This window comes from Podarcis tiliguerta, assembly GCF_965153285.1.
Source record: "Podarcis tiliguerta genome assembly, chromosome: 17".
Classification (NCBI taxonomy): domain Eukaryota; kingdom Metazoa; phylum Chordata; class Lepidosauria; order Squamata; family Lacertidae; genus Podarcis; species Podarcis tiliguerta.
Genome location: NC_139550.1, coordinates 14,596,555 through 14,842,124, shown reverse-complemented (window position 1 = coordinate 14,842,124; position 245,570 = coordinate 14,596,555). Strand labels below are relative to the sequence as shown.

The 245,570-nt window shown below is 43.9% G+C and overlaps 1 protein-coding gene across 21 annotated transcripts; it reads right to left on the bottom strand.

Annotated features, from left to right (window-relative positions):
• Positions 1-6,365: 6,365 nt before the first annotated feature.
• PALM2AKAP2 (PALM2 and AKAP2 fusion) lies at positions 6,366-222,840 on the bottom strand. Of its 21 annotated transcripts, XM_083419494.1 has the most exons (12): positions 222,206-222,657; positions 185,462-185,542; positions 169,626-169,756; positions 131,913-132,027; positions 128,597-128,618; positions 126,720-126,821; positions 120,445-121,125; positions 97,371-97,438; positions 25,190-27,578; positions 18,469-18,647; positions 16,593-16,631; positions 6,366-10,411 (listed from the first exon to the last, which is right to left on the bottom strand). In XM_083419494.1, exons 1-12 carry the CDS (start codon positions 222,248-222,250, stop codon positions 10,319-10,321), a joined length of 3,945 nt encoding a protein of 1,314 aa, XP_083275620.1. In that variant the 5' UTR covers positions 222,251-222,657; the 3' UTR covers positions 6,366-10,318. The 21 variants fall into 21 exon arrangements, 20 of the variants coding, with proteins under 20 accessions (XP_083275620.1, XP_083275631.1, XP_083275634.1 ...); XM_083419505.1 differs by lacking the exon at positions 16,593-16,631; XM_083419508.1 differs by lacking the exon at positions 120,445-121,125.
• Positions 222,841-245,570: the final 22,730 nt, after the last annotated feature.

Here is a 245,570-nt window from a genome sequence, read left to right as displayed (position 1 = left end):
CAGCATAGTTGAGAGGCAAGTGAAAGGGACAATTAGACAGAGGGAGAGAAGCAGGTGGAGTGAGTATTGTCATTTGTCAAGTCTTTAGCATGAAGACATCCATTAATATTAGGCAGGTTCCTTTGTTGTGTTGTTTTCAACATCTACTGAAAAGGTTTTTGTTTTGCTTAGGCAAGCCTACCCAAATGTATATTTCACACACATTGGGTGTGTTTTTTTCAAATGGATGATTTTTTTAAAAAATGCTTTTATTTTTTATCTATGTCATATTAAATTGTTATTGATATTAATGTTGTATTTTTAGTTTTAGATTTTATTATTTATGTGGAAATTGTTTTCCATTTGGTTGTGTACCTTTTGATGTTTTATAATTTATTGTTTATGACTTTTGTTATGTTGGTAATTATGTAAACCAGGGGTAGGCAACCTAAGGCCCATGGGCCACAAGCGGCCCACATGGGTCATTTAACCAGCCCACGAGTCGCCGCTGAACCGAGCTGCCCACTCAGCGAGTCCCCATGCACTGTGCTAAACAGGCACAGCGCGGCGTGGGGACTCACTTCTGCGGTGCTGGAAATTGTGTCTGCGCATACTCAGACACTGAAAATTGCGTCTGTGCAGACGCCGGAAATCATGTCTGCGCAGACACCGGAAATCGTGGCTGTGCCACTCACACGCGCACACATCATCTGGCCCATGGAGGGATCTCTGCTGGAGTGAACTAGCCCAGGCGAGTTCACTGCTTTTGAATTATGGTGCTGGAGGAGACTCTTGAGAGTCCCATGGACTGCAAGAAGATCAAACCTCTCCATTCTGAAGGAAATCAGCCCTGGGCGCTCACTGGAAGGACAGATCCTGAAGCTGAGGCTCCAATACTTTGGCCACCTCATGAGAAGAGAAGACTCCCTGGGAAAGACCCTGATGTTGGGAAAGATGGAGGGCACAAGGAGAAGGGGATGACAGAGGACAAGATGGTTGGACAGTGTTCTCGAAGCTACCAGCATGAGTTTGACCAAACTGCGGGAGGCAATGGAAGACAGGAGTGCCTGGCGTGCTCTGGTCCATGGGGTCACAAAGAGTCGGACACGACTAAACGATTAAACAACAACAGCCCAGGCGAGGTAAACCTTGCCTCCCCCTGATGTAAACCTTGTCATGTTGTAAGCTGCCTTGAGCATTGTTTTAACTATGGAAAGGCGGCATACAAATAAAATGATGATGATTGTATCTACAGTTTGATCATCTTGTATTGACTGGTGGTTTTTTTACGTCTATTGATTTGTCAGAATTTCCGATTGGATATGTTCTGTTATTTTGTGTGTGTGTCTCTTTAGCAGAATAAATAAAACTGTATTAAAAAGAGAGAGTTTGGTTTTGTAATAGAAGTGGCAGGCTTGCATTCCAGAAAAAAACCCTAAATGTTCTCTCGGCCTTCCCATGCTGACGCTTAACCATTTCGGTCATTAAAAAAAAAAAAAAATGCTTGTTGTCTTATTTATAATAAAAACGACATTTTTTAAAAAGTGCAAACCGCACCAGGTATCAGGGACCTTTCTTGGTGACACCTGTCTATCAGCCTTACAGGGCATTTGGTTTCTGCTACAGTCTTGTGGGGTGGAAAATAATATTTAGACAGAACACAGGGGTGCATCTTCCAAAATAGCCTCTCTCCTCTAAGATCCTTACATAACTACTTGGCAGGGACCGCTCAGCCCAATTCCCTTGGGCTTTCCATAGCAAAGAGCTAACTCTGTTTCCATACCTACTGTGTAGCAAAATAGCCCTCAAACATCCTCCATGCACATCAATTGTCTCATTAAAAAGAAGAAGAAGAAGGAAACACTGACCCTTATTTTTCCCTCTCTTCTTTTCTGGATCAATAGCTGTCTTTGCTGCACTGTCTGATGATCAATTGCTGCTCTCAGCCCATTTATCTTGTCTGTCCTAGAAGCACCCCCTGCAACCTGGCTCCATAAACACGGGAAAGAACCTCTTGAGTAATGCTGGGGTGAGTGAATTGCACAACGGAGAAGCACCTTTACCAATCAACCTCATTCGGTTTTGCAAACAGGGCAAAGGCGTGGGACTAGAGAGAGAGGCCCTGGCATATATACTTGGGAGACCAGCAATTCCCAAACTGTGTCCAGAGATAAGGATCGCAATGAGCTGTAACATACCTGGAGGATGATTAAAAGCAAACAGAGATGACTGGTGCTTTATCATCTGGGAGGGGTGATTCCAAGAATAGCAAAGAGGCGCTGGGAAGCAAGAGTCTGTGGTCAAGGTATTACAGGCGAATAGAAGGGATGCTCCTTGTGCAGTTGTAAGCACCGCTGCTAGGGACATAGGAAGGTGGCTTTCAAAAGGTCAGACTAACTGAGCACCTGAGCCCAATCCTGCCTGCTCCGACTGGCAGAAGCACTTCAAGGTCTCAAGCAGGGATTTTCCCCAGGGCAACTTGGAAATTCCAGGAATCTGGGAGGACCTTTCCCCCTGCAAGATATGTATCAGGCATAGGCAAACTCGGCCCTCCAGATGTTTTGGGACTACAACTCCCATCATCCCTAGCTAACAGGTCAGGATGGTGGGTGTTATGTACTGAAGTTTTCACCCTGAGCCAGCAGGGGGATACTGTAGATAGTTCAGGTCCACATATGCAAATAAGGGATCAAAAGTGACGTTCAGTGATTGGATAGTTACAGAAAGTTGTTACAGTTACGTTGTACTGGAGCTCTATATAAGCAGGCTGGCTGAACCCTTCAGTTCAATTCTGTTCTGGCCTGTGAATAAACAAGAGCTGTTTGAAGAATTGCTGTGTCGTGTCGTCTGATATGTTCACCCACAACTTAACAAATGGGAATTGTAGTCTCAAAACGCCTGGAGGGTCAAGTTTGCCTATGCCTGATAATATAGTCTACTGCTGAGCTCTTCTCACACTTAGGGTTGCTGCTTGAGTTCCTCACCTTCTTCAGGGATAGGGAGTTTGTGTACCGCCATTGTTGGACTCCAATTTGGAACCATCACACAATAAAGCCACATACAGCAGAAAAAATAGGACTGGTGATGCTAAATTAAGGAACAATAGACACCCCCCTGGGTTATCACTCTAGGTTTGGGTCACAGGCCTGTTTCTCACCTGGCTAGTGGGGCTTCCCTTGCACTCGTGATTCTCCATAGTGGCGGCAGGGCATCATCCCATTTGCAATAGGCTGGGTTTGTTCTTATCAGCCAAGCTGAGGCTGAGGCCCATGAGCACATTACTAGCTGTAATCACTCAAGCCAGCAAAAAGGCTCTTTTCTGTAAGCAGAAGCTGTTAAACTGATGCAGAGAACAAGCACCTTTACTGGCTGAGAGGGAAACTGGGCAGGCGCCAGTATTCCCCAAACTTCTGATAGGGTTACTCTGAATCACAGGCATGCTTTGTGCTTAAAGAGGTTGACTTGCAGAGGGTGTGGCAGAAGAATGGCCTAACGTCAGAGGAGTCTCCCATTTTTTCCTCTGTGTGTCACTCCTAGTTGGAAGGAGGCAATTCTAGAACAGTGACTCATGCAGAGACCAGCAGGGGTGCAGGGGGTGACCAATTCTGCTGTGTCCCTGTATAAATGCTCCAACTTCAGTCAAAGCAGACAGGTTAGCATTATTATTGCCCAGCAGACTTTGAGAAGACACAGGGCTGGTAAGAGCAGTGACTCATGCAGATACTCAATGGGCAGCTCCTCTGTGGGTTGAGGACACTGGGCTCACAAGGCACTCTGACCACTAAATTGCTTTAGTTTTTCAAAAACTGTCTGTTAACCACCTATGAAACGCAAAAAAGAAAAAGGAGAATTGGCAATATATGAGAAAACAAATTGTCACCTAGCACATTAATGGTTTTCCCACCACAATTTGGGAGGGGAGCTGCTGCTTCAGTCAGGGCTTGATGCTATGAGACCAATTGTATAATTGAGGAATTGCTTAAATTGTGCCCTAGGTGGCATTGCAGCACATGCATCCATCTGAAATCCCCGATTCAAACTTGTGTATCCTACAAGAGCAGTTCCCCTCTTAAACGTTCCAGTTGGAAAATTGTATTTTCTTTGACCTATTGTTGCATCAGTATATGGGTCATCAAAAGAAGCTGCCCTTGCAGGGATGTTATGGGCACTTAGAAACGAGAAATGAAAGCTTTTTGGCTTGGCCTCACAGCATGTGAGAGAGGAAGGGAAAGTGAGGCCTTCTTTTTCCATGCTCCCAAATCTTAAGTGAAAAACAGGAACCAAAGAAGTCCAATGTGACATAATGGAGCTTACTCCAGAGTAAGTACATCTGGACTGCAGCCTAACTCCAAGGAAATAGGTTAGTCACAACTAATTTATATCCCAGAGCTTTTCATGGAATAGTAGCATGATTTACCTTTGCTGGCATGGTAAAGGTAAAAAGGTAAAGGACTTCTGGACGGTTATGTCCAGTCAAAGCAGACTATGGGGTTGCGGCGCACATCTCACTTTTCAGGCTGAGGGAGCTGGCATTTGTCCAGACAGCTTTCCAGGTCATGTGGCCAGCATGAGTAAACCGCTTCTGACACAATGGAACACCGTGATGGAAGCCAGAGTGCACTGAAACACCATTTACCTTTCCGCTGCAGTGGTACCTTTTTATCTACTTGCACTGGCGTGCTTTCAAACTGCTAGGTTGGCAGAAGTTGGGCCAGAACAATGGGAGTTCACCCTGTCATGCGTATTCAAACTGCTGACCTTCTGATCAGCAAGCCCAGGGGTCAGCAAAGTTTTTCAGCAGGGGGCCTGTCCACTGTTCCTCAGACCTTGTGGGGGGCCGGACTATATTTTGAAAAAATAATAATGAATGAATTCCCATGCACCAGAAATACCCAGAGATGCATTTTAAATAAAAGGACACATTCTACTCAAGTAAAAACACGCTGATTCTTGGACCATCTGTGAGCCAGATTTAGAAGGCGATTGGGCTGGATTCAGCCCCCAGGCCTTAGTTTGCCTACCCATGGGCAAGCCCAAAAGGCTCAGTGTTTAGACCACAGCACCACCCGCTGGCATGAGGCCTTCCTCTGTGGGTGAATGCATCGGCACAAAAAATAAGCAGCACACACCTCCCTACATGAGAGGTGCAGGGCTCTCCACTGCTCAACCACGGACAGGACAATGAGCAAAGAGGAAGCACATTGGTTTTGTTGCTTTCCCATAATACGAAGCTGCCTCTAGCCTGCCTCAGGTATGGACTGAAAGTCTAGTGCTCATCTTTTCACCCACCTTCTACAATGGGGAAAAATATGCCCATGTCTGTGTAGTTATTTGAAGGCTTAATTACACTTACAAAATTGGCTGTGCATGCCAGAATTCCAGGTTATTTCAAGGGGTAGGTGGAGAAAGACTAAACAGCAGTTTGCTCGCGAGGATTTCATGGCACTGCCTTTTCACGCTGATTCACAAGTAGCCCATGGGCAGCCAACGTCTATATTCTTGGAGGCTGCTTTAGGCCCCATTTTATGGGTATGGCTTCATAAGATAGTAGTAGTAGTAGTAGTAGTAATACCTTTGTTGTCAATGTACAACCTGTGTACAATGAAATTAACCGAGCCTCCCCCCTGCAAACACTCAATCTCATTGCGCTCTGTGTGCTTGTCATACAACACACCAACCTCGAAAGTCAGCTGCACAAATTATTTCCCATTCAGCAGCCTAACAGCACACGGATATAAACTGTTTTTTAGCCTGTTGGTATGATTGATTATACTTCTATATCTCTTGCCTGAGGGTAGATTAAAGAGGTGCTGGCTGGGGCGTGAATCGTCCCTTAGAATTTTTCTCGCTCTCCTAAGGCAACAATCCCTTGCGATGCCATCTAGCGGGTTCAGGGGACAGCCCATGATATCATGTGCTGTGTTCACCACCCTCTGTAAAGACTTTCTGTCCGTGGCTGTCAAGCCAATGTACCACACTGTGATACAATATGAGAGGACACTTTCTATTGTGGCCCGGTAGGAGGTCATCAATTGTTGTTTAAAACTGTTCTTTCGCCAGACCCTGAGAAAATGGAGTCTCCATATATATCGAGCATGTGTTGTGTATATAAAGTGAGGAATTCCTCCTTCCCAGCTTTTCTAAACAAGCCGATTTCCTTTCCAGCGGAAAATGCGGGCCAAATCTTTGCCGCATCTCAATGGAAGCATGACAGGGTCACAGGGGAGGTAGCTGAGAAGACAAGTTCTGCAGGCCTAATCTGGCCTATGGGCTGCTTGCCAGCAGTCCACTCTGAGCCAAAGTCATGGCAAACACTCGATCCGAAGGGCACTGCCAACAATGCCGCAACCCCACAACCCCCTTTGCTTTCAGATAAGAAACACAAGACAAGTTTAAGTTTTAATGAGAAAATAAGTGTATACTTGCATTGTATGCCTCACAGTCACTATAAAACAGAAGCAGGGTACAGCAATGAAGTGGTTAAACATATACAAGAAGCCACGTTATTTTGCAGCGAGAGTGGTTGGTCATTTGCAACGACGGAGTTGCCACAGTATTCTGCAATGGATCCTTCTGGACTGGGAGTGAAATGGTCAGAACTGGTCTGAGGAAACTGCTCTGCAGTTAAGATTTTGGGGATAGAATCCTGGACATCGTCACAAAATTGCAATCCTTAACTATTAGTCAATGCACAGTTCAATTTTATCAGTATTTGCTTCAAAAAAGTAATAATTCTTAACTCTTTGTATGTGCCTGGAAGCAAAGCTTATTCTGCATTAATTTGTTGTTGAATATATTCGCATGTACTGGCATATATTTAAAGACATTAAGCAGTGGTGGTGGGAATAATGAAGAGACGAGTCCATTGCTCCATTATCAAAGCACTTGCTGAAAATGGTAGCTAAGGTTCCGTAATTCCTGAAAAAGAAACTGTCCTTTGTCAGTAGTTTACAATAATAACCATCAAAAACTGTGTTGTGGGAATAGCATAATGAATCAAGCCTCTCTTTCCTTTTAGCAAAGTTATCCCATGATGCCACGATACCCATCTCAGATTTTTGCTGCTGGGGTGAAAACACCGGGGGCAGGGGGAGGAACAAGATACGTAGAGACAAACGAAATGTATGTTTTGAAGTGGCTTTTTTTTATTTTTGCTTCTAGAAAAAAGGGGATTTTCCCATAACAACTCCTTGCTCTTTCACCTTGAGTTGACTACAACCTTGTAAAGGAGGAGAAAGCATCTCATTCCAAGCAACTGTATTATATCTTTGGCTTTACCTCCCCTGTAAGAAAACCACCGTTTCTCAGCAAGGGTTGTGTGTAATCTAACCTGATCACCCACCTTCTCCACGCTCCATCTTTCAGAGCATTTTGCCTACTACTGGCTTAAAAACATCTTCAGCACAGAATCCACCTGCTTCGTCATAATCCTGAGATTATTATTTTTTGTAACCTCACTTTTGAAAGACACAGTCTTTTGGAGTAAAAAAATAAATAAATCCCAACTTGATTGTACAGGCAGTTTCTGCTAAAAGGTTCAGAAAACAGTGAAAAATGTTGGGTGGCCCTTGCAGGCAAGAAAGAAATAAAGAAAGAAAGAATTTTCTAAATTCTGGCCTCTGGCCTTTTCTGGTTTCGAATCCACTGTGTTGCATCTCTCCCCCCCCCCCCTTCAACATACCTATTTTTCCTTTCATCCCATTAGCTGGATTCCTCTTTCCTGTGCAGCATTTAAGCCTCGGAAAACACCTATTGCACAACCCAGCCAAAATTAAACACAAAGCAAAACCCTCCACTGATTTAGATAAGCAACAGCTAAATGCGTATGGAAATCTATAGGACAACAGCAACTAACTTTGGCTGGTTTGTGCCCCAAATTCTCATTTTTTTAAAAAAGTAATCAGAAAAGTGTGCAAACCACTAATATAAAGATCATTTATGTAAAATATTTTCTGATTGGATTTTCTGATTACAAAATCTGCAAAGGGAATAGGATCCACCATGTTTTCTAATGAGGTAAGCAGAGGATAAGCAAACCCAGGAGTGTTGCCGATGCACAGAATGTGGATTCTCCTATTGGCAGGGAAAGCTCCCGTTGTATACGCAAAACTCTTATCTTCAATTCTTTATGACTGGCTCCTCCATATACGTGAGGAGCTTGGTTTGGAGGTTTGCATCAGAATTCGGTACAGATGTTATCCAAGCAGCTGGTCTGTGTTATAGCCAAATATTTCTACTTTAGTTTCTGCACACAGTACAGAATCCTTGCCAAGGCTGTTGTGTTCATACTACTCTGTTTATATTTAGACATTTACCAGGAGGAAATTAATGTATTTCAACATGAAATCTCCTTGTTCGTCTAAACAGCAGAATACAAAGATCCTGTTCATAACATGAAACATAAAATAAAATGGAAACAGAAGAGAAACTTGTGGAGGGCTGGCTTTTTGTTTTGCCTCCTCTTACAAATCAATGAAGAGTAATTTTTAGTTAAGATGCATGTACCATTCTTGAGTTGCCTAAAATGTGACAAGCTCTAGTCCAAAATTTTTTTGGGATTCCATCACTAAACACATTCTACTGCATTTCTTGACACAACAAGAGAAAACCAGCAGCTTCTAACACTACGCCAGACGGCAAAGCATAAGAATAAATACCGCATTTCTTTTCTAAATGTCAAGATTACAAAACTGTTCAATACTTTTGGAAATGTTAACTCATGCAAATACCATGTCAGTTCAGCTTAGTTATTAACAAATACTGCATCAGTTTTAGTGCCTTTTTTATATCCCTTTTCATAAAAGAAAAAAACACACACGTTTATACCCCTAGAGCTGGCAAACAGCTTTGGAGAAAATAATCTCTACACCCACATTTCTTTGTCTTCACCATTCTACTTCACAATCACACAAGCAAACACACTCACAACCACTCCATATTCCTTTGTCACCGATTCCCACCTTACACTTGAACTAAAGCTGCAATATTATCTTTTAGCTCTGAAAACACTGTTTGAACAGCAAAAATAGTCCTTTGGCCCTGGCTCCCCTCTTCCCAACTCCCTCCGTTACCTTCTCCAACTTTTCATTTTCCTGGTCACGCAAAACATTTCTGCCCTTCCCGCTCTATTAACTAAGACCTTTACATAGCATAAATATAGTTAAAGACACCATTATTTTTCTTTCATTCCTTCTCTGTAACATTCTGACTCGATGTGTCAGTTATTGCCTCAAGTAAAAATATTTTCAATGGTTCAGATGCTCCCCATATCTTTCCAACTAGCCCAATTCTTCTTCCAATGGTCCTTTTCATGTTAAACACAGATGATAATGCCAGTAAGCGCTGAGAAACAAAGAGGAGGCCAAACTGCTCACTTCAAGCATATAGACCTACTAAAACTAAGATAACCTTATTTGGCATTTCTCTCTTCTATGCTACCTATGGATTGTGCAGCACTGTTAAAAGGAAACATTATTAAGCATACTGATTATGTGAGGAGGAATAAATGGGATGGCAAATCTTCAACAAAAACCACCCCATTATAAGTTAAGAGAAAAGCGAACAATCTGCCATCTCCCCCAAAAAACCTTTCAAAAATAAACAGAAAAAAAAGTACATCGTATTTTATGGCTAAATGTATGGGATTGTACATTCACATTTGCAAGTTAACAGCCTCTGTTTTGTTGCTTTCTAAAAAAACAACAAAAACTTTTAAATTAACAGAAAGCCTTCCGAATTCCCCCCCCCCATTTGTTAACAGCAAAAATAAAAATAAACCTTGCTATATTATGGCTGTCTAGGATATATCAGAGTAATAGCCCTCTTCTCAGCGCTACACGTGGGATGATGAAGAGCTGTTATCAAGCTCAAACATAGCTTGAACAATTGTTTGTTTCCATGTGAGGTGCCATCTTGTGGTGAAATACTGTCTAGGCCAAACTCTTCCTGTTCCACATACAAGGCTGGGAAGAAGACAATATTCAGAAAGGAACACGTGTTCGTTCTGCTGGCTCTGAAATGTGTCCTCTTGGGTTGTTGCTGCTGCTGCTGCTTCTTCACGTCCTTTTTCTTTTTGGTGTGTGTGCGGGGGGCGGGGGGTGGAGTAGCAGATGCTTTTCCTTAGTATAACTTTTCTGCGTGTTTTGTGCGTATATCTATGCATATATGAACTGCTTCTGTTTAAACATGGGTTGCAGAGATCTATACACTTGTAATAAATACCAGATTAAAATGCTGAAGCTTTCCTTTAAAAAAAATTAAAACTTTGTTCTTCTATTTGGTTTCTTCGTCTCTGCATTGTTGTTTTGTTTTTAACTGCTCTCTTATTTTGCCAAGAGAACTATTCATTTTCTTCTCGGTTAGCATAAATGCCCGCTTCCCACCGCAGAGCCAGGGCACTCTTCCTGCGGTTGACTCTCGTAGCCTCAAGGACCTGAGGAGGGGGGGAAAGAGAGCGAGAGAATAGTTTATTCGGTTACCAATCTCAAATTCTCCTGAAAAGGGCAGCCACTGAACAGTTCTGTGCACTTAAAAAGTCTGCATCAGTAGAGCCTGGTTAACTTGAAAGACATATCCACCTTGCAGCATTCTGCATTTCTTACTCCCTGGGATGAAAAAAGCACGTCAGCACAGCAACAGGCTAAAACGTTTGAATTTAAGCACGTCAATGGAAAAGCCAACATGCAAGGAAGAGCACAGCAACATTGGGATGAACTGCAATTTCATTGTGAAACAACACAAGCAGTGGCGGGCACAAGGCATTTTGCTGCTTGAGGTGGAACAGCAAATGTCACCCTCGCCCAACGCCGATCCCGTATCAAGTTATTTTGGCACCTGAGACAGAACAGCTAACAAATGCCTCTCTTCTTCCCCGGCTGTAAAAGGCAATAATAATATATTTAAGTAACTTAACAATTGACTCCCCTTTCCTGACACTCGAAAAAAAGCTGCCTGAGGTCTGCAGCTCATTTTGCCTAATGGTGGGGCTGTGGCAGCGTCAGGCTCAAAGAGGAACCCAGAGTTGCCGTGGCGTTAATATACAATGAATGCACTTCATCCGCAGATGATCACAGCCCAAGACTAAGAACAGCAGAAGGCTTTTCTCTCCCCTGTTCCATCTGTGACTTTACAAAGCCTTTTGGAAATACTTGATCAGGTCTTAATCATGCTCAATTTTTTTTGATGATCACAGTTGCTTTTGTTTTTAAACCATGAAACGAACTTCTGAGGCTGGGACAAAAAAGCAAGCAAGCATTGCGTCTACACACTTTAGAGGAGAGCTGAGCTGTTTGCAGATGGGCACCTACTAGCATAACTAATTATTGTTCTGCTGCAAGCTAAAGCTGACTTGCAATTGACCTTCCATGCTATTTGGGGGATGCTGTACTTTTTCTCTGTGTACAACTATGTTCCATCCATGCCAATGGGTGTGCAATATCGGCTGTGGCTGGAAAGTGGGAGGTCCAATTCACTTGAGTTGCCATTAAAAAAGAATACTGCAAGAGACTATTATTTTATTTATTTTTTTAAAAAAAATTAACTACTGTACTGCCCAAATACTACTTTACTGAAACGTGATGGTAAGTGAGACTGGCAATGTTTAATTGCAGGGGTGTGTGGGAGTTCTTAACACGTCTCCATTTGTTTATATGGGAAAGGAAAAGGCTGTATCTCTAAAAATGATGGTTGGTGGGACCAATAGTCACCATCCAGCAAGGAACTGCTTCTACCAAAGGTCCTCGCTGGTTTGTGGGTCTTTAACCCCGTTTGCCATTTTCAGGGGCACAGCCTCCTGGTACCCAGTGGGTACGAATGAATGATGGCATCATGGGGATGCCCCATGGGAAGTGAGGGGGTAAGGGGCATGGCAATGCTATGCTAGTGTGTGAGGAGTGCTATTTCCCAGTAGTGATGTATGGAAGTGGGAGCTGGACCATAAAGAAGGCTGATCGCCGAATAATTGATGCTTTTGAATTATGGTGCTGGAGGAGACTCTTGAGAGTCCCATGGACTGCAAGAAGATCAAACCTATCCATTCTGAAGGAAATCAGCCCTGAGTGCTCACTGGAAGGACAGATCCTGAAGCTGAGGCTCCAATACTTGGCCACCTCATAAGAAGAGAAGACTCCCTGGAAAAGACCCTGATGTTGGGAAAGATGGAGGGCACAAGGAGAAGGGGATGACAGAGGACAAGATGGTTGGACAGTGTTCTCAAAGCTACAAACATGAGTCTGACCAAACTGCGGGAGGCAGTGGAAGACAGGAGTGCCTGGCGTGCTCTGGTCCATGGGGTCACGAAGAGTCGGACACGACTTAACGACTAAACAACAACAACAACAACAATGAGGAGTGCTAAGAAGTTGGAAAGTTCTGGCTTAAAATCTATTTTGACCCACAAAATCACTTGGAGGCCTTAGGTAAGCTACTATTTCCTCAGTCTCAGCCCTGGCTCCATTTGTAATACGGGGGCAGGGGAAACCCACTGACTTATTTCACAGAGTAGTTGTGAAGGCTACTGAGTCAGTACCTAAAGTCCTTTAAACAGTTCAGAGCACCATATAAGTTGTTAAGTACTATCGTGGTCTAAACACTTGGCTGGCTGGAAACAGGCATTTGCCTTTTTGTCTCTGGAAATTTCATTTTAAACTCTGGTAGTCTCTCATTCCTATTATCAGGCCATTCACTTTAGCCAGCAACAAAGCAGAAAAGAGTTGGGATGAGGGCTGGAGCCCACGGGATCCCAAGATATGAAAACAGGTAAAAACGAGAACGTGGGATGTTGCCTGTAATAGCTTTGTTATAAATGTTACACACCCCTGAGACACAACACCCTGGCATTTTCTTGGGAATTTCCTGCGAGGGAAGTTCTCTAGGGCAGCTTATTGTATTGAGAACAGCTTTTTAAAAACAGGAGACCGACAATGCTTTTCAAGATTGCAGTTCTTAAAAACGGAACTTAATCTGGGCGAACGTTTGCAGGATTGCACCGTTAGTATCTTAAAAGGTGGTTGCCCGTGTGGTTTGATCATCTCCGGTCAAGCAATAAACCTGGCAAAATCTCGCTGAAATCGCTTGCTGGTCACTGACTGCATTAAAGATATTTGAATTTTTGCTGAAATCGCACGAGCATGTGCGACCTTGCCAGAAACTGGTGTGACCTCATCCAGAATTGGCGCTGATGCTGACGCCAATTTCCATTTGCCTCATGCAGTGAAATGGGATGTGTTGCCCCCAGTGTGTGTGTGTGTGTGTGGGAGAATAAAATTTTAAAGTGGAGGAATGCATTTCCCCCCTTTTCCCCCCTAAAAACAATTTGCAGTGCTAAGCTGGGAAAGCTATGAAATCATACGATTTGGAAAACAAACTTTTTTTGGCTCATTGTACCTAAGTGAACTTTGGGTTTCTCACTGAGTGTGTCATGTAGAGGAAGTTGCGGCCAAACACAGCTTCCAGTCAAAGGGACCTGCATAATAGGTGTGCTTGTAGACATGTTGCTGTCACACATTAGATATTTCATGGCATGCTTAAAAGCATCTAGGTTGTGAACCCTGAGCATAATACATGAAGCTGTCAAAATAAAACCATTTGGTCTAACTATTTACACTTGAGTAATGGAAGTTTTGTGGCCTGTTGAATAGATTGTTCTGCCCTTTGAAGAAGACTCAGATGCATCCTTTTAGTAACATTTATAGCAATGGAATGGTCACCTAGTCCAACCCTCACCCAGCAATGCACAAATCTTCTGCTCATCATGGGGCTCAAACCCACAACCCTGAGATTAAGAGTCTCATGCTCTACCAACTGAGCTATCTTCTACGTATGTTGCAATGCAGTCCAGCCACAGTTGAGCAATGAATGAAGTCCCATTCATTTCAGAAGTCAATGCATGCATTTAATATCTTCCATTACAATCAATGGTGCTTACATCTGGCTGAATTGTGCTTATGTGTTGTTGTTGTTTTTACATTTTCAAAATGCTGCATTTAGCAAAATAATACTACTGTTTACTATATGTGATAAGCTCTAAAATTAATGCAAATAACTATAAGGTACAATTAAAAATTCAACAGCAAGCAGAAATGTTTCTGAGAGGGAGGGCCATAACTCTGTTGCAGAATTATCTGCTTTACATGCAGAAAGAACAGGTTCGAGCCCTGTCATCTCCAGGCAGGGCTGTGAGAGACCTCTGTTGGAAGCCCTGAAAGAGCCACTGATATCCCCAAACTCGGCCCTCCATATGTTTTGGGACTACAATTCCCATCATCCCTGACCACTGGTCCTGTTAGCTAGGGATGATGGGAGTTGTAGTCCCAAAACATCTAGACAATACTGAGTGAGATGGTCTGACTCCATATAAGTCAGCTTCCTCTGTTCTTGATCCCTGCTGCTCATAATCTGTTCAATGAACAAATAAGAAGGTTCGGCGGTTCGAATCCCCGTGACGGGGTGATCTCCCGTTGCTCGGTCCCTGCTCCTGCCAACCTAGCAGTTTGAAAGCACATCAAAGTGCAAGTAGATAAATAGGTACCGCTCCGGTGGGAAGGTAAATGGCTTTCTGTACGCTGCTCTGGTTCGCCAGAAGTGGCTTAGTCATGCTAGCCACATGACCTGGAAGCTGTACGCTGGCTCCCTCAGCCAATAAAGCAAAATAAAGCCGCAATCCCAGAGTCGTTCGCGACTGGACCTAAAGGTCAGGGGTCCCTTTACCCTTTTTACTGGCCATAAATTCATATTTGTGCCGTGCCCTGCAGTTTGCTTCCGCAAAGGAAAGAACGAGATAGCAGAAGAATATTGCTCAAACAAACTGCAAAAGGTTGTTTTTTTCAAGTCTGTTGCCTGGTGCCAGTATGGAGACAATGCAGATGAACCCTAGTGGTGGAAAAAAACACAACTTACACCCCCACCACCCAAGCAAAGCAGTCCAACAGGTTATGAAAAAATAAAAATATGGAATTTGACATTTGAGGCCCGATTAAAAAGTCGTTTGTCATTATACCTTTTCTGAGGTTTAGGGGATTCTGATTTGAAGAAATGCTGCAAACTTAATCCATCTAATTTAGGTTGGGGCAGAGGCTTATAGGCTTTTCCACCAAACTCCACTGGAAAGTTCAGGCTCCCCCCCCCGACCTCTGCCCTTCCATTGCCCACATATACGTAAAGTCTACAAGAGTTCTTGTAGTAAATCACAGAGAAGAAATGGACCTACACAATCTTAAAAACTCATGAGTTAGCAATGCAACATTTCAGTTTCAGAACTGAAGAGTTGCTACTCCTGCTGAGAACTTTTGAGAGTAGAGAGGTACCAGACCTGATGATGCTGAGCTTTGTCCAAAAGTGGTGCTCAGCCCTACCTCCTTCATTTCTATGGGTTGCCAGGATGCTATGTAAGTGAAGTGCAAAAATCTTCTGCTTGAGCCACACTGCTTGCCCTTTAAGGACAGCTATGTTGCAATAAGGGCTGGGCAGCCATTAGTAATTTTAATAATAATAATAATAATAATAATAATAATTTACACCCTGCCCATCTGGCTGGGTTTCCTTAGCCCAGTGGTTCTCAACCTGTGGGTCCCCAGATGCTGTTGGACTACAACTCCCATCATCCCTGAGCTCTGGCCTTGCTAGCTAGGGGTGATGGGAGTTGTAGTTCAACAACATCTGGGGACCCACAGGTTGAGAAAGGCTGCTTAGCCACTCTGGGTGGCTACCATTAGCATGGCAGCATCAGTGATTGCTACGACACTGCGGTAGGAATGTGATTAAGTTCAAGCACTATCGCAATGACAGCACTGGAGCTGAAAACACTTTAATTACTTCTCTGGATGGTACACATGGGGCTGTAAATCTAGTGCACAGTTTACAGACACCCCCCCTCACTTTAAATTGGGGAAATCAAGGCAGTGCCCTCCAGCTGCTGTGGTCTACAGCTTCCAACAGCGCCAGCCAGTATGACAACCAAATAGCCAGGAATGACAGTAATTGTAGTTCAGAGGATAAGGAGAGCATCACTCTTGACCGCTCCCCACATTAAGTCATGAGGATGAACACCACACGACTGCAGTCATAGTCATAATTCAAATATTGTGATCTGAATCTTGAAAGTGGTCCTATGTTCTTCTTGCCCCACTGTAAACAGAATCCCAAAACTGAGGCTAGGTACTAGTTGCCATCATCGTTTACAGCAGACATGGGAAACCTGTGGCCCTGCAGAGGTTGTTAAGACTAAAACTCCCATCATTCCTGACCACTGGCCATGCTGGCTGGGATTGATGGAAGTCCGAGTCCAAGTATCTGGAGCGCCACAGGTCCCTAATGCCTGGTTTAGGGGCAGTTATACCTGTGAACCAGCTGCACTTCCCATCACACATTTTGTTCAAATTCACTGCCTAGTCCCCAAAAAAGGAGGGAAAAAGAAAATAAATTTAAGGCCCAGTTGGGTGAAAATTATCGGTGTGGTGGAACGGTATTTTGGACAAAACAAAGGCCTTCATCTTTCAAGCCATCACTTCAGTGGTTATGCAAACAGCAATGGAAAGCAAACTGCAGCAGCATGCATTTGAAATCCTCATGCAAAAATAAAAAAAGATGTTAAGCAAAGGCAAGTGCTTGAAAAGTACCTCAGAGGTAACCTTGTTAGACAGTAATTTACAGGTGTACTGCCAGAAAAGGAAAAGACCATCATTAGTTCATAAAGAAAAGACAGAGAGAGTTCAAATTAAACTGAGAACTGGCATCTATCTCACAGTTCAGCTAAATTAGCTTTACAGTGCAATCCTATTCACGTCTACTCAGATGTAAATCCTACTGAGTTAAGTGGTGCTTACACCCTGGTGAGTATGCATAGGATTGCAGCCTGTATTGTTACCCCCAAAAAACCCCAAAACCGCAACCTAAAAAAAAATCCTGCTTGGCCAAGCAAAATAGTAGCCAATTTAAGAATAAAAACAAAACAAGGAAGCTGTTTGTCAGTCACCACTGCTTTAACTGTTTTGGTAATCTAAATGATGAATTCTGGTACAATTAAATTTATTAGTTTAGTCTATTCATTATTTGAAATAATAATAACAGTAGTAGTAGTAGTCATAATAATAATAATAATAATAATAATAATAATAATAATAATAATAATATGCCTTGTACCATTTTATCTGATTCCTCCAGAAAAGGCAGGCAGACAAAGGAAGAGATCTCTTCCCTTTAGCTATGGAAGTGTTTCAAATGTCCAGTATGTGCTTTGCATCCAGTTGGTGCTAAACATATTCTTGGTCTTGCTAATTGTGCCACAGCTGTTATTTCTAACTGAACAGCACATATAAACAGGGGGTCTGGCGGATGGGCATGGCCCAGGGAAGACACATGCATTGGCACATGAGCTCCCAAGCTCTCAGGTGCATCTCAAAATCTACATCCCATGAAGCATTTAGATTCACCAGTTCCACTAACCTTCACGAGGAGCAAATTTCTGAAGCTCCCTGTGCCAGGCAGCTATTGATTTTGTACTCACTAGATTTCAGTTGGCACTGTTCAGAAAATTCGCTGTCATTCTGCCAACATAAAAAGCCAACTTCCTACAAGTAAAAAATCACCAGTGCCTGCACAAGGCAAGGAACATGCAGCAAAACCCTTCACAGTGTTTAACTGCTGCTCAAGTATAAGGAACGGAAGTACGGATTGTGTGCAGTAAATTTTAAGGTCAACAATGGCTCTGCTGCAGTTTTCGACTTGAGCTTTCAAGAAAAAGGCCATCTCTATGGAATTTTGCCTTGAACTTAACACTGGGTGTGGTACAAGCTGTGATGATAAAACAGGAGGGTTGTTTGGGAGGAGGTAAACAGACAATATTTGTGCTGTAGTTATGTTGCTCACGGCAGGGTCTCGTAGCTTTGTGCCTCGGTCCCAAGCGCCCCACTGATTTCACAGAAACATCTAAGCGAGAGGATCCGTCTGCATCTAAGTATGACATTTTAGCTCCACAGTGGAGTCACGAGGACAGTGGAGAACACAGTGTTACTGCTAGGACCCCCTTCTGCCCTGCACAAAAGTACACAATCGGGGGGGGGGGTGTCAGCCATATTTAATGTGCACTCCTCATCTCTGAGAGGGAGAGAAAGGAAAAGGGTTCCTTGTAGACATGCTGCAAGGTATGGTTAAGGGAGCAAATAATTTCATACTTGATCCTACAGCCACAGGAGATGGCTTTGATTAAGAGCAACGTCCAATAACCTTGGCAAGCTTTTCAGGTATTAGTGCTATCATTGCTTTTTCTTTATAAAAGCTCCCAACAAAAGGGTACCATTTAAAAAGACCCTTTTCAGAACGGAGCCCATAATAAGTGTGCCTGAAACTGGCCCTGCACATTGCCTTCTTGTGCTGAATTCTGGAAAGGTGATCTAGAAAAGTTTTAGAAACTTGTTAATTTTTATTTTTTTAAAAACCCTACTCCGTGCAAAAAAAAGGGGGGCATTGGGGGCGGAGGAAACAGAATATGCTTACGCTGCTCTCATCCATCCTCTCCCGCCTCTTGGTTTTGTGACTTTCATAATCTTCCATAAGAGTCTGCATCAGGTTCTTGGGTCTTTGTGATCCTCCCGATTCGTCTGATGCTGAGTCGGAATGCGAGGGGGGGCCTTCAGCGGTTGGGGATGGAGGTGGCTTGATCTTCTCTATTTTACCTGCAAAGACCCAATCAGAATTTCCTTCTCTAGGTAACAGACTCGCAAGCAAGATTCTGGAAAAAATAATAATCCCCCAAACCACACCACCATACTTCCAAAAGGAAAGAGAGCTGAAATCAAGCATGGGCTGAAGAGATAATTACTGAGTCAAGGTAGTTTGCTCTCGTGAAGAAAGAAGAAGAATTTTTGCATTCAGATTCTCAAGCTTTTTTCATTTAAGAAAAGTTTCTGTGAATTTTGACAGATGCTTATGGTAGTTTAGGTCAGAGGTAGGGCTGCCTTTGGAGTTGGTTATGGTATATATAGGCCTTCACTCCTGCCTTCCTCTCAATTACTATGCTACTGTTCCAATGCACTTTCATATACAGTGGAACCTCAGTTTTTGAACTTAATCTGTTCTGGAAGACTGTTTGACATCCGAAAACCGAGGATGAAAGAGCTGGATGCAAAGTCAATGCAAAGTCAATGGGAAAAAAGAAAAAAATGTGCCTTGGAAGCTGTTGACTTCTGAGGCACGTTCGGAAACGGAAGCAATTATTTCCGAGTTTTCGGTGTTTGGGTTCCGAATTGTTCAGCTTCCAAGAAACTCGACAGCTGAGGTTTGACTGTACAATGGAACCTTGGTTCTTGAATGGCTTAGCTGACCTGGAAGTAAGTGTTCCGGTTTTCAAATGTTTTTCGGAAGCCAAACTTCTACGTGGCTGTTCTGTTGGCTATTGTTTCCGGGATGCCTGCACCAATCGGAAGCCACGTCTTCGTTTTTGAATGTTTCGGGAGTCAAACAGACTTCCGGAATGGATTAAGTTCAAGAACCAAGGTTCCACTGTATACCAGAGTGCACTGGACTCTGCACTAGATGTTGCCCTCTCAATCAATGAATTTGGCATGCCTGCCTGGAAAGTGGGCTACCACTGCTAAAATCTAGGAAATACCAGTCACAGTAAAGTCTAATGTACACAGCCACAAATGGACAGAAGTGAAGTTCCGCCACCAAGGTTGAACAAGTTTAAATGCCACAACAAAATTTGCTGATCATATCACAGCAGAGGAAACACCACTACAGTATTTTCACTGCTCTAAAAATGATGCATTGTTGTGGATTTATGCTTCCTGGATAGGACATTGAATGTGCTTTTGTGTGTGTTTGTGTGTGTGTGTGTTTGCATTTGAGCACATAATAACTGCTTGCTAGGTTCATTGGCTTCAGTGGAGGGCAGGATTCCTAGCAAGGTTTATTTCCCTTATGTTGTTTATATGCAAGGCTAAATTGCAAAAATTGCAATGTATTTAAAACAACATGCTACTACTCTTTAAATAGTAATTTGAGATGCAGGTATATCTGAGGAATGGAGTCTGAAAGAAGAGGAAGGGAACGACTCTTCCCCCTTCCCAATATGGTGCCCCTATTGCCTTGGTCATCAGCTTCCCAGTGGTGGGAAACCTGTGACCTTCTAGAACTTATTGTACTCCAGCTCCTATCACCACTGGCTATGGTGTCTGCAGCTGATAAACGAGTTTAGAGTCCAACATGATTAGTAGTTCACATGATCAAAAAGGGATAAAAGGAAAGCTTCCATTGCATTTCCGTGAAGACAACAGCAGACCTCTATCTATCTAGCTATCTGAATAGGTTAACAAATTACCCAGACTACATTTTCCTCATCTCTATGCACCCAACGTACACAAAAATCTTAAGAGAAGCTCATCCAATGAGCTAGAATGACTATGGCCACTAGAGGTCAGGGACAGAGCAGAAACAGAGAAATATCTGCTTAGAATGAACAGTCGGTTTAAGAAAGAAGTGAACATCAACATGACTTACAGCTGAGGTTCACTGCTTTTATTTACCACAATGGGAAGAGCTCAGCTACATTGATATAAGGTTTCAGATCATCTGGATGGAACTAGCAAACACCATGGTTTTAATGAAATGCAGCCTTGAATTACACAGGAGACCAAGCTTGCTTATTTTTGAGTTTGTAGATCAGATACAGAGAGCCTACAGATGTTGAGGAACTCCCATCACCCCTGGCAAGCATGACCAATAGCCAGGGATGATGGGAGTTGTAGTTTTGCAACAACTGGAGGGACAAAGATTCCCCACCCTTGCTACAGATTTTTGAAATTTTGCTTCCAGAAGAACAGCAAATGTCATCTCCTTCCTGCCCCCACCCCCACCAAAACAATCAATGGATTATAAACAAAGCAAGCATTTCTACTATGGTACTCATCCTGGGAGGAAACTTGTACAATATCTTTAGAAGATTTGCCTGGGAATTAAATTAGATTTGATTGACACAAAAGAAAATCTGATTTTACAGAGATCATGGGCTATTAAAATTGTCTGTTATACTCTGCCAGTATTATATCTGTGTTTTTGCAGAATCTAGCCAAGGTTAAGAATGTTTAAGTGCCACAGATTTCAATGGGTTAAGTTCATGTTTTGTTTCCCCCTCCAACTGAAATTAACCAAACTTTGAAGTGTTCAACCTGAAATGGATTGTCTCCATTGGGACTCGGATAAAAATAGCAATAAAGGTGTGTATCACATTGGCAAAAATATGCAGAGATCAACCACTGGAGGACCACCTAATTCTTGCTAATTGCTGGGATTCTTGGAGAACAGAAGAAGTCTAGCTTTGATCTTGAATGGTAAGGGGAACTTGTGGCCCTCCAGATGTTTCTGGGGTACAGCTCCCATAAGCTCTGACCATCAACCATGCTGTCTAGGATTTCTAAGACTCCTACAACCTCTGGAAGGGCCCATCTGTGCTGTACTTTTGCATAGTATCATCATGATCCACTGATAGGCATTATCCTTAAAAAGCAAGAATACATAATTAGAATGTGGTGACAGTCTAGGCAGAAACAAATCTGCATTTAAGTGGTCCATAGTATGCAACTCTTGCTGAAGGTATTAAGAAACACTGCAGTGGATCAGACCAAGGTCTGTTTAGACCAGTATTCTCTGCAAGAATCCCAGCAAACAGAGGGCCTGAAATCTACCTCATGCTCACCTCTGTGGCAAAGAAAGATGCATGCAAGGGAGAAGTGAACTCATTCCCATCACTTTACATACCAAAATAACCTAGCAAGAATGGAATTTCAGCTGCAGAAAAATAATGTTGAGCTATGGCTGAATGAGCTGGTTTGGTCAATGCACACCTAAGTTACCTGGCAAAATAATGAGAATCTTTTCCCTGTCCCTTTAAGACCCTTCTGGGAATTCACCTTCCACTTGCATCCTTTGATCTCTAATCTATTGGGATGGAGAATGGGGGCCTCAGGACTCTCCCCAGTCAATTAATTAATTTATAGTACAATAGATGTCTACTGAGAAGTATGCATGCTTGAGATCAGTGGGGCTTTCTCCCAGGTAAAATGGATATATAGGATTAGAAGCCTTAGATGTATGTATACATGGGGGGGGGGGGTGAGCTGAAGCCGAAGCGAAAACGGCAACCTGCTTTCTGTCTTTGTGAAGCAACTGTTTATTCATGAACACTAATAGGGGTCATAAATGGAGGCTTGGGGAAAGCTACAGCTGCCATGAGGCATCAGTCATTTCCTGTTAGGAATTTCCTGGTGTTCACAGATGAGACATCTGGTACACATGGATGGTTTTGTCTCTCACTGAAAGCTGCACAATGCCCTGAGTGTAACAAAAGAATACAGGGTAGTAAATTCTTCCTCAGCTCAGTTATATCTGTGAAGAAAATAATACCAAGATCAGAGAAAGCAGCAAAGGTGTGTTATGCGGTTAGCTGGAGGGTGCGAACTCTATAGACACCGTAAAATGTAGTACAATAAGAGCAAGGCACTAAAAGTTGCAAGGAACTGAAAATGAAATAAGGGCTTGTCTGGTTTTCTGTAGAAAATAATACTAAAATAGTCAACGTGTTTGAGCTGTAAGTTGTAGCAGTTCAAGCGGCATCTGAAGTAGTGTCACGAGAGTCCATGAAAACGTCTTTAAATACATTTGCCAGCCTTTAGATGCCAAAAGGCGCTCAATTATTATTACAGTGCAATCCACTTGATAACATCTTCTAGACATTAAGTATTCTAAAATAATTATAAATCCCATCCCGAAAGCAATAATAGATGCACACAAAAAGAACAAATAATTTCTAGCGATTCACAAGATTTCTATTAAGCTTGTACCTTATTGTCCCAGTGTATAACAAAGACAATTTTACATCAAAACTTCTATTACTTTCTCTCTCTTCTTGGTGTTTAACAATATCGGTAAATTTTAGAATATATACTACACCCAACATTATTAGTATCCAATTTCTCAGTGTTGGGTTACCTCTCTGCTTCCAGCAAGTTTTTTTTAAACATGGCCAGCATAACATTTAAATCAGGCCTGTGAACGACTACGGACTCAGCTACAATATTAAAAAAAAAAACCAACAATTTGAATGCACTATAAACATGCAACACCAGATGGTGACAGAGAGCAGGAAATTTTTATACGTGATTTCCCATAGGGATTTTTTTCTTTGATTATAGCAATCTAATTTTTGACTTATTTATAGCGTCTTTTCCCTGTGTCACACAGAACTTCTAAGGAATGCTACAGAGGGAGGATAAAAGCACTACATACAGAGGTATAACCACCAATACATACATTACTTTTCTGTTCACTTCACTCTTGCATTCGTCCTATTTGGGTTTGTCTTTCTAACCAACCTGTATATTTTCCCCAGAACCTTCACTGTTCTCTAAATAAAGATGAATCCAGGTTTACCTCCCTTTCAACCATATCTCACATTTCACCAGCATTTTACTAGCATCTAGGTTTCCTGCAAATTGCAAAACAAAACAACCCTTCCCTGACCTACATAATCTGTGCAGTTCACCACTTTCTTGAAACCTGAAAATATGACTGAGCAGCAAATTCTATTCCCAACTAGCAAAGAAATGTATGAGGCTTTATTGTTAGCTATTTGCCAGGGTAAAAAAAGAAGAAGATGATTTATTCACTTTCTTTGTTTCTTGCAAAGTTGTGAAACAGAGTGAGAATATTTATTAGCTTAAAGGAATAATGAAAGCTAGGGCCAGATTTAGGTCTGATGAGGCCCTAAGCTACTGAAGGTAATGGGGCCCTTTATATGTCCAGCTGCCTTTTGTCAGCAACAAATTGTCACTGTTTTTTTTTTGGGTGTTGAATATTTGCTATATGGTAATTTATGGACCTAATAGGTAACTAAAGCCATTTGCACATAATGAAATATGTATTTTATCAAAGTAATTGTTGAACTTAACTTATATTTTGGAAATGTACATCCAATTTTCCCCCCTCTAAATTTTTTGGGGGCCCCCAAGAGAGGGGGGCCCTAAACTATAGGTTGTTTAGCTTATACATAAATCCGGCACTGATTCAAGCACATGTTTGGAAATGCTCTTGAAGATGGATCTAGCAGTCTTCCCAAAGTTGCTGACACTGAAATGCAGCCAGCCAGCTTGCCCACTTTTAATCAGGTTTGTTCTCAAAGCAGAAGCTCGCAGTTCCAATTTCTGGAGGTTCCTTAAAGTTGACATCTTACAACAGATGACATTAAGGTCAGGAGTGAATGCCACATGGAAAAAATAACTTTGAAGACGCACCCTCTCCTTTGTAGCCTATTTCCCTCCCCTCTATCATTTGATCTACATTGTACACTATTGTTCTACATCTACATCATTTATCTTTTCTGGGAAGTAGCACAGATAGTTATTAGATCTACTGATATCAATAGGAAAGTTACGCCCATGCTTTCCATCCCCTACTGGAATCAAAGGAAACAAAAGTACCCAAAATTATTGGGATGGTGGACCACCACTTATTTATATTTCAAAAGCAGATGGCAATGATATAAAGTGCCTTTCCCATATGCACCTTCCCATGCCATAATATATTCAGTTGAGGCTCTTCTTGCAGTTCCATCATTCATACAGGCAAGATATTCAGCAGTACGCAACAGACTCTCTGGAATTCCTATTCCCAGGGAACCCAGAGAGACCCCCCCCACTGCAGATTAGCCTACCCCCTGCCATAAGATGCAGTGGGTGACTTCGAAAAACAAAAGCAAATGCAGTGATCTATCAATGGCAACCAGCCATGATCACTCAACAGAATGGCAGGATCAGGGCCAGATGATGGAGACAAACAAATAAGGAGGGGGAAATAACGTCATGTTCTGTCATGTGCACCCTGGAGGCACCTGGATGCCATTTTTGCTAACAGGATGCAGGGAATAGGTGGGACCCTTGGTCTGATCCAGCAAAGCTTGCTCTGCTAGAGGAGTTCTTCATCAGGGTGAAAGTTTGCAACCAAACAGAAAGGCTGTAGTCTGAGAGCAACCTAGTCTCCGCCAGCGATAGCCGATTTGCTGCCCCAACCCAGATGTTGGAGGACTACAACCCCCATCATACATGGCCATTCTGGCTGGAGCTGACAGGAACTGGAGTACAGTAACAAACACATCAAGGATACCACGCTGGCTGTCACTGGTCTGCATCTATTTTGCTGATTAAGGGAAAAGTTAGGCTCTTACCTGGTGCAGTTCTGTAAGACACAGTTCTGGTGGGTAGAGGAGGCGCACTCTTTGCAACAGGGCTGCGTGCCAGCTGCATACCCTGCCTTTGTCTTTTCAGTTCTTCCTCTCTTTCTTGGGCTGCTCGGATTTCTTCTTCTATCATAGACAAAGTCCTCTGCTTTTTTGACCTTAGTTTGAAAGGCCCTACTGTCACCTCCGCTTCTTGCATAGCCAGAATGGAAGCCGTGCTCCTTAGCTCAGCGGCTTCTGAATACTTGCTGAAATAGCTGACTTCTGGCTTGGTTTCCTCCACAGTGACTGGTCTGGTGGTGTGAGCAACAGGAGATGGCTGTGGAACTTGCCTTTCCCTGAGTACAGAGTCTTGAGCTGCAGAAGTCTTTGGTGCTGAATCTCGCTTTTCTTGCACAGGAGAGGACACCTGAGGAGGCTGAAATGTTGGATTGTGCCGTTTCTCAGAGCACGGTGCCTTGATCACCTCCTCCTCCTGTTCTTTGACCTGGAGGTTCTTTTGCTCTGAAGCGGATTGCTTAAAACTTGCTTTGTCAGCCTGCTCAGCTATGGCTTGCTGAATGGCGTTTTGGACCAGTAGGCCAGCCTGGTATTCCAACTGCTCATCAATGAGCATGGAGTCAAGTAACGGTGAAGATGGAGAATAAAAGCCATGGTCGCTAAGTGACTTGAAAATACCGTCTCCTCGACAGTCGGAAGGAGTGTTAGCCTGAGGGGTCTGGGGCAAGGAGAAATCGGTGAGCGAATTTTCTTGAAGGGCATTCATTGTCTCGTTGGAGGCACCACTGTCACTTATATTGTCCATGCTGAAGTCATTGGAAAGTGTTTCCAAAACGGTTGTATCCTGAGATCTCACTGACAATTCATCCAGCCCAGAGTCCAGTTCCTCTGGAGGGGAAGACACATTGACTGACCTCGAGAACTGATCTAAGGTGCCCTGCTCATCATCTCTCACCACTGTAAAGACTGCCTTTGCACTCATGAACTCGCCATCATCCGACCATCCCTTTGTAGCATGGCCATGTTTCGTGGCATCACTGTATGGAGAGACTCTCACCGAGTCACCAGAGATGTTCTGAACGTTACTGTCATCTAAGATGCAAGACACCTTCTCAGCTTTTACAACAGTTATATCGTTGTTACCAACTAGCAAAGTCTGCCCACACGGAGAGACAGGCTTTGTAACTGAGGCTGTTCGCCGGTCCATTTGAGATGGACCTATTGGTTTGTAGAAGGGTTGTATGGTGAACATTTTGGGGGTCCCTGATCTCTTGGGTGCTGCTGTTGTGTTATTTGGCGGGCCTGAATTTTCCATTAACTGGAACTGCTTCCGTGCAGCTGAAAAATCTATTTGCTCTGTGACAACATCAACCTTTTTGCTGCTAGCTGGATCAGGTGCTGCAGACAAATGTGAGACATGTTTCACAGGCATTGGTGGCTGCTGCTGCTGCTTCTCTTTGCGTTCCTTGTATTTTTTGTGAGACTCCAGGTGTTCCTCATCTAGCTGCTCCTCCAGCGTCTTCTCCTGGGGAGGGTTCCACCACTTTGCTGCTATACCCGGGTTCTTCTTGACAGCCTGGCTTCGAATGAGCTCCCGCCGCTCTTTCTCCAGCTCCATCATTTCCTCGGAGGGCCTCACTTTACGCACTCTATAATTCTCCCTTGGGTCCTCCTCCTCAAAGAGCTTCGATGGCTTCTTGTCTTCATGAAACGCTCTAAGCTCAAACTTAGCCTCTTTCTTAATGGTGGCCAACGTCGCTTCTCCATCCTTGGAAGACCTCGAGCTTGTGGAAGAGCATGGACTCACTGGCACTTTCAGGCTGTCACAGTGTTCCTCTTGCAGGGTGCCCATGGAGTGGCCATTTGGCTTAAGCTTCCCAGGCGCAACGTTTATTCCACTGTGCTCCACGACTGGAGCCGCTTGCCCGCGAACTACAATGGTGCTGCTTTCGTTGGGTGCTCTGGAATCATTAGCAAGGTGAACAGATGGACCAGAGCCATCCACAACAATGGATGCGCTTGGCTCAGGGGAGGAGGAAGTCATCCCATTAAAGGGGTTATCAGAAGCCGAATCGCAACAGTTTGCTTCTAGTACTTCATCAAGGTACCTGATCTCTTTAGCAACCTCACTGTCCAACGATTCGTGCCTGTCTTTAAGTCCATTGTGGCTTGCAGCAGGGGAAGCGAAGTGAGTTTGGTTGTCCGCTGTGCGCGCTGAAGTCCCCACTGTGATGCTTCTACGTTCGGAGGCCAGGGCTTCTATTTCCATCCTCTCTCCCTTTGCCGCATGCACACCAGCAGGGTCCAGGAAATTGGCACGATATCGGTCTGTCTCTTTTCTCAACTTGATGTCATCCTCAGAGAGTCTAGATGATTTCTATAGAGGAAATAGAAAGGGAGGGGGAAGCTACTATGAAGTTCTGTGGAAAAATAAGATTCCTTGTAATGCAAAGAAATGCCTAAAGCAATCATCACCTCCAGCAAACCCTCCCCCCTGTAAATCATTATATGAGAATGGGAATCAAATTCTTCTAGAAAAGAAAGAGAATATGGTTTTCACATGATACAGTGGTACCTCTGGTTACAAACTTAATTCGTTCCGGAGGTCCGTTCTTAAGCTGAATCCGTTCTTAACCTGAGGCACGCTTTCGCTAATGGGGCCTCTCGCTGGGCGCATACCTCTGGCGCGTGATTTCCGTATGCATCCTGGGGCAAAGTTCGCAACCAGGAGCATCTACTTCCGGGTTAGGGGAGTTCGTAACCTGAAGCATTCATAACCAGAGATACCACTGTACATGCAAAACGTTATAATAATTATATAGCCACACTTGTAATCCAGTAAAATATCCACCTTCTTTATCTCCCACCTGCGCTCGTTATTGTTGCTACTTACTAATTGCTAGGTGCAACAGCTTGTTTTGTCATTGAGCGCCGATATGAGGGTGTTGATCAACTTAAAAACAAAGAACTATACAACAACAGTTGACTTTCGCATTTCAATATTTCATAGCATTTTTGAGACGCAGTGAATTAAAATGTGTTCCGCAGCTGAGGAAGAGGAAATGAACACAGTTCGTTGTTTTAAAGTGACAGAAAGCCCAGTGAGATGCAAGGCAACCTTTTTCTTCTTATTCATTTCATTTAAAGGCATTTATAAACTGCTCATTTTTAAATAAAAAAAAACACACACACCTCTAAGCAGTATACAACATTAAACCAATAAAAAAGGTTAAAACAGAAATATAGGACAAAATTGTTAAAACAGCAGTATAAAAAGCATATAAAAACAGAAAAACCTGTTCTTATGGATCAGGAAAAGCCTGGGCAAAATAATATGCCTCCAAAAGAGGCCTGAAGCACCTGATGCTTCAGGTATGGTAGAGGGAAACACACCCCATAGTACAGGGGCAATAACAGGAAATGCCAGTTTTCAAATCACCACCTACAACATACCATATTTTTCCGTGTATAACATGTCCCCATGTATAAGATGCCCCGTTTTTGGGGACTACAATTTAAGAAAGTTGGGGGAGATGGCCCAGAGTTGTTGAGTTTTTTTTTGGGGGGGGGGGGGGGAGAATGCAGATAATCATTCACACGAATGGAGAACGCTGCAAAACACACCACCGCCTGCAAGATCACAGCCAGCAGCCGCCAATCGCACGCCCACTGGCCGCAACGGCAGCCAATCCACAGCAGCCCTTGACACAGCCAACAATAACCCACCCATTTGCCACAACAGCAGCCAATCCAAAGCAGCCCTGGCTGCATACACCATTCACCCATCCAATCACCACAGAAAAACTCTTGCTCAGGGCTGCAAGCAATCACCTGTCCCAACTCTGCACTATCCATGTATAAGATGGAAACCCCCCCCCCCATTTTTAACAATCTTTCTAAAAACATAATAAAACATTAAACATAAAAAAACCTTCCCTATACAGGGCTGCCTTCAGCTGAATTCGAAAGGTTGCATAGTTACCTTTCCCCTTGGATCAGGGGTCACACAACTCCAAACCCGCCAACATTTCTCCAATGAAAACAGGGATGTCATAAGGGAAAGCGAGACATTCCGGGATCTAATCAGAAACCAGGATGGCTTCTGTAAATCCAGGAACGTCCCTAGAAAATAGGGATGCTTGAAGGGTTTGCTTTAATGTTATGTAGGATAAAGGTAAAGGTACCCCTGACCGTTAAGTCCAGTCGCGGACAACTCTAAGGTTGCGTGCTCATCTCGCTCTATAGGCCAAGGGAGCCAGCGTTTGTCCACAGACAGCTTCCAGGTCATGTGGCCAGCATGACTAAGCCACTTCTGGTGAACCAGAGCAGCACATGGAAATGCCGTTTACCTTCCCGCCGGAGCAGTACCTATTTATCTACTTGCACTTAACGTGCTTTCGAACTGCTAGGTTGGCAGGAGCAGGGACCGAGCAAAGGGAGCTCACCCTGTCGTGGGGATTCAAACTGCTGACCTTCCGATCAAAAAACCCTAGGCTCTGTGGTTTAGACCACAGCGTCACCCACGTCCCTATACTGTAGGGTGCAGTGCCACAAAGAGAATTTCCTCAGATGATATGTGTGATCTTACAGGGCTATGGGGCAGCCTTTTGGGTATTGTCACTTTGAGAAATTACAACTTGGGTTTCTGAACTTTTGCATCATAGCTTGGATAAAGACAATAGGCCAAAATCCACAGTGCTACTTTAGGCACACCCAAATTCTTGAACACTTTCTTTAAGCAACGGACCTCTATCTTTCTCTCTCCCTCCCACCTCAAACTCCATCACAATCACTTATGAGTAGCCATGCATATTTCAAATATGGCTTGCTGGGCTGCTGTTCAAGGAAGGTAAGCCCAAAGCTCCTCTGGGCAAGTGGATCAGTGGTCAAGGATGATGGAAGTTGTAGTCCAAAACCAGCTGGGGACTCAAGTTTGGGAAACCCTGGTTTAGAAGATTCCTCAGAACGAGAACCTTAATTTACACTTCACAAATGAGAAAATTCTTCCAGAATACGGGATAAAGGGTGGGATCCAATTGTCTCATTCTGTCAATGGAAGGGCACTGTGCAAAAGAGAGGTAATTTTCACATTCACCTTCCCCTTGTATCCACCTCCAGACCCTGAAAACCAATTTCATGGGATTGTGGAAGGTGGTGTAAAAGTCTGCAGAGGAAGTCAGCAAAGATCACTTCCCCTTTCAGTTAACAGAGGCATTCATTAAATCAAAAGCTTTTATGTTTATGTAAATACTTTTTCCTTTCACATAAGGGCACAATTAGATAGAATGCAAGGCAAGCACTCACCTATCTGGTCACCTGTGGTGAAAAACAAAGTCTCCAGGTAACCAAGCAGGAAAATTGTATTCATTCACTTCTCTCCTTCTTTAAGGCTACAAATGATTAAATTTAGTGTAGGTAGGAAGTTGGTTTAATGAATTTTTTTAATGGGCTGGTAACATCTGTTTACTTATTTGCAAGACTGGTATTGAAAATGCTGCATTTTGATGTTCGGGGAAGAAATATGAGATCATCAGGATAAGCACTCAAATATAACTAAAAAATAGCACATGCTGAAAAAGAATTTATGTTTCAGCGTAAAGGTTTAGAACCCACTACGGATCTATTTACATCCTGAGGGAATTTGGCATGGCTAAGGAATTAAAAGGTTTCAAAATTAAAATGACAAGTTAGGACTGTGAACCACACTGCTGATTCACAATAGCTTCTTTATTATGAACTGCGACTTCTGTAGCTATTAATAAATATGGCACAAGGTCTGAAAAACACACTTTCTCTCCTTGATTTCTTATGCCCCTACTAAATAGAAAGGAAGGGGTGGTTGGTGGTTTTTTTTTAAGGCAATGAATGAAAGACCTATATGTTGAAAGTGTGCAGTAACTTGCAGAAATCAGGACATAAATTAAACATTGCTCTTTTGAAAAGTTTTATTACAAGCAAAATAATGAAACTAAAAATGCGGCTTGAAATTAGAACCAAAACAAATCAAGGAAAAAAAACCTGCAATTTGTGTTTGCGTTTAAAATATTGAATTTGCAGTTGTCACATTCTTTGGTTTCCCCCCAGTTTACGGTAGATACTGAATGCCAAATATGGCTATGATCTAGCGAAAGTTAGTAAACTAACAGTTAAAACGGACATTACTTTTATTTCACGTTTAGCAACCATGTTTGGGATTTAATTTGATTTGTAGTGCTGAGGGAAGATTCTTGTTAGGACAAGGGTGTTGGAGAAGGTGGTGCTAACCTTCCTAGGCATGTTCCTGACAAAAATCCCCCCTCTGCAATGAACATAAGGAAAAAGCTGCATTTAGTGCAAATGGGAGCTTTTAAGGGAGGTTCCCCCTGCCACCGCTTATTGCAACAGAGCAGTTTGAACGCTGCTCATATAGCTCAGCTGGTAGAGCACGAGACTCTTAATCTCAGGGTTGTGGGTTTGAGCCCCACTTTGAGTGAAAGAGAGGTTGAAAGAGATTAACTTTGTGGTCCTTTCCAACTCTAGTGTTCTGCGATTTCTATAATAACGAATATATAGTCTTGCAAGATCTGAGAGTTCTGACGCTTCTACAGATACTACGACTATAAAGGACCACGAGGGGTTATTTCCCTGTATCCTTTTCTGGACATGTTGCGTTACAGACAAACCTGCTTCCGTATAAACATTCACAGTTTTGACATGTTCGCAGAGCTCCCAGTGACGCATCAAACATCACCTTAGCCTCTGGCCAATAAAGCTATCAGACCATTGTTTATATAGAACTAAAACTCTCATCAGTTTAGAACTGTGATCAAGAACAGGCACACTGCAAGCTGGAAAAAAATATATGCTTCCTTAGCGCTTGAACACACTGCAGCAAAGGCGAATGTGCACTGGGCTGTAACCCATTACTTCTCTGAGCAAAAGAAGTGATGAATGCTATTCCCTCTGCTGCCTACTGTTTGGCCAGTAATATCACTACCTAAGGACACTAGGGAGGGATGCGGGTGGCGCTGTGGGTTAAACCACAGAGCCTAGAGCTTGCCGATCAAAAGGTCGGCGGTTCAAATCCCCGCGACGGGGTGCGCTCCTGTTGCTTGGTCCCAGCTCCTGCCAACCTAGCAGTTCGAAAGCACCTCAAAGTGCAAGTAGATAAATAGGTACCGCTCCGGCGGGAAGGTAAACGGGGTTTCCGTGCGCTGCTCTGGTTTGCCAGAAGCGGCTTAGTCATGCTGGCTACATGACCCGGAAGTTGTACGCCGGCTCCCTCGGCCAATAAAGCGAGATGAGCGCCACAACCCCAGAGTCGTCCACGACTGGACCTAATGGTTCCTTTCCTCCCCACAAATAAACACTGGATGATTTTTATGAAGGACTTTGGGGTTTGCTTATATAGACATGGGTGCAAGTAGATAAATAGGGACCGCTTACTAGCGGGAAGGTAAACGCCGTTTCCGTGTGCGGCTCTGGCTCGCCAGAGCAGCGATGTCACGCTGGCCACGTGACCCGGAAGTGTCTCCGGACAGCGCTGGCCCCCAGCCTCTTGAGTGAGATGGGTGCACAACCCTAGAGTCTGTCAAGACTGGCCTGTACGGGCAGGGGTACCTTTACCTTTACCTATATAGACATATCAATGGACTCTGCCTGCAATAGCCCTATGGACAAGCGGAAGCCAACTGGTGGTTCATACGTAGCATGGACATAGACAAGACACAGCATGTGTAGGCAGTGGCAAAGGACTTGTGGGTGCATCCCTTATAACAGGAGAAGCAGCTGAAGCAGATGTTAGGTACAGTTAACCATGGTTCGGTCCTAACCCTGTTTTAAAACCCTGGCTTCCAGTTCTGGCTAAGGAGAGAGAACTCTGCTCAGAATAAGCACATGCACACATAGCAATAAATCATGGTGAAGGTGATGAAAGAAGCAGAAAGAGAATTCACACCAGCAAGGGGCGGAGGGAGGGAGCTTGCACCCCACTCCCAATCTCTTATCCATGGGGGTGATCTGGAATGTTATGTCTTTTTTCCGTTAAGCACCCTCTAGATGTTCTCATCAGCCACAGCGAGTATGGCCAATGAACAGGGAGGATGAGAATTATAATCCAGAACAACTGGAGGGTATCAAGTCGCCTACTGCTGCCGAATACTGTTCTTCTCTGTTTGTGTCACTACACTCAATAATTACATTGACAGAATTACAAGTCACATACATGGTGTGTGTGAGAGAGAGAGAGGGAGGGGGGAGAGGAGGAACCTCCCCAGACCACCATTCCACTCAAAATTGCCTCTTTCTGAAATATATTTTCTCTAAGAAAAACAACCATGTAATACGTGGTTTCATCCTAACAATGGGAAGACAAGGCCACTCTGTTCACAGAGAAAAGGTCATCTGCCCTGTTACTGAAGTCTTGGTGCAATATGAACTATTAAAATAAAACAGATGTTGCTTTGCAAGCTTGTTCCATTTCCCTGATTGCTCTTGTTGCCTTACTAAAATATGATGCTTTGCGGTCATTTCACAACTTCTTCTGTGTTTAGCACACAAAGCAAAAAGGTAAAAGAGTTTGACTACTAGTTAGTGAAAAGAGTTAGTAAAAGAGTTTGACTACTAGTTAGTGAAATAATTAGAGAAGAAACCTCATACTGATAATATTCTCATTAGCAGCCTTTCTAGAGCATGGGCGCTCTTGCCATAGGATTAAGAAGGAGGGATAATATAAACTTTTGAGAATACACAGGATGAGGCTTGAATAATGTATCAGAAACCCATGCTTGAACATGCCTGTAATTACTAATTAGGTCAGTGGGGGCGAAAGTCCCCTTTGAGAGTCCATACTTCCTTGCCATCAGTTAAAAAGTGATGCCAGTGATAGTAAAACAAACAAAAAATTAATCTGACTTTTTTTTTTTTTGTCCTTACGGGAGCCCATTCCTGAAATGGAAATCCACCTTCCCCTCTGAACAGATCATGCAAACAGACTAGTTTCACCATATTAGCATATAGCTTCAGTGTTCAAAAGTTCTACTGATGCCATCTTGAACTAATCAGAATTAAAACTCCGTAGGAGTTATTTTTAATAAGTGTAGCATATTCCACACTCACATGACTTGTTTTGACTTTTGATTCCAGCTGCTATGTAGCAGTGACATTTATGCAATGTACTGTAGTAAAACTGCAACTATTTGTGGTTTTGGAATGCCCCTCCCCCCCACTTCTTGGAATTCCTATTCCACAAATGTTAAGTGTCTGAGAAGCAGAGCGTGTATGGAAATCAGAACAGAGGTAGTACAGGGATCAAAAAGCAAAACAGCCAACAACTATGAATTACTTGCAACCTCTTGTCATGCAGGAACCTGTGTAACCTGGGTCTTAAAACTGCATCCAACTGTTTCAATAGGGCCAAAATTTTGGAAGCATGTCAAGGAACTTCCAGTGATCAGGATGGAAGAAAAAATCCGCTGCTTGGACATTTGGGACTTTAAGCCAAACTGTTGCGCTTTCCAGAATGGACCCAACCAGGAAGTAATAGGCTGAAGGACATCCAGCCCTCAAAGCAAAATGGGTACATGGGTGAAGGAAGCTAAACTCTCTTCCCCTCTCATGACTTGCCTCCATTCAGCATCTCTGGCCAAGCCCCTTTGTCTTCAGTCACTTCTGGTACTGGGAGTCCCAGCATGGGAAAAATGGTCTGAGAGGTTTTTTGTTTGCCCCGTCACTTTCCCTGGGAAAACCTGTTATTTACTGCTGAATTGGAACAAATGCCAATAAGGTTTTCTTCAGATTGTTCTGATTCAGAAGTACACAGTGGGTTTTCCCCAGGGAAAGTGACAGGGCAAACAAAAAACCTTTCAGGCCCAGTGTTAGAAACTCAGATATGTAAGCTAGGGGCCAAATGGCTCCTTAAACCAAGGCTGCAGTCGCCAAAACAGAATGTCTAGTTGCCATTTTGGGGGAGACAGCTCTAAAGTCTTACTTTTCAAATGATGGATTGACTGTGATTGGTTCTCAGTTAAACATCTGGCTAGCTCGGATGACAACCTTGAGCTAGGTTAAGAGCTTTGAGAACTTAAAGAAGAAAAGTCACTTGATCCAGCGACAGTCCACATTATATATTGGCCTATTCCAACCTCTCTTTTTTAATTGGTGACATGGACCATTCATAACGTAAGAATATTCTTTACAACTGTGAGCAGGGCAGTGGGGTTGGGTAACTGAAGACCAACTACAATAATTGACTATAACATTGTTCACTGCTCAGGCTGTACAGAAAAAGCAATTTGGTTCCAGAAATTCATTCTGATTGTGCAGACAAAACATAAGTGACAGAATTCTACACACTCGACTGTGTGAAAACAGTCAAGATCCAATGATCCCCAGGCATGCACCTCCAGATGGTGGAGATCTCAGGTGGTATCCTGGCACACAGGAATCTTCACATGGTCGCAAGTGGCCAATAGCCAGGTGCAAAATGCGACTGGCTAATTTTGAAAACTGTTCAGACCCATGCCTATAAAATCACAAAACAGACTGAATAAATCATGGGACAAATGGAAGTGTAGATGAGCCCAGAGTCTTGGCAAAACAAGCAAAGTAGATCTGCTGGACGCTGAACTCAGCAAATTGGCATAAACAGCTACTTTGGGCATGCTAAAGAGCTTGCGTGTGCTATCATTTCTTTCTTGAAAGGGTAAAAAAAAGAGAAAAAAGCAGACCACATCCTGTGTCATGAAGTCCTTTGGGATCTCATTGTGGTTTCCAAAGCATTTTGTCATTTTTGGAGGGTAGTGGCTGTTAGTGAAAAACTCATATCTGAAGTACAAAACCAGCTATTTCTTTTGGGGTGTGGAAAGGTTAATAAAGAATGACTTACAACACTGCTTTCAAGAAGGAAGTATAACAGGATGCCGTCAAATTCTTTACATGCCATTGGTGTATCTGGGCTATAACATATGACCTACCATGTGACAACTAACTAGCAGTATAAGCTCAGTAATTTCCCTATGTTTTCTTAACCATTCGCCTAACCATTCCCCAGGCCAGCTCATTTCACTGGAAGCCTGATTTAGAAACTGCTCTCCTCCTCCTCCTTGTATGGACAAAAGGAACCAAAGGAATCCTAATGAATAAGACATTCCCTTCTCCAACCCACTCCTCCTGCTGCTCCCTCCCGGCAGCCACCGATTCTCCATTTCCTGATGAAAAGCCACCAATGAAGTCAGAAGCAGCACATCTGGCTTATGTTAAGGTACTTATTTGATTAACACATTTTCATCAATGTTGCATTAGGCAGAAAAGGTGGATGATGAAAGGAAGGCACAAACTCAACAAGCACGTTGCAAAGTAACTATTCAGAACAAGAACCTCCTAAAAGTCTGGTAGGGTAATGTATGAAAATTTGGAGGGGTGAGTGTAAGTTGAAAGCAAGATGCCCCCACACCAAACCAGAAGAATGAGAAATTGTTTGAAATATATATTATCACACCAAAATGGTTATATGAAAATAAATGGTCTAATCTTCCGAAGGCAATTGTGTTAAGACAGATGCACACTTTTTAAAACTGTAGACGGTAACTCTAGTTTCCAGAATATTATACAACAAGAAACAACTCAAGACAGATGCTATTTAAAGAAAGCGAGGAGGGGGAGAACTAAAAACAACTGGGGGGGGGGGAGGAAAGTGGAGAGATAAATAATTTTTCCAGACAAACTGATAAATCATCGGTGAACAAGTTAAGTGGTAACAACAAGAACTTGGGATAACAATCCTAAATAGTGTTTTAACTACTAAATTAAGTGAACGAAAAGAAATAGCGAAGCAGTGTGGGTCAGCTTGGAGAATGGTGATATAAAGGCACCATTCTATGGCTTGCTTTTTCAGACACAATTAAACACACTCTCTATATCAATGGGTGCATTATTAGAATGGGAGAGAGCGAGAGAGAAGTCAAAGGAGAAACAGACCTCACAAGTGCTGTACAAACCCAAGAGGCTAGCTACCCCTATTGTGTTTCTCCAGTGTCCATTTGCTGTACTCAAGAAGGTCTCATGTAGCAGAAAAGTATAAGCTGTGTTTTAAAATAGCCCTTTGAAAAGGAGGAGAAAGCTGCATGATCCTGCTGATAACCCCAAGTACATTACACTGCACTGCAGCAGGAGAAGGAGGCTGTTCCGAGTAGCTCAGAAAGGGGTCTGCAATCATTTAGAGACCTATTTCTCCTAAAATATTGCAGGCTACTTCTGAAAATTGCATGCTGCAAAGGCGCAGAGTATTTCCTCCCCTCCCGCTAACTTCATCTAACTGATTAATTTTGGTTGGGACAAGCAAGAAGTGTCTTAAGTTATTAAGGCAGGAAAAGGAAACATAACATTTGCAACCGTTACCGCATAGTTTGCAGCAGACGGGAGCCACATATTCTTTTAAACCTCAACCACGCTGCCTGCAACCTTTATGATAAAATGCACTCTTCGGAACAAAACGCTTAACGACAGGACAACCTGTGCTGTCTAGAGTAAGGAAAGAATAAGAAACAGGAGCTTACCTCATTTGATGCCTAAGGATCTTTGAAGCAGACGCGTGCCTCTCCCACCCCCCACCCCCTACAAAGACTCCTTTTTTTAGCTCATTGAAATCAAATTCCTTCTCTGCCTCCTTATGGGACTGTGATGTCAGAAGGCTGAGGGCTGGTTTATAGAAAGGGAAAGAGAGGGGGAGAGAGCACGCACAAGCTCCCCCCCCCCCCTCAATCCATTCATACAAAGAAATGTTAGAAAGTAAATGTCAGGCTGAGTCTCTGCAGTACTGTATAGCAAAATAGGAACTTCTAGCAAGGCTCACTTTGCCGCTGACATCACTTTCCACCTCCCACAAAGGCAGGCGTTTCAGCTCCATTTGTAACCAAACACATTTGAAATAAAACCCAAACCATAATATTTCAAAGTTTGAAAGTATCAGCTTCAGTTTTCAGATTGGTAAGTGACGCAAACTGTCCAGCAAGAACAGCCAACATGGCACCCTCCAGATGTTGGACTACATCTCCCATAATCGCTGACCATGCTGAGGCTGATGGGAATTGTAGTTACAGGAGATTGTATCTGCTCACAGTGACCTACCACTGGTTTTGCCACCTTTATGAAACATTATAACGTTATAAAACAAAACAACTATGTCCACTATTGAATACAAATACATTCTACACTGACACGACTTAGAAATATTTTTACTATGTTAAACCAGAGCTTTCTAAGCTTTTCATGTCGGTGACACACTTTTTAGACATGCATCGTTTCACAACACAGTAATTAAGTTTTGCTAGCAAACCAGGGGTTAAACTAAATGCCTTCCAGCCCCTGGAGGAGCGTGGGGAGTGCTTGCACGACTCACCTACACACTGCAGCCAACACACTAACCTGTCGTGACACACAGGTTGGAAGGCTATGTGTTAAATGGTCTAGAAATCAATCCATCAACCAACCAACCAACCAACCAACCATCCAACTTGCTTAGCCCCACAATTAGAATTTGTGGTGCCACTGAAAGCCCGTCTCTCTATTTTTTTGTAAGAAAGCATGGTGTTACCATGTATAAACGGACTGCAGCCACAAAAATCGCATCATTTTGTTATGTTAAATTTAGAAAGCGACATGGGTTGCAACTGCAGAGTTATCCTGTTGCAGCCCTGATTCACAAGATTGTATGAGGATCCTAAAAGTATACAGTACTGAAAGATGTAAAAAGGAAAGGAAAGATGCAGGCCGAATGCAAAAAACAATAATAACCCAGAAGTGGTGGCAATATACGAAGCAAAGAAATGTTAATGCCATTATTTTAACACACTGAGGGACGCTTTCTTACAAGGCATGTAAGAGGACCATCTCTCCCTATATAAACCAACCTGGACTCTGTGTTCATCATCTGAGGGCTTTCTTCATGTGCCTTCTCCATGAGAGGTCCGGAAGGCGGAAACACAAGAACAGGCCTTTTCTGTATTGGCTCCCCATTTGTGGTATGCTCTCCCCAGGGAGTTTTACGCGGCACCCTCATTATATATTTTAGGCACCAGGCAAAAACGTTCCTCTTGAACCAGGCCTTGAGCTGATTAATATTCTACAGCCTTTTAAATGTGCTTGGGGTTGCATTGTTTTGTTGCTTCTATTTTAACTTCCTTGGAAGTCAAACAGCAAAGTTCCCAAATGTCGCAAGCCCAGAAGTGACTGTTCCGGTTTGCGAACTATTTTTGGAAGCCAAACTTCCGACGGGGCTTCCGATTGGCTACTGGAGCTTTTGCCGTGCTTTGGTTTTTGAATGTTTTGGAAGTCGAACTGACTTCTGGAATGGATTCCATTCCATTTTCAAGGTACAACTGTATTTGTGCTTTTATCTAGTTTTTTTTCTTGTGAACTGCCCTGAGATATTTTGATGAAGGATGGTATATAAGTCTTAATAATATTTACATTAATAATAATATTTGAAACCCTGTTCAAATACAGCTTACTCCCAGTAAGCATGTTTAGGATTGCCACTGAAATGTAACTCCTCATGCAACTTTGTATCATGATAGAGATCCACACACAAAATTGTAATTGCTGTTCAAAATTCAGAGCAACTGTGCAGAGTGGAGATTGGCAAAAAAATAATAATGCTGGTTCCTTCTACTGGGCCATGTTACTGAGAAAAGATGAGGTCTCAGCTTTTATGTGTTTTTAAAAGGTGAAAGTCCCAACTTATACATCTGAACCCTTCTCAGTTTATGGTTATCAGGGCACCTAACTTCATATGATATAATAATAAGAATTTATTATTTATATCCCATCCATCTGGCTGGGTTTCCCCAGCCACTCTGGGTGGCTCCCAACAGAATATTTAAAAACACGATAAAACAGGTGTATACAAATCATAGTATGAGGGCATATCTACATACAGTGGTACCTCGGGTTAAGAACTTAATTCGTTCTGGAGGTCCGTTCTTAACCTGAAACTGTTCTTAACCTAAAGCACCGCTTTAGCTAATGGGACCTCCTGCTGCTGCCGTGCTGTTGCTGCGCGATTTCTGTTCTCATCCTGAAGCAAAGTTCTTAACCCGAGGTACTACTTCTGGGTTAGCGGAGTCTGTAACCTGAAGCTTCTGAAACCTGAATTGTCTGTAACCCGAGGTATCACTGTACTAGTTTAAGTCGTGTTGGGTGCTGTATCTTCCCTCTGCCCATCCAAGGGAACGCATGCAAAACCAATTTAAATCTGTAGCGAGTGTCGGCTAGATGAGCAAAACAGTGTGTATATACCGTTGCTTGAAAATAAAGGCTATACAATTCAGCATAGCGAGGGAAACTGAAGCATTCATTGTTCCTAAGGAAAGTGTAGTTCACGCAATGCAGTGTGTTCCAATAATTTATATCTAGCAAAACCAATTATGTGAAATCCCTGGGCTATAAATACAAGTTCAGAAGGGAACAAAAAACATTCCCTTTTATTTTCAGTGCCCATTATTTGTTGCTCATTTTCAGGCATAAGAAGTGCACAACGTTTTAACTCCTCGCCTCGGTCTGGGGTGGCAGGCAAAACAATCCAATGCAACGGCGTTTTCCAAAAAGGAACTGCCCTCGATTGCAAGCATCCTAAGGTGCCTGAAGTCAGTTTAATGGCACAGGAAACCAGGCCATCAAGACATTTACATGCTAATGCAATTATGGGGTAGACTGGAGAACACAAGCCTCTAGAGAATAGCTGTAGATGCTACATTATTTTTGAGGGGTGGGGAGGGGAGAAAGAGAGATTGTCCCAGTATATTCTTTCCTGCAAATCAGTCTATTTGCACTGAATCTGAAATGGCATTCATACAAGTAAAAAAGCACATGTATGGAGAGCTAGTGTCTTCGGAATGAAATGTGGCATACATTGTGCAAAAACACCACTGGAACCATTAACTGAATAATAGGATTTCCCTATAAATAGACATATTTTGCAGCATACTATATGGTCTTTCTCTTAACATGGACATCAAATCTAATCTCAGGACTGAAAAAGCAAGATGGAGACATATCACAGATTAACCAAGAGTTATTTTTTAAAAAATGTTTCATTTCATAATCAGGTATCAATCAGTGTTGCTTGTTATTCTGAGCTATAGAATGTTTAGGCTGAGATTCTATGCACAGTTACTTAGGCATAACCCGGACATAATTCAATGGGACTTGTTTCTGCGTGAGCAAGTATTTTTGGTCTTCTGTTCATCACTTGCCTTCTCTTCTACCTTCTAAAGTTGTGTGTTAGTTTGAACACTCAGAAGGACTGAATGCTAAAGGCTCTCCTGAAATGACCTACTTCAGGTTCAAGGTTACTTGGCTATGGGCAGGGGGGGAACCTCCCTGCACATAGAAAACTAGGGTATCAGGGATAATGCTTCAGTGATATAAATCTACAGTAACTATAGGATAGACAGGGCAGGACAGGACAGGATAGTAGAGCATCCAGGTTAATTTCCACTAGAAAATCTCTGTACTGCTACTTAGGGGAAAATAATATTATTATTGGGTAGTATTCAATTGGGTTTTATTCACAGTAGACCCACTGAAATTAATGAACATGACTAACTCGGGTTATTTAATTTCAAGAGGTCTACTTCTGTGTAAAACTTAAGCTGAATTGAATACCAGTCAATATTGGTGAACCAGTCCCAAGTTGTTAATGCAGTGGTTCCCAAACTTTTTTTTTTTTTTTTGGCTGCTACTGACATCTTGCAGCTTTTATTCATTCAGAAGGCAAGATGTGCCTTAAAATGGGATTGGCAACAGATCATGACTTTATGAAGTCAGCTATTACTAGTGGTGGTGGTGCTAAAACCAACTGAAAGATTGAATTAGCATCACTTGTATATTTATTTTTAAAATATACATTTATATTGATTAGTACCTTAAAGGAGGGACGCAAGTGGCGCTGTGGTTTAAACCACAGAGCCTAGGACTTGCCGATCAGAAGGTCGGTGGTTTGAATCCCTGTGACGGGGTGAGCACCCGTTGCTCAGTCCCTGCTCCTGCCAACCTAGCTGTTCGAAAGCACATCAAAGTGCAAGTAGATAAATAGGTACCGCTCCAGCGGGAAGGTAAACGGCATTTCCGTGCACTGCTCTGGTTCGCCAGAAGCGGCTTAGTCATGCTGGCCACATGACCCGGAAGCTGTACTCCGGCTCCCTCGGCCAATAAAGCGAGATGAGCACCGCAACCCCAGAGTCGGCCACAACTGGACCTAATGGTCAGGGGTCCCTTTACCTAGTACCTTAAGCATTTTACAAAATAATAAATACCGTAAGAATAATGATGAAACTGAGAAACGAAAATGTGGTGCAAATACAGTGCAATAAGAAATGTTAAAATCCTAAAAATACAAAAATATAGCAGCACATCTTCAGAGTCAGTGATCTGCACTGGAACTACAAGAAAAGAACCTTCCACATTGGATTTTCCATCCCCAACCTACAATGCAAGCACATCTTCGGTTCCAGCTTTCGAACCTACTTCTTTCTATCGTAACATATAATTTCATTTGTAGCATAAACAGGACTATTACATTTTTTTTGCTCAGGCTATGAAGAGCACCTTTCACCAACACACTTGTACAATGAAGAAGAAGGAAAGGCAAATAACTGCCAAGCAGAAATTTTCTTATAATGTGAGTTATATTTTGGCAAGCTCTAGCTTTTGTTTGCTTGTCTTAACCGAAAGTACAAAGAGCCACAAGAAGCATTGTAAAACAATATGCTATTAAAGTGATCCATTCAACTAAAACAAACGTTTCCCGTCCCATACGTCTCGTGTGTTTATTTTATCAGTGCAAACTAATATTCTGATTATGCAATAAGATAGCAGCATGCTACATTCACCCTAACAGGAATTTCTTCTTCCCAGGTCAACGGTACATTCAAGGGAAAAAAATATTCCTGGTTTTACGGGTGGGGAAGGGAAATGTAGTTGCTTTTAGTTCTACATGTCTAGGAAATCAGCAAGCACTTTATGGATATTTACTGCTGCATAGAATGTTGGTGTGAAACTTGCACCATTCCAGAGAACCAAACTTGTGAGAAGCCCCTATATTCTGATACAGTCAAGAGGAATGAATAAGAATACCCTGTCCTGTGCCTTTGAATCTCCACCCATCCAGTGGCTTGACAGAGCTGACCCTGCCAAGCCTTCTTTAGTGTAAGTTTAGAGTCACTAGGAAAGTGCAACTAGGCTCACAGTAATTTTTGGGTTGGCTAAAGAAACGACTGCCATCAGACATGGGTCTCATTTTGCCATCGGGTCAAATGCCAATCGGTTTTAGGAAGAAGACTGGCTCCTATGGGCTTCAGATTCCCATAAATATGTGAAGTTTTACCCTCAAGCTTTTGCATTCTTGGGAAGCATGTGATCAGAAGTCCCAAGATGGTTCATCTCAGAAATTTGTCTCTGCAAGGAACGTGGCCAAGTTAGATTGGCTTTAGTAATTTTATTTACAAGCCTAATTGTTGCCTTCTATTAAACTTCTACTGTTAACCCCTCCCAATATAATTTATATTAGACATCTGGCTATAGCAATTTTAAAAGGCAAATATCTGGAACTTCTCATCAATTCTTCCCCCCCCCCCCCATGTGCTATAATGACATGGCTAGCCTACATTTTGTGTTCTAAAGACACTTCACAAGTTTTGGTGATGGTTTTGGGCTGGGAACTTAAGTCCAAAGCTCCTCTCATTGTTTATTTATTTTAGAGCTGGTTTTGGAAGGCAAGGACCTGGAGGAAAGGACTCAAAAACTCCTCCATATGGCTGAATGGGCATGGGTATGGCAGGAGGTTTGCCGTGTCTGGTGGCAAGCCAATGTAATTTTGTTTTGCTTTGAGGAAACCCATTTACAGAAAAAGGAGCGGTCCAGTAAGGGGCACCCCCCTCCAACACACCGTGATTCACAGCACAATTTTACTTTCCTTTCCTTAAGGCCTACTTCGTTAGAGGTTTAGTCCTCCACATAGTACCACTCATGGGTCTTGGCACTCATCTAGCCTGAAGAGAAATTAAATATCTAGCAAAGTAAACTGTTTTGCAAGATAAGAAAACATTTATGGCATGTGACATCAGTTTTCAGTCAGCAGCAGGAGTTCCCCAGAGAGCTTCTTTGAACAGAAACTTAAAGATAGCATCCAAGTTCCTTTTTGCACTCATTGACACTTCCAGTGCAATTCTTTTCTAAGTACTTTGAATGTGTTAAGATTGACTAATGCATTGTTTAGTTACACAGCAGAGATCACCCTAAAGAATGAATGCAACCAAAAAAATCGGATTACAGAGAAAGAAGTCATCCTTTTACTGTATTTACACCACAGATTGGCAACCTGTGCCTCCGCAACCGCTAGTAGTCCTAGCTTCCTTTTATGTGGTTCTTGATGTTTCCAAAAAGCCTCTCCCATTCTTGCATCCCATCATGGTTCCTTCCTCCCTGCCTGCCCATTTCCTCCTTTGTCTTCTCGGGGGGTGGGGGGAGAACTTTCTCCTATAACACACTGAAAACAAATTGGTATGTGGCATGTAGTGCCCAACAGATTCTCCTGAGAGCATGTGTCCCTCAGATAGTGAAAAAGATTGCACCTGATTTACACTGCTATTGTACATTCAGAAATATAACTTATTCTCCATTGTGAAGGCAAATAAATAAAAAAAACTTTGCAGTCCTGCACTTCTGTTACCAACTGCATTTTCCAAGACTTTTCAAAGTCAATTAAAAACACTAAGCCAACTTTAAAAGTAAATAAAAAGAGCTACTTCTTATTGCACATGTAATATCTAAAGAGTTACATAGGACATGTTCTCCTTGCCTATTCATAATAAAGGTAAAGGGACCCCTGACCATTAGGTCCAGTCGTGACTGACTCTGGGGTTGCGGTGCTCATCTCGCTTTATTGGCCGAGGGAGCCGGTGTACAGCTTCCAGGTCATGTGGCCAGCATGACTAAGCTGCTTCTGGCGAACCAAAGCAGTGCACGGAAACACCGTTTACCTTCCTGCTAGAGTGGTACCTGTTTATCTACTTGCATTTTGACGTGCTTTCAAACTGCTAGCTTGGCAGGAGCAGGGACCGAGCAACGGGAGCTCACCTCGTCGTGGGGATTCTAACCGCCAAACCCTCTCATTTGTTCATTGAACAGGTTATGGGCAGCCGAGGTCAAGAACAGATGAAGCTGACCATTTCACTCAGTATTGTGTACACCAGGCATCCTCAAACTCGGCCCTCACCCCATTGCGGGGATTCGAACCACGACTTTCTGATCGGCAAGTCCTAGGCTCTGTGGTTTAACCCACAGCGCCACCTGCGTCCCTTTTGCCTAATCACAGCAGCAGGTTAATGTCAACTATTCTATCTGCACTCCACCACCCCCATATGCCCCATCAATTAATTGCATTGTCCTTTAATTAAAAACATGAATTAAGCATACACAAGCAAGGTAAGATCTAAACAGATGAAAAGAACAAAAAACAAGTCTTATGTTGTACACCACCACCCTGAAATCTGATACGATGAAGGTCACTAGAACCATGCTTGAAAGAAATTAAGTAAAATATATTGGGTGGTACCCAATATTAGTCTTACTCAGAACAGACCCAGTTAAATCAATGAACTTCCATTAAGCTGGTCTAAATCTCTCCCTAGTTTGTAAGGGGGACTGGGACGGCTTTGGATCCAAGCTGTTTCCCGGTCAACCCCTATCAACGGCTGGGTCAGTATAAGGTTGGCCTGTATTACAGATGGGAGACTCAGAAAGTGTGGCCAAGAACTTCCCAAAGGAAGTATGCCACTTACTTATCTAATGATTTCTAAGCTAGGCTGAAAATGTGAACTGCAGATCTTTTAGATCATATTTATGAAGCAGCAGCAGCAGCAGCAACATCATCATCATCATCATCAACAACAACAACAACAAATTATTTGCCACCCATCTGACCAGGCTGCCCCAGCCATTCTGAATGGCTTCCAACAAATTATAAAACCACAGTAGCACTATCTTTTTACTTGGGAGTAAAACTTGCTTCTGAGCAGACTAGCATCGGACTGCCCAGTTAACCACATGATCTCCCAGTCACTCTCCACATTAAACATCCAGACTTTTCCAAACTTTCCTGCTCTCCCACCATTCTAAATATATATATATATCAGCACTACTGTTGCAATATATATCTTTCATCCACGTGGCCTCAAGGTAATCTGATTTAGAAGGCGGATGGAGTATTAAACAATTTAAGGAACTGAGAAGTGTTCCCTTCTCAGACACTGCCATGCTGTGTGAACTGGAATGGGAGACTTTGCAGTGCCTCAGGAGTTTTTTCCAGACTGCTGCTCCACCCACCTCCCCTGTCTGGAGCATTGTAGCAGTAAACTATGCAGGAGAAAGCAAGTGAGGAAGATGAAGAAGAATCCCATGAGCACTGGGTGTGTGCGTGTTGTGCAACAAGTGCTCTTTCAGAAGTACAGTGCTGATCTTGCTATTCCCTAGTCTTCCACAACCCAGGCAACCCAGAAATTGCCACAACCCAGGCAACCCAACTGTTGGCAACTGGCACAGTGAAGCCTTACCCATCCTGGTGCCCCCTTAAGGTGATTTGGAATATTGTACCACCATCATCGGCCTCGGCTGGGGATGATGTGAGTTATACAAAACAACAGGAGGGCACTAAGTTGGGGGAAGGATGCTCTGGAATATCACCAGTACACTCCTGCACAAAACTTCCAGGCATGAACAGCCATTGGCTTATCTCACCTTTTACCTCTCTTGAGCTGCAGGGAACAACCAGCCAACCCATGATAGTTCTTGACATTCTGTCACACTGCAAACTGACCAAGAAACAGAACCCTGCATGGGTCAATGCAGATGAAAAGGTGAGGCTACGCACAAAGCAGCAGGCTATTGATTCTCAAATGGCCAATGCCACCAGGGTCAGGTAGCTAGTATAAGTCTCATTGTCCACAAGGGCACCCCTTAACTTTCTCTTACGTAAGTGAATACTTGCTGGTTATTCCTATGGGTGTGCGTAAAGCACTTGGGGATGCTAGCATGGGCAATGACAAAATATGTTATTTCCACAGACACAGGATGGCCTGGCTTTCAGTAACAAGGGGTGCAATGTTCCACGAGTCTCTGTGCACAACAGCCCACCCTCCACAGCATCCCCTTAACACATGAAAACTTGACACAGATCCTACTTGTCAAAATGATAGAGATTTCTCTGTTGAAACCAAGAGAACATAATAAAAACTTGGTGATAATCAGAGCTGGTGGGGGGTGCAATGTTCTTCTGGAATCTGAAACATTTTGTTTAAATCCTTGGCACAATGAATTATAAAATTAAAGTATTAGATTAAAATTTCTTCCCTTTTAATAACACTGTTCCTCATTTACATTTCAGATAGGGATCACAGTTTTGCCAGTATATGTATGTGCTTGTATGTGCATAATCAGTGATATTATATAAACATATAACTATTGCAAAATCAAAATCAGAAAGGATACTGGTTATCATACATCACATTCTTAAACAACAACAACAACACAGGCCAACAAATGTTTCTCATAATTCAGAAAATATTGTGATTTCAGACAGCACAAAGCAAATTATTTTCTTACCCTCAAATCTTGTTCCATCGAAAGGCAGAGTACCTGCCATGGTGCTGTGTACCTAAACATCTTTGGCAACTTCACCAAACAAATGGCAAAAGGCACACTGAATTTCTCAGCTGCTTGGGTTGGTTTTCATTGGGAACATTTAACACGAGGAAAAGAGCTGAAGTTATATTTCTCAAAGGTCTCTGGTGCTTGAATTATAAGCTGCAGTAACAACCATCACACTTGCACCCAGAGGAACTGAATAAGTAATTCACTAAGAGGCTTTTTTTTCCTGGGAAGAGCTTAGCTCAAACTCAATTAGCAAAAATAGGATGATAACCTCTGCAGCTCCCACTTCTCCAAGCTGTAGTTTGACAATAGACTGCATGGGCCAGTTTGGATATCATGATAAAGCATAATTCCTTTTGATGGGGATAAGCTGTGGGCAAGACTCGAGCTCAGGCAATCTTCCCACTCCTTTTCCACCATGGTCCAAACTGTAGTTAATATTAAACTATGGTTTGCTTCAAACAAGCCAAGTCCAAACTCTGGGTTATGAAGCTGACTTATTTGAACAAACCATTTGAACAAGCCATGGGGAAAGCCACTGCTGCACACAATTAAGAGAAACTAACTCTTGGCACCTCTCCTCCAACCCTGATATCCAATCCAATTGTGAGGATATTTACAGAGACTTTTTTTCGGGCAATACCTGCTATACAACTTCATGTACATTTTCTGGTACAGAGAAAGGCCAGAGTATGTATTATGTACTGAAGTTCTCACCCTGGGCCAGCAGGGGGATACTGTAGATAGTTCAGGTCCACATATGCAAATAAGGGATTGAAAGTTACGTTCAGTGATTGGATAGTTACAGAAAGTTGTTACTGTTGCTTTGTAGTGGAGCTCTATATAAGCAGGCTGGCTGAACCCTTCAGTTCAGTTCTGTTCTGGCCTGTGAATAAACAAGAGCTGTTTGAAGAATTGCTGTGTCGTCTGATATGTTCACCCACAACTTAACAGTATGAGTAAGTTTTGGGTCTGGCCCATGGTTCTAAGATCTTATTGGGCTAGAATTCACCTTAGTTTTGGAGGTAGTATTGAAGTGGGACTGGACAAGACAACTGGTTAGTGAGGGGGTGGGGTTTACCAAGAATGACAAATAGTATTTCCCCCCAAGTGACAATTGTGTTAAGATTTTTTTTTTTTTTTAGGCGGGGTAGGGAGGAAAAGAAGACAATCCTACCCATTATGAATACAGGAAACAATATCCTGAACTGCATGGCATAAAATCCTTGCCCCTACTGCCCCATGAATCCCAGTATAGATACACTTCCTTCCATCTCTAGCAGCAATGGGAGCAAATAACATTTCCCCTCTCTTCAGTTCCTGTTTCAAGGCATTTCCCCAGAATGCCAGCAGTAGCTGTTTTCAGTAAAGGGGACATTCCGTTGGGGTTCAACAAGGTTCATTTGCAATGCAACAGGGAAGAGGTCTCTGCAGAGTAAGGATGGAAAAATCTGTCAATTTTGGTTCTCTCGGTTTCTCATTTTCCCAGTCTTCAATTAGTTTCTCCACATTTCTAAAGCAATTTGCAAATTGTCTTTTTAAAAAAAAACCTTCTAGGAAATTCTTCAGCATTTTAGTGCATATGCCTCCTAACAAACATATTTTTGGGTACACAGTTTTGAGTAACGAACAGATGTTTTTCCCCTAAGCGATTTTTCCTGATATAATGCATTTTCATATATTATCTTCGCTAATATATTCATTTATATATTCACTTTTACCTAACATATGCATTTTTGTAAACACTGGTTTGTTGGAGAACTGCATTGCAAAATCTGGATAACTGTGAGTTTGAAAGGCGTTATGGCAGTTTATGCAGTGCCCGCCTCCTCTCTCACTTAATTCAGATTCATATGAAACAGAACTAGAAAAAAGTTTTGAGTTTGGGGTTGTTGTTGCTAAAAGACGACTACTTCTCTCTCTTTTTTCCTTTTTAGAAATAGCTTGGTAATAAACACCCTAATCTAGCAGCAGCAGCTGGTTAAGAGTTTAGACATTCTTAGCACTACAGAGACAACATTCCATGCCAGCCTATTCATTATTGAAGACAGATGCGAGCAATGAGCCTTCACAGAGCACTTCTGCATAAGCGTTCCTAGCTTTCCTTTACTTAAAAAGAAAATCAGTAGCCCTCACAGTTGCATCAAAAATAAGTAAAGAATTGTTTGTATTCGTAGTATTTTTAAAGTAAGGTTCTCAAAGTGTAAGGTAAAGGGACCCCTGACCATCAGGTCCAGTCGTGGCCGACTCTGGGGTTGCGGCGCTCATCTTGCTTTATTGGCCGAGGGAGCCAGCGTACAACTTCCGGGTCATGTGGCCAGCATGACTAAGCCGCTTCTGGCAAACCAGAGCAGCGCACGGAAACGCCGTTTACCTTCCCTCCGGAGCGGTCCCTATTTATCTACTTGCACTTTGACGTGCTTTCGAACTGCTAGGTTGGCAGGAGCAGGGACCCAGCAACGGGAGCTCGCCCCTTTGCGGGGATTCGAACCGCCAACCTTCTGGTCGGCAAGTCCTAGGCTCTGTGATTTAACCCACAGCGCTGTGCATATGACTGCAAAAATCAAAGTGATCATTAGGCAATGGAGTGTTGATTACAGCAAAATAAATAAATAAATAAATAAATAAATAATGGATGGTCAAGTCATGCTCTTGTTTATGCAAAATGGATGCTTAAGATAGCACTGATGGTGGGAGAAATTAGCTACGGTCTTGGGGGGTCAAGTTGTTAAATGTTCTCTGGCTATTTTCATCAGCAGATATTCAAGCATCTGCTATGCAAGGAATGGAGGGGAGAGTCTGAAGCAGTTCCCATCTCTCTGTTTACCCACAGGAACATGCAGCTGTTATGACCTCTTGACTCATCTCCATCCTTTTAAGGGAAAGGGCAGATAGTGTCTTCCTCTGGACATGCCACACACTAAAGTAAATACTAAGGGACTAGATGCTAAATTGGAATAGGCCAAGCATTTCATGTTGCTTGCCAGATTAGCTATTGAACTAAAAGCTCAGCAATAACTAACACACACAAAAAGAATGTGCTTTTATGGATTATGAAGTTTAAAATTGTGAGAACACAAGGAAACTCCCAGATTCAGCAGGCAAGTCTTATAACATTATACAGTCCAACGTTGGTTGTCGAATGTAATCCTTTCTGGAAGCCCATTCGGCTTCTGAAATATTCGACAACTGAGGTGCAGCTTCCGATTGGTTGCAAGAGCTTCCTGCACTCAAGTGGAAGTCGCGTCGGAAGTTCGGCTTCCAAAAAACGTTAGAAAACCGGAGCATTTACTTCCAGGTTTTTGGCGTTCAGAAGCCGAAACGTTTGAAAACGGAGCCATTCAACAACCGAGGTTTGACTGTACAAGTTCCAGAAAACAGGGCTACTTGTGTTAAATATATGTTATACTTATGCACAGATTCCCATGAAGATGGAAGTGTATGCAACACTCTCAATCAGGGCAAAAAGGTTGGGAGTACCTCCAGGGTTCTGGTCCAACTGGGACAAACTGTGGTTTGTCTAAGCAAAGCAAGATCAAAAGCATGGTTTCTAATCTTGAGTATTTTGGATAGTTACATCCAAACCAATTCTCTCTGGGTCTCAATGGTTAGAGCAATTTTACTGTACATATTACAGGTGTGTCCAACATTGGTTGCATTCCAAATCAACAATGAGCTGCCCAACAGATTCCTATCCTATTTGAAGAGAATTAAACCCCAAACGCACAGTAATAAATACTGTTTGAAATATTGCACTTTTCTCCTCTCAACAAAAAATCATGAACAGTACAAGATGATCATTCTGAGCAGAACTAGGCAAAACTCTGTGTAGAAGCTTAGAACAACAGAGGGGATTCATCACAATCAGCACTCAAAACTGCATTTAGCACACACCCAGAAAAAAGCACATGCATATCTTGTGGTTCTGCAAATTTAGATTATTATGGTGCAGTTATGCAAAATGCCTGAAGGGAAATCTTAAATTTTAAGGGGCATATCAATGCTAGCATTCTGCAGTGCTAGCAAGTGCATTCTTGCATCTGCTTCCTTCTTCTAGTCAACCCATAACTACTGAGCTTGGCTATTTATTTAGGGTAACAGTCACAAGATTAGTAGTTATTCCCTATCAGACCTCGGGGATGAACACACTTAACTGATAATTGCAATGTATTTCATCCTTTTGGCAAATCTGCCTACTATAGGTAAAGGTAAAGGTACCCCTGCCCGTACGGGCCAGTCTTGACAGACTCTAGGGTTGTGCGCCCATCTCACCCGCGTCCCTGCCTACTATACCCTGATGTGTTTGAGACTTTGAAATGCTGGGAGATTCAGTGTTGCCTGGAGGGGCTGCAGCAACCATTCTCTCGGTGATCCATTTACCATAAAGATCAAGGCTTCCTAACAACAGCACTTAGCTGCCTGCATTAGCTCCGCCTTTTAAAAGGTAAAGGTACCCCTGCCCGTACGGGCCAGTCTTGACAGACTCTAGGGTTGTGCGCCCATCTCACTCAAAGAGGCCAAGGGCCAGCGCTGTCCGAAGACACTTCCGGGTCACGTGGCCAGCGTGACATCACTGCTCTGGTGAGCCAGATCCGCACACGCCGTTTACCTTCCCGCTAGTAAGCGGTCCCTATTTATCTACTTGCACCCAGGGGTGCTTTCGAACTGCTAGGTTGGCAGGCGCTGGGACCGAACAGCGGGAGCGCACCCTGCCGCGGGGATTCGAACCGCCGACCTTTCGATCGGCAAGCCCTAGGCACTGAGGCTTTAACCCACAGCCCCACCCGCGTCCCTGTAACAACAGCACTTAGCTGCCTGCATTAGCTCCGCCTTTTACTGGTGACCAATTCAATTATTTGGATTCTGAAATGCCAACAGCAGACATAGGCACTGTAATTTGCTGGTGGAACAAGACCAAGTATTCCATTGAGTTAATTTATAAGGGCATGGGTAGGCAAACTACTGGCCACATGACCTGGAAAAAATGTCTGTGGACAAACATTGGTCCCCCTGGGCCAGTAAAGCAAGATGAGCGCCGCAAGCCCAGAGTTGTTTGCGAGTGGACGTAATGGTCAGGGGTCCTTTACCTCCCCCCCTTTTTTAAGGCAAACTAAGACCTGGGGGCTGGATCCAGCCAAATTGCCTTCTAAATCTGGCCTGCGGATGGTCCAAGAACCAGCGTGTTTTCACATGAGTAGAATGTGTCCTTTTATTTAAAATGCATCTCTGGGTTATTTGTGGGGCATAGGAATTTGTTCAGTTTCTTTCCTTCAAAATATAGTCCAGCCCCACTGGTCTGAGGGACAGTCAACCGGCCCCCTGCTGAAAAAGTTTGCTGACCCCTGGATTAGTGTTTCAGCCAAAACATGCTTTGCTAACTGGGGTGCACACTGCTTAACTTCCATTGCCCAAACAGCTCAAAACATGGTGACCTTCCTTTACCAGAATGCAAAGCTACAGATGCCAAGCCAGCAGTTGTGGAGAAACATAGTGTGCACTGATTCTCTGAGCAGATAGATGAGTAGTAAACGGTTCATCGTTCTTCCTATGCAATTTGCAAACTTGGGATTAATGGCATAGAGGAACCGGTGCCTGCCTTTATGCCTCTGAATATGATAGCCTCTACAGATACATATGAATGTATGCAGAGAAGCATGAGTAAACCCCATATCATATCTGTTTATTCGGCGTTGCTTCATGGAACACTTGCCGTTTTTCTCCATCCTGTGGATTTGCCAGTCTTGAACTCCACGTTTACAAGCCAAGCAATTAGGTATGCATGGACAGCTGTAAGGAAGCCTCAATATGTGTCAGTTTATACTAGCTGAACGTTTTGCCAGTGAACGATTAAAAAAAACCATGCTGGGTCTGTAAAGGCATTTTTAGTTCAGTGTTCCTCTCTGTATTCACACTCCTCTAACTGCTGAAGGAACATGTTTGTTGTCCCTGGAAATGCAAACCATATTGTGACACTCTTTAGCAAATAACATTTATGACAAAGGTGCCAGCCCACAAAAGTTTATGCCACAATAAATCTGTTGGTCTTTAGCATGAGACATTTGTTCTTTAAGTTTAAGGAAGGAAGATTTGCTCTAAATGGCCTAGGTTTTGACAAGCAATAGCTCAGTTGGTTGGAGCAACTGATAATGCCAAGGTTGAAGGTTTGATCCCCATATGGGACAACTGAATATTCCTACATCGCTGGGGGTTGGACTAGATTATCCTCAGGGTCCCTTCCAAATCTATGATTCTATGAATTATAAGCATTTAGCATGCTGGTTGGTATACCCATCCATTTGGGCTGCACTCTCCCTTATACAGGGATGCGGTTGGCGCTGTGGGTTAAAGCACAGAGTCTAGGACTTGCCGATCAGAAGGTCGGCGGTTTGAATCCCCACGACGGGGTAAGCTCCCGTTGCTCGGTCCCTGCTCCTGCCCACCTAGCAGTTTGAAAGCACGTCAAAGTGCAAGTAGATAAATAGATACCGCTGTGGCGGGAAGGTAAACGGCGTTTCTGTGCGCTGCACTGGTTCGCCAGAAGCAGCTTAGTCATGCTGGCCACATGACCCGGAAGCTGTACGCCGGCTCCCTTGGCCAATAAAGCGAGATGAGCGCCGCAACCCCAGAGTCGGCCACGATTGGACCTAATGGTCAGGGGTCCCTTTACCCTTTACCTTTTACTGCCTTATACAGTGGTACCTTGGGTTAAGAACTTAATTCATTCTGGAGGTCCGTTCTTAACCTGAAACTGTTCTTAACCTGAGATACCACTTTAGCTAATGGGGCCTCCCGTGGCCGCAAGATTTCTGTTCTCATCCTGAAGCAAAGTTCTTAACCTGAGGTACTATTTCTGGGTTAGCGGAGTCTGTAACCTGAAGCATCTGTAACCTGAGGTACCACTGTAAGGGGATATAAGCCATCTGGAAAATAGGCCCCACCGATTAATATGCCCTTTAAAAAACAAAAACAAAACCCAACCCTCCCATATATAAAAATGCCTATAGTGTTGATAGATTTCTTATAAAGCAGGCATCAAAACCATCCAATCATAATCCTTACTCTTATTTAAAACATTTATGCCCTTCCTTTCCCAAACGTTCAAGATGGTTGAGAAAGAAACATAGCAGTTGATATACTCCAAAAGAGAACAAACAACATGGAAAAGGAAACTAGCTTCACATATATAAAAAGAACATCTCTGCAAACACTACTTATAATGTCTGGGGCACATGAGTTTTCAGCCTAGCTTTAGAACAAAACCCAAAAAGGAGAGGGGAAGGAAGCTTGCCAAAGGCCCCTCACAACAGCTGTGTACAAGTGTAGCTCTTTCAACAGTATTTTTCTATGAATGTATGAAGTCATAAAGAACAAGACCTTATCAACAACTGGATATTTTACTTAGGCAGAGCCTTTCCTTTTCCACTTCCTGCCTTGGACTACAAACAACTGATGTTGAAAAGAGAGCACACACTTTTATTATTTATGCTTCACATAACAAGCCATTTCAGCTACAACCCTTCTTAAATAATGGCTAGTGTATCTCTAAAGAAAACCTTCAATTAGAAAGCAGCACGTAAACACGGTGGTGATTTTAAGATTTGATCCTAAAAGTCAATTATGCCAAAACCAGTCATTTGATATGTGGATTGGTTATTTAAGGAAGTGTCTTCCCCAGCTGTTTCAAAAATGGAAATCTTAAGCAGCAACATTGTTATCAAACCCCACCACACTTGTTACTTAAAATCTGCATAAACGAAAGTACTGTAAAACTAATTTAAGTAGGTCGGGTGAAAGTACCTGAGACCTTGCTAAGACAAGCAACTGTTCTCAAAGTTCATCATGGCTTTTCTGTATGGTCTTTTCCCACTTTTACCAAATATAGCGTTCTCTGCCAAATACAGAGCAAAAATGTGTTAGTGTAGAGCAGGTAAATCCAAGGCACAGAACTTCTGGCTAGTGGGCCTAACTAATCCTGGCACAAGTCTCAATTTGGTCCACAAGGTCATTTCCCCAAACCACACACCCCTGCCCCACACCTGATGCCATCTGTGATGTCAGGTGTGCAACAGGGAAAGACATGGCTACAAAGGAATAATGGCTACTGAAAGTGAGTTCCCAATTGCTTCTTTGGAAGCAGGGCTGAAAGACATCAGGCCCCACTGGGATTGGCTACACAAAGGAAGCCCCCATCAGCAAATCCCTACTGAAGCCAATGGGACAAGGACATTGGCAGCACTGATCAGGGATTACAGCAAGCTCTTGTGAACTTTGAATTGTCAAAGATGGTCTGCCAAGTTGAGGTGGGTGGGTGGGAATTAAGGAGGAAGTCCTCCAGCTAGATCCATTTCCCCTCCTCCTGTTTTGAAGGCTGGCAATATCATACAACTATAATTCTTCACACAATCCTTGGCAGCTTCTCTCTTATGGTGCTATTTCCATGTGCCAATGGTAAAACTCTTGTTGGTGCTGCAACCACATTGTATGTGTGCTTCTAATCAGCTGGGGCAGCACCAAAGGAAAGCAGATGCCACGCAGATAGGTGGGTCCTAGATGTAACTTATTACCGAACATACTGTATAATAAAACTAGAAGAGAGAATGAAAGACACACCAAAAACGTGTTTTTCGCTTCAGCGTTCCCAGAACCAATTTTTAGAACTCTTCTTCTCACACATTTTCACTTGGCTACCTAGTTAACTGCTGTGAGCTTATCACTAGAACTGTCGGTCAAGTTTGTATTTTCCATCTTTTTATTCAGCATTGGATCATATTTCACTACAGCTGGACAATCCAGCAACAGTTCCAGATATCCCAGGGAAACCAGAATTAAAACAGGAACAAGTGCAGGCAATTCCAAGATTCAGAAGTTCCACCACAGTGACACAATTTGGAATGCAACCAACATATGGCACTCCTGTGATAAAGTAGCAATGAGCCATACACTCTGTTCTGGCGCTGTAATATTTTTATACTTAGCACATCATCACGAAAAACAGAACAGTAACAAATTACAATAAAAATAGGAGTCACCACACTGCACTAGCCATACATATGAGTATGGCTGAAGCAAAATTCAGCTCAGTTGGTTACACAACAGCAGATGTCTGTATGTTGCCCAACCTGATTTGGGAAGCATTATTATTCCATGTAGCATCCGTGCCATGTGTGTATTAAGCTGGGTCACAGCATGAAATGAAGGGCAGATTACAAGCGGTAGTTACCATAACAGAACTGCAAACAGACTGAGAAATGAAGCGAGGGATGTACATATAAAAACCTGTGCCAAAAAACTTAAATACTGCACCAAGCTGAATTCCATTACCTGTATTGGTAAACTTAACACAATTTCTTCTGTTACTCTTTGGGGAGGACAAGGAGCTAAGAGGGGCCCTGATCCACTACCACTTATAATCTTATTTGGGAAACAGTATGTCTTGCGAGAAGAAATCAGTCGCTATGTACTCTGCAATGAGGAGGGCTTGTTTTTAAATTTGTTTTTTAAACTTTCTTTTTTTAAAAAAAAAAAACAATAAATGAAAATTTAGATAAGGAAAGTAATTTCTATGTTCAGAATTATATTCTGCACTTGTGGAGAACTGAAGCACACACACATAGCAATGGATAAAGTTAAGATTTCGCTGCTTTTTTGTTTTTGTTTTTTGAGGGAGGGGAGATTAAATATTGGTCAGAGAGACTCTTACTGCTTTCACCATCTGCTACCCAAAAAGACTACGTGCAAGAATACTAGGTTAAAAAAAATCACATCTCTACTAATCACATTTTATCAAACTCTGTGTGTGCGCGCGCGTATAAATGAGAAACAATGAGAACAGCTTTTTATCTATGTACTTAGTCCAATATTGCCTATAAATAACTTCTTTTCTCCCAGTAGCCCTTAGTGCAACTTAATTAGACCAGTTGTTAGAACGGTATTTCCCTACTGTTACTTTGAGATTGTTCTCCCCAATAAACCAACACGCTACCTGTAATTTTCGTGAAGAATAGAGAGTTGCTGGACTCTAAATCACCAGTAACCTTCCTTGCACCCCCCAGTTTTCCTTGGGTGGTTTCCCATCTTGACCCTGCTAAATTTATGAAACCCAGTGACTCAAGAGTCCGCCATGGTATGCCTTCCAAATGAAATTTATGTTATGGGTGGGTGGGGGAGTTCTTTTGGGGCACCAAAATAATTTTGTATTAAGGAGATATGAGCCCAGGGAAATACTGACAGTGTTGAAAGGACAATCCACTGGCAAGTCAAACACAAGAGGAAAAAATCGTATGCTTATAGTTGACAAGTTTTAAGTCAGAACACTGATCAGTGTGGCCCAGTATTGTCTACACTGGCCAACAACAACTCACCACCGTTACATACGGGGACATTTCAAGCCCTGCCTGGGGATGCCAGGAATTGAACCTGAACCTTCTTAGATGCACAGAAGATGCTCCACCCCTGAGCTGCAGCCCTTCCTCTAAAGCAGCGTCTCCAGCTGTTTTTGGACTACAGTTCCTATCATCCCTGACCACTAGTCCTGCTAGCTAGGGGTCATGGGAGTTGTAGTCCAAAACCAGCAGGAGACCCAAGTTTGGGAAACACTGCTCTAAAGAATTGTTATTATTTATTAAATTTCTAAACCGCCCTTCATCCAAAGTTTATCATAGAAAAATACATATCCCAATAACAAACAAAAGAACAATACTCCCCTCCCCCCTTAAAGGTAATAAATTATTTAATTAGCCAAAGACCCGGGAGAAGAGGAATGTTATTTCCCTGGATGCCTAAAGACATGTAATGAAGGTGCCAGGGAAGCCTCCCTTGGGAGAGCATCTACAAGCAGGGAGGAGCCACCACAAAAAGGCCCGTTTCCATGTTGCCGCCCTCCAGACCTCTCATGGAGGAAGAAGGGCTTCAGATGATGATCACAGGGCCCTGGTCTGTTCATATGGGGAGTAGCGCTGATTCGAGGTTTTGCAGTCCCTGAGCCATTTAAGGCCTTTATAAAGTACATAAGTACACATGGCAGAGAACAATATTAGTGCTCTAGCTGGGGATGCGGGTGGCGCTGTGGGTAAAAGCCTCAGCGCCTAGGGCTTGCCGATCGAAAGGTCGGCAGTTCGAATCCCCGTGGTGGGGTGCGCTCCCGTTGTTCGGTCCCAGCGCCTGCCAACCTAGCAGTTTGAAAGCACTCCCGGGTGCAAGTGGATAAATAGGGACCGCTTACTAGCGGGAAGGTAAACAGTGTTTCCGTGTGCGGCTCTGGCTCGCCAGAGCAGCGATGTCACGCTGGCCACGTGACCCGGAAGTGTCTCCGGACAGCGCTGGCCCCCGGCCTCTTGAGTGAGATGGGCGCACAACCCTAGAGTCTGTCAAGACTGGCCCGTACAGGCAGGGGTATCTTTACCTTTTACTAGCTGAGGTGGAACTGTGTCGGTTCCTGTTCATTATTGTTATTTATTGCAAATTCTTAAAACACCCTATTAACTTTTTTAAAAAAACAATTGAGATCTTTCAGAAAGGCAAGTCAGAATGCTACTATTTTCTCCCAAGCTGATGGGCGTAGCAGCTGTACGCTAGCTAAGGAAGCAGCACAAGATAAATGCAAGAAAGTGACATTCCCCTTGTCCAATTCATCTTCAGCGTGCTCCTCTGAGACAGACTGACACCATTTCTTACCCTCTATCTGTCTTTCAGGCACAAAGTACTCAGCACTAATGAATGAATGATTAAGCACCAGCTTGTGCTACCGTTTGCCCTGGATACAGTTACCAGAGCTTTGGCCTGAGCCAAATTCCTGGAGCTCATTTCCTTGGCACTAAATTGCAGTGCAAAGAAATAAACACACACACACACACACACACCAGTTTGTCTTCTCCAGGGCAAATCTCAAATAATCTAAAACCTGAAATAAACAGGACACAGATGGGTTAATATAAGTAAGCACATTCGCCAATCTTTCTATGAGCACTGAAATTCAAACATGCACATATTTTCATACCCAGGCTCCTATGTGATTGGGAGCCAGATCATCAAAATAAAAAATAAAAAAAATACAATGCTTAAGATCATAGGAATCTTGGGAACATTATGGTCATATACATTGGGTAGGCAAACTATGGCCTGGGGGCCGGATCCGGGCCAATCACCTTCTAAATCCGACCCACAGATGGTCCGAGAATCAGTGTGTTTTTACATGAGTAGAATGTGTCCTTTTATTTAAAATGCATCTCTGGGTTATTTATGGGGCCTTCCTGGTGTTTTTACATGAGTAGAATGTGTGCTTTTATTTCAAATGCATCTCTGGGTTATTTGTGGGGAATAGGAATTTGTTCATTTTTTCCCCCTTTCAAAATATAGTCCCCAAGGTCTGAGGGACAGTGGACTGGCCCCCTGCTGAAAAAGTTTGCTGGCCCCTGGTCATATACTTCCATATGTCCTGCACTTTAAGAAGATAATCCGTTACCTATTGCCCCTCTGAACACTAACACACTCCATACATAAAATATATTGTGTACAACAACGAAGAACATACAGCACACATGATGAAGTTACCTGGATGGTTCAAGGTACAGTGTAAATAAAATAACCAATCTAGGCACTAAACAACAACCCCCATCCCCTAAATCAGTAGTGGGGAACCAGTAGTCTGGCAGATGAAGTCTAACGCCCATCAGTTCCAGCCAGCATGGCCAATGGTTAGAGATGTGAGCTGCAGTCCAACAACATCTGGAGGGCCACAGACTCCCTCTCCCTGCCTTGCTTTTTGGCAATGTTTTACAGCAAGTTTTTATTGCATGCATTCAGAGTCAGCCTATACATTCACTAGAATAAAGTGGCATTGCTTTTCCTGGACTGTACCTTTTCAAGTTGTGTGGACAGAGCATTGCACATTTGAAAGCAAAAGGGACCAGGGAGATGGGACATTCCCTTAAAGCAAAATAGTAGCATGTCAGGGAGACGGGTTAACATACAAACAGGTATAAAAACCCTGCTTGAAATTCAGAATGAGCTGCACAGTTCCTTATTGACTGGGGCTGCTATGCAGAAAGCAGAACTACATTCATGACACTTAGTTCCATGCAGTGTGTCCAGACTAGGAGTACAATAACAGATACATGTTCAGAATCAATTTCGTTATCGAGTGCGGGTGTTCCCTTGTGCCAGATTTCATGTTTTAAGGAGCAACTAAAGGGTGCAGTTTGAGCAGGCTCACAGCATCCCCCCCCAACCACCAGAGAACTGTGTATTTAAATCATGGCTCCAGGCATTGTAACCATTCAACTCTCCATTGCTTCTGCTTCGCCAGCAACTTCAATTAGGATTGACAACAGCTGCTGCTGCTACAGCCAAAGATTGTGACTTAAGATAAGGGCTATTTTCATGGATGGGAGTATTAGTGGCATTAACAGCAGCCTGGGGATCCAGTAATGGAATAATTCCCTTAACAGCTCCATAGCTAGGGCTGGCATTCGTTACATCATTTATTATGTGTGCTTGTTTTCTTGCACTCGCCAGTCAGACATTAGGGCAACAGGCAGGTCTGCCACAATCATTCAGGCCGTGTGGCGGTTGCACCAGGACTTTGCTTACCCCACCCTAGTGGCCCAGCCCAGGTCACACATTGGTGGGCATTCAGTTTATTGGAGACTTAAGATTCCAAAAGCATCTATCCTAGGAGTCTTGAAAGGAAAATGCCAGATGCCAGCTCTTGCTTCTTCATTTCCCAAAGCAACTAATCAATCACATATTTTCGAGGGCCATTTCACACATTATGTGGAAGCAAAGCCAGCCGACAGGAAGACACAGCAGGAAGCCAAAATTGAGCAGATGAACTATGGGATGCACATGGTTGACACATACACACTTGACTTTTTTAAAAAAGAAGTGCACAATTAAAACATGTTGCACTTTGATCATTTAGGCCAAATACTTGAACTATTCCAAATGTGTATCTTGAAAGCAAACCTGTGAGGGGGGAAAAGATCCCAACAATTCTTGACTTTGCAGCTGGAATCTGTGCTGTGTAGCCGAAGTGCCCTGACTTTACCTCCTAGAAGATGTGTTTATGAGGAAAATCCTGCCACTTGTTGATTAGCATTGTTTAAGAATAGCTCTGCTGAGCCAGAGAGGAAGTGCTCTGTTGGTTTCTAAGGAGAGATTCAAGTGAAATATCATCAAAACAAGATAAACCTTGCAGTATGAACACATTTCTCAGCACGTAATCCCAACTAGGGATTTCTTCTCCCCTTAAAAAAAGGGGGGGATATCCTTCTCAAACTCTCTAAACTTAAGCAAACTCCCATCATCTCTGCCTGTTAGGCTTGCAATCCTAAACCCATCTACATATGCTGAAATATTATCTCACAGACCTCAAAGAATACTTGAGTACATGTTACTGTGCCCAAGATTCTAGCCACAAGCTACAATCATGGACACACTTGCATGGAGCTTACCTGCTGCCAAGATAGCCATGATGAAAACCCTCTTTAGCTACATTAGGACAGTTTACCCGCAGGTGTACCCACAGGTGCCAATAGGCTGGCATTCTGCCTCACGGTCCAGCCACAAACACAGACCCTCCAAGTGTCCCTATTTTCCAGCGACAGTCCCGGATTTACAGAAGCAGTCCTGATTTCTCATCTGATCCCAGAATGTCCCACTTTTCCTATTTTCATGGGAGAAATGTTGGGAGGGTATGGAGCTATCCGACCCCCGAGCTACCTGAAGGCAACCCTGTATAGGGAAGCCCCCCCCCCCCAGTTTTATTATGCTTTTATATATGTTGAAAGTTACCCAGAGTGGGGCAACCCAGTCAGATGGGTGAAATATAAATAATAAAATCACCATAATCAAGAAGAAGAAGAAGAAGAGTTTGGATTTGATATCCCGCCTTTCACTCCCTTTAAGGAGTCTCAAAGCGGCTAACATTCTCCTTTCCCTTCCTCCCCCACAACAAACACTCTGTGAGGTGAGTGGGGCTGAGAGACTGTGACTGGCCCAAGGTCACCCAGCAGCTGCATGTGGAGGAGCGGAGACGCGAACCCAGTTACCCAGATTACGTGACTACCACCGTTGGAGGATATGCACACACAAAAGAAATGTTCGGAGAAAGGCACTTGTATAATTTCTGGCAGAAACCTGAGACTACTATTGCAGATCAAGGATTCTCAGTAATCCCTGAGAGGGATGGGGATATGCCTGTCAGCAATAACTCCAAAATCTTCATTAGTGCCTCCTCCACCCTCAATCTTCTCATGTTTAGCAGAAAGGCCTGATGAGGTTTTGTAAGGGTGTTCGCCTAAATGTGCTTAAAATCACCCTTACAATGTCAGGAAACCAGCTTACAAACCCCCTTCAGACTTCTCTGCTTAACACATGAAGGTCGCAAGTGGAGGGAACATGTTTTAAAAGTTACAGACTATGCAGAAACAGCGATGCTGACAGCAATAGAAAGTGATAAAGAGGATGAACTGTTTGTGGAAAAATGGAGGCCCCTTTTTGGACTACTTGGCATAGAACTTAAAACAAATGAAATCGTGGGCAGGGTTTGAGATAGGTGTAGTAGAAGAAAAATGATAAAGGAATTGTATTGGAGGGAGTGGGAACAGATGAGAATTTGAAATAGAAATTATATATATATATATATATGGGGGGGAAAGAGAGTGGAGGTAACATGTCCAGTGCCATTGGGGCAGGGATGACTTGAGTGCTCCCATCCCTCTATAAGGGTATATTTACCCTTAAGTAATCTGGCTGAATGGGAAGTGGGTGGCGCTGTGGGTTAAACCACAGAGGCTAGGGCTTGCCAATCAGAAGTCGGCGGTTTGAATCCCTGTGACGGGGTGAGCTCCCGTTGCTCGGTCCCTGCTCCTGCCAACCTAGCAGTTCGAAAGCATATCAAAGTGCAAGTAGATAAATAGGTACCGCTCCGGCGGGAAGGTAAACGGCGTTTCCGTGCTCTGCTCTGGTTCGCCATGCTGGCCACATGACCTGGAAGATGTACGCCGGCTCCCTCGGCCAATAAAGCGAGATGAGCGCCGCAACCCCAGAGTTAGTCTCGACTGGACCTAATGGTCAGGGGTCCATTTACCTTTTGAATCTGGCTGAATGCCTGAAGAGGGCTAACATCCTGGCAGAAACGAATTCTGACCCAAGCATTTACACACCTACGAAAAGGAATATTATACAGCTACTAAAAGGAATATTAACTGCTCTCAGCTCTTTAAAAGGACAATCCACTCCATCACTTATCCACCTCTCGAGCCATGTCCTTCTCTAAGAAGTTATGGCCTACAAAACCAACACTGTGCCATCAAATTAAAACACATGCTCCATTATTTGTAAGTGTTTCAGAGTTTCACTCTTCTGATGATTAGAAACTGACCTCTAACCTATATTTATTACAGGAGAGCTTTACCAGAATATCATTATGCATTTCCAGTCAAGAAAGGGGATGGGCTGTACAACTCATGTAAGAGTCAAATAAACACCTTAAGGTCATATAAACACATTAAGATATCTTTTCCCCACTTAAATTTATTTTGGATACTGTCATCATTCAGAGATTATTTTCTTTTGAAATAATCCTGCCGCCTCTCTTGTAAGATCGTGATTGTCCCACTTTTTGAGTCAATAGGAATTTTGCAACTTTTAGATGGGTCTAGATTCCTTAAAGATGATGAACGGTATAAAAGTTGTGTAAACCTGGGGAGAAACAACAATATTACAAATACCCCATGTTTTGATAGTAACTCAATGTAGCTCAGCTATTTATATATTAGTGTTTTGATCTAGATGCCAACTATTGCGAACATACAATAACTTTCCCTTTGGCATTATGCAACAAGCTGTCTCTATATCAGCTGAACCTTAGATGTGGTTCTGATTCTAATTTAAGATCACTATAGGTTTGCAATCCTCAATCCATTCCTTTGAAAGTTTGACAAAATGCAAGTAATGTACAGAGTAGATCAGTACTTTCCAAAGGGTGCATTATAAGCCTCTTGTAGAGCAAGTGTGGGGAAGTTGTGGCCTTCCATAAGATGTGGGTGCCGCTTTGGTCTAAACCACTGAGCCTCTTGGGCTTGCCGATCAGAAGGTTGGTGGTTTGAATCCGCATAGCAGGGTGAGCTCTGTCCCAGCTCCTGCCAGCCTAGCAGTTCGAAAGCACGCCAGTCCAAGCAGATAAATAGGTATCGCTGTGGCGGGAAGTTAAACAGCGTTTCCGTGCGCACTGGTTTCCGTCACGGCGTTCCATTGCACCAGAAGCGGTTTAGTCATGCTTTTCCACATGACCCGGAAAGCTGTTTGTGGACAAATGCCGGCTCCCTTGGCCTGAAAACGAGATGAGCACTGCAACCCCATAGTTGCCTTTGACCAGACTTAACCATCCAGGGGTCCTTTACCTTTGTTAACCATAAGATGCTAGACTACAACTCCCATCATCGCTGACTATTGGCCATACACTCTGGTGCTCATGTAGGAGAGAATGGCAGCCATACACATACGGGTTCATTTGGAATGTCATTTCTCGCGTAGCCTGGAGCAAGAACTTGTGGTAGAATAATAATGCAGGTAGCCTATTGAATATCTCAGATCTGATGCCAGAGGGCGGGAGACAGTTGCAAAGCAAACATTTCATGTATAGAACCATTTAGCATTTTATTCTCCTCTGCATAGAAAGGCAATGGTATTTGCTAGTTCCACCTGCTCTCTTGACATTTTCTGCAGCATAAGTTGGAGGCAGAGCTACAGACAAGTGAACATAGGAATTTCCAGGTGAAGCAGCAGGAACTAAAGATTAGAGCTGAAGAAAAGCAAAATGTCACACTGAAAATTTAAGTTTAAAAGGTAAATGCCAGGAGCGATATTAACAAGAAATGGTTATATGGTAGTGTTAGAAAGGTCGGAAGGCCACACGTCAAGGGAGAGAAGAACTAAGACCATGCCTACTATTACAGTTGTTCTCCACACCACACCAGGGCTGGATCTCTAGATCAGTTAAACACATTGCCAAACTTTTGTGTGAGAAATCGGGTTAGCAAATAGGGAACTCCACTGCGCCATCTGGTGTCGGAGTATTAGAATGCATAAACAACACATATAAAGCATTTTTTTCTTTGCCCATGTAGCTGAGTCCCAAGAAAACCCCAGTAGTTCCATGTTAAAATTCCATGGATCTCAGCAACATTTCTGTATGCTAAGGTTTGATTACCAGCAATAAAAATTGTTTGAATTATCTGTGTCTCATGAGATCACAATGTATTTCCGCCAAGGTATTAATTACATTTACAGAAAAATCCCCCCCTCTCTGAGCAATGGAAGGCCACTACAGGGACCACAGGTCAGTGGCATAGCGCATAACATGCACAGAGAAGGTTCCATGTTCATTCCCTAGCATCTGATTTAAAAGCAACTCATGTAGCATGACTGGGAATGCCCTTGACCATAGGCAAACTAAGGCCTGGGGGCCGGATCTGGCCCAACTGCCTTCTAAATCCGGCCTGTGGACAGTCCAGGAATCAGTGTGTTTTTACATGAGTAGAATGTGTCCTTTTATTTAAAATGCATCTCTGGGTTATTTGTGGGGTATAGGAATTCGTTCATTATTATTTTTCTTCAAAATATAGTCCGGCCCCCCACAAGGTCTGAGGGACAGTGGACCGGCCCCCTGCTGAAAAAGTTTGCTGACCCCTGCTCTTGACTGAGACCCTGGAAAACTACTGTCAGCCAGAGCAGACAGCAGTGGGTAAGAAGATGAACCAATTGCCTTAACAGAAATGCTTCTTAAACTTTTGAAGAACTTTCAAAATTTCTGAACTTTTAAACAGCTTTCGGATTCTGTTCTAAATTAGATTCATAGAATCAAAGAACTGTAGAGTTGCAGTGGATCCTGAGAATCATCTAGTCCACGGTTTCCCAAACTTGGGTCTCCAGCTGTTCTTGAACTACAACTCCCATCATCCCAGTAGTAATGGAGGATGGGAACTGTAGTCCAAAAAACATATGGAGACCCACGTTTGGGCTAACCCTGATCTAATCCAGCCCCCTGCAGTGCCGGAATATGCAACTGTCCCATGTGGGGATCGATCTTGCAACCTTGACATTATCAGCAACATGCTGTAACCAACTGAGCTACCCATGTCATGATGATGATGATTTTTTTTTAAAAAAAGAAGCTTTTTGTTCTTTTGAACACTGTTATCTTTTGTCCTGCCTCTACACGTTAGCATGAAATGGTTGTTGAAAGGATGGGATATAAATTATGAAAATAAACAATGTGCCACAAATTAAGCCACAAATTGGTTACTTAACAGCCGGCCAGTTCTACCCTAACGAAAGAATTGGTGCCATATCTGTAGACAAAATTAACTGCACTCTAAACCTCTTCCACTGCCCTTGAGCTTATGTCTTTGGTATGCGACCTTCTCCTCACCAGAGTGGGCTGCTTAAATCTCCATAGGGCAAGCATAATTTTCGATCAGCCTTTCACATTTAATGCTGCCAGCCGAATTATTTGCTCTTTCAATTCCTATGCAGATTTTTAATTAGCATATTCTCAAAGTCACCAAATCTAATTCGATAAAGAATCTTTTGACAGAATTTGGGACTTAAAAGATTAAGCTAGTTAAGTTCATTCAGTATATTTAAAATCAGCGAAAAAATTAGCACTGTATTAACAAAGTAGAAGTGTTCAAGAGGACTTGTTTCACATATACAATCCATGTCGTAGTTTTCTCTCCTCTGAATATGAGGGTGAACGATATGGGGGCGGATTCCTCCGCCCCAGTGCTTTATCTTTCTGTGGAAAAATTTCAGCTTTTTAAGTTCCTTAGTAACAATGAACAAATGCCAACTGCAAGTACGATATTAGATAAGCTTGGCAGTGTCAAAGTTTTAGCTTTGTTTACTAAATGCAAGTGAAATAAATATGCTACTTTAGATAATTCCTCTAGAATTACCTAGAAAATTTCATGATGCATATATAAAATTTCCCAGTGCAAAGGATTTTCCCCCTGGAACTGCATCACTGATGAAGGTCAAGCTGGGGTTCATACTTCAAAGACAAAATGAAGTTCTGAATATCCTCAGCAGCTTTCATTCCACTGTGTCAATCTTCAAGGAAGGCGTCACATTATGATGCATTTCACACTTTCCTTAACCCTCTGAAAATTAGTAAGGTGAGTTGAGCTTAGCTAGCATTTTTCTATACCAAAAACGTTTCATTGTCCATTGAAGTTGCTGCATTTACAGAAGAAACAAACAAATGCTGAACCAACTAGCTAAACTGATGAAAGCCACATCTGGTTCCATAAAGCACTGCAAACTTTAAAGGAACTTTAGAATCCTGGTTGTCTATAGAAAACTGAACCATATGCATCTTAACAGATTAGACTGCACACATATAAAACCATTTTTTTTTTAAAAAAAGTCAGTGTAGGTATAGAAAATCAAGTTAAGATTTAACCATGAAGGAATTCCGCTATGCTACTCTGTTAACAAAATGTTGTGGGCTCTAATTGCTCAGATCGTACAGTATTGCAGACACTTGTGATTGATTTTATAAAATTGTTTCTATTTTTTTATTAATTTCCCAATATTTACTCAATAATACTACAGTTTTGCCAATTATACAGATTCCAATTAATATGAAAATAATTCCTTTTAATTTATCCTTTTAATTTAATTTAATCAAAGTGGTTTCCCACACTCCTTGATCAATGTTTTCTGTCCAGTTCTTATATTGCTGTGGTTCATATTTTTATTAACATCTAATTACATTTCAGTTGGTATATTAATCATTAAGATAAAATCTGCATTTTTAGCGATTATTCTTCATGTTAATGCCTTATCTATCTTTCCATAGGATTTCAAATGAGGTGCTCTAATTATTTTCCTTTTCTCTGCATGCGTAAGTCTTAATATGTCCAATTACAGAGTCCTTGGCTGTCCAATTCTTGAAATTCCTCCAATTGCTGCTGTCTCTCAGCGTAACTGTGGCGGGGCTATAATTTATAAAATCATTTATAGGCTGCCTTTTAGGGCACAGCAGACTCAAGGCAGCTCACAAGGTCATGAAAATACAATGCATACAGAAAGCTAAAACAAAAACAAAAACCCACCCTGATGAATGGCAGCAACATTATCATTTAAAAACATACGCCTCTTGAAACAAAACAAAACAATATAAAATCCCTGCATGTATAGAGAGCTATTTTAAGATGGGTAGCTTTTCTAAAAAGGGGGAAATCCAAACTCAGCAAAAGTTAGCACAAAATAAAGGGTTTAAAAATACGTTTTAAACATTTGCATCAGAGGCATTGATAACTTAACCATTTATTTATATACCGGTAACTCAATTATCCAGCCAGTTGGACTAAAGGTTGGGATGTGGTTGGTCTCATGATCTTGTACTGTTGTGATGTGGAATGTTCTCAGCCTCTCCTACCGGATTCCTTGTACATAGAGTTACATGATCCAATCCGGTCACCAAAACAGTTGCTTCCTGTCGTCATCATCCAAGACTGTGCAAGGAAACACTCACATTTCCTCTAATTCGGTTCTTCCCCTCCACCACCCAAAACCAACAACATCACATTAATTCTGCATCTGCAGAAGGCCTTTCTTTGGTACCCCACCCAAAACGGAGGAAGCGTTTTATTTGTTTGGGTCACAACAGACACACCCCTGGACAAAAACCATGATATACTATTTATTTCCAGCAGTACAAAAGGCAAATTTTAAACATAATTCTCTAGTGGTTGTGAGTTGGCTTTTCTGTATGTCCAGAGGCTGTGGGTAATTAATTGTAGCAAAGTGATTTCCCACCCTCATTAAAGACGACTTGGGGGACCACTATTCAGGGCTGAAAAGAGAACAGAAATCCTGTCTTAATGCGGTGGAAGAGGCCGAAGGGTTACTTTCCTCTTCTTGAATAAAGCAACTTTTACATGAAAGTTTCAGAACTCTTACCATTTGATGTTGGCTGTATGTAAGTTGGCATGCAATGGTGCTTTCCTATTGGATTTTGCAATCTGAGAACTGAGACACACACACACAAAACCATGTTTCTCACATGGCAGCTCAATTTTGCAAAACAGTTACCAAATTTCACCTGCCACAGTTTAGCAGGTGAACAACATGAAATATTGTTTTGTGTTTCATCAAAGGCAGGAAATTATACTGTAGTTTAATTTCTCCTTACAAGCCTGAGTATCAGAATCAACCGGTGGATTGGGTAGCCTGGTTTGGTGTTGGGAGATGAACCACAGTTCCTCAGGTGAGAAGGTGAAGAAAGCAAATTGTGTGTTCTCAGTCTAATGAATCATGCTTTATTGGACTGAGATCAGAAGCAAGGTTCCCAAGTGAAGATCTGATGAACTTCCACAAAGTAAGTCCCAGTAGGACAAAAGTGAACAAATTCTAATGGATTGGTAAAGTATCAGGAAAAAGGGAGATACAGGAAGGTTAACTAAAAGAGAAGCAAGGCATGGAAGAATTGAAATCAGGCATGGCAGAAAGAAAGGTATACCTATTAGCATATAAAATTACAATTACACTAATGCAATGTGCAGATTTTAACCCAAGATAAGCAATACACAACAAACTTCAGAGGCATATATTTAAGCACAAACTTCTATCGTTAGAAGTTGCCACTCTGATGCCATGTCAGTCAGCTTCAGAGGGGATCCAGTGCAAGCAACATGTCATACCTAGTCACAACTGTACACACTATGTCCGTGGTTTTCAACCAGTGTGCCGTGGCCCCCTGGGGTGCCTTGAATGATGGTCAGGGGTGACGCGGGCAACACTGACCTCTGTCCCTCTTTCCTTCCCTCCTTCCTCTGATGCCCTCTCACGCCTCTGCCTCCCAAAGGCTTGTGTGGCTATTTGTTGCAGCAGCAGCCCTGGCTACAAGCTCCTCAGGCAAATGGTGCCTCTGGGGCTGGCCAGGGGATGCTGGTTGCCAGGAGCAGAGGCAGCTTCGGAGCAAGCAAGCAAGCAAACAAGCAGGCAGGCAAGGAAGCCCAGCCAGCCAGTCTGCCAGCCCTTGCTGTTGGGAATGAACAGACAAGTCCCAGGCCCCTGTGGGGCAGTGTGAGGAAGAGTCCTAAGGGCCCAAGGAGAGAGGAGAGGAGGCTGAGGGAACACTCCACAAGGGGAAGGGGGAGAGAAAGGGTGAGGGGCTGCCAGCTCTGCAGGTAAAGGGTGACACAACAGGGCTCCTGAGCCTCACAGGGGTGCCACAGAAAGAACGTAGTTGGTCAACGGAGCCGTGGACTCATAAAGGTTGAAAACCTCTGGGCTATGTGGTTCCTCACTGAGTACCAAATGGCAAGAGAGCGAGGCAGTCATCTCCAGGAGCAGATGTGGGGTGGTGGGGAGAAGGAGCAGCAGCAAGGTCTTACAGCATCTCCTGCACCCTCTAAGTGAGCTTGCTGCCCTCAGATACACTTTCCCAAAGCCATTGTTGAGGTAAAGACTTGGTGGACGTTCAGGCAGCTTCTGTACAAGGGTGGGAATCTTGTGTGCCTCAGGCAGCAAAATGTTTTGGACTGGCTCTGCCTAACTTACATCTTTCCCTTTTTTGTCATTTTATAACTTAGTATTTCCTTGCAACACTTTTTACTTATTATTTTGTTAAGCATGAACTAATACACGATTCACATAAGTGACACATTGTTAATATCACATTTTTAGCAGAAATTTTCAATACATGTTTAATTTGGTGCTTACAATAAAAATATTGGTGCCGTACTTTAGTTTTCAAAACACTCTACTCTTTATTGTTAAACTCCTTAACATATTGTCTATCCTAAACATATACTTCGAGGCTTCAAAGCACATACATTTCAGTAATCCTTGAGTGCCAGCCAGCCACAAAAAAATAAAATAATGGCAACCAGACTTTTTGAGGTGCATGCAAATGGGAGACTCTTCAGGCGCAAAATGAGCTTGGCACCCTGCTAATTTCGAACCCTGGGTCCTGGTGAACTCTCTGCAACAGGATCCTGTGTAATTTGGCATCAAGATGAGGACATGGAATTGAACTGTAATTGGGATATCCCTGTCAAACACCTTAATAAATAAATAAATGCATAATGCTAATTATTTCTATCGAAATGCCATTTTATGAAATTCTGGACATAAAGAGCACAAATATAATATTTAATTGGCACTGGAGCATGAAATAAATAACCAAATACTCTAACATTAACAGTAGTGTGTGCCCATCCAATTCAAGTGGCTTTTTGGTAAAAAAAATAAATCCCCAACCATTCAGCTATAACCATGTTTTGTTTTTTAAAATGCTTTTGGCAAGAATTGTAACCTTAGGAGCTTCAGACTGAAAACACAAAGCGATATCCTGAGGATAAGTGAGACCTCTCTATTCCTTCCTCCCTCCTATGCCTTTTCGACAATATTAGATTACAGCTTAGCAACAGCGAGGGTGGAGGAGGAAATTCCTTTTATTCTCACCTTCCAAAAATGTCTTTTTTTTTTTAAATAATATTTTATTTTCCACATTCAGTAAACAAACAAAAAACAAATCGACAAACACATCAAAAAGAAAATAGCAAAAGAAAAACAATACATACATTGTACAAAGGCAAAAAGAAAAATGAAAAAGGTAAGAATAAAAGAATTAAAAACAAATATTGTGTCATTGTATTCTTCAGCATTAACTTAAGTCTGCGACTTCCCCATGCCTTCCCACTCTGTAATCTAGGTCTTATATTCTGGTAGTAAACTCTTTCCCTCTGGCGTATCTTTGGTTCAGATTAATGTTATTGTCTTATTTATCCTTACATTTCCCTATGTCTTACTAAATATACTTTCTTTAACATTGTCATTTTTATAATAACATTCTTTTACATTCAATCTGACAACCTCAAACGTTCGTAATTTTATAATGCTTCTGTAGATAATCTTTAAATTTCCTCCAGTCTTTCTTCACCATCTCTTCTCCCTGGTCTCTGATTCTGCCAGTCATTTCTGCAAGTTCCATATAGTCAATGAGCTTCATTTGCCATTCTTCCAGGCCAAAAATGTCTTTTGTATATAATGCATATATTTACTATTGTTTCTTTGAATGATAGCAACTGTCCCTCCCCCCACTCCCAAGTTATGAGTTTGAGTTTTTAGTGCAGTTATAGCTTGGATTAGAAGAGATGAGTCTAAGGCAAATACTCGAGGAACAGGAAATTAAACTAGGAATTCAGAATTAATGAACAGTGAGCAGATATTTTGATCAAACAAAAGATAGTTTTATCGCCTTTTTCTCATTCTGTGCTTCTAAACAACCCTGTGATTAGCAACAGGCTGAAGATGCCACGCAGAGTGAAGTTCCCAAGCCCATCTCCCCAGCTTGTTTCTAATTCACTTTTTTACATGTATGCCTTTGTTTTCAGCTTTTTCACACTGAAATGAATGTGGAAGGCCTGTGCATGGAGGAACTCTATGTATGCCTTGCGGTACACATGCACCTCTGGACTGAAATGAAATATTAAGAGCTTTGTTCGAAGATCCATTACTCCCATTATCGAAGGGCATGATAAATCAGGAGTGGCGAACCTGTAGCCCTACATAATGCTGTTGGACTGACTACATACTCATTTGGCCATGCTACCTGGGGCTGTTGAGAGAGCTAGAGGCAAACAACATCTGGAGCACCAAAAGGTTATCCACACCTGCTATCAGGGTTCTGCTCTGTAAAGATCCGAAACATCCATTACTGTATTAGGATGTGAAAATACAAAAACGGCTTCAGATAGCCCCCTTTCATATATCCAGTGGGGATGAGCAGAAAATCAGAATGCTGAATAAGAGGAACAGTCTCTCTACCCTGCTATGCTACATCTGTGCAATTCTTCCTTTCTTTTTAAATCGTACAAACAGAACCTCTGCACAACTGAGCTTCTGTATGGAGATGCCAGTTGCACAAGGAGTTATCTATCTGGTGGCCAGGAAATGTGTGTATTTTCTTTGCGAGGGTCTGGAGAACATGACAGCTACGTTGGCTTTGGGACCAATCAACTGGCTGTCTAATTTACTTCAGTGGCCATATTGCCTGTGCAAACCTGGTCCTTGAACTTCCCCACTAGTCTTGCCTGGCATTAGATGGTATCCTTAGTTTCACTTCAGTATAGAACCAGAGCCTTGACTACACATGCCGCAGAATGAGATGGAAGTATCCTGAAATGAACCAGGGAGAGCAATTATTTTTCAGGTCGCTCTCAGTCTCCACTGTGCCCTTTTTCTAATTTTAACAGGAAAATTGGGGCAAACAGCAGTAATGTGTGAGATGGATGGAATGGAAATGCTGGAACTCACTGGGGCAGGGTGGGGTGGTGGGAACGTCAGAGGAGCTCCCAGGCTGGCAGCTTCGGTGTACTACAGGTGTGAATCCTGTTTTCACAGTAGCCAATCAGATGCCAACGGGAAGACCACAAGTAGCACGTGAGTTCTACCAATGCAGTGTTATAAACTCAGATATATAAGCTAGGGGCCAAATGGCTCCTTAAACCATGATTATAGCCACCAAAATGGAATGCTTAGTTGCCATTTGGAGGCAAGATGGCTCTAAAGCAGCGGTTCTCAACTTGGGGGGGTCCCCAGATGTTGTTGGACTACAACTCCCATCATCCCTGAGCTCTGGCCTTGCTAGCTAGGGGTGATGGGAGTTGTAGTTCAACAACATCTGGGGACCCACAGGTTGAGAAAGGCTGCTCTAAAGTCTTATTTTTCAAATGACAGCTGACTGTGATTGATTCTCAGTTATAAACATCTGGCTAGTTCAGATGACAACCCTGAGCTGGGTTAAGTGCTTTGAGAACTTAAAAGAAGAAAAGTCACTTGGTCCAGGGACAGTCCACATATATTGGCCTATTCCAACCTCTTTTTCTTAATGGTGACTGCTCCTGCTCAGGCAGCACAGAAAAAGCATTTCGGTTCCAGAAATTCATTCTGACTGTGCAGATAAAACATAACTGATAGAATTCTACAGGGTGGGGTATTAGTGTATAAAAACAGTCCAGATCCAATGATCCCCAGGCATGCACCTCCAGGTGGTGGAGCTGTCAGGCGCCACCCTGGCACCTTCACTTGGTTGCAAGTGATCGAAAGGAAGGTGGTGCACATGTCTGGTGCCTGGCTAATTTCAAACCCTGGCAACCATTTGTGTCCCCAAGCAACAGGCATTCAGAAGTATAGCATCTTTGATACTAGCTGCAGTACACAGCCATCATGACTAGTAGCCACGGACAGACTTTGTCTTAACCCTCTTAAAATCCATCGAAGTTGGGGGCCATCACTGCACCTTCTGCTAGTGACATCCGTAGTTTTAACTAGGCTCTGTGTGAAAAAGTACTTCCTTTTGTGTGTCCGGAATCTACCAATATTTGGCTTCATTGGATGACCCTGGGTTCTTGGTATTGTGAGAAATACCACTTTCTCCATACCACACATAATATTGTACAGATCTTTCGTAAGAGGAGCCTGGTAGATAAAGCCAATGGCCCGCCTAGTCCAGCATGCTAGTCTCACAGTGGCCAACCAGATGCTTCTGCAAAGCCCAAAAGCAGGACCAGTGTGCAAGAGCACAACCCTCTTTGGTGGTTTCCGGCAACTGGCATTCAGAAGGATACTGTCTATGGAGGCAGAGCACAGCCATCATGGCCAATAGTTACCTCCATGAAATGCTTCTTTCTACTCCTGAATATATCCAAGTGTAAGAAAATCATAGCCTGGAAACTGGGGCTGGAGCTGGATCTGGACACATCAATGAAGCGTTTCAGTTAAATGCATTGTAAATTTAAACAGGGAAAACAGGTAGAGAGAGATAAGACTCCACAGAGCCATCTGATGGTACAATGTTATATCACATATAAAGGTAAAGGGACCCCTGACCATTAGGTCCAGTCGTGGCCGACTTTGGGGTTGCGGCGCTCATCTCGCTTTATTGGCCAAGGGAGCTGGCGTTTGTCCGCATACAGCTTCCGGGTCATGTGGCCAGCATGACTAAGCTGCTTCTGGCGAACCAGCACATGGAAACGCTGTTTACTTTCCCGCTGGAGCGGTGCCTATTTATCTACTTGCACTTTGACGTGCTTTCGAACTGCTAGGTTGGCAGGAGCAGGGACCAAGCAACGGGAGCTCACCCCGTTGCAGGGATTCGAACCGCCAACCTTCTGATCAGCAAGTCCTAGGCTCTGTGGTTTAACCCACAGCGCCACCTGCGTCCCTATATCACATATACAAAGCATATAAATCGCTTTTTCTTTACCGATCTAGCTCAGTCATCATTATATGGTAGGGGTGTTGCGATTGTTCTGGCTACACTGAAGCATAAAAGGAAAGTTGCAGGTAAAAAGGAATTTGCTGCATAATCCTAAACATGTCTACTCAGAAGTAAATCCAACTGTGAGGCTTACTCCCAGGTAAGTGGGTTTAGGACTGCACTCTTAGGTGAGATTCCAATCAGGTTTAGGAACGAGGTTTGCATCCTACTGAAATTTGTAGGCGGTATTTGTTGTTGTTTTTAAAAAACATGTTCATAGACTCATGGAATTGTAGAGTTGGAAGAGACAACAAGGGTCTTCTAGTTCAACCCTCTACAATACAGGAATATTTCACCCATCATGGGACTCAAACCTACAACCCTGAGATTAAGAGTCTCATGCTCTACCAACTGAGCTATTCCAGGTTCTTTAAAAGTAATTGTTCTAGACATTTCCATAGCCAGCAACTTCAAACACATTCGCCTTCCTTTTCTATTTTTTACACGAGATTAAATGTATTACTAAGATCACATAAAGCAAAACAATTTTGTTACTGTTGCTTTGTTCAGTGTTTGTAGGTAGGACCTGTACTGTTTTTATTTACATTAGCATATGTGAGGAAGTTAAATAAACTGGAAGCTATGGTAGGCAACATCTAAAAGGAAATAAACAGAAGCTTGCAATAGTTAGACGCCTGAACAAAACTGCTCATTTTGTGACTGGAAATGAGTTAATTGCTGGTGTGCCTGAATTGTCTATCTGCAAATCGGTATTTCCAAGGGAATGTTGAAAAGGAAAAATCACAGTGAAAGTGGCAATAGAAGAGATAATTGTGGGTATTGCACTTTGCATGTTACAAAGGCATGTCATTTTCCAGTGAAGCTTGCCATAAATAAAGTATATGCACAGCCTACTAATACAAAGCTGTGCATTCAGCTTACGTACTGACTCCCAATGCTGAGACAGCTTTGAAAAAGTAAGACTTAAATTAATGAATCCTTTCCCTGCTTAAAATTGCACACTGACTGGCTAAGGAATCCCAATAGGCTTTATCAGTTACAGAGCAAGAACTTGACCAATGTGTCCATGGCCCAGAATTCAGTTATCACTTTTGACCATTTTCTTATAATCTGCTTTCTAGTTTGTGGCAAACCACAGTTTGCCGTTGCATCCAAAACAGCAAACCAGGGTTTCCATTTTCTGGTTTGCGATCACAGCTTGCAGGGCAAGCACCAACCACAACTCACCAATGCAGGTGTATTGACAAACAACGAAGTAGCTATTTAAGGCCAGTACAAGAAGAGGAAGAGGTGAGGGGGATGGCATGGGTTCAAGGTTGAGTCATGCAGTGCCTAACCACGGTTTGAAGTTACATGTGAACTGAGGCATCATAACAACTTCCTTGATTCATTCCACCGGTAAAGTCCACAGCTCCTGTGACCAACTACATTCTTTTCATGGCACCCCTGTGGGGCTCAGGAGCCCAGTTATGTCACCCCTTGCCTGCAGAGCTGGCAGCCTCTCACCCTTTTTCAAACACCCTCCCTTGAGGAGGGTTCCCTCAGCCTCCTCTCCTCTCCCCTCTCCTTGGGAGTCAAGCTGGGCAGCCGCCGCTGCCGCTCCTGGTCTCTGAGCTGCCCTCTCTGTCCCAAAGAGAGGAGCCTCCTCACACTGCCCCACAGGGGCCCAGGACTTCCCAACAGCTGTCTGGGCTCACTCACCCACTTGCTTGCTTACTCTAAGGCCACCTCAGCTCCTGGCAACCAGCACCTCCTGGCCAGCCCCAGAGGACCATTTGCCTGCAGAGCTTGTAGACAGGGTTGCTGCAACAAACAGCTGCACAAGCCTTTGGGAGGCAGAGATGCAAGAGGGCATAAGAGGGGGCAGAGGCCAGTGTTGCCCGCAGCACCCCTGACCACCATTCAAGGCATCCCAGGGGCCCATGGGAAAACCACTGCCACAAGGAGTAAATCATCTGAAGAGAAAACTATTGCCAGAGCCAAAGAGCTGCTACAGTATAGAATGATAATTAAGGGACTGGAGTTCTGAGGCAGGATATCCTGGGTTCTAATCTCACACATGACATGGCAGAAAACCTCAGTTTGCCATTCAGTGGGTGACCATAGGCAATGTTCATCTCAGCTTTTCTCTCTTTCTCTCCCTCCCTTCTTCTCATATGCAGTATGGGATAATGACTGTGACCTGCCTTACAGGGTTCCTGTAAGGATTACTAAAGTAATGTATATGAAGAAAACTAAATACTATGTAAGCATTATATAAATAAATGCTCAGTATTTTTACTAGAATTTTACTAGCAGTATTTTTACTGCTACACGTGAATAAGCTCTTGAGATTTTCAGGACCTCTGGCACTTCCTCATATTTCTATCCAGCATAATAAACATTGACACCCCACCTAATGCTTTCTAGATACACTTGAACAAGTCTCTTGCTTTCTGTCTCTTCCATCTTGCCATAGTCACATACTCTTCTAGTACTCGACTGATCCCATCAGTGCCCCTTCCTATCATTCAAGCAAACTCAAACCTGTCCAGTTTAAGCTGCAACTGAAATTACACACGTTTGAAGGAGAAAAAAAGTCTGTACATGCTGAACCTATGAACTTGTACAGCTTATCTGTGCTATTTAAAGGAATGTGTAAATATGGTTAATTTACTTAGCAGCTCACCTGGATGATCTAAAACAGCAATCAAGACAGGTGCTTTAAAACCCAACAGGAAACACAACTGTTATCTTAAAAAGAAAGAAAGGTGTAACTGGTCTAGTGTTCCAATTACAGAACAACAACGTTAAGGGCAAAAGCATCCTCTGCTAAGCCCCATATCCCCCAAATGGTTCGCAAAAGCTTGCAATGAAGCATCATCACCAGTTACGTCACTTGATCTCCAGAATTGTCTTAAATCAATGAAGCCCCATAGTCCAGGGACTCAGCTAGACTAGTAAAGAAAAAGCAATTTACAGTATATGCGTTGTATATGCGATATAACATTGTGCCACCAGATGGCGACGTGGACTCCTGTTTTTTTCTACCGGTTTCCCCTGTTTAAATTTACAACGCTTTTTTTTTAAAAAAGCGTTTCTTACAGTCGGTGAGGGGTATGAATAAATTTGGGACATTTGCTGTAAAGATGGTAGCACATCAACTTAAAATATGGCAATTTCTTCTGTATGCCCTCTCCTCTCCCCCCCACCCCCCACATTTTTAACAATATGAGGACTGTTTCCCAGACTTTGTAGAAGCTTGTGGTTTCTCTAAAATATATATCTAAAGGTGCAGCACCATGATTACATGGTATAGAAGTATATTTTAGGAAACTAATTAACTGAATACAGTGGTACCTCAGTTTACGAACTTAATCCGTTCTGGAAGTCCATTCTTAAACCAAAACTGTTCTTAAACCGAGGCGTGCTTTCCCTAATGAGGCCTCCCGCTGCCAGTGCCCTTCCACTGTTCGGATTCTGTTCTTAGACCAAGGTAAAGTTTGCAAACCGGGACACTACTTCCGGTTTTGCGGAATTTGTAAACTGAATAGTTTTTAAACAGGGCTGTTCTTAAACCAAGCTACCACTGTAAAAAATTTATTTATTTATTTAATAAATCATTGGCTGCTGTACGTTTAAGTTCAGATAAAAGTATTTTTGGTTTTTTAAAAAACATGTAGGAAGCAGTCCATGCATTGACTTTTTGGAATATGTACACCGAATACTAAACACCTTAAATGCATACGTCACCAGCATTTCAGCCACTTCTACATGCATTGACTTAAAATGCATTGTGAACTAGGAATATATGTATTATAGTGACCCCCCCCCCCCCAAATGGGGTGGTTGGGTTAGGAGTGGCTAAGCAACAGAATAAATACTTTCGTAGAATGGGCATTGTTCCTTTGGCTGTCGAGTCAATACAAAATACAGCTGTGAGAATGAAATAAATCCCTAACAGATATGAGAAGCCTCTGCAAAACATTCACCAGGGATGAATACCAATTCACATGCCCAAGCGCTGAGATAGTGCTGGAATCTCAAATGGGCTCCCTCACAATGCTGAAATGTTAATCAGGTTTTCCAATACAGAAGACAACAATCTCCTATCTCCATTCTGTTAAACAGTCGTTTTATATACACAGAGGTATTCAATCTCACCCCACACCCCAAGTTGCAGAGCTAAAGTGATTTAGTTAAAGTGTGACCACAATAAACAATTCACATCATCAGTGCCCATTCCGGACAAGGATTTTAACACTAATGTGCAACTCTCCTTTTAACTTAAATTTATAAAAACCACTTAATATAAAAAACAAACCACTACATTGCTTACGTAAAATGTAACAGGAAACCACTACATTGCTTACGTAGAATGTAACAGGAAAAGTAAAGTCATATAAAGCAGAACATCAAATGACACTTTTCAAAAGCTAAATAAAATCCGAATGACATCATATGCAGTACCGTAGATAACAATGAGCAATGCACAAAAAGAAAAAGAAATAGTTTTAAGAATTAGGAATCAGAATCCAGGTAAGCTTGGGTAAACATGTTTGTCTTTTAAGTGGCATTTAAAGCTGGTTCCTGTTTCTACTTCTTGAACTATCTAGAGAAGGGTATTTCAAAGGGTGGGTGACACCATTAAGGAAGTCTGCTTCCATAGTGTCACTGTTTCCATGTCCCCACCAAAGAATTAACAGCAGGGTTTCCTTGGAAGATCTTAAGACTTCAGAGAGATGGTCTGCTTCTAAGGAATCCTTCAAGCCTTTTGGTAAACAGTGTGTTCAGTTAAACACAGCCCATACAACCTTAATATTTGTGCTCGTGTAATCTCACTGAATACAAGTTGTACAAGTGACAATAAAGTATTTCAATATTTCAATTTCAATATTTGCAGAGAACACAGGTACTAGAGATCCACCGATCATGGAATTTGTTACTCGTTTGGCATTAATTTGAAAGAGGAGTTAAGCACATGCTTAAATATCTCTAGTTGGAATTAATTGTACTTAACTTCGGCTTGATCTTTTTTGTATATGTTTTTTGTGCATTTTCTGATTGTTGTTATTACTGGACAGCATCCTGGGAACTGTTTGGTTCAAGGGCGTGCTAGAAAATTTTTATAGACTAAATAAAGTGGTCTGGTCAACAGACTGAGCTCTGAGCTAGGAAATCGCCAGCTTAAGCATTGCCTCATGCCATGAACTCACTCTTGTGGCTGTTGGCTAGCTGCTGTATCTCACGGTGAACCTCAGATCTGCAATATTTATCAACAGGAATGTGGTTTCACATAGTTAGGGATGCGATACAATCCCCTATCTTTCCTTTTGTGCCTATGAACTCCAAAGCAATCCCATTGAAGAAAAACTACCCTGGTTTTAGGTCTTTAAATCACATCAGATTTTTTAAGGTGCAGCCACCCAAAGTCAAGCACCTGCTTAAATCTTGACCACTAAAATGCTGACAGCTTTGGCTGAATTAAATAACCTTTCTAAGGGTACAATCCTATTCCTACTTACCTGTGAGTAAGCCTCACTGGACTCAATAAGACTTAATTCTTATAGACGTGTATGAGATTGCAGTGTAAAAGTACATGCAGAAATAAAAGTGAAGTCTATATTATTTTCAGGTTCCTGATGCTAATTTATCAAACCTAAAAGGTTTTAAAGGGAAGTCAGACTTGGAAATAAAACATACTTGTTGAACAGAAATTCTAAAAAGGCAATGAACTTGGAATATAGGTAAAGCAAATTACCACGGGATAGAAACAAGTCCATCAATAAATGGAAATGACAGAAACATGAGTCTTCAAACTCATGAGTTTCAGAGTTTTCAAATATTCTAGTAAGTTTTCCTACTCGCTTGCTAATTAATTTGCTATTTGATTGTGCACATACTCCTTTTCATGCCACTTCTTTGCAACCCATGAGCTCAGAAGCTCCCTCTTCAGGGTTCACACATGCTTGCAAATCCCATGGGCATGGAGTTCCAAGGGTAGGGTGGGGCAATTGCACCCCCACCTCACCAGATGAACCATAATCTCCAGGTCCCAGGTATCATTAAAAAAGGTAAAGGTACCCCTGCCCGTATGGGCCAGTCTTGACAGACTCTAGGGTTGTGCGCCCATCTCACTCAAGAGGCCGGGGGCCAGCGCTGTCCGGAGACACTTCCGGGTCACGTGGCCAGTGTGACGAAGCTGCTCTGGCAAGCCAGCGCAGCACACGGAACGCCGTTTACCTTCCCGCTAGTAAGTGGTCCCTATTTATCTACTTGCACCCGGGGTGCTTTCGAACTGCTAGGTTGGCAGGCGCTGGGACCGAACGACAGGAGCACACCCCGCCGTGGGGATTCGAACCACTGACCTTTTGATCGGCAAGCCCTAGGCGCTGAGGCTTTTACCCACAGCGCCACCCGCGTCCCTCAGGTATCATTAAAAATAAATAAATAGCAAGTTTCTAGCATTTGTAGAACCTGAGACAGGAGGAAAAAAGTAAAGGCACGATTCCTCTCACTTTTTCCGTGTGTGATTCTCTCAACCTGCTTCCTCTTTCAGTGTTTCAGTTTGCCCCCACCCTGAGAAATTCCTAAGACCACCCATGCCCATGGGCGGGGGAAGGTGTTAGCTACTGGGAGGAGGAACCTGAGCAAGGAAGAGATAAGGGAAGAAAAGATTACACATCCCTCACCTGCTGCCTCTTTTAGAAAGGCCCTTAGGGGCTACAATGACTTAGCTGTATGTAACCTGCCCTTAGGCTCACATTCTAACACCTTTCCGAGAGGGAAGAAATGAAAGGCGACTTGCTTGCTCAATAATTTAAAGAGGCAGGAATATTTAAACGAAACAGAAAATAATTAACTGTCGTGCTCACTTCACGGCAGAAACCCAGGGAGCAAGTGGGATCTAGTGGTGACATTCAGAAGGGACAAGCCATGTAACTGCAGGTGTCGCCTGGAATTTGCAACGGTCAGAAAACCTCCAGATACAACCTTCGCTTTTTAAATGCTTCTTATTTCAAACCAACTAGTTGAGGATTCGGGAAAATGGCACCCGAATATGCTAGTATCTGTGGACATGGCATTCTATACAGAGAGGAAGTGCTTTGCATTCCATTCTGTCCTTCATTTCCCTGTTCGCTTCATGCGGAGAGATGAGGCAATGTCCTGGTCCTTTTTATACTGAGCACTTCTGAACCGTTTGCTGTACTTTCTCCCCTCTAAAGAAAAAATAAAATGCAAAAAGCACTGCCCCTACCTTAAATATACATTCCCCTGTTTTAAGAATGGAAGTTGAGACCTCCCTTACCTCCTGAACCCTGCAAACCACAACCAAAGCCTTCAAACTGTGATCCTCAGCGACCACACAAACACACACATACATGCACTGTCAAGTTGACTCTGATACTCCCAAGAATCATAGAATCATAGAGTTGGAAGAGACCACAAGGGCCATCGAGTCCAACCCCCTGCCAAGCAGGAAACACCATCAGAGCACTCCTGACATATGGTTGTCAAGCCTCTGCTTAAAGACCTCCAAAGAAGGAGACTCCACCACAGATGCCCTTCCAGAATCCCAGCTACCTCCTCAGCACCCAAGTTATCTCACCTTACTTCTCTAGTTACCTGTGCTCTCTCTGAACTGTAGGGGGATGCGGTTTTCTCACAATTCCCCTCATATCTGATGGGGAAGAGGCCAATGCAGTTGCAAAGTCTAAATGAACAACCATGGTAATGTTCACAGCCCATGAAGCCACCACTCCATGCACATTGACTGGCGAAGGATCAAGTCATGTTTCCATCAGCCCACTCAAGCCTTGCGTGTCCCCACAGTCCCCATAAGCAGTTGCAGTTACTACGTACACAGTTCCCTCCACCACCCAACGTATTACATTTGGACCCCTAAGTGTTCATACCCCCCCCCCACATATTTGCATGTGGGTGGCCGAGAGGAAAGCAGCTGCGTCGAACGACTTATTCTTGGGCGCACTCAAGGTTAAAAGGGGTGTGTGCATCCTTTTTCACAGCGGGTGTGATTGCAATTATTTTACCCCTCATGATAACTATGGCAAGGTCATGCACGTAGGACAGAGTTTATCTGATGCCTGAGCATGCACACACACCCCCCCCCTCTCTCTCTCTCTTAAAAAAATAGAAGAAAAGTAAAAGGTTTTGTGCCTTTGACATGCATACCTGATACGTGCTTATCAGTTAATGCTGCAATTCTTACCACGGAGCAAGTCGCACTGAGCTCAATGCAGCTTTCTTCCGAGCAGACAGGCTTCCAAGGCCCTGCATGCACATCCCTGCGAGTCAATCTCAGTGTGTGAGAAGTGTGAGGCAGCCACAGATCCAGAGCCTGGGGGGTGATGCCAGAGAGGGGTGGAACTGCCCCGAAATGGCACCCCCTCCCTTCTCCAGCACAGCTTCCCATCAGGAGCCCCGGTATCGCCCCCCTCCTCATACACATAGACACACACACACATACAGAGAGAGGAGTGCCAACTTGAATAAAATATTGGGGGGGACAGGTAAGCCCCTTCCCACATAATCGATCACATGATGCAGTGCACACACACACACACACAATTTGAATGGCAATGCCCATCAACTTGGGGGGGGGGCTGGCTCTCTCAAATATTTTAAGGGGGGGCGAAGGGGCCTCGACCCCTATGCGCGCGCCCGCACACACACACACGCACACACAAGCTCTGTAGCTGTGGCCACACCAAACCAACCCCGAGAGCAGCCCTGACCCTCCTTCTCCCAATGCATGCGAGGGCTTTGCAGGCAGCAACTGCTCCCTTGCGCGCGCACAGACCCCTCGGCTCCATCACGCGGAGAAAAAGATGGACGCGGGGCAATTCTTCCCTTTCCCTCCCGTCCCCTTTTCGCCCTCCCGTTGCCAACAGTTGCTCCCCCCTCCACCGCGTCCCCACAACAAGCCCCGAAGCGAAGAGCACGAGGCGGCAGCGTTGGGCGCCCAGGCGGAGGGAAAAAAGGAGGGGGAGGAGAAATGAGCAGGAGCTACCTCAGTTCTTCCTCTCGCCGGCTTCTCCAGCAAGCGAGCCGAGTCTCTCAGCCCGGCGGCGGGGTCTCTCGCTCTTCTCTCTCGCTCGCTGCGCCAAGGCGCGCGCGGAGGGAAGCAGGATAACGCACGCGAGCAGCCGTCTCTTTCCTCCGCCTCCTCTTTCTCCGGCTTGCCTCCGTGGCCGGCTGCCGCTTCCAAGTTTAGGAAGTGTGGCAGCAGCAGCAGCAGTAACACAGCACACACTCTCCGGTCTGTGAGGAAGGGAGGTGGGCGTGTTGTGAGGCAGCTTCACCGCAGGACATGGAAGCCGGCTGCGAACGCGCGCGCTCTCTCTTTTGCCAGCTCGCCACGCTGCTGCCGCCGCCGCCTCCTCTCCTCAGGCTCGCGCCTCTGCTGCTGAATAATAAATAAATAAGCGAACCGGAGCTCGCTGCTTTCGGCCTCGTTCGCTCCGTGCAGCCGGGGCGGGGTGGGGGGCGGCGAGAGGCAGCAGCAGCCGCCGCCTCCGCCTCCTCTCAGGTTACCTCAGCATCCATTCGAGGCTCGCGCCGCGCCTGCAAAAAGAGCTGCTGCTGCTGCTCTCCGCCCTCCCGCCATGGCGGGGATAAGGCCAACGAAAAGGCTCCGGCCAGCCTTCAAGGCGGTGGGCCACCAGGGGAAAAAAATGACATGAAATAAAATCCATCTTCGGGCAATATCTTTCATAAGCGCCTAGGTTCCAACTCCTAGAGGCTGGGGTCCCCTCGCCCCCCCCTTTGGAGCCAACTATTAGCCCCCCAATAAAATAATTGAGGGGGAAAGTCCCCCTCAGTGTTGATGGGAGTTGCCATGCAAATGGTGGGCATGTGCTACAACTTGTGGTCGATTTTCTGGGGCTGGGGGCTTTCCCAGCCACCCAATATTTTATTTAAGTTGGCACCCCTGGTACCCCCAGTAAAATCCATCATAGGGCAATATTTTGCATAGGCCAATAGAAGGGTTATTTGTGGGTTCCAACTTGCCACTCAAAGGATCCAACGACTAGAAGCTGGGGTCCTCTCACACCCTCGTTGGGAGCCAACTACTAGCCCTCCAATTGGAGAAGAGCCTTTACCAAAGGTGTCATGTGTTTTAAAAGGTAAAGGGACCCCTGGTCCAGTCGTGACTGACTCTGGGGTTGCGGCGCTCATCCCGCTCCACTGGCTGAGGGAGCCAGCGTACAGCTTCCGGGTCATGTGGCCAGCATGACTAAGCTGCTTCTGGCAAACCAGAGCAGTGCACAGAAATGCCGTTTACCTTCCCGCCGGAGCGGTACCTATTTATCTACTTGCACTTTTGAACTGCTAGGTGGGCAGGAGCTGGGACCAAGCAACGGGAGCTCGCCCCCGTCGCGGGGATTCAAACCGCCAACCTTCTGATCGGCAAGTCCTAGGCTCTGTGGTTTAATCCACAGCGCCACCCGTGTCCCATCATGGGTTTTGAAGATGCTCAAACTCAGGACGAAAGGGAGAAATGTGCCAAGAGGAAGGCACACTTGGCAAACCCTCGCCATGATCAACTCCTGCCCAGAAACCTATGTGCCCACTGTGGAAGGACGTGTGGATCCAGAACTGGCCTCCACAGTCACTTACAGAATCACTTTTAAAACCATGTTCATGGAAGACAATCTTACTCAGCTACGAGTGATCACCAAAGAAGAAGAACTAGCCCCCCAATAAATTAATTGAGGGGAGCCCCCCCATTGATGGCCATTGCCATTCAAATGTTGTGCATGTGCTGCGTCTTTGTGATTGATTTTGTGGGGCGGGACTTATCACACACACACCCCTCCAATATATTATTCAAGTTGGCACTCCTGTTGCCCCCTGCTGTCTCAAGTGGTTTTTATGGCTAAGGATGCTTTATGCTCAGCTTAAGTTATGGACTGGGAAAGCCTGGCTTCAGCTGCACCCGCTTCTTGGGACCTCTCCCCTGGGCTACTGGAATGCAGCCTGTCTGGAGCTGCCCTTGAGGACCATCCAGAGGCTGCAGTTAGCGAAGGAGGGGGATGTTATGTTGCAGAGTGGGTCAGCGCAATGGGGCCATGTGACACTCGTCCTTAAAAGTGCAGCAGTGCCTGCGAGGGAGCTGCAGCCAGGCCCAAGTCAAAGAATATAAAGGATAAAAGGAAGGAGAGCGCTGCTACAGCACTGCTATGCACTAGGCAGCTCCTGTTCATTTCCAATAGGGCATGCACAAGACGACTTCCTAGTGAATTGTGTGCTATGGGTCAGCTCTACCTCCCATTCAAAATCTGTTGCCAGAGACAGATGGTGCCACTTGGGGCTGGTTTCACTTCGACAGTGAGGGCTACATTGCTCAGGGAGGGCGCATGAGAAGGATGCAACAGCCATGCCTTTTCATGCTGCCTTCTCATGCTGCCCTCCCCAAGTGGCTTTGCAAGACTGGGACAGATCTGGCTTGGCAATTGCCCCAGAAGTCCTCCCTACGCTACGTCCCTGTCTTCAATGGCAGAGAGATCACCTAATTAATAAACTTGAACTATTTGATCACTAGATAGCTCAGAGCAGTGCTGTTCAACCTTTTTTTCAAAAAGGGCCAGATTTGATGAAGTGAAGGGCCGTGAGGGCCGATCAAAGGGCCAACCAAAGTTGCTAACCTTTTATTAGGATTGAAGTTGTTGAGCTGTTTTTAGGGTTGTAGTTGCAGAATTCTAGGATTTTACCCCAGAAAATAATCTGCCACAGGAGCCTGATTAAACCAACCAATAGGCCAGATTAGGCCCCTGAAACAGACTTAGGACATGCCTGAGTTAGAGCATGGTGTTGATAATACCAAGGTTGCAGATTCAATCCCCGTATGAGACAGTTCTATGATTCTGTGACCCACTTCCCCTGTTTATCTTAATCTTAATGAACTTAATGTTGGTGGTGCTTCTTTCTTGGCCCACACAATATAGCAAGCTATCTCCCATGTTCCAGTTTTCCTATTTCCTATGTGAGGGTGTGTTTAATTAATACTAATTAGGCAGGAGGCTATTAATAAGTCACAGAGGAAATCAAGTGCTGTTTTATCATGCATATTTTAGTAAGTCTTGCTCATTGCCTGTGATTTGCATTTCAAAACACTTGCAGCAGCGGAACAAAATTTGTCTTAAATGCTTTTAATAAAGTTACATTTTCTTAATGTTCACGTCTTGCTTTTGGATATGCATTGAAAAATAAGCAGAGACATGGAACAATTCCTGGATCATTTTAAGAACCAAGCATTCTGGAATGTGGCAGGAATGCAGATGCAAAATTAGGTACCGTAAGTTATGGAAAACGGATGATTGGCAGTTGTTATTGCTTATTAAGGATTCAGATCTGCAAAGTACATGTCCCCCTCATAGGTGACACAAATCAGCATGTAGAGATATCTGAAGCACGTAGCAGGGTGCAACAATCAGCTGATTTCCTGCATAAAACTCAAAGGCATCAGTTCTTCCAGGTCTACATGGTACTGGCCACTAAGAATGTAAGAAAAGTCTGCCAGATCTGGCTAATGACCCATCTAGTCCAGCACCCTGTACTCCCAGTGACCAACCACATGCCTTCTTCATCTTCTTTGGTGATCACTCGTAGCTGAGTAAGATTGTCTGTCTTCCATGAACACGGTTTTAAAAGTGAGTCTGTAAGTGACTGTGGAGGCCAATTCTGGATCCACACATCCTTCCACAGTGGGGACATGGGTTTCTGGGCAGGAGTTGATCATGGTGAGGGTTTGCCAAGTGTGCCTTCCTCTTAGCACGTTTCTCCCTTTCGTCCTGAGTTTGAGTGTCTTCAAAGTCCATGACAGGTCCATGAGTTCTACAAGAGAGGGATAACACCCCTCCCCACTGCTACCCTCATTCTCAATGCCATACATAATTTTATAAACTTCTGACATGTCCACTCCTACTTGCCTTTTCACTAAACCTGTGCTTTTCAACCAGTGTGCCATGGCACCTGGGGATGCCTTGAATGATGGTCAGGGGTGCTGCAGGCAACTGGCCTCTGTCTCCCTTTCCTTCCCTCCTTCCTCTGATGCCCTCCTGCATCTCTGCCTTGCACGTCTGTTTGTTGCAGCAGCCCTGGCTACAAGCTCTGCAAGCAAATGGTGCCTCTAGGGCTGGCTAAAGGGTGCTGGTTGCCAGGAGCAGAGGTGGCTCAGAGACTCCCAAGGAGAGGAGAGAGGAGAGGAGGCTGAGGGAACACTCCACAAGGGAGGGTATTTGAAAAAGGGTGAGAGGCTGCCAGCTCCGCAAGCAAGGGGTGACATAACTGGGCTACTGAGCCCCACAGAAAGAATGTAGTTGGTCAAGGGAGCCGTGGACTCACAAAGGTGGAAAACCTCTGGTCTAAACTATAAATCCCTAAATGCTTCAGCCTTTCCCCACAGGAGAGTTGCCCCCTGATCATTTTGGTTGCTCTTTTCAGAACCTTTTCCAATTCTACAATATCCTTTTTGAGGCAAGGCAATGAGAACTATATGCAATATTCCAAATGTGGCGGCACTATAAATCTGTGTAACGGCATTATGATATCAGCAGTGTTGTTTTCAGTTCCTTTCCTAACGATCCCTAGCATGGAATTGTCTTTTTCACAGCTGCCACACACCAGCTTGACATCTTCATAGAGCTATCTTCTGTCTCATTTCTGGTCAGTCACTACCAGTTCAGACCCCATAACTGTATATGTGAAATTAAGATATCTTTGCCCAAACATGCATAACTTTACCCTTTGCCATTTTACTGCCCATCCACTCAGTTCATTCCATGTGGGGCTCTTCAGAACCGCCCCCCCACCGCTTTTATCGAATCCTGAGCAACATCAGCAAACTACCATGCTACATCAGCAGCAGAGTAGCTTAGCAGAACCTCCATATGCAGAAGCAGAATATCTGTAGGTGTCAGATGCTAGTACAAGCTGTGGGGTGGACCATAGTCATCATATTCTGTGAGTTTCCCAAGGCAGACCATGGTCTGATCCTGCAAAGCAACTCATATACACTTAACACACTTATCTGAACAAATGTTTTCATCTTCACTGGGGACGAGGGACATATTTTGGTTCCAAAAATGAATGGAAATCTAGAGATCTCCTTTTTAGGCTCTTCTCCGGATACAATTATGTAGAAAAGGGAAACACAAAGATTTGCGGAAATGTTTATGTTTGAAGGAAACAGAACTCCGAGGCATTCTTTGTGTGTTTCATGAAAGTCTAATGAACCTAGGCAATCCATCAGTCACACAGCAGAGCTGTGGGAAATGTGGAGGTCACCTTCATACGCACTTTACAATTGCAACATAGGAATATCTAATATCACAAGCATGCAGGGTAGCCTGGTAAAAGAGAAGCAGTATGGGAGGCAGGAGATTCTGGAAGGACACCAAATATTCATTAATAAACTCTGTAGAGATGTGAGGATTCTCTCTAGGGGGGTGGCCACTTCCCAGCTGTGACTTTTACAACCCAGCCCTAAATATATAATTATGTGGAAGTCTTGCTATAGTCAGCAGAACTTACAAGGCAGTGTACGTTTAGCATAGCAACCCCAGAGGCAAAATGCAGCCTCTATTGCTGGTTGTACCAATTCTCCAGACTGCAGGTGAGCAACTGCAAAGGAAATCCTATACACAGAACTGGTGGTGTGGTTCCCCACCACCACCAAGAAAAATAGGTACTGGAACTCACCATGACGTCGTTCCAGTAAGTCGCAGGGGACTCAGGGCAGTCCTGAACAGCCGCTTGTTTTACAACAAGCCACGTTCACTGACCGCAGAGGTGCTTAGCACTATAGCAATCTGTTTCCCTAGCTGGTTTGGCGGTCACCCCTGGTTCTGGTGCAGGTCAAATAAATACACCCCCGTCTCCCTTGTTCTCTTCGATTCAGGCAGATGGCTAGGGCAGCTCAGAAGGGCCCTTGTGGAGAAGTAGAAGCTTGGCTGGAAAGCTTAAAGCCTGCCACTGCTACATGGGAGACAGATTGAAGAAAAAGAAGTACGAATTGGCCCTGCCCTGACTAATCACGACTAGGAGTGGCTAGGAGCTAGGTCATAGATCTAAAAACAAAGTATAGACTCGCACACGCTGGCCAGATTCCATTTGGGCTTGAAATGCTCTTTTTGGGCTTCCCAGAAGTACGGAAAGTCAAGAAGCTGGTGGGGTAATGTTGGCCTGCAATGGCGCCCACCTTAGAGGTGCTGGAACTGCACTCTGGCATATTTTGGCTGAAAAAAAGCACTGCATACAACATACCTACTCAGAAGTCCCACTGAGTGAATGGGGCTTCACCCTAGTTAAGTAGGTAAAGGATTGCAGCCTAGAAGTTTGAATGGTCTCTAATGCTGTTTTGTTTTTTTAATCGTCTCCGCATGTTCCAAAAGTGATGCAGTCCAGCAACCAACATATGACACGGGGAGTCTGAGCATAAGGCAACAGCCTTCCCCCTAAGTCAGGGAAAGAAAGTGGCAAGGGTCATTTCGCTTACTAAGAATTCACGTATCCCCAAATTTGAGAACATAAAAGGAAGGGAGAAAACAGGGCTCTTCAAAATGGACAAACAGCTGGCATCTTTTCACGCCTTTATTTGACATGTGGCTGAAGGCAAACCTCCCTTGGACAGCTGGTCCCTATAAAAGCCGCTGTAGGTGAAAGAACAGCTGCTCCTTGCTGTTACAGGTGTCGCTGTGGAGAGTCTCTTTCGCTTGCTTATAACTTGCTGGGATGAAGTCTTTGCATGAACTCAAGGCAAATTGACTTTTGAGTATAAGCTTCCCTAGCTGGTTAATCAGAATAATAGAATGTTGGAATTGTAGAGTTGGAAGGGACCCCAAGGCTCATCTAGTCTAACCTCTGGCAATTCAGGAATCTCAGCTAATGCAGCCATGACAGATGACCATCCAACCTCTGCTGAAAAACCTCCAAGGAAGGAGAGTCCACAACCTCCAGAGGAGACCGTTCCACTGTTGAACAGCTCTTGCTATCAGAAAGTTCTTCCTGATGTTTAGTCGGAATCTCTTTTCTTGTAACTTGAAGCCATTGGTTCAAGTCCTACGCCCCAGAGCAGGAGAAAACAAGCTTGTGCTCTCTTCCATGTGACAACCCTTGAGGTATTTGATCTTTGGGATCTTTCACCCCAGAGTGCATCCATTTGAACTAACTTCCATTCGCCATTTTGCTGCCCGATGTCCTGAGCCCTGTGGAGGCGTCTTGGCAGGGTCTGGTCAGTGGAGTAACAGAGCAAGTGTGCCAAACTGGATCCTGGGGAGGGGGGGGGGCTACTGATCTAGATGCCAAGGAGGGGCTGAGCAGGTTGTGAGGGGAGAGTCCCACTTCAGTGTCACTGGATGCCTTGACAGCCACCTGACCTGACCCAGAGCAATTGCAATGACAAACCAACCCCACCCCAACAATAAATGCTGGCTACTGGTAATTGTCTGGTTGCGGGTGGCGCTGTGGGTTAAACCACAGAGCCTAGGACTTGCTGATCAGAAGGTCAGCGGTTCGAATCCCTGCGACGGGGTGAGCTCCCATTGCTCGGTCCCTGCTCCTGCCAACCTAGCAGTTCGAAAGCACGTCAAAGTGCAAGTAGATAAATAGGTACTGCTCTAGCAGGAAGGTAAATGGCGTTTCCGTGCGCTGCTCTGGTTTGCCAGAGGCAGCTTAGTCATGATGGCCACATGACCCGGAAGCTGTACACCGGCTCCCTCGGCCAATAAAGCAAGATGAGCGCTGCAACCCCAGAGTCGGTCACAACTGGACCTAATGGTGAGCGGTCCCTTTACCTAATTGTCTGGTAATGTCGAATAAAGTCTCCCATCCCTTGCTATCTCCTCACGTTCTCCCATAACAATGAAGAGGTAGGCTTTGTAAATGAAAGAAAAGAACCTATCATTCACATAGCAAGCTCTTCCTTCTTTCTCCAGTCTGCTAAAGCCTTTGGGAAAAAAAGAGGAAACCCATTAGATCAGTGATGGCCATATGTGGCCCTCCAGCTGTTTTGGGACTATCACCCCTGACCACTGGTCCTGTTAGCTAGGGATGATGGGAGTTGTACTCCCAAAACAGCTGGAGGGTCAAGTTGAGTCATCACGGCAGTGATGAATCCATCTCATCCAATGCAGTTGTGACCACTTCCAAAATGAATACCGAGAAGAGAATTTCTTATGATAGTTGTTAGCACAATGGGTGGACGGACATGGTAGGAAGTTCCATCCTGTTCACAGCTTGCAGACAACAAAAATGATGCTTGTGCATTGCTGTTTAGATAGATTAGACTAAAAGTAACTTTTTCAGTGCCCTGAAACTGCCACTGAAAAATCAAAATCCAAAAATCAGAAACCAGAAGGAGACAGGGAGTGCCATTTACTTCAAAGGCATCCACTATAATCATAACTGTGGGACCTAGAAAGTGATGGGATGAAACATGTGGTTTATGCATGCGCAGTCTATTGGAATGCAGTAAATCTACTGGTCATCATATGATCTCTGAGTGAGAGGCTTTTTCTTGTGTGCTCCTCTCTCTTCTGATCTCAGGCAGACACAGATTAGATTTCCGTTCCGCAACCGAAATAGCAGGCTGCACACAATGAAATTAGCTTAGTGTCTCATAAACTGAGGATTCCCAAGACACTATGGCAGAGGCGTGTGTTAACTCACTCTTTCCCAATCGAGTAGGTAAAAAGGGATGAAATAACTGAAACAGATGCCATGCGTCGCCTACAAGTTTCCTTCCTTGTTTCTGAACTGTAGCTTTTGCCGTCTTCCAGAAATGAAAGCTGAATTGCTAATAGAACCCTAAAGATACGACAACCCAAATCCAAACCTACAAAAGCAAATCTCCTGGGTTAGATACCCTGAACGATGCCAACCAGCTGTTCAGCAGGGGAAGGAGGGGAAATAAATACAGCCTTCTATCCTGAAGGAGGGAGGGGAGCAGCGCTGTGGGTTAAACCACAGAGCCTAGGACTTGCCGGTCAGAAGGTTGGCGGTTCGAATCCCCGCAACTGGGTGAGCTCCCATTGCTCGGTCCCTGCTCCTGCCAACCTAGCAGTTCGAAAGCACATCAAAGTGCAAGTAGATAAATAGGTACCACTCCGGGGGGAAGGTATGTAAACGGCGTTTCCGTGCGCTGCTCTGGTTCTCCAGAAGCGGCTTAGTCATGCTGGCCTCATGACCCAGAAGCTGTACACTGGCTCCCTGGCCAATAAAATGAGATGAGCACCACAGTCGGTCACGACTGGACATAATGGTCAGGGGTCCCTTTACCTGTACGTTTACCCTGAACAGCCAATCTCCAGTCAGTGCCCCTCCATCCCACAACTGCCATCACAGCACCTAAACGGTATCCCTGAACTTAACTGGGGAATGTGAATTTCTCTGTCCTTGGGTGTATCAGTATCCTGCAGACAGGCCACAGGCTCCACAGGCCAGCAGTACAGTTTGCTACCCATAAGGAAAGGGAACCTGTGGGCTTTCAGATGTGGCTGGAGTATAACTCCCATCATCCATGCTTGCTGAGGTTGGTGGGAAGTAGAGTCCAACAACATCTGCAAGGTCGCTGCTTTAACAGGTGGTCTTCAATAAAGCTGGTGTTGTTTAACAGAATCAGTGTCACCAGTGCAGTGTACATGCGTTCAAGCATGGCTAGGCAATCTGTGGGAGCGCACTGCTGGGACAATCAGATTGGCTCTGCTGGTGCACTGCACAACCCCAAGCTTGCCCCCATCCCCCTCCTAAGTAACATACCCTCCAACATTCCTCAGATGAAAATTGGGACATTTCTCACTCCACCTCAACTGACCTTCCTCGAAACCCCCCTTTTTTTGTCTCCCTCCTCCCCTGCAGAGCATTTCCCATCAGAGGAAGGGCGAATTTGCCACCACAATTACACAAACAGAACACACACACACCCCTCCACCATCATGATAAAACCCCTTGATCTCAATCTTATTTTATTTTATTCGTTGGTAGATTAACAGAAAGAAAAACACACTCCAACAAATTTTAGAGAGGGGCAGGATTGGATGTGGAGGCACAAAACATATATTTTTTAAAATCAAGACTCCTTGCGCTCTGCTCCACTCCCCCTTTCTCCCTGCCCAGGACAGCCCTGTCCTCTGCCCGCCCCTCAGAGCTGGTGCATCACACAGGACAGGGCCTCGCTGCCTGCAGCCTCTCCTTCTCCTCCTTTCCTGCTCTCCAGCAGTTGCTATGAGCTGCCCAAGGGAGGAGGCAGGCAGTAGCAGCCATGGAGAGGCAACAGAGTGCTCAGGGGCGTAGGAGGGGTCGGGATGCCCCGGGTGCCACTATGGGAGGGGTGAGAAGATGGCCCCTGCTCACGCGGCTGCCCATATGGCCACCACACGCGAGCGGCAGCCCGTACAGACTGCATATGTGCAGCATCCCATACGGACTACGCATGTGCGGCATCCCATACGGTTGCCACATATGCGCAGTCCGTACGGGTTGTCACATGCCCTCTTTGAAAAATGTTTGGACACCCTTGGCATAAAGGATGTCTTATGGCACACGGAGGAAAAAAAGAAAACACTTCCATCCACATTTAAGTGTCATCTAGCTGCTAAAATTATTGCTGAATCCAGCATTTCAGATGCCTCCATGTCAAGGGCATCGTTGTTTCTCCATAAAAACAAAGCCCATCAATTTAGTTGTTTGATAAGCCAAACAACAATGACAACAGCATGTTAAATAGGCATGATCTGCTGGATAATGTGGTCTAACTTCTTCAATATAAAGTGTGCACAGTTAATTAGACTGCAATATAGTAGATGAAAAATCACTCTGTTGGCATGCAAATTCGGGGGTTGATCTGAGTAACTTTACAGTGGTACCTAGGGTTACAAACACTTCGGGTTACAGACTCCACTAACCCGGAAGTAGTACATTGGGATAAGAATTTTACCTCAGGATGAGAACAGAAATCGCACGGCAGTGGCAGCGGGAGGCCCCATTATCTAAAGTGGTACCTCAGGTTAAGAACAGTTTCAGGTTAAGAAGGGACCCCTGGAACTAATTAAGTTCGTAACCAGAGGTACCACTGTATTATTATTATTATTATTATTATTATTATTATTATTATTATTATTACAATGAGGGTTTGGTTTGCTAGCAGGCCTCTGAAGTTGCTCCACTATTCTGTTTGTTTTCTCTGCAAAAGTGTTTTGCTGATTTTGCTCACATCACATGAATAACACTGAGTCAGCTTCCCTATTGGAAAGTGTTGCCAATGTAATTAAACCTCCTTATTCAATAAAGGTTCTTTATTAAAAAGCGACACTTTTGGAAAACAAACAAACAAACAGGGAAAATCCTTCCAGCAAAAGACCCCTGGCATGTGAATGTGCTGGTGTTCCCCTCCTCCTTTTTCAGCTGCCTTTTTATGGGAGTATGGGAGGCATAACTGAAATACTTTTCACTAATTTGCAATTCACGGCTGGCTTTGAAAAACCTACTCCCCCCCCCCTTCAACTAATTGGAAAACGTTAGCACATTTGACAGCTCACATCACGCCCTTGAAGGGCATCTAACTTCCATTGATATTCATAGTTGAGGCTTAAACCAGTAGCTGGCAATATTCCCAAGTTGTTTCCCTTCAGAGAAAAAGTGGGGCACTTAAAATATCTCAGGTAGCAATCAGCAGTTTGAGAACTGACAGCACTGTGTGCCCTGCAAATGGATGTTTGTGCGAGTGCGGCTTTGGCTGTTCTGCAGGAAGGGTGAGAGAGCAATCGCGCTTCCCTCTTAAAACTTCTGGGCCACGTCTACAGAGAGAGGGAGGAGATATGTGTCTTATCAATGCCGTGAGTGCCAGAAGCCCTATCATCATCATCATCATCATCGATTTATCAATCACCTTCTAAACAAGCGATGCTCAAAGCGATGTACACTACAGATCATTAAAAGCAGCTCAAAACAAAAACAGCAAATACATATAAAACACAACTAAAACCGAAATAGACACTCTGTCAGGGCTGGAGTCACACGCAGGTCAGCAGATCTCTGTTGACAGTGAAGTTAACTCTTTATTCAACATCCAGGTTGTAATATTATAGAAGCTACAAGGCAAAAAAATGCCCCTTACTCAATACTGGTTGCCATGGGGCATTTAGGAAAACATACATTCATAGACTTACAAGAAGGTTCATATCAACTCACCGTGGCTGCCACTTCCACCTCAGTGCTTTCAGTTATTTCTTCAGGCCATACATTAAATCCCTTAGTTTCTGTGAAGAAATATATATTTTTAAATATAAAAAATTGTTCTATTCGTAGGCCATTAAAAAACCAAACAGAAATCAGCAGTGCAACAACAGAAATCAGTAGTACATATTAAAAACAAGCAGAATGAGTAATATTAGCAGAAATGTTGGGCTGACCCAAAAATTATGGTGGCCTGTCTAGATCCAAAGCATCATACTAGTTTTGTACAGCCATGGTAGCTTTAGACTTGCAGTTTCTCAAAGTGCAGCAGTTGCAAATCTACATTAAGCTCTTTTTTTTTTTAAAGGGAGGAGAGTTTCAAAACCAGGTTAGTCATGTGGTATGCATGGGACACAGCTGTGCAAAAGAAAAAGGATAAAAACTGCATGGGGTTCCTGCTTGTTCTTAGGGATATATAACTAGAAAAGGACTATGGAACTTTGTTTCAATATATGTTTACGGCAGCGAGACTATTGTATGCAGAAAGATGGAGAGACTCACGATTACCAACAATGGAAGAATGATTGTTAAAATGGACAGACTGCACTGTTTGAAACATGGCAACCCTAACATATGGATTTGGGGATTGAAGATAATGTTGGTTTATAGAAAATGATTTTGTTGGGTGTTATATTGCGGCAGATGAAGTGACTATTGTTTATATATAGCGAACAGATGAAGAATGGGAAGTTCTTTAATTTCTGTATTTTTTCTTTTCCAGTCTCTCTTTTAAATTCTTTTCTCCTCCTTCCCTTTTCTTTTCCTCCATGTTTTTATTATATTTAACGTTGGATAAAAATATATATTTGGCATTAAGTTTTGCATCTCTCTTTATAAATTCTAATGGAACTTATTCCAGAAAATAAAATAAAATAGCCAAACATATGGCCTTTATTTCATTCATCACAACTCTTATTTGTCCTATTTTCAATTGCGGTTTAGAGGGTCTGGCATTAAAAGGCTTACAAAAACCTTTGTAAGCTTTTTATAATTTGTAATGGACATTTTAAGTGAAAATAAGGAAGTACATAAAATTTAAAGTTAGTAGAAGCACATAAACAAACAAACACCTGTACCATGGACCATAGAATCAGAAATCTAAACAGATTAATTTCAAAAATTGCAGGCTGAATGAGCACCAGCGCATGTTACTGATGTCAATTTCAGCTCTCTTTTCATCCGGCCACATTGCAGGGAAATTAAATGAGGCGTAGCTCCTGTAGGGCAGCTCAATCAGCACTAGCTAGCTGGGCAGCATTTGATGCTCACTAGCTTCCCTTACGTTGAGCACACTGCTGACTTACTTGTTTCATTTGATTCACTGTTGATTTCAGCCCTGAATAGTGCTTTGGATGGCTGATGGGGCAGCAACAATCAGAGAGAAGGGACAACAGAATAGAAACAGAGTTGAGGTAGTAGCTCAGTTGGCAGAGTGGGAGACTGCTGATCTCAGGGTTGGGGGTTCAAGCCCCATGTTGGGCAAAAAGATTCCTGCATCGCAGGGGGGTAGACTAGATGACCCTGGTGGTCCCTTCCAACTCTACCATTCTATGATTCTATCTCTTCAAATGCAAAGCAGACGTCCAAAGAGAGGGCAAGGAGCCTGCTAGTCAAGACTGAGGACTGGCCAGATCTGACTCCCATGCTTACAACCCCCTCCCTTTATTAATCACATATGAGGGTCAACATTAGATTTATTGGATTTTTTAAAAATATGGAATTTGTAACACTATTGTTGATAATACAAGGATGGTATTGGGGGGGCTGATATTTTCCTGAAGCACATCCCTCAAATCACTTGGGAGGGATGATTGTTATTATTTAAAAAGACAAAGGACAACACCATCTCCACATCAATATAAGGCAGCAACTGTGTCATTTAAACACGTGGGGATCATTCACTACCCAAATACCTTGGGCAAGTTGATTTTCACCTCCTCATTCACCTTAATCGGGTCCTAATTGTCTCCAATGTCATTTTAATCAAACGTTGAAAGTGTGTTTGTCTTCAAACGCCACCAAACAATCCTTTACTGGGTAGGATTATATACTGCTGGTGAAGTACAGTGGGAAAGTTTTATTTATACTCCTTTGGGGTCAATTGTGACATCCAAGGGATGGGAGAGCTAAGCCAAATAGGCACAAGAGCTTTGATCCTAAGATGTGAGCTTTTAAGACCTGGCATCTATTTCAGTGCCAAAGCTCAACAATACCACATAGGAACTAAGAGTAGATTGAGATGCCTCTGAGCAGGTGCAGAGTGTATTTCCCTCGCCACTGAGTAACACCAAACATAATTTATCCTAAGAGCAAATGGACACAAGCCTGTGACACATCAGACCCTATGATTTTTATGTATGTGTGGACAACACCACTTATACCAATAAATGTTGAAAAGGTGTGTTTGCTGATGAGTATTCAGATATTTCAGCTGGACTGGAATGCAATCATGTTGTTCTCATCATATGTACTCCAGACACTCCACAGGACACACTCAAGAAGAATCATACCCTCCAACATTTCACTGATGAAAATAGGGAGGGTCCTATTCAACAACAACAATAACAATTTTATTATTTGTTCCCCACCCATCTGACTGGGTTGCCCTAGCCACTCTGGCCAGCTTCCAACATATATAAAAACATCATAAAACATTATAAACATAAAAAACTCCCCTATGCAGGAATGTCTTTAGATGTCTTCAAAAAGTTATTTATCTCCTTGGCTTGGGGGTTGCATGGTGCCATACCCTCTAACATTTCTCCGATAAAAATAGGGGCGTCCTAAGGAAAAGTGGGACATTCTGGGATCAAATCAGAAACCGGAACAGCTTCTGTAAATCCGGGACTGCCCCTGGAAAATAGGGACACTTGGAGGGTCTGATGAGATCTTCCCAAAGGCTCAATCAGCAGTTACCTTTATGATATCAAAGAATTCATCAGAAGACTTTTGTGTAAAGAATTAACTTATTAAAAAGAAATCCAGCAGCTTTGTCACTTTAGATATTGGTTTATAAGCTAAACCAAGCGATGTGGAGTGATCAGAGAGTGCAAGCCCTTTACCATGCCTAGTCTAGGTAAAGGTAAAGGACCCCTGGATGGTTAAGTCCAGTCAAAGGCAACTATGGGGTTGCGGCGCTCATCTCACTTTTCAGGCCAATGGAGCCGGTGTTTGTCTACAGACAGCTTTCTGGGTCATGTGGCCGGCATGACTAAACCGCTTCTGGTGCAACGGAGCACCGTGACAGAAAACCAGAGTGCACGTAAACACCGTTTCCCTTCCCACCGCAGCGGTACCTATTTATCTACTTGCACTGGTGTGCTTTCATACTGCTAGGCTGGCAGGAGCTGGGACAGAGCAACAGGAGCTCACCCCATCACAGGGATTCGAACCGCCAACCTTCCCAAGAGGCTCAGTGATTTAGACCACAGTGCCACCCACATCCCTAGTCTACTGCAGAAAGCACCTAGCAATGGAGGAACATCTAGGTTGAAGGTAACTCTCTACTTCCTGCCTCACATCATGGTCACAAGGGCTTCCTTTTTTAACACTACAGACACCATTATGATAGCGTCTGCATTGACCCACAACTCACTTCAGAGCCAAGTACTGGAATTTACTTTTAATACCCTGAACCAGGGAGGGGGGAACTGTGACCCTCCAGATGTTGGACTCCAGCAAGCACAGCCAATAGCCAGAGGTGATAATCCAACAATGGAGGACTACAGGTTCCCCATCCTTGGCCTAAGTAACCTGCAACCTGAATATACTACTGCTGCTAACTTCATTATTTATACCTTGCCCATCTGGCTGGGTTTCCATACTGGATCGAGGCCGTTTAGGGCTTCAAAAGACTGCACCAACACTTTGAATTGTGCTCGGAAACATACTGGGAGCCAGTGATGATCCTTTAGGACTGGTGTTACATGGTCCCGGCAGCCACTCCCAGCCACCAGTCTAGCTGCCGCATTCTGGATTAGTTGTAGTTTCCGAGTCACTTTCAAAAATAGCCCAACGTAGAGTGCATTTTGATAGTCCAATGTTTATCTCTTCCCTTAAGACCCCACATACATGCTTAGATCTTCAAAGTTTCCTACCACTGGTTGAGATACAGCAAGTTGCTCCATGGGGCATGGCTTTCTTACTGGTTGTCTCTCAGCTGGCTGGAATTATTTGTCATGGGAGTGTCCATTGGGCGGAATATAAATAATAAAACTATTCTTAATTACTATTACTTAACACATGAAATGCCACTGGTGCCATGCGCTCATGAAGATGACTTAGGCAAGCCTCTCTCTCCCATAGCCTCCCCTTGATTCAGTCTCTGAACCCTCACACAGAGCTGCTGCAAGGTTCACTGAGAAAACAAGTGTGAAATGCTTTGAACACTCAGAAGCACTATGTGACTAATAATAAGATTATTATTTTTTAAATGCTTTGGGGTCTAACCAGGCACCTAATGACACCACACCATCAAATATTCTGTGACTGTAAAATGAAATGTGTTTCTACTCCATTGATAATACAACAGCATTACCTGCTATATTTATTGGCCAGAGATATTGATTGCAGCTGTTGCTCCAGTGAGAGCTACTGACAACAGCAATTGAGATAATCTGCACACTATAGAGTTGCTTATTCTTTCCGAAGGCGTTGCAAGCGGAGGAAAAGAAAAGAAAGAGAAGTTGCCAGGGAAACCCTTTTGAAGGGTTTCAAGCCCTTCTGTGGCTTGAAAATACCCTCTGAAAGGATCCCTGCATTCATGGCGCTGAGTATCTTTTGAAAACCTGCCTCTTCAGTTCATCAAGTGGCCACAAAGGGCCACGATAACGGTTGCTTCCTTTTATTTCAAAGCCATTATGTGTTAGCGTGTTTTAGCAATGAGATCTTGTGCACAGAAGATCTAATTTTTCTTCTTTCAGCAACTACAGAACAGACCAAGCGGATTAGGTGACTAGCAAAATGACTGCCGTGTGAGGAGGAGAGTTGCATGTATGTGTCATAAGGACACAGGAAGCGATTTAGACTGAGTCCGACCATTGCTCCATCTAACTCAGTGTCGTTGACAACGATTAGAAGTCACTTTTCAGGGTTTCATCCCAGGTCTACTTGGAAATGCCTTACCGTGCTAGAGCTATGGTCTTCACCAATGATGGGCCTATACATTGCGGGGACTGCTGGCAGTGGGGACAATTTTTGCATGTATACCCCAACAATGTTCAGCTTTCTTTCTTTCTTTTTTTAAGGGCAACATGGGCACAGCCTCAGATGTTGAATTAAAATGGGGAATCAGATTTGGCACTAGCATGCAGCATACCTGAGCAAGTGTTGCAGCTCTGGAACCCGCCAGGTGCTGCTGTCCAGCTCGGACTCCGAGGGAGGCACAAAACCCCACAAATTGCTCCCTGCTCCCCTTGGATCACCCTCTGGCCTTGCTACCCCTTCCACAGACCTTGATGGGGCCCAACACTAGTGATATCGGGCCTCCAAACCCCTTTATTTTTTGAAGGCCTGCAACACTGATACGAGCACTGCAGCCCCCAACACAGCCAAAATCCTACCTTCCCCACAATGATGTGCTGCCATGAAAGCCCAGGCTCCTGTCAGGATAGGACCATCTGCCCGAAAGCGGCAACAGTACTGAAAGGACTGCCAAGTTGGTGAAAACAGACTCACTGACACAGCAGCCATTTAAATTTCCCCACAAGGGAGAAGTTCATGGTGAGTTCCAGCAACTCCTTGTCTAGAAAAATAGCATGGATTATTTCGATGTATATACCACCTTTTGTCCAAAGATCCCAGCATAGCTGTCAACTTACAGATTTGAAAATAAGGGACCAGCAGCCTCGAAAATAAGGGATCAGCAGCCAAAATAAGGGATTTTAGTCAACCAGCAGCCAAATGAAGCCTCAAGTGGTGGTTCCCACAGCGCAGCAACCCGGCAAAGGAGATGCAGCAAGCAAAACCACCGTCACCTCTCCGCTGGGAAGCACTGAGCAAAGGGGAGTCCCTAGGCAACGCGGCCAATTTGATCGGCACAAAGCATGCAAGCTCCACCCCCCAGTCGTTCTTAGACTCCTTATTGGGTGAGCAACACAGCCAAGCAACACAGTTGGAGCCTCCCTCCTCCCTGGCCAGTAGGGAGGGAGGGAGAGGAGCTGCTTACTTTGAAACCCGGGAAATTTAAGGGGACATCATCAATATGGGACAGCAGCGGGACATGGCGCTGGGATAAGGGACTGTCCCGCCAAATAAGGGACACTTGACAGCTATGGATCTCAGGGTGGTATACAACATTAAGAACATAATTTATGCAGCATGATAAAAACACCATACAGAATGCTCTGAGGCTCATTTCCTGAGGCTGCAATCCTATGTCCATTTTCCTAGGTGTAAGCCCCAAGGTGCAGAGTGGGGTTTACTTTGGAGTCAACATGCCTAGGGTTACTCTGCATGGTAGTTTAGACTCTGGATCAACTCGGATTGAAAGGACTATGTTTATAAATGAAATTATGCTGCCTCTGTTGCTATTCTCTTGGAAACATTGTGAAATGAGTAACAGAAACCCCCTTGGTCTCAGAGCAAACCTTTCATATTGAATACTTTGGAGCATACTTCTGCCTCCCTCAGTTAGAGATCAATTCTACTTTTCCCTCTTTGAGCACTTATGTAAGCTGTCCTTCATTGTCAAGGGCTGTATTTTGATAAGTGACACATGGCTACATTATATCTGTTACAGAAACAATGCTCTCCCTCTTCAAAATCACCAACGGCATTAAAACATGTTGCAATAAAATATATATGAACTTTTTATAGGCTTGTGTCTGCTGACACTCATTTTTACGACTCTCGCCTCAGTCATCAAACTTAGAAATTCATTATCTCCATGCTGTGTTCTCAATGTCGTTGGTGAATTCACTACCATCTGCAAGAAAAGCCCTTAAAATTATATGGCTATCTGCAAAGGTGCTGCTATGTGCCCTCCTGCCTTGACTGCCCCACTCTTTTCTCTGCTGCTACTTACCGGCTCCCCCCCCCCCTTACCTTTTGCTTGCCATCTTGGTCACACTGATCTCTCTCCAGGGCCAGCAAGCCTATTTGCTACCACACCATGCAAGGGGAAGTGCTGAGATAGTCAACACCCCTCCATGTTTCCCACCATGTTAACTTAATTAGCTGATTGGCTGAGCTTGCTGCCACTCTTGCTCTTTGAGGAATGGTTTAAATTAAGACCATGGGCAGCTGGTGCCTTGGCTGCAACCCAGCAGTTTCCTTCCTAGAACATCCCTGCTGTTTCCTGTCGCAGGGGGCTTTTGGGGGGTGGTGATTGGGGAGAGGCTGAGCTGTGCAGCATACAGCCCTGAACTTGGGCCCGATAGTGTAGCCTTCATGGATCAGTCTGGCCAAATTGTGTGGAAGAGTCTGGCCAAAGCTTGACCACCTGAGTCGGCTGAATGTATAAATTCGTCCTCAGTTTGGTTGATATACCATATTTTTCTGTGTATAAGATGCCCTCATGTATAAGATGGAACCTCCCCCCCCCTTTTAACCTAGAATTAAGAAATCAATATTTTAGGGTTGCCATATCTCTAGAAGTGGAAATCCAGAAGGGCGGCAGCAGAGGTGGAGAGTTGTTGAGCTTTTTGGGGGCAAATGGACGAGTGGGCATAATGCAAGCCCCAATCCCCAAACCCAAGTAGTACCTCGGGTTAAGAACTTAATTCGTTCTGGAGGTCCGTTCTTAACCTGAAACTGTTCTTAACCTGAGGTACCACTTTAGCTAATGGGGCCTCCAACTGCCGCCGCGGCCACATGATTTCTCTTCTCATCCTGAAGCAAAGTTCTTAACCCGAGGTACTATTTCTAGGTTAGCGGAGTCTGTAACTTGAAGCGTCTGTAACCCGAGGTACCACTGTATTTGCAAAAAATAATAATAAATGAGAAAATCCCCCCAGTGACCCGCTTTTAAATGGCTGGCAGAACTGGTTCCAGCAGCTTCTTCATGGCAGCCGCAGGAACCTAAGTACAGTGGTACCTTGAGTTACAAATGCCTCAGGTTACAAATGCTTCAGGTTACAAACTCCGCTAACCTGGAAGAGTTACCTCGATTTGAGAACTTTTCCCCCAGGATGAGAACGGAAATTGTGTGCCTGTGGCGCAGTGGCAGCAAGAGGCCCCATTAGCAAAAGCATGCCTCTAGTTAAGAACAGTTTAAGGTTAAGAATGGACCTCCAGAACGAATTAAGTTTGTAACTAGAGGTACCACTGCTGTGGTTTTTTTTATTTTTATTTTTTACCCCTGTGCATTCACCAGTCATGTCTAAGATGACCCCAATTTTTTACTCCCCCCCCCAAAAGCATTGTCTTATACATGGGAAAATACGGTATTCCTCTTTTTCAACAAGGAGTCTGCATGTGGCATTTGTTTCTCTTCCATCTTACCTTCCGATGTCTTCTGTGAGCAGGCCACACATATTGTCCTCTAAGGAGCCACTGAACATACTGGTGGCATCTCAGTTATTGCAAGCAGCATGAGCAATGGGAACATGACCTTGGTCTGAAGATCAATCTAAACTGTATTTCTGCACATATATGCAAAGAACATGACTGCTCCTCTTTACTTTGGTGTCATTTTGAAGTGTGTACCCTCCATTGAGTCAGGACCCCTTGAGCTGGATCAAGTAGATTATAAACTTAGAATTACATGTGCTGTACTGTTAAATTTGTTTGTTGTGGGAATTAGAATTACGGGTGGGATGCATAACTTCAGGTAGTGAGTGCATTTTTTTAAAAATCCAGCTGTTATCAACTTCCTTTTTAAATTTTCTCCTTTGAAATATATTTTGCAAAATAGCTGGCTGCATCAGTCTCCCTAGCAAGGTGCATCAGTCTCCCTCAGTATTAACTTTAAGCTGGAATTTAAAAACTTTTTTTTACTCTATCCAGGCATTTGATGACAGAAAGACCTGTCCCCGGTAACCCTGATATTATTAGATTGGCAGTAGGTGATTATTTTTAGGAGTTTTAGGAGTTTTTAAACTTCTTTATAGAAGTTTGAAGTGTATTGTTTTAGCACTAACACGTTTGCTAATCTGAGTTCCTTTGGAGGAAGGTGTAAATTTAAACAAAACTAATAAGAAGAAAAATCTCTATTTGCACTCTTAATGCATTTGGGTTTAGAGCAGGGATGGCTAATATAACACCTTCCAGTTGTTGCTGGAGCACAACTCCCATCACCATGGTGACTGATGGGAACTGGAGTCCAACATCTGGAAGGCATGATGTTGGCTACTTCTGCTTTATAGCTTGTGACCCACCAAGCCAAATCTGGAGAAAGTAGGTGAGAGGGTGTGTGTGTGTGTGCATGTGCTGGTTTTGGGGATCATGGGCTCTTCCTCAACTAGATATAAGGTTTCAGCAAGCTATTCCTAAGGTAAAGGTAAAGGGACCCCTGACCATTAGGTCCAGTCATGGTCAACTCTGGGGTTGCTGCTCTCATCTCACTTTATTGGCTGAGGGAGCCAGCATACAGCTTCCAAGTCATGTGGCCAGCATGACTAAGCCGCTTCTGGCGAACCAGAACAGCACACGGAAACGCCGTTTACCTTCCCGCCAGAGCGGTACCTATTTATCTACTTGCACTTTCACGTGCTTTCGAACTGCTAGGTTGGCAGGAGCAGGGACCGAGCAATGGGAGCTCACCCTGTCGCGGGGATTCAAACCGCCGACCTTCTGATCGGCAAGTCCTAGGCTCTGTGGTTTAACCCACAGCGCCACCCATGTCCCTTAAGCTATTCCTAGTTTATATCAAAAATCTTAAGCCCAACTATGTGTTATGTTAAGTGTGAAAAAGCAGCTGGAGAGGGGCTGATTGAATGTGGGGGTGGGTGCAAAGGGGAGATGCCAGGAACCCAAAATGATGGCTGCGCGGATGAGAGTTGGCTCACTTAGGTGAGCTCGAGGGAGAAATGCATCCCAGGCAGTTTTTGACATGAAGCATTTTTTTTTATTATTATTAAAGAGTTTTCTCCAAACACATTTGGAACCAATTCTATTTGCGCAGCTGTCTTTTTGTTGTTGCTGTTCCTAACTTTTTCTGCAGCTGTTTTTGATTCACTCTGATGGGAGTGGGAAGATGGGGTTAACCCTTTCTCTCTTGCACCACCAAAAATGACACACACACAGACACACACAGACACACAGACACAGACACACACACACACACACACACACATGTGCATACACACATACCTTTAAAGCACATTTGAAGCACATTCCCAGCAACCCTTAACTAAACACAGTGCCCAGAATTCTTTGAGGGAAAATGTTATTCGAATGTGCTTTAAAGGCACAGAGTGTATGTAGTCCCAAGAAGGCGCTATTTGCACCTGTAAATCTTCTTTGCAGCAAATAGCTTCAAGGGTGGTATGCGACAAAAAGGGGTGAGGGGAAAGAGTTAAACCTTTCTTCCTAATCCAGATCAGGATTACAACCAGCCTCTTGACTGCCCCCCCCCCGAGATATCTAAGCTGGTGACTCTTTGAATGAGAACGCTGTGCTTGAAAGACCTCATGCAGCAGGGCAATTCTTATGTTCGTAACCATCTCTTCATTTTTGGACTAAGGGTGCTTCCAGATGGGTGCTCCTCACACATGCCAGCATTTTGTAGCATCTGCAATAAGGTAAAGGTAAAGGACAGTTAAGTCCAATCAAAGGCAACTATGGGGTTGTGGAGCTCATCTCACTTTCAGGCCAAGGGAGCTGGCGTTTGTCCACAGACAGCTTTCTGGGTCACGTGGCCAGCATGACTAAACCGCTTCTGGCGCAATGGAACACCGTGACGGAAGCCAGAGCACACAGAAACACCATTTACCTTCCTGCCGCAGCGGTACCTATTTATCTACTTGCACTGGCTTGTTTTCGAACTGCTAGGGTGGTAGGAGTTGGGACACAGCAACGGGAGTTCACCCCGTCACGAGGATTCAAACTGTCAAACTTCTGGTCAGTGAGCCCAAGAGACTCAGTGGTTTAGACCACAGTGCCACCCGCGCCTCCTGGCATCTGCAATACCTCATTGGCATAAAAACGCCAGTCGATAGCCCCCACATTTAATCCAAATTTATGCTTTCCAATGAAAATTCTGTAAAAAACCCCCAACCCAATTCTGTTGCCAATGACCCATCTCCAATGTCTCAGGAATCCATCTGCAAATTAAGGCCCCATCTGGAAGCACCTCATGTAGTCTTATTTGGTATTTGTGGGGCAGGCCACACTTTATACACAACAACAAATTCAAGTTTGCTGTTGGGTGTATCCTCAATGGAAACTGCAGCCCTCTTCCAAATTTGGCAAGTACACCTCTGTGATATACAAGTCTTCAAATTCCTGTTTGTAACGTTGTCTTTTTCGCTTTGCACTGAACAAATCTTAGGTGCACACCAAAAAGTAAAATAAATTGGGGGGAGGGGCGGGGGTGGTTGCTGACGCACTCCTGTCTTTCACTGTTCTGACTGCTCCTACTCACTCTTCCTTTGCTCTCCATCCCACTTCCAGCACATCATCACTGTGGCAAGAGGAGCCGCATAGTGTGTTATGCAGAGCACCCCTGGGGAAGGGATTGGGGAGTGGGAAAAGATTGCAAGAGTACCAAATCCGGTGAAGGGTTAATTAGGCGTGAGAGCATTGAGCTGGGCTCCAGATGAGTAGAAATAAAGCAGCAGCAGAAATGCAAGTTGGGTGGGAGAAATGCAAGTTAGTACTTTGATATTTTAGTGAGTGGGGTGGAGAAATGTTTGGATGCAAAACTGTCGGGAGATTACAGAGCATCTGGAGGAGTGAGAATTACAGAGTAAAAAGAGGACAAAGACACAGAAATAGGTGCAGTGAAAAGGCAGTTTTATTTACTTGTAATACTATACAGAGAGAAGGAAAAAAACAAAACCCAAACCCAGAAAGTAGCCACAGATACAGCATGGCTGTTGCTGGCAGTGTTCTGAAATCTCTTTTTATTTTTTTTTGTCTGTCTGTCTTTGATTTTTTTTTTTATCTGAAGAAAACAAAACAAAAAAGCATATACAGTCTCAAAAAGTACACTTCAGGTTACAAAGGACAGCAGCTATTTTCAGCAATTCTAATCCAGTAGTTAGCACAGCAGTTTATTGTCGTTCTTTCTCTCCTCTGCAAAATGGGATCTTTTAAACCTTTGCTCACATAGAAAGTGGGCGTGTTTCAAAAAGCAAAATCTCACCCATACTCTACGTTCACCAGAAAACTGTATCTCACACAACATTTCCTTGAGCCCCTCTTTGTAAAAATAAAAATAAATTCAAATCTTTATGGCACACAGAAAATCTTTTAAAAGTTAGGTGTTTGCCCTTCTTCTGACCTGGCTTTGTACTTGCTGATGAAAAGGAAAAACAGTTTTTAAATGGATTTGTCTCTTGCCTTGGCCTATACAGTGTGTACAACCTCAGTTGTGCTGGCTGGTGCTAATGAGAATTATAATCCAAAACATCTGGGAAACCAAACTGGAGGACTTGGTTAAACCCGGGAAGGGAAACATGAGGTTCTTCAGATGTGTCTGAATTACAACTCCCATTATCCTTGAACACTGGCTATACTGACTGGGGCTGATGAGAATTGGAGTCCAACAACATCTGGAGAACCAGAGATTCCCAAGCTAAACACTTGAATTCAGTGGGACTGACTTACGAATAAAAATGTAGTGGTCGGCAGAAAGTCTATGCATACTTACTTGGGAGTCTGCTCTGGGAAGCAATGTTATGTTTTTGTTTACATTGCAGTAGTTATATCTAAATTTGCATATATACACATATAAATTAGCAGATGCAAAATTTTATACCGAACCTGCCATCTTTTGCCCACTTTTCCAACGATGCATACCATGCAACTATCCCATTTTAAGTGGGACACTTACAGAATTTACAGAAGCTGCTTTGGCTTCCAATTCCAATCCTGGATATCCCATTTTGGCTCCCTTGCTCTGGCTGCACTAGAGCATGGGACCAAAAGACATGCCTTAAAAATGGAACCCAAAGTCACACCAACTTACCTTGCCCCCTCTGTGCTGCCCACTTTTATTCCTCCTTCCACCGCAGCCTTCCAGCCAATTTACTTCTAGAAGCCGGTCTCCGCTTCCGAAAGTACGGCAGCAGCAGCACTGGCAGGTGAAGGTGCGAGGGTGGGAGCCCAGAGAGGGGAGCGGGGCATGAGTGACAGGGACGGGGGTGGAGCAAGAGGTGTGTGTGGCCTCCATTGAGGTTGTGTCCCAATTTGCCTCACTCTGGTGTTGGAGGGTATGTAACTTGCTGCCCTATCAGTTTGGGAGGGCAGAAGTTGCAGTCTTGTGTTTGTTTATGCACAGGGGACTTTTCCAAAGATGGCGTGGCTTAACTGGATTGTGAATCAAGCTGTCAGTCAGGCCATTGCAAACTGATACGTTTTTAAGGGGGGGGGGGAAGAAGACATGCAAACTGAATATAATGCTTGATCCTGTTGTAGTTTCGATCCCATAAATGCCTAGCTATGTGCTGAAGACTACATTCCCATGTGTACTTGCTTGGGAGTATGCCTCACTGAACTCAACAGTGTGGGATGTGATATATAAGTAGCAGTCAAGTACAACATTCCTTGTTTTCCTAGAGAAGACATGCGGGGGAATGTTTGGTCCAGCCAGTCGAAAACTTCCTGTTTCCTCTTGCCTGGAGCATCCTTCCTCTTGCATGTGACTAGAGGTGGCGGTGACCTTACCTGCCTAGGTAACAAAAGGGCAAGGCACACAGCACACTTCCTTCTTTTCGACTCTTTTTCCATCTTCCTTTTGTCGTGTGAACTGCAGTGACTGCCAGTCTGTAGTCACTGGGATTATCCCCCCATATGGGGTAGATCCAAATGTATATAATTTATAACCAAGTCTGCCTTCAGGGATCCAACTGTGAACTGATGATGTGAGTAAACTTCTTTTATATACTTTAAACAAGATTGTGGCATGTTTATTCTTTTTAAGATGGACTAAAAGGGAATTTACCAGGAACATACAATTCAATACTATCTGCTGTGCGTTTATAAGGGGAATGTGAAACTCTGCTAAGGATATTAATAAACAATACCGTGGTGCCTCGCAAGACGAAAAGAATCCGTTCCGCGGGTCTTTTCGTCTTGTGGTTTTTTCGTCTTGCGAAGTAAGCCCATTGACGGAGTAGCGCTATTAGCGCTATTGGCGATTTAAGGGCTAAAAACGGCTTTTTAAGGGGTGGGGGATTAGCGGTTTTGCTGCTAAAATGCTTTTAGCAGCTTAGCAATTCAAAATAAGGGGTTTTGGAGCAAAAAAAAAAATTCAAATTTTTTCGTCATTTTTCGTCTTGCGAAGCAAGCCCATAGGGAAATTCGTCCTGCGAAGCACCTCTGCAAACGGAAAACCCTTTCGTCTTGCGGGTTTTCCGTCTTGCGAGGCATTCGTCTTGCGGGGCACCACTGTATATCTTCTCCTGCCTCCCTGAATATTCCCACAAACAGGACTTGTGAGCAAACATGTTTAGGATTGTGCTGTATGTTATTTGCCTATCACCAGGGATAGCTCATGTGCTTAAAGTTACATCAGTTAACCAGCTATTGCTGCACTCTAAGTATGCTGTCTTACAAAATGAATGTTATAAGGTCAGAATGTTAAGTTGACTGAAGGGCATCTGAACAAAAGTTCCTGTATTTTAAATGAATAGTGAATTCAATCCAACCCAACTTTAAAATCGCACCAATTTTGCCATCATCAATGGGTTTTTGAAGTGCTGAACTTTGGCAGGGTTGGGCCATAGCATTTTAAAGTCAAGATACTTTAGATCAGCATATTTTGCTGACCTGGAAAGGCTTAACAAATTGCTGTTTGAAAAGCCTCATTTGGAATGCAGTTAATCTGAAAAGCTCGATTTGCAGAAGATTTTCTTTTCAGAGTATAATTTAAATGGATCCCAGTTTTTATTGGCATGCAGGAGTTCTCTCTCAGTGGACTTGGAAAAGTCTTCTTATAAAAGCAGGTGGATATTATGCGTAAATAAGATTGGTTATTTATAGCAGTGAGATATTTTGTTGCATGCTCAATAATATTTATGAATTAAGATGTGTGTATTAGGGATGGAAGTTTATGTCAATTTTGGTTATCTCAGTTTCTCTTATTTCCAGCTTTAACTTTAACTTTTCCACATTTTGAAGCAATTTGTGGTTTGGTTATTTTTAAAAAGAAAATCTGCATGAAAATTCACCAGCGTTTAAGTGCAAATTTCCTAATGTACACATTTTCCCATGCAATTTTGACTAATGTACATCTTTTTTTAAGCATTTTTTCCCATAACCGAATGCATTTCAGTGTGTTATTTTCACCAATGCATTAGTTTTATGCACATTTCTCTCTAATGTATGCACTTCGTCAGCACTGTTTGGTTGGTGAAAGCAAAGTTTGGATAAGTGTGAATTTTGGTTTCCCTATTGTTTTGGAAGGTGCAAATTTGATGGGTGGGTGATGTGATGGGTAGGGAGAGAGAGGGAGCTCTGTGAGCATAGTCAGTTGAAAGAGCAGTTCTACACATTATGCAGTGAGAGATGGTAGATGGAACATTGGAATCCTATATGTGTTTACTCCTACATGTAATGTCTTACTGACTTTGGCAGAGCCTGCTGTCAGGTGGGCAGATAATTGTAGTTAAAGATGGCAGAATCCTGACTGTACTATTTTGGGCACAGACTGCAAAGGAACCCTGAAACAATCTAGAAGAGAGGAATTGCATGAGATTTTTGTCAGTTGATTCAAAATCACATCCAGTAGCAAGGAAAAGCAAACATCTGAAAGCAATGAGCTTCCATCTAAAAACAGCAACATTCAGCATTTAGTAGTAAGTAATGTCTTCACTGCTTGAACCTCCACTAACTTTAAACTTTGCATCATTTTGCTATTTTCTTAACAGGAAGAAGTGCAGTGGAAAGGGGAACACGGAGGAATGTAGTTCCAGTACGTTTTTTTCAGAGCAGAAACAATCTGCCAGAATAATTAACAGACAGATAATGAAGCTTCCAAGTTTGTTGCAGATTAGCATAGAGGAAGGAAGAGAATGAGGAAAACAGTGAAGAAGAGGCTGGGTATGTCGTCACTTTTCTTTGATGGGATTCCTGCTTCATACTAGTAGTTTAAATGGTAACACTTCTTTGAAAGGTTGCTTGCCTTTCTAATTAAAAGCTGACTGTTGCTATTCAGCTAGCTGAAGATGTTTTGTTAAACCTGTCTAACAAGTTGAAAGAACAGTCCGGTTAAAGAACGATTTGGTTTACAAACTCTGCAAAACCGGAAGTGGTGTCTTGGTTTGAGAACTTTCCCTTGGTCTACAAACGGAATCCGAACGGTAGAAGGACACCGGCGGCAGGAAGTCTCATTAGGGAAAGCACGCCTTGGTTTAAGAACAGTTTCGGTTGAAAAATGGACTTCCAGAATGGATTAAGTTCATAAACCGAGGTACCACTGTATATATATATTGCATGATCACCTCAGCTGCTGCCTGCATTTTTAGACTTTCCTTGAGGGCATGGCTCTGAACTCTCCTGGGATGCTGAAGGGGTGTGTGTGTCATGATGAGTTCCTAACACTACACCACTGCTAGCAGGTAATCCTAAACCTCTGTTGTGAAGGGGACAGAAAGTAAAAACAACCATGCAATTCCCTCTGCATCCAGAATTGCCAGATGCACTATTCAAGGCCCCAATGGGCCACTGTTTTGTTTTCTGTTAACCGTCTATAAATGAAAAGGCCTTTAAAAAATAAATAATATTTGATAAATGATCGTGCAAAAGCGCTTGTATGCTGGAGCTCTGGTCACAATTTGCCCACATTTTCCCTGTTGACTTGGCTGGAATAAGGATCAATCTGTTGTATAGCCTAGCTCTCCCCCCCAGTTGTTATATCAGAATTCTGCAATGCCCCAACATGCAGCTGGGAGGATCGACTTGTGAGACCATATAGGATGCAGTCAGAACAACACTATGAGAAACACAGGTACATAGGGGCCCCAGATTTGCAGACCGTGCCATATTAGTTATGAGATACATCATGTCCTTTTTGGGATCGAATAGGAGACTAAAAGCGAATGTTGTGTTCATACAGCTTTGGGGCGCAGCCTGCATTGCTGGAGGTCTCCGGGAGAGAATGAGAAAGAAGAGAGTGCTAAGGCATTTTGTCCAATGGCACATCATACCTAGATTTTGTCATTCATTTAGATAATATCACAAAGGCAAACTGGAGGAGTAATGTAAACATATACTATACAGTACATCAGCCACAGGAAACCAAAAGAGAAAAACAACCCTGTAATTCTTTTCTTTCTGTATTGATACTCCTTTAACTGTAAGGGGATGCTTGGTCAATATGGTGGTTCCGTTCTACATCTCATTCTTTAAAAAAAAAAAAAAAATCAGATAAGAATGTAGTGATTTTTGCCAGGATGGGGACAGGGGAATCCTCAAGAAAACTTAGGTGAACTTGTAGAAACTTTGAAAATACAAAATATAAAAAAAATGTACAGGTTACCTTTTTTTTTTTTAATTCTATGAAAACATGCTGAGAAGATTTTTCTCCCTTGTGTATTTTTAAAATTTATTTACAAAAGTTAAGGCGAAAACATTAATTGTGCCACCCAGTCATGAAGCTAATCCTTTCTGCCTACATTTACTTAAACAAAAGTGTTTTTCTGTGCTGGGATTGCAAATAAGCAATCACTGAAAGAACATCTAGGTGCTCTGAGGGTGTATCTCCGTTACAGACTTGCAACTGGGAATTGCAGTTCTGTGAGAGGCACGAGAGATTGAAAAGGAATTGTCAGCTCCCTCCCCAGTCTGCAGTTCCCAGGATACTTTGAGGGAAATCACTGAAGTTGTAAAAATGACACAAGTGTGTAATCTAAGTGATAACGACCACTAGGAAAACTCAGCAGGGAATCTCTCTCTGGTTCTTACACTGCCTAGGCTCTTTGTTCTTTTTAACCTTTACTTTCCAGGCCTATCCTGTTTCCAGCATAGAAGAAAAAAATTGAAATAAAATTAGTTTAGCAACATAGGAATATGTCTTATACCACATCAGACCATTGGTCTATTTCTAGCCTGGTATTGTCTGTTCTGACTGGCCGCAGCTCTCCTTCGTTTCTTCCCTGTCCTTACCTGAAAATGCCAGGACCTTTGCCATGCCAACCAGGTGATCAACGACTGAGCTATTGAGCTATATGGTCCCTCCCTTAAAAACACTCCCCCCTCCACCTCGAAACTCAGTTATTCTAGAACAATATGCATGCCCAAATCTAGATGATTCAGTTATTATTATTGTTATTATTATTATATTTACTAAATTTGTTAGTACCAGCCCAAAGCGACTTACATTTTTGCTATGCTTCATTCATTTTCATGTGGGTAGATTCTCCAAATGTATGCAAAGAGCATTGCCTGATGTACAACTGAACGGGATGGCCTCTGATCACCTCTGGTTCATGCGTACATTGGACCCTGTTAAAAGTTTGGTGTGCAGCCAATATATTCACTCATGTAAACACGACTATTTTGGGCTGCAGAGTTGATCAGATATTATGGCTTGGAAGCAAGACTAAGTTATTCGAACTGATTTCCCTTTGAACAATGGGACCCAAGTTCAACTAACTTTGCTTGGATCCGAGGGGATGCTCTAAGACTTTTTGAGAAGCCAGCAGGGGTAAACCCATATAGCTCAAAACCCATCTGTTGACTTGAATGCAGTTCAGGTGTGCTTAGCTGAATCATGTTTACTGTAGGTTGTGCTTGGTAGGAATCTAGTCTCTCATATATTTTAAAGGTGCCATTGTAGATACCTCCATTAAATTGATCATTTTCCCTCCTGGTTTAACATTGACGGCATACAAGACGCCGCCCAGGAAGATGACTTTTCAGGGCTTAAACTGCAATGAATGAAACTCAGTTTTCTGTATCGGGGGGGGGGGGTCTGCTTTTGTGCTCTCTTTCTAACCATTAAGGATTAAATTTTCTGTGCCCTTATATCTTATAATAATGTCATCTGAAGCACCTTGATGCTAAATTAATGAATTCCTAAATCTTTTTCATACCTATGCAACTTGAAAACAAACACCTAAACCCAATAATAACATTTCCCAATGCTACCTATGCAAGTCAGAGCTGCAAATGGTTATCATTTTTATCTCCCTTTTGCCATGTGAGACATAACATACAACAGAATTCTTCAGTTCTCTAACCGGTCTACGTCAAGGACACTGAAGCTAAAAAGGGCATTGGATTTGTTTGGAACTGGCAAAAAATGAAATTGTAGGGGTGTGGAAGACACCAGATGGACGCTGTGTGGGAAATTATGGGCTATGCCACACTTAACCTAACAAACCAAAAATAGAGGGAAGAATATGCATATGAATAATTAGTTTTTAAGTAGATGGAAACTGTTATCCATTAGAAATGCAGGGATCAGCTGGAAAACTTGCTTAATCTCTTTGCACTTCTGCAAGTTTATTTTATTGTATTGTTTATAATGTAGAGTTTGGATATTCAGCATTGGTTTTGAAATTACCATACCCCTCTCAGCAGAAAATAAAATAGCTGCATGAGAGAGACCATCCTTCAAAGAGATAATCTACTCTTTTTAAGGCTGTGATCCAATGCACACTTATGTGGGAGCATGTTCCATTGATATCAAGGGCAACATACTACCAAGTAAATGTGTTTAAGACCAGGATATGATATAATCCTGCAAATCCTGCTGTGGCTGTTTGGTATTCCCGACATGAAAGTTACCATGCATGGCACAGAAAGAAAAGAGTTAAGAGCGGAAACATCATTCAACACAATGTTTAAAGCTAATAGTTAATACAGTGAAAGCACCACGAGAGAGAGAGAGAGAGAGAGAGAGAGAGAGAGAGAGCAGGTACATTGTGAGAAACAACCTCAGATGCTGGCTTTGCCATTGTTCTAAAAAATGAAATTCCTCCTGGGTTGAAATCATTTTAACAGTGGCGTAGCGTGGGTTGTCAGCACCCGGGGCAAGGCAAGTAATTTGTACCCCCTAACCCATGGATTTGCGCCCCCTAACCCGTGGATTTGCGCCCGCTAACCCTAACCCCCAGATGTTGCGCCCGGTGCGGCCGGCCCCCCCTGCACCCCCCACGCTACGCCACTGCATTTTAATGCCTCTAGAAAATGTTGTTTCTAATTTGAATGTCACACATGTAGCTATCAACCAGAAATATCTCCACTGGAAAAATAGCCAGTGGGATACAGAGCCTAAGCAAAGGGTACAGATGTTTTCCATCCATCTCAAATTACTATATTGGCTTCATTTGTGCCTCATTCCAGTTTGAGACTTCATCAACAGGCTGTCTTTTCACATAAGGGTGCCTTGAAGAGGACACCTATCACTTGCATTAGTCAGAAATTGCCACTGGGTGTCATGGGCTTAAATGAGTAATTCTGAAATTCTTACCACCGCAGAACCCCAATGGACTCTGAAAGGGAGTTCTACAAGAGTGTAGATAGAAAAAAGCTGTATCGGTACATGTGTAAGTTCACCACAGGTTCATTGTTAATCATCATCATCATCATAATTGATTGTGAGATACTTGTTTGAAACAATGGGCCAGCTCAAATGCCTTCAGGGAGGGAGTGGCAGAAGGCCTCTGGCTCACACAATCTCCACGGCTCCGCCATTTAATTCGCTGCGGGAAACATGAATGACCAAACAGGAGATTCCACTGTTGCTTGAATGTGGGGTGTCTTATAAGCCTAAGAGATCAAATCCTCTGGATTTAGAGGGTAGCATCTTTTAAGGTCAGAAGAGAACTCACAGTCAAGCAATCATGGCATCTTCCGTTTTTTCTTCACTTTTCCTCGCAGTGAGAAAGTAACATAAAAGGCTCATGTGAACTCAAGAACCAGTCTTGTCCTCTCCCCTCAGCGGCTATCCTGAGGGAAAATAATGTCTGACTATGCCCAATGAGACAAAGTAGGGAAGGACACTCTGTTATCCTGCGACCTTTATGACTCACAGAGCATTCCTTCATGACGAAATGAGAGAGCGAAAGGCTATTTTGCTGAACTTTTGGAAAACAAGGAGGACTATGAGTCACCTTGGGTGAATGGGTCCCTAATTGCCTCCTCTTGGTCACCAGCCATTGAAGCGCCATGTTCTTGAAAACCGTTCCAGTGATACAAAAAGCCAGCATCTCAATTTGGTCTACCCTTATGGCTTACTCTCATTTCTTCCTGAAGAAAAACTTTATGAATGCTCTGAGGCGACATGAACGCAAAAGCAGAGCTTGCTCCAATCCGAAAGCATCAGCTTCCTCACTTTGCTCCCCCTGCCCCTTCTGGGTCAAACTTGATAATGTACTCTAGATGAAACTTATCTAATAACTTGAGAACTGGGCCTCTTCTCTCCTTAGGGAAAACTGCAGCTTCCCTAACTGCTTTTGATAGGAACAGTGATCAAACCATGCAATCGTCATCATATCCTTAAGTCAACTGCAAACGAATCTTTCACATACCAGGGTTACAGCAGGCCACAAAAAAATAAAAATAAAATAAAAAAGGAGGCACTGTTACCAAAAGGCAAGTCATTAAAATCAGTGCCTGTGCTTCAATCATGGATCTGTTCCAACATGCCTACTTCCGTCTTAAGGTACGGAGCTGGAGCAGGTACACAATAGTGTAACCTGGAAGATTTAGGGAAGGCTAGAACCCAAGGTAAAAACCATCACTCTCAATTCACTAGGCAGAAAAAGAATTCCATTCCACTGTCAGCTGCATTTGTTGGCGTGAACCATGTTGTGTTTCTGTTGTCGTAAAATATACTCCAGGTCTGTAAGACAGCTTTTGCCAACCCGGTGTCCTTCAAGATGGTTTGGACTACAAGCCCCATCAGCCATGGTCCTGGTTGAGGCTGATGGGAGCTGTGGTCCAAAACATCTGGATGGCACAAGGTCGTTGGACGCTGCTTTGGCCAACACACAGCTGCACACACACAAGTCCCATTGAAGCCAATGATACCGTCTACATTGAACTGTCTTCTGAGGAGCCCAAGGAGTAGCTACAGCTCTGTAGCTACTGTGGAACATTATATTCATAGCAGTGAAGCTGGCACACAACCTCATGAAAATGAATGGAGGTTGCACAGGAGCAGTGCTTTGCTGAGTCAAACTCACTTGTTTGTGACCTACCCGCTAAGCACAAGCCCCAGCAGTTATGTTGGAGGTTTTATGGGGCAAATCTTGTTGAAAAACTACTAGAACCAAACAAAGGTTGTGAAGCTGTTTGGGGAAGGAAGAGCCCAAATGTTGTAATATCAAAATACTAGCATGATCATGTGCTCTCCCCTTGCCCCAGTAAAAAATAAAACCTATTTGTTTGTGGGGTTTTTTGTTTTTGTTTTTTTTAAGAAAACACACACTCACATTAAAATGCAGTTTAAGGCTCACATGTATGTGAAACTTAAAAGAGTCCTGCAAAATCCTTGGAGGCTGATCATACCTGCTAGATATATAAAGTAAAATTCTTAATATACATTTATAAGTTTCATAAATATATGCAATATATAAATATGCATATTCACACACAGCCATCAATGCATATTCATATATTATATATTTATATAGATATATAGATATAGATAAGATCTGTTTCAAATACGAAAGTGATTTTGTGTGTGTTCACTTTCCGCTTCTGTCTCACCCTTTTTAAAAAATAATCCTAAAACAGTGCATTTGGTGAGAAATCACAATTTCACGATTCATCTCCCTTGAAGAACTAGAAAAAACCAGAGAAACCCAACTGCAAGGCAATGGAGGCAGTCACTTCCAGTTCACAGTATTGCAGTTAGAAAAATACAGTGAGGTCTAAGGGAGTGATGGAGCACGAGCTGCTCGGAAGAAGAGGAAGAAAGGAAGAGGTGGTCACATGACAATACAGCATTGACAGCGCTTTTTCTTTTCTGTACCTGGGAGTTTTTCCATTGGTAGACTTTCCTCCTTCCCCTCTGGTGAGGAGGGCTCAGTTGTGTCCGATAAGGGCCTTCCAGAAACCAACTCCGCGGCGTTTCCATCCATGGTTGAGACATCCGTCACAGTCTTCTCACGTAGCGACTTTTCATCGTCTTCGTCGATGAGGACCAGTTCGGCTTTGATTGTCTCATCATAGCCCAACACCTTTTTTGTCTCATCTTCATCATCAATGTTTTGGTAACCCATAAATATCATTGTTACAGGGTGATCTGCGGTGGCTTCTGGGACTTCATCCCCAGAGAGTTTCGCTTGGTGTCGTGGGTTCTCGGAATGCCTTTTGCTGGATTTGTGCACCATCTCTAGTTTGGCCTCCTTGAAAAGCATCTGTTCCTTCATATGACTCAGGTTTCCGTCCGCTATCGACACAGTCCCTCCTTTTATGCTTGATTGTCCAGCCTTCTGAATGAGTTCGTCTACATCCTTTGAGCTCAACTTGTGCACTCCGTTTTCTACCACCGCACCCCCAGAGTGCATCTCATAGACTACTTTGGTACCATCGTCATAGACTTTGATTCCTCTTTGAAGGGCAGCCTCTGGGCCAATGGGGGACGTAGAGAGAATCTTGGTCTCTCCTGTCTGTTTGTCTTTCTCCACATTAATTTCCATGCTGTACAAAGCTTGAATGGAAACAAGAGAGGAAGTGCATGTTACAACAACAAGAAGCATGTGAATGGTTAATTGCCAAACAGACAAGCAGACAACTGCGCCCTGCCCTGCCCCCCAGTAAGGTGTCGCCTAAAGCGCCAAGCAAACTATGTTAGAGGTGTGGTGCATACTGTGAAGAAAAGCAGTTGTTAACCTACAGCGCTCAATGACACTGGTGTGAGCCATATCCTCTATCAACCTGAGCAGAGAGCTTCCTAATATTACCTGTGTTCAAGGGATTCTGTTAAATCAAGGAGGTGACAAACAAGCAGGTCTACCACCATGTCTCCATGGCCAAATGACTTCAAAGTTTTAGGACCCATGTACATGCTCACCTGACTGATCTAGATAATGAGGATATTATATACAGCACTGAAAGTCAATCAAGAATTTCAACCAACATGGAGTTTCTTCACTGTCAGACATTCCCTTGGGTGTTTTTGTGTGTCTCCACTTTATCAGGAGAAGACATCCAGAGCGTATCATATCACCATGAGGAAGTGTCAGGGAGCATGGGATACATCGAGATGTGTAGATTAGGGTGTATGCCATGATTCTGCAAGACTGCAGAAAAGCTACAGAATGTGGTAATAGGGGTACAAAATTCAGCTCCCTGAGAATCTCAGCTTCAGCTAACAAAGCCATTCTCTAGTCTTGCAAAGATATGGGTGTGGGTGATACAGTCTCAGAAGCCAATGCTCAGCAAGTTGCTCAATGAGATTTCCAATAGCTTGGAAGGAGCCCTGTACACACATTTTGAGAATAAAAAGAAAGAATGCAAATCTGATTGAACCACTTAACTTATGCATGCTGCAAATTTCAGCATATATAGGCCTTCCTGAGAGTACTGAAATATAAACTATGAGCTTCCATGCTTCCTTGTACAAATATTTCCGGTAAGGATTAAGATACTTTTCATGCTTAGCCTACCAAAATCTGGGGGGGAAGCTTGAATGGTCTTCCATAAGGTTTACAAAAACTAATAAAGATGGGCTAGCTTGGCTTCAGTTGTCACTCTTAACCCAGCAGTGAAAACAGGGAAAGATCAAAAGGAAACAGAGGAAGGAGGCTTAGTGTGCCTGAAATATAAAGGTCCACAAGGGAGTAGCAAGGAATTGGCCTCCAGCTTTACAGTATCACCAGTCAATACAGCTAGAAGATGGGCAATCCATAGTCAATGCAGCTTCCACTTCCTGATCCATCCAAGGCCTGGCTGACACATGCACACAACAACAGTTGATTCATTTGCACTCAGTGTACATAGTATTACTACACACATGTTGACTCCACTGAAAGTACTGCATTTTGCTACGAGAAAGTATTAAAGTTCTTTCTATGACAGCAGATCTGTGGCAGTCCATTCATGTGCAGAAGTCACCTCTTGAGATGAAGTTATCGAATGGCAAGCATGCATGTATGTATAAACTGTCCCTAAGATGCACATGACAGCTAGGGTGGGATGCATGCGGCAGGAATGTGCATGTACTTAATACTGCAAACAGCTATACCATACAACTGTTTCTGATGAGCAAAACACACATTGGTATTTTGCAGGATCCGTACTGCCAGTTCAGGCTAGGGCTCAGCCCCAGTACGAAGTTTCCTCTCCAGCTGACAGATGATAACCTAGCCAATGAGTGCCTTTTACAATACATGGATTGATCTCAACCCAACTCCTCATTCATGAAATGCTGCCATTAAAGGGAGACCTTCATAGGATTTTAGAAAATTGGGAGCTGGATAAACAGAACAGAATCAATTGGTACACATAGGCAGAAGTAGGTGGCATAAACTTTGAGCAATGCTTCCACACACCCACCCAGCTCTGATCATCTACTGACACTTCAATATATTGTTTATTTAAATTTAATTTTCTGAATTTGGCTTCTCATGGCAGGTTAGGATCTAAATGCAACCCATTTCAAAATCGCAAATACTAGTGTTAGGGAATTTGGATGCAGTTTTGGCACTCTGGGTAAATTAACATTTATGCTTCTGGTTTGACCTCCTCAAGGCCTTCCTTCCATCTATATCTATATATACTTAGAAAAAAGTAAACATTTTTTGTATAAGCTCTCGCTCAAGGACCAGCTACAAGCTGAAATCTTATCTACTTATTTGGAAGTAAGTATCACTGAACTCCATATACGTCTGAGCAAACAGGCATAAGATCAGGCTGCAAACCATTTTCTAAGAACAAAGAATATATTGGCACTGTAATAAAAGTTTAGAGAGAGGCAGTCTCCACAGTCTATTAATATAAAAGAGGTCTGATTTGGAATGTACTATGATATCCCAAAGAGAACTTGTAAAAAACCCAAAAACTTATGGCATTACTACAAGTAACAGACTGATTAAGGGTTTGTTATACTGTATATATGTTGATTCAAACATCTTGGCTCCTCAACAGATTTCACCACCCCTCTCCCTTGTTTTCTAGCAAACAACCATAATAACTACTCTGGTATTGGCAACAGTTTAACTGAGCACAGTTTTAAAATGAAAATTCCAATGAAATTGGCCACAATGAATCAGAACAAAACATTTGTTTTGTTGATGTAGCTAGCATATACCTCGGCTGAGTCTATTAGTTCCGCTGCACTTTTTAAAAAGAATACTGAACATAAATCACATCGTTAGTTTTAATTGTGGTTCTTTGACCCACCAGCAGCTACATATTCCAAACTGGGGGTTTGGCCAAATTCTGTATTCTCATGGGATACTATAGGTTCCAAAACTCTACAGTAAAAACCAACTAGCAATAGGGGGTGCTTGAAGAATTTTGTTTATATTTCAACATGAGCTGACCTGTTCCTCACCTCCTACAGTGATTTGTGGATCAGAACACAGCCATCCATCACATCCCCACACTTTTCCAAATGTTGCAACACAGTTCTTGGTTCAAAAAAAGTACAGTGATATCTTGGTTCTCAAACTTAGTCGACTCCCGAAACCATTCAAAAACACAGGCGCAGCTTCTGATTGGCTGCAGGAGCTTCCTGCACTCAATAGGAAGCTGCGGAAGCCATGTCAGACATTCAGCTTCTGAAAAACGTTCACAAACCAGAACACTCACTTTCGGGTTTGCAGCATTTGGGAGCCGATTTGTTCGAGAGCCAAGCCATTCGAGTACCAAGGTACCACTCTACAGTGGTACCTCTGGTTGCGAACAGGATCCGTTCCGGAGCCCCGTTCGCAACATGAGCAGAATACAACCTGCGTCTGTGCGTGCATGGGTCGCGATTCGCCGCTTCTCTGCGTGCGCATGACGTCATTTTGGGTGTCTGCACAAGGGTGTAGATGAGGCTGTTTCAAGAACTAGATCCAGCTTGCAGGCCAGCAACTGTCCATCCATCTATGTACCTATGCATAGAAACTCTTTTGCTGGTTCAGATAATAGGTCTGCACTGAATCTAGTACACAACTGTGGGAAGTCAGACGACCCAGGAAATCTGAGAAGTTGTGTATGATGAAGACAGATGCTCCCTTGTTGTTCAACGCCAACATCTGGTTCTCAGAAGAGAAGGCTGGTTTTTCACTCATTGCTTCTCTGCCCCAGAGCACAGAACACTACTAGGGGCAACATTTTGCTGATTCTGTCAACACAACAAAATGGTGCAAACCTTGCATCCCATTGCAGACATGCTTAATGCAGAAAGGAAAAAGACCCACTGAGCTCAACTGAATTTACTTCCTAGTATACAATTCTTATGGCTGCAACTTAAATATTCCAAAGGTCTTTCATGTGATGAAATTTCCTCTCACTCTCAGATTAAATATCTTCAAACATGTTTTAAATAAAAAAATCCCCCTCGTGCCATTAAATGAGGACTTGAGTCAATGTGATTTTGTAAGATTGCAGCACACTCGAACAATAGCAACATTGTTTTACATACATACATACATACATTGTGTTATCTGAAGCTTGCGGGGTCCGTATGCAGCTCTGGGATTTGATCATGCAGAAGTAAAATTTTATACAGATGTGATCCCTTTGCTTTAGAATGTTGCATCCTCCCCCACCACCCTAATCAGCTCTGAACTCTGCTCTTGTCCTTTTTAAAATGACTTGTGTTTCACTCATATCCAGCCATTTCAGAGTTTTCTCCTATTTCCTACTGTATTCTTTGTAAACGGATGATCTAAGCAGGTTGTAAGCAAGAGGTGTTGGGTCTCCAATTTAAACCCAATTCACCTCACATTTCAGATAATTTCAAATAGAGGCACCATGCCCGTAACTAGCACTCAGGCCCTTTCGTCCACTGCCTCTACCACCTACCTGAAAATGAAAAAGGTTGCCTGAAGAAACTCCAATAGAGACTCGCTGTTTTGCTTTTATATGGAAGAATACATACTTGTAAAGAATTGGGTCCATTTATTTGAATCCATCCAGTAATCTGCATTGTGTTGATGTGACAGCTACATTTGAAGACCACTTCTATTAATATCTTTTCCCTGGACACCTTCAGTTACACTGCATCGTATTGGAATATTACTAATCTCTCCTGTTGGTGTCGTAGAAGTCCCAGAGAATGGGGCTTTAGTAGACAGATGAGCAGTAAAAGAATAATGATTGACTCAAGTGCTTCATGAGAATGAAGTCCCACCTGGGTTCCATCTCTTAAAATAGGTGTTTATAGGTTTCTTAATTTTTTCAAGCAATTTCCCACACACACATTTGCAATGTATAGTGAACAAAAAACGACCCCAAACATTTGGACTCAACATCTTGCTTAGAATCCTAATCGGAAAACAAGTGTCAATTTCCCTCACATGGCTGCATTTTTGTCTACGTGTGGAAAACAGGAGAAGCTAGAATGTTTAGAAACCAGAAAAACCATCCTCTCCACTCCAGATGTGTTTTTAAAGAGAGGCTCTATGTAATGCTGGTGCTTCTTTTTACATGCAAGACACAGAGTTCCATTGAAACAGAGGATAGACTGCATCCTATACTTGGGTCACATCTACACCCTTCATTTAAGGACCGTTGCCTTCCTCTGAAGAATATTGGGAACTGCAGTTCACACCTAACAGCTCCCAGTACTCTTTGGGCGAAGCCATGCACTTTAAATGTGTTTTAAAGTTATGGTGTGAATGTGACCTGACTTGTGTGTTTAAGCACTGACTTGTGTAAATGGTCCATGAATTTTAACCATATCTCACATTCGCTGGATTGCATTTGCAGCCTACCACCAATTACTTCCAGAATTGGGTTGATGATATTTTTCTTTTTGCTCACAAACATAAATGTCCTTGCTGTGTAAGTTTTTAAAAGGCCAGACCCTCAAATATATCCCCCTCTGACTGCATATTTACATTTGAGAAATAACTCCCTTCTTACGATATCTCGGTTAAAGTTTAACCACCCTTGATTTTTTTAAAAAAATAGATATAACATAGAAAAACACATATTTAGGTTGCTTACTGGTTACTTGCTAAGTCACGAGCTGTTTCCTCCTGTTTCAAGTATAGCTGGGCATTAGTCCCAGGGAATCGAATATGTTTTTGAAAAGATAATGTCTGCCACATTGGCTGAAAGAATAAACAATGTTCCGCTGAGACTTACCAGTTACCCTGTTTGTTCCGTCTTTCCCGGGAACCGGCTCTGTTGTTCGTGAATAGAGGGTTGTGAGTTCGGGGAGCTGGGAGTAAATGTAATTTACTGCATCTGGTTGTCAGGGAACAGGAAATACAGTTAGGTACAGCCATATGGACCCCAGAGGCTTCACCGCTTAGGCAGCAGAGTTCCTAACTTATCGCCCCAAACAATAGACATCAGAAGCTTTGTGACAGATAATTGCATCAAAGCAAGCAAAATGCAGAGTCACACTGCTTTGACTGCCATTCAATAGACTAGCTGAGGTTGGAGAGAGAAAGACCAGATGACTAAAACTTTTCTAGTTGTACGTGCACATAATCATGTGTCAGGAGGTTCTCGATTTTAGCAGGTCAGTGACCCCTGAACATGAAATAAAATTTTAAAAAAGCAATCACCATTACACAACAGGAATAATCAATTCTACAACTGCCAGCTTTTATTGCTAGTGTGAGTTCGTATCTTTCCCAGTGCAATTAAATACATTGTTTAGTTATGGTTTTGTGTTCATAAGCTAGTGGGTGTTTAATTTGTTTCTACAGCTAAAATGCGTATATTAAGTAATCTTTGCATGCTGATTCCCTCCATCCAACTTGAATTTATATGCTTATTGCAAAAATTGTTTGGTCATGTTTTGAAATGATGTAAACCATCCCATGATGGTTATTGAAGGGCTGGAGATACATCTCTCTCTCCCTCTCTCTCCCTCTCCGAAGTGGTAACCTGGAAACCTTTTGGTTGACTTCCATCTTATTCTAAGGAGGCCGGTCACAAAACACACACCTCACTAATAAACAGGAAGCTAAAATATAATAATGCAGCACACCGTTTAAAGTCTTTATTTTGTGTAATGGGCCATGTGGTGTCCTAGATCTTTTCTGCAGCTCTGTATAGCCCCCCCCCCAACAGTTTCTCTAAGTTGATTTATAAGCCAGTCAGCCTGGCTTTTAGCATAAACTAATGATGAGTATATGCCTGCCAACCTAGCAGTTCGAAAGCACCCCCGGGTGCAAGTAGATAAATAGGGACCGCTTACTAGCAGGAAGGTAAACGGCATTTCCATGTGCTGCGCTGGTGCTGGCTCGCCAGATGCAGCTTGTCACGCTAGCCACGTGACCCGGAAGTGTCTCCGGACAGCGCTGGCCCCTGGCCTCTTAAGCGAGATGGGCACGCAACCCCAGAGTCGGACACAACTGGCCTGTACGGGCAGGGGTACCTTTACCTTTACCTTTAATGACGAGTATAAACTAAACTGTACCTGGCTGGTTTCTGTTTCTGTTTTAAAACCATGCTTCCACGTACTAATCCAAAAGACCTAAGAAGCAGACCTTTGTGTGTTGAGCCTTACAAACTGCTCCCACAAACAGACACAAAGCCATTATTTACGGCAACACTATTGTCTGCCATCACTGAGAAAATGTGTGGAACAAGCTGCTGTGTGTTTTACAAGATTACTTTGGCAGGAAAATCCCCCCCTTTTTGCAGTTAATTCTGAGGGAACCTCGTCAATAAATGTTCAAGTCATGACTCACGGCTGAGTTCCAGAATCTCTTTGGAAACCCAAACTCTGTGATCTTGCACTTTACTACAGGGTAACATGCGTCACATAAGCACTGGAAACCCACTAAGACTTAGAAAATAAGGCAGTTGTGATTCAGATCCTACTCCTGCAAGGCATTTTAAGGCAAACATTTTGTAGGTGATCTATTGCAGAATGCCAGTCATTACAGATTCAGAGGCTTGAGATTGCTTTGCCAGTCACTTCTGCACCAGAACAACTACGCAAAACATTATTGAATGCAGAGCAAAAACAGTGTAACTTGTTATAAGTACCGACAAACATTTACCTCCATCTTGGCGTGAGAAGCTCTGAAAAAAGAAAAATACTGGAATCAGTCGGTTTTTTCTTCACGTTATGTGTATTTATATAAAACTCTTGCATGTTCAAGAATGCTTGGTATTAATATTAATAATACTTACAACAGTACTATAAAGTAGGCCAGCATCATTTTTGCTATATGACAGAGCTTTCTGTGGTTATAGTCATACCCATAATGTACACTCATGTTCATCCAGCCAGTAAATATAAGCATTTGTAGCATGTGCATTGGAAAAGCCCTTTCACAACTTATTTTTTTTGGGGGGGCGGGGTATTTGACACCTAGTATTCTGGAATACTGATCTTGTGAGAGTATAAGTGATTAGAAGAGGAACTCTGTGTCCACCTGATATATGGTTATTGAAAGCCTCTCCTCTTCCCTGAGGGGAGGTGTTGGGAGCAGGAATCGCTCCCCGTGCTCGTGGAGGGGGGGGCGTGGCCAGGCCCCTGTGTCACTGGAGTCCTATGCCCACGTCACGCACCCTAGATAGCCAATCCGGCCTCCTAGGGGCGGGGCGGGGGGGGCGGGGCATGGTTTAGCTGTTTAAAAATGGCCACGGGCACACAAGTGCTGCCTTGTTGTTCCGGCTTCCTTGGATCACCTGCTCTCCCTCCCTCCCTCTAGGTCAGGGGTGTCAAACTCAAATTCATCGGGGGCCGCATCAGCAGTTTGGTCACCCTCAAAGGGCCGGTTGTATCGGCCTAAAATATTTGAGCAGGCTGAGACCCCCAAAGTTGATGGGCTTTGACATTTAAATGGGATGTGTGTGGCATGTGATAAATTATGTGAGGTTCGAGCTGGTCTTTGACCCGTAATAAATGATGATGATGATGATGATGATGATGATGATGATGTGAGGTGGGGCCTACCTGCCCCCCTCAATATTTTATTCAGCCTGACACCCCTGTTATGAAAGATTACTAAAGTCTGCCCCTGTGGTGATGTATCATAACATTGTGCAGGCCCAGTCTGAGGGCACCTTTACTGGACTGCGTCTTGTGGCTGGGGCTTATCTACGCCTTCTCTTCCTTCTCCGCCTGGTGCTGCCTCCTCCCTGTGCCAGGTGCTGGCGGGGGGGGGGGGGGAGATGTGCCGGTTGCAACCCAGTTTCTGACGGGGGCCAATGCTGCTTGTTCTTCCCTCTACTTTTCAACACTGCAATATATCGCTACCGTATCACAACATCACTATCACAATGTTGAAAAGTTGGTATCGTCTGCTTTTAGGGGCTGATGGGCTTACTCAGTACGGACAGGGGCACTCCTAGGAATTTATTGGATTTCAAATCCCTGGATTTCAAATCCCATTGAGGGGGGGCAGGGGCGGACTTTGGTAATATGGCACCCACCCTGAGTGAGGACAAACTTTGGTGCCCCCCCCCCCATAGAATAAATAGGCATCGTTATCATTATTTTGTCCTCCCTTGGCTCGGGGCGGGTAAGGCGCCCGCACGGCCCCAAATCTGGTGCTGGTGGAGGAAGCACATTTCCACAACGGGCCGAGCTGCCCCTGTGGATCCTGCTGCCTGAGGCAGCCGCCTCCCTTGCCCTCCGTGGCAAGCCGAGGCTGAGGGGGACGTTCGCTTGCCCAGGCGCCGGGCTTCCGTCCACTTGCTCCGGTGCGCTCGCTGCAGCCCTGCTGCCAGCTGCCAGCAGCCGTCGGGGAAGGCGGCCGGGCTCCGGGGCTCGGTGGGGCCCGCCGGCAGAGGGCGGCGCTGCGCCTCGCCTGGGCGTGGAAGCCCTGCTGGCACGTTGTCTCCCACGCCGCGCGTTCGCGTCGCGCTCCCGCCTCCATCTCGGCTCGCTCCCTCCCGTTCTCCGCCTCCGCGCCTCGCCTGCCAGACTCGCATCCCTGCCCGGCGGCGGCACAGCGGAGGCCGAGCATGGCACCAGCAGCGGCTTCCGGGGCGCGCGGAGGAGCAGCCTCTCTGCTCACCTCCACCTTCGTGCTGAAAGGCGACGCGGCGCACAACCAGGCGATGGTGCACTGGATGGGCGAGAACAGCAGTGAGAATGGCGGCTACACGGGCCACATGACAACGTCTGGCGGGCCGGATTCGGCCCGCGGGCCTTGTGTTTGACACCTGTGCTCTAGGTTTTGCTTCTGCACCTGACCTTGCTATGGACCTTGGTTGGTCGCCTTGGTTGTCCAAGGGGCCTGGTAGGAATTTTTTCCACTTGGCAGATTGGCACCAGCCACTTGGTTTTTTGCCTACCTCGTAGCAAATCGTCACAACTTTGTAAGGTTTGGAGGTTAGGAAAATGAGTTGTGTGTTGGAGGGGAGGTTGTGGCCATCACCTACCCCTCCCCTTGAAGGATATTCCGTTAAAGGAATCTGGCGGTCGTGGTTCCTGTCCAATGCCCAGGTGGTGGCTAGGGCCATGCCACGACCCTCCGGTGACTCTAGGGCAGCCTTTCTCAACCTTGGGTCCACAGATGTTTTTGGCCTACAACTTCCATCATCCCTGACCACTGGTCCTGTGAGCTAGGGATCATGGGAGTTGTAGGCCAAAAACATCTGGGGACCCAAGGTTGAGAACCACTGCTCTAGGGGAAAGCTTCCAGTTGATTTGCATCAATAAGCTCCCCCTACAGGTTGTTAACCCTTGTGTGACTCCCTGCAGAATGGGCAGGAGTCAAGTACAGTGCCTAAGCCAATACGACTCACATTCTGTAACCAATAAAGTTGTGGCCTTTTTTAGCCCGTTAACCTAAAATGTTTGTGTCCATGTGTCTTATTTCATCACAAAGCGGGGAGCGGGGCCTTGACTCAGAACCTGGTTATTGCGGTGACATTTTGTTTGCAGTTACTCCTGTCACGGGGTGTACTTTGACTCAGTGCCAACGTCTCTATATGCTGCATCTCTCGTCTGAGCTGAGCTTGCAAACGGGCAGGCAGCGTGCACAGGTCAGAAGAAAGTGGCATGAAACCAATGTCTTCCAAATCACGCCCACCCACTTCCCTCCACACAGAAAGCAGGACGATGCTTGTATGTATTCCACACACATGAAATATTCGAGAATCTGGATCTTTCACATAAATCAATTTTTGTAGAAGGAAAAGCAGGTTTTTGAGTACCCTGTTCCAGAATACTAGCTGAATAATGCCAATGTCAAATAGCAGCATGCCAAAAAAATCCAAATAAAACCCACAAACTACTCTAATATAAGCGGCAAGTGTGGAAAGGCCCATCATTTTTACAAAAGAAAAATCTCTCGCTTCAACATCTCCCACTTTATTTGTAGATGATCAGGTTGTTGTTTTTTAATTAAATGCTTTTACCTTTTGCAAGTCCTCAAAGGATCTCTCCGTTTCCTTTAGTTTCTCTAAGATGATTTTCTCTTTGGCAGATATTTGGGATTCTTCACTTTCTAGTTTTCCTATTTCTTGTTCTAACCTGGAAAATATATCAAATAACGTTTTAGTTGTCTGGGGAAAACATCTCATCTTATGCTCTCTGTTTGGCTTCCTAGCTGAAAAACAGTTTCTTTGGATGTTCCCCTTTGCCCACGTACATCTTACAACCTTTTGTGACAAGTTCTCCATCAAGGCTAATTTAAAAAAAGGGTTAGATGAATCAGTCAGGGGTCAGCTTGCCTCCTGAAAAAAATGTTAATTTACACAGCCTCGTACATCATTTGGTTTCTTAATGACCAATTCCTAAATATAATGACTGGTGCCTGATTAATCCATCACGGCTCACAGACCTGCAAGCCAGCATTCAATATTATAGTTAACAATTGATTGATTGATTGATTGATTGGTTATTGCATGTCTATTCCACTTTCTTTTGAGGAGGTCTCTCCTGCTCCTCATTTTATTCCCCAAACAACCCTGCAACATAAATTAGGTCACCCTGTGAGCGTCATTGGATGAGTGAGGATCTGAATGCAGGTTTTGGAGCAATATTATAACTGTTGAGTTCCTTCTTTACCCCAAGAGGTGCCAGGTTAAAAGGTTTCTTGTAGAAGTGGCAGGAAAAGTGATGAAATGCAGTATAACCCACTACCCACAACTGATAAAATTGATGTTTGTTATCTTCTTTTGTGAACTTCTGGCAGGGAAACAGTAATCAACAGCAATTTCCTTGTGCTATGTACAATGAATGTCTTAGAAACCTAACTTAACTTGTAAAATAAGCACAACCTTGCAATGCACTACGATAAACAACCTCAGCAGTAATTGGCCCTTGCACAGTAGACATACCTTTTGTTTACTTGGAATACAGCCTTTAAAAACATTGTACTGTACAGATCCTTCCTTCCTCCTCTCCTGTCTTGTAATTGTCACCAGACACCTGACAAGGAAGCCATTTCCTTGTTCTTGTCTCCTGAGTGCATTGCAAGCCCAAATCTCAAACACGAGTAGCAATCAGGCCAAACAATCCAAGACTGAGCTCTGAGACTGATTAAGACTTGGAGAGTACCCGAGCGAGGAACAGAGCAATGGGCAGCGTGTGAAATAGATTTATACCTTTGCTACCCTTCAGCCAAACAGTTTCCAGGGTGGTCCGCGATCAGATACAAAACAACAAAACCCATATTGCAAAATCAAATTACACTGGAAAGCAGCCATTAAAACAGTTTAAAGCTCAACAATACTGGGAGGAGAAGAAAACTTTTGCCTGGTGTTGAAAAGCCTTTCTGGGAGGCAAACTCCATATGCAAGGTGTCACCGCTGAAAAGATTCCTCCACTGATCACCTCCCACCATACTTCAGTTGATCATGCCACACAGAGAAAAGCCTTCACTGATGATCTCAGCACACAGACAGGTTGATATGGGAACAGGTGGTCTTTCAAGTGCCCAGCTCCCAAGCTCCAGGGAACTTTAAAGCAAAGATAAGGAAACTCTGGCAACTCCATATCTTGCTGGATTACAATTGCCATCCACCCTGATGTCAGGACAGGTGTCAGGAGTGGACCAGCAGAAACTCACACAGTGTTATTCAAAGAAACAAACAGCACAGGAGGCCAGGCCTGGCGAGCACAATGACTCTTCCCAGTAGATCTTGGCCCAAGGAGGCTGTTGCAAGGAATGTAGGTCTTTGGCTCCCCACAACTCCCTAAGTCTCCTCCCCCCCCCGGTCCTTCCCAAGCAATCTGAGACTCTGATGCCTTGTCTGTCTTTGCTCCACCCTCTTCATACCTCTCCGGGTTCTGGGAGACCAGTGGGGAGAGGAGCAGGTCACAGCAGGAGGGGGAGACCCCCTGGCTTCTTCAGCAGCCTGCCTCATCTCTGCCTCTGGCCCAGCCTCTTCTTCCGCCTCTGATTCTGGTCTGCTGTCTGCCACAGCCCCTTCCTGCTCACCAAACCCTGTTACCTCTTCAGCTTCTGATACTTCCTCTTCCTCCTCTGCACCCTTTTTCTTCTGTGTCATTCACATCGCAGTTCTTTCAAAAGTGATGGCTCCTGTGAAGAGTACCATCACACAAAAGTGTTTTTGATAGCTTGTAATACTCTTGAATTAGCACTCAGTCGAAGAACCAGGACTCTAGCCTTATCCCTTTGGCAGATGAAGAATGTAAGGACTTTATATATACTGGACGGCATTTGTCCATGGAGTAACCCTTCTTAGAATATTCCTTGGTTTGGAATTGACATAAATCCTCTTAGATGGATTCTATCTCCCCAAGACCCTTTAAGCAACTGTGGCTTCCATGCTTTGCTTTCCCATGTCATCCGGCTTAGCCTCTCTGGCTTAAGGCTCCTGCTCTTGTCTTCAAAGCCAGGATTGCTTTGTTATCTACTTTTGTAGTTGTCTGAGAGAAAATATAACTTGCAACTTTCCCTGTCTTTTTCATTTGCAAAGGACCAGAACCACTGGTCATTTTTCATTCTGTAAAAAAGCTTTAAATCTATGCTGGTCAGTTCCTCCCAGTCCTAAATCTACAGGGTTGTGAGCTGATTCAGATGTTGTATTTCTGCACACACATTGCATAAATTGGTAACACATGGACTGGACTTAACCAGAATGGAATAATGAAATCCAAAACTCCAAAGGGTCTCCCAGTTAACATACAAGAGCAGTTTGTTACCCTGTGTTACTGATGAACCCTCCTTTTGATCCATTTACAAAACAGGAAAGCACATACAGTTGTACCTTGGTTATCGAACGGCTTAGCTGACGAACAAATTGGCTCCCGAACGCTGCAAACCTGGAAGTAAGTGTTCCGGTTTGTGAACGTTTTTTGGAAGCTGAACTTCCGGCGCAGCTTGCGCTTGAGTGCAGCAAACTCCTGTGGCCAATCGAAAGCCATGCCTTGGTTTACGAACGGTTTTGGAAGTCAAACAGACTCCCGGAATGGATTATGTTTGAGAACCAAGGTACCACTGTATATCAAGAGGATGAATTGGCTTTTAGTAGTCTAGGTATGTCAGGAATTTGTTGCCACTGATGAAGATAAGGTTCAGGACTTTCCCCTCAGAAACTTGGTCTCTTAGCCCCTAGGCTACTCCAGCATAACAAAACTGCATTCTACTATCCCAAAGCCTGGGAGTTCTCCCCTTTTCTCTTAGCAAACGGATGCAATCTTTAAAAAAATGGGCTCCAGACCACCCTCCTTTTTAATACCATTTAGGGAAATTAGTTTTGATAAAGAAGTGGGAGGCCTGTTCAGTGTGGAGGACCACTCTGGGAATTGATGAGCCTTAGGGCTATTGCTGGCTTTCAAATTTCATTAATCTTATTAACACAGATTGTTTTTTGCTACCCTCATTAAAACGGAATTGTAATTGCTAAACCAAGGTTTGCAGCCACATTGCACTTGAACTGCTTTCTGTTCTTGGTGGTGATATTAGTAGTTCTGAGAGCTGGAGACCATCACGAACCATTGCTGGCCTATATTCACCCTGTGTTAAAATCATTAATATTTTTGAAAGTAAATATTAATGCATATATCTATGGACAGTTATAACCAGTGATTTTTTTAAAGAAAAAAAATCTAGCAGTACTCACCTTTAAGTTGTTACAGTAAGTGCCACACTTTTAACATTGGGGGGGGGGGGGGTGAGGTGCTGGTACTGTGTACCTTTGTGTACCTCCAGAAAAAAGCACTGGTTATAACTAACTAAATTAAAAACGACATATCTACCGATTTCCGGTACTAACTTGCATCTGCTGTAGTTCTACAGTGTAGGAGGTGGGGGACCCTGATTTTTCTTTTTATACGTCGTGGACCTGGCATTTTGTGCGCTATAAATAGAGCAAGTAGCAGCAGGACATGGAAATAATTTTAAAGAATTTGCATCATCTGCCTTCAGTATATGCCAGGAATGCGTAATAGAAGGCAGCCTTTTCAAAAATAGGAATTCTGCATTTGCAACAAAACATAGTCAGAATTATGGAGCTCATTTCTAATGCATGGTAACAGGGGCAACCCTCTTCAGCAGGATTAGGTAGGTGTCTATTGAGTTAAAGTGTTTGAAATTAGGGCGGGAGGCACAGAACATAGGAAGAGCCCTGCTAGGTCAGGTGAAAGGCTCCTGTGGTTTAATGCTCTGTCCTGACAGTGGGCAACCAGATGCCTATGGCAAGCTCACAAGCTGAGTGCAACATCACTCTCCCCGCCTGCAATTTTCAGCAACTGGCATCCAGAATACTGCACAATATTGTGGAAAGGGAGCATAGCCACTGTGGCTAACAGCACGCTGTGCTAAGGAAACGTATTGAGTGGCTGTTGCAATGCATCACGTTCTGCTTCCCGAACTAGCACCGCTTTGCTGGACATTAATTTAGACTTGCACCGTTATCTGTAGCAGCAAAACCAGGTTTGCCATCAACAGAGAGAAGAGTTTGGATTTGATATCCTGCTTTTTATCACAACCCTAAGGAGTCTCAAAGCGGCTAACAATCTCCTTTCCCTTCCTCCTCCACAACAAACACTCTGTGAGGTGAGTGGGGCTGAGAGACTTCAGAGAAGCGTGACTGGCCCAAGGTCACCCAGCAGCTGCATGTGGAGGAGCGGGGAATCAAACCCAGTTCACCAGATTATGAGTCCACCGCTCTGAACCACTACACCACACTGGCTTTCACACTGGCAGCCAACTCCAGTTCCACAATGAGGGGCAGGGGGCAGGAACATAAGAAGAGTCTCCTGGATCAGACCAGTGGCCCATCTAATCCAGCATCATGTTCACACAGTGGCCAACCAGATGCTTATGGGAAGCACAATATCGGGACCCGATACATGCATTCTATGCACCCACACTGATAGATATGGCCCTGAGAACATCTTAGCACAAAATTGCAAGTGATGCTGGGAAATCTATGACCATTCTCCTGGAGTTTGTTTGTTTTTTAATGGACAATGCAGGCATGCAAGGACCACATATTTGAACAATAACACTGGATGTAGAGGGGGCTTAACCAATTCCTCTCAGTTTTTGAGAACAGGTTCAATTCTGATCACAGAGAGACCATGGGGAAAAGGGTACTTCCTCCTCCTGTGCCATAGCTGCCACCAAATGTATAGCCTTCAAGCCTGCCTTTCCCTTTTTATAAAAGAAGAGGGTGTGTATAGCCAACAAAGTCCATGTATGAGCAGGATGATTTCTGCTTGACCATTGAAATTTGCCCTCCTGCTCCTCTCCTCAAGTGCCTCAAATCTATTCTAGAAGGTTGAGGGTGATGGGTTTTTATTACGCTTACTTAACTATATTTTATCCATCTGCAGACCCACATGTGTGGGTTGAGACAAATGGATCAGCTTACATTTAAGAGCTTGTGGCTGAGCAGAGTTTAAATCCCATCTTAAGCAGTTTAATTGAAAGCATAGGAATTAGTCACTGGTTGAATTCTCCTTTTTTGATACCCCGTTTATCAAAGAAACAGGCTACAGGCTGAAAAGTAAGCTTTAAACAGTCAAGCATTCATCCTTAGCGGCAACAGTGGTAAAAATATATGCAGGTAAAATCCTTGTATTTACAGCAGAAACGGTCTCAGGCATGTACCTGAAGACACACACACACACACACACACACACACACACACAGAGGAACAGGAACCATTTATTTGCTGCTTCCCTCCCAGGAGACGAGGGGAAATGACATCACACAGAGCCTTCTCTATCAATTACATTTCTATTATCTGAGTCTATCAGCAATACAGCTCTATGGTCTTAACCCCTTCTCATGCTAACTAGCAAGAATATGCACTGTTAGATTTGACTGCAAAATCTTTCACAGGGGAAACTTCCAGAGCAGATTGGGGAGGGGGGGAGAGGGGGAGGGGAGACAATGGAAGTTCTGCTCCATAAGCAGAAGTCATTCAGCTTGCACAATGGCTTAGTTGGTACAAGCCCAGGAGTTTAATAATGAATCTCATAACTTCACATTTAGTGTGTCCCTCAGGTACATACTTCAGATGCAATACATGAACTATAAGGAGGTGGGGGGGGGAGGATAGTTCCAATATTGTTGGGATCCTACACTGAAATCACGTTGAAGAAGAACTCCTGGAGATAGTTTGAAGTCAAATTCATATGGAAACTGAATGGCTACAACTTTGAAGGCATCTGTAAGGTTATATTCTTTCCCTTTTCACTCCCTCAGTCTCTATTGCTGTTATCTTGGAAGTACAGCAGGGAAGAAATAGTAAAAGGAGTCAGCGCCTTCCATACTTCACAAAGAAACACTAGCGAAAGCTGGGTGCCCTTTGACATGGAGAGAACGCAAGATGGAAAGCCTTTAGCGTTGCTTCCGGACATAAGCAATAGCTCATTAGAGCAGGATGACTGCCTTCAGTGAACCAAGATGACCTGTGGCACGAAAGGAGCAGAGACCTGTAAGCATTTTTTTTAAAAAAAAGTTTGGAAAATAAAAAATAACAAAGGAACTCATCACGCTGACCATCAAAGGATTCCTTGAAGCATTGTGAATAAGCCAGTGAGCTCAGAAGAAAACCAAATTCTTCGTTCTCTGGTGTTATAAATTAATCTTCTGACTAGTTTACTTGTACAACAGTTATATCAACTGTATTAAACTTTTACTGCAATGATTTCCCCCAGAGAATCTTGGGGATCATCGCTGGGTAAAGTTGCTGAGAATTTTCCATTAGCTCCAGTTCAGGAACTGCATTTCTCAGGATTTCCCTGTGAAAGGGGATGGCTATTAAATCAGATACACATCTGCAATATATACCTGCCCATTATTTCATTTTCATTTTCCCTTAACAAATATTTAAACCAGAGAGATCCAAATGTATTTGCTAAATGTAGGTTTTGAAATGGAATGTGTTTTTTTTAAAAACACACACACACAGTTTTCACAATTTAGTTTGCCTTTGATTCTAACACCTTCATTGCGATTCTCTGTTTTCTACCTGAAAGTCAAGTTCTATCGATTTCAGCTACTGTCTTTCAATTTATTCTCTCTCTCTCTCTCTCTCTCTCTTTTTAATGGGGCGGCAATCGCAAAGCATACGCTTCATATTAAATGGCAGAAGCCAACCAATGAACTCCAAGGTAACAAAGCAAAATAGCACTGGATAGGAAAAAAAATGTTGTGCAAAAAGTTGCAGTGCTTGGAAGAATATTCACAATGTACCAGCTCTTTGTTGCAGTTCACGCTGCAAGAAAACTCCAGATGTTACTTTAAGTGAGCATTGCGCCAGATGCAAAAATCTGATTAGGTGATCCTAAGAAAAAGAGCTCTTTCTTTCTTTCTTTCTTTCTTTCTTTCTTTCTTTCTAGGGAAAATGTATGAAAAGCTCACTCTTGACAGATTGCCTCTCACTGACGATCCTTTAGATGCACCCAGCTGTGTCGCTGCTGCTTTCACGTTGCACTGATTTGATTCCAAAAGCATGGGGGAAGGGGTATTTCTTTCTGCAAGAGCAGAAGCAGGGCCCTTGCCGTCTGTGGGTGGTTGCATGCTGTACAATCACATGCACAATAAAAAGGAAAGAGCTGGTCTTTGCTTCCATCTCTTCTCATCTCTGGGCAGCTTCCTTTTGCCAGAAGATGCTTTAGAAAGATGCCCATCAGTGGTCCCTTTTTTGATGAACTGGCAGAAGACTCTAACCAAGAGTGCTAAACTTTCCCAAAGCACTGGGAGTGAAGCTCCACGGTGATACAGCATCACTTTGACTAAGGCTTGTAGGTATAATACGGTGGGAACCTTATTATATGTTCCAGGAGTGGTGGTGAGTTTCAGCTCCTGTGAATTTCATACCTCTACAACCAAAACTGTTCTGGGGGATTTCAATCCTCCTTCCTCTTTCTACCCTGCGAAATTTGAGTCAGTGCTACTAACTAATTTTTAGACCAGCAATAAAGAAGCAGAGTTGTAGAAGGAGCAAGCAGGCACTCCAGCAGCTGATACCTCTGCCTCTGATCCTTCACACTCCAAGATGCTTTCAATATCCTTTCTGTCTCCTTTTCTCTCTCTTAGAGTTGAATGTTCCACACTATCGTGAACAGAAAAATTGGGATGCAACATTTTCACCAAATATCCTCCATTATCACAAATAATTCTATCCAGAGAAATTTAGGCCCAGTTAATCATGGCGCTGTGGGTTAAACCACAGAATCTAGGACTTGCCAATCAGAAGGTTGGTGGTTCGAATCCCCGTGATGGGGTGAGCTCCCATTGCTCAGTCCCTGCTCCTGCCAACCTAGCAGTTCGAAAGCACGTCAAAGTGCAAGTGGATAAATAGGTACCGCTCCAGCGGGAAGGTAAACGGCATTTCCGTGCGCTGCTCTGGTTCTCCTGAAGCAGCTTAGTCATGCTGGCCACATGACCTGGAAGCTGTATGCCGGCTCCCTCAGCCAATAAAGCGAGATGAGCGCTGCAACCTCAGAGTCAGTCACGACTGGACCTAATGGTCAGGGGTCCCTTTACCTTTACCTTTAATCCTAAACAAAACTATATTGCTAGTTTAAACTGGTGGATGAAGGAAATAATAGCTTAAGGTGGAAGGAATGGGGGGCACCACTGCTTCCTTCAACAATATAATTGATGGCATCTACATGTGCTGAAAATTCTCAATCCATGGTGGCAATATTGGGGATGTGCATCACTCAATATTCTCCAGGTGCCCCCCTGCTTAAATTCTTCAATACTTCAGGAGAGGAGGGAGTGTGAGAAAGAAAAGTCTCAGAATTTCTCAGAAAATTGTTGCTTCCAACTTCAAAGTCATCTCCAGACTATTTTGTTGCTCAGAATGGTGCTATTTTCTGAAGACTGGATCCTAGGCCATTGGGAACAGCATTCTGCTTTCATTTAGTGACAATTCAAATGACCGAAATTCAATTCCGATTGCATCATTTATTAGTAAATGTTGACAATCAGTGAGGCAGCCTGGAAAGTCTCCAGAATGAAGACCCATTAATTCAGCAATCTTATCTTGAGAGAAAGAATGGTGCAAACAGGCCCTGCTCCTTGTTTAAGATGGCTTTAGTCCATGCGAACTCATGCCTTGATAGTCATTCCTTTGATAACTGTTCAGTCTCTTGAGAAGAACATCAACACGTGTGACCGAACTTATCGACATCTGTGTATCTCCCACGAAAACATTGCATTCCCGAGTTTTAAATGTATCTTGTTAACAACACCCTCAAAGTGTTGAAGGGTTTTCTCAGCACTTTCCCATGGTGAATGACTTTTAAGTTCAATTCATCTGTGATAGAAACCTAGCTGACTTTTGTTGCATAGTTATAGTCACACAAGCACAGTCACCAGGAAGTAATGCACCAGCCACCACTTAAAAATGCACTCTCAAGTCCCAAGGGTAAAATATCGGTAGGGGACCAGATTGCATTTTGCAGAGGTGAAAGTTCAGTAGGGCCAACTGTTCCTGAGGATAAACTGTATAAACAGTTATACTGGCCTGAGGGGACATGATGCAGCTAAGCAAGTCAGGAGCTGACCAGTGCCTGCATGGGAGACTCCCTTGATGGAACAATGGTGGGGTATAAATAAAAATGTTTCTTTTTTTCAAAAACAAAACAAAAATGTTGCTTTGCTTTAATGCATTCTATTTATTTAAAAGTACTATTTTATTCTTTTTCCATATTGAAAGTTATATAGCTATTATTTGCCCGATAATAAATGCTGGAAATGTAAAGAAACAGAAGGCACATTCTTTCACCTTTGGTGGACGTGCCCAAGGATTAAGGCTTTCTGGGAGATGATCTATAATGAAATGAAAAAGGTATTTAAATATACTTTCTAGAAGAAACCAGAGGCCTTTCTCCTGGGCATGGTTGGACAATTGGTGTTAAAGAAAGACAGAACTTTTTTTATGTATGCAACAACAGCAGCAAGAATACTCATCGCAAAGTTTTGGAAGACACAAGAACTACCCACTCTGGAAGAATGGCAGATGAAGGTGATGGACTATATGGAATTAGCGGAAATGACCGGTAGAATCCGAGACCAGGGAGAAGAGACGGTGGAAGAAGATTGGAAGAAATTTAAAGATTATTTACAGAAACAATGTAAAATTAATGAATGATGGAATGATGTTGGATTGAAGTTAAGGGGTTTATAGCAATAAGGGTTGAAATATTAGGGAAAAATGAAATGTTAAACAGAGGGAAAGGTAAAGTTAAAATATTATGACAAAAATTAAGATAAAGGTAAAGAGGGAAAGGATTTGCTGAACAAACAATCGAACTGGAATACAAAGGGGGGAGGTGTGGGGAAGTCCAAGAAACAAGCTAATCCAAGATATGTTCTGAAAGATGGAATTGTTTTTAATTGCTGTTATTTTTTGTACTTTTTTTGGTATTGTTTTTTTCTTTTTCTGTTTGTTTTATTTTGTGAAAATCTTAATAAAACATTTAAAAAAAAAGAAAGAAAGTTATATTTGTTACTCAACAATTATACTCCAAATCAGCAAAAGTAGTGACTTCCTGCTCCCCCAACATCAATGTTTATAACCCAAATTACATACAATTGCATTGTTAAGGTTCCATCTTATCTACCGTGGTACCTCCGGTTGCGAATGGGATCCGTTCCGGAGGTCCGGCCGCATCCCGAGGAATTCGCAGCAGGAGGTTCTGCTTCGGCTTCTGCGCACGGCATGGTTGAGTGCTTATGCATGTGCAGCAAAACCCGGAAAAATACTTCCGGGTTTGCCGCGTACATATCCCGAAGGATACGTAACCAGAGGTGAACACAACTAGAGGTACCACTGTAATTCCATCCTCTCTAACATGCTTCTTAACATACAGTCATACCTCATGGTACGTTTGCTTCAGGTTGCACGTTTTCAGATCGCATCCGGTGGCAATCCGGAAGTACCGGAAAGTGTTACTTCTGGGTTTAACCACTGGTGCATGCGCAGATGAGCACACTGACGCCATGCGCATGCACAGAAGCGGCGAATTGCGAACCGAGCGTGCGCAGACGCGGGTTGCGTTCTTTTCAGGTTGCGAACAGGCCTCCGGAACGGATCCCATTCGCAACCAGAGGTACCACTGTATCTGCTGTTTTCTTACACCTCAAACCTCTTCTAGATCAAATCCATCCGCTTCATTTGTTCATTTGTATGTGCAAATGCCTTTTCTGTCCAGGGAAAATAAGAAAGAAAAGTCTCGGACCACCCTGACATCCCATGTCTCAGCCACATGTGATAATCTAACTTCTGAGGATGAAGGATTGAGTCTGTTTTTGGTCAATGCCCATTTAGATGTGCTCAATTGTAAGTCTGGTCACTTCCGTTTCTGCATTGTTATTTTAAAAACATGCAAACATTTGTGTTTTTTGTAAGCATATTATCACAAAACACATTTTGCACATTTCTGGTACTTTTTTCTAGCTAACAAGTGCAGTGTATCACAAAATTAAGAGAGGGTAGCTGGATTCTTTTCCCATTCTTTTCTAGGGAGTGAGATTCAGGCCTGTTCACTTAAAAATGCAGATGGAACAATTCACCTAACAAAACCCTTAAGCCTCTTTTCTACCCAATGGCATTTCCAAAGTACTCATTTGTGGGTTTTTTAAACCTGCCTCTCAGTGTAATGAGTGGTTTTTCTGTCCTCTAAGACAACCCTATCCCCAAGAGCAGGTTCATTTCCTATTTTAAGGAAGTAAATAGTTGGGATGTAAATATTATTCTTCCTAAAATACATCCATTGTTTGGAATAGCTGAATACAGACAATGGTGCGATGTACCTGTGAGCATAGCATTGCCTGTTGATTTGTACTCCAGGGGCCATTGCTCAAGATGCCTCATTGAAAAGAATTAAGCCCACACCCTCTAACCTAAGGAAAAGTGGGACATCCCAGGATCAAATCAGAAACCAGGATGGCTTCTGTAAATCTGGGACTCTCCCTGGAAAATAGGGATGCTTGGTGGGGCTGGAAGTCTGGTGGCCCATGAGAACAGCCAAGGTAGGATCAATACCCTGCAGTTATACTGCTCAGACCAGTAAAATAATGGCCAGCAAGTAACACGAAGGGACGTGGGTGGTGCTGTGGTCTAAACCACAGAGCCTAGGGCTTGCCGATCGGAAGGTCGGCGGTTCGAATCCCCGCGACGGGATGAGCTCCCATTGCTTGGTCCCTGCTCCTGCCCACCTAGCAGTTCGAAAGCACGTCAAGTGCAAGTAGATAAATAGGTACCGCTCCGGCAGGAAGGTAAACTGCGTTTCCGTGCTCTGCTCTGGTTCTCCAGAAGCGGCTTAGTCATGCTGGCCACATGACCCAGAAGCTGTACGCCGGCTCCCTCGGCCTATAGAGCGAGATGAGCGAGCAACCCCGGAGTCGTTCACGACTGGACTTAACGGTTGGGGTACCTTTACCTTTACCTAGTAATACGAAGCAAAAACACACAGCTGGATTTTTAAAAAATTAAGAACACAAGAAGAATCTCCTGGAATCAGGCCAATGCCCGATCTAGACTAGCATCCTGTTCTCATACTGACCAATCAGATGCCTATGTGAAGCCTGAAAGCAGGATATGAGCACATCAGCACCCTTTTTACCTGCGATCCCCAAAAACTAGCACCCAACAGTGGAGGTACCACACAGTCATCTCAGCTAGCAGCTACTGAAAGGCTTATCCACACACGAAATTTGTCTAATCCTCTTTCAAAGCCACCCAAGTTGAACTCAAGACAAGGGCGGGTCCTCTCTCCCTCTTGCATCTATGTGGAGCCATCCCTTCCAAAGAACAGCCCAGAAAATCAACAACAGCATCCTGCTTCCCTTCAACTAACTTGATTTTTCCTTAGAGTTTTTGGACATCGACCTTTTCCTAACGCAATTTCTGACGTGACAAAAATTTCTGCTTTCATTGAAAGCCGTTTCATTCCAGTGGGACAACAATTCCAAGGTTATTCCAAGTGCTCTTGTCCCTTGCAAATCAAGCCAATCAGGAAGCTCCACGATTCGCGGACTCTGTGCTCCATTTACTGTTTCCACCCTTCAGTGTTTCCTGCCATTGTTCTTACAAATGCCTCTGAAATGAGTGTGATGTGTCAGTCCTCTTGAGTTGCCGCCCTTACCTTCAGTTAGGGGAATTTGAGGGGCTATTTCAGAGGAAGTGAAACTGAAAAGCTCTTGGCTTCTCTTTCAATGTGGCTTTAGGCTGCCATTTCCCAGGACAAGAGGCAGATTCTGGGAAGAGAGGCTGGCAGTGATTAATGAATGGAAGAAGCCAGCCAGCCAACACTTGTTCCTTCTCCTGCCTATGCTCAGACAGATGAGAATGAAAGCTGGCTGTCAAAAGATGAATGGAATTTGCCTCCTTATCAGTAGAAAGTGCTGAAGGGCAGCAGCATGCAGCTCCAAGTTCAGAATTTTAATATGAGCTGCTCTATCTTTCTGAGTGCTTCCAGACTGTTTACTTTTATTTGGGTGGGATTCAATCATATGCCGGGGGGGGGGAATCACCCCACCACTCAGACTTTTTGCATTAAAGAAAGTGATGATGATGATAATAATAATAATAATTTATTTATTCCCCACCCATCTGGCTGGGTTTCCCCAGCCACTCTGAGCGGCTTCCAACAAAATATTAAAATACAGTAATGCATCAAACTTTAAAAGCTTCCCTAAACAGGGCTGCCTTCAGATGTCTTCTAAAAGCCTGGTAGTTGTTTTTCTCTTTGACATCTGGTGGGAGGGCATTCCACAGGGCGGGTGCCACTACCAAGAAGGCCCTCTGCCTGGTTCCCTGTAATTTGGCTTCTCTCAGTGAGGGAACTGCCAGAAGGCCCTCGGCACTGGACTTCAGTGTCTGGGCAGAATGATGGGGGTGGAGACGCTCCTTCAGATATGAGGAAAGATACTGGAAAGTGTAAGCTAACCATTGCTTGACATAACACCACCACAACCACAACCACCAATAATATGCCACCCATCTGTCTGGGTTACCCCAGTCACTCTGGGCAGCTTCCAACAAAACACTAAAACATGAAACATTTTGTTAATTATAATGCTGGGGGCTTCCTGGAAATGAATCCTTGCCAAAAACCTGCTTTTAGACCCTACTCTCCATGATGGTGATTTCAACAATAAAATACTGATTTTTTAAAAAAAGGCATTCTGCTGTGTGCCTTGATTATACAGTGTATTCATTTCCGTGACAAGTGAAGATGCACCTTTTTGTCAGGCTTTTAGAGTTGGTGAGGTGTGATGGGTGAAGTCATTTCTAAATACGACACTGCCACTGTATTAATGACATGGGTATTTTATGGGGATTTGTTTTAATAGTTTTATTATGTGTTGCTTTTTTATTTTGTTGTACACCACCCTGTGACTATGGTGCTGTAGGGTGGTGTAACCATAAATACATAAAGGTTGACTGGTCTGCTAATGACAGCTGGACAATCAGGCGACATTAAGCCATGTCTGCACTGGGTCAGGCAATGGCGTAGCATGGGTTGCCAGTGCCCGGGGCAGCATGGAAGGGTTGGGTGGGAGGAAGGGAAATGGACAGAGTATGCATGCGCATTCAATGGTGTTATGTATTAAGCTTGGATCCTAGAACAATAGGCAAGTAGGATTGTAGAATGCAACAGCTGATTGGCTTGCAGGAAAAGACCAATCAGGCTCCAGGAGGAAGTTAATCAGCCTATTAGGCTGGTAGGATCGTAGAATGCAACAACTGGTTGGCCTGCAGGAAAAGACCAATCAGGCTCCAGGAGAGAAGCAGAATCAGCCAATCAGACGGGACTCATTGTGTAAATAATGTATATAAAAGCCTGAGGTTTGGGGGGGCAAATCAATCACTGTTTTACAAGCTGCAATAAAGAGCATGAAATCACTACAGGACTCTGAGCATACTTCAAACTGCCTAACAGAGTCCACATCACCCAGGAGATTGCAGCCACAGAGATAAGAAAAGAAGAGTCGTTCCATTGTCTGGAGAGGTCACTTCCTGGTTCGCATGGAGAAGCTGTTTTTAACAGAGCCCAGCAATCGAAGTGTTCAACTGTACTGAGCCAGCAGCTAACAATTATGCACCCGGGGCAACCGCCTCTGTGCCCCACCACACTACGCCACTGGGGGCCAGACTTAGACCAACCGGTATCAGCCCAGGAAAAGTGCACTTAACTTCCAAAGCCATCCCAGTCAGAAGCTGTACATATCAATGATTGCAAAGACAGGAAATAAGGGTTTTGGAGGAGCATTTCTGATCCTTTGCTCACATCCAATGAAGCTAACTCAAGCTGAGTCATAACTGTCTCGTTTCCAGATGGCTTTCAAGCCAGAAGTAAGGACAGCATGCTTAACGGCATCACAGAGTCAGTTTAGGAAAACAAAACAGCAACCACACAGATAACGGCAGAAAATCCCCTGTTGCCTCATGGGATGCTGGAATCAAGAGGACTGAGCTGTGGGAAGCAAAGAGATTTCACACTGGTTTCTTTCCCAGAATTTCCAGTAAGAGTCAGCTGACGACTTCCTGCCTGGACGGGTTGGGTCTCAGTCAAGTCGGGTGAAATGCTTAACCCTGAGGGGCCTTCAGAACAGTGTGGAAGTTCCAAGAGTAGGAGAAGAAAAAGAAAATCCCAGCCATCTGGACTGTTTCAATCTGAGGGGTAAAAATCAAGGCGAGAGCAGCACCTGCAACCCAGACATTTGGCAGAGACCTAAAAGGGATTTCACATGAAATAGTTTACGGCTGGATCATCTGTAGAACTCCTGACCGGTCATTTCCAGATATCAGAAAGACTGATCTGTAAATTTAAGGAGCACTGAAGATTTCCAAGCAACCATTGTCACTGCTTCTAACCCAGCACTGAACTCACAAAAGTATTTTGATTTTCCCGAACCTTTGCAGAAAAGGCAAAAAGCAAACCAATTCCCTCCCCTTTCATGTTTACACCATCCAGGTCAGGCCTGTTGCAGGTCAGGTCAGGTCTGACCTGTGCTGTTTTTCTAGAGGAAGAGGTGCCGGAACTCACCCATGAACACCTTCCTTGTTCTCTAATAATGACAATGGTGCCCACCTGAGAGGCGCTGGAACTGAGTTTTGGTGAGTTCCGGCTGAAAAAAAAGAGAGCCTTGCTTCCGACCCACCATGCTGAATTCAGTCCACCACCAGCTACATAAACAGAAATTCACTCTCAACAATTACAATAATTAATTACTAAATTATGATCAATAAGGGGGACGCGGGTGGCGCTGTGGGTTAAAGCCTCAGTGCCTAGGGCTTGCCGATCGAAAGGTCGGCGGTTCGAATCCCCGCGGCGGGGTGCGCTCCTGCTGTTCGGTCCCAGCGCCTGCCAACCTAGCAGTTCGAAAGCACCTTCGGGTGCAAGTAGATAAATAGGGACCGCTTACTAGCGGGAAGGTAAACGGCGTTTCCGTGTGCAGCTCTGGCTCGCCAGAGCAGCGATGTCACGCTGGCCACGTGACCCGGAAGTGTCTTCGGACAGCGCTGGCCCTTGGCCTCTTTGAGTGAGATGGGCGCACAACCCTAGAGTCTGTCAAGACTGGCCCGTACGGGCAGGGGTACCTTTACCTTTACCTTATGATCAATAAAAACAACCGCAAGTCACAATGCATAAAATGCATAAAATACCACCATACAAAACCATGTAAAAGGATCAAATTGAGAAACATAGACACACAACTTATCAAATCATTTTTTTTAAAAAAACAACAACCCTGACTCCAAAATCTGTGGAGGACATGAGGGGATAATAATAATAATAATAATAATAATAATAATAATAATAATAATAATAATAATGTTTTGTGGCATCTATTTGCATATGTACAAGCTGGTAATGGATATTTGGGTGTTTTCCTGTCCCCCCCCAATTTGTGTTCAAGTGGGGATATTAATTAGGCATCTGCCTCATATTAGGTCAGATATTTGTCCATGGAGCTCAGTACCAACCTGGCATGAGCCCTTTGGGGTATCAGACGAAGGTCTGTTACATCATTCATTATATAAATCTTGTACTCTACGGGTGACTTGTTTACATACTTGAACTATACCTGCGAGAAACAGTTCTCGCAAAAGTTGTGGCAATGCATTGGGCCAGAGGTTTTTAACCTTTTTGGGTCCACGGCTCCCTTGACCAGCTACATTATTTCTGCGGCACCCCTGTGGGGCTTAGGAGCTCAGTTATGTCACCCCTTGCCTGCAGAGCTGGCAGCCCCTCGCCCCTTTTTGAACACCCTCCCTCGGGATGTGTTCCCTCAGCCTCCTCCCCTCCTTGGGACTCCTTTGGGCAGCTGCAGCTTCTGCCCCTGGTCTCTGAGCCCCAAAGAAGGTGCCTCCTCACACTGCCCCACAGGGGCCTAGGAAGCACCCCCTGGCCAGCCCCAGAGGCACCATTTGCCTGCAGAGCTTGTAGCCAGGGCCGCTGCTGCAACAAACAGCTGTGCAAGCCTTGGGGAGGCAGACACACAAGAGGGCATCAGAGGAGGGAGGGAAGGAAAGAGTTGTTGTAGCCCACAGCACCCCTGACCATAATTCAAGGCACCTTTGGGTGCCATGACACACTGGTTGAAAATGGCATTAGGCCATAAAAGATCAGAAAATAAGTTCAGTTTTAATTTCTGAAGCAAAAGCTTATTTTTACTACAATGCAGGGGGGCATCTAGTGGACACCGATATTATAGCAAGTACTATAAAAAATGAAGGAGGTCCTCTGCCCTCTCCCAAATTAGGAGACTATATCTAATAGATGGAAAGCACAGTTTTATATTTCTGAGGGGGGTGGGGACATAGTTCTGTAACTCAAGCAAGTCACCCAAGTCCAGTTCGTCACAACTATGTCCTATGGAAAGCGATGGGTCTTAAGTTAATGGTGAATTAAGTTGGTTTAACTGGTTTCAAAGGGACTTAATTAATTTTAGGGTCTCAATTAATTTTTAGCTGGATTCAGGCTGGTTTTTATATTCAATAATGTCTAGGCTGCTCTGAAAGGCTGCAGCTTGTTGGCAGAACATGGGTGCTTCCAGGTATTGCTATTTTTTGGGGCAGAATTCAATGTCATGCTGACAAATTCAAGTTGTGCAATTAAAGTGGATTCTTATTTTGGTCTTGTAATACTACATCTTGGGGGTTACCCATGAAATTTATTGGCACAAGTTTCAGAACAAACAGAAGAACATACATGCTCATACGGTGTTTATTTGGTTTTGGTGTTCACTGCCATAGGCTGCAGCGATATTTGCTGGACTAGATAGGGAGGGTTAGATCTGTTAGCCAAGACATGTAAATTGTTTGAAGGCAGGTGTAACTTTAAATACCAGTGGGGGGCAGAAAAGCAACAAGGGAGAGCAGTTGCCTTTATGCTTTGTTTGGGGGCTTTCAGGAACAGCTACACCTCCCAGTTCTCCTTACGTTCTGGTGATATTGATGAAACATACCTTTCAACATACCCGCCAACATTTTTCTAACATCAACAATTTTATTATTTATACCCCACCCACCTGACTGGGTTGCCCCAGCCACTCTGGGTGGCTTCCAACATATATGAAACCATAATAAAACATTACACATTAAAAAAGTTTCCCTATACAGGACTGCCTTCAGATGTCTTCCAAAGGTTGTATAGTCACTTATCTCATTGGCTCAGGGGTTTTGCATGACTCCATGCCCGCCAACATTTCTCTGATGAAAATAGGGACATTCTAAGGAAAGGCGGGACATTCTGGGATCAAAACTGAAACTGGGACAGCTTCTGTAAATCTGGGACTGTCCCTGGAAAATAGGGACACTTGGAGGGTTTGAGAATATAAGAAGAGCTGTACGGGATCAGGTCAAATGTCTGTCTAGTCCAGCATCCTGTTCTCACAGCAATACTACGACTACTACTACGACTACTACTAATAATTTATTTATACCCCGCCCATCTGACTGGGTTTCCCCAGCCACTCTGGGCGGCTTCCAACAAAGTATTAAAATACAGTGGTCTGTTAAACATTAAAAGCTTCCCTAAACAGGGCTGCTTTCAGGTGTCTTCTAAAAGTCTGGTAGTTGTTCTTCTCTTTGACCTCTGGTGGGAGGGCGTTCCACAGGGCGGGTGCCACTACCGAGAAGGCCCTCTACCTGGTACCCTGTAACCAGATGCCTCTGGCAGGCACACTAACAAAGACACGAGTGCAACAGTGCTCCCCCTATCTGTGATTCCCAGCAATTGCCATTCAGAGGTACCTTGCACCTGGCAATTAAAGCAGAACATAGCTATTGTGCCTGACAACCACTGATAACCTGATGGACCACAAATCTACCTATTTTAAAGCTATCCAATCTGGTGGCCATCCCTAAAACCTGTGGCAGAAGAGCCCATAGTTTAACTATCAATACGAAGCAGTCAACTGCATGCACAGTAGCCAACAAAGCATGAATTTTGACCTACTATTGTGCCACAGACGATGTGTCTGGCAAATTAATTTCCTTCACATCTAAAACACTGTACATTTTGTCTGTGTTCTTCCTAAGGTCTTTGTTTGTGTGCGTCATATGGCTCACACCCTAGAGATGATTACAGAACAGAATTTAGATCGTTTCATTAAAATTAAAATGTTGGAAAGAAGAATATAAGGAAAATGCTGGACTATGATACAATAATACAGGAACGGAAGTGGAAAGCAGCAAATAATATTAAGAAGAAAAGGCTAATAGTGATTTTGGTGAGACTGGTATATATTTTATGGTTTATTTTAAACTGGCAATTACTAATATATATTTTAAGGTGGGAAACTGGATGGGATGGCAAATTTAAACTCCTGCAATTGCACTGGGGGTAAAAGGGGGGCCGATTCTGCTCAGCTTTGCTCCATCTAGGAATTGATGAATCTCTCCATTTTGGTTTCTCTCAGATTCTCATTTGTCCAGTCTCAAGGATAGTTCTCCATATTTCTGCATCAGTTTGTGCTCTTTTCTTTTCTTTTTTAAAGAAAACTCATAGTGAAGAATTTATGGGATGATTTTTTTACTAAACAAAAACCACAAATAGCTGCAGAAATGTGGAAAGCTGAATTTAATATTGGGAAAATGTGAACCAGAGAACTGAAATTGGCAGATCCTTCCATCCAGTGGCATAGCGTGGGTTGCTAGTGCCCGGGGCAGACAAGCCGCAGACAGGCAGGGACATGCTGCTTCACCTGCCTGCCTGTGCAGGGGGAAGCCCAGCCAGCAAACGCAGCCTTTGGCCGGGCCACACTGGTGTCACCCCTTGTCTGCCTTCCTCTGTGTGCGCCCACTCACCATGGGCCTGAGCTGCTCTGCTGCCTTCACCAGTGCGGAGCAGGGATCCCTGTGGAAAGCTAGTACCTGTGTTGCACTCCCTCAGAATTTTGTGCCTGGGGCCATGGCCCCCCTGGTCCCCCCATGCTACATCACTGCTTCCGTCCCTACTCTCCACTTCCACTTCACTGTTGATCATTTTATGAACCTATATCATGCCCTGCCCCTCCCCAAGATCTCAATATATCACTGCTTACAATACCAAATTGTGTGCATGCAGTTGTAGGGGTAGGGAGTATAACAGAAATGCCTTTAAAGATGCCCACAGTTGGTTTTCATTTGGAGAGTTTTACAGTTTCCACGAGAGACCATAAAAGTCATACGTACTTCTCCCATTTATAGATATATTTATACAGCTGTTTAAACGCCAGCGTAATTTACAATGAAGCCAGGACAGTAAAATAGTTACTAAAGTGACTTTCTTTAAGCCAAATACATGTCTCAGAAAGAAACACCATTGCACAAACAATTTGAATATAGATCAAAGGCATTTAAAATTAATGGTCCAAAATAAGTTGATCCAAAGAAACGTAATGCCGGTATTTTGTTTTTTAAACAGCACGTCTGTGAGAATAGGCACATGTGTGCACATACACACGCACACACAGAAATTAAAAAGAAATTCCAGAATGCTTTTACAATATTCATTACTTGGAACTGAGCCAAGTTTTAAACCACTGCATACGTATGGCTAAACATCACAGGAAATGCAAGACTAGCATTTCAGCTACTTCAATATTTGATCTGGTGACAGTGGCCAAATTGGCTGTTGCACAGGAAAACTGGAATGTGTGCTGAATCAGGGATCTAAGGGGGTGGAGAAACCAAAGAATTGGGGGGGGGGGAGGGGGCGTGGAGAGAGAGATACATATTCTCAGGTTTGCCAGGCTGACTTTCACATCATATTTAACCTCCATGGTGTTTGGTTTCCAGTGTTTGGAAGAAACAAACACAATCAAACTGAAAGGAGAAATGTGCTTAAGGTGGCTAGTTGTGGGATATGGTAGTTTAGCATCTGGAGAAAGCTGGCTGCCAGTGGATGACAGTTCAAAATTTCAGTGCAGCGTTCAAAATCCACCAGCCGCATTTTACACCTGGCTATTGGCCACCTGGTGGCGCTGTGGGTTAAACCACAGAGCCTAGGGCTTGCCGATCAGAAGGTCGGCGTTCGAATCCCCGCGACAAGGTGAGCTGCCGTTGCACAGTCCCTGCTCCTGCCAACCTAGCAGTTTGAAAGCACATCAAAGTGCAAGTAGATAAATAGGTACCGCTCCGGCGGGAAGGTAAACAGCGCTTTCGTGCGCTGCTCTGGTTCTCCAGAAGCGGCTTAGTCATGCTGGCCACATGAACCGGAAGCTGTACGGCGGCTCCCTCGGCCAATAAAGCGAGATGAGCGCCGCAACCCCAGAGTCGGTCACAACTGGACCTAATGGTCTAGTTGTGAGTTTACCTTTATTGGCCACTTGCAACAAAGCGAAGATGCAGACACCAGGATTGTGCCTGACATCTCCACCATCTGGAGGTGCATGCCTGGGGATCCTTGGATCTTGCCTGTTTTCACACACTAACAACACATCCTTAAGAATTCTATCCATGATATTTCATCTGCACCATCAGATTGAATTTCAGGAACCACAAAGTCACATTGAAAAATACAACCTTTGAGCTGTCTGGCCCCAAAACTAGACATTCCGTTTTGGCAAATGTAACCCTGGTTTAAGGAGCCATTTGGCACCTAGCTTTTATATATATATATATAGAGAGAGAGAGAGAGAGAGAGAGAGTTTCAAACGCTGCTGCAGTTTAATTGGAATTAGAAGGAGAGCCTTGGAAAAGCTATTCCTTGGCTGGAAGTAGCAGCTGTCAGTCAGAAAACTATCTCCTCATTGTTGTCATTGTGTGGAGACCTCGGAGAAATGGAACAGTTTTAAAGAGAGAAAGAGTCCCATCTTCACTTCTTTAAGCAGTATCATACAGCCCTAGACAGTCATGGCTCCCCACAAAGAACCCTGGGATTTGTTGAGGGTTTGTTAACTTATATGCAGAATTCATCATGCGAAAGGCTGGGCTGGATGAATCCCAAGCCAGAATTAAGATTGCCGGAAGAAATATCAACAACCTCAGATATGAAGATGGCACAACCTTGATGGCAGAAAGTGAGGAGGAATTAAAGAACCTTCAAATGAGGGTGAAAGAGGAGAGCGCAAAATATGGTCTGATGCTCAACATCAAAAAAATGAAGATCATGGCCACTGGTCCCATCACCTCCTGGCAAATAGAAGGGGAAGAAATGGAGGCAGTGAGAGATTTTACTTTCTTGGGCTCCATGATCACTGAAGATGGTGACAGCAGTCACGAAATTAAAAGATGCCTGCTCCTTGGGAGAAAAGCAATGACAAACCTAGACAGCATCTTAAAAAGCAGAGATATCACCTTGCCGACAAAGGCCTGTATAGTTAAAGCTATGATTTTCCCAGTAGTGATGTATGGAAGTGAGAGCTGGACCATAAAGAAGGCTGATTGTCGAAGAATTGATGCTTTTGAACTATGGTGCTGGAGGAGACTCTCGAGAGTCCCATGGACTGCAAGAAGATCAAACCTCTCCATTCTGAAGGAAATCAGTCCTGAGTGCTCACTGGAAGGACAGATCCTGAAGCTGAGGCTCCAATACTTTGGCCAGCTCATGAGAAGAGAAGACTCCCTGGAAAAGACCCTGATGTTGGGAAAGATGAAGGGCACAAGGAGAAGGGGACAACAGAGGATGAGATGGTTGGAGTGTTGTCGAAGCTACCAGCATGAGTTTGACCAAACTGCGGGAGGCAGTGGAAGACAGGAGTGCCTGGCGTGCTCTGATCCACGGGTCGTGAAGAGTCGGACACGATTAAACGACTAAACAACAACAACAAAAAAGGGTGCTGAGAATTGTTAGCAGACTCCTGTTTCCCCCATAGAGCCACGGTCTCCGGAGTTCTCTGAGAAGAGAGGTTGACTGTTAAATCACTCTGAGATTCTGTGACAAACTGTTGGCATTCAATTTACAGCTTGCCAGCCAAAGCTGATCCAATTGCTCATCTGGGCATATTTTACAGATTACTTCATCCTAAAAACTGAATGTCAACAGCTCCTTCAATACAGTGAGGCATTCTCATTTCTGCAGTGGGCATCAAACTGGAGGACTGCAGGCACTGAGAGCACATTCGGACACTGAGGATCTGGTAATCCAACCAGGGCAGGAGACAGACCTGGCTGGAATTATTAGGGCTTACACTGAAGTAAAGCCTACTGAACTCAACAGGATTTGCTTCTGAGTAGATATGTACAGGATAGCACTGCAAGATACGAGGACTTACCATTTCATAAAGGAGGTTATCTCTAAGCAGGGCTGGACAATATCTGGTTTTCAACATTGTGATATATCACCAGCTAAACATTGCTATGTATCGCTATATCACGATGTTTGAAATAAGGATGAGGTTATGTAGAAGCATTGTGATTTTTGCATTTTGCAGGTGCGCACCCACCCACCCACCATGATTCGTGACATATTGCCAGGTCAAAAATTATGAAACTGGTATCAAGATATGGACTTCAAACCAGTTTTGGACGATATATCAATATTATTGCCCAGTCCTGTGACTGAGACTCTAATCAACCAAAGTTTATGCCATAATAATTTGTTAGTCTTTATAGACATTCTACAAGGTATATTGGGGCACTGTAAAGACTAGCCGAGTTCCCAAAGGTGAGCTTTTGTAGACCAGAAACCAGTTCGTGAGATATATGCAGCTAGCTAATACACATATATACACACAGCTAATATGTAACACGCTGCATCTCTTGTATGTCAGTTTGCAATGGATTCAAAATATAAATACAAGTGAATATTCACAACAGCTATGATAGGATCAGGGACGCGGGTGGTGCTGTGGGTTAAACCACAGAGCCTAGGACTTGCCGATCAGAAGGTCAGTGGTTCGAATCCCCGCAATGGGGTGAGCTCCCATTGCTTGGCCCTTGCTCCTGCCAACCTACCACGAAGTGCAAGTAGATAAATAGGTACTGCTCCGGCGGGAAGGTAAACGGTGTTTCCGTGTGCTGCTCTGGTTTGCCAGAAGCGACTTAGTCATGCTGGCCACATGACCCAGAAGCTGTATGCCGGCTCCTTTGGCCAATAAAGCGAGATGAGTGCCGCAACCCCAGAGATGGCTATGACTGGACCTAATGGTCAGGGGTCCCTTTACTTTTACCTTTATGATGGGATCAAGCTATGATGGGGTCAAGTTGGACTTTCGGGTGTAAGATATAGACTGTGTATTGATGGCTGTGCACCTGCCAAGATGATTCCTGTGCTTCAGCAGCAGAGGAGGCTGCATGCAAGAAACAACAGCCAATGTTTTATGTGCAACAGCGAACATGCAGCCTGGCAGACAGAGTTAATTAGTGCCTTCTGAATGACCTTCAGGGTTTGCTGGGAAAGAGTTTCATACTCGGGAGAAAAGGAACAGAAAAACAAAGGGACAGAGCAAGTGGCGGGTGATGCTGTGTTACTATGCGCCCAGCAGCCAAACAGTGAGCCTCCCCTCACCACAATCTTGTTGGATACACCTGTGCCTCCTTCTCTACCCCAAAACTGCAGGTGATGCTTTGTTCAGGTGTGCCTTGGTCAAATAATCTTGGTCAGATAACCTCTATAGCCCCTTGCCACCTCAGGCAGTACTGTTTGCCTACCATCTTGAATGCTTCTTCCACTTAACTCTTTGCTCACATCTAGTTATGGGCGAGATCTGGTTTTCAATATCATGATATATCACCTGCTAAACATTGCAATATAGAGAAGTGCCAACTTGGCCCTCCTCTAGCCCCAATCACAGCCACACCATACATTTAAAGTACTCTTATACCACCTTAACAGAATCCTGGGAACTGAAGCTTGAATTTTAGAACATTATCATTATTATTATCATTATTATTTAAATTTGTATACCCTCCTTCATCCGTAGATCCCAGGGAGGTTCACAACACAAAAATAGAAGATAGAAAACACATAATACACAATAAAAACAAAAAACTGATAACACCCCTTAACACATTTTAAAGGGTATCAGATGTTAATAAACAAAAGACCTAGTTGAAGAGTTTTTGCCTGGCACCTAAAGGTGCATAATGAAGATGCCAGACACAGGTAAGAAGAAGAAGAAGAGGAGGAGGAGTAGTTTGGATTTCATATCCTGCTTTATCACTACCCCAAGGAGTCTCAAAGTGGCTAACATTCTCCTTTCCCTTCCTCCCCCACAACAAACACTCTGTGAGGTGAGTGAGGCTGAGAGACTTCAGAGAAGTGACTGGCCCAAGCTCACCCAGCAGCTGCACGTGGAGGAGCGGAGACGCGAACCCAGTTCACCAGATTACGAGACAACCGCTCTTAACCACTATACCACACTGGCTCTGCTGCGCAGTGGCTCATCTACTGTAGTCTACCATCCTGTTCTTGTAGAGATGAGCAGAAACAATGCACTCTGCACCATAACGTCTGGAGTGGATTGCATCATTCAGTATGGATTCCAGGGACCTACAGACACCTGCACATGCCCAGGGGCATTTAGCACGCTGAAGCATGGGTAGGAACAAACACCACCTGTTTAGCCTTCTGGGAGTATAGCCAACCCTGGCGAAGTCTTCTCCTATGCACTGATGTCTCTGGCGCACGGAAAGAGTGTTCTTCTTGGCTACTTGGAGGTCTCTAAATATGGGCTAGGAGCATACACATGGCAGGGAGAGCTTGATTTCCACTTAGGGCAGGACTCTGGCCCATCTTTAATATGAAATCTCACAGATTAACAGGTGTCGCCTGAAGAATTTTACGGAAACTGCAAAATACAGAAACAGGACGGGGGGGGGGAGCGAGCAAAGTCCAGCGTATCACAGCTGGGCAGGAATGATCTCCACTGTGTAGCCATAGAAACTGATCCATTAAGGAGGATGTGCTCTTTCCATAGGGGAGAAACAGATATACAGCAGTCTTTTAATTTTACACCAGAGATGGACATGCCTTCTGTCTGTGTATATTTCCTGGCTTTGGATTTTTGCACTGCCTCAATAATGCAATCCTTTACCCTGTTTAAGGATGATGAGGTTCATGCTACCTAATGGTGAAGGTATCATTGCAGACAAGCTAAGCAATGAAGCCAATAGGCTTTGCTTTTGAGTGCTTACAACAGCATTAGGCAAGCAACAAAAATACGAGAGGAGCACTGTTATCTCTACTCCTAATTTCTCTTGCATTGATATATAGCAGACCATATGTAATGCTGGTTAAGCCATACTTGGAAGAACTAAAAATGTGCTTAAAGAAAGACCTGCTTAATTACAGAACTAAATCCTGTAACCATCCCAAGCAGATAAGGTGAAAATTCAGTATTAATCACATCCTTGTTTATTGATATATGCTTTCCTATATAATACAATAGTCAGGAATGATTAACATTTGAAACACATTTAAAACACCTCTCATCTCCCAAGAATCCTGGAAACTATAGTTTACCCTTACAGAACCATAATTCTCAGTATCCATAATATACTACAGTTCCCAGAATTCTGCATAAAGTTACAGCATACACACAGCCTGCTACACAGCCGTCAAAGCATAAAAGAAGGTTATGAAAACATGCAATTGTCACATATTCAATTCCTAGGTCTAACAATGCTATTTGGGTGGCTGGAGTGGCTGGTATGTTGATCTGTGTGATAATCCACAAGCACATCTTTACAAGCTGCCACACCTGGAATGCAATATCCAGTCTAATTTTAGAAGAATATTTTGCAAAGCAGCTGCAACAAGCCAATACCAGAGTTGTCCCACTGAGCCTCCTAAAGCTTTGCTGAGCTGACGGGCTCCAGGGCGAGAAGCCAGAGAACTCAGTTCACCCATTTACATGCCATTCCAAAACCACTCTGTGGCAGCCTGCCCATCATTGATCTTACGGTAAGAGGGCAGTTAAACCAGCTATTCACAACATACTCCAATCCCCGCCTCACGTACTGCTAGAGACACTGGCAAGCTTTTAGTAGCATATCAGATACCATTCACAGCTTCAGAGAGTGTCAGCTTGTATCTGTTACACTCAGATTCCAGCTTCGCTTCCAATAGACTTTGAGCCAAGAGGTCTCAGCACAAAACCAGTAAAATAGTCTTCTAATTTTGGAAGAGAACACAAGAGCATGTGTGTGACAAGTTTTCACATCCATGGCACCACAAATACAGATTCTCATAATATTCTTACTGTTATCCCTGGTAAGCAATGAGGGCAACGAATTCCAGGGCTTTTAGAGCCTAGGACTTGCTGATCAGAAGGTCGGCGGTTTGAATCCCCGCGACGAGGTGAGCTCCCATTGCTTGGTCCCTGCTCCTGCCAACCTAGCAGTTCGAAAGCATGTCAAAGTGCAAGTAGATAAATAGGTACCACTCTGGCGGGAAGGTAAACGGTGTTTTCGTGCGCTGCTCTGGTCCACCAGAAGCTGCTTAGTCATGCTGGCCACATGACCCAGAAGCTGTACGCCGGCTCTCTTGGCCAATAAAGCGAGATGAGCGCTGCAACCCCAGAGTCGGTCATGACTGGACCTAATGGCCAGGGGTCCCTTCACCTTTTTAGTCACCAGTAGAGAGTACATACCTTCCAACTTTTCTCAAATGAAAATAGGGACGTCCTATTCAATACTGTCAGGGAACTGCCATCAGTGCCCGAGGGAGAGAGCAAAATCCAGAGGGATTTCAGAGAGCGTCCCGCGATTGGGAGAGGCAGCCCATCTTTTGGGGAAGAGAATCAGCGTAGCACCAGTGGAGAAGGGGGGCAGATGGGGGAAGCGGCGAGGCGGTCCCATGACTCCTTGCCGGGGACCAGCGGAGAGAATAGAGGTCCTCCGCTGCCTACGCCCTCCTTGCGCAGAAGGCTTTCGCGCAGAGAGAGTAGGAGAAGACTAGGCGTCAAAGAGCTTCTTTGCTGGAAGACGTTTAAGAAACGCCCACTGATGGATTCTGCCAGCGATTGAGACAGCCACGGGTGAGTGGCTGTCCGGACAGAAAAGGTTCACTCAGGCAGCCCAGCCAGGTGTTTGCACCGGCTTACGCACGAGCAACCCCTAGAACCACTACAAATACCCTCCAACATTTCTCCAGGGAAAATAATAACATCCTAAATAAAAGCAGGACATCCCGGGGAAAAATCAGAAACTGGTGCAGCTTCTGTAAATCCAGGACTGTCCCTTGAAAATAGGGACACTGGGAGGCTCTGGGGGTATCATCACCTTGTTGCACCAGCACTGGAGGAGGAAAAAACTTAAACACGATAGCAGAGTTTCCAAAAATTAGACGAAAGGCAATTGTACTTAATCCTGCAGAGCTTTACTCGTACTGAAAGCAAATGAGCATAATGGTCACAAATCCAATACAATCAGGATTGGCACAGTCATAAAAAATCCAGTTGCAGCACTTACAATAAAACTTACAAACTTATCATGTCTAAACCTTAACCCTAAGCATACAGAACAGAACACTAGACCAAAGAGACAGAAAGAGAAAGTGAGTTAGGGAGACCCAGGCTCCTCTTGGTCTTACTACTTTAGACAGTATTACTTTGTCAGAAAGATAACAGAATCAGTTTAAACCAGCTGCACTCAGCTTCCCAGAAGAAATAACCCAAACAAGAACCTTCTGCTTGTTTCTTTCACATAGAAAGAAAGCCTTCTTTCACAAAGAGAAGAAACCTTCCAGAACCCTCTTGAACTAATCAGAATAGGAAATATCACTACACATCAGATCAATACTTTCTGTACTAAGAAATGCAAACTGGCACACCTCTCCCTCTTCCACCCATGGAAGCCATTTTGTGCTGGCACTCATGGCACTTTTTCAAGACGTGAGTACCCATATGAGCACCTCATTTCCCTATATACAAACATATGCTGCTCACATTGGATTCCACAGTATGCATAACATTGCATTTTAACAAGAAGAGCAATAACAAGACCCCATTAATGCTCCCCAACTCCAAAGAAAGTTTCTGGTATCCAATGTTAACCAGCTGGCATCTCATTTACCACCAAGAAAAGCACTGCTTGTTTCAATCTCCAGAATCATTTGAAGGTGGAGATGAATTTCGCCGTTTGAATCCTATTGCATCAATTAGCATATGTAAAAGTTTATTTTTAATTTTTACAAGGTAACATTGTTGGCATTTCATCTATACGGTACATCTCGATCAAAGCAAATCAATAATTTAACTGCACCAAGGAGGTATGAAACTCCTGATGTAGCCTGACAGGGGGAAATAATGGCTGAATATGAGAGAATGAGGTTGTTTTGAAAGCACTGTTTCAAGCATAATTAATGGAAGATGATAAGAGAGATCTCAACAAACTCCAGAAATATACAGATTTTCAATTGCACTTTCTGTGTCTGGTAAGAATCATTTCAGTCATCTGGGTGGATTAGTCAAATGTCAGAAATGGATCTAATCAGGACTGGAAAGAGCCTGGGTATTTCAGTGCCGATGGCTAAATCAGATGCCAAATTTCAGACTTTCGAGATGCCCCAAATATCAGTTTGGACCTAGTTTGGACAGCAGGGTAAACAAAAACCAAAAACTCTTGTGTTTCCAAACTGCACTGTGAGGAAAATTCCTCTGCTTTAGCTATCCTTTGGTGAGAATGAAACCAAAGAGTTTGAGGGAACACCAAACTACTCCATAAAAGGCAGCATTCACTAACTTGATGTCCTCTAGATAATATGGATTCCATCTTCCATTATCTCTGACCATGGGCCCTAATAGGTGGGGTTGATTGGAGCTGTAGTCCACAACCTCTGGAGAACATTGAGTTAGCAAAGGCTGCAAGAAAAGCCACCTTTTTGGCAATAAGCTGCTTCTCTACATTTAAGCTTTTGCAAATTAGTCTCCATTTCCTTTCCATTCTTCATACTGAAAGAAAATCCTTGGGGGTGTACTGGAGGAAAAACAGTGGTAGTTGTGGTTGTGTGGTTGTGTTTAAAGGCTGAAATTGGGGTGAAGGCCATAAGCTACGTAAGAAGGTGGCTTAACCTTCAATTTTGTGCTTCCTTCCCCTGTAAACATAGGCTGAACTAGACTTAGTCCCACATAATTCAATTGTATTTGCTTCATGGACAGTATGTTAAGATTGCAAAGGAGTAAGCCTCACTAGAACACAGGAGTGCCCTTCATGTGCTGTCACATGTGAACGGGCAATGTAGGGGCTGTTACTCCTTTTCCAACCCTGCCACCCACACATTTCCTGTGATTATGGATGTAAACTGATGTCTTTTTCTGTGGTTTTCTGTGGCAGCAAGTGGCTTTCTCCCATCCCATTCTGGATGCTGCATTCAGGCTACACTTCTTTTTGCTCCACTGTTTGTAACTATATATACCAATGTTAGGTAAAGGTAAAGGGACCCCTGACCATTAGGTCCAGTCGTGGCCGACTCTAGGGTTGTGGCGCTCAACTTGCTTTATTGGCCGAGGGAGCTGGCATACAGCTTCTGGGTCATGTGGCTAGCATGACTAAGCCGCTTCTGGCGAACCAGAGCAGTGCACAGAAACGCTGTTTACTTTCCCACCGGAGCGGTCCCTATTTATCTACTTGCACTTTGATGTGCTTTTAAACTGCTAGGTTGGCAGGAGCAGGGACCGAGCAACGGGAGCTCACCCCGTCGAGGGGATTCGAACCGCCGACCTTCTGATCGGCAAGTTCCAGGCTCTGTGGTTTAACCCATAGCGCCACACGCGTCCCTATATACCAATGTTACTTTGTTTAAATAAGCACATACAGACTGTGAAATTTATGGCATTGTTGAGCCACTAGGTGGCACATAAGTTTCTCTTTGTCTAAAAACAAGACCAAGACCAAAATCATAGAGAAGTTTCTCTAAGCCTCATTGCTTCTTTCCACATTTCCCTTTTCCTTAACAGTACAGTTTCAACCATGTTTACTCAGATATTAATTCCATGGAGTACAATGGGAGTGACTCCTGTGTAGATGTATACAGTGGTGCCTCGCAAGACGAAATTAATTCGTTCCGCGAGTCTCTTCGTCTAGCGGTTTTTTCGTCTTGCGAAGCAACCCTATTAGCGGCTTAGCGGATTAGCGCTATTAGCGGTTTAGCAGCTATTAGCGGCTATTAAAGGCTTAAGGGATTAGCGGATTAGCTGCTAAAAGGCTATTAGCAGCTTAGTGCCTTAGAAAAAGGGGGTGGGGAGCGAAAAAAATTTGCAAGAATCGCAAGACATTTTCGTCTTGCGAAGCAAGCCCATAGGGAAATTCGTCCTGTGAAGCGCATTGAAAAACGGAAAACCCTTTCGTCTAGCGGGTTTTCCGTCTTGCGAGGCATTCGTCTTGCGGGGTACCACTGTGTGTGTGTATTTGGAACTTTACTGACAATCCAATGCACACTAGGATTTCTCAGCAGGACTGGAAGATATTAAAAGTGATTATTACTGTCAGAAAGTTCTTCTTAATGTTTAATCTCCTTTCTTGTAACATTGGTTTGAGTCCTACGCTCCGGAGCAGGGGAAAACAAGCTCCCTCCCTCTTCCATGTGACAATGCTTGAGATATTTGAAGATGGTTATCATATCTCCTCTCAGTCTTGTCTTTTCAAGGCTAAATGGCTCCTTGAACTGTTCCTTATAAGGCTTGGTTTCCAGACCTTCCCTCTCCTTCTCCCCCTCCTCCTCCTTCATCATCATCACATTCAACTCAGCATATGGGGATGAGTGATTTTATCCCCAAAGTTCCCACCACAGCAGGTCTCTGTTTCCCCACAATTTTAACTTCCAGCTGCTTAACTAGACATGGTCCCAGGCTGCAATGTCAACCCACTGGGATTTGACCACTTTGGGTATGAAATGCGTTCAAATGGACACATGTCCAAGTACTTCACTTAACAAATATTTCCAGTGACAAAGCCAGTTGCATTTGGCCTACTACTCTGTTGAGCACAGCAGCAGTGAAACAAATTCACCACCATAAGAAGTGGCAGCAATTGAATAATGGAAACAATGAGATCACAGAGAGAGTGTGGATTTCCCTTGCTTGGCTATGAATGAGGCTGATTGTATTCTGTAGGTCCTCTCTGCCTGCCCACCCCGGATGGGTTTTTTTGGTTTCCTTTTTTATTTTTTTGCACTATGCACACTCAGGGAGAATGAGCCCCTGCCCCTGCTTTTCATAGCATGGGGTCAGGTTAGTTTGAGAAAAGTACCAAATAAGGGCTCATTCACCCCCACGGTGGGATGCTACGGCCAACCTGATGCCTTGTTAGGATCCCGAGTTCAGCAATAACCCCATGATCCAGGCATGTATTTCTTAGACTTCTGTACTCCAAATTTTAAGAATCCAAAGTTCACCTGGTTGACGTAGGCAGGTCCCTCGCTCTCAGCCTAAACTATCTATCAGGAAGCAGGCCAAACAAACACACCAGTCATCTGTATACACTAAAACATGCTATTGGAATAATTAACAGGACAATGAAGTAATTTGGAATAAATTATCCTCTATATTTACCTGAAAGTAATTTTTTTTGGGAGGTGTGTGTATGTTTATGACTGCAGACAGAGCAACAGAGGACCTTTCCACAAATTACAGAAGGGTATGGTGCTAGTGGCTGGGGGAAGCCCAAGCAAATAAATACATTTGTATTTAATATCTGTGCCTCCTGAATAACATGTGGGATGGGGCATTCCAGAGAACAGACGCCACCACAGAGAAGGCCTGCTTTCATACTTCCATAGGGCAGGGGTTGCCAATCTTTTTGGATCAATGGGCACATCTGCATACCAGAGGAACTGTCACGGGCACCTTACACACTGCAACTCACCACACACTGAATTTTACTGGCTACAATAGAATTGCTCCTTTCATGCCTAATTTGGGGAGGGAGGAGGAGCCTTGTAGGCACCAGCGAAGACCGACCCCACTCAACATCCCAAAAACCAAAGTGCTGCACCAACATGTACAAAATAACCCCTCTGCAGCACCACAAATCTAACTCAATGCTGTAATGTTGGAAAATGTCAATCACTTCTCCTACCTAGGCACTTATCTTTCCACAAGGGCCAACACTGATGCCGAAATCCAGCATCGCCTGAGCTCTGCGAGTTCGGCTCGCTCCCAATTGAAGTGCAGAGTGTTTGAGGACTGGGACATTCACAGGGAAACCAAAATACTTGTTTACAAAGCTACAGTGGTACCTCGGGTTACATATGCTTCAGGTTACAGACTCCGCTAACCCAGAAATATTACCTCGGGTTAAGAACTTTGCTTCAGGATGAGAACAGAAATCATGCTCCGGCGGCGCAGCAGCAGCATGATGCCCCATCAGCTAAAGTGGTGCTTCAGGTTAAGAACAGTTTCAGGTTAAGAACGGACCTCCGGAACGAATTAAGTACTTAACCTGAGGTACCACTGTATTATACTACCAACCTTACTATATGCTTGTGAAACATGGATCACCTATAAACGCCATCTCCAACTCCTCAAAAGATTCCATCAACGGTGTCACTGAAAATTTTACACATCACTTGGGAAGACAGGTGAACTAATATCAGTGTACTGGAAGAAGCAAAGATCATCAGTGTTGAAGCAATGATTCTTCACCATCAACTTCATTGGACTGGTCATGTTGTGTGGATGCCTGATGATCGTCTTCCAAAGCAACCAGTCTATTCCAAACTTAAAAATGGGAAACGTAATGCTGGTGGTCAACAAAAGAGGTTTAAGGACTGTCTCAAGGCAAATATAAAAAAAATGTAGTATAAACGCTGACAACTGGGAAGCACAGGCCTGCGAGCGCTCCAGTTGGAGAACAGCCTTTACCAAAGATGTCATGGGCTTTGAAGACACTCAAACTCAGGATGCAAGGGAGAAACATGCTAAGAGGAAGGTACGCTTGGCAAATCCACACCGTGATCAACTCCTGCTCAGAAACCAATGTCCCCACTGTGGAAGGACGTGTGGATCCAGAATTGGCTTCCACAGTCACTTACGGACTCATTGTTAAAACCGTGTTTATGGAAGACAATCTTAGTCGGCTACGAGTGATCGTCACAATGACAATCCTTGGTATAGGGGAAGGCTGTCCTTGAAAATGTCAATTGAAACATGAAATGGGAAGAAGAAGAAGAAGAAGAAGAGGGAGCCCTGGTGTTTTTCAGTCTTGGCTTGAAATGGTTGAAAACCGTGAAGTATTTATTTTCTCGGTGAAAGAGATGAGGCTGGGAACAAATAGGGCAGAATAATGTGGAATGGGAAAATGAGAGAATGAAGACTGATAAATTCTTAAGCACAGCACATTGGCTATTTCACAAGTGCTGCTTGTATTAGCAGTGGCTTTTCTCATCCCACATGTCTGCAATCCGAATGCATAACAAATACGAAAATGATTGTCAAACGTCAGAAGCTACTTCCATAGCTGTGATCTATTTGATCTAATTGCATATATTATGATAAAAGCCGCAAAGCAATTTTCAAAATATAGGGCTATCATATGTCTTGCATTTCCATTGGAATTTGTCTGGGTGGAATTTCTTGGAAAAGCCAGGTGTATGGCAACCTAAAAAAATTTCATTGAGATTTTGCAAAATGAAGAAGAAGAAGAAGAAGAAGAAGAAAGCTCAACAACTATATCCCCCAATGAAATCTCAACAACTATTGTATCCAGATGATCACTTTTTGAAATATGGCAACCCTAAATACAGCAAAACATGGTAAAAACACATTAATCCAGTACGCAATAGCAGCAACTGTAAAACAAAACAAACAAACCCCCACACAGTTACTCACTCCAGGTTTTAGTGTAACAACAATGTCATTAAAGCTGCCCATATGCCCAGGGGATTGGAAACTTTACCTGGCGCCAAAATGACAGTCAAGCTGGCACCAGGCATGCATCCCTAGGGGGAGCATTCCAAAGACAGGCGCTATTCTTTAATCACCGCACCCTGTGCTTCTTTTTGAGGTGGTAGACAAAACAGGGGACATTAATTGTGCGACAAAGCAAATAACAAAGTATCAGATTGAGAGCATAGTAGAGAAAATAATAAAAGTGCAACTAGATTTAGAACTTGCAAAGAGAATCAATATTTCATATAACTGTAGCCACAATAATATGCTACCCAAGGTACTGTGAAAAGATTCAGTTCCCAGTATTAATAGAACGAGAAGCAAACATATATGAGCACTCCACAGAAATGACCAAGCTTACAAGAGTAAAGAGAAACAGTAAAAGAAAGAAGGGAGAAACTTGATAGATTTACACAACCTTGGAGTTTATTCATCCATTATTGGGACAGTAGATACATTCATCACATGATCATAACACTCATTTGACATGCTGCTTTAGATTAGATCAAAATGTTTTCTACAACAGCGCAATTGCAAAGTGATATAAGTTTTATGTATTTTTTTATCAAGATCCTATATAATTTGAAGTTGGGCATTGTATAAAATCATATAAATATATGGATTAAAAATGAAATAATGAACATATGAAAATGGGTGTCTTCTGCTTTCTCACCTACTTTCCTGACATGCAAAGAGCATTCTTAACACCACTTGTTACATTCACCACTTGTTAACATTCACCACTTGTGAAACTTCCCATTATTAAATGGTGAGATGGGGTAAGAGTTCAAAAGGAGGGCGCTTAAAAGACAATCTCCTACCCGTCAAATATGGCAGATCCTACTCAACGCCAGCAAAGCCCTTTTTGAGCTTGCTCTGACTTACATTGGCACTCATTCCTAACCTCTACCATGTGTAGATCAGAGATTGTTGGCCTTGATTTAAAGCTTCATGATTCCAGATCGCAAATGATGGGAGGCCTGTTTAGGTTGGTTTAATCTGAATATTGGGACACAGGTGGCGCTGTGGGTTAAACCACAGAGCCTAGGACTTGCCGATCAGAAGGTCGGCAGTTCGAATCCCCGCGACGGGGTGAGCTCCCATTGCTTGGTCCCTGCTCCTGCCAACCTAGCAGTTCGAAAGCACGTCAAAGTGCAAGTAGATAAATAGGTACTGCTCCGGCGGGAAGGTAAACAGCGTTTCCGTGTGCTGCTCTGGTTCGCCAGAAGTGGCTTAGTCATGCTGGCCACATGCCCTGGAAGCTGTACATCGGCTCCCTCGGTCAATAAAGCGAGACAAGCGCCGCAACCCCAGAGTCGGTCACGACTGGACCTAATGGTCAGGGGTCCCTTTACCTTTAATCTGAATATTGCTGACCTCTTGAATCAGTTTGAAAGTACACTTCTAGTTACATGGGCTGACTTTTCTGCCATCCTCTCCCTCGCACCACATACGAATTGATTTAGATTATTATACATCAACATTTCTTTTTTAAAAAATGAGCAGCAACAAAATTTTGAAAAGCAGCAACAACAAATGCACATGAAGTGAAATAAAAACTTCACTGAACACAAACCACCAAAACTTTAAAGCACCACGGAAGATGAACAACAACAACAACACAGCAGTATTAACAATCACCAAATTAGACAAGGCATACAGAAACCTGTCCAACCAATACAGCTTTCATGACCAAAGTGCAAACCTTGGGAAGTGAATCCCACAGTTAGGGTGCCAACTCCAAAAAGGCCCTGCCATATTGTTGCCAGCTGTCATCTGACAATCTTAGAACACGCAGAGTTAGGAGATTCTGCCTTGTATCTAGTGCAGAGCGGTAGCTAGTCCAGATAGCCATGAACAAATTAGCTATTATTTATGCCTCTCCTCCAACCCCGCCCCCCTCTACCCATTCAATTCACCCTCTATTTGAAACCATTTCTTATGAGGCAATAATTGATATTTATGGACATATATTTTAGCCTATTTTGCACCTTCCCATTGCCTGTGCAATGGGAGCCCACCTCAACACCCCCTAGCTACAGCCCTGGCCTAGTGCAAGATCCATTCAGAGTAGACCCACTGAAATTAATAGGCATGACTAACTTGCATTCATTAATTTCAACTGAGTAAAACCCAATTAAATGCAACCTTCTGTTTTTGGCCCCCCTGGTACAGTTAACAAACACACCAGAGCTAGGTAGTGTCAGATATCCAGTAGTGCCTTAACCTGCAAGATTGCTGATTAAATTCATCACCTCAAACTGCCCTCTTCTGAACCATCAGCTAAATCCTTGATTGATTGCTCAAGTAATTGAATCAGCAGCAATATAAATTCTGTGCCCCTGTATTTCATCACATGCAGACAAAACCTGATGGCTTGAAAGCAGGATTTGGGCCTAAAGATGTAAAAAAAGACCCCTACCTATGGATGTTTCCTTCAAGGTTTTTCACCTTCAGCTCATCCTCTTCTGACTGCCTCTTCCTGGCTTCTTCTTCTGCTGGTGAACCGGCAGGAATTCCTTGCAGCAACCATTTTTCACGGAGTGCTTTTGACTAGGGTGGAAGACGATTGGGGGGAAAGCACACACGGTGAGACATTAAGAGACTTCTCCTCTTAAATATTTGATAGCTCTCTTGAAGACACGGATTAGCACTTTCAGAACAACACACACAGAACACTCTGGATCCATCCTCAAGGACTGGTTCATATCTCAACCTGGGTGTCACATGTACTCTATGTAGTAAATAGGTAACTGAATTGTTAACTAGCAGTAATTTTGATTTGCTGCTGTAAGTGGCAATCAATCGGACAAGGATTGAAATTCTACACTAGGGTGGCATTCAATGTTGTTTTAAAATAGTTCATTTGGTCCTCGTCGTGTGATGTTCTGAGAGTTCTCTTGACCACCACAAATGATTGGGGGTGAGTGGGAATGTAGATGCAGTATACCTGAAAGAGTGTCTCCATCCCATCATCCAGCCCAGACACTGAGGTCCAGCTCCGAGGGCCTTTTGGTGTTTCCCTCACTGCGAGAAGTGAAGCTACAGGGAACCAGGCAGAGGGCCTTCTCGGTAGTGGCGCCCTACCTGTGGAACGCCCTCCCTTCAGATGTCAAGGAAATAAACAACTATCTGATTTTTAGAAGACATCTGAAGGCAGCCCTGTTTAGGGAAGTTTTTAATGTTTGATGTTTTATCGCTTTTTTATTATTACAGTGGAACCTTGGTTCTCAAACTTAATCCATTCTGGAAGTCGGTTCAGCTCCCAAAATGTTTGAAAATCAAGGCGTGGCTATGATTGGCGCAGGCGCCCTGGAAACAATAGCCGGCAATCACATTGGACGGTCAGCTTCCGAAAAACGTTCGAAAACTGGAATACTTCTGTGTTTTGGCGTTTGGGAGCCGATTTGTTTGCCAACTAAGCCGTTCGAGAACCAAGGTTCCACTGTATTAATATTCTGTTGGGAGCTGCCCAGAGTGGCTGGGGAAACCCACCCAGATGGGCAGAGTATAAATAATAAATTACTATTATTGACAAAGAGAGGTAGGGAAGCTGCAGTTTGGCCACATAGCAGGAATAGTGTTGGCTTCCGCACTATTTTGTTTCTTAATAACAAAAAGTGCATCTGTCAGGATACACAAACTTTCCCCTTTCTCACCCACCATACGCCATTGCTGCAGATACTTTTCTCACAGCCTGGACGGGATCAGGTATCCAAAGTGAGCCGCATGATGGGCTGACATGTCACACACATGCCGCATGGCTTGTGCACGTCACTGCGGGATTCTGAGGAGGCCTAGTCCCCTTCTTGAAAATTTTGGAGGGGCCCTCGGTCCCTCCCCCAGATGGTACCCCAGAAAGAAACCTGATGTGAGAGAGCAGGACCAAGCAATATAGGGAGAGGTTCAATGTCCACCTCTCCTCTCTCATGTAGAGTTTCATTGTCAAAGTTAGCTTCTCTTTATACATGAACAGGACAGATGTGTCATGTGTGAATAAACACTTTGTTCTTGTGCAACACATGTCCTTCAATGAGGGTACGGATGAATAAATTGGCAATTCTGGCTTCTAATTCTTCCAGTCCTAAATTCAGTTCACCACATTTCGGCAACTGTTTGTCAGCATATTAGTGTGTATTTCTCCCAATATACAGTGGTACCTTGGGTTACATACGCTTCCGGTTACATACACTTTAGGTTACAGACTATGCAAACCCAGAAATATTACCTCGGGTTAAGAACTTTGCTTCAGGATGAGAACAGAAATCGTGCAGCGGTGGCCCCATTAGCTAAAGTGGTGCTTCAGGTTAAGAGCAGTTTCAGGTTAAGAACGGACCTCCAGAACGAATTAAGTTCTTAACCCAAGGTACCACTGTACACGTTTTGCAAGCAATTCCCCCTAATTTATTGCATTTATGTTATTTTAACACACACACACACACACTTTGAAGAACATATGTCCCTAATATATACATTTTTAAAATGGGAGAACTGCGTCACCAAATTTGGAAACACAAGTGTCGAAGGATAGCTTTGTTTCTGTTTGCGTATTGTTCTGGGAAGTGCCAACTTTGAAGGTTTGCATTAAAATGAAACTAAACTGGTTTTCTCCCCCGTCCCTAAGTAAAGGCAAGATGCTATCTGCTCATGGCATCTGCTCATCTTTGCATTAAAGGCAAGCCATTATCTGAAAAGGCACTAACAAGAGTTTCTAAAACAGACCATGCTGAAAGAGCAGAACTAGCTTGTGCAGATAGACGGAATGAATCTACCTGCTTAGAGAAGCCTTTCAAACAAGATCAAATCAGCACAAGAATGAAGTCATGCTGAAGGGTTCTTGTTCATCCTTCCTCCACAGTTGACAAAGAGATGTTGAGTTGTGTCTTGTGGACTGGTCTCCAGCCAGGTCCACCCACCAGCTGCTGTTGTTTACAGAGTATCTAACAGAATCATTGCTGAGAAGCTAAATTGGCTGTTAGTAGCTCCTGGCAGAGCAATAAAGTGATGAGCTGCTCTATCAGTGATAATCTCCCGGGCATCAGCAACTGACTGTATGGCCCTGACTCTCTAGGGAAAACAACGGCTTGCTGATCTGGATGCAGACCGAGACACAGGTGTCAATGAATTTTGCTATTATAGTCCTGAAAGAGAAGCCATGGTTTTGGCCCATCTTTTTATTTTAAAAGTGAAGATGGGGGGGGGGGGAGGGTATGATGGCAGTAGTTTGGTTCCTCTTCCAACACAAATAACTTTAAAAGAACGGTAAAATAGATTTCTACTCAACTATTTCTATCCTGAATTTTTCTAAGAATTCATTTCCCCCATCAACAATGTATTTCCCCCTTAACTAGGTATTTTTTCAAGGAGATCTCAATGCACCAGCTATCATTCTGGTTTATGACAGGTTGATTATCAAATCCAGATGTTCAAAGATACAGTATTTGTTCATGGAAAAGCACAGTTAAGTGGTTGCAGATAAGCCAATATGGAGCAAAGCTTCTGAAAGACTGAAGCTGGGCGTTCATTTCCGAAGCTGCTAAACCCTAGACAAAAATTAATTAATACAGCTGTGCACTCCCCAATTCTAATGCTGATAATTTTGAGGGTAGTGTCTTTTGGAGAAGAGCAGTGGAGACCAACAGTATTGGTTTTATTTTTAAAGATATAAGGAGAGCATAATGGAAGCAAGCAGTTCTTGTCAACAGGCAGGTAAAACCCATTGTTCCTGAATCAAATTTGCAAAGGGGGCTCTTGAACTTCAAGGTGCTTTGCAGCCAGTTCACTGCTCTCTGTGTTCCTGGCTGAAATTGCAAAATGGATCCCAAAGAATTATCTGCCCTCTCCATGAGCTCTAGCTAAAGGTGTTCCTTTCCAGAGACATGACAGAGAATGCCCAGCCATCAAGGAACATTCCTTTAGTTCTGCCCAGACTACCCAATGATGCAATACCAACTAATTCTATCTGATGGTTAGCAAGCAATCCGCTTAATAAATAAAAGATAACTCGGTGTCTTCTGCCAGAGCTGCTCTGGTTACCAACATGTGACTGGGCCAGGTTCAAAGTTATTGTGTTAATTCACAAAACTCTAAACAACTTGGCCCCCACCGTACTTTAAGGACCTCCTGATTTTTTACATGCACTGCCTCAATCGGCAAGGCCTTCTGATGTGGCAATTTTCGGTGGTCCCACATCCCCTTGAGGAATGACACCTTAGTGTGGCAGGCCTTCCCTGTGGAACTCCTTGCCAATAGAGGTTCAGCCATCCTTACTCATTTTCAGCTATCTTACAAAGTTTGATGTGTTTCTATTGTAATGCTCTGTTTTTTGTCTGCTTACCACCTTGAGATATTTTACATGAAAGGGTGGTTTAGAAATATTTAAATAAACTAAATAGCAGTGCTGGTCCCAATGTAGAGAAATGAAGTTTTGGGGGGAGGGGGGACTCCAAAAAATTCAGGAAGAATTTGGGTCCCCCCATTTCCTACCTCGTGAAGCCTTGTTTTGTTTCTTTCTGGAAAACTTGAAAAACATTGAATTATGAACTATTTTCTTTTGGAACAGTGAACAAAATGCTTAAGGCAAGGTGTTCATATATATTTTTGTCCTCTAAAATTATTTCTAAAACTGTGTAACAGTTTCAAAAAACTTATATGCTGGTTTTTTTAACCCATCTCTAACTGGTTTACTGGTTGAATCCCCGGGACGGGGTGAGCTCCTGTTGCTTGGTCCCTGCTCCTGCCAACCTAGCGGTTCGAAAGCACGTCAAAGTGCAAGTAGATAAATAGGTACCGCTCCGGTGGGAAGGTAAACAGAGTTTCCCTGTGCTGCTCTGGTTTGCCAGAAGCGGCTTAGTCATGCTGGCCACATGACCTGGAAGCTGTACACCGGCTCCCTCGGCCAATAAAGCAAGATGAGCGCCGCAACCCCAGCGTTGGCTACGACTGGACCTAATGGTCAGGGGTCCCTTTACCCTTTACCCTTAACTGGTTTACAAAAAGAGTGGGAATTATTTAGGACTATGTATCAGACCATTACATTTTCTGTACACTGAGGCCAAGCAAGCCCTGAGGTGTACAATGAATTCTATGGAATTCAAAGACAGGAAAATACAATATATAAAAGAAGCCGTTAAAAATTCAACTAAAAATCAGACAACATTTAGCACAGCATGTTAAATTGCTACAATAGGCAGAAAAATCATTAAGAAGCTCAGCAAGTAGCCTATGCTGCCGGGGGGTGGGGGGTGGAGTTTGGGAACCACTCATCTAATGGGATATCTTACAAAGACATATCATATAAACTCATATACTGTCACCCCAGGTTTCTTTCCAGCTAAACTTCAAACTACAACTGGAAAAAAGGCTGCTTAGGCACAAACATGATTCATTTCTACAGAGACTGCAAAAGAAGCCAAGGATGCTTGGAAAATGTAAACCGCCCTTAGATCTACAGATGAAGGGCAGTGTTCAAATTTAATAAATAATAATAAGTAATAAGTAATAAAAACCCATTGTTTGCAAATTCCTGCATAAACAATCTGAACCACATCTCTTGCATAAATTGCAGATTGCAATTTAGCTACCCACCAGATTTCATACTGTGTTACAAATGTTGTAACACAGACCTGGACAGCTTTAGAAGGTATCTATTGAAATGTATCAGGAGTTTGTATTTAAAGGTATTGCAGCCTGGCCTGTATTTGCACAGATGCAGCTTTGTTGCTCTCTGATGAGCTTTTAAATCACCTTCATCCAATATATATATATAGGCATATTGTTAGCTATTGCTACCAGAGCGTTAAGATTGTTCAGGCATTGGCCAATGGCACTTTTAAACGACTGCAGTAAATTTTCATTCAATTAGCAGTTGCTGCTTCACTTCTCTAGGGAGATTAGCAACTGTAGACCAAGCCGACAGCCCATCACTAGAAGTCACTCTGCTGAGGTCTTATTGGCTCTCAGTACGTTTTTGAGCACAATTGAAAGTCTTGGTGCTGACATTTAAAGCCCTAAATGGCCTCAGCTCTGTATATCTGAAAGAGCACCACCACCCTCATTGTTCAGCCCGGACACTGGGGACCAGCTCCGATGACCTTCTGGTGGTTCCCTCACTGTGAAAAGTGAGGTTACAGGGAACCATGCAGAGGGCCTTCTCGGTAGTGGCACCCTTCCTGTGGAACACTCTCTCATTAGATGTCAAGGAGATAAGCAACTACAACAGGCATCCCCAAACTCGGCCCTCCAGCTGTTTTGGGGCTACAGTTCCCATCATGCCTGAACACTGGTCCTGTTAGCTAGGGATGATGGGAGTTGTAGTCCCAAAACAGCTGGAGGGCCGAGTTTGGGGATGCCTGAACTACAGTATACTACCTTTAGAAGACATCTGAAGGCAGCCCTATATAGGGAGGTTTTTAAAGTTTAATGCTTTATTTTAAAGTTTAATGCTTTATTGGATATGCTGGAAGCCACTCAGAGGGGCTGAGGCAACCCAGTCAGATGGACAGAGTACTACTACTACTACTACTACTAATGAGAGGCACAAATACAAGATGGGTGACACCTGGCTTGAGAGCAGTACATGTGAAAAGGATCTAGGAGTCTTGGTTGACCACAAACTTGACATGAGCCAACAGTGTGACGCGGCAGCTAAAAAAGCCAATGCAATTCTGGGCTGCATCAATAGGAGTATAGCATCTAGATCAAGGGAAGTAATAGTGCCACTGCATTCTGCTCTGGTCAGACCTCACCTGGAGTACTGTGTCCAGTTCTGGGCAGCACAGTTCAAGAAGGACACTGACAAACTGGAACGTGTCCAGAGGAGGGCAACCAAAATGGTCAAAGGCCTGGAAACGGTGCCTTATGAGGAACGGCTAAGGGAGCTGGGCATGTTTAGCCTGGAGAAGAGGAGGTTAAGGGGTGATATGATAGCCATGTTCAAATATATAAAAGGATGTCACCTAGAGGAGGGAGAAAGGTTGTTTTCTGCTGCTCCAGAGAAGCGGACACGGAGCAATGGATCCAAACTACAAGAAAGAAGATTCCACCTAAACATTAGGAAGAACTTCCTGACAGTAAGAGCTGTTCGACAGTGGAATTTGCTGCCAAGGAGTGTGGTGGAGTCTCCTTCTTTGGAGGTCTTTAAGCAGAGGCTTGACAACCATATGTCAGGAGTGCTCTGATGGTGTTTCCTGCTTGGCAGGGGGTTGGACTTGATGGCCCTTGTGGTCTCTTCCAACTCTATGATTCTATGATTCTACTTCAGTCAGAGAGATAAGTCAGGCCAGCCAAGGCAGATGCCCAGTTTCTGTTCTATTCTGCTATATACACGCCAAGGCTAACCCAAGACATTTTTGCACCTACAAAAAAGGTGCAAAAAAGTGCTTCCCTCCCTGCTAGGGAAGGAGGAGTGGGTAAATAACTACATCAGGGAGAAAGGAAGACTAAAGACCTACACCGGAATCTCCTGCCCCTGTGGATTCAGCCACCTGAGGCAGCTGCCTCACTTTGCCTCATGGGTGGGCTAACCCTGATACACACATTGGCATTCTTTTTCTAACTTGGGTAATCAACTGTCAATCCTCTAATTATACTGCTTAACAACACACACTCCCACTCTCTCTCTCTCTCTCGAAATTGGGCCATTCCTATTCTTTTTAAAGCACATAATAGGCCAACAGGGGGGAGGAGACGGCTGAGCACCTCAAGCTATTTTTGGGGATGTGCATGTCTCTTGCCACTAGTTTATTCTAGGCTTTTTTATCATGGCTAGTGCTAGGACAGGAAGTGTCAGTAATGAATCACTGACGGGAGCTGGAGTGCCCGGTAATGAGCAGATACAGATGGATGATGCTCCGGTGAAATCAAAAGGAACAGATTAGAAGCACCAGATAAACAGTTTAGCTCATCAAGGAGACGGATTCAACTCTGCTTCTGTTATTTCCATGGCTGTTGTGGGGCCAATTATATAAATATCTCAACACACACACAACCTGTCCCCCTTAGCTCATTTTGAACACCTTCACTTTCATGTTATTTAGATTAATCAACATTCAATAAATCATCCTGTGCCACTTTATGCACATGAGAGAGATGGGCTACAGAAAGATAATGTATTCATTTCCCTCAGGGTGGTATAGTGGTTAGAGTGTTGGACGGGGACCCAGGAGGCCAGGGTTCAAATCGCTGCTCAGCCACAAAGCTCAGTGGGTGGTCTGGGGCCAGTTATTGGCTCTCAGCCTAACCTACCTCTTTTGGATGAAGTGGCTGAGGGGGAGGACCATGTAAACATCCAAGCTCTTTGGAGATAAATGTAACGATAAATAGAATATACAGGACTTCCAATGATGGAGTCATTTGGTGACTTCCAATCATCTGGTGACTGCCAAGGCTGTCTTTACCGGGGGTGCAAGGGGTGCGGGGCACCTGGGCGCCAAATTCTGGGGGGTGCCAGGCGCCCGCTGCTGAAGCTGCCTAAGCTCTTAACTATCTACCTGTTATGAAATAATAAATAATTTTGATCAAGCTAGAAAAACAAAATACATATATACCTAGGTATTACCCAAGTGTATACCTACTGTATCACTAAAGGACTTTTGACTTTGTACACTCATTTATGAAAGAGGTGCCACGCCAGCGGCAGTGCTTGTCATTCACAATGGCGGCGCTTGTCAGGCTCAACGATTTGGGGGTGCTGGGTGGATCTTTGCACCCCAGCGGCGCGTATGCTAAAGACTCCCCTGGTGATTGCTGCCCCTTATATCCAAATTTCCTCCTCCAAAAGTCATTCAAGGCAGCTCCATGAGATTGTAAAATGATGAAGGGGGGGGGGGGAACCATTCACAGTTTAAAAACCCAAAGCTATAAAACACACGCACAATAACACGACACATTTTTGTCAAATGGCAAAAAACAGGATCCAAATCATCCTTCAACTTCCTTTACTCCTATGTTTGTGTACAAATATCTTTAATAACCCCACTCAAGTTCCTTTATCTGATTTGTAGCATAGTGAGATGAAGATTAAGCATTTATGGTGGCCACAACTAGGGAGGGGCTGGCCCATTAAAATCTGGTCCGCCTGAGTTCTCAGAGGTGACATGACTCAGTCCTCCCCATTTAGTTTCCAGGCAGATGAAAAAAAATCTTTTAAAATCTGCCCAGATACACATACTTAAAAGTAATTACAAGTTAAGAGGTGGTGTGAGGATGGCATACTGCCTTAGTTTCCCCTCTCAATTTTTCCCTTTCAAGACTTCAGAAACAGTATATCCACCCACCACCTGAATGGAAGCAGCACACTTCCATTCCCTGATCACTTCATAATGGAATCTGTCCAGCTGTAGATTCTGAAGTAGACCATTGATCCAATCTAGGTCATGCACGATCAGTTCAGATCGAATTAGGTGACTCCTCTGTGAAATCCAAAAAGGAGAGATTCCTCCTTCATCCACTGATAAGATAGCTGAGAACAGTCACACCCAAAACCCTGAAAACATTTGTTCCCTTTCATTGCATCCATTACTCAATAAAGTATTTTCACAACTGCATTATTAAGTGCAGTAAATGCACTTGTCTTTATTTAACCCTACTTATAGTAAAATTCTAAGCCTTTCTAGCAAATACTGCTATGACAAAACCTGTCCTCCAATTTCTAGAAAGCTTTATTCCTCCACATAAGGGGGTCCATTTTTTAGCCTCATTCACAGGGCACTTCTGAATATATAATTTCACCAAGTGCCCAGTGAGTTGATTGCAAAGTGGCTGGGTACGGCGGGTGCTTTTTTCTTTCTATTAAATATTTCTTCTGTGCTTTGCAGCATCTCCCACTGCCCGTGTTTCCTGATCTAAGAAAGTCAATGAGGTCTTTCTTTGGCCTTTACCTGTCATACAGGGAGCTGTGGAAGTTATGAAACTGATATGTGCAATGATTTTGCTTTTAAGAAAGGCCCTTCCTTTTACCTATTAAAAATAGTTCCACATTGATTCGTTTAAAAGTAAAAATAGGTAAAGGTAAACGGTAAAGAATACTTCACTTAAAAAAATGCAATAAGAGGAGCAAGCCAGCAGTAAATCACACTGATCAAGTGGAGTTCACTCTTTGTAAGCAAAAACAGGATCTGCATAGGAGTGCCAGTCCTAATAAGCTCAGCAATTCATCTCTGGCAGGTCTTGCCCACATGAAGCACTTGCTGAGACTGAAGGCCCCTGCCTCATCACAGTTGCCTAAGTCCCTTCCTCTTCAGGGTTTCCCTCCAAGCAACCTGAGACTGTGCCTTTATGATGCTAACCTCTCCTATGCCCTTTTCATGCCTCTCCTGGTTCTGGAAGAACAGCAGGGAGGGGAGTTTGTCACAGCAGGAGTGGGAGACGCCTGTGCCTCTTCACCAGTTGGACTCATCTCTGCTTCTTGGCCTTCCTCCTCTTCTGCTTCAGTTTCTGCTTCTAGATTTCTCTCTGCCACAGATGCTCCTGGCTCACTAAACCCTGTTATCTCTTCAGCTCCCAGCACCTCCTCCTTCCAGTCTCTTCCCTCTTCTCCTTCTGACCTCTCATCATTTCCCCACCACCAATCCCTGTACTCTGAGCCTTCTTTTCTTGGGGGTTCCCCAGTCGGTTCCCCTCTGAGTCTATCCAGGCCATGCCACTGCCTTCCTGGGCTAAATGGAAAGCTCAGCTAAGGATATAATAAGGTTTCAGGAAGCGTGGGCACCCAGAAAGGCTGCAGAATACAAAAAAATAAGATAAATTATTTGTGGAATGAAATAACGAACACTCACAAAATCCTTCAACCGCTTAGAAAGTAAGGTAAGTGCTGTACACTTCACCCATGCCAATTTTTCTAAAATCCCCACTTGCTTTTGATAATTTTCAAATGCAATTTCTTTTCTCATTAATTTAAGAACGCTCTACAGCAATAAGAAATTTTCCAGCACAGCGTTATTAGGATCCTCTTTAAATAATCAAAATCACCTTGGAGATGCTCCTTTACACCATAGCCTTTTGTAGGTAATTAAGAGGAGTAAAACTAACCAAACAACAAAAAAGGGATAATTGCTATGTATCCAATTGAAGGTGGGTGTGAACTGTTCAGAACTCCAGGTAACCCAGCACAGAAGCTTTGAGTTGCTGCTGTCTATCTGCCCTCAAACACTCACTCAAGTATTCAAAACCCTCATTAATGTATCAGATTTATTTAATCAAACCTATGAAAAATATGCAATAGAATCCCAGTGCAAAATTAACTGCTGCTGAAATACTACTACAATGTAGGGATAAACACTCCTCATTGAACCCAGAAATTATAGCCATGGGACCCTCCGTAGCAGAGTTTGCCCTACAGTGTCAATTACAAAACTACATCTATATGGCGAAATACTAAAAAAAGGGGAAATGACATTTTCAAAATGTTCACTGCACTCAGACTGGTTCAATCCTATAAAGGTAAAAAGGTAAAGGACCCATGGATGGTTAAGTCCAGTCAAAGGCAACTATGGGGTTGCAGTGCTCATCTTGCTTTCAGGCTGAGGGAGCTGGCGTTTGTCCACAGACAGCTTTCTAGGTCATGTGGCCAGCATGACTAAACCGCTTCTGGTGCAATGGAACACCGTGATGGAAACCAGAGCTCATGGAAACGCCATTTACCTTCCCGCCACAGCGGTACCTATTCATCTATTTGCACTGGTGTGCTTTCGAACTGCTAGGTTGGCAGGAACTGAGGCAGAGCAACAGGAGCTCACCCTATTGTGTGGATTCAAACCACCGACCTTCTGACTGGCAAGCCCAGAGGCTCAGTGGTTTAGACCACAGTGCCACCCGCGTCCTCTTGGTGCAATCCTATATACCAACCTTCACCATACAGATGTTATGAATGTCAACTTCAGCCAGTATGGCCAGTTATCAGAGATGATGTGTTGCAGGGGTGATGGGCAACTCGGGAGTAGAAGATTGCAATGCACACTTACCTGGGAGTATGTCCTATTAAGCTCAGTCTGGTTTAATTCTGAGCAGTGTTAGAAACACAGATATATAAGCTAAGCACCAAATGGTACCTTAAACCTAGGTTACGTTCGCAACAACAGACTAGGGGTGACTAGGGGGTTGGATTAGGTGAGCCTTCGGGTCCCTTCCAACACTACAGTCCTATGATCTCAACTACACTGCTTGACTGTAGCTTGCTCTTACAACAATTCACTTGTCCCAGCATGCGAGAAGGAAACACACAGTGGAAATGGAAATGGTATTAACAATGGACTAAGGCAGAGGTTTTTCAACGGAATTCTATTTGGGTGGCCTGTGGAAAGGGTGCAGCACAGTCAAATAGATCTGTACTCATCCCTGCACTTTCTTTGAAGTGATGATGGAGGACTAAGATGCCCAGCAAGGGGTCCATGATTCATGCGGTAGTGGAGGACCATAATATGAACACCTTTCAGCTGGTTCAATGGAGATATCAGTTGCCAACCTGGAGCCCAGAAATCTCTGCATGGTCACAATTGGACCCATGCCAGTAGCAAAAAGGGGAATTTCAAACACTGATTTGAATATAAACTTTCTTTGTATGTATTTTTGGGGGGGTTGGAGAATGACATTATACTATTTGGAGAAGTGCAGATTTCAAAAGCTAGCTGTGTTTCGGGGCATGTATTGGTTTGGAAACCGGTAATTGGGCAACTTCACATTAGAATGTGAATGAATTTCTCATCTATTCCCAGCCAAAGATTTTGCTGAAAGAATTTTTAGTCAAAACTTGGGGTATTTAGGTGGGGCAAATAGTTTCCTGAATCTGGCTTACTTTCATTATAACTTCTGCTGCCTGTTTCAAGGTCTTGGCAGGTAACAGTTTCCTACTTTCCCATTTCCCAGAATTCCCCTGACTGAGAGCAGAAAGCGTTCCCTGCAGTTTGGCTTCACAGTAAGGCTGTGTCACAGAGCATCACTGTGAAGCCAATCAGAGTGAGGGAAATCCTTCCGGCTTTCACCCTAAGGAATCCTGGGAGGGCAAAATGGCAGCCATTAGTTGTCCAAATTCCGATGAGCGGCATTAGTGGGGGCACCGCATTTGCTACTGGTTTTGCCTCCTCCTCTGAAATTTGCTGAAATGTCACCCTTGACTTCCTGCAGAAATAGTGGGAAAGTTGTCCTTTACCTTATGAAATGAAAGCTCAAAAGAAAGAGGAGAAAAATATTTCCTGGATCTCATAGTGGTCTGAGTGAAATGGCAACTCCTGTTGCACCATGGAAATGCAATCATGTTATTTCCTGATAGCACAGCAGCCAATATATGCCACCAGGAAGGCTGTAGTGACACTGATGGAGTATTTGCTTAGGCTATAATCAATTATTCAGACAAATTCATTATGCTTAGTTTATAAAAAAAAAAAGTGGGGTTGGGGGAGAGCAACAACAAAGGCATCCAGTAAAATACAGAATGGCCCGATGGAGATTTGCAATGCAGTATTACACAGAAGTAAGTCCCATAGAGGTCAGTGGGGTATAGTACTGCAGACACATCAAATGTATGGAAACAAGTTAGTGTGCAGCATTACCCAAACTCTGGCACTGCAACAGATTCCAGGTTTTGTTTATGCCATGAAATTTGACTTAGTTTTACTGTAGTGCAGAGAGTAAACCATAGCTCAGGAAGCCTTTCGTTTGATTATTGCATCTACTGGGAACCTGGTAAGTGGCTTCAGTCAAGTTAGCCCTCGCCTTGCCCATATCTTCCTATATAAATAAAAATGTAGACTGTTGCCAAGCTCTGCAGTTCCTGTGGCCACCAATAGGTGTCTATGCCAACTGCAGCATGAGGAACTGTTTAATGAGGTGGGGGCCCTTCACCCAGAAGTTTAGCAAGCTACTGGATGGAGTGCCTGCCCCTCCCTTAAATGTGCCTGCAAGGGTGGGGAGAAGAAGGAGAAGAGGAGGAGGAGTTTGGATTTGATATCCCGCTTTATCACTACCCGAAGGAGTCTCAAAGCGGCTAACATTCTCCTTTCCCTTCCTCCTCCACAACAAATACTCTGTGAGGTGAGTGCGGCTGAGAGACTTCCAAGAAGTGTGACTAGCCCAAGGCCACCCAGCAGCTGCATGTGGAGGAACGGAGATGCGAACCCGGTTCACCAGATTATGAGTCTACCGCTCTTAACCACTACACCACACTGGGAGAGAGGAGAGGAGCTTCACAGAGCAATTGAGCAAGCTGCTCTGTGAAGGAAAAAGCTGTAGGTGATTGGGGGGGAGGAGCTGAAAAAGTCACAACGGGTGGAAGAAGCAATAATCATGCTTCATATTAAGCTCATTGGCCATGATACTGCCACAGCATGAGTTGCAAAGGGTGGGGAGTTGGCAAGGAGAGAAGGTTGGCTTGGTGAACAGGGCAAGCAGGACAGAGCCCCTAATCTGAAATATGAAAACAATACTGACCTGCCTTATAGGGAGTAGCAGCTGGCGCCCACTAGACCTGTTGGGGCTGCTAGGAGGTCACAGGGGCATGGCCAAGTTGCTGTGATTTTCTCCCCGTCCTCCTCCCTTGCAAACGATCACTTATTGCAACAGTTAGCGCTTAACTGAACAGAAAAGTGTCTTATTTTGGTTCAGAAGGAGTCCCTGCCATCATGGTTGCTTCTCTGCTGGAAGAAAAGTTCTGCGCCCCCCACCTGTTCTGGTTCTCCTCCTAATGCCTTTCTTTTCAAAGAAACAGTAGACACTTAAACATTGCATCTAAGTGTCTCACCTTGGTTCAGAGGGGTCTCTGCTATCCCAATTTCTAGTGCGGCTTCATGCCAAAGAAACCATATATTATTCAGAAGTAAGCCCCACTGAATTCCATAGGTCTTGCTCCCTGGTATGTACAGGATTGCAGCCTGAATTGCTTAGTCTTAAAGGTGCCACATGGGCCTGAAATTGAGATCACATCCATTTCCAGACCTACAAATAAAATTATCCGTGAAGTAGACCTGATCCACAACATAGGAACCTCCTTCCTTTAGCAGCGCCCTGGATGGAAACTTTCTTCCTGCTCCCCAACAAATACACATGTGTGGAATTTATGGCATAAAAATACAACACTGCCTGGAGGGGGAAATGCATTGCTAGTCTCAGTCTTAGCAGGTGCTGAATGCCTGCAGCTGCCAGCTATTTGAGTGGACATTGGGACACATCACATGTAAGCTTTGGACAAGTGTCTTTCTCTCTGTGTGTATTCATCTATTTGTTTATTTATTTACAATCATATCCTATGCTCCCTTTGGGAAATTCAGAGCCACTTGTGTGGAGATTCCCAGGAAATCCCATCCAGTCACTGACCAAGCTGAACGCTGCTAATCTTTTAACATCCTTACAGCACCAGGCTCCCAGCTCAGGCTCTGTTTGCTTTCAACAGAAAGGGGCTCAGCATACTGGAGTGTGTAAAGGCAGGGAGATCTCCTGCATGAGGTTAGACACTCCAGCAGCAACTCTCCAGGATTCTGAGCAGAGATCTTTCTCCAAAACGATCCTTTGGAGATGCCTAGTCCTTCTGCAAGGGAAGCAGGGGCTCTGCCCTGAGCTATGATCCCTCTGCAAGGTATATCTGGTGTTTGGAAAAATCTGGACTGGTGAGACCCAGGTAAGTGAGGTGGGGAAATTGATCCACGTTTCAGGATATACCTCCCAAAGTTTCCAACCCACAATCCCTTAATTTCTGGATGTCGACACAGATTAGACTTCCATGTCTATATGGCATGGTGCCAAACACCTATTTCGGATCAATATATCAGGCAATTTGATACACGGAAGCAAACACACAGACACACAAAATGTAACGACTAAATACTATAGTAATCAAGAGACAGGAAAAAAACGCTGAGCATCTGTAGAGCCGTCAAGCAAACCATTTAAGCAATGCAGCGAACACACCCAAATCCACATCCATTGCATTTCAGAGGTATAAAACGAAGAATGAATTTGTGGCAATAAAGCTGCGTGCAGCATATGCCTTCCTCTCACTGCTCCCCACCCCCACCCCCCAGATTCCACACCTTTCCCATCTCTGCTCTGCCCCATCCTTTTCAGAAACATGGGGCTGTGTAACTGAGAATCTCACACACAGCAAAGAGACCTGGGGAGGATCTGATTAGCTGGAACAGACACAGCTCTGGCAGAGCAGGCTGCTTCATGTCGGAACAGGCTCTTTGCAGCTCTCCAACGTGTGATCTGCATGTCTAATAACAAAACAGCTCTGGTCAACCCAGCAGCTCCCCCCACAACTCAGCTCCTTACCTTGAAATGCTGCAGCTGAAGTATTTGGTCTTCGAGCTGTTGCCTCTTCCTTTCTATTTCCGTCTGCCTTTTCCTTTTTTCCTTGGCAAAAGAGGGTGGGTGGGGGGGAAAAAGAGAAGAGAAATTGCCTGTCAGAGAGAGGTAGAGAGGCTGGAAGCAGCAAGGAATTTCAGATACAAATTTATATGTATATTTTTAGAAAGAGAGACAGAAGCAGAGCCTTTGTAGAACAGAAGCCACCAGATACATCTGTGCCACTGTCTCCACCTGCCTCACAAAACAGCCAGGCTTTCAGGGAAATAACATGTCAGCTAAGGACTAGCTACTTTTTTGCTGAGGAAGAGAAGATATTTGTCTCCCCTCTCTGTCTCTCTGTCTCCGTCTCTCTGTCTCTCAGACTCAGCTATGGGAGCAGCAACCGAGAGCAGAGTCCCCCGGGGGAAACGGCGGGTACACAACCTAACAACCGAGTTAAAGGGACACAAGCCCTGTTGCGTGTGCATGTGCGTGCGTGCGTGTCCTTATATACCTTGAACACTGCAAAGGATACCCCCCCCCCAGGAGAGCAAACAAGTGTCCAGGAAGCTGCCAGCCAAAGTATAGGATTACGTAAGAGATTAAAAAGCAAACAAAACAGGGGGAACGGCAAGGCTTGCTTACAAGTATGGTCCCATGTTGCCACTTGGCAAACAACCTGCAGAATTCAGGTGGCCCTAGTTTTCACAAGGTTTATTTTGTTTATTTATTTAGGCCCAATCCGCACAATACGTTTAAGTGTCATGCCACTTTGAGCAGTCATGGCTACCCCAAAGTATCATGGGAACTGTAGATTGTTCAAGGTAATGGAAGTTGCTAGAAGGCCCTTACTCCTTCATATATACACCCACACCCTGAACTACAATTCCCTTTTGACTGGTAGACCACTCTGAGAATTGTAGCTCTGTGAGGGGAATAGGCTGCAACCTCCCTCAAAAGGGCTCCACCCTACAGTTTGGGGAGCCTTCCCCATGTCCCGTTTTCATGGTGGCTGCCATTTTGTTTTTCTCACAACACCTTTAACCAGATTGCTGTGAGGAAAATGAAATAACGGGTGTCAGAAAGCTGCAGAGGCAGATTTAGGGGAGCACGATTGGTTCGGTTGCACTGGGTGTGGACTCTTGGGGATACAGTGGTACCTCGGGTTACAGACACTTCAGGTTACAGACACTTCAGGTTACGGACTCTGCTAACCCAGAAATAGTACCTCAGCTTAAGAACTTTGCTTCAGGATGAGAACAGAAATCGCATGGCAGCGGCAGCGGGAGGCCCCATTAGCTAAAGTGGTACCTCAAGTTAAGAACAGTTTCAGGTTAAGAACGGACCTCCAGAATGAATTAAGTTCTTAACCAGAGGTACCACTGTACTACCAGGGATGCACCAACTGGAGCACGAGAGGCAGAGGGGTGCCAAATTTTAGTGTCACACATAGGGCACTGCTGAAATTTGAGACCGCAAGATCTGTCCCTGGAAGCTGGCAGTCCTTACAGTTGCAAAAAGAAAAGAATGTGTACCCACTTCCATGCAAAAATGCAACACCCCCCCCCCAACCACTACAAACCTGGGGGCATCACCTGCACAGAGTAGGGGGCGGCAATCGACTGGGGGAATTTTGCCCAGCCCTAGGTGCTCTGTTTGTGCTCCATGGCAGAAATATATTTACTGAAAGATGGCATCAACTTTATTATGAAGACTCCCTACTTTTGAGTGCTTTGCACTCAAGTTCATGTTTGAAGCCCCCCACCCTGCAAGGAAAACAGAATTTTGCCATCCCTTGTCGATTTGACGTGGAATAAACAAAAGGATCATGCTTTGGGCTGGACTTTAGGATTCATTTTGGCTGTGAGTCCTGGAAGACCTGCACCCTGCCTTGCAGGCCTTCTTCCAACTGGCCTGGGAGGGTGAGGTCCTGACTGACTCCAGCTACAGAAGCTGAGGCTGCTTAAGAGGCCAGAGACCATGTTGGCTGTCTCTTAGTGCAGAGCCGGGTCTGTGAGTCTGAGATGCTACTCACTATGAACCACCATTAGCAGGACGGGAAGCAACAGCAGCAGATATGTTCTGTGTTGCATAATATTTTATTCTCTTGTTAATCGTGCTGTTTTAAATGTGCATTTTATATTCAACTTCCTTTAGTAACATTTTCTTCTGAAATGTTTAATAAATATGTATTGCTGTGCTAAATGTGTATTCTGTAGTTGCTGTCCTTTATAATGTATTATTTTGAAATCTTTAGGATAATATTTTAGCTTCCTGTTAATTTTGTTGTTTTGAATGTACAATTTGTATTTGACTTTCTTCAGTAATATTTTATTCGGGGTTGTTTTATTTTATGTTTTATGTGCTGTAAAGCACTTTGACGTTTTTTTCTTAACAATATAAAGCAGTATAGACAAAATCATAATCATCATCATCTTAAAAATAAAATAAAATCAAGGTGTCTTACAGAGACTAAGCAACACCACCACCAAAATAGTGTCTTGAATGTTGGGTTAAATGTGAGGTTAAGATTCGATTACATATTTCTAGTGAGTGCTAGAAAACTCACTGGGAAGAAAGTCCCAGTAAGTTCAATGAGGCTTACTCTATAGCATGTGACTCTGTTTAGGAATGCAACATACTAGGGTTGGTCTTAAACAACCTCTTGGCCAGCTACCTCTGAGTAAGTGAAACCATACAACAAGAATTTACTTGTTGACTGTTCAAACTATTGGACAACATTTAAATAATAGCATGTGGTTGTCGTTTTTCTTCTACCCACATTTTTTTGGATTAAAACAGCAGAAAGCATATACAGTGGTGCCTCGCAAGATGAATTTAATTCGTTCTGCGAGTTTTTTCGTCTTGCGAAGCACGGTTTCCCATAGGAAATGCATTGACGGTTTCCCATAGGAATGCATTGACGGTTTTAAGAAAAAGGCGCAAGACGTTCTCGTCTTGCGAAGCAAGCCCATAGGGAAATTCGTCTTGCGAAGCAACTCAAAAAACTCTTTCGTCTTGCGAGTTTTTTGTCTTGCGAGGCATTCATCTTGTGAGGTGCCACTGTAGCAGCAAAAACTAACCACTAAATGAATGTATTATCTAAGTGGAAAATGGTATCTGTATAGATGAAGCATAGGTATTAATAAATTTGTTTATGGAGATGCAATAATAAACATGTTTGCTAAATCATCATCAAACAGAATTGCATCTGACGTTCTTCAGAAGTGACTTCATTCAGCATGGTGGAGCCCTCCTTGAAAAGGAAGGCAAGATCCAAAAGGCTTGGCGATATGTGGATTCTTTCGTCGGATTCTATAGCGTAAAGAATCTCAACACTTAGCACCCAGTGGTATGATAGGATGCAGTGAAAGCTTCTGAAAAAAACACAGAGACAAATGGAACAGAAAATGCAGAGTGCACAGCTCAGCCCTTCCTACTTAATTATGTGTTGATGTTTCTTCCAGCTGTGTCTATGCTGTTGGTAGAATGCAGAGATGCCCGATTCGATCAGGAGGTGAATTATACTGGGACTTGGGCTGGAGCAGCAGCAATATCAGCAACAGTTCTGTAATGTGGCTGAATACTAGGGACAGAAAGTTCTTCATTCATTTGCTGGATGGTGAGGCTATGTACGGTATGTAGATTCTCTCACTCAGCAAATAGCCATCTGAATCCCTTAGCCAGGGACATTTATTACACTGCTGTGGTCTTCTCAGTATCTGTAGCATACACTGGGCCTTTCCAAAGCATATACAATACTGTAGATCCTTTCCTTTTAAGAAAGCTTCACAATGTTACAGTTTATACTCAGGCTACAGGGAAGAATTTACGTTTGGTGCTAACATGAAATAAATACCAGAACACAGCCCAAACAAAGGAAAATTACAGCATGTGGTATTTTGCTGACAAGTGCAAACAATAACTGCAGTCAAGTGTGCTCAGTAAGGCTTCTACCTTTTAAACACACATTTCCTCAAATGTGTCACGAATACAAATATTTACAACGTGCTATTATTTGTATACCTGAAAGATGCAGGTTAAGAGCAGGAGATTCAAATGGTTTTCTCTTAATTTCTTGCTGACTCAGGTTTTGGCTTGGAAAAACAACAACCCCACATCAGGAACATGCCAGCATCTATTGCTATGAAGAAATCGACCCTACCCGAAACACAATCACAGAGAAACTACTTCTCATTCAATCATCTTATTCAAGTCTCATCATAATCATCATAATCATTTTTGAAATCACCATTTTATTTTATTTGCCTGTGGTTCGTTCATCTAAGGCACAAGTAGCAACCCATGTTTTATTTAAAAACAGTGGAACCTAAGCCCTCTTCAGACATGTGTATTTAGGGTTAATTAATCATATGAGGGGGATGACGCTGCCAACTCTGCGACTCCATCCTCCTCCAATTCGTGGAGGGCGGCTGCCTGAAGTGGTGTCTCCACAAGGACAGAAGACTCCCTGCTCAGACAGTCACCCTCCATGAGCTGGAAGGCAATGGAAACATACCGTTCAAGTGTCCTGATTTCCCAGGGACAGTCCCGGAATTACAAAAGCCACCCTGGCTTCTGATTTGACCCTGGAATGCCCCTATTCCCCTGCACCAGTGTTGCCGCTGTTGAGCTTGGGGAGGAGAATGAGCTGGCACTTCTCCTGAGCAATGGCTGTGGCTGTGAGGGAGCATCCAGTTGCCTCTCCATGGCCGTCGCCACTGGCCTCCTCCTTTGGGCAGCTCATAGCGGCTGCCGGAGAGCAGGTGAGGAGAAAGAGAGGCCGCTGCTGCCATGACCAAGCCCCAGCGGATGCATCGGCTCTGAGGGGCAGGCAGAGGGCAGGGCCACTGGGTGGGAAGAAAGGGGTTGCTGAGGGGAGCACAAGGAGTAGGAGCATTGATTTTTCAAAAAAATGCTTTGTGCACATGAGTCCCGTGGCGGAGGAACTCTCTCTGGCACCCAGAGTGGGGCATCCTGTACGGAGTGCACACGTGCAGCGACCGTACAGGATGCCGCACATGCGCAGTCAGTACAGGATGCTGCACATGCATACTCTGTATGGGCTGCCACTTGCATGGTGATTGTATGGACTGCTACGCGAGCGGCATCCTGTATGGGGTGTGCCTGTGCGGTATCCCGTACGAACTGCACATGTGCAGCAGCCTGTACGGACGCCGCTCGAGTGGCGGCCATACGGACTGCTCATGCCCTCAGCCGCTCTACAGCTGGGGGGGAGGCAGGGGCCATCTTGTCACCACCCCGAGTGGCACCTGGGGTGGACCGCCCCCTCCGCCCCCACTTCAGATGCCTTCGTCTAATCTTGCCCTTTTCTAAAACCATTTATTGGTGTATTTTTGTTAATTTACCAAAGAATAAGATAAAATTTGGATTAAGGGTGTTTTGGAGGGTGTGTGTGTGGTGTCCCCTTGGTGTAGTGGTGATGGCACTTAGAATCATAGAATAGAATCATAGAATCATAGAGTTGGAAGAGACCACAAGGGCCATCGAGTCCAACCTCCTGCCAAGCAGGGGAATGCTAGGGAATGCTCTGAGGAGGACACCAAAAGAAATTGGGGGTGTTGAGAAAGGTCAGTTGGGTGGTGTCAGGGACTGGAATGAAGAGGAAGAGGAATGGTGGAGATTGCCCCCCCACTTCTTCTCCTGTAGCTGACAGGGAAGAGGGAGACCGTGTTGAATTACAGCCAAATTACGAGGGAGATAACAAGTCAGAGACAGGCGAGCAGCCAAGTTATGAGGTGTTAGAAGAAACAGTGGGGGAGACACAGCAGCCAGCGGACACTTCATTAGACAGCATGGATGATCAGCTGTCCCCTAGAATGTGACATTCGTTAAGGGTGCAAGAGCAACAGACAAAGAGGCATTTGACCACAGGGGGCCCCTGTAGGGTCAGATGCTGTTGGGAGAGAGGGAAGGGGGAGGAGCCACAGTGAGCAACTCCATCATGGAGGAAGAGGAGGAAGAAGAAGTTTGGATTTGATATCCCACTTTATCACTACCCTAAGGAGTCTCAAAGCAGCTAACAATCTCCTTTTCCCTTCCTCCCCCACAACAAACACTCTGTGAGGTGAGTGAGGCTGAGAGACTTCCAAGAAGTGTGACTAACCCAAGGTCACCCAGCAGCTGCATGTGGAGGAGCAGGGAATCGAACCTGGTTCACCAGATTACAAATCCAGATTATGAGTCCGCTGCTCTTAACCACTACACCACACTGGACTGGATTCTTCGTCTTCTGCCGTAATGACTGAATAAATCATAAGAGCTTTCTTGTTTCCTCCCTGCTTCTTGAAACCATGGGGGGGGGGGGGAGGGAGAGAATTCCTCAAGCCTGACAGATGGGGAGTGAGAAATGTCCCTATTTTTGAGGGATGTCAGAAGGAATGTGAGAATCGCAACAGGATTTAGAGCTAGCAGGCTTGTCCCTTGGTTCAGTTGCTCTCTAGGATTTCAGACTGGGTTCTCTCCCAGCCCTGACTGGAGATGCCAAAGGTTGAACCCATAACCTTCTGCATTCAAAGCAGATGCTCCATCATGGAGCCACAGCTGTCATACAGACTATATTCCATAGATATTTTGTTGGAGCTCACAGAATTCCAGTAACAACATGGTAAACATCTAGTCTCTGACTGGAGTCTCCATTAAATCAATGGCTCTTACTTCTGAGTAAGCATTCGTAGAATTGCACTGTTTGTGGGGTTGTGCTTTTTTTTAAAAAAAATGATTGCTTCGCTTATTCACTACATCTACTTCATTCCTGCACATTCAAGCCTTTCCTGTTAGTTTCGTAATAGAGTAAGCGACTGCGATGGAAAAGAAGGACTGCCACTCTTTGCCAACAATGAAGCCTGGTACTGGGAGCTCCTTATAGAATGCTACTCCTCCGAGCATCGTCTACAGTTGTAAACAGAGCACAATAGATGCTGCAATGCTGGCAGAGGGAGTAAAAATGAGAAGACGATGAGGCTTTCGTAGCACAGGAGGCGGGTGCAGTTTTGGGGAAAACTTTGACACTCTTCCTCTGGTTGCAAGATATCTGTGGCCTCTTCCTATCTTTATTTCTGCAGGCTGTGCTTATTCTATTGACTGTAAATATGAAAATTTATTTTTTTGCCACAGAGTCAAATGAATTAGAACTCTTCTACTTCACAATGCCATAATCTCGAATTTTCCACTTACAAAAGAAAATAGTATTTTTACTTCCTTTTAATGCTAATTTTCATCCTCTGACCCATAAGAAAGAATGAATCCCCAGCTTTGTTAATATAATATAAAGGTGAGCACTTTATTGCTGCTATCTGCCTTATAGGTAAGACTAACAGGTCCAGGAGACAGATCTAAGTATCTGCTAAATTCTATGTTTTCAAGAACAGCAGCTATTGCTACTGTCTCCCGACAGCTCTTATTTCAACCTGAAATCTGTTTTGCACCTAGCAGAGATTAAATCTAATTAAATTTTGCCCAGCGCTTCTCCCACGCTCTCTTAGAAATGCTACAAACTGCATACTTTTGATTTCCAACATCATGCCCTTGCTTTTTTTCAGTTTCCCGGTACAAGGTTACATGGAAGTAAGCACCATTGGGTTTAATGCTTCTGGGCAGCTTCATATAGGACTATTTTATATAATAGGTCTCAGATGTCCAAATTCTTAACACATACGTATCTCAGAATAATAAGAAGAAGAGTTTGGAGCTCTTAACCACTACACCACACTGGCTGGTGTATTCTTTACAACAGAGTGGGGAACCTTTTTCAGCCAGAGAGGCTTGCTCCCTTGTGGGCAACCTTTCAGAGGCAAAAGTGGACCAAGCAATGGATGAGGATTTTTATAATAATAATAATAATAATAATAATAATAATAATAATGGTAAAGGACCCCTGGATGGTTAAGTCCAGTCAAAGGCAACTATGGGGTTGCAGTGCTCATCTCGCTTTCAGGCTGTAGGGACCGGCGTTTGTCCACAGACAGCTTTCCAGGTCATGTGGCCAGTATGACTAAACTGCTTCTGGTGCAACGGAAAACCATGGTGGAAGCCAGAGCGAATGGAAACGCCATTTCCCTTTCTGCCGCAGCAGTACCTATTTATCTACTTGCACTTTGACGTGCTTTTGAACTGCTAGGTTGGCAGAAGCTGGGGCAGAACAATGGGAGCTCACCCCGTCCTGGGTATTCGAACTGCCAACCTTCTGATCAGCAAGCCAAAGAGGCTCAGTGGTTTACAGTGGTACCTCGGGTTACAGACGCTTCAGGTTACAGACTCCGCTAACCCAGAAATAGTACCTCGGGTTAATAACTTTGCTTCAGGATGAGAACAGAAATCATGCTCTGGTGGCGCAGCGGCAGCAGGAGGCCCCGTTAGCTAAAGTGGTGCTTCAGGTTAAGAACAGTTTCAGCTTAGGAACGGACCTCTGGAACGAATTAAGTACTTAACCTGAGGTAGCACTGTACTGATTTTTACAGTAAGTACACTCCAGCCATTCTTTTGTTTTTTTGTTTGTAAGAACAAAAAGAAACCTAAAAATGAAGCTAAATCAAACCAAAATCATTGGGTTATATCTTTTTAAAAAACACATTATTATATTTCCACAAATTTCACATAAAATTCCAATACATAATGATTTTTTCTTTTGCTTTATTGACTTCCCATCTCTTTTTCTGTTGTGTTTTTCTTATACTACCTTATTGCTGCAACCTATCTTCACTCTTTCAGATAATATCCACAATACAGTAGTCTCTAATTATTTCTGGTCTCCTAGTTCAAATCATGCTCAGGAATTCATTATATTATAATTCTCTTTACATAGTCTGAAAAGGGCTTCCATTCTTCCTAGAAATCATTGGGTTATATCTAAAGTTAGTCCTACTCAGAGGAGACCCACTGAAATTAATAAGCCTAATTAGTCATGTCTATTAATTTAAGTCTGTCTTCTCTGAGTAGGACTAGCAATGGGTACAGTGCAATCATTTAAACAAACAGCAGGGGAAAAAACAAACCAAAACGTAACATAGGTGCCAAGACAGTCTCTCTTAATGAGAAGGAATTTGACCATATTATGCAAATCAAGAGATTCTGCTGACTGGTCTTTCAAAAAAGATCCTAGAGTGAAGCTTAAGTGTCATGAAGTCTAGTTTTTTACCAATGTTTGGTAAGTTGTCTCATATACATACCAATGATTTAACCTAACAGATAGCCGTGAGACACCATTCAAACACCTTGATCTATGCTACTAAAATCACTCCAGTGAAAAAAATTAATGTATGTTTTAGGTGTATACCTAATAATATTATGAATGAATGAGACAAGCGTGGCTTTTGAAACATGTGCATTATACAGGTGAGTAAAACAAACCAGACAGTCAAGACTGGTTTCAGTTTCCTGCCTGGGATTGCTTCCATATGATGTGTGATATTGTCCACAAAGCTCCCATTCCGGCTCCCATTTTTCTATAACACCAGAGGCATCAATACAGAGTAAGAAAGCTAAATCCACTCTTGCCCTTTGGATCATTATCTGACATCTTGGAAACATAAGCTCCAATAACACTCAACATGCTTAATTGCAAATTCTTGGTGAAATGGCACACCCAAATGTGGGCTGCTTAATTAAAGCTCACTCCCGCATTTAAAAACAAACAGACGACATGGCTTTGCTCCCAAAACAATGGAACTTAATGAACCTGCATTGCTGCAGGATGACATTTTCCTTCCAAAACCTGGAGAACAAAATCAGTAAAGGTCTCCTAAGAAATCCACGTGGGAGCTTCTGTGGATTCTTGGCGAACAACGACGAACGTTTGAAAGTCTCACACAGATTAATGAAAACAAACTTGAATCACTGCTTAAAATTAGCCACCGCCATTTCAAAGGAAATGCAAAGGAATGTGGCTTTAGTCCTGTGGAAATCCACTCACCCCAAATTGGGCAGGTGTACAGCCTGTGATTTGCAGCGGATGACAGATTTGCACAGCACTGATTGGCTGACCCATATGCTAACTCTCCACTCTATGGAGCAGGGCTTTGCTTAATATCGATTGACAAGTCACTGTCTTAATCATTAAGCCACTCCTCCTCTTCTCTAAGTCATTAAAAAAACAAAACCCCCAGAAGTCTGCATATAAGTTACTGCTTTAAAAAAAGGTACCAAAAAATGTTTCATCTCATAACTATGTGATATGCTTGGAAAAACAACTGAACTACCTTTTTGAAGCATAAGATCATAGGAATCTGCATTACACCAGGTAAGACTATTTATCCATTTAGCTCAATATCTTCTACTGGAATTGCCAATAGCTCCCCAGGGTCTTGGAGACGAGTCTTTCCCCATCCCCTTGCTACCTGATCCTGACAAAAATTCACCAACATTTTGGGGCAGATCTCTCCTGGAAAACTGTCTGTAGACAAACACCTGCTCCCTCGGCCTGAAAGTGAGATGAGCACTGTGCAACCCCATAGTCGCCTTTGACTGGACTTAACCGTCCAGGGGTCCTTTACCTTTTACCTCCTAATATACACATATCTGTATCCAAACATGCAAGTCTTCCCCTAATATCTGTGTTTTGTACACATCATTTGGTTGGACTAGATGAACTTTGGGTCCCTTCCAACTCTAAGAGTCTATGGATCACAAAATTTGGAGAAGTACGAATTTTCAGTTTGCGTGTTGTTTCAGAAAGGTTCTCATTAAAATCTGAATCAAATTCCATGAATGTAAATGTATATAGTATTGCAGCCTAAATGTGCACAACTTTGGCCGGATTATGCCCCTACTGAATTGCTGGTGTGTGGTTTTTTCCAGAGAAAAAGGCTTTCGCAACTATTAACAAACAAATAATACAAAACAGTATCTATTATTAAAACAGAACAGTAATAGTAGTTTATTATTTATATGCCACCCATCTGACTGGGTTGCCCCAGCCATTCTGGGCAGCTTCCAACAAAAAACAGTAAAAACACAATACAGTGGTACCTCTGGTTAAGTACTTAATTCGTTCCGGAGGTCCGTTCTTAACCTGAAACTGTTCTTAACCTGAAGCACCACTTTAGCTAATGGGGCCTCCCGCCGCGCGATTTTTGTTCTCATCCTGAAGCAAAGTTCTTAACCCGAGGTACTATTTCTGGGTTACCGGAGTCTGTAACCTGAAGCATATGTAACCTAAAGCGTATGTAACCTGAGGTACCACTGTACAACATCAAGCACTAAAACCTTCCCTTCAGACACATAGCTGTTTATCTGTCTGACATCTGCTGGGAGGGCATTCCATAAATATATATCACAGGGGGTCACCAGTATGACCAACAGCATTTTAAACAACACTCTGCCTAATTTACGCTACAACAAATTTAAATGGATGAAGCTACAGCTCCTTGTGTTTTAATGGATAGCAGCTATTGCACATGAGACACAGAGAAACAAATGGCCGGGAAGGAAGGAAAGCAGGGAATCCCTTGTGCAGGTTCAGTTTCTTGAGTCTCAGTGTATCACAGAAGAAAAGTAGGCGGTCTTGTAGTAGCAGCCTTGCAGACTAGTAGTAACACCTACACAGACTAGTAGTAACACCCAAGCTGCCAAAAGAGAAGGCAGTCACAAAGGTTTGTTTAAGAAATGGTGCCAGCAGCTGCAGAATGCTTGGGAAGGTTTATGTTGAAGCCTGGAATGCTTTCTACCAGAAATAATATGTTCAGGAATCAGTACCGTATTTTTCGCTCTATAGGACGCACCCGACCATAGGATGCACCTTGTTTTAGAGGGGGAGAACAAGAAAAAAATCTCCCCTCTCTGCTCAGGGCACCTTCAGCTAAGCAGCAGGAGAGTCTTGCTCTCCCGGCTTCAGCAAAAGGAACCCGAAGCCTTTGGAGCGCAGCGCGAGTTCTCGCTGCGCTCCAAAGGCTTCAGGCGGCTATCCCTGAAGCCCGGAGAGCGAGAGTTAACCACTACACCACACTGACTGGACTAGATGACACTTGTGGTTTTTTAAAACTCTACAGTTCTATGATTTTATGAGTCAAAAGGAAGTTGTGAATCTTTTCTGATGGATATATATGATAGAGCAATTTTAGTGCTGAGTGGGCTTGACTGTCTGGTCTCATTTAACACTTACAAAAGGAAGATTCTGCTATGCTTTGGGAAACTATATATATGACATAGTAATCCCACTGATACTAATATATTTATATTCCATCCATTCAACTAAGTCTTATGGACTATTTAAGTAAACCGGGAACAGATTTTGAGCTGCTGGGACACTTATCACTCCTTCTAAGGTTGAACTCAGTCCCAGCGTGCCAATAGCTTTGTAGGCAAAGCAGGGCAACCATCAACAAGAGGGGCATACTTACATGCCTGAGAGACTCCCAAGGTATGGACGAGTACAAAACTGATGGAGAAACCCAGCACAGCAGCAAATGAGTGAGGGCAGGAAGCTTGCTGAATTGGCCTTGTGATGCTGCCACAAAATATCTGGCAACGTAGCTTCATCACAAAGCCAGTTCAGAGTGTGAGCGATATGTCCTGCCCTCATTCTGTTGTGGTATTACCACATTAATGAGAGAATTCCCCAAGCGGCAGGGATTGAGTGAGCAGCAAGAGGAGGCAAACAAACAGAAATGATGCCAAAGTACAAGATTGGGTAATGCAGATGCTACTTAACTTTCTTCCCCTTCCCCAGTCCCTTTTCATGTTTGCCTACAAGCTTATATCACAGGCCACATTCACACCAAGTTTAAAGTATGGTGGTACCTCTGGATGCGAACGGGATCAGTTCCGGAGCCCCGTTCGCATCCTGAAGCGAACATAAGACGTGTCTGTGCATGCACGAGTGGTGAAACCTGGAAGTAATGTGTTCCGTTACCTCCAGGTCGCCACAGAGCGCAACCTGAAAATATTTAAGGTGAAGCGTATTCATCCCGAGTATGACTGTACCATGATACCCCCTGAAACAGTCGTGGCTTTAGCCCAGGGTATAAGTCGGAGGGACCTGTTAATATTAAATGGTAATACTGAGGGAGATCAGCCCGGGGAATATACCCATTTTACAAAATTCGGCGGCAGTGTCATTGCAATCTCAGGATTTGCACACAACTTTGTTATCGAGTTTGAAGTGGGCCACAATATTGAAAGCGATCACCTACCCTTAACAATGGTACTCGCAGGTCCTCTCCTCAACAACTCTTCCTTAAAAACTCAATTTATCTCCAATGCGAACTTAGTCGTGGCTTCCCCCAAAGAATTGTGGAAGCTGGGGTTTTGTCAAGGGTGCTGAGAGTTGTTAGAAGACCCCTATTCCCCTCACAGAGCTATAATTCCCAGAATTCCCTGTGATAAGCGATTGATTGTTAAGCCACTCTCGTGTGGCACAGTAACAGACCTGTTTAGTATAGAAGAATTGACTGTAGTAACTGGGGTTGCCACCTTTCTTCTGGCAAAATACAGGACAGGGCGGGTCATGGCAGTTGGGGGGCGACCCCCCCGGTGCTGAAGTGACTTCTAAGCAATCCATTACAATCTATTGCAGCCTAACAGGATGGCTCCTCTGGAATTTGTCACATACACATGAATTTGTAAATCTGTCTGTGCTTCGCTACCCAGAGCTTAAATACATGACCTTTCACACACCGTGTCAAATACATGCATTTGGAGAGGATCCCTAACTTGGCACAGACAGAGAGAGAGAGAGACACAGAGAGAGAACCGTATCAATACAGGACATTTTACATTGAAATACGAGACAGTCTTGTATTATACAGGACAAGTGTCAACCCACGCCATGTGCTTGCCCTGACTCTCACCCCATCCTCACGAATGGGCTTATCCGGTAAACTGAAAGAACTTGCTAGGCTACCTTCCAAAAAGTTTTGGTTGAACAGGAAATGAATCCATCCCACCATGCCAAAATCCAAAAGCAGAATGTGGTACACAGAAGAGATTCCTCAATCTGCTTTGAGCGTGCACAAGAGGTCTGCCATGCCCATACCTCTTTGCAGGTGTTGTGAAGCCTCTGTTTTGGCCAAAGCAGTTTTGTAGCAGACAAAGTGAGCTGCTGGTGGTGGTAGTTCTGTCCTCCTGGCTGCTCTAGACTTTCCTTCAGGCCTCCTGCATGCTGGCATTGCCCGGCGGGGTACACCAGACCTCACCTTATTTGTTATAAGGCCACCAGCATGCCAGGCAGAGAGGGCATGGGGGATTCCCTTTTCATTTGAAGGGGTATCTATCTAGTCTACACTTCCTGAAACAATACCTAAACCAAAACACTGCCATCCATCGAAGTTGGCACTTCTCCTTATTTCGTAATGCCGTTCTCCAGCCAAGTATTGTGCAGAAGTATGAATATACAAGGTGAAGTGTGTGTAAAAAAAATATCCATTCACTATTCAAAACAAAAATACGCATTGGGGAAAATTTGCTTGAAAAATGTGTATGTTCGGCAAAACTGAAAATACAAAATTATTTATTTGGAGAAATTTGTAGGGAATCTACAATTTTCATGAAGACTTACAAAAATTCAGGAACTGATATAGAACTGCGGGGAACTGAACTTTAAGATCTCCTGAGAACCAAACTGTGCAGAACTGAACTTAAGATTGGAGAAATGAGAAACTGAAATCGACAGATGTGCGCTTCTCTGCTGCCAGTGCAGTATACCGGAGGTGTCATAGGATAGGAAGAGAGGCCTCAAGAAATTTGTAATGGTCACACCGCACAAGCCACACTAGTTCTCCTCTCCTCATGTGATCTGAAATATCCAGGGTGCTGATGGAGCGAAACCTCCATGGCTTTCAAGGCACATTGGAGGACACACCCTAGATTACATCCACTTTGGGATTCCCAGAACTCAATGGGAAAGAGCAGTTCCCACATCTGCCCAATCAGGGCTTCCACTCCACCTTAGAAACTGTGGCCCCAACCTACAGCCTTCCCCACCTGACGCTTCTGCAGTGCTTAGGCTGGAAGCAGTTGATAATAAAGCCCCTGTGGGGGTTTACAGCGTCACATTCCAGTGTGCCACATAAAAAAGGCATTACACGCCTCTTTGTTCTCTGTGACTAAAGCTTACATGGCTTAAAGCCACTGAATAGATTTTCATCTTGTCACATTTTCAAGGGGCGGGGGTGGGGACACAGAGAACCGGTTAGCAGCGAATTCTTTCTTTAAAAGAAAAGAAAACCTCTTCTCCCATACAATTCCAATTAAAAATCTGATGGCTCTGTCGTTACCTGAAAAAAAGAAGTGTCATCATCATGCAGCTTGAACAGTAAACAACTGGCGCCTCAGAAGCACTGCTGCATTTCCTTGAAGTAACTCTTGACACATCTGCTTAAGACGAAAAGTGTTGTGGAAATGAATGTAGTAAAAATAAATGAGCCTTTCGGTGACCCATTTTTCTTGACTCTCAGCTATTACAAGCATTACCACAGTGATTCACTCACACACCATATGTAAAGGGAGACATTGTGAGCACCAGCACAGTTATGGATTGTTGCCATGTCTAGCCGGTGACATGCTGTGTCAGGTGTGGGGAACCTTCCTTAGCCTGAGGATCATGTTCCCTCAGAGGTAACTTTCCAGAGCTTACACACCAATGATGGATGTGGCAAAAGGGGTGTGTGGCCAGGTAGACACCTATCTCCATCCACACATGCAGGGATTCTGCTATCTTATTTGCCACCCAGCAAAGAGAGTAGAAAACCATCTCTCACGTCAATACTTAATTATTGCATACCCTCCAACATTTCTCTGATGAAAATAGGGACATCCATAATGCAAGCACAATTCAAAGTGTTGGTGCTGACCTTTAAAGCCCTAAACAGCCTCGGCCCTGTATACCTGAAGGAGTGTCTCCACCGCCGTTGTTCTGCCCAGACACTGAGGTCCAGCTCCAAGGGCCTTCAGGCGGTTCCCTCACTGCGAGAAGTGAGGTTACAGGGAACCAGGCAGTGGCGCCTGCCCTGTGGAACGCCCTCCCATCAGATGTCAAGGAAATAAACAACTACCTGACTTTTAGAAGGCATCTGAAAGCAGCCCTGTTAGGGAAGATTTTTACTGTTTGATGTTTTATCGTGTTTGATGTTTTATCTGTTGGGAGCCACCCAAAGTGGCTGGGGAAACCCAGCCAGGTGGGCGGGCTATAAAGAAATAAATTATTATTACTATTATTACTCCCCACCCATCTGACTGTGTTGCTTCAGCCACTCTGGACAGCTTCCAACATATATAAAAACATAATAAAATGTTAAACACTAGAAAGCTTCCCTATCCAGGGCTGCCTTCCGATGTCTTCTGAAGGATGTATAGTTACTTATCTCCATAGTTCACGGGTTGCATAACTCCATACCCTCCAACATTTCTCTGATGAAAATAGGGACATCCTAAGGAAAAGCGGGACATTCCAGGATCAATTCAGAAACCGGGACAGCTTCTGTAAATCCAGGAGTGTCCCTGGAAAAAGGGGACACTTGGAGGATTTGTCATTGTTCTTATGTCCTATTCTAAAAGGTGCTTTACAGAGTACCATAAAGAAAAGCAACAGGTGGCTGCCCTGAGGAACCTACAATCTAGAACTAGATAATAAAGACACCTCTGATAAATCGCTGCATGCTTAGAAATAATAAAACACTTTATCTGCAGTAAAAATCATGCTGCTCAGCAACTTGGAGGATCTCCTGTTGTATCTCTGCATGCGCCCCACCCCAGCTATCCCTCCTGCAATTAAATATGTTTGAGAGGCAATAAAAAAGGCATGGGAAATGCTTTGAGCATGTCTGCTCTTTAATCTTTCATAGTTCTGCATCAGTCTGTGATTTAAAACAAAAAACAAACAAAAACCTGCACAAAATGAGATAGGCACAGTTGTACCTTGGTTCTCGAACAGAATGTGTTCCGGGAGTCCATTTGACTTCTGGAACTGTTCAAAAACCAAAGTGCGGCTTCCGATTGGCTGTAGGAGCACCCTGCAGCCAATCGGAAGCTGCGGAAGCTGCACCAGACATTCAGCTTCCGAAAATCATTCCAAAACCAGAACACTCGCTTCTGGGTTTCAATCATTCGGGAGCCGATTTGTTCCGGAGCCAAGGCGTTCGCGATCCAAGGTACGACTGTATTTAAATATTTAGTGTCTGCTTTATCACAAACATATATTTAAATGCATTCTTTATATCCATGTATGCATTTCTAAATATATTTTACCATAAGATATGCATTTTAATGTATTTGATACATTTTTTTGTATGGGGGTGTGTGTGCCACTGTAAGAACAGAATGTTAGACTAGATGGGCCATTGGCCTAATCTAGTTGGCTCTTTTTACAACAATACTTGGAGACAAATAATCCACACCTTAATCCGGGAGAATTTGCATTTTTTTCAGTCATCCCCATCCATGATCACTGACCATGCTAGCTGGGGCAGATGGGAGTTAAAGTTTAATAACATCTGGAGATCATCACATTGGCTACTCCCGAATTGAAGACTTCTGAGGTATATTGCTCTGGTGACCAACGACCTGCATTTTTTAAAGAAAATCCATGAATTAAGGTTAAACCACAGAGCCTAGGACTTGCCAATCAGAAGGTTGGCAGTTCGAATCCCCGTAATGGGGTGAGCTCCTGTCGCTCTGTCCCAACTCCTGCCAACCTAGCAGTTTGAAAGCACGTCAAAGTGCAAGTAGATAAATAGGTACCGCTCTGGAGGGAAGGTAAACGGTGTTTCTGTGCACTGCTCTGGTTCGCCAGAGGCGGCTTAGTAATGCTGGCCACATGACCCGGAAGCTGCACGATGGCTCCCTTGGCCAATAAAGCGAGAAGAGCACCGCAACCCCAGAGTCGGTCACGACTGGACCTAATGGTCAGGGGTCCCTTTACCTTTAAAAGAGCCTTGTGGTTTGTTACTCTTGGATTTATACTGCTGGCTCATCTTTCAGTGAGGCAAGGATAAAATAAAAGGAAAAAGAAATGGAGATGAGGGGGAAGCAAGCAAGATAGTATTTACTATGTGCCTATGACAACCAGAGGCAGCAGAAAATAGATCCTGCTTGTGAACACAGCCCAGTGGCTTTCTGAACATGAAGGTGTGAAGTGGACCAGATTTCAACTGTTTGGAGGTGAAGACTCACAGCAGCAAGGCACACTGCAAGGGTCAAGGGCCATTCAAGATTATTTTAAAACACACACAAACACATAACCCCAGAACAGTATATTGAGAAAAAGCATTAATTAGGGATAATTTTTAATAGCTTATAAAAACAAAACAAAGTTACAGCCATACCTTTAAAGTCTAACGGAATCCGCTCCAGAAGTCAGTTCGACTTCCAAAACATTTGAAAACCAAAGAGTGGCTTCTGATTGGCTGTAGGAAGCTCCTGCAGCCAATTGGAAGCCGTGGAAGCCCTGTCAGATGTTCGGCTTCCAAAAGTAGTTCTCAAACTGGAACAGTCACTTCCGGGTTTGCGGTGTTCGGGAGCCAAAACGTTCGGGAACTCAGCTGTTCAAAAACCAAGGTACGACTGTATGCATTTTGGCCTTGCACAGGGCGCTGCTGAAATTTGAAAGACCAAGTCCATGCCTACTGAATTCACTTTCCTGGAAGTAAATTCCACTGAACTCAATGGGCCTCCTTTCTGATCAACACATGCATTGCAAAGCCTTGTTTAGTATTTGTCTCAGCTATCCATCAGAGTATCTCAGCGACGTACACAAAAGCCCTATGCTATCATCTGTGTATTGCAGATAGGATGCTGAGAGATATTGGCTTGCCTAAAGTAAGTTAGTGAGTTGATGGCTGGAGGCAAGGATGCGAGGTGGCAGGGGAGTAGGAAGGGGGGCAGTGGGGGCGGCCCACCCCGGGTGTCATCCCTGAGGGGGTTGACAAAATCCCCCCTGGGCAGATCGCCGCACTGCCCCCCTGGGCGCTGATTGCTGTGCCAATTGCCCCCCTGGATGCCAATCACTGCACCGATTGCCCCCCGGTTGGGTCACCCCACCCTCTGGGTGCACGGCATGTACGCCACTCCGGGTGCCCGAGTGGGTAGCTCTGCTACTGCGAGGCAGTAGGAACTTCATTCACAATATAGCACAATAGCTCTATTTGGGTACTTGATCCCTCTCACCTGATACCCCTCATGTGATGGGTAGATTGGGACCATGCTTGCTGGTCCCAGGCCCCTCAGTCATATCCCTGATAGCTTGGCCTCACCACAGTCAACACACTGTCTTGCTGTATGCACACAGGCCAAGCACAGTTTCAAACCCTGCTCATGCGCACTTCAGTGCCTGGTGCAATAATACATGCATCCATGTGTACATGAATTTGCTTCCACATTCATAGAATCATAGAGCTGGAAGAGACCACAAGGGCCATCGAGTCCAACCCCCTGCCAAGCAGGAAACACCATCAGAGCACTCCTGACATATGGTTGTCAAGCCTCTGCTTAAAGACCTCCAAAGAAGGAGACTCCACCACACTCCTTGGCAGCAAATTCCACTGTCGAACAGCTCTTACTGTCAGGAAGTTCTTCCTAATGTTTAGGTGGAATCTTCTTTCTTGTAGTTTGGATCCATTGCTCCGTGTCCGCTTCTCTGGAGCAGCAGAAAACAACCTTTCTCCCTCCTCTAGGTGACATCCTTTTATATATTTGAACATGGCTATCATATCACCCCTTAACCTCCTCTTCTCCAGGCTAAACATGCCCAGCTCCCTTAGCCGTTCCTCATAAGGCATCGTTTCCAGGCCTTTGACCATTTTGGTTGCCCTCCTCTGGACACGTTCCAGTTTGTCAGTGTCCTTCTTGAACTGTGGTGCCCAGAACTGGACACAGTACTCCAGGTGAGGTCTGACCAGAGCAGAATACAGTGGCACTATTACTTCCCTTGATCTAGATGCTATACTCCTATTGATGCAGCCCATTGATGATAAGTAACTGGGTGTGGGACAGATCCTGCCACTACACTCCCCCCCAATCACATATGCATTCTATGTACAGAAAACATACGGAATGGACTCCACTCTCAATTATGTCACTTTCTGAGCCAATTTATTGTATTTCTGGCTTGTGCCAAAAGAAATGCAGACATGACTGCAGTTTCTTCCTGATAGATGTTGACAATATGTGAATGTCAGGCTTCGTAGTGCGAACGTCTCTCTCCGTTGCTACTTTTCCCGTAAGCGGCCAAAAATGTATAGGAAAGCAGGGTGGATAAGAATGAATGAGGAGCGTGGGAGAAAGGGAGGGGGGTAAATTATATTTGAGACGGACAATAGGGCCTTGTTCTCAAACATAAATGAAAGACAGCTGCTATACAGCTGTGCCATTCGGCTCCAGAAGTCAAAACACCAGACAGAGTGGAAGTCACCGCTACCCACTATGAGGCAATGCAATTCCAAGTGGACTGCTGGGATCTCCTGCGACCAATGAATAAAGCTATTTGGGCCCTGACACTTCAAGAATGTCAAGCCCAAGCACAGACAGCCTTCTAGGATGTCGGCCAGAGTAAAGAATTTGGATTCCAGAAGTTTCACAGCTCATAGAAACCTTTAAAGTGTCCGGTTTCCTATACCAGAGGTTTCAAAAAAAGCGCTCGAGATGAAATAGGTCAGCTTACTCAAGGAGGAAAAGAGAAGCAAATTTGCTAAGACACACCTGATCTGCATGGCGCAGGTATTTTATGACTCTATAGCTCCACCTTGGATACGGACACCTGTTTGTATCTGTCTGGTTGTAATCCATATAGTGTCTCCAACATGTAATATAGGGATAGCTTTTGTGGTGTCATCCAAATATTGCTGGACGCTAGTTATTTAAGGGATGCGGGTGGCGCTGTAGTCTAAAGCACTGAACCTCTAGGGCTTGCCAATTGGAAGGTTGGCGGTTTGAATCCCCATGACGGGGTGAGCTCCCGTTACTCTGTCCCAGCTCCCGCCAACATAGCAGTTCGAAAGCACACCAGTGCAAGTACATAAACAGGTATCGCTGCTGCGGGAAGGTAAATGGTGTTTCCATGCACTCTGGTTTCCATCACGGTGTTCCGTTGCACCAGAAGCAGTTTAGTCATGCTGGCCACATGACCCGGAAAGCTGTCTGTGGACAAACACCAGCTCCTTCAAGCTGAAAGCAAGATGAGTGTGCAACCCCATAGTCACCTTTGGACTTCACCGTGCAGGGGTCCTTTACCTATCTACATTTATTTATTTATTTATTTATTTATTTATTTATTTCCATAAAGAGGGCAGTTCACAGAATAAAATACTAGATAAAAAACAAGTAAATAATTAAACCAAAATAACAAAACAATAATGATCCCTTCCCAGATATACATTTAAAAGGCTGTTGGATATTAATCAGCCAAAGGCCTGGTTTCAAAAAAAGAAGAGGAATGTTTTCGCCTGGTGCTTAAACATATATACAGGGCTGTCTTAAGCATATGCGGTGCCAGGGTGCCCAGAGTTGTCAACCTATTTTTAGGGAGCTGACACCACGCTCATCTCTGCTCAGGAAAAGAAAACAGGAAACTTAAAGAGCCCAGCGCAAGAAACCAGCCCGAGACGTTGGCATTGGTGATTGAGCGAAGCCGGGTGCCTCGTGGTGTAAGCAGTGTGTGCTGGGCGAGCCTCTCCATGGCCCTACACCCACCCCAGGCACGCAGGAGGGCAGAGCCGGCCAGCAGCATCAGAGCCTCGCTGGCTCACTCACCCTCAAACTCGCGACGCAGAGCCACCTGCCGCAGAAGAGCCCACTGTGGCGCTCCGACCGATGGGCGGGCTCTTCCCTGGACTCCAACTCTCGGGCCCCGGACTCTGAGAGTGGCGGCTCTGAGAACCTGGCGCCTGGGTGCCCCATACCCCTGGCGCCTATGGTTAAGACGGCCCGGCATATATAATGAAGGTGCCAGAGCATTCCACAAATGGGCAAACACTACAGAAAAGGCCCGTTCTTGTGTTGCCAGCCTCCAGACCTCACGTAGAGGAATAACATGGAGAAGGGCCTCAGATGATGAACGCAGAGTCCAGGACAGTTTATATATGGGGAGCGTCAGTCCTTGATGTATTGCGGTCCTGAACAGTGGTGTCGCAATCGGGGGGCATGGGTACTCCCCGGGTTCCATGCCTGCGGGGGTGACAAGAAGTCACCCCGCGGAGGCTCGTGGTGGCGCAAGCAGCCATTGTGCCGCCGCTGCCTTTGAAGGATCCTCCGTTTGAAGCTGCAGCGGCAATGGAGGGATCCCAGCACTGTCCAGACAGTGCTGGAGTGGCGCTGGCGGCAAACCGCGATACAGCGCATGTGCAGCGTCACTACGTGTGGTGCATGCGTTGTACGTAGCAACGCTGCATATACGCTCTACTTCATGACACCCGCCCCAGGTGTCACGACGCCTTCCTTCACCCCATTGAAAGCTTTATAGGTCAAAACCAGCACTTTGAATTGGGTCTGGAAATGAACTGGCAGTCAGGCCAGGATCGGTGTGATATAGTCATACTGTCTTGTCCCAGTTGAGCAACCTGGCCACCAAATTATGCACCAGCTAAAGCTTCCGAACTGTCTTCAGAGGCAGCCCTATGAATAACGCATTGCAGTAATCCAACCTAGGTGGTCCCATCAGCCCCAGGCAGCAAAACCAATGGTCGAGGATGATGGGAGTTGTGTTCCAGCAACATCTGGAGGTCCCTATGTTAGCTACCAATAACCAAGTTGTTTTGCCAAGTCTATACAAACATACATCATGGCTGTATTTGTACGTTAACACTAAACTATGGTTTAGCTTTATGTGAAAGGGACTTGTGTTTATGATCACTCCTTCCCCTCTTCTCTTACGGTGTCGGCAAATCACATCCATATTCCAGCATTCTGTTTCCTCACATGTAAAACACTCATACAAGGGAGAGTCAAACAACTTCTGGAGGGTGAAAAGTTCCTCAGCCCTGAGTTACATTTTCAGCAATAGATACCCACATGGTAAAATGTGTTGTGGCATTCTCCATCTTTAAAACCCATTAGAGTTTTCGTCTGATTGTTTCACACAGGTAATAAAAACAACTGATCTAATATCTAACTAAATTGACATGGAGTGAAGACACAAATCTACAGAGAAGAAGGGAGAATTACTACTTTGTACGCTCTGTTATGCAAGCTGCTCTGAAATTCTTCTATAGCTTTTAACTGCAGAAATGGTTTTTAATGTGGCCAGAATTGCCTCTTGAAATAACCACCCACTCTGACTAAGTACATGTGCTCATTTTTCCCCGAAGGGAGAAATTACCTGATTACTAGAGTATTGTACCCAAAGAATACCAAGTATGCAAAGCCCAGACTCACAATGGTTCTTAAGAGCTTACACCAAATTCTTTAAATGTGCTCTGATTTGATTTTGATTGCAGAACACTGACTATTATAATGCCACCAGGAGCTGCAGCATGAGCTTTCAAGCAAAAATCAATTTGCGCTGGGAAAGCTCTCCTAACAAGATTTGGCGAGACCAGAAATGTTTTTTTTTTAAAAAGAGCAATGTCATCCTTTTGCAATCAGAGAACCCCTGACTCTCCAGAATAAGTTGGACTTCTGTCAGCCCCAGCCAGCATGGTCAAATGGTCAAGGATGGGAATTGTAGTCCAGCAATATCTGGAGGTCCACCAGTTCACAACCCAAAATGGAGGGCACAAGCTATTGGAAAAGGTATTAAACACTGCACCGTGTCCGCTGCTTCTCCCTGAAAATGCCCCATACAGAGAAAAGGTGGAAGGAACTAGCTTGGGAAGTGCCAGTGGAAGAAGGGTCAGAGCCCGGGAATTGGTGGTGGGACAACAATGAGGAGTCAGAGGGAAAAGACTGGGAGGAGGAAGAGTCAGAAGCTGAAGAGGTAACAGGGCTTGGTGAGCTGAGAGTCTGTGGCAGAAAGAAGTCCACAGTTAGAAACAGAAGCTGAAACAGGGGAGGAGAGAGGCCAAGAGGCAGAGATGAGTCAGGCTGGTGAAGTGGCACAAGCTCCCCTCCCAGAACCAGAAGAGGCATGAAAAGAGCAGTTGACTTCACACAGGCTCAGTCTCTGATTGCTTGGGGAAAACCCAGGAGAGGAGATGGCTGTGAGGACTTTCAGTCTCAATAACAGATCCATACCTACCAGATATGAGCTGCTGTGGCTCATCAGGCCTGACGCTCTGCCAAGTCTGTGCAGATTGTGTTTTTGCTAAAAAGAGTCAACTCCAACTTGCACAATGTGTTTTACTGGTAGCTTGCTCCTGACAATTGTTGTCTCAGTGTCAAGTAGGATGACCGTGTGACCTACTTCACAGAGGATGTTTCTCTGCAGCTGTCAGAGGACGTTCCTCTGTTTTAAGGTGCCATCGATTTGAAGGGCTATCTGATCAAGTCCTGTTTAAAGGCAAAGACCCATAAAAAGGCACACTTGGGGCTTTGGTCAACAGTTAGCACTGGACAGTAAAACGAGCAGGCAGCACAGAACACCTAGTCACATTTTTGTTCCCTATCAGTATGATGTCTTCTATTTCTATTTAAATTACAGCAATTATTTTTAAATTTCTATCTACAGTGGTACCTTGGGTTAAGTACTTAATTTGTTCCGGAGGTCCGTTCTTAACCTGAAACTGTTCTTAACCTGAAGCACCACTTTAGCTAATGGGGCCTCCTGCTGCCACCGCGCTGCCAGAGCACGATTTCTGTTCTTATCCTGAAGCAAAGTTCTTAACCTGAAGCACTATTTCTGGGTTAGTGGAATCTGTAACCTGAAGTGTATGTAACCTGAAGCGTATGTAACCCGAGGTACTACTGTATATACCATATGCATGTGGCACAGACTTGGCAGAGTGTCAGGCCTGATGAGCCACAGTGGCTCATACCTGGTAGGTCCCCTCTTTTAGACTTTCTTTTTTGTGTGTTGCATTTTGTCTCTTCTTTTTTGCCCATCGCCACCCAAGTGTCCGGCATGGTAGGATTTAATTGGTTTGGTATCACCTGCCTGCCTGAAACAGGAGTGAGGTCTTCATGAATACACAAAAGCGATAATGGGGCCCTTAATTTTTATCAGAGTTGGTGTGTGGATGTGTGTGCTTGTTTTCTTTTTTGCAAATTGGAACACTGGGGTGCATTTTGCTATGACATTCTGGAACCCTAAGAGAAGAAATCAATGCCAGACCCTTAACAAAAGCCACACACAGCAAATGGAACTGTAGTATCTGGGGCCATAGTGGCATTGCACAATCTGATCAGCTATTTAAAAGAAATATATCTAAAAGCATGTGAAGGCATTTGCCAAAAACGGAAAGGATATTAGCGTTCCAATCTCAGTCGACCTCAAAGGAAGGCTTTGACAGATTACATTAGCTACTCCTTCAAAGCACAAACACAAAAGGCCCTTTATTTGTTTTAGACAAGGAAATTCTAAATTATCACACAGCAAAAATAAACTCGCCCATGACATAGGGTCAGAAATTAAACATGAGAAGCAGGAAATTGTTCGGAGTAATGGATCTCACACTTCTAGATTTACAACAAGAAAAGAGAGGCCATTAGCTAGCTAGAATGGCTAACTATTTTTTAAAAAAACACTGGTCTACACTGGACAAGGACAGGCCAAAGCAAGATCAGGCAGAGTCATAGCAGAATCTGATTGGACGAAGGAAGAACATGGAAAGTCCAGGGTAAGAGTCATGGGAAAATCAGGCAGATAAGGGATGATCAAGTTTGATGCGCTAGAATGGGCTAGGAAAAACCCAGAAGGCCTGATGCAGATATATGGGCTGGTACTAAATTTCAGGTGGCCTACGACACAGTGTTGTCAATACATCGCCACTCCTCCAACACACAACATACACACACACACACAAAATGTGGCTATACTTTCCTTTTTCTTTTGACACTGCTGCCATGTTGGCAGCTATAATTTTCCTCCTCACTGCCCTCCCATTGTATTTTTATGTTGGGTGAGTGGCAATGCCGCTTTTGAATGGAAGCCAAACACACTTTTTATCTACAGCTGCCAACTGCTACTTTAATTTACGCACAATTCAGTGCCATAGTGCAAGGATCTATGAATTTCTCAGCCAGGCTGGTGAGGGGCCCCTTCTGAGCCATCAAGACCCTTGGCCAGTGCCTGACCTGGCTGATCTCTGGTGCAAGTCCTGCAGGTAAGGAACGGACCAGGACAGCAGAAGCAGGTGGTCCTCATGGGTAGAACTGACAGGATCTAAACCAGGCATAGGCAAACTCAGCCCTCCAGATGTTTTGGGACTACAACTCCTATCATCCCTGACCACTGGTCCTGTTAGCTAGGGATGATGGGAGTTGTAGTCCCAGAACATCTGGAGGGCCAAGTTTGCCTATGCCTGATCTAGATGATGGACTCAGCTAGACTCAGATGGACTCTATAGACGGCGCTATAGAGCACAAAACTTTGTCTATGCAATTTTACGTAGAGTTTTCCCCCCTTTTGGTTATAACAATTTAATTTATGACTTAATTTTTTCCTGTGTGTAGATCCAGCCTATGCTGGCATCCCAGAATATTCTAAAGGTGTGCAGTTATAGTGCTAGTTCCAGCTAATATTTGGTTGGGCTTGAATTCATGTGCCACCTTTGCCACAGCCTTCTACTGTGACATGGGATAAGCACAGTTACTTTATACTTACTTACTTTGAAATTATGAACTTTGCAAAGGCAGTAGAGCACCCTACAAATGCTGCTGAAATCATGACTATTAAAATAATTTGGTTTTTGAATTTTTAAAATCTCCGGCAGCTTAACTGAATTTGGAAAATACTGGAGTAAACATTGCTATTCGTTCTGCAGCAATGGATGCTTTGTGACTCTGAGGAGATGGCTACTTAATGGCTCGTGTTTGAGCATCTTTCCATACTCAAAGACATTTTACCCTGCGATGTTAAGAACTCATTTTCAAAGGTTTACAGAGGAGGACTTTAAAACTGCAAAGCAACTCAGTGGATCGCCCAAGGTCACACACAAGATCTGCACTGCCATGGAACAGGATTCCTCAAAAGGCAACAGTGCACCAGTTATTGATCCTGCTTTCCTTTCCTAGAAGACAAGGGAAGTCTTATTGTCAGCTGCCGAAATATTTTTGGCTTGGCAATGGAAAGGCTGGCATTCCAGCAATTCACTATGCAGAGCAATAGATTTAAACATAGCTAAGACTCCAGCAACAAAGCACTCGTGATAGGAAACACATTGGTGAGCGATCTGCAGCTGATCTGCAATAAGAGGCAGGCTTTAATACATTATCTTGTCATTCTAGAAGATTTTGCTAGATGAGAAGAACCCTAGCTTCAATTTATTCATAGTTGGAGGTAGGGATGGGCAAACCATTCAGTTTTGGTGCTTCAGCTTCCTATTTTCCCCCCATCTTCAATTGCATTTCTGCACAATTTGCTATATTTTTGAAAATCCTCACAAAATATGTCATAATTTTAATGTCAGAATAAACACATTCTTGCACATAGTTTTGACTGGTGTGCCCATTTTTGTAAAGCACTTTCCTGTAATTTAATTTCCTGTAATTTAATATATATGAGAGAGAGATGATCATATGGTAAATGTATTGTCTAGTCTCAGCAGTAAATACTTTTAAGGAAATGTTAGGATTGGTTTGTTTACCTTTGTTATATGCTCCCCAGTCCCCAGGCTAGGCTTCCTCAAGCACGGCCCGCCAGATGTTTTGTGATTACAATTCCCATCATCCCTGAACACTGGTTCTGCTAGCTAGGGATCATGGGAGTTGTAGGCCAAAAACATCTGGAGGGCCGAGGTTGAGGAAGCCTTGGCTAGGACCTGAACTACAGTGGTACCTCGGGTTACAGACGCTTCCAGTTACAGACGCTTCAGGTTACAGACTCCGCTAACCCAGAAATAGTACCTCGGGTTATGAACTTTGCTTCAGGATGAGAACAGAAATCGTGCAGCGGCGGCTCTGTGGCAGGCCTCATTAGCTAAAGTGGTACCTCAAGTTAAGAACAGTTTCAGGTTAAAAACGGAACTCCAGAACGAATTAAGTTCTTAACCCGAGGTACCACTGTAATGGCTTCAACTTACAAGAAAGGAGATTCCAACTCAACATCAGGAAGACCTTTTTGTCAGTAATTGCTGTTCAACTGTGAAACAGACTCACACAAGAGGTGGTGGACTCTCCTGATTGGCGGTTTTCAACCAGAGGTTGGATGGCCATCTGTCCTGGATGCCTTTAGCTGAGATTCCTGCATTGCAGGGGGTTGGACTAGATACCCCTTGGGGTCCTTTCCAACTCAACAATTCTAGGTTTCTATGGTCTTTGTATGTGTCATCTGATGCCTGACCTGTAGTATTGAGTGTCCCTGTAAGTTAGTTTCTTCCAGTGTTTGTCTCATTCCCATTACGTTTTCAGGGAGATGTTTTAAGAATAACTTGCTCAAAAAAAGGCTGATGTATGATGTGACCCTGAGATAGCAGAGGGTTTCGGATTGTGGTGCTTTGTCTGTTAAATAATTTAAGCCCAGTTTATGTTATACAGATCTTTAATCTGTTGTTACCTCTGCCAAGCCTTCGGTGGCGAGGCTGGCTATAAATCTACATAAGTTAACAGCTCTTGATCCTGAGCATGCTCTCTACTACTGCTGAAACATTAACGGCAGTCTTGCAAGGTACCTCTTGCATATATTAAACATCTGTCTCTGTTGACCGCGGCAACATGACAGATGATTTAATCAAGGCAGCTCATCCTTTGACCTACAGCCTCTAATGATCAATCTGTTAGTGCGATTCCAGTATTGGGAGTCCATGTTCTGCCCAAGTCCAGGCTTATTTCTGTTCAGAAATCATTCTTGTTTATACCATCTAAATGTCCTTAAAAAAAGGGGGGATGTGTGGCAGTAATGCTGCAAAAATGCTGATTTCAGCTGTAAATTATATGGACATCTTGCTTTTACTCTCCGCTCCAAGATCTTAATTATATAGGCATCTTGCTGCGAGATATAACCCTGAGTACCTCTGAACCAGTAGTGATGTATGGAAGTGAGAGCTGGACCATAAAGAAGGCTGATCGCTAAAGAATTGATGCTTTTGAATTATGGCGCTGGAGGAGACTCTTGAGAGTCCCATGGACTGCAAGAAGATCAAACCTATCCATTCTGAAGGAAATCAGCCCTGAGTGCTCACTGGAAGGACAGATCCTGAAGCTGAGGCTCCAATACTTTGGCCACCTCATGAGAAGAGAAGACTCCCTGGAAAAGACCCTGATGTTGGGAAAGATGGAGGGCACAAGGAGAAGGGGACGACAGAGGTCGAGATGGTTGGAGAGTGTTCTCGAAGCTACCAGCATGGGTTTGACCAAACTGTGGGAGGCAGTGGAAGACAGGAGTGCCTGGCGTGCTCTGGTCCATGGGGTCACGAAGAGTCAGTCACCACTAAATGACTAAACAACAACAACAACCTCTGAAGTAGTTATTCCCTCCTCTAAAACTGATCAATTGGGTAAAGGCACCATAGTCAGACTGGCGGCTTCACATCAGAAAGGCTCCACCCTGGTAAAGGATACCAAGAGGTATCTGGATTTGAGGCCCACAGGGCCAGGCCCTCTTTTCATTCACAAAGATCGCTCTCGCCTCACCAGGCATCAATTCACTCAGGTGTTGTGCAATTGAGGTATGCAGCTTATAGGCAACTGAGTTTGCAGCACACATAGAATAGGAGCAACTACAAGCACAGTGCAATGAGGGCTACTGAGCGACAGAATAAAAGCCATTAGGTGATGGAGTTCTACTGCTTATAAGAAATATGTTCTCCAAAACTCCTTGGAACTTACTCTCTCTTCATAATTCCTTGGTTTGCAGGTATGCCGGGTAAGGTAGCATTCTGGGGACTCAGCTACATTAGTCAAAAAACAGCATTTTGAATGTGTTATAAACATGCAACACCTGATGGCGCTGTAGAGCACAAAACTTTTCTATGCAATTTTACATAGTGTTTCCCCCTCCCCTTTTGTTATAACGATTTAATTCATAATACCATAATAAAGGTAAAGGGGACCCCTGGCCATTAGGTCCAGTCATGACCGACTCTGGGGTTGCACGCTCATCTCGCTCTAAAGGCCGAGAGAGCCAGTGTTTGTCCGAAGACAGCTTCCGGGTCATATGGCCAGCATTACGAAGCGGCTTCTGGTGAACCAGAGCACCGCACGGAAATGCCGTTTACCTTCCCGCCAGAGCGGTACCTATTTATCTACTTGCACTTTGACGTGCTTTCGAACTGCTAGGTTGGGAGGAGCAGGGACCGAGCAACGGGAGCTCACCCTGTCGCGGGGATTCGAACCGCTGACCTTCTGATCAGCAAGTCCTAGGCTCTGAAGGCATGCAACAAGAGTTCTACTTCTGAAGCTAAGTGGGTCTGGTTTTGAGCATCACCTGGGGTCTACCTGAGAACCAAAAACAAGCTCTGCAAAAAGAGTTGGGCACAAGTGTAGAAAAATAAGTTTGTCCAGTCTCATTGCAGTAAATGCATACTTAGGGCTCTCCCCCCCCAGCTGGTCCTCTCAGGCGGGCACCATTGCCACTTCAAGAGAGCTGAGTGGCAGAGCTCCCAATTACTGATGACTGGGCTGTGCCCCCCACCCAAAGTTCCACAGCAGCCATGTGTGCATGCCGTAGGGCATGCTCGCGTCATGTGCGCAAGCCATGGGGAATCCGCATGACATGTCAGCATGCCCCGAAGTGTGTGTGAGTGATGTCAGCACATCGCGGGGCATGTGCAAATGCTGCGAGCACATTGTGGGGCATGCTTACACCGTGCACACATGCTGCAGGGTGTGCTGATGTCATGTGTGCATGCCGTGGGGCATGCACGCATGGCATGCTGACGTCGCACAGCCCCAGGCCCCCTCAATCACAGGGGTAAGACAATGTGCATGATTCATGGTGAGTTCTGGCACCTCTTTTTCTCGAAAAATAGCACTGTGTATACCTCTATAACAAGGGACGCGGGTGGTGCTGTGGGTTAAACCACAGAACCTAGGACTTGCCGATCAGAAGGTCGGCAGTTCGAATCCCCACGACGGGGTGAGCTCCCGTTGCTTGGTCCCTGCTCCTGCCAACCTAGCAGTTCGAAAGCACGTCAAAGTGCAAGTAGATAAATAGGTACCGCTCCGGCGGGAAGGTAAACGGCATTTCCGTGTGCTGCTCTGGTTCGCCAGAAGTGGCTTAGTCATGCTGGCCACATGACCCGGAAGCTGTACGCCGGCTCCCTTGGCCAATAAAGCAAGATGAGTGCCACAACCTCAGAGTCGGTCACGACTGGACCTAATGGTCAGGGGTCCCTTTACCTTTACTTTATACCTCTATAATACTTTCAGGGGTGTGGGTGGGTGTTTGTGGAGACCCAAGGAAGTGGAACGCAAAGTAGGAAAAGATCAGAGGAGGAGCTGCAGCAGCTTCTTACCCTGATTCCTGTGAGAATCCTTCAAAAAGTGACCCAGTGCAGAATATCCTTATATGACTGCTGATACACATTACTCACGGGGTCACCAAGCCATCCATAAATTGCAAAGCCATGAGGCTGAACCTGTCCACGCTGCCATCAGTTTGCCATCTGCACATGAAATCCACCTCCTGGGGGGATGATTTCTAACATTCCAAACCTCTGAGCAGACTGAAGCCATATTGCTTTGGGTTTAAAAGGCCATAGGAATTATTCTTCCTTTCACTCAGGCAACCACAAAATATAGTTTGGTCCCTACAAGAGAAATGACCAAACAATGCCCATGCCCATTGCTCACAAGAAGCAATGGCCAAGGGCATATAGATGTTCAGTGGATTTACAGGGCAATTCCCTTCCCCCTTTCCTAAGTTTTGATGAAATAGATTTGGAGAATACATTGTCAGTGTCCTGAAAACTAGGGGAATGTCACCATCCCTGCCCCCCATTGCAGTTACTGCTTCAAAGATGGCAGTAAAATTTTCAGTACAGGCCTATATAAGTTTTTGAGTAGACTAGGAAATGTGGTTCATGGGGCTAACACCCAGATAAGTGGCTATAAGACTGCATCATTCGTGGTTGTGTTTTTGTTTTATCTTATTTTTCAACAACAACAACAACAGCAGCAGCAGCAACAACAACAACAATTATAATAATAATAATTTTAAACCCCGCCCATCTGGCTGGGTTTCCCCAGCCACTCTGGGTGGCTCCCAACAGAATATTAAAAACACGATAAAGCATCAAATATTAAAAACTTCCCTAAACAGGGCTGTCTTCAGATGTCTTCTAAAAGTCAGGTAGTTGTTTATTTCCTTGACATCTGATGGGAGGGCGTTCCACAGGGCGGGTACCACTACCGAGAAGGTCTTCTGCTGGTTCCCTGTAACCTCACTTCTCACAGTGAGGGAACTGCCAGAAGGCCCTTGGAGCTGGACCTCAGTGTGGAGATGCTCCTTCGGGTATACTGGAGCGTCTCCACCTCCATTGTTCAGCCCAGACAGTGAGGTCCAGGACAAAGAGCTGCCGGAACTCACCATGAATGCCTCCCTCATTCTCTTAGAATGACAATGGTGCCCACCTGAGAGGTGCCGGAACTGCATTCCGGTGAGTTCAGGCTAACCCCCCCTTGTTTTGCCCCCCCCCTTGCTTTGAAAGGACATTATATGCACCAGTATGCACAGTGACTGAACTGACAAGGCATCAGCAAAATCCACAGAGGTTTTCCTAATCTTGTTAGGAACTTCAGAAATTGCCTCATATTGTGTCAGGCCACTGGTCCCACTAACTCAGTATTGTCCACACTGACTCTCTAGGGCAGCGATTCTCAACCTTTGGGTCCCCAGATGTTGTTGGACTACAACTCCCATCATCCCTGAGCTCTGGCCTTGCTAGCTGGGGGTGATGGGAGTTGTAGTGCAACAACATCTGGGACCCACAGGTTGAGAAAGGCTGCTCTAGGGTTTCAGGCTGGAGATTTTTCCAGCTCTACCTAGAGACACTAAGAATTGACCCTGGGCAAGATCCTCTACTACTGAGCTTCTGGGAAAGGTAGAAAGAAAGTGCATAGCTACTGTACTGTATTAGAATCGAATTGCATACTGTGGGCCAGCATAAATAGGCATAGAAATGAAGAGTAGATAAATTCAATATGGATCATCAATGGCCTTTGTCAAAAAAAAGCCAACCAATCAGGTCTTGGATGATTTGAGGCAATGAGGGACAGCTCCACCTTCTGAAGGATCTTATGCCCCTGCCTTTCCCCACCGCCCTGAAGCTTCATGAAGCCTGTTGCCTGGAAGACAGTTTTGGAAAGGGTGCATGGGAGACATTGAAAGTCAGACGTTGAAAATGTGAATGAATATGGGGCATGGAAGAGGAACAATATCTCCGTAGGTGAGAAATGAGGAAGGGACTGAGAGAGCAGACCCAGGTGAGAACTGCAGGGAAGGATGCAGCAAGTGAGAGAGGTGATTCCCAACAAATACTTGTAGGTTAACCGTGGATGTTTTTATGCTGCTTTTGTGGAGCTACTTGGCCTTCTGTCTAGGGCATTTTCATATCTGGCTTTATGCTCTGTCCTGTATGCTTTAAGCTTGGAATAAGTTAGTTTATTTGTAAGGTTTAATACCTAGTTGAATGGATAGATTGTTTGGTTGGGTGGCTGATATTCTTGTATTTCCTTACTGATATCATATTTATGTGTAATTGTTCGTACTATGATTTTGAATGCTTAATGCAGTTCCCTTGATGTGACCTGTCTTGGATACTGTCTTATGGAAAAGTGACATACATGAATGGTTGATCCTTCCCTTGAACTTTAGCACCCACCAATTTGTGAATGGGGAAAGGACCATATTATGTGCATGAGAGAAGGGGCAGTCACATGACTGCTTACCCACCTCTCTAAGAAGACACTGCTCACAGCTATTTGAACTGGACTACAGGCAGAACTAGGCCTCAGATCCCATTCATTTCAAGATAAGTTCAGCGTGAGCAACGTGATTTGAATTGTGCCGGGGGAGGGAGAGTCAAAAGGACGGCTTCCCATCTACTGATTCCCACTAATAACCACCCACAACCACCACCAACCAGTAGTGTTCTGTCTTGTGACATCTGAGGCATCTCCAGCCTATCAGTATTTTGTGGGAGGGATTCAAATGTGTACTGAGAAATTTGGGTTTGTGCAATTATAAATGGACTACAGTGCTCTGCCACTCTAGCAAATCAAATGAATTTTTTAAAAGAAGCACAGTTTTTGCTGTTAAGGGCAATGGAGAAATGCACTCAAAAGGGTGGAATGAATTAATGGTTAGCAGGAAGATGTGTAAACACCTTGCAGGGAAATGTACGAATGCTCGTTGTACAAACAAATCAGAACAAATGCACAATAAAGACCAGATAGACTCTAAGCATAAGCTTTGCACAAGCAAATCAGGATGAACGCTCAATAAACAGATTGTCTGGAGGAGCCCTCGGTCTTTGCTTATCTGCTCACAGCAAACCTTATTAGTGCCTTATTAAAGTACATTGAACAAGTTAATTCAAAGCACAGTGAGTTCCCTATGCATAAGGCTTGGAGACTTGGCGTCGAGTTTTAGAAGGAAAAAGCACACACACTTGCCTACTTCTTAAAAGCTAAAATATTAAACACTTTAAGTCACCAGACATTTTTTTGTTGTTGTTCCCCAACCAGTGAAACCTTTTTGATGTTTTCCGGGAAGAATTTCAAAGGTTTTAATGCATAGTAGACCTGCAGATTTTTAAATTTAAAAGGCATGCATTAGTGGATTAACTGACCTAAGAAAAACAGCTTCTCAGAGTAATGAGAGCAGAAGCCATTCCTATGCCTACAAAGGAAATATAGAATCCATCTGGGGGCAGCTCTAAGTAAAACACAACATCTGTTGATCATTGGCAACACTCTGGCAGAGTTCCTGAAAATCAAGGGGCCTGAGTCATTTTCTGCCTTCTCACTTCAGACCTGAGACACACAGACGTCTGCATGTACGGAGCCAAACCCTTCTGAGCCTGTAGCTTTGCTCCATCTAGCATATCAGCTCCACAAAGTGCAGAGGAAAGCCTCCCTGCTGTTAGTTGGATGAAGCTCATGGGCTACCTCAAGGACAAGGTCAGGAAGGGATAGCTGATGAGCAGAAAGCACAACAGTGTGGCTCTCTGGGAGTATTGCAATCATTTTCATTCAAGTTAAAGTTTCCCCATAGGAATAATTTTAAGACAAAGACAATTTTAAAAAAATAAATGAAAATGCCAGTCCAGTTTCAAAATACTGTACTGAGAGTCAGATTATTAATTTCACTCTCTGGGATTCTGCAGAAATAGATTGGAATCACTGTGATGCAGTGCAACTTAGACTTTAAATGCCTAAGCAGAAAACAATGCTTTCAGGGGCTATTTCACAACACTGTGGGCTCACATCTCCTTTCGGTGACCTTCGCCGCTCTTGCCTGATGTTTCTTGGGGCACATAAAAAGGGACTGTGGTCCTTAATGAAGAGGGGAGCCCAAACTCTCCGCCTTTGATTACTCTTCCCCTCCCCAAGAGATGATCGCTTGTAGAAAACAAACAGGGCCATTCACATTAACGTCAGTGAAGAAACTTGCACTTGAGGCTGAATGAAAAGTGAGTCACGTAGTGGTGCTTTTGTGGTGAAGATATCACGAGGCTGCATTTTCTATTAGAATTGTTTTTTAATCATGGAAAATGGGCCTGGGAATGTTCCAATGCATGTTAAGATTGTGACCCATCACTTCCTGGTTCACACCATATTGTGGTTCCCTCTGGCCAGAAGGACATGTGCTGGACATGTGCTATCCAGAACCTTTACATGTGCTGGAGCATTTCCAGCTCATGTGGGCATGTCGGGTTCCCACTTATGGGACCTTTGGGATGTTGAAAAATGGTTGTGAGGACTGTTGTGAAAGGCGTCTTTGCTACCGAAAAGCAACAAACCCTCGGAACTCCCGTAAGCGCATGTCTTGACTTGACCTAACACATCTGATGAAAACTATTAAGCTGAACAGATGAGGTTACAATTCACAGTCAAGAAGATCAGCTATTTAGTCTGCAATCCTACACATGCTCACTAGGGAGCTGAACTCAGTGGGACTTACTTCTGGGGAGGCGTGCCTATGGTTGCACTGAAAACTGACCATTAATACGATTTATATTTGACTTTGCTGAAAAATTATGACCACGACTACAGCAGTGGTACAGTTTTTGTTTGAGCCAAAGCGCTGCAGGCTTTGATCCAGAAAAAACAACAACGCCCTGCACCTGTCTTGAACATAAAATAAGCCAGTCCCCCCTGAGTGACCACTGTTCCGATTCCAAGCCATCTGCCAACCATTTCCACAGTGCACTGATATTTTTGTGCTGGAAGTGAATCGTATTTCTCCCTCCTGCTTTTCCTCTGCTCTTCCACGGGTGTTTCAAGCATGCCGTGATACGTGATAAGAAAGCCGGTGTCTGGGAAGTACAAATCCATCAGAACCCGATCTATCATGCTCTACAAGTCAAGGCATCTGTTTGCTACAAAGCAATGGAGTAAACAAATGAAAGAAACATGAACTCAGCACAACTTCACTGCATATCTAAAGCTTGCCATTTGCGTCCGATGCTTGTGCTGGCATCCTGAGCACCCTTTTCTTCTTCTGCTGCTCTCTCATCACACAATCTCTCTTTCTCTCTCTCTTTCCCCCATCCACAGACAAAAGAGCCAAGGAAAATGAAGCAGACTTACTGCAATAGCTTGTAGCCTTTCCCTGTGCAATTCAGCCTCCGCCATCCTGGGAGAGAAGGATGCAGCAGAAGAGGAGAGAGGGAGGAGGAGGGGAGAAGACACTGCAGTCACCCAGGGAGTCGCACGCCCGAGTTAAGCCACAAGAGTATTTGGAAAGAAACGCCGAGCAAGATCCTAGCCGTGATAAGAACGGTAATAATAATTTTTAAAAAGCAGGCACAGCTGGAGAGACACTGCAGACAGGCTCAGGGGAAGATAATTCCAACCACGGGGACCAGACTGGTGCCTGCCTGCCTCTTGCCTCCCAGCTGTAGGGCTGCTGCTAACTGCATTTCATTGCTGCTGTCGCTGCTGCTTCTATGCACTGTTGCTGTCACACAAGTATGTATGTATGTGCTCTGAAAGCAGCTGAGTCCAAGGGGATGGCTCGCATGGCTGTAATTTTTTGTTGGTGTCTGGGGTGGGGGGGAGCTCTTGCCGTTTCGCAGCGCCTTCGCTCCTCCTCTGGAGTGCTGGGTCAACCCAAGGAGGCTTGACATCAGCAGCGTACATAGTAATCAGAACCTGCATGAAACGGCAAGGGAGGGGAGAGAGAGAGAGGAAGCCAGCCCAGCTACGGCACACAGCACAGCTTTGCAAGGGAGATTCAGGGAGGAGGTGGAGGGAAAGGTGGAGTTATAATAATAATAATAGTAGAATGTGGCATTCTGCCACTCAACAGCTATTGAGCCATTTGGAATCTCTCTAAACTGTTACAATATGGGTGAATTTGGAAAGGAAGAGAAAAGAAAGGCAGGAATGCCCAGTCTGCTGCTTGCTATCTACTGACGCTTAAGTGGAGTTCTGTGATTCTTTCCTCTGTTCATTTTTTAAGCCGAAACAGCCTGCAGTAGACTATATATCTGGGCAGCTTAACCCCTTCTCCTCCTGTCCCCACCCCTCTTCCCATCTCAAAATTGCTCTCTCCACTTGCTGATGTTTTCCCCTTACCTGGAGAGCCAGGGAGAAATATGGGGGACTCATCTCTTTCCTGCTACAGGTTTTTTTGTGTGCTTTTTAAAAATCAACTTGGGGAGAGCAACTTTGAGTTGAAAAACGATCAGAGGGGAAAGGGTTAAAACAACCTCCTGCTGCCCAGCCACTTAGACACAACTTGGCCCAGGCTATTTTGGGTTGAAAAGGAAAACACACTGGGGGGGGGGGGGGATCACGGCACTCCATATAACGTGTGGTTTATTTAAGAGAAATTATTCTTTGTTGCTGCTCTGTCCTAAGGGACTGAGGCCAGTTATAATTCACTCTTGGTTTATTCAAAATTTGCAATATGTAATATGGGGAAAAATGCTGGAGTATGCATAGTTTGATTTAGGGCACAATTTAGCAGCGATGGTGCAAGCCCTATTGAAATGCATGGGAACTGTTGGGCAACAGGGTGGATTTTTTCTCCTCTGTCAACTGACATCCACAGCTTGATTCTTTATTATTATTATTATTATTATTATTATTATTATTATTATTAGCTTAATGCCCTTCACCTGAAGATCACAGGGAGGTTCACAACATAAAAATACAAAATGGGAACACAAAATACGTAATAAAGTTTAATCAAAGATAAACAAATAACTCCACTCACACAAACGCATTTAAAAGGCCATGGGTTGTTTAATCTGCCAAAGCTCTGGTTATAGAGAAATGTTTTCACGTGGCACCTAAAGAGATGTGATGAAGGCGCCAGGCAAGCCTCCATGGCAGAGTATTCCACAAGCCACTGCAGAAAAGGCCCTTTCTTGTGTTGCCACCTTCTGGACCTCACGTAGAGGAGGCACATGTAGAAGGGTCTCAGATGATGAATGCAGAGTCTGGAATGGGGATAGGTAGTCCTTGAGGTACTGTGGTCCTGAGCTGAGTAAGGCTTTATATGTCAAAACCAGCACTTCTAATTGGGCCCAGAAACTAACCGGTAGCCAGTGCAGTCAGACCAGGATGAGTGTTATATGCTCAAACCATCTTGCCTCAGTGAGCAACCTGGCCACTGAATTCTGCACCAGATGAAGTTTCCGAACCGTCTTCATTGCTATCATTTCTAGAACGTGTTGTAAGTCTTCATACAATTGGTCAATTTCAGTTTCTTCAGCACCAGTAGTTGGTGCATAAACTTGGATTACTGTGATGTTAAAAGGTCTGCCTTGGATTCGTATCAAGATCATTCTATCATTTTTGAGATTGCATCCCAGTACAGCTCTCGCCACTCTTTTGTTGACTATGAGGGCCACCCTCATAGAATAGAATTCTATGGGATTCTTGTGCACGGTAGTAGATGTGATGCTCAGCCAAACTGAATTCACCAATTCCTGTCCATTTTAGTTCACTGATGCTCAGGATATCTATATTTATTCTTGCCATCTCATTTTTGACCACATCCAGCTTACCAAGGTTCATGGTTCTTACATTCCAGGTTCCTATGCAATATTTTTCTTTACAGCATTGGACTTTCCTTTTGCTTCCAGGCATATCCGCAACTGAGCAACCTTTTGGCTTTGGCCCAGCTGCTTCATCAGCTCTGAATCTACTTGTACTTGTCCTCCGCTCTTCCTCAGTAGCATATTGGATGCCTTCCGACCTGAGGGGCTCATCTTCCAGCATTATAACTTTTATATGCCTGTTGTCTTTGTCCATGGAGTTTTCTTGGCAGGGATACTGGAGTGGCTTGCCAGTTCCTGCTCCAGGTGGATCATGTTTGGTCAAAACTCTCCACTATGACCTGACCATCTTGGGTGGCCCTGCACGGCATAGCTCATAGCTTCTCTGAGTTGTTCAAGCCCCTTCGCCACGGCAAGGCAGTGATCCATGAAGGAGAAATTATAGGGTAGTTCGTTATAAATGCTTAAATGAGTAAGAAATCAATAAATATTCTTAGAAGATAGCTCAAAGGCCAAACCATCCAGGCAACCTATTTTCTGGCAACCTGGGTATGTCAGCATACTGTGGACTCATTGGCTCAGCAAGATAGTCAAGTTACCAAGTAGTTATGTCACAACATAGTAGTTAACCACTTTGAAGTGGCGATCTCTCTTAGTCACCCATAGCACTTAGGGATGCCAGATAAGCAAAGACAAGTTCTCCTGTAGAGCAAGTGACTGGAAAGAAGGTGGAAACATGGCCTCAATGCTTCGCCTGGCTTTGCAATTTGTGTCTGGAGGAACATAATCCTTCTGCTCCCTTTAATTTTATTTTAAAGTGCCTACTTATAGTTGCCCAGAAATCCTTCAATTGAAATCTTATGGTTTTGTTTTTACAAAATTGACCAGCTAGAGGAACAGGCAGATTGACTCCACCCTTCATTGACACTTGGCACATGGCTGGCTACACCCTTAATGGGAAATGATGGCATTAAACACGGAATATATCAGCAAGAACAAGAATTTGACACATCTTAACTTGTTGAAAATAGGCCCTTGATCAAAGAATCTGGAAGGCATAGGGTGGAGATTCAGGTTGGTTATGGCTATTCTTCAAGAGTGCCAACCTAGTTTAAGAAATAACACATGGTTTTAAATATATTTACATTCTGTTGAATTTGGCTTGATTTAAATGGGACAAAATGTAGAAAGTACTTGGGGCTCGAACCCACAATCCTGAGATTAAGAGTCTCATGCTCTACCAACTGAGCTATCCCAGGCAAAGGACCCCTGGATGGTTAAGTCCAGTCAAAGGGGACTAGGGGTTGCAGTGCTCATCTCGTTTTCAGGCCAAGGGAGCCGGTGTTTTTCCACAGACAGCTTTCCAGGTCATGTGGCCAGCATGAGTAAATTGCTTCTGCTGCAATGGAACACCGTGACGGAAACCAGAGCGCTTGGAAACACAGTTTACCTTCCCGCCGCAGCGTTACCTATTTATCTACTTGCACTGGTGTGCTTTCGAACTGCTAGGTTGGCAGGAGCTGGGTTAGAGCAATGGGAGCTCACTCTGTCATGGCGATTCAAACGGCCAACATTCTATAGGCAAGGACAAGAGCCTCAGTGGTTTAGACCAGTGTTTCCCAACCTTGGGCCTCCAGCTGTTTTCGAACTACAATTCCCATCATCCCTGACCACTGGTCTTGCTAGCTGAGGATTATGGGAGTTGTAGTCCAAAAACAGCTGGAGGCCCAAGGTTGGGAAATGCTGGTTTAGACCACAGTGACACCTGCATCCCTATTATCCCAGGTACCCCAGTACAAGGCCCGTAATCTTGTGCCTTGTAAAATGCCAGAGACAATACTGAAGGTGAATAATAATAATAATAATAATAATATTGTCCCTATTTTCATCTGATGAATCTTGGAAAGTAAGTTATAAAGAAGTACAAAATATTAAATTCTACACAGCTTAGTTGGCTTTATTCTTTGTTAAGGCGCAGCCTGCTCTAGGAAATCAGTTACACAATAGATTCTCCCAACAGAAGCAAATGTGACCATACAGAATACTAGACTCTTCTATTTCTGAGCTGGAGCCCAAGTGGCAGAGAGCCAGTTCAGACAAACGACGAGATTAGAAACACACTGGAATGGCTACAGTTTTATTCACCCTTCAGCGTCCAACAAGGAACCTGATCGGGAAAGCAAGAGGGACAGGCAAAAGAAAGAACAACTGGTGCCAAATTCATACCACAGACCTGGTGCTGAGCTCCCTAACAATGAGCAGAATCCGTTCCACATTTTCTGATGCATAAAAGGGCTAGAGATTTAGGGCTAAACTAGATGCATTGGTGGCAGAACGTGTGTAAATGTTTGGTTGTTGACCAAATTAATATAAACTGGAGGTTGTGGGTGATTTAAGGAATGGAACTAAGGGTGGGGGACAGGGAAGTAGGAAGGGGGGCAGTGGGGGTGGCTCACCCTGGGTGTCATCTCTGAGGGGGGTGACAAAATCCCCCCTGGGCGCATCGCCATGCTGCCCCCCTGGGCGCAGATTACCATGCCAATTTCTCCCATGGACAGATTGCTGCACTGATCAACTCCTGGGTGCCAATCGTCCCCCCCGGGCAGCTTGCCCCGCCCCCCAGGTGCAGGGCATGTGTGCCACTCCTGGTGTCCGAGCGGCTAGCTCTGCTGCTGCTGGGGAAGCTGAATCTTCTTCATGATAGAAGAAGAAGAAGAAGAAGAGTTTGGATTTGATATCCCGCCTTTCACTCCCCTTCAGGAGTCTCAAAGCGGCTAACATTCTCCTTTCCCTTCCTCCCCCACAACAAACACTCTGTGAGGTGAGTGGGGCTGAGAGACTTCAGAGAAGTGTGACTGGCCCAAGGTCACCCAGCAGCTGCATGTGGAGGAGCGGAGACGCGAACCCGGTTCCCCAGATTACGAGACTACCGCTCTTAATCACTACACCACACTGGCTTCATCTCAAACCCTACACCTGTTTGCTTTTCTTCTACTGAGCATTTGAGTCTTGGGGCCCCACTGGTCAGTTTTGTAAAAATTAAACCATAAGGAAAGGTAAATTGAGAGACTGGGGATATATCACTCCATACATCACCAGCTGTTACCATGCTGTGCTTCCTACTACACCAAATGCACCCTTTGAGCAGTCGGACTCCGCCTCTTCAGGATCTGAACCTCAGGAGGACTGGAAACTTAACATCCAAGCATGAGCTCCACCATGTGGTTTTGCTGGATTTGTAGACCATCTTTAGAAAGAAAGAAAACTTCACCAGGGGCATGGAAGGGGAGAACCCAAAGTACCACCAAATGGGGACTGAGCATCATCATCAATTTATTTGTATGCCGCCTTTTCACATTTTAAACAATGCTCAAGGCGGCTTACAATATGAAAAGACTGACATAAATATAACCATAGCAAAGTAGTCATAAAAATAAATAAAACACATCAAAAACTGCATAACCAAACTGATCAATTTCCACATAACAATAAAAGTACAAATAATTAATATCAATAACAGCAGCAGAAACTCCCCACAAAACTTTCCCCAAAATACTGGGCCAGGTGGAGAGAGGTGAGGAGCAGGACCCTCAGGCTCTCAGCAGGCCAGTCCTTACTCAGTGGGCACAGAATGCTAATGGTCTACACACACACATACACCAACTCTGATAAAAATTAAGGGCCCCATTATCGCTTTGTGTATTCATGAAAACCTGACTCCTGTTTCAGGCAGGATTAAACCAATTAAATCCTACCATGCCGGACACTTGGGTGGCGATGGGCAAAAAAGAAGAGAGAAAATGCAACACACACAAAAAAAAGTCTAAAAGAGGGGACCTACCAGGTATGAACCACTGTGGCTCATCAGGCCTGACACTCCGCCAAGTCTGTGCCATATGCATATGGCATATACAGTAGTACCTCGGATTACATACACTTCAGGTTACATACACTTCAGGTTACAGATTCCACTAACCCAGAAATAGTGCTTCAGGTTAAGAACTTTGCTTCAGGATGAGAACAGAAATCGTGCTCCGGCAGCGCGGTGGCAGCAGGAGGCCCCATTAGCTAAAGTCGTGCTTCAGGTTAAGAACAGTTTCAGGTTAAGAACGGACCTCTGGAACGAATTAAGTACTTAACCTGAGGTACCACTGTGTGTATGTGTGGGTGTATGGCACAGCACCTTTTGGGGGAAGGTGAAGATGCCAGTGGAGTTTAATTCTTATTTCCTCAGAGAAGGATGCAGTCCAACAAAGACTAGTGCTTCAGATTTCCCACGCCTTGTTGGCAATACTGTCTATTTGAGTCTCCCATCTAAAAAATTGCCACCTGCCTTTCCATGTGAAGTTCCCCAGTGGTTCCCATTTGTGGGTTTTCAGCAAACGTGTACCATGCAGGTACGACATATGTCACCATCCCGTGATCCAATTATTGTTACTATTCAAAAAGGCAGAAAGAGCCCGGCCAGCCAGCCTCGTAGCATTGCAAGACTGCAATAGTATTCCCAAAATATTATAATGGGCTTTTAATGGGGGGAAAGTATCCCCCAAGGCCCTTTAGTCAGAACAGCTGAGTGATAAGCACTGCCACATTCCGTCTGATCTTTCCCCAAGAAAACACTAGCTACTGAAATGAGAGCAAGGATAAGCCAAAGTGGCTAAGAAGCAAATCACCCATCTACATGCAGTAGCAGTTCCCTAAAATTTAATGTCATTAATGATGTGTTATTTTATGGGCAGCCAGTGTCCTCTACAAGCATGGTGGTGCTACAAGTTCTATATCAACCTTAAACATCTAATAAAGCCCACTCAGGGCTAGCAGAAGCAAGCAGTCACACTAATGTGTGTGTGTGTTCTTTGAATGCCTCTCCACGGACAAGCACTCTTCACTCTGCTGTGCAGAAACTTGACCTCCAATTGCTTGAGAGTTTTCTTTCTCCCATGAAAGGGGCTTCTGTTTCCCCCCGTCACATTCACAGGGCATTTCAGGATATGGATGCCGGAGAATCACGATGGAAACAGAAACAGGAGCGTAAATTCCATGCCCACCAAGTGCCTCCATTTTCCAGGGAAAGTCCTGGAATTAGAAAGCTATTCCAGCTTCTGATTTGATCCTGGAATGTCCCTATTTCTCTTGTTAGTGCTGCTGCCACCAGGCTGAGAGAGGATGATGAGCTGGCGCCTAGTACCGAGTGGTAGTGGCAGTGGCCCCATAACCACTGCTGCCTGCCTCCTTTCTTGGGCAGCTCGTAGTGGCTGCTGGAGAGCAGGCAAGGAGGAGGAAAGGCTGCTGCTCCTGCTGAGACCCAGCCTCGTGTGTGGGGAGCGGAGTGCAAAGAGTCTTAATTATTTAAAAAATGCTTTGTGTGTCCGCATCTAATCTTGCCCCTTTCTAAAACGTATTTATTGGTGTGTGTTTTCATTTCTGTAAATATACCAAAGAATAAAATAAAAAATAAAAAATGGGGATTAAAGTGTTTTCTCAAGATAGCGGAGGGCATGTGTGCCTCATTGTTGTGGTAAAGGTGGCACTTGCCCTTCTGATAAGAAATGCTCTACAGGGTGGGGAGGGACCAAAATACCACTGTATTTTAATAGTCTGTTGGAAGCTGCCCGGAGTGGCTGGGGAAACCCAGCCAGATGGGCGGGGTATAAATAATAAATTCTATTCTATTCTATTCTATTCTATTCTATTCTATTCTATTTGTGAGCCAGTGTGGTGTAGTGGTTAAGAGCGGTAGTCTCGTAATCTGGTGAACTGGGTTCGCTTCCCCACTCCTCCACATGCAGCTGCTGGGTGACCTTGGGCCAGTCACAGTCTCTCAGCCCCACTCACCTCACAGAGTGTTTGTTGTGGGGGAGGAAGGGAAAGGAGAATGTGAGCCGCTTTGAGACTCCTTAAAGGGAGTGAAAGGCGGGATATCAAATCCAAATTCTTCTTCTTCTTCTTCTAAAAAATGGTGGGCCAAGAAAGGTCAGTTGTGGGGGAATGAGAAATGTCCCTATTTTCACCTGAAGAATGTCGGAGGGCATGGAATTGCCAACCTCTGCGCCTTCGCCCCGTTTTCTTATGAATGGCTGCAAATTTTAAAAGTCCTACCAAACAAAATGGCAGAACATTGCTGATCAGACCACCTGTGGGGTTTTTTTGGAAAGGGGTAAATACAACTGTACTCCCCCCCCCCCCGTGGGCATCATGACTACAATGCAAGAAGGGGAGGTTTAACCCATACTATTGTCCCAATCTTAATCAACCCCTTTTAACTAACCGGACTTGTTTTTTGCCCCACAGGAGGAAATATATTACTATATGTTATTGTTTCTGCCCCCCCCCCCATTTTTTTCTTTCTGTTTCTTTCTACATTTGAATTTGGACCGCCACCAGGAGAGGAAATGGCATATCTATGAGTCTGTATCAGATATCGAAGGCTTGTTTAATTTTGCCCTACGTGTTTGACTTTCCAAAATATAAATTCCTGTAGTGCTTGTTTGCAATTCATGAGATAATTCCTATCGAGATCTGGCAATGATGCAACTATGCCAGTAGCCTGAAGCTTCAGGAAGTGGTGGTATTATACCTTTTCTCAGTTTCTCTTTACCTTGCTACATGTATGCAGTGCTCTCTTACTCAGGTCCATGATTACAAATGACAAGAAAAAAGACATTTTGATATACAAAATCCTTTAAGAAAACCATTGTACTTATTCCTGCGTTACTGACATCCTACTGCGCTGGTCAGCAAGTTATTTCATATTTAGTAAGGCTTCAATTGAAGACAAACAAAACATGTCTCCATAACTGGGATTTCAGGTGTTAGTTCATGGCTTACTAGCAGTACATGTGAAAAAGATCTAGGAGTCATGATGGACCACAAGCTTAACATGAGACAACAGTGTGATGCAGCAGCAAAAACCCCCCACCAACACCTAATGCTATTCTAGGCTTCATCAACAGAAATCTATTGTCCAGATGAAGGGAAATAATAGTACCACACCTGGAATACTGTGTCCAATTTTGGGCACCACAATTTAAGAAGGATGTTGACAAGCTAGAACGTGTGCAGAGGAGGGCAACCAAGATGATGAAGAGTCTGGAAACCAAGCCTTACGGGGAGCACGTGAAGGAGCTGGGTATGTTTAGCCTGGAAAAGAGGAGACTGAGAAGAGATATGATAGCCATCCTCAAATATCTCATGGGCTGTCACATGGAAAAGGGAGCATGATTGTTTTCTCCTGCCCTGGAGGGTAGGACTTGAACAAATGACTTCAAGTTGCAAGAAAGGAGATTCTGACTAAACATGAGGAAGAGCTTTCTGACAGTAAGAGCTGTTTGACAGTGGAACAGTCTTCCTTAGGAGGTTGTGGGCTCTTTTTCCCTGGAGGCTTTTCAGCAGAGGTTGGATGGCCATCAGTCATGGATGCTTTAGCTGAGATTCCTGCATTGCAGGGGGTTGGACCAGATGACCCTCTGGGTCCCTTCCAACCCTACGATTCGATGTCACGTGAGTTTACAGCAGGAGTGCGGAACCTGCGGCCCTCCAGATATTTGTGGACTCCACCACCCCAACCACTAGCTGGTGCTGATGGGATAGGCATTTGAGTCCAGCATCGTCTGGAGGACTGCAGGATTCCCACCCTAATTTGCAGTCCGATCCTCTGATTCTTCCTTGAAAATAATAATAATAATAATAATAATAATAATAAAAAAAAAAAATTATACCCCGCCCATCTGGCTGCATTTCTCCAGCCACTCTGGGTGGCTTCTAATGGAATATTAAAATACAATAACCTATTAAACATTAAAAGTTTCCCTAAACAGGGCTGCCTTCAGATGCCATCTAAAAATCGCAGTATGGCTTACTCTCAAGCAAGAGTGCATAGAACTGCAACCTGGCAGCTGGGTTATTTCCATGTTTACTCAGGAGGAGTAAACAGAAGCAGGAGTTACTCAGAACCTGCTTCCAACAAGTATAATAAGCTTGAAGCCTAGTTTCTATTTATACCCCTAGGAATGCCACTCCACTATGTTTACATACTTAAGTTTCATTTTTCTGCCTACTATGATACTGTGCACTGATATAACTCCTCTGCATGCTGGAAAACTGTTGAGGGGCGCTACTAGAAGTTTCCTTCTGACCATCAGTGGGCTTTCCTGGTGACAGCAGCAGGCTTGAACCCCAACACTCTGAGCAATATCGGGTGGCTGACGCATAACCACCATTTAAATTTCCCACATTGGCCATGATGCAGCATGCCTCTGGAGCATTCTGGGAAGTTAAAATGGTGGCTAGACATATTTGACTAGTGCTGATTAAAAAAGGGTGGCTCGAGGAAGAAATTAATAATGCTGGGTGGTGGAATATCTACCCCAGTATGTTTTGCAATGACACCAGTCCTGCCTCCAAACATTCAGGACTGGAATTTACAGCCATTAAGGTGGCACCACACTAATAAACACATTTTTTTATACGCAGTTTTGACTAATGTACACATTTTTTGCAAAACAGGTTCCCCTAATGTATTGCATTATGTATGTTGCTTTCACCAATATCTTCATTTATGTGCACATTTATTCCGAATACGTGCATTTTTGCAACATTGGTTGGAGAAATGTTTTGCAAAATTCATAGAATTGCGAATTTCAAATGACAGCTGTATTTCAGTTCATGTATTGTTTCAGAAAGTGTCTGTTAGATAGATTTGGCTTTAACTTTATTCTGAATTAGATTTCCCCTCCAACCAAAAGCTACTGTATACAATCAGTTAAAATGAAAAAGATTACAGTTTTAATAAACTAAACAGCAATCATAACATTTTCACCATTGCACAATTAATATTCCATAAAATAACTGGGTCAAGCTTTATGCAGGGGATGGGTGAATCTGTCAATTTTGGCTTCTCTCAGTTTCTCATTTAAGTTTAGTTCTCGACATTTCCAGATAAGTTTGCAATTTTTGTTAAATGAAAATCCTTGTGCAAATTCACCAGTGTTTTGGTGTGAATGTCTTCTAATATTCACTTTTTTGATGCAATTCTGTGTAATATATATACATTTTATACACTAGTTACACTACTCTGTGCATTATTGTACAAATTACTTTTCTGGAGAACACAATTACAAAGTTCAGAATTGCAAATTTTGAAGGCTGGCTTCATTTGGTTCAATATTTGTTTGGGAAAGTGCATATTAAGTAAATTTGTCTTTAAATGTGAATGAATCTAATTTCTCCTCCATTTCTAGCTTCAGGGGAAGTCTTCTTAAACAAAAATGTATTCAACAGCAAGGTGTTAGGAACCTGTATTACTTCTTTGGATATGAATTCCAGAGGGCTGGAGCTGCAATGCTAAAAACCTGATTTCTAGCACACAGTATTCTCAGAAATTATTCATTAAGAACACACCCTTCATCCCTGTTGATCTCAAGGTGGGGTACAAGATACAGGTTCCATAAAATTCCATAGAACAGTTGTAAATCACAAAAAAACCAAGGTTGCAATAGGAGATAATAATAATTTATAGCCCACCCATCTTACTGGGTTTTGCCAGCCACTGTGGGAGGCTTCTAACACAAACCACAGAGCAGACTGCAGTTTCACTAAAGCACTGAAAAGTCATAGGAGGGACTGGCAAATCATCCATGCGCCAAGTACATTTCCAAAAGGGATCGGATTCCACAGTTGTGGTACCACTACAGCAGGCCATTTTCACATTCCCACACAATGCATATCTGACACACACAGGGCTGGATTTAGGTTTGTTGAGGCCCTAAGCTACTGAAGGTAATGGGGCCCTTTATATGTCCAGCTGTCCTTTGTCAACAACAAATTGTCACTGCTTTTTGTGTTGAATATATGCTATATGGTAATTTATGGACCTAATAGGTATCTAAAGCCATTTGTGCATGTTGCCATGCAACCAATCCATGCAGAATATTTAGATTTGATATCCTGCTTTATCACTACCCGAAGAAGTCTCAAAGTGGCTAACATTCTCCTTTCCCTCCCCCCCCCCCACAACAAAAACTCTGTGAGGTGAGTGGGGCTGAGAGACTTCAAAGAAGTGTGACTAGCCCAAGGTCACCCAGCAGCTGCATGTGGAGAAGCGGAGAAGTGAACCCAGTTCACCAGATTACGAGTCTACCGCTCTTAACCGCTACACCACACTGGCTCTCTATATATACATGTCGGCACCCTATATATAGAAATGAGCAAACCAGTGATATTTTAGGGAGCAGGCTAGCAGGCGGGGCCCATTACTTACAGCATAGGAGCCTACACAACAACAAAAACACTGTTGCTATATGTAGGTTTTACTTTGTGTTTTTTTCTTATATTCTGGAAATGTACATCAAGTTTTTTTCCTTTACATTTTTTTGGGGCCCCCAAGAGAGTGGGGCCCTAAGCTAGAGCTTGTTTAGCTTATATGTAAATCCGGCACTGGACACACAGAAGAGGCTGCTCTGAAGATCTTTGGATATAAAGGCAGGCATAGGCAAACTCAGCCCTCCAGATGTTTCGGGACTACAACTCCCATCATCCCCAACCACTGGTCCTGTTAGCTAGGAATGATGGGAGTTGTAGTCCCAAAACATCTGGAGTGCCGAGTTTGCCTATGCCTGGTATAATGAGAGACCTTCCCTTGGGTATTTGAGTCCCAAACCGTTTAGAGCTTAGTACTATGGCTTCGTAACACTCTGCATTGCCTGCAGTCAAATCCGCAAATCCCCAACTTATATCTGGGTAATGGAAATCATGCTTGCAATTGTACAGCATGTCACCTTCACATCTATTATGGAAAATGAATATCCGAGCAAGACTCTGTGGTTGGAACTCTTGGAACGACTGTGCTTTGCCAAAAGCACACAGGAAAGTGAACAAAAAGGACATTCTTATTATTTTCTGGGCAAACAAAGAAGGCACTGAGTGGGGGGCGGGAACAAATGTGACAGCAGAGTAAAAGAAGCCACAGTCCTGTGTGGACATCAGGTCTGGCTGCAACGGCAACATTCATGTTAAAATAGCACTGTGAGTTAAACCACAGCTCACTCGTTAATTTTTTAAACAACAACAGTGCTTGGGAATATTTTCCAGTAGGCCCCAAACAGATGCGACTTCAGGCAGAGGAACAAGGGAGAATTTTGATTCAGTTCACATTTGAAGGCAGATCATCCTTTTTCTCACTTTATATAACAATATGCAAGAACTGAAAAACAGCCACCCTCTGAAAAATAGTATCTCTCTGAATTTTGCAGCAAAGTTCTCCAATCAAGTAATGCATGGAAAATGTATATGCTGAGGTAAAGGGAACATAAAAAGGTAAAGGTAAAGGACCCCTGACAGTAAGTCCAGTTGCAGATGACTCTGGGGTTGAGGCGCTCATCTCGCTTTACAGGCTGAGGGAGCCAGTGTTTGTCCGCAGACAGTTTTTTTGGGTCATGTGGCCAGCATGACTAAGCCGCTTCCGGCGCAACGGAACACTGAAACCAGAGCAGCGCATGGAAACGTTGTTTACCTTGCTGCCAAAGCGGTACCTATTTATCTACTTGCACTGGCGTGCTTTCGAACTGCTAGGTTGGCAGGAGCTGGGACACAGCAACGGAAACTCACCCCGTTGTGGGGATTCGAACAGCTGACCACCTGATCAGCAAGCCCAAGAGGATCAGTGGTTTAGACCACAGCGCCACCTGCGTCCCCTGTTGCTGCATGTAAACCCAAGTGCTCACTATATAGAATATATGCAAAGGGTGAACATGGCATGTGCCTCTCCAGGCGTGACCCATGTGGCCAGGACACATGCATCCAGTCCATGAGACTTCTGAGTCTTCCTGTACGTAAAAATTAGTCTGCACACATGTGCACATACACTACATTATGAAAAGCAAATCCAGAGTATCACATCTTGCTCTTGCTCTCCCCTGCTCACATTCTTAAACCAGTTATCATGACAGGAGCTAAAAAGGTTAACAGTTCAAGGCAGACAGAATGAACCTGGCCCCGAGAAAGGAGTCAATGGTTGCTGTCATCTGTTCCCAGAAGGCTGGCTCCTGGAGTGGCTGTCATTCCCCCGTGCTGAAACTAAAAAGCCTTATAAGGTAAAGCCTGAACAGACCGTTAAGCACTCTGAAGTGCTCTTCGGCGTTGGAAATCCTCCGGGGAATGCACTGCATACCCCTGGCAAAGATTACAGCATATTTCATGGCAAGCTCTCATAGTAACAACACAGATATTGTATCTCTGGCTTTCAAACTCTCCGAGCTGCCCTGTCAGAAATAGAACAGAGTTTCGTCCCTGTTTACTAGACTGCTTGGCCAAGGTGGATGGGCTAGCTCATTCACTAAAACCCTGATCTGAAAAAAACACACACCCTTGAGCTTGAATATAATTTCCGCAGTAACCCCATTGTTTCTTTCTTTCTTTTTTTGTATATAATTTTTATTAGTTTTCTTTTCTAACAACTGTGGCGATCACACAAGGTCCCCGGACGTTTAACGGTCTATTTATCCCTTTGCCACCACTGTGCTCACTTCCCCGCTGCCACCAACCAGTTAGTCTCTGGTAAAACACTGGGTCCAGACAGTTGTTAAAAGTGAACCAAAAAACCAAGTTTATTTTACAAACATTAACAAGTTGGTTTCTCAGATAATATTCCTGTCAGTATGTTAACTTTAGTTTCTTTACTGGCCTATACCTTCCTAATACCTTCTGACTGATTATCTCAACTGTTTGACTGACTCCTCTTAACAAATTCTCTCACTCTCTCACACCAGACTAGCCCAACCTGAAGCCTTATCTTCTCTGTCTCTTCTAACTCCAGACTGTCTTCTCAACCACCCTAACTCTAACTCTAACTCCTCCAAAAAACCTCTGTGCTTAAACACAGTTAACTCTGCCCCTTGGGTTCCCATTGGTTAGTCATCTTACAATTAGTTAACCCTTTCCTTATTAACCCAGTATGATGTCACACACCTAGGAGGGCAAACGCCACAACAACAAATATCAAAATCATTTCCAAACATACATTCTACTTTCCACCCCCCTTCCAGTTGACTTCCTTCATCTTCCTCTCTGGTTTGTTACATTAAATGATACAATCTGCTATTCCTCATCTGTCAAAATGTTATTACAATGTTATGCTTCATGCATTTGTAACCCTATTGTTTCAAAGAAATTGTTCAGGATCTGCCTCGGAACCATTCTGCTACTGGTTTTAAAAAGAGTCATGCACCCTGGAACTTTTCCAGAAAGTTACTGACTTAGAAAGACTCCAGTGAAGTTGTTGCTACAAAAAACATCCTAAGAAGTTGCACCCGTCTCAGAGATACCATATTAAACTTCCTCTCTCTAAAATCCTAAAGATGTTGAACATGAACAGGACCAATTAAAATTTTAGTGAAAAGTCTCTGGTCCATTTTATCCCCTGGCTGCCACTGAATTTTGCCACAAGGAATAACTCAATCTCTTTGTTAGGAAAATAAATTAATTACCCAAATCTGTAGAAATTTCAAAAAGGTTGAGATGAGATGGGCCAAAGTTCAGTGGCAGATAATCTTATCACAACTGCAACATTCATCAGGTTTCCCACAGGTGTTTTGCCTGAATAAGACACACTAATGATTTCATGGTTTATGCATCAGGCAACATTTGGGTGTATATTTCTTATTTTAAGATTACATACAAATAACTTTTGCTTGCTACATTTTACAACTAAAAATTAAGTTAGTTCCCACATTTTCAACATCTACTTCTGCCTCAAAACTGGAAACTACTAATGCTAATAACCATTCTTCTGTAAAGCCTTCCAAAATTACTGTTCATTCAAATTTGTATGCACTTAGAGAATTATAATCTGGAAACTGATCCTTCTCTCTCTATTTTACCAACCATTTAAATGATAAATCTATGTTATTGTCCTAAATTATGATACGATTTGTAGTACAATATGTCATCAACACAGTTATGGATTTTTAAAAAAGAAAAATTATAATACAATATCTTGTATTGTTTCAGTTTGTTTTGTTTCTTGTTTTAAAAATATACTCATGAAAAACCTTGAAAGATAAATAAAAAGAGCCGTATATAATTTACAAGTTTGCACAGTTACCAAACTAGCAATCAACAGTTATAGTCCCAAACGACATGTTTTCCAAAGACATCTGATGTAAATACCCTCCCAATAAACAATACAGCTAATATCTAGGACAATTCGAAGAATGGGAGTTTCCAGTTGAAGAGTGGATTCACCCATTAAAGAAAGTGTCGCCTGCAGGATTTACAAGCCATTTGTCCATCCAGCCGGTGGCATTTTGTGTAACACACAAAGCCACTCTAATGTTACACAGTCAATAATAGTCAGGTCTGGTTCAGCTGAAGAGTTCAGCGATTCTTCTCTTTCAAGAGCAGTGCTGGTAAAATGGTTAGGAACAACAACAGCAACAAATTCCTACCCCATAACAAATTCCATTTATATCTCAGATCAATTAAATACATATGATGGAAAGATACGGTAGATTCATCATTGTCTCCAGAATCATAGGGAAAGATTCTGTGGCGGTGTGAGGAAATTCTGAATATCTGAAGAAAGTGTATTGACAGACCAGTCAGTGCCTTAAGACTACAATCTTAAGCACACTTATTTTGGACTTCAGACCCTCCAAGTATCCCTATTTTCTGGAAACAGTCCTAGATTTACAGATGCCATCCCTGTTTTTTATTTGATCCTGGAATGTCCCACTTTTCCTTAGGATGCCCCTATTTTCATTGGTGAAATGTGGAGGAGGAGGAGGGGGAGGAGTTTATCACTACCCCAAGGAGTCTCAAAGCGGCTAACAATCTCCTTTCCCTTCCTCCCCCACAATAAACACTCTGTGAGGTGAGTGGGGCTGAGAGACTTCAGAGAAGTGTGACTAGCCCAAGGTCACCCAGATTACGAGTCCAGATTATGAGTCCACCACTCTTAACAACACTAGCTGTTGGAGGGTATGGAATTTATGCCCAAGTAAGCATGCATAGGTGGGACGCGGGTGGCGCTGTGGGTTAAAGCCTCAGCACCTAGGGCTTGCCGATCGAAAGGTCGGCGGTTCGAATCCCCGCGGCGGGGTGCGCTCCCGTTGTTCGGTCCCAGCGCCTGCCAACCTAGCAGTTCGAAAGCACTCTCGGGTGCAAGTAGATAAATAGGGACCGCTTACTAGCGGGAAGGTAAACGGCGTTTCCGTGTGCAGCTCTGGCTCGCCAGAGCAGCGTTGTCACGCTGGCCACGTGACCCGGAAATGTCTTCGGACAGCGCTGGCCCCTGGCTTCTTGAGTGAGATGGGCGCACAACCCTAGAGTCTGTCAAGACTGGCCCGTACAGGCAGGGGTACCTTTACCTTTACCTTTAAGCATGCATAGATTACACTGCATAAGAGGAGCCTGCCAGATCAGATCAGCAATGTCACACATGACATTTTGCTTACTGGCAGTGTGATGTAGAGGCACAATATATGTATAAACGTGGTAATGAGCCCTACATGCTTTTGAAGACCACCCCTCTCCAAAAAATAATAAAAATCCCTGGGATGTTGTGCCTGGAATGTATGTGCAAAGCTGCTCATTCATATCTGAAACTGCTAAGCCTACCCACCAAAGGGAAATAGACTTTGGGTATCAAATGAAAAGGCAGCAGGAATGGGTGGGAAGGCATGTTGTTTAACAATGCAATATTGCTCAAATCAATTTTTAACTAAGTCATCTTAGTAGGTGGCTTCCCATTTTATAGTCAGAACAACTGGGGTTTTTTGTATTAATAGTTTGAAACACAACTTTCTATAGTTTCCGTTATAAAAACCACAGCTTCTAATATTGGATCAGGAATTGGCTTATAAAATGTATGCAAGAACACACAGGAATAGCTACTTGCCAGTCCATAGTATGGGATGTACAATACAATTATATGCGTTTTCAGTTCCTTCAAGTTTATGATTATTTGATCGTATATCAATAAATCTCCATATTAGGGATTTGGCATACTTAATGATGGGACTTCAAATTCCTTGACATTTTTTTATTTATTTTAAAATATTAATTCCATGTGTCCGTGCTAGGAATCGAAGGAACAGAAAAAAACCTTTCAAGCAAAGCCTTCATTGACTAATAATAGGGTTGCCATATTCCCCAAAGTGAAAATCACCCTACTTGCCATATGTCTGGGTTCGCCTGGATATTTTGCCGATTCAGCAAAAATCCGCCCAGACACCGTTTTGCAGCCCAACTCCCAGATGTATCTGGGGAAACTCAGGTGAAGGGCAGCCCTACTAATAAATGTGAAAGATTTGTATGCTGGTGAGCTGCTCTGTTGTTCCATTTCCTCCTTCACAGAAGGTTCAAGGTGTGTGGGAGAGCTGGTTCTGGTGGGTGGAAGGAGAAGGCTTTCTTGGATAAGACAGAAATAGATGCGATGCAGGAGAAATCTAGTTTTCTGTTCATTTTAATGAGAAGCCACATAATCTGCAGCTAGCTCCCAAAGCAACACACAAACCAAAATGCACACTTCTTTGAATTTTGCAATGCACTTCTCCAACCGCATACTCTGTAGAAGAATGCATATACTGGTTCATAAAGAGGCATACATCAGTAAAGGTAACCTACATTCTGTAGGTTAACCTTCTGTTAGGGAAACCTGTATGCAAAGAGTATTAAATAGTATTAAAAATGCAGACAAAAATGTGTTCAAGTGTTTGCACGAAAATGCTGACAATATTTAATGACGATAAAGAAACCCAGACTCACCAATTGCTGAAAATGTGGGGAACTGAATTCAAGAGAGTCAGAATTGACAAATTTGTCCATCCAAGGTGGGTGGGTGGGATCAAGCCGCTACAAATGCTCATGGAAATGGGCAAGTTTGTTTGCTAAGAAATGGCACTGCTGTAAAATAAATAAGAGATGATGCAGCAGAAACAGCACACAGCACAGTTGTGTGCTGGAAATTTTGTGGATGCATTGAAATGCTTCTTGCCTCTTGACTGATCCTAAAGCTCTTCTGGAGTAGTAGAAGCAGTATTTTTAGCGTATAATCCATGTGCATGGCATCTTCCACCAGGGACTGCTTACCTGTGGCCGTCCATACGTTCCTGGAATCACATTGACCCCACCAGCATGACCAGTGATGATGGACATTATAGTCCAACATTTAGAATGCCAAAAACACCCAATTTTTGCCTCATACAGCCATCTAGGGCATCCAATGGAGAAAAGCGGTGTCAGAACTGCGTGCAGGAGCCAGGCCCTGTGACTGGTAGGGTCTCGCAGGACTGGGGCCTTCCAGAGTTTGGTCTGGAAGGGCAAGGCGTGGCCGCACAGGTGAGGCTTGACAGAAGACTCATGGTACCTGGTAGCAAGGGCCGGGAGGGATATATAAGACCAGCATTTCCCTCTGGCAATTTGCCACAGCAACACGCTACCCACCTAGCTGTGCTTCAGCTTCCTGCCTCCTGGTATCCTGACTCTTGGACCCTTGGCTTCCTGACTACTGGTTTCCTGACCCTCAGACTCTTGGCTTCCTGACTCCTGGTTTCCTGATTCGTGGATCTCTTGGCTTCCTGACCCCTGGACTGCTGACCCTGGACTGCTGATTCCTGCTTCCTGACCTCTACCCCGGTTCCAATGTACCAAGCCGGGACTCCGTCTGCCTGTAACCCAGACTGTGACAAGCGGGAGCAAGGGAATAATATGGTCCAGGCTTTAAATTTTAACTTTGCCTGCCACATAAAGCAATCCACTCCCCTCCCCCCCGAGAAGTAAATTCCATTGAAATACAATGCAGTTGTTTCCAAAGAAATAGGTGTAGAATTATGAGATAATTCGTGAGATCTAGCAAGTTCTCAGGCAGCCCCATGAAATCATGCAGTAGCCTCCCAGAACCTGTTAATATGATGATGATGATGGTGATGATGATGATGGTAAGCAAGTCATGGAGCTTAAAAGCTCTCCCTCTTGTGTGGGGAGCAAGGTTCACTCGGTACAAAGCTCCAGGAAGGTAAGATTGCGTACCTTCTACATGAGAGCAGTTGGGCGGGTTTTTTGACTATACAGTGGTACCTCGGTTTATGAACTTAATCCATTCCGGAAGTCTGTTGTTAAACTGAAACCGTTCTTAAACTGAGGCATGATTTCCCTAATGAGGTCTCCTGCCACCAGTGCCCTTCCACCATTTGGATTCCGTTCTTAGACCAAGGTAAAGTTCACAAACTGGGCCCCAAGATAAAGTTCGCAAACTGGGACACTACTTCTGGTTTTGCAGAGTTTGTAAAGTGACTCATTCATAAACAGGCCGTTTTTAAACTGAGGTACCACTGTATGTGATTTTGGGTTATGGACTATCCCCAAATCATAACCCCATGTGAGTTACCTGCAGTAGCATTCTGGGGGTGGAGCCAGGTCCAAACCTGGCTACTTTGGGAGTCTGAAACAATCAATGCGATCAAGAGCACTGATGGTTCTGGGATGGGACTTGGTATTTTCAAGAGCTGCTTTCATAAACACAGCTGTATTGGCTGAAGAAGCACAATACTGGCTAGTTATAAGTCATAATGATTAGAGTTCAAAGGAAGGGGCATGGCTAGGAAGGACAGGCACACATTCCCGGCCTTGCTTGATGTTTTCTTCACATCCTTGAAGATTCAAGCATCTTTAACCATTTATCAATGGTTTGCTAATAAATCATACCAGAGCCAGATGCTCTTTCCAGTGGGAAAGGCTTTAAAAAAGAGAGAAAAGCTTTAGATTAAACCACTAAGTTCTTGCATATTTATAAACAAAGAGTATGTGCCCCACAAACCATTTAGCTGACTTAATCCTATTGAAGTTAATTGGATAAAGCCAAAGTAAGCATTTTGTGGATCACAAACTTAGCCTCAGTTATGGCTCCTGTGAAATAAAGTATCATTTTGATCTTTTACTGTTCAGACTGCACTTTATGTATTTCCCACTCGTTTCATGTGGCTTTTCTCATGCTAGCCGAGAGATATTTATGGCACATTACGAGGAGATTGGGATGACCTTTCATTACTGAGCAATGGGAAAGGCCTGCGGATAATTTAAGCACCATAATGTATAGGGGACTTGAGCGCAGATAGTGGTGTTTTGTTTTTAAGAAGCCCCATGCAAAACACAATTTCATTGATTACTACACCAATATATTTCAGAACCATTACCTTTCCATTTGTGACTGGGTCCAATAAATGGCGGCTGGTCCATTGGGGAAAATGGGGCACTACCCTACCAACCTCTGTCTTCCCTTCTTACTTAACAGGGAGTCCAGGGTGTGGTACTGCCAACTTCTTCCTTCTTAGTCTTGGTGTTGTCTTTGCTGAACTCTGTAGGGAGCAGCACGTGGTCAGAAGTAGCAGCAGTTGGCTGTGTCTGCCATCGCATCTAGTTCTGTCTACATTTTGTCTCTCTGCCTTACCAGTTCCAATGAGCACCAGCGACCACGGGGTCAATGGAAGAATTTATTGAGGACATGAAACCAAGCCTTATGAGGAATGTGTAAGAAATATGCAACAGCAGATGGCGCAGGAGAGCACAAAACCTTTCTACAGCAATTTTACATAGGGGTTTTCTTTTTTTTTTTTGCTACAACGATTTCAGACTTATTTATAGTGTCCCCCCCCCGTGTGTAGACCCCCGCTCCCAAGTTAGCTGGCCATTAGGATTTGAAACCTGCGGGACCAGAGATTTACAGAAGATTGGAAGAAATATACAAACTATTTGAAGAGCAACTGTAATCAACAAATTACGCTAATAGGACTACAAGAAGTTTTGTAAGGAGAAATATATGAAATACTGCAAAGAAGAGAAAGAAGAGAGAGATTGGTTATGAGATTTAAATATAATAGTGAAAATAAGAAATGTAAATTAAGTAAATAGACAGGGAAATTTTCAGATGTGATTGATGGAAGTAAAAAAATTGTATAAGATGTTAAAGTACGTTAAATTAATGTTGAAAATGATATGTTGAAAACTAATTAAAAAATTATATATATAAAAAATAAGTTAGCTGGTCATTATAAGAACAACTATTTGAGAACTGGTGCAACAGGCTTGCTATTCCCCATTCTCTCCCTGTTCTTTCGCACTTGTGTGACGTGTTCTTTAGACTGGACTGCTTCTAAATGCAGGCATCAGGTTGGCCACTGTGAGAACAGGATGCTGGACTAGGTGGGCCATTGGCCTGATCCTGCAGAGTTCTTCTCCTGTTATTACGTTCCTCAATTAATGTGTGGCTCAGAACTTAAATTATTCAGTGGCTTTCACACTTTCTGAATGTTTCGATGAAATCCTTGATTAAAAGAAAAATCAATAAAGAAGATATTCATGTGTATTTTAAGAGGAAATACATTTAGAAATGTGTCTTTTGAGATAGTGTGTGTATGTAGATATATACAGCACACAAACACATATATGCATAAAATGTGGGGCATATGTACATGCAGAAGTGACAAAGGCCATCAACAGACTGATTCATCCTAGTGACAATCTACATGTAACAATGAACTTAAAGTGCTTTCCCTGTGATCCATAACATATTATGTGTCCACCGGCCTCTGATCTGCAAGATGCAGAGATTCACTCAAATGAAAATGGGTCAGCAATTATAAGGAGCACCAAAGAATGCTTTTAAAAAACAGATTCTCCTCCCTGACTCTGGTTAGAATTTAAAGCTGACTTGTGCTATCGCATTTGCAGTGTCAAGGTGGGACAAAGGCTGCATGTTGCTTAGGAAACTGTGTAATGGTGCCTTGCTACAAACTACATAGCTGTTCATGGAGTCACAGGTTAATCCTGTGTCCAGGGCAGCTGTCTACCAGCTCCATTTGGTATGTCGGTTGAGACCCTACCTGCCTGTGCATTGTCTCACCAGAGTGGTGCATGTCCTGGTTATCTCCTACTTAGACAATTGCAATGCGCTC

What these genes read in the sequence shown, in the direction of transcription:
- PALM2AKAP2 (XM_083419494.1), bottom strand. Translation starts at nt 222,250, where the DNA reads ATGGCGGAGGCTGAATTGCACAGGGAAAGGCTACAAGCTATTGCA. An exon ending in CTTGAAGGAAACATCCATAG is followed by an intron (nt 132,028 to 169,625) that starts GTAGGGGTCTTT and finishes TATATTTTCCAG; the next exon opens with GTTAGAACAAGAAATAGGAA. An exon ending in CTTCTCACGCCAAGATGGAG is followed by an intron (nt 126,822 to 128,596) that starts GTAAATGTTTGT and finishes CCTGACAACCAG; the next exon opens with ATGCAGTAAATTACATTTAC.